We start from the raw sequence: 288,358 nt of genomic DNA on the forward strand, positions 1-288,358 counted from the left end.
AGTGCTGTCTCCTAGGCTCCTGCCTTACTTACTTTCGTTTTCCAATCAAGTAGGTTCTTTCCCGGTTTTAATCTAATCCGGTTTTAACCAGTTCAGCTTATATCAACTGGCTTCTCTCCTTATACACAGCATCTCACGTTCTCAGCATGAGCTAACTAAAAATAAACTCCGTTTCTCTGTCAACAGCCAATCAAATGCAATCAGTAGAATTACCCCAAATCACTCGTATTTACAGAAATAAAAAAAATATATCACAATTCATGTAATAATTGTTTACAGAACAAACTAAATAAAATGAATGACATTTTTATATAGAGTCTTTTTATTGCTATTATATATTCTAAGATTAATTATTTAATAACAAACAAAATTCAAAGCATTTATATGAATAACATACTATAAGCAAAAGACTAACAACAAATAATATTTTCAAGTTTTGCTTATAACATGGTAGATAATGTTAAATATGAATGAAGTATTATAATACATAAAATATCTTCATTCACAATTTAACAGTAGATCTGTCCAAGCAGACTGTATGTCTTGGGTGATCATCATTAGTATCAGCCGAGAAAAGGATATGGCTTGATAAGGCACTGGCTCGCTGTCTCTTGTAAGTAATGTCTCTCATGTGTTCCTCCATACGTAATTCAATTGATTTGTCGGTCTGGCCAAAATAAGGAATATCACACTCGCACCATATTTTGTACACACAGGATATTTAAGATGATGATGACACGGTTTTGGGTGGCTTATTAAGGAGCGGATTTTGGGAAGTGGAGTGAACAAAGTTCTGATATTTTATTTTCTTAGAACCTTGGCTAATTTTTGTGAAACTGAACTTATGTAAGGAATAGATATATTGCCTTTAAATGTATTTATTTCTTCTGGGTGATGACTAGGAGGATTAAGAAGGAATTTTTCAATAATTCTTTTAGAATATCCATTAAGTAGGAAAGTAGTTTTGAGATAGTTGATTTCTTTTTGAAGTTCATTTGGATCATCAAGAAGAGAGCGAGCTATGTCCCAAGGTAGAAATTATTCCTAGTTTTCGGGGAGGGAAGTGATGGGACTGACTATGAAGATACCTGTTGGTATGTGTAGGTTTTCAATAGATCGAACTTTTAAGTTTACCAGAAGAGCGAGTCAGTTTTACATCTAGAAAAGGCAGGGAACCATCAGTTTCATGCTCGGCTGTGAACTTTATACTTGGATGTCGACTACTGAGATATTTAAGGAAATCCATAAGGGAATCATGTCCAAGGCTCCAAATGAGGAAAATGTCATCCACATAACGTTTCCAAACCTTAGGTCTTGAAGCAAAGGAAGAGATAGCCTTGGCTTCAAAATCCTCCAAGTAAATATTTGCAAGAACAGGGGATAAATGATTACCCATCGCCAGACAATAATTTTGCTTTTATATAATATCTTGGAATTTATAGTAACCAGACTTGGTGCAATGGGTAAGTGAAGCCAAGAGACAGCGAGCCAGTGCCTTATCAAGCCATATCCTTTTCTTGGCTGATCCTAATGATGTTAACCCAAGTCATACAGTCCGCTTGGACAAATCTACCAAATTTTTAGTTCCCATGATGAATTGTAGAGAAAAATCGTAGAATCTAGGGAAATCATCCTCAACCCTGAACATCTAAATAATAACTTGAGCTACAACCTCCCAGATAGCCATTCAGCAGTAATCAGGTACAGCGTTCGCGTGATGCTGCAAGCACTCACTCTCCCAACAATGCAACAAACGAAAGAACAGCTTCAAATACAATTACAACGTTTTCATCCTAAATATGTATAGATGCTGTCTGTGCTGTTCATAGTTTCTTTAAACTTCAGTGTTTAGTGTTTTTTCTTTTCTTTTATAATGTCACCTTATGAAGGCTGTTATATGCCGAAACTAGTCGGTTTTTACTATTGAACCTTTTTTTTACTTAACTCTTGGTTCAAATCATTCCAGTCTTTTCACAATATGTATTTCAACTGAGTCAATGAATCTCATATATATATCCCACTCATTATATGTCATTATCTTAGACGTAATGATAAGTGAAAATAAAGTGAGCTACGGAATTGTGCACATGATTAGTACAGAACTGTAAAGTTTTAAATTCGTAACGTCTCATTGTTCACTTGCTGCCGATTTTTAATTTTAATTATTATTGCGAAAAGTGAAATGAATGTATATGGCATTATCTATTTCATGTTAATGAAAATCAATTGCTAATGTTATTTGTTTATAAAATGAATTGTACAATTAAAATGTAATTGACAAAATGCAAAAATAGCTGCTTGACCGTTTTAGTGTAAAATGGTGACTGTAGTTTGTTGTTTTGTTAGGAGTACTATTAATTTAACATTAAATATAATATTTCATTGAATTGAAATAATCATAATAATTTAATAACATGTAACAAAATATAATTTCTTTGAAATATAATACACTGTGTTAAATAAATTGCTCTCATTAGATGTAATGCCGAAGCATGCATCCCCGAATCTTTCTAGTAAACGTATATGAGTTCATAGTGGTTATTTATTGTTTATTGGTTTGATTACTGTGTTGGAAGCAGGCTGATGTTTGAGAGGTCTGCTATGCTAAATAAACTACCTTTTTGAATAAAAGGAACCTTAGATTGATTGTGTGTGTGTGTGTGTGTGTGTGTGTGTGTGTGTGTGTGTGTGTGTGTGTGTGTGTGTGTGTGTGTGTGTGTGTGTGTGTGTGTGTGTGTGTGTGTGTGTGTGTGTGTGTGTGTGTGTGTGTGTGTGTGTGTGTGTGTGTGTGTGTGAGTGAGAGAGAGAGAGAGAGAGAGAGAGTGAATTTCTCAACCTACCGCTGTAGTGGGTACCGTACCTATCAAACACAACATAATTCTCAATACAGCTAGCAAACCAATAAAAAAAAATTACTAACATGCTTTATTCTGAGATAAGCTTAATAAATAGGCTACGAGAATGAAAGCTGAGAAATTTATCTCAACCATCAAAAAAAGATAAAAATATATCCATATACAAGAGTTTTCATAAAGGTTCTCGGCCTCGACCATAGATGGCAACTATCTGCACGATTTTTGTTCTAAGTTGGTACGTCTGTCATAAGCTTCCATGTGAAATTGCAAGCATCAAGTGGTTTGTTTTATACAGCTGTCTGAAGCAAAAATGTTGACTGTATCCCTTCAAATGGAAAAAAATTGAGTATTGCGGTTAAAACTTTCTTTGTAAAAGAAAGTTTAACGTCAAAAGAAATTCATTCAAAGTTCATAAACGTTTATTGACGCTCTTCTCCTTCATTTTTGGAACATTAAGAAATGGGCTGCGGAGTTTAAACGTGGCCGTACCAGCCTTGAAGATGATCCACGTGAAGGAGGTCCAAAAGATTAACAACAGCAGAAATAATTGATTTGGGTGCCGCGTTCGCTCATAATCGATCAAAATCGCACCCGCATGAAAATCTGTGAATAGTGCGTGTAGCGTCTTAACAAGATTAAAACTGTTTTTGTGCATAGATTTATTACTGCGGATGAGACTTGGGTTCACCATCACACATCACAATCTCAACAGCAGTCAAAACAGTGGATAGAAACCGTTTGTTCAGTGCCAAAGAAGACAAAATTGGGTCCATCAGCTGGAGAGGTCATGCCATCGGTTTTTTGGGATGCAAAAGCATTTTGTTTATTAATTATCTCTAAAACGGTAAAACAATAACCGGAGAATATTATTCCAATCTTTTCACCAGACTAGACGAAAATATTCTTGAGAAAATACCCGATCTGTAGAAGAAAACAAAACTTCTCTCATCAGGATAATTCACTTACCATCAAAAGTATTTTGGCAATGGAAAAATTAAGGGATGTGCACTATGAATTGTTGGAACATCCACCCTATTCCCTAGATTTGGCTCCCTCTGACTTTGTCCTCCCAAAACTAAAACTCTTCCTCGCTGGTCAGCGTTTTTCTTCGAATCAAAGAGGTGATTGCAGCTGTAGAGGGGTATTTTGCAGATTTTACTGAGAACCACTACAGAGACGAGATAACGGTGCTCGAGCATCGCTGGAATAAATATTTTAATTTAAAGGGATATTTTGTTGAAAATAAAAATAATTTTGAAATTATAAATTCGTTTTTCATCGTTAGGCCGAGAATCTTTCAGTCCACCCTCGTATTACATTCAAGTGCTGTAGTTACAAAGTTTAAATCCATCAAATCAAAAACTGTAAATATATATATATATATATATTTATAACTCGTTGTTTTGCAAATGCTGTAAACATGCAATGTTATTCCACCGCAACTATAAATTGCCAACTGCAGTAACTATTATTAATATGTTATGCAGAAAAAAATGGAAACTTTGTACAATTTCATTGTTACAAAAAAAGAACTATATCTGTTGTAAAATGTAATCATATGTAAATCATATGTGTTTATATGTAATCATATTTCTAATAAAATATCATTAAAAATTATTATTATTATATATTAGATGTATGTGCGTAATTTATATGAGACATAACATAATATTTCTAATAAAATATCATTAAAAATTATTATTATTATATATTAGATGTATGTGCGTAATTTATATGAGACATAATAAAATGTAGACTGTTAAAAATTGTTATTATCAGTACGCAGATGACACCGCACTATTAGCAGTCCACACAGACATCAACACGGCTCTCTCCAAATCACTACAAGACCTAAATGAAATCACAACATACTTCTACCAAAACGCAATTGTAATCAGCGGCACCAAAACACATATGTTAGTAATACACAACCCGAGAATCATGCGCCCCACACCACTATCGATACACTGTCACACATACCGCTACATTAACAACAAAAATATCTGTCAATGTCCCGAAATCAAACCTTTAGCACATGCAAAATACCTTTATCTTTACATAGATTACCATCTTAAATGGACCAACCATACATAATACCTACACACGAAACTCCGCATCATCGAAGCAAAACTCATCCAAGTAAAAGACTTTATCCTATGTATCATTAAAAAAAAAACTCCTATATCACGGTATCTGCGAATCCCTACTCAGATACGGAATAACAGTCTATGCAAACACATCAAACCGCTACCTAACAAAATTAGAAACATTACGCAGGAAAACTGTGTCAACACTTATTGGACTCATTACAAGCAACAACTAATTACAAGCAACAACGACAAGCACATGGAGATACACAGAATTCTGACCATTAAAAACCTGAAACACTACATTACATTAATAAGGAATTATTTCAACATCACCTATCGTAACAACAGAGACATATATCGTATAACAGAACCCAGAACAACTCTTTACGTCCCTAGAACCCTTCAACAGCTCATGCGGTTCTTTTGCGAGATCACATCAGATATCCACGCAACTCAACAACCTACCAAGAAATTTGAAACACATAAATAACTACAGAATATTAAAACACGAACTCTGGAAAATATAACATCAAAGTTAATATACCATTAACACTAATATACACATCACAAATCTCCAGCATCCAATGCCTACATCTCATTCATAAACAGTAACAACAACATAAATCATGAAGGCTAATCTCATTCTCTTCATAAAAGCTAACTCAAGCTTCGTAGTAAGAGGGATTAAATCGCTTCACTCATCGATACGTAATCCTCATAGACTGAAAATTATGTAACAAAACAGTCGGTAGGTGTATAAAAATAATGAAGATACTGATAACATTAATCAAATAAGTTCTGCAAAGCTTCGAGGAAGAAGCCACCCAAAGAAACAAGTAAATATTATAATTTATTTAATAAAAAATTAATCACTGTAAATATGAATGTGAAAAAAGATATAAAACACATTGTTAATATCATTATTTATGCAATTTAAATAAGATATTTTCGTAGCATTCTGTACTGAATATATGTGTGTAATTTATCTGAAACATTATCATATTATTATTATCCGTTATTCTGAAATTCCGTGGAGTCTTCACTTTATATTACAAGAACACATGTTGTAAATATACACGCAAAAAAGTATTATTATCAAAATTTTAATTCAAATGCAATGTAAAAAATAAATTACACATAATTGCTGAATTTTTTAAAAATTACAAGTTGGAATATCACCAAAGATGATTATTGTAATGGTGTAAACATTTTAGAAATCAACATACTTACTCGAAAAATATTTGATTATTATAAAAATATCTTTTTATCTATTTTAAATACAGCATTGTAAATGCATTAGTGGAATTTAAAAATCTCAGCATTCTTATTACAATTTATATATGTTTATATATTTGTACTTAATCTGAATTATATATTTGTAAATACTCTATATATATGTATATGAATGAAAATAAACGTATTCTATTCATTCTAAAAAAATATTATTATTATTATTATTATTATTATTATTATTATTATTATTATTATTATTATTATTATTATTATTATTCATTATTATTCTTTATTATACAATACGAACTTTTAAATCAACAACAGCATAAAGAAGACCTTGTCATAAACGGTCTTCCAGAAACCGAATCTACAGAAAATCTCAGAGACGTAGTTTTAAAGTTAAGCCATGCAATTGACATTCCCCTACAGCATAATGATATTCAGACCATAAATCGGATTCACAGGAAGAACGAAAAACAAGGCTCGCCACGACCCGCACGAGTCATAGTTCGTCTGACAAGCAAGGCTACAAGAGACAATCTCATAAAAGCCAGCAGACTGAAAAAAACAGTTCTCAAGGACTTAAACGCAACGCAAGACAATACATCACTCTTTCTATCTGAGTATTTAACACCTTTAAATTAGAATCTAATGTACCAACCAAGAAAAGCAAAAACAGAAAAAAATTACCACTTTTTGTGGATCAAAGACGGCAAGATTCTCTTGAGAAAGTCACAACCTTCAAAGTCTATACGAATAAAAAGCTCGGAAGACATAGATAGGCTGCCAGAGTGAAATAAAAGACTCCAAATTATTCAAAAAGAAGACCTCAACACAACAAAAATGAATGTGAACCACCAAATAGATGTAATCACACCACAATACAACAGCAATTGTACTATCGACTCGCGTGATTCATGGACACAACATACAGTACAAGCGAGAGGACTCTCAATCTTGCATATTAAATATCAGAAGAATCCGAAGAGATTGGTTATTGTTAAAGGCTTATCTGAAGAATTACACGGTATTATTGATATATATTGGACCTAACAGAAGTATCCATAACTAATGACGAAGCGACTGCTTTACAAATTCCACACTCCCAACAACATAGATCATGCCGCCAAACAAAAAGAGGGGGGTGGAATATTTATATTTATCAAACATAAATTAATAGCAAAAGAAACGGCCTATCAGTTAGAGCATTCTGAAACTCTTTGCCTCGAAATCATTAATACAACAAACAGACAGCATCCAATAATACTAAATTCTATTTACAGGCCACCAAACTTAAACATGGTAACATTCTTGCAAGAACTCAATTACTGGCTTTCACGGCAAGAAATATGCTCAACCGAATACCTAATGATAATCGGAGACATAAACATAAATATTGCAAACGAAAACCAGAACAACACAGTACAATACCTAGACACACTATCCATGTATAATCTAATACCAACAATAACATCATTTACTAGAGAAGAACTATTCGGAAATACCAGCACTGCCTCCTGTCTAGATCATATAAACGTCCGAGCACCACCAAACAGTTATGCTGCATCAGTCATAAAGTGCAAAGTAGCAGACCATTACTTCACCGCTCTAAACCTGCACACCAAGACAACACCCATGCAATGTCCCACAGCAGAAAAGCGACAGAAAACAATAATAGACGAAGAAATAGTCAACAACGAAATAAGAAAAACCAACTGGGAACACATGTCATCAGATTCAGCAGATATCTTATACAACAACATTAGACTCACACTAGATGAAATATATAAGAAAGCTGAAAAGAAAGTCAAAATTCCTCCATAACAACCTAAAATCCTTGGATAACACAAAAATTAATCCTCGAAATACACGGAAAGTACGCTCTATGGAATGAAATAAAGTGATATCCAAATAATACAGCTTTAAAAACTGAATATAGGATAACAAGGAATCGCCTCACAACAGAAATAAGAAACGTAAAAAGAAACTACTACAGAGACAAATTAATCTCTGCACAAAACAACATGAAACAAACCTGGCACCTGATCAATGAGATGCTAGATTTTGTTCCCAACACCACCGTCTCCGAAAACATAAAACACAGCTTCATGGAATACGCAAAACCTATCCAACAACTAGCATCCAACAACATTTCCAAGACCTAAGGATATCAAGCAACATGCAACTAGCTTAGGTCCTATCCTACTAAAATTAATAAACAAAATATTTAAAACGGGACAGATACCAAGTGTGATAAAGACCACCATAATTACACCCATATACAAACACGGAAAAAGAAATTTCATCAGCAATTACAGACCCATAGCAACATTACCAATTATCAATCAAATTATGGAGCGGATCACACTGAAGAAACTCACAGCATACACAGAGGCCTTTCATATTATCTCCAAAATCTCTAATGATATCGTTTTCAGAAAAATAAGGGAACAGCGTCACACTTGGAAGAACTTTACAAACGTAATTAATACCGCCTTAGACAAAAAGAAAATTTCCATAGTAGTTTCTATTGATCTAACTGAAGCCTTTGATGCACTCACACATCAAACCTTGATTGAAAAGCTGCGGCACCTTGAAAATAGACGCGCCTCTGCACAGGTGGTTTACAAACTACCTCCAAAATAGAAAGCACATCATCGGGTCAAGCCGCAGCAGAGAGCTACCAGTAACCTGTGGAATACCACAGGGAGCTGTACTCTCCCCAACTCTATTCAACATTTACACGCACGATATTAATCAGCTACCACTCAAAGGTAAGATATTCCAATACGCAGACTGTACAGCTATAATATCCAACCATAATAATGCAAGCATAGCCCAAACAAATATGCAGCATGACATAAATATGATCACAGACTGGCTCACGAAAAACTCCATACACCTAAACTCAGAAAAGACAAAATTAATGATATTCAGAAATCCACTGACTCGACCAGTTGATAGCAAATATATAACCATCCAACATCCACTTTCCAACACAAAAAACACACAGAGCAGCGAAACCACTACAATCACTCAGGTTGAAACAATACCATACCTTGCAATTTACTTCGATGCAGATATGAACTGGAATAGCCACATAAACCTTCTACACAACTCCGAACAATAAGTGGCAAATTCTACAGGTTAAAAGACATAGTTCCTATACGCCTAAGACAACTAATATACAAAGCACTATGCCAAAATATACTAAGATACGCTACAACATCGGTGCACCCACAAACTAAATATGATTTCGGTGCACCCCACAAACTAAATACACTAATGTTGTTACAGTACAAAATCATAAAATTGATATTTTGGGACAAAGAGACAATAACGACTTTATATACATTGCAATGTCAGAACACAAAATACTGACAGCAAAACATTTATGTCACTATGAAGCTTTGCTAAAACATTATTTCGATGCCAACTACAGGACAGTCAGAAACACACATCGCATAACAAGACCGCACACAACTAATTATATCAACTATAAATACAATAATCACTACGGAAAGGCCACGCGAAACTTCTACATCCCAGACATGATAAACAAATTACCTTTTGAATACAGAAACCTTACAAACTACAATAGCCTGAAAAGAGCTCTAAGGACATACTGTGAACAAGAAACACGCACCCAAAATACCATGCGAACTTAATGAAACACAAAATATTCGCTCAGGCTTCCAGTTCAGCGAGCATCAATACATTCCAAGTTATTGTGTGTGTGTGTGTGTGTGTGTGTGTGTGTGTGTGTGTGTGTGTGTGTGTGTGTGTGTGTGTGTGTGTGTGTGTGTGTGTGTGTGTGTGTGTGTGTGTGTGTGTGTGTGTGCGTGCGTGCGTGCGTGCGAGCGAAAGCCGCGCGCGCGCGCACTCGCAATTTCTCAATCATAGATTTCGTAGCTTTCCAACACAGCAAACAGATCAATAAATAATAACCAACTGGTGTAATCCTCAGATAAGCTTACATATAAGCTTAGAGAATTAAAGCAGTGAATTTAGTTCTCATCGAAGATATATCATATGTATGCATATGCATATCATATGCATGTGATGTACGTTTCACGTGTAAACCAATGTATATAATGTAAGTATCATATGCAAACAAATGTAAGTAATGTATGTAATAACTGTAACAAATGTATGCAATGTATTAAAAAATAATAATAATCATTATTATTATATTTAATACTAGAGGAACACATGTAAATATAGATGCAAAAAAGTATTATTATCAAAATTTTAATTGAAATGCAATGTAGAAAAAAAAAATCACATCTTGCTGAAGTTTGTAAAAATTACTAGTTGGAATGTTACTAAAGATGTCACTAAAAAAAAAAATATTGTATTTTAGATTTTTTTTTTTTTTTTACGTCTGTGATTGCATGAGGAAGATAGATAGATAGGGGCGATAAAAATATGCAAGCAAGAATACTGAAACGGACATTCATGTATATAACAGAAAGTATTAAAAAACATATAAATCAACAATTCTAAAGAGAACTTAAAGATAAAATTTTGCCAAGCGCTGTTTAAAACATGTTGAGAATGCCATTGCCCATCGCCTGCAATTTATTTGCATAGCAAAAGATGAGAAATATTTACTGTTGTTTGTTGTTGTTTGCAGATGATCAATCAAGTGCCTATTTATGAGATTTATGGCAACAGTGCGTAAAAGAATGTCTTTTTTTTTCTGTAGTTTTTCTACTCGTTCTAACCTTTTTTTGTAATGCTGGAATAGTCTTGCTGATTTTCGTATAATTAAATGACTTATATCAAGTACTGTGATATGCTGGGGATTTGTCGAACAGTCCTATTAATGATCTAGTAATTATTTTTTATACCTTATGTCCACGTTGTAATTGCATATTTGTCAAAAATCATACTGTCAGCTTTTGTTTGTTCTCAACAAAAGTAAGCAGCATTATTTCATTTTTATTAGTAGTGGTTTTGAATATTAAATTATGTCTTAATGTCTGACTAAAGTTTGATAAATTCGTTTTATATTTGAAGTAATATATTCTTTTATGCAAAACAGTGTGTGGGGATGGTTCATGTTTGTCATCGCTGTTCCAAATTATAAAGCCGTCGATTTACTATCCTTGCGTATTGGGATTATATAGCATTTTTACCACTTTGGGAAGGAGACTGGTAGATATTGTGTGAAAATCTTCCAGTTGTGCCTTTGAGATGTATCTTGACTTTAATTATTTAAATTTAAAAAATTATTATTATAGGCACTGTGGAGGCATACAAACGGGCGCACAGTGATTTTGTTGCTCCCGTTTTTTATAGTTTTAAAGTGGTTCCAACTCCTCTTTTTAATTTGAAAGTGTTCTTAAGTAACTCTACTTATCACACCGAAGACAGTGATATAAAATTCACCGAAATTGGCTAAGAGGAAATAAAATTTTGAAGTGTTGAAATGTGAACAGACAGGACTGCGTCAACAGCAAGCGAAGGACAAAGGACGTCGCCATCTTTACAATCACGCCACCATTGCTGAAGGGAAGAAAAGTGAATCATGAAATGTATCAAATGCCTGGAGGATTTATCGTCCGACGAAAATCAAATAACCTGTACGAAATGCAGTAGGATTCTACACGTAAAGTGTGAAAGCTTTTCATAAACAACCTGGCAACGTAAATCCGATCAACACGCGAGGGATGGCAGTGCCTACTCTGCAGGAAGAACAGAGAAACCCACCTGACGCAGCCGATTATACCGAAAGAAAAATCAGATGACGAACTGAGCAGACAAAAAAACGCAGGTGAGTCCTATGATTTTAACTCTTTAAATATACTAATAGAAAACGTTCTAGAGACTATAAAAGCCAGCTAAGTAGATCTTGTGGAAGATCCTTTTGATAAACAGAACGAAAAAATAACAAAAAAAAAGCTAGCGAATATCAAGATTTGGTCAGATATAATAATTTAGCGGTGATAGAAGTGCTGCAAATAGTAAAAGACATTAAAATCAGCATTAACGCACTAAATGACAGCCAACACAATTTGATGAAAGAGACATCTGAACTCCTTCAAGAACTTCATTCTAAACTACAATATGAACGTTTAAAGCAGCAACAACATAAAGAAGATCTTCCCATAAACGGTCATAAATCTTTCTGAAACTGCACCTAAAGAAATCCTCAGAGACATAGTTTAAAATTAGTCTATGCAATTGATATCCCACCTACAGCATAACGACATTCAGACCGTAAATCGGATTCCTAGAGATAGCAAAAAACAGGGACTGCCACGACCTACACTAGTCACAGTTCGTCTTACAAGAGTACACAAGAGACAATCTCATAAAAGCCAGCAGACAGAAAAAACCAGTTGCCAAGGACTTGAACGCATTGCAAGACAATACAACAATCTTCCTATCTGGATATTTAACACCATTCAACCAGAATCTGTTGTATCAAGCATGAAAAGCAAAAGCAGAAAAAAAAGTTACCAATTTTTGTTGATCAGAAATGCCAAGATATTCTTGAGGAAGCCACAAACTTCAAATCGATACAAATTAAAACCTCAGAAGATATAGAAAGGCTACCACAGTGAAAAACAAAGTCTTCTAATTAGTTCCAAAAGAAGACCACAATAAAATGAACATGAACCATCAAGACAGATGCAATAACAGCAAATATAGCGGCAAATTTACTTTGACCAGACCTTTCAGATCCTTCATTTGACCCCTCAAACGTCAACCTACTTCCAACACAGCAATCAAATCAATAAAAAAAATATGTAACCGATGTCATCCTCAGATAAGAGGATGACATCGGTTAGATATTTTTTAATTCGGTTATTAGAAAGCTACGAGGATGCAAGCAGGGGCATTTCATCTCAACCAAGATCAACAGAAAGAGAATAAAAATAATTATTTATTACATTGAAGTGCTGTACTTACAGCGGCTAGACACATTAAAAGCAAAAATTGTAAAATATATATATAACTTATTGTTATACTATAAATGCTGTTTACGAAATGTAATCTTATCCGATTGAAAACTATAAATTACCATCTATAGTAACTATTATTAACATATTATGCAAAAACAGAAACGTTTGTATGAAATTCACTGTAAAGAAACAAATAGCACAACATGTTTTGTAAATGCATAATATGCAATCATAACTTTAAAAAAACATTGAATTAAAAAAGAAATACTATCAAGACATGTATGTAATTTTTAAATTTTGTAATTTCAATAATTTTATAATGTAATTATTATATGTATGCAAGAAATAATAAAGAGAAAAAAAATTATTATTATTATTATTATTATTATTATTATTATTATTAAAAAGCTAAGATATTCCAATACGCAGACGATACAGCAATAATATCCATCCATAATAACGCAAGGATAGCCCAAATAAATATGCAATATGACATAAACTTGATCACAGACTGCCTCACGAAAAACTCCATACACCTAAACTCAGAAAAGACAAAATTAATGATATTCATAAATCCACTGACACGACCAGTTGATAACAAATATATAACCATCCAACATCCACTTTCCAACAAAAAAAAAACACACAGAACAGCAAAACCACTACAATCACTCAGGTTGAAACAATACGATACCTTGGAATTTACTTCGATGGAGATATGAACTGGAAGAGCCACATAAACCATCTACACAAAAAACTCCGAATAATAAGTGACAAGCTCTACAGGTTAAAAGACATAGTTCCCATATGCCTAAAAACACTAATATACAAAGCGCTATGCCAAACTATACTAAGATATGCTATAACAACGTATGCTTTCTGTGCACCCTACAAATTAAATAGATTAATGTGGCTACAGTGCAAAATGACAAAACTGATCTTTTGGAAACAAAGTGAAAATCACGACCTTATAAACATTGCAATGGCAGAACACAAAATACTGACAGCAAAACATTCATGTCACTATGCAGCCTTGCTAAAACATTATTTCGATGCCAACTACAGGACAGTTAGAAATACATACCGTATAACATGAGCTGAGAGTACTAATTATATCACATATAAATACAATAATCACTATGGAAAGGCCACGTGAGACTTCTACATCCCAGACATGATATACAAATTATCTTTTGAATACAGAAACTTTACAAACTACAATAACCTGAAAGAGCTCTAAGGACATACTATGAACAAGAAACACGCACCCAAAATACCATACAAACTTAATGAAACACAATATATTCGTTCAGGCTTCCAGTTCAGTGACGCATCAGTACATTCCAAGTTATTGTGTGTGTGTGTGTGTGTGTGCGTGCGTGCGTGTGCGTGTGAGTGCGTGCGCGCGCGCGAATTTCTCAATCATAGATTTCGTAGTTCCCAACACAGCAAACAAACAAACAAACAAACAAACAAACAAAAAATACATAATAAACAACTGGTGTCATCCTCAGATAAGCTTACATATAAGCTTCGAGGATGAAGCAAAAAAAATTAGTTCTCATCCAAGATGTATCATATGTAAAAAATTCATGTAATGTACATATCACATGAAAACCAATGTATGTAATGTATCTATTATATGTAAACCAATGTATGTAATGTAAATATCACATGTAAACAAATGTAAGTAATGTATCATATGTAAACAAATGTATGTAATGTATGTAATAATTGTAACAAATGTATGCAATGTTAAAAAAAAATCTGTTAAAATTAGATCATGAGTTTACACAGTATGTTTGTGAGAATTAGGATACATAATATTTAGATTGCATATGTGTAAATACTGTTGTATAATCACAATTTTCAAAAAGTAAAAAAAAATAGTAAACCACAACATGTAATATTATACAACTTATGTAACTCTGAACAATATAATTGTAAATTATCATTATGATTGTAATTAAAATAATAATTTTAATCCATTATCTAATAATATTCTTATCCATTTAATATCATTATGATTGTTATATATATAAAAAAAATAAATAAATGAAAAAACTGTTATCATGATTACTATTTAAATCTCATTATATGTAGCACAAAGTGCTGAACCTTGTAAAATAATATACTAAATTGATGATCATTGTACATATGTAGATATTTGAAAGAACAATAATAATAAAAAAAAAATTACTGACTGAACTGAAATAGAAGGGAAACAAAATATCATTCAAATAGCAATTCTGCTGGTGATCCAGAGCAGAACAGATTCTGTCCAACATTCTAAGACAAGTCTCTTAGGTCGGGACATAAATTATGGACTGCTACATCTAATGCGGTTTTTTGTAAATCATATGTGGTATTTCGTTGATGTTTAATTGCTGTAAATAGTTGGATAGCTTTTATGAAATTATGGTAAGTGCGTAGATATCTATTGATGTGAGATGACACTGGTGTGTTTAAGCCACACCTGCGTTTGCTAATTCTCGATATTAACGATTTTTCCAATTTTCTTTCGATGTTCGTATTGCGATGGAATTAATCCAAACTTCCCACGTTTCATAATTATGATATGTAGTCTATTGTGTTCCAACTGCTGATCAGATTGCATTCTGCAGTCCCAGGAAATTTTCAATCCTATTTCTGTTTAATGCTGCCACTAATTATCAAAGGTAAGAAAAGTATGTTTTCGCAAACATGTCAAAGAATTATTATGGGCATTTTATCATGGCAGTCGTCATAATCAGTTTGTGCTATCTTGCTGTAGGCGCTTCTTAGATGTTCTAAAGTCTTATTTTTCTAATGGCATAATCTGCATTCGCTGTTATTATTGATGTTCGAAAATTTCGCATTGATTCCATTAGTTTGTAATGTCTGTTTTTAAGCTGCTGGAATAAATGCTTCTGTTTTTTCTTTAATGTATTCATATTGCAGTCATTGTTTTGTCTTGGTCAAGTCAATGTTTTATCAGTACTACAAAGAAATTGACCAAGGAAGTGTTTACGAGTATCTTTCCAGCAGACATATCAGTTGTTTGGCTGTTCCTTTTTCATAAACGGATTTGTTTCCTAATGCTTTTAGAGGCTTTCTTAAGAAATGGCCTTAAACCTTTGCTTGGTGCTATTATTGATGGAACTTTAAAATAACTAATTCCTTCTTCAACAGTTTGCCTCACTTGCCACAGACCCCATATAACTATTCTGCTAATTAGGTATGAATGGTCAACATCACTTTTTGGATATCATTCATCATGTATAATTATTAATTATGTAGCCTTGAGAACCAGTTTGTGCTGATTCACTTGTATAATAGTATTATTATTATTATTATTATTATTATTATTATTATTATATTGCTCAAAACAATTAGGAGATATTTTATTTTTCTTGTAAATTATAAAATTATTAAAAATAATTTATTACAAAATGTAACACAGTTTGTAATAAATATCGATTATATACACAATATCTCATCAATCACACCCTCTCCATAAGTAAGAAATATTTTTTTTCATTTATGAAGTTATAATTATTTGCAGAAATTTATAATTATCCGAAAAAAACTAAAATATCCCATAATTGTTTTCAGGAGTCTGTTATTATTACGGGCAACTCCAAGGAGTCCTTAGACTCATCGAAAGAGGCCATAAACATCATGTCAAAAACTATCTAACATCTATCATACTTTGCTTTGAATCTATTTACAGTCAGATGCACTGTCATAAGTAACAAAACATGAATCTATTAAGAGCCAGAGCAATGCAGTTTAATAGGTAATCTATTCCAATCATTTATTAATCTCCAAGCAAAAAATATAGTTCCGACACCCTTGCTAACTACACTTTTACTCAATTTCCATTGATGGGCTATAGTCCTCTCACCACTATACCTGTTCTGAAACTTTTCGTTTGAATTAATCTTGTAAAATCCCCTCAGTAATTTTGTCTCAATCATGTCACCCCTTTTCCACCTATCATCTAGTCTCTATACCATAAAATCTTCAACCTGTTCTCATAAAGTTCATTCCATAGACCACATCTGCCCACAGTGGTCATGATGAGGTCTTATCTAGGCTCGAAGAAAAACAATAACTTGATTGTCTCTGTTAGTCGAAGTATTCTGCAGTAACCGAATGATCTGATGAGCTCCTTCAGTCAATTTTGGTATGTGACTTTAATATTCACTAGCACTCCCAAGTCTTGGGCTTCTTCAATTTCCTGGAGTACAGTTCCACTAATGTGGTATACCGCTGTTAATCTTTTTACTCCAAAACGCATAACCATATATTTTGCCACATTAAGCTGAGCTCAATTCTCCTTTGTCCTGTCTGCCAATCTATCAAAATCATCCTGCAAAATTTAGGTATCATCTGTATTCACTATTGCTGTACCCAACTTTTCATTATCGGCAAATAATTGAACAGTTCCTCTCAGGTTATGCCAGCTCAATATCGTTTCACTAGTATAGCCTAAGATATCATTGACTCAATTGCTTTTAATCCATGAGCTTTGTGTTCAGAATATTTGATGTATTCCACAGCTTCGTGTTGTTTAAATTTCGAGTGGAAATTATCACTGGATTCTAATATTTCTAAATAAACGTCTATAGTGTTGGTTAACTGAAATTGCTTTTATATTTCTCTACTGATCCAAATTAAAATTGTAAGCTTCATTTATTTTTCCTACTTTAATAGATAAAGGGTACTCATCGAAACCAAATTCCATTTTGATGTTCTGACTAAAAATTTGAACTGTATTTGGAATTGGTCAATCTACTTTGCCCATTTTCCATAAAACCTCGAGTCATTCATGTAAAGCGAATGAAAAATTTTAATAGGATCTTTAGTAATTTCATACTAAAGGTTTTGTTTTCCTTAAAATAATAGACAGAGGAATCAAGGAAATGCTAAACAATAATGTTGAAGGATGACACGGGTTAGTTATTGTTTATTGGTTTCATTGCCGTTGGAAGTAGGCTGATGTTTAGTAGGTCTGATACCTATACTGCAGCCGTAGGTTGGGAAATTACACACACACACACACACACACACACACACACACACACACACACACACACACACACACACACACACACACACACACACACACACACACACACACACACACACACACACACACACACACACGATAATTTGAAATGTCTTGAGGCGCCGCTGAACTGGAAAGCCTGAACTAATATCTTGTGTTTCATTAAGTTTTTAAGGTGTGTTGGTGCGTGCTTCTTGTCCTTAGAGCTTTTTACAGCACGTTGCAGACTGGAAGGTTTCAGTATTCAGAAGGTAGTTTATTTATCATATCTGGGATGTAGAAGCTTCGAGTGACCTTTGCGTAGTGATTATTACATTGATATGTGATGTAATTAGTTGTCTGAGGATATACTGTATTTATTGGTGGCTGTTCTGTAACACATCTAAATCATGTATTAGTATATCAGCTGTAGTGACATCAGTGTTTTGCTGTTAGCATTTTGTGATCTGACATTGCAGTGTGTATATATATTATCAACTCAGTGGATTTGGTCGAGTCAGTGGATTTCTGAATGTAATTAATTTATGTATTTTCTGAGTTTAGTCTGAGTTTAGGTGTATGGAGTTTTTGGTGAACCAGTCAATGAGCATGAATCATATCATACTGCATAATTGTTTCGACTATGCTTACATTATTATGGATAGGTATTTCAGCTGTATCGTCTGTGCATTCAAAGATCTTGCCTTTAGGAGGTAGCTGGTTAATATCGTGCATATGAATGTCGAATAGAGTTGGAGAGAGTACAGCTCCCTGTGGCACTTCTCAGGTCACTTGTGGCTCTCTACTTCGGTTTGACCCGATACGTGTGATATCCTTTCTATTTTGAAGGTAGATTGTAAACCACCTGTGAAGAGGCCCGTCTATTCCAACATGCCTCAGCTTCTTTGATATGGTTGGATGTGTGAGTGTATCGAATGCTTTAGTTAGATCAAAAAAGGCTACCATTGCAATTTTGTTTTTCTCTAAGGCGGTATTAATTACGTCAGTACAGTCTTCCAAGATAGATGTTGTTCGCTTATTTTTCTGAAAACCATATTGTATGTGTGGTGATGATATTAAAGTTCTCCGTATATGTTGCGAGTTTTCTTAGTACGAACCGCTCCACAATTTGATGGATAATTGGTAGTGATGCTGTTGGTGTGTAATTACTAATTCATTTCTTTTTCCACGTTTTTATATGGGTATGATTATGACAGTCTTTAACATACATGGTATTTGTCTGGTTTTAAATATTTTATTTAATAGTTTTAGGATTATTTATAAGGCCTATGTTAGTTGCGTGTTGCTTGATATTCTTAGGTCTTCCTCAATTTCTAAGCATTCGTTTGATTTGGTTTGATGTACTAAAGAGAGAATTTTGCTTCCTTTATGAATAAGGACCATAATATCTGTTTTGATTGGCGCCCTGTGTGGGGATTACGTATTGTAATTGGAGGGATATTCTCTGTGCAGTTCTTGGATCGAGTCTGCAAAATATTGGTTAAAGTCATTTTCTAGTTGTTGGAGAGATCTTGTGTGTTTCATGAAGCTGTGTTTTATGGTTTCAGAGACGGTGGTATTGGAAGCACAATCTAGCATCTCGTTAATCAGATGCCAGGTTTGTTTCATGTTGTTATGTGCGGACGTTTATTTGTCTCTGTAGTAGCTTCTTTTTGCATTTCTGATTTGTGTTGTAAGGCGATTCCTTGTTATCTTATATTCAGTTTATAAAGCTGCGTTATTTTAGAATTAGGTTTTGCTTTATCCAAAGATGTTGGTTTGTTTTTGCAACGAATTTTGACTTTCTTTGTAGCTTATTTATATATTTCCAGTATGAGTTTAATGTTGTATAAGATATCTGTTGAATCAGGTAATGACATGTGTTCCCAGTCGATTTCTATTATTGCTTGTTGACCGTTTCTTTGTCTATTATTGCTTTGTGTTGCGACTATTTCTTCCCTAGTACATGATATAATGGTTGTTATTAGGTTATACATGGATATCGTATATAGGTATTACACAGTGTTGTTCTGGTTTTCGTTTGCAATATTTATGTTTATGTCGCCGATTATCATTACATATTTCTTGGCGTCAAAGCCAGCAATTGCGTTCCTGCAAGAATTTTATCACGTTTAAGTCTGATGGCCTATATAGCATTATCAATCGACAGCATATGGGATGCTGTCGATTGGTGGTATTAATGATTTCGATGCAAAGGCTTTCAGCATTCTCAAACTGATAAACGGGTTCTTTTGCTATTAATTTATGTTCGATAAATATTAATAGTCCACCCACTCTTTTTGTTTGGCGGCATGATCTATGTGTTTGGAAGCCTGGAATTTGAATAGCAGTTGCTTCATCTTTAGAAATGGATACTTCTGTTAGAGCCAATATATCAATAACACTGGTGTAATTCTTCAGAGAAGCTTGTGGCTTTAACCTATAGTTGACGCATTCTGGTGTTATTACATCTGACTAACGGTACGCATTCATGTTTGTTGTCTTGAGTTTTTCTTTTTGATGTAATTGGGAGTCTTTTGTTTCATTATGGCAGCCTATCTATGTCTTCCGAGCTTTTGATTTGTATTGACTTTAAAGTTTTTGACTTCTTCAAGAATATCTTTGCATCTCTGACCCACCAATATTGATAATTTGTTTCTGTTTTTGCTTTTCTTGCTCTTGGTACAACAGATCCTGGTTGAATGGTGTTAAATACTCAGATAGAAATATTGCTCCATGGTCTTGCGATGTATTTAAGTCCTTGGCAACTGGTTTTTCAATCACCTGGGTTTTATCAGATTATCTCTTGTGGACTTGTTTTTAAGCCGAACTATGAATGGTGCGGGTCATGGCAAGCCTTGTTTTTTTTTTTTTCCCTGGGAATTTGATTTACGGTCTGAATGTGGTTATGTTGGGGGATTATGTCAGTTTCATGGCCTAATTTTAAAACTACATCTCTGATATTTTATGTGGATGCAATTTCAGGAAAAATATTTATGATAAGATCTTCTTCTTGTTGTTGCTGATGTGTAAAAGCTCGTATTGTAGTTTTAGGGTATTAAGTTCTTAACGGAGTTCCGATGTCTCTTTCAGGAAATTATGTTGTCTGTCAGTTAGAACGTTAATACTGATTTTAATGTATTTTCCGTTTGCAAGACTTTTCACTGCCGGATTATTATATTTAACAAATTCCTCATATTCGCTAAACGGGTTCGTTCTGATTATCAAAGGGTTCTTGGACAAAATCTCCTAAGTTTGTAGTCTCTTTTATAGTCTCTAAACCTTTTTCTAGTAATAAATTTTCGGAATTCAAATTATAATACTCAAGTGTATTTTTCTGTGTGTTCAGTTCATTCCGATTTTTTTTCCGGTATAATCGGCTGCGCCTTCGTTTGCAGCGTTTCTTTGTTCTCCCTGCAGTATAGCGACTACCATTCGTCTAGTATTGCACTGGACTTACTTTGCCAGTTGTATATGAAAGTCTGAAACATATAAAGTGAAGATTCCTAAGAAATTTCCTACAGGTTATATGATTTCCTTCAGATAATAAATCCTTCAGGCGCTTGTTGCACTTCGTGACTCACCTTTCTTCCTTTTTAGTAAATGTAGCCTGGCTGTAAAGATGGCGACGTCGTTGTTCGCGGAAAATCTGGATTTTACTTGGCTGATTTTGGTGAAATTTATATCACTGTCTCTTCAGCGTGACAATCAGAATTCCTTTGCAACACTTCTACATTAAAAACAGGAGAAAAATAAAACCACTTTAAAACTATAAAAACGGAAGCATCTATATTACAGTGTGCTCATTCGTATGACTACATCAATATTAATAATAATAGTTATAATACTCAGGTTCGGAGTAGGCTGGAATACAACAATTAAAGCAGAAATTCATATAATAACGAGAGATTTGGCTAGTTATTATTATTAATATGTAGATATCGTTTTTTCCCCGAAGGTCATAAAGGATGGTGTAATATTGCGTGAAGTTTTATCAACCGAAGAAATGAAGAGAATAGGGACTAAACAGGAAGAATTCTATTTTCAAATCACTGAGTCTATGAAGGTAATGTGTAATTATAATTTGTCCTGGATAATATCATGTCATGGTTTCTTCAATGCTTATCCTTTACAATTTAACTGAAAGTATGTTAATTACCAAAGTGATTTTGGTAAATGAAGATTTACATCTTTTGCTTTCGAAATTATTAAAATAAGCTTCATTATTCTCTTTCGCTTTCTATTGCTATCCATTAAACGAAACAGAAGCACGTAAACGAATATAACTAGGTGTATATTTATGAAACATTAAACTTCTTCTCGGCATGTTTGTTTATCTAACTGGAAACCTCTTTGATGTGGCAACGAATTTCAAACAAAGTTCCTCATCTAGAGAGAGAGAGAGAGAGAGAGAGAGAGAAAGAGAAACGCCTTTTCGTGCAGCACTCAAATTTCCATGAAATCGTGAATGCTCCTTTCTGGGTGTAGGACACAGACGAGACATGCAAAACGTAATTCATTAGGTGGTTATGTTTTTTGACATCATTACTGTAATAAAAAGGATTAAAATCACACACATCCTAAGCAGCCAGTCAACATCATATGCGTTATGGGGTGTACGTGTTTTTAAGTGCACAAAATTAGTTCAATGTTTGCATTTCGACGAAGGAACTGGAGATGTTTGCAGATCGTTTAGGTAAATGCAAAACGAGAACGATAATATCATAAATATCAAATTGACAGCTAAAATGTACTACTGTTTAAATAGAAATTGATGTTTTTGGTAAATAGAACAATTCTCTGGTCACTCCATTCATTTACCTTTTGCTAGAAGATTTGACGAAAGTCAGTCGATAAATTTTGTATTTAAAAACAACGAAGCAACAAACACGCAAAAAACCCAAAGTTGTGTTGATAAGTAACCGCTTCTTTATCTGACATACTTCTCATGTAATTCATTGTTTTTGGAATAAACTTATTTTTTAGCACGGGCAAAATACAACACATTCTCAATCTCAAAAAGGGTATATTACCTATATTTCTTAGCAGAATTTATTTTCATATTATACAGTGGAATCTCAGTTGTCGAACGCCTCTGTTCTCGAACAATTCCGTTCCCGAACATATTTGCGAAAAAAAAAAAATTCCCCCGGTTTCCGAACATGATTTCGGTTCCCGAACAGGTAAACGGCAACCACGTGCTCCGCATGCTGAGCTGTAAGGCGAGAAAGCGTCAGTTACGCGGCAGCCTTCGTTCAATGCAGACGCTTACTCGAATTTGCAGTGAGTTTTCTTGATATTCTTTGTGTTTTGTTGTGTTTGTTTTCATACATTATTATTAATTTAGCCACCGTAGGGCCGCAGAAGAATAGTGACAGCAGCAAAGCGAAAAGAAAAGTTGTTAGGACCACGATAGAGATGAAAAAAGAAATCGTATCCAAACATGAAAATGGCGTTCGTGTCTCGGATCTTGCTATGCAGTTCGGTACGGCGAAATGAACGATCTTACAATACTCAAAAATAAAGAGGCGATCGATTTACGTCTATATTTTATCTATTTTTTGTGTTTATTCTTTTTATGCAAGATTTTATGCATTTTCGTTATGTTTGTATACGATCTTATGAATGAAATACTGTTGTAAAGGTTTAAATAAACAATCATCTGGGGTTCGGGAAAGAATTAATCTATTGTACATTAATTCTTATGGGAAAATGGTGTCGGTTTTCGAACAATTCGTTTTCCGAATAGCCTTCGGGAACGAATTAAGTTCGACAACCAAAGTTGTCGAACTTTGTATTATTCACCCAGTAAGAATGACTCACGAGGCTTTGGAAAAAAATCATATTTCATATATTATTTTCATGCAATATATAGGAAGCTTCCTCTTACTATATTATATATATATATTTAATAATAATATACTGACTAAAAAACCGAGAAAGGAAGGAAAAACTTTAAAATACACGACTAGTTCCATCGGAACGTCCGACTTCTCCAGGTGTGTAAATAATTATAAAAAACTGGACAAAATAATAACAAGTTAAATAAAATGAACTTCTCACATAAACAAATTGGAAATCGCAACAGTCATATTTGAAACTGGTGTCCTCATGGTAGGTCTAGCGTGAGGCAAGAGTGAGTGACCACTGACTCGTGAGCGCCAGAACTGAATCGCTGAGCTGTGAGTAATTAAATTATTTTTCATGTGTGATTGGTCCAGGACTATCTCTTTTGATTCATTCACGGATAATACGTCTCTCAAGTTTGTCACCGCATTTATGGATAGTGGACATAAGATTCCAATCTATCTGCTGTTGGTGTTCTTTTAGATTGGAGTTAGCGGAGGAAAGAACATGACTTGACAGAGCGCATGCACGAGTTCTCTTATAAAAGATATCACGTTTATGTTCTTCCAGGCGTAGTGAAACAGACTTATCGGTTTGTCCATAATAAGGTTTACCGCACTCGCAGATGATCTTGTACACTCAGCAAATTGAAGTTGGTTGTGTTTTTCTTTGGGTTGATTCAGGAAAAAACGAAGTTTTGGTAGGGTGGTAAAGTAAGTTTTGATTTTAAATTTCTTCATAATTTTGCCAGTTTTGGTGAACGACAGCTTATATACGGTAATTGGATGTGAATAATAGGATTGGAGTTATCTTCTGGCCGAGGTTGAAGACGTGAATGTAGACGATTCGTTATGCTTCGAGATGAATAGCTGTTGTTCAAAAATGTGCTTTTGAGTTAGCTGAGTTCAATTTGAAGATCTTCTTCTGAAGTAAGAGATCTCACTCGATTGGCTAGAGTGGAAATAATACCACGTTTCTGCGGAGGGAAATGATGAGAAGAGGCATGTATCTGTCTGTGTGAGTAGATTTACTAAAAATCGAAAATTTGAGACAGTCTGGAAACCTAGTGATCTTTAGATCCAAAAAGGCCAGATGCCGTTTATCTCGATTTCTCACGTGAATTGTATATCCTGGTGGCGATTATTCAAATGATCTAGGAAGGTTTTGTAACTCCTCTAGACCAGATGAGGAAGATATCATCCATATATCGCAGCCACACTGTTGGTTTTAATGTTGCACTTGAAATAGCTCTTTCTTCAAAATCTTCTAAAAATATATTGGTCAGCACAGGAGATAACGGGCTGCCCATAGCTAAGTCACTAGTTTGTTTATATATTTTTTCCTCAAATGTGAAATAGCCGGAATTTATGCAATGCAAAATAAAGGTAAAAATATTCTTGGAAACTTTGTTTTTCAGTAGGTTGAGGACTTCTTCTGTGAGTACATTTGTGAAGAGAGAGACCATGTCAAAACTAACCATTCTGTCAGAGTCCTAGAGATTTACATTTTTTATCTTAGATGTGAAATTTTCAGAGTTTTTGATGAAGAAGGAAGAATTACTAATGAGATGTTTTAAGGAAGAAGCAAGGTATTTGGACAGGTTGTAGGTTGGTGAGTCAATGCCTTCAACAATCGGTCTTAAAGGAGTGTCTGCCTTGTGGATCTTCGGAAGGCCGTACAAACGAGGAATTAGTGGATGAAGAGAGCGGAGAGATAACCTGGTATGTCTAGAGAGTTCTGATGTAGATTTGAGGAAATTGTGAAGTTTCTCTCGTAGGGTAACTTTGTAAGAGAGAGTAAGTATCAGTTTCAAGATAATAAGTTGTTTATCTTGATACGGTAATCAGATTTGTCTTGAACTACAGTTGCATTACCTTTATCCGCTGGGAGGATAATGATTGCGTTGTTATTGCGAAGATGGTGGATAGCTCTTCTCTCATCACAAGATAAATTATCAGTAGGTCGACGACTGTTCTTTATTGCAGAGATAACTTCCATTCTGAGTAGGTTTGCTGTTTGTTTTGGTAGATGTGAAGCAGCTTTTTCTGCTTTGCTTAGAAAGAGTTGTTTAGGAATGGAGGAGGGGGACAGAAGTTGAGACCTTTAGACAGTACACTAATTTCCGCTGGTGAAGGGATATATGAGGATTTGTTTATGATAACATTTTTAGGTCTTGTAAACCAATAGGAGATTGGACGAGATTGTTCCTGTTTGAGGCGACTAAATTTTCTGATGATAGTTAATTTATTGATGTCTTGGGATCCAGAAGCTCGGTGAGAGCTGCTGTTTTTAACCTCATTCCAAGAACTATTTTCTAAAGAAGAACTCATGTTATTCTGTTCAGGTTATTGGTTATTGGTTCTATTTGGTCCAATTGGTCCAGGTTATTGGTTTAGGACTATCTCTTTAAGAGATAGTCCTGAACCAATCACACATGAACAATAATTTATATTACAAAATGACAGACTTTTACAGCTCAACGATTAATATGGTATTAGTTTAAGAGCCTGTGTAGCTCAGTGGAAGTGGCGTTTGCACTCTACAGCACTTGACTGCACGAAAAAAAGGATTTGGTAGTTCAAATCTAGTCGACGACTAGAGGAAATTTTTCTAAGCCTTTTTTCGGCCGGTTCCCGAGTTAGTCGATCTCGTCACGGGCTAGCGGGTTTTTTTCTCCCAGAAACTCGGGTTTTTCGTCCCAGAAACTCGGGTTTTTCGTCCCGTAAACTCAAGAAAATCGACCGCAGAACCCACACTATTTTCAGACATTAAAAATATTGTTAGGGTTAGAGACCACGAGATGGCGGCACTAGCTTGTCGCCTTCTTCACTGCGTACCGATGAATCAAGGAGAGCCTTGGCTGAGCTATCTCCCTGATTGGCTACCAGTGGAAATTGAACTGCCCACTCAGTCTCCAAAAGTTACATAGGGTAAACGGCCCCGCCTACTCCCTATACGGAAACAACATAGGCGTTAGCTGATTTTTTTTTTTTTTTTTTTTGATGAAGAGGTCTAACGTTCTGATGAAACTAGTCGTGTTTATTAAACCTTTTCCTTCCTTTCTCGGTTTGTTAGTCAGTATATTATTAAGATAAAAAACATTGACTTTCCAGCTTAATAAAAAGAAGAAGAACAGTGACAGTCATATTTTAATTGGTGACCGCGTGCTACCATTGGCATGAGTTGAATGTGAGTGACAGCTGCTTTTAGTGAGCCAGTACTGTACTATTGCGCTGTGGGAATCAGGCAACCTGTAGCTCAGAATGTTGTTCATGTGAGAAGGCTCCAGAACTATTTCTTTTGATTCTTCAATTCGTCTTTCAAATTCATCATTACATATATATAAATTGGTTGTGCGGTCCGAATAAACTTGGTGTTCACGTTTATAGAGGTTAGAGTTGGTGGAGAAAAGAACCTGACTAGAAAGGACGCTTGTTCTACTGTAAAAGATGTCACGTCTATGTTCCTCAAGACAGATAAATCAATTTCACGTAGTGAAATTGATTTATCTGTCTTGAGGAACATAGACAGATAACAAGACAGATAAATTAATTTCACGTAGTGAAATTGATTTATCTGTCTGACCAAAATAAGGTCGACCATAGTCGCACATAACTTTATAAACAGCAGGAAAATGCAGTTGGTTATGTTTTGGTTTTGTCGACTCAGAAAAGAACGAAGTTTTGGCAGAGTAGTATAGTCGGTCTTTATGTTGAATTTCTTCAAAATCTTTAGTTTTGGGGTAAGAGAGCTGATAAATAGTAACCGGATATGAGTGATAGGGTTGGATTCATCTTCTTGTGGAGGTTGTTGGCGTGGTCTCAAATGTTCAGTGATGTTACGAGATGAATATCCATTATTTAAGAAGGTGTTTTTCAGGAAGTTAAGCTCTGTTTGAAGGTCTTCTTCTGTGGAAGTGAGACATCTTGCTCGATGGGCAAGGGTGAAGATGATGCCCAGTTTCTGAGGGGGGAAGTGATGAGAAAAATCATGCAAATATCTATCAGTGTGGGTGGTTTTTTTCGAAAAATTGAAAATTTAAGACAGTCATGTAATCTACTGATCTTTAGATCCAACAATGGGAGAACGCCGTTAATTTCTAATTCTGATGTGAATTTAATGTTCTGATATTGGTTATTTAAATGGTTTAGGAAGTTTTGTAGTTCCTCTAAACGGCCTAAATATCTTGCAGCTTCTTTAAAACATGTAGTTGCAATTCCTCCTCCTTCATCAAAAACTCTGAAGATTTCATCTCAAAAATAAAAAATTTAAATCTCAAAGACTCTGACAGCATGGTGAGTTTTTACATCGTGTCTCTTTTTAAGAATGTACCTACAGATGAAGTTCTAACTCTTCTTAAGGACAAGGTTTGTAAGAAACTATTTGCCCTACAAATGCACTGCATTAATCTCGGCTATTTCTGCCACGAAGAAAAAATATATAAAAAAACAAGCGGGTTAGCTACGGGCAGCCCTCTTTCCCCAGTCTTAGCTAACATTTGTTTACAATATTTTGAAGAGAGAGCTATTTCTATCTTTACTTTAAAACCTAAACTGTGGTTACGTTACAGAGATGACGTCTTTCTTATCTCGGAAAATGGTTTAGAGGAACTATAAACTTCCTAAACCATTTAAATAATCAACATCAGAACATTAAATTCACATCAGAACTAGAGATTAACGGCATTCTCCCCTTGTTGGATCTAAAGATCAACCGATTACTTGACTGTCTTAAATTTTCAATTTTTCGAAAAACCACCCACACTGATAGATATTGGCATGCCTCTTCTCATCACTTCCCTCCTCAAAAACTAGGCATCATCTCTACCCTTTCCCATCGTGCAAGATGTCTTACTTCCACAGAACTAGGCCTTCAAACAGAGCTTAACTTCCTGAAAACCACCTTCTTAAATAATGGATATTTATGTCGTAACATCACTAAACGTCTGAGACCACGTCAACAACTTAGACAATAAGATGAATCCAACCCTACCACTGACATCCAGTTACCATTTATTAGCTCTCTTAGCACAATACTATCTAGGATTATGAAGAATTTCACCATTAAGACCGATTATACAACTCTGCCAAAACTTCCTTCTTTGTTAAGTCGACCAAAGCCAAAACACAACCAACTGCATTTTCCTGGTGTTTATAAAGTTTTGTGCGACTGTGGTCGACCTTTTTTGGTCAGACACATAAATCTATTTAACTACGTCTTGAGGAACATAGACGTGACATCTCCTAGAGTAGAACACCAGCGACCGCCCTTCCAGTGATGTTCTGTTCTCCGCCAACTCTAACCTTGAAGAATGGCCACACCCAGTTGATTGGGGCCGCGCTACCAATTTATATATATGCAATGATGAATTTGAAAGACGGATTGTAGAATCCAAAGAAAATTCTGGACACTTCATACATTAACAACAATCTGAGCTACAGTTTGCCTGATTCCCATAGCGCAGTAACTCAGTACTGGCGGTCTAAAAAGAGCTGTCACTCACATTCCACTCATGCTAACAATAGCACGCTGTCACCAATTCAAATATAACTGTTACTATTCTTCTTCTTTTTATTAAGCTGGAAAGTCCATGTTTTTTACCTTGTTAGTTTTATAAGTTTTGTGTTATTTCTTACTCACCTGAAGAAGCCGGGATACCGATGAAACAAGTGGTGATTTATTAAATGTTTTTTGTGTTATACTTTCTCGGGTTCTAGTCAGTTAAATATTAATTTTTAAATATATATATAAATTTTAAACACTTCGCACGGAAATAAAAAAAGAATTAAATCTTATACGATTATGTCTGCAGACTTTACAATACTTTAATTACTTTAAATTAATCTAAATAAGTTTAATAATTTTTAAATATTCAGAATATGGTTATCCGTACAGCTGATAAATGTGTATTTCTCTTTCATGGACAAATTGCTAACTCGAAAAATATTTAGAAATTGTCGCTAACTGAAAACATACAATGATTATTATTATTATTTCGTATGATGATATAAGTCTGCGCGGTTAGCCAAGTGGCTATGGGCCTCTCAACCATATGGCTCGGAAAGGAGTGTCCTGAGATCGATTTCCGTCGCTGACCTGAGTATCTTAAGGATCCTTCTCAGCCATAGCCAAGTTAGCCGGTCTTGGGCGGACACAGTAAGGTTTTCTCCCAGTTTTTCTGGGGTTTTTCATTCCCCAAAGCAGGCAAACCTGCCTTGAGAACTCAACACCACCATGAACTCAGGATACCCCGGCATCGGGCTGACCACCTTTTCCTATGATCAATAAACTCTCGACACTGCAAGGTAAAAGAGATAAAATGAAAACGAGATGAGATGAGATGATGATACAACGGCCATGAACCCCTTTTAAGGGTAGGTACGGCACCATCACAATCTAATCTAATTTTTCCGCGTCGCGACCAGCATAGCTGAAGAATCAGGCCTATGGGTGGGTCTTAAGTATTCCATGTGTGTTCACGGGTCCGGTTTGCCTGTTCTCTGGGACGAAAAACCCGAGATTCCTGGTGAAAAAAGCCTCTACCTCCGTATGAGACCGGCTAACTCACCTTTGGTCGAAATAGTCCAGATAAGGTTCCCCGCATCACAGAAGGGAATCGAACTCAGGTATTTCAGACCAAAGTGCTTCGTCTGTACCCACAGAGGTACGGAGGCTACTTACAATTAATTACAGTACAATGGATCCTCCTTCACATAGTAACGAATTGTGAAAAAAAAAACTTACACAAACTCCAAAACAAGTTCAAAGAGATAAATAAATAACGATTTCATTCCAGTTGTTATACTAATAATAGGAGCAACAGTAAGAGAGGGCAGTTTAATGAAACCACCTGTTTTGAGGACAAACATCCAAGGAAACATCACATTTTTGTTAAGAAAGATCCTGTTCAGCACTGAAAGTAATTTCCCGTGTGCTATCAAAATTTCGATCAAGTTCTAGATTAACTTTCATTTAAACATCGAGCCGTCGAAACATTTACATCACATACAAGGACACAAGAGAACACACATAGCAAACAAAATGTGACCACTTCGTCTCCACAGACATCTGAAAAATTTGTAAATCTGATCATAATAAACATCTCGTCAGTCTTCATACTAAATTATCGCTTACTATTTGAAATTTCTTTGTATACTAGGCTGTCTTGTTTAATTTATTAAAGTCTGATCAACGACGCTTAATGAAAGCTTTTCCTACCACTAGCGTGCTATAATTCCCAGAATGCAGTTAATCCAGATGACGTCACCAATTTCTGGCGCAATCCATAACTGTTATACGTCCAACTCTTACCTGGATCCTGACCCTCACTTCATTCCCTCAAAAACTAGACTGCATGAAGGTAATTAATCTTTATAATTTCAGATGCATGTCTATTTGACAGCAATATTGGCCTAAGAAATAGCATTTTTACTCTCCAGCATGGATGGTGTTTCAAATAAATTTATTTGTCTACTTTCCTATACAATCCCTTTGCTTACTTTACTAGTTATTTTCAATTAACTTGATCTATTATCTTCAAAATTATGTCTTAATGCCGAAATGTCTTATCTGTTCTATAGTTTCCCCATTCAGAAAGCAGCTGACGACTTCTGACTTATTAGCAAAAGTTTACATTTTTTTGCCTTTTAATTGCTGATTTTATGACAAGTGTTTTAGATTAATCAATTAAGTTATGCAGACAAGCGATAGAATATTTGCAGAATAGTTGGCCGAGTGGTTAGAGTATCCACTTTCCAGGCATGAGGCTGTGGGTTCGAATCCCACCTAGGCATGGATATTTGTAATTGTCTTCCACATTCATACAATCAGGTATAAGTTCACTCTTTAAAGATGGACTGGGTCACCAGGGGAGTAGTGAACACCTCCTGCAATGGGAGAGGCCTTCACCCTGTAGTAGATAGAAAAACAGGCTCAGCATCATCATCGTAAACTGACCACTCGAATAATATCGCCATTTTATATCAAGCCTAATACCACTTTCCTCTCCTTCAAATCTATCTCCTTTTAGGAGATCAACAATGGAGAGCGCTTGTACCCGCTATCTGCACCAGTTTCATATGAAACTGTCTTAAATCACCCCTTTAAAAAGTTCAATTCTTATACGCTAATTTGAAGACTTGTTGTTCCCTACAATTTCTCTTCAACATGATATAATCACAGCATCTTCAACAATATTGGTAGCTTATTATTGTCTTTACAAAATCAGTCTAAATTATTATTATTATTATTATTATGGGTAATTGGTAATACAGTGCCATCAATGTGACCACAGCTAGTAATCTCTTTCTCCTAAAATGGTGTTATCCTCAGATAAGCTTACATATAAGCTGCGAGGATGAAAAACAAAGAAATTAGTTCTCATCCAAGATGTACTATATGTAACCAAATGCATGTAATGTACGTATCACATGTAACCCAAAGTATGTAATGTATGTATTATATGTAAACCAATGTAAGTAATGTTGTATCATAAGTAATGAAAAGTATGTAATGTATGTAATGTAATAATGTAAGATTTTTTTATGTCTCCGAAAAATTACATACATAGATGCTGTAATAATTATATATATATAATATATAACATTTATAACAGATTACAATTTTGAATAACAGATACTTGCAAGTAATTTTCTTCCTCAAAGCTTAGCAGAGCTTATCTGAGGAAGATAATAGATGATAGATTGCGGTGGTTTCATGGTTATGTTTCTATACTAATCGCAAGCCAGGTGATGATTTTACTGTTTGTTGGTAAGTGTTTGGAAAACTTCGACTGCTATTACAGTTTAACTTTTTTTCTTCTTTTTTGCACAAATAGGGTTGGATTTAAACATGGTGTGTTTGTTTCTTTGTGTTCTTGTACTAGTGATGGTTTTTGAGAGGGGTTTTTTTCATAGGTTTGTGTGTGTGCGTGTGGGGGGGAGAGAAACAGGAATTACTCTAATTTTCATTCTCCCTATAATATTTATACAGCGCTTGTTTCAGCTCTCTGTATATTCCTAGGTTTCTGTTGTCGAATGGCAGTTTGTTTATCATGTCAGGTACGTAGAAGTTTCAGGTGGCTTCGCGGATGTGATTGTTATACTTATATGTTATGTAGTTTGTTGACTGTGGTCTTGTTATTTGATATATTGTTCTTCAACATATGTTCGTTTGTGTGAGGAAATGTTGTTTCTTGTAGTTTTTGGACAGAGTTCACAAAGTGCTGATTAAAGTTGTTTGCCAACTTCTCGAGGGATTTGTGGTCGCAGGCAAAGCTGTGTTTTATTGTTTCCGAGGCAGTGGTTCTGTGTATATTGTCCAGCATTTCATTAATCAGGTGCCAGGTTTCTTTTATGTCATTCTGAGCTGTTGTTAATTTGTTGCTGTAATAGTTTATTTTTGCCGTTCTAATCTGTGTTGTTAGGAGACTCCGTTTTCGTTTGTATTCAGCTTTTAAAGCGATATTGTTCGGCGACTTCTTTAGTTGTTTCCATAGGGCATCTTATCTTTGTATGTCTGTTAATATGTTGTCTGTTATCCATGGATTTTGTCTCGTTTGGGGCGTATTTTTATTTTTGTTATTGCTTTGTTATATATTTTGTTAAATGCAAGTTTCAGATTATTATATACAGCTTCAGCAGAGTCTAAAGATGCTATCTGCATCCAGTCTGTTTTTCTGATTTCATCGTGTACTGTTGTTTCGTTTAGAATGCTATGATTCTGTTGGGTAGTATCAATGAATTTTATGGGTTCTGGTTCAGTGTGTAACTGTAATGCTGTGAAATAATGGTCTGCCAGTTTGCATGTTACTGTGTAATATAAGGGCCCCTCCAAAAGGCTACTGTGCGGCTGTTTGGAGGGGGCCCTTATATTTATATGATCAATGCAGGATGAGGTTGTTGTGTTTTCGACTATCTCTTCTCGTGTATACTACAGTATGGATGGAGTTATGTTATATGCCGATTATAGGTCTAGGTTTATATTATATTAATAGTTTATATTAATGTCTCCTATTATCATCAAGTATTCCGAGGCGTCTACTTCCGTGGCTGAAAGCCATCTTTAGTTCTAGGAATTTTGTGGTGCTTAAGTTGGGTTCAGTATATTGCGTTTAATATCAGAGAGTTTTCATGTTTGATGTTTTTAATTTCCATGCATATGTTTTCTGCGTATTCTAATTTATAGTTTATTTCTGTCACTTCTATTTTATGTTTGGTAAATATTATTATACCACCGCCTCATTTTGTTTATCTGCAGTGTTTGTGTTGTTGGAAGTATGCATTTGGTAGGTGGATGCCTCTTCGTTTTTTCGTAGATACTTCAGTCAGTATTAAAATGTCTATTTCGTCTATATCTTCCTTTAGATAAGCTTGCACGGTTAGCCAGTATTTCTGAATGCTTCTGATGTTGATGTGGAGAATAGATAGTCCTTTTTTGGGAATTGTCAGTTGTTTCCATTCCGTTATTGATTTCTGAATGTGGCAATTATCATGTTCCGGGGTGATTACGTCTGCTTGATGGTCTGCATTCATGTTGGTTGATGTGCTGTTCGTTCTTTACGAGTTTTCAATATTCCTTTCAATGTGGCAGCCTGTTGAGGTCGTCTACGGATTTTATTTCGATTGGCGTTGCGTCTTTTGTCGTTCTAAAGAATATCCATATAAACTGGTAATTTTTTTCTGTTTTTACTTTCCTTGCTTGGTAGAATATTTACTGATAATATGGCGTTAGGTATTCCGACAAGTATATTGGAGTATTGTCGTGGTCTCCTTTCTCCTTTACTACTGGTTTTTTAATCCTGCTAGCTTTTATAAGTGTAGTTTTTGTTGGGCTGTTGGTGAGTCGCACTACGACGGGAGAAGGACGACAATTATTTTCTCTTTTCTTTTTTTGTGATAACCGATGCACTGACTGGATGTCTTTTGATTCAATGGGAGAGCCAATTTTTTGGCTTAGTTGTATTACGGTGTCTCTTAGATGTTCCGTAGCAATTTCTGGGAGACCATCTATGAGAATATCATTTTTATACTGCTGTTGGTTTGAGAGTTCGTACTGTTGCTTTAAAGAGTTTAGTTCCTGTCATAGTTCCGTTGTCTCTTTAATTAAATTATGCTGTCTTTCCGTTAGCTCTTTAACGCAGTTTTTAATTTCTCTAACGGTCTGTAATTAATACACCTTCTACCAAGTTATTATTAAATTTAATAAATTCCTAAATAATATTATTAATGAATTAATAATAATAATAATAATAATAATAATAATAATAATAATAATAATAATAATAATAATAATAATTATTATTATTATTATTATTATTATTATTATTATTATTATTATTATTATTATTATTATTATTATTATTATTATTAATTCATTAATAATATTATTTAGGAATTTATTAAATTTAATAATAACTTGGTAGAAGGTGTATTAATTACAGACCGTTAGAGAAATTAAAAACTGCGTTAAAGAGCTAACGGAAAGACAGCATAATTTAATTAAAGAGACAACGGAACTATGACAGGAACTAAACTCTTTAAAGCAACAGTACGAACTCTCAAACCAACAGCAGTATAAAAATGATATTCTCATAGATGGTCTCCCAGAAATTGCTACGGAACATCTAAGAGACACCGTAATACAACTAAGCCAAAAAATTGGCTCTCCCATTGAATCAAAAGACATCCAGTCAGTGCATCGGTTATCACAAAAAAAGAAAAGAGAAAATAATTGTCGTCCTTCTCCCGTCGTAGTGCGACTCACCAACAGCCCAACAAAAACTACACTTATAAAAGCTAGCAGGATTAAAAAACCAGTAGTAAAGGAGAAAGGAGACCACGACAATACTCCAATATACTTGTCGGAATACCTAACGCCATATTATCAGTAAATATTCTACCAAGCAAGGAAAGTAAAAACAGAAAAAAATTACCAGTTTATATGGATATTCTTTAGAACGACAAAAGACGCAACGCCAATCGAAATAAAATCCGTAGACGACCTCAACAGGCTGCCACATTGAAAGGAATATTGAAAACTCGTAAAGAACGAACAGCACATCAACCAACATGAATGCAGACCATCAAGCAGACGTAATCACCCCGGAACATGATAATTGCCACATTCAGAAATCAATAACGGAATGGAAACAACTGACAATTCCCAAAAAAGGACTATCTATTCTCCACATCAACATCAGAAGCATTCAGAAATACTGGCTAACCGTGCAAGCTTATCTAAAGGAAGATATAGACGAAATAGACATTTTAATACTGACTGAAGTATCTACGAAAAAACGAAGAGGCATCCACCTACCAAATGCATACTTCCAACAACACAAACACTGCAGATAAACAAAATGAGGCGGTGGTATAATAATATTTACCAAACATAAAATAGAAGTGACAGAAATAAACTATAAATTAGAATACGCAGAAAACATATGCATGGAAATTAAAAACATCAAACATGAAAACTCTCTGATATTAAACGCAATATACTGAACCCAACTTAAGCACCACAAAATTCCTAGAACTAAAGATGGCTTTCAGCCACGGAAGTAGACGCCTCGGAATACTTGATGATAATAGGAGACATTAATATAAACTATTAATATATTATAAACCTAGACCTATAATCGGCATATAACATAACTCCATCCATACTGTAGTATACACGAGAAGAGATAGTCGAAAACACAACAACCTCATCCTGCATTGATCATATAAATATAAGGGCCCCCTCCAAACAGCCGCACAGTAGCCTTTTGGAGGGGCCCTTATATTACACAGTAACATGCAAACTGGCAGACCATTATTTCACAGCATTACAGTTACACACTGAACCAGAACCCATAAAATTCATTGATACTACCCAACAGAATCATAGCATTCTAAACGAAACAACAGTACACGATGAAATCAGAAAAACAGACTGGATGCAGATAGCATCTTTAGACTCTGCTGAAGCTGTATATAATAATCTGAAACTTGCATTTAACAAAATATATAACAAAGCAATAACAAAAATAAAAATACGCCCCAAACGAGACAAAATCCATGGATAACAGACAACATATTAACAGACATACAAAGATAAGATGCCCTATGGAAACAACTAAAGAAGTCGCCGAACAATATCGCTTTAAAAGCTGAATACAAACGAAAACGGAGTCTCCTAACAACACAGATTAGAACGGCAAAAATAAACTATTACAGCAACAAATTAACAACAGCTCATGTTGTTAATAACCGATGCACTGACTGGATGTCTTTTGATTCAATGGGAGAGCCAATTTTTTGGCTTAGTTGTATTACGGTGTCTCTTAGATGTTCCGTAGCAATTTCTGGGAGACCATCTATGAGAATATCATTTTTATACTGCTGTTGGTTTGAGAGTTCGTACTGTTGCTTTAAAGAGTTTAGTTCCTGTCATAGTTCCGTTGTCTCTTTAATTAAATTATGCTGTCTTTCCGTTAGCTCTTTAACGCAGTTTTTAATTTCTCTAACGGTCTGTAATTAATACACCTTCTACCAAGTTATTATTAAATTTAATAAATTCCTAAATAATATTATTAATGAATTAATAATAATAATAATAATAATAATAATAATAATAATAATAATAATAATAATAATAATAATAATAATAATAATAATAATAATAATAATTATTATTATTATTATTATTATTATTATTATTATTATTATTATTATTATCATTCACAGAGGGCGCTGTGTAGGCAGACGGATGCACGTACGCTGCATCGCTGCTCCTGGTTTTATAGGTTTAAAGTGTTATTTAACTCATGTTAAATAACACTTTAAACCTATAAAACCAGGAGAAACTAACTTGAAAGTGCTACTATTTAATTCTACTAGTCACGCTGAAGACAGGGACGTTCACATCACCAAAATCGGATAAATAAGATTCAAATTCTCAGTGTTGGAAGTTCATAGAGTGTACTGCAGTCACCAGCCAACGAAGAACAAAGGACGTCGCCATTTTAAAAGTCGCACTATAGTCGCTAACGGGAAGAAAGGCTAAAGGTCACAGAGACAGCGAAATTCAAACAAAATCAGCTGTAACAAATTTAATAAGCCATTACGCGATGAAGGAGACGGGCCGCATTGTTCCGGATGTAACAAAAAACAACACTTCCACTGTTCAGGGATCTCAGAAAGCACGTGGAAAGCAAAAGGAACTGTGAAATGGACCGAATGGCGATGTCAACAGTGCCGTGAGAAAACGAAGAACAAAGACCAGACACCAAAGAAAAGTAACGACGCACATCAAGGTAAGCCGCTTCCGGATCCGAAAATTATAGATAACTTTGATTCATTTAAACTCATGTTGAAAGACTTATTAAATGCACACATGGAACAAATTAACAAACAATTCGAGGAGTATGAATATTATACAGTTCAATAACGAGACCACTGAAGAAATGTTAGGAACCATGTGAGAAATAAAGACGAAATTAACGGTAGCGATAGAAACGCAAGAAACACTCCAACGCGAAAATCAAGAATTGCGGAAAGAAGTAAACACACTCAAGCGTCAAATGGAACACATGCTACAAAAAGAAAGAAAAAAAAGAACTTCAAATTGAGGGAATAACGAAAGAAAATACAGAAGATTTAAGCAAAATAATGCAAATGATCGGCAGCAAAATTGGAATTCAAATCGCAACCACAGATATCGCCTATATCAACCGAGGCCCACAAAAAAATAAACAGAGACCTCCACCAATCATCGCTCGTTTTACCAACAGAAATCTGAGAGACTCCATTCTTACAGCAAGCAAGCAAGAAAACAAGGCCGACAACAACGAACCTAACTGATAAGAAACTCCCAACACCAATCTATATAATGGAACACTGGACTCCATACTTCGAAAATCTTCTATACCAAACAAGGAAGACAAAAACAGGGAAAAATACAAGTTCCTGTGGACAAAGAATTCCCAGATATTTTTTAGAAAGAACGGAAACACTCGAGTATACATAATTACAAGTGAATCCGACTTACACAGCCTACCAATATAAAACACTAACTCTTTACATCCTTAAGAATAAGATTAGAACTCATTTAAAAACTATATAATGGAGATTTCAAACATAGGCGAAGATATCCAGTCAGACAACATAAACTTCAAGGTCTTTGACTCTTTAAAGAAATGGTCAGACAACATTTCCACCAACATCAACTTCCCTATCATACACCAAAACATAAGATGTATAAACAAACTCTGGCTTACATTGATAACACAGCTCAATTATACCATGATAAACATAGATGCGCTAATATTGACCGAAGTTGCAATAAACGACACAGATATTTACGCATACAACATAAATAATTATCAAACCTACAACTTATGTACACCAAACAAAAGAGGAGATGGCATTGTGGCATTTATCAAAGAAAAATAGAATGTGACAGAAAAACAAACTCACTTTGAACATGCGGAAACACTAATTTTGGAACTCACAAATAGCCACAATAGTATCAAATACACAATAAACACAATATACAGACCCCCAGATAATAATCCACTCAGTTTTCTTCTCGAGTTAGAAACATGGCTAAGAGGCATCGAACCGCGTACAACACACAGGCTCATCCTAATAGGAGACATTAACATAAATACTCTTGAACACGCTTCGTCAACTATTAACACATATCTTGATATACTAGGTCAGTACAATATAAACCTTACCATTAACTCCCGAACAAGAGACGAAATACTGAATAACTCACTAACTCAATCATGCATTGATCATATCAACATACGGGCTCCCATCCATACATATACATCATCAGTAATTAACGTAAAAATTGCCGATCACTACTTTGTCACAACTTCGTTTTATCACGTTCCCTACCCCCCCCCCTCTCCCAGCGCCACAAATGTCGACAAAACTCGATCATACTAAAGAGCATTGTCGATAACCAAGTAAAAAATACAGACTGGAATTCCGTACTTAAAATAAACGATCCTGTAACATTACACGAGAATTTTCAACTAAAGTTCTCAGAAATATACAAAAAAGCAACAAAGCCTACACAAACAAGGTGACAAACAGACAACAATCAATGGATAAATAACGACATACTAAATACTATTACTGAAAACGAAAATCTGTGGAAAAAACTTAAAAAGTCACCCAGTAACACACATTTACAAACCTTATACAAAAACACAAGAAATAAACTAACAACAAAAAATCGAAGGGCAAAAAGACGATACTACTTCCAAAAATTCATGGAATATAACAACAACATTAAGTAAATATGGGCTACACTCAACGAAATAGTAACCCGAAAAAAGAAAACTTCAGCAGAAGACTTTATTGCAAAAAGCTTCGGTCAGGACACAAACCAAGAGGAACTAGCAGACTCATTCAACCATGCTTTCACAAACAACATCACACAACTCAAAAAAGACAAACTACCATCGAACAACAAAAAACTACCAACACAAAGTCAACAACAAACGATGTATTTTCCACCCATAACAAAACAGGAACTGAAAGAAGCAATCCTACAACTAAAACCAAAGACCACAACAGGAATAGACAAAATAAGACTCACAGACCTTATAACACACTTTGAACAAATAAATCCAATTCTTTTGAAAATCGTGAACATAATATTCGACACAGGCATTATTCCACAACAACTAAAAACTGCAGTAATTACGCCAATATACAAACACGGCAAACGAAACGATACTCAGAACTACAGACCAATAGCTACACTACCAGTCATCTCAAAAATTCTAGAAAAAATAACACACACCAGACTACAGAACTATTTACAGAAGTACAACATCATCTCACAAAATCAATACGGCTTTCAGAAAACAAAACGCACCATTAATTTACTAGAAGACTTCGGCGAAACAATAAACAAAGCTCTCGACAAAAACAAGTACGCCGTCCTTATACTGCTTGACTTAACCAAAGCATTTGACACACTTGAACACGACATACTACTCACCAAACTATACTCAATAGGTATAAGAGGAACACTGCATACATGGTTCAAGAACTACCTCTCAAACAGAACAAAAGTAACAAAACTAGGTATACAAGTCAGAGTAGGAGTATACAAGTAAAGCGCGGTGTACCTCAAGGTGCCATATTATCTCACCTATCTCACCCAAATTAGACAAGGTTCTTAGAAAATACAACATAAGAACTTTATTTACTTGTGAGCCATCCGAAACCGAGACATCATAATCTTAAATATCCTGGTGTTTACGAGATCTGGTGCAACTGGGACATACCGTGCATTGGCCAAACAGAGAAGTGAATCGAGTTAAGCGTTGAGTAGCACAAGAGAGAGACGCCACTTACAAGAGAACGCGAGTCAGTGCTTTGTCTAGTCATATTCTATTCTCGGCCAATTCTACTGAAGAAAACCGTTGTCATACAGTCCTATGGGACAAGTCTAATAACATTTTTCGTTGGCATGATAAAGTAGAAAGGAAGATAATACAATCAAAGGAAATCATTCTCAACCCCTACATCTAAACAACAACTTCAGTTACAACCTTTCAGACTCTCATTCTACTGTGGTTGTATAAATACTGGCGTTCACTTGATGCTATACGCATTAATACGCCAAACAATGAAGTCAACGAAGAAGCAATTTTGAATGAGCAAACTTCAACGTTTCAACGTTGAAATATATATATATATTATGGCTTTATAATTGTATAGCTTTAGAATGTGTCAATGTTAATTTACGTGTCTTTTATTATCTTTCTATGTTCTTATCGCCTGAAGAAGTCATTTTTGACGAAACATGTTGCGTTTTTTTCAAATAAATGCCATTGTGTTATAATTCTCGGGTTTAAGTCAGTTAATTTAAAAAATGAACATATCCCGACCCCGAGTTAATAGTACGTTTCATATATATATATATATATATATATATATATATATATATATATATATATATATATATATATATATATATACACACACACACACACACTAATTTTCCGTGTTGTTTACAGTTATTTCCTCCATGTGTTTTACTGGTTATTTCTTCTTTTTAATCTGTGCACATGACGAAGGATGATACAAGCTGAAACTAGTTGTGTAGTAGTAATAAAGTTTGTTTTCTTTTCTCTCGGATCTAATCATTCAATCTTTTTATAAAAATGTACAACAACGGAGTAAATCAATCTTCATATTAAAAAAAACACATATTATATATATATATATATATAGTTTTATGAAAAAATTGAATGACTAGAACCGAAATTTAATTAAAAAGGTTTTAATATAAACACACTACTAGTTTCGGCCTGTAACAGCTTATTTCTGTTACAGGCCTGTAACTTATTTCGGGCAGACAGATTTGTCTGTCTGCCCGAAATAAGGAATATCGCAGTCACATAATATTTTATATACGCCAGGGTATTTGAGTTGATGATGACAAGGTTTTGGTGGCTAATTAAGGAACGGATCTTTGGAAGTGGAGTGAACAAGGTTCTGATATTGTATTTTTTTAGAACTTTTGCTAATTTACGTGAAACAGTACTTATGTAAGGAATAGATATATTGCTTTTGAATCTATTTGTTTCTTCTGAGTGATGTCTAGGAAAATTAAGAAGGAATTTGTTAATGATTTTCTTGGAATATCCATTAACTTCGAAAGAAGTTTTCAGATGGTTTATTTCTGTAAGCAGTTCATTTGGATCATCAAGATTTCGGGCAGACAGACAAATCTGTCGAAATGCGTATGGAAGAACACATGAGAGACATTACTTACAAGAGACAGCGAGCCAGTGCATTATCAAGTCATATCCTTTTCTCGGCTAATCCTAATGATGATAACCAAAGTCACAAAGTCTGCTGGGAAAAATCTACAAACATCTTCCGTTGCAGTGACGAAATAGAGAGAAAAATTGTGGAATCGAGAGAAATCATCTTCAATCCTGTTCATCTAAATAACGACTTAAGCTACAACCTCCCAGATAGTCATTCAGCTGTAATCATGTATTGGCGTTCACGTGATGCAGCAAGCACGCACTCTCCCAACAATGCAACAAATGAAAGAACAGCTTCAAATACAACTACAACGTTTTCATGCTAATTATGTATAAAGACTGTCTATGTTGTTCATAGTTTTTTAACCCTAAATGTTTAGTGTTTCTTCTTTTATAATGTCACCTGAAGAAGGCTGTTACAGGCCGAAACTAGTAGTGTGTTTATATTAAAACCTTTTTAATTAAATCTCGGTTCAAGTTATTCAATTTTTTCATAAAACTATGTATGTTAACCGAGTCAATGATCATTCTGTCATATATATATGTATATATATATATATATATATATATAATAGTTCTGATTACTATCTTAGTCTTTTCCATAATGTAAAGCACATCTCACTAAGAGATGTATACTGCAATACGTTATGAGTGGGTTAACTACCCAGACCGGTTTCAACCTTTTTAGAGGTCTCCTCAGTGAGTCGCTAGGCCCTAAATACCAAGGTTGACAATTGACAATTGACATTTATGTCTTTAGTGGTGAAGCAAGATGCATTTCATATTCCCCGGTATCTGTTGTGATTACAATGAGGATAAAATTTATGAGCAGTTTACTCGCTCTGAATTGGCGGGTAAACTTTAGAGTAAACGATGGAGATTATGCATCGCTATAGGAGGATAATATAGCTTTTGGTCTTCTATATTTGAATATGTCCGTTGGATTGTATGCTGCAGCTTGCTGAACCAAATCGTTGGGATGTGTGGACGTCTTTAGGAAAAACTTGGATGCTAAGGATTGTAGAAAAGAGAAAATATAGGGAATATTTGTGTCTCTATGGAGTTGATTGTTTATAACATACCACGTTCAGAATCATTTTCAAGCAGCTGTTCTGCACTCGTTGTATTTTGATAATGTTAGTATGAGAGGTGTTGCTCCAGGCCGGAGAGGCATAGGCGATTATAGGACGAATCGTCATCTGGTATAGTTGCAATTTGATTCTGTTGCTGAGCTTCCTATTTCTATTAATTAGCGGATAGATCTGAACTATGGCTTTAGATGCCTTTGCGCACGCAGACTTGATGTGTTGGTTGAAAGGTAGCTTTTTGTAGAGAATTACACCCAGGTAATTTGTTTCTGTCTGCAAGGGAATTTTAGTATTGAATAGTAACACATCTCCTGCAGGAGACATTGGCCTTTTTGAGAAAAGAACGGCTGAGATTTTCAAGAGATTGACTTCCAATCTCCATTTGGAGAACCAACCCTCCAGCTTTAGAAGGTTTTTCTGAAGCTTTCTGGTAATGAAATGGTGTCGGAGAGATCTGGTTAGTAATACCGTATCTTCCGCATACAGGGCCAAAATGGAAGTCATCGGATTGTGTGGGATGTCTGACATGTATACGGAAAACAGCAATGGAGCCCGTAGAGATCCATGCGGCACTCCACAAAGATGTTGGCGCTGGAACGATGTAGAACCGTTGATTTTAACTTGCATTGATCTATTCTGAAGACATGAGTGGATTAGATGAACCATTTGTAGTGAAGTACTGGCTGAGATATGTTTGTGCAGGAGTCCAAAATGCCAGATTTTGTCAAATGCTTTGGATATGTCTAGTTAAACAGCTCCTGTACACTGGCGCCAGTTGTAGCTGGCGCCGGTGTACAGGAGTACAGTGGTGATGTATTCGACAATTCTGTGGATTTGCTGAGTAGTACTATGGTGTTCCCGAAAACCAAACTGTTCTTTAGGAAGGATTTATGTATAGGAATTACATCAGCCAGTTTCCTGGTGGAAATAAAATAGTGAAATCTTAAAATTGCATTTATTATACTGATCAGGTGCACTACTGCTTTTCAGGGCAGAAGTTTGATCGCCCAATTAGTAATGCCGTCTGGCCCAGGAGTTTTTTTGTTCTTTAATTTTTTAATAATGTCATATATCTCAGCAGGTGATGTTGGTGCAATATGGTCAGTGCTGGTGATAGGAAGTTTGAGTTAGTGTCTGACCTTGCTGTGAATCTTATGTGTGTGTTCAAAGTCAAGGTTTTCATACGAAGGCCTGCATTTCTCCTCCAAATTGTATGCTATAACTTCTGCTTTGTCTACGTCTGTGTAAGCAAGGCCCTGATCAGAGAATATCGGGGGAAGGGATATGACTTTGTTTTTGATTTTTCAGTAGTCCCCAGATGGAGTGATCAGTAGGCGAAATGGAGGCTTCCCATACTTGGTTTCTATGAGCTTTGAGCGCATCTCTTACTGCCCCATTTAATCTGTTTTGATTTGTTTTATCTTGTGGCGCACACGTGTTACGTAATCTTTTTCTAGCTCAGTTTTTGTCTCTGATCAAGTTCATATGTCTTCAGGTAAACGATCTTGCTTGCGGGCAGATTTGTAGGAGGTAGCTACCGTTAAAGCAGAATTAATTTGTTATGTGAGATTTTTAACTGCAGTTTCTACTTCTTTTGTGCGTATGTGAGGAACAAGTCCAATATAATCCTTCAGTGCTGTTGACAGTCTTTCCAATGCTATGTAGGAGTGAGAAGGAGGAGGCAGGTATTCTTGTTTTTCCAGCTGTAATAGAATTGGGTTGTGATCGGATGATAGTTCATCCATGGATATAATGCTGTATTGAAGTTTGATATCCTGCAGGACATCTATATCCTGCAGAGCAACTCATTGCAAATTTGGGTAATGCTCTGATCACAATTATTAGTATTTTCCATAATGTAAAGCACATCTCACTAAGAGATGTATACTGCAATACATTATGGGTGGGGTCACTACCGAGACCGGTTTCAACCTTTTTTCAGATCTCCTGGTTTTGCACCACCTTTAGACTTGAACTACATTTCAGGCGCAAACTTAACTGTTTGCTTACTTGGAATTAGGATTAAAATAACCAAGTTTATAAAATTACTTGGTAACCCTAATATACATTATTCCCAAGGTAAAAAAAAATCTTTACTTCTATATCTCCTCCAGAGGTTATTCAAAATAAAAACACCTTGTAGCAACTTGTATAGGTAAAGTTGATAAGGCTCTGTATTACTAAAACCTTGGTATAACTCAAACTCTATGCAGCGTACAATCTCCCAGCATTCCACTATTGACAACAGACTTAGACTCCATCCTCGTCTCCACGGATTCCATAATTATAGCAGGAAACCTAAACTCCAAACATACGGCCTGGTTCAGTTCGTCAATCAACTCCAAAGGCCGTACCTTATTCAACTACTCGTTACTCAACTCATCAATAGTAGCTGGACCCACTAAGCCCACCCAATACAGCCCATCAGGAGGTTCTGCTGTATTAGACATAGTTATTTTCAGAAACATCAAATACCAATACCAGCTGGAGACAGTAGAAGAGCTTAACTCAGATCATAATCCCATCCTACTCAGGTTAGGACTTCAAGATCAGATTTCTCCCCATCATTCGTTCTTACCATGGGACAAGCTCTCTAAGGTTCTTTCAGTCCACATCGGTCCACCCCTGTCATTTGTAAAAAAGAAGAAACAGACCAAGCTGTAAGCAATTTAACTAGGCAAATCAACACAGCAATAGCATCAGTCACTCAAACCACTGTCTTCAACGCTCCTAACTGGATGATAGAAGAGAGATAATGGACCTGATTAGGGCCAAAAATAAAGCTAGAAAGCGACATCACAACACCATGGCCCCCGCAGGCCTTAAACACCTTGAACAGACAGGTTCGGGAAGCCCTCTAGACGTACAGGAATTTCAAATGGGAATCCAAACTCATGGAAATCAACTCAGATGATAATTCTATGTGGAAGTTTGTAAAATCTCTTCGTACCAAAAGACAACCACTTCCCCCTTTGAAGACCAATCTTGGAATTGCACACTCAGATGAAGAAAAAGTAGAAGCCCTAATTGACAATCTGGAAAATCAATGCAGCCCATCTTACGCAAACTTAAATATCAATTTTATTTACAAAGTTCATCGTAAAGTTAGAAATGCACTAAGACAGCCTAAGGATGACCCAGAAACCATCAACTTCACATCTCCAACAGAAATAATAAATATCATTTCCCAGCTGAAGAATAAAAAGGCTTCTAGCCCTGAGGGCATTACCAATAGAATAATAAATCTACTCCCACGGAAAGCCATAATTCATCTAGTTAATATTACCAATTCCATTTTAAGATTCCAGTACTTTCCCACAGATTGGAAAATCGCGGACATTATACCTCTGAAAAAGCCTGGTAATAACCCACAACTTCCCCAAAGCTACAGGCCCATCAGTCTTCTCTTGTCTTGGTAAAAGTAATAGAAAAGGTCATCCTATCAAGATTACAATCAGCAGTGGACAAACAGAAAATAATCCCAAATGAGCAGTTTGGGTTTCGCAAAGCTCACAGCACAGTGCAGCAAATTCACCGACTAACAGAACATATCACTCATGGTTTTAACTGGCACCTTCACACTGCTGCTGTATTTTTGGATGTCACCAAGGCCTTTGATAAGGTCAGGCATCAAGGCCTTATCTTTAATCTAATTGAAAGCAATATCCCAATTAAATTAGTGAAACTCATATATTCATATCTTAATGAAAGACACATGCAAGTAAAACTCAATGGAATTGTGTCATCAAAGCGCAAAATTCTGGCGGAAGTTCCTCAGGGTTCTCTTCTGGCCCCCAATACATTTCACAACTTATAAGGCAGATATTCCTCTCAATTCAAGAACAACTACTGCGGCCCTTTATGCCGATGACACCGCTATTCTAGCTAGATCGCTCAGCCCTCGCCTAGCAATTACTAGACTCCAAGGAAGTATCAATGAAGCTAGCAAACGGGTTCACCAACTGGAGGATTCAAGTGAACCCCCCCCCCCAAAAGCTCAGCCATGTTGTTTTCAAGAAGAAAGGTCTGCATTAAAGAAGACATCCTGCTCTCTGGTCATAAGATCCCTTGGCAATCAGAGACTAATTATCTTGGGGTATTAATGGGTAAAAAAACTCCTTTTTAACAAGCACATCAATCTCATTGGCTCAAAATATTCCAAAAGTAATAGCACAGCTCTACCCATTGATCAACCGCAAGAGCAAATTGAACCTACACAATAAATTGCTTCTTTACCGGATGGTAAAAAAAGCAATTTATTGTGTAGTCCAGTCATAACCTACGCCTCACCAGCATGAAATCACACTTCAAGATCAAACATTTCAAAATTAAAGATAATCCAAAACAAATACCTTAGGATGATCCTGGATTCATCAGAAATTCACCGAGAAACCGACATTCCAAACATCTCCTCCTTTCTTCGTAATCTTGCAGAAAAATTCTTCGTGAAGTCAAGTTCACATTCAAACTCACTAATCGTACAAGCTGTTAATTACAATGAGGCTGATTACTACAAACACAAAAGACCGAAGGCTATTCTTCTCTCAACTGATCATAGCTAACACAACTGCCCTCAGAGGGCGAGCTTAATTGCTCACAAACCTCCCATTTTCAAACAACTCTCATTACAGATAAAGAGGAATATGAAAAGCACTAGTGCTTCACCCATCCTGTTAGTAATGTTAATGGTAAAAAAAAAAAAAAACCTTGGTATGGTGATCTGTCAGTGATTTTGAATCTGCCTTCCTGTAAATGGGAGAGAGAGTACGTGTCAGTGTTAAGAAGCTGTCGATTATTTGTTCACCTGAGTAGTGATTAAGGTCATAATATTCGAAGCGTTCTTCATTTTATGAAATATCAAGGTAAGACTTTGATTAGATGCAATTTAATTGCTATTGCTTTCTTTAGCCTACGCTTGGTATTGCTGGCAGTTCTTTGCGGCTGCGGGATATTCTATATTCCATAAAAAATTTCTGCCAAAATTTTAGTATCGTTATACAGACGATATATTGCTCATCCGGGAAGACAGTGTCAACAACCTCAATTTATTTTAAGACCACCTAAACAAGTTTCATGAAAAAAATCTCCTTTATCTTCGAACTGGAATCCAATGACTGCCTCCTCTTTCTAGATCTGAAGTTTACCAGATGTTCTGAAAGCATTAAAATCTCAAATTTTAGAAAACCTACTAACACTGACAGATACCTTCATGCTTCTTCCCATCACTGCCCTCCACAGAAATTTGGTATTATTTCCACCTCAGTACACCGGACCAAATCTTTACTAACAGAAGAAACATTATTAATAAAAAGGCACCATTATTAATAAAAAGGCACCTTTTTATTAATAATGGTTTCTCTCCTAATAAGATTGAAAGATTTCTTTCTCTCCGTCACATAGAGAAAAGGTTCTGGGAGTAGATCCCTCTTCCCCCAGAGCCTTTATTTCTTTGCCTTACATCAGCTCTCTTTCACCAAATCTAGCAAATATTCTCAAGAAGTTTAACTTCAGAACTTGCTTTACTACGCTCCCAAAACTTCGCTCCATATTTAATAAACCTAAAGAGAAACATCTTCCAACTCAGTTTCCAGGAGTATACAAGATTTTGTGTGATTGTTGAAAGCTATACTATGGCCACACCGCTAAATCCATCCTTCTACGTTTGGAAGAACACCGCAGATATATCTCCTACAACAGGACTAGAGCTAGCCCACTCTCTAGCCACGCTTTTTTCTCTGTTAAGTGAGATGAATGCCGCCAACACATTGTGAACTGGAGTCAAACTCCTAATATTAATGTGTGCTATGATGAACTTGAAAGAAAGATTGTCGAATCGAGAGAAATTACCTTAGATTCTTCCCATATCAACAACAGCCTAAGTTTCATTTTCCCTGACGCACACATTGCCTCTGTTCAATATTGGCGTACTTGTGACAGCACGTAGTCAACTTTTATTTGGCACTCAAGCTCGCATTGCTATTTTCAAATGTACTACTCTCTTTTTGTACTAGTACTGTTAATGCAATTTTTAAGTTATTTCTTAAATAATAATAAAGTCTCTGTTATTTTTTGTATATTTCTTTGATTATGATAACTGAAGAAGTTGATCCGTTCAACGAAACTAGTAAACTAATAGTATCGTTTTAAATAAACCATTATATATATATATATATATATATATATATATATATAAGTAATTTTATAATTTTAATAAGTAATTTGCGCTTGAAACGTAGTTCAAGTCTAAAGGTGGTGCAACACATTCGAGTCTATCAGCTATTATCACCTCTTCTCTTGCAAACATGCTACAGGATTTCAGCAACTCAAATCCATCAGTAAGTGTTATAAAAAGATTCTTACAGCAAACCCAATCCATATTATCTGCAATCGTCCCAAATTCTCTTAGGATTATTATTTGGAATATCAACAATATCAAAAATAAACTGTTAGAAATCCAGGAATTCAATAATAGATACAACCCAGATATATTACTTATCAATGAAACTCACCTGCTGACACCCTCAACATCAGAGGGTATCAGATTTACAGAAACGACAGACTTGGGTATAGAGGTGGAGGTACAGCCACCCTTTTCAAAAACTATATCAGTCATCATTCAATAACCAACCCTACAACCACTAACTTCGAAATCACAGGAATCACAGGAGGATTGTTTCGGAATTCTCCTCGAAGTGACACCGGGCACCAATGAATAGTCGCGGCAGCAGGCGGGATATATGTAGAGTAGACGTTCAGGCGTCTTGAACTGCCCAGCGTAGGATTTCTGCATAGGCCTGGTAGCGTGCTACCTTGACTACAGGACCTCTACGGCAAAATTTCTCCTTAACTATCGCCTCGAGATATCTTCGGCTGTGACTGGAACGACATTGATGGGACAGGCCTCTCCACCCTCCCCTCCAGAATTTACACTTCGGGTCCTCGATCTCTCGTGGATGGTTCACTCAACATGAAGAAAATGAAGCCCTACGCATCTCCAAACCGACCCTTTTAAACACCAGAGTCTCTGCTCTTTTGATTAAGTTTTTGGGATCCCTAGTTTCCCCATGCAAGTCTTGCTAGTAGTTTGTAGAACCCTTTAAATGTTTCTCGAAAATTCGCCGACAATCTTTCTTTCTCCCTTTATTGCCTTAATCTTGCCTATGGACCTTTCTTTTTGATTCGCGCCATGCTCTTTCAATATTGACCTTGAAGGTCACCTGCGATGGGTCTCGCAAACAATCTTCAAAAGACATGAATTTCGGGTGATGCTCTTGGTTTCAATATATTCCTTCTTAAACAATGAGCTAGTTAATTCCCTTTTGGCTTATTTTGCTCTTTATACAGATAGCTTTACATAGATAAATAAAATATATATTTGTACAAGAAAATCTAAGTGAAATTCCTACTGCAAAAAGTCGATGTTTTAGATAATTTATTTTGGCAACATCGAATTTTTACAACAGCAAGTCAACTTTTATTTGCAACTCAAGCTCGCATTACTGTTTTCAAAATGTACTACTGTATTTTGTACTAGTACTGTTAATATATATATATATATATATATTTTTTTTTTTTTTTTTTTTTTTTTTATTTATTTTTTTTTTTTTCAGAATTCATTTTTACTCGGTTGGAATATTATGAACAAGCTTTAATGACTGATACCGAGAGATAAAAAGATGACAAGATATACTTAAAAAGATACTACTAGTTTAGTAGTTTCGTTGAATTGATCAACATCGTCAGGTATCACAATCAAAGAAGTATATAAAAAATATACTTTTTCTGTTATTATAATTTTAAGTCTGTGTAATTCTTTATATACTTCTTTGATTGTGATACCTGAAAATGTTGATCAATTCAACGAAACTACTAAACTAGTAGTATCTTTTTAAGTATATCTTGTCATATTTTTATCTCTCGGTATTAGTCAGTAAAGGTTTTTCATTTATTCAGAGTTCTTTCTTTTATTCTTTCATTTTCAAATTATATATATAAATAATTTTTAAATCATCTTAAATGGTACAAATAAATATCTTCATCTTTAACACAGATTTCTGTTAATATCAGAACACCTAGCAGTTTAAATTGCCTAGTAGTAATTGTATGTGTTCTAATTTATCTCTAAAATGTCTTTTATTTATATGCAAAATATTCAAAGTGCTTACAGTGTCTGAGGATAAAATGTTTCGTAAGGTTTCCAGTCAAGTGCTATTTTAGGTATATTTTACTATCCTTAACACTAACGTATATCAGTTGTGCTTAGTCTGTATTTGATATTTTGTTTCTGTCCAGCCATTTGTCTCTGAACGCTTTACTTTTAAATTCTTTCATAAATATTGTCTTTTGTAATATGACTTTTTATGATATCTTTCAATTACTAACTAGCCGCCAGCAATGCACGCTCTCTGACCAGTAAGCGTCTCTCTCACTTCCATTTTCTCCAGCCCTCCTACCTTCTCCGTTTCAGCACTAAGAAGTGCCATGAACTCCGCGTTTTGCCAAAGATACATCCACGATGTTTTGCCCGCTTCGCTCACATTCAATATCTCGTAAAACAAACACGCCACACTTCTTATACATAAATAGTATTCCCTTATATCCTGCTCAAAATCAAATGGAGGTACTTACTATTTCATAATGGCGTGCACGCTGCGGTGTCCTGAACAAGCATAAAGGTATTACCATCCACAGTAACAAAATTTAGACTACCTTTTCTTATTTCATGCATTTTTGCTGATGTCATCATATGCATTTTTACACTGTTTGAACTGGATGTCAGTAACGATTTATCCATGGCATGAATAGAATTCAACCGAGTCCTGAGCATTTTTATCGTCTTTGGTATGTTCTTTCATTTTTTTTTCAGTCATTTCTATATGTGTATTAATCATGGCCTGCTGGTTACATCTCCAAGAAGACATGTTTTCACCTCCCAGATTTCTTGTTTTTTTCTTTATATCTTCTTTCTCCTGCTGTGACCTGAAAATTCCATTACTTTCTTTCATTAACTCCAACACTGTCGGATATGCGAAGCACATCCGACAGTGTTGGTAATCCTCAGCTGCAGTAGATTTGTATCACTGTTGCAGGATGGTAAGTTGGGTAAATTGGAAGCAGGGATTCCAACATGATTAATAGAGCAGGATTTTTCAATCCCCCTTTTTGACCTTCTAAGATGGAGTGATGGTAGCACACGGAGTATAAAATATATCTACACCAAAAGACATAAACAATCATTCATGCTTAGCTTGGTATAAAACCCCATAGCATGTTGGTGGGAGAGCAGGCGCATCAATGCACTTGGCCAGCAATGCACGCATTTCTTCCTTAGTATAGCCAACTAGGGCTCTTATCCAATCCTTCATTTTGCAGTTGTAAATGGTACCTTCATTTTTAATAAATTTATTGAAATAATATGTAATTGTGTAATAAGTATTAATGAAAGGACTTTTTATTTCAGTATGATAAATACTGTTTGCAGGTGAAAAATAAACATTTTCTCTCTTAAAAAAAATAATTGCTTATGTAGATTGGTTAGCAAGTTAGTGGTAGCAATTATGGCATAGTGTGTCCATAGGTAGTGTGGAATTGAACTATTATTGCAAAGTGTTTTCTAAGCAGTTGCGTCTTCATGAAGATACATATTCATTCGAGTAAATGAAAACATGAATTCATTCAGTTTCTGCATTCCTTACAAATTAGTTATATGCACTGATCACTCGAAATATTACGACTTCCAGGAATGGATTCTGCCAAATAGAATAAATGGTGCAAGAAGGAGACAGTGGTCGCACTATTCTGGTATGGGTGGTTTTCTTGAGGACATCATTGGGAATTCTCATTCCTCATTCAGTTAACATACCTTGATGAATAATTCTTACCTAAGGATTGTGTCAGACTTTATATAATGCCATTTGGTCAAAAGTGGCCCTGTGGAGCTGGACTCTTCCAGATTCTGATATGGATCATGACGAAAGCAGCATTCACTGTTCGAAGCCACGTCGCTCCATCGCTGACCTTCAGGACGACATTCAGTCAAGTTTGTACAAAATACCCCAGCATAGTTTTCTAGTATAGTGGAAACGATGCCAAGACGTCAGTGGTAGTCCGGTCACTTCTGACAAGATCAAGATCAAGATAAGATAAGGAATCGTGACGTGATTGGTTGTTGAGGTGATGATGTCATTGTGTATGTGATGTCATGAGTTTGGAATGTTAGGAATTTTTCTGGAGAGCATCTGTGTGTGTGACGTCACATTGTTTCTTTTGTTCGCGTATGGAATAATGGGTGATGATTAGGATTCATGTCGTGATTGGTGGTGCACTTCTGACAAGATCAAGATCAAGATAAGATAAGGAATCGTGATGTGGGTGTGAGTTGTTATGAGATGTAGGTAAGTGAGTTCATTTGTTAGGTGTAAATGAGTGACATCATTTGTTAGTTGTAAATAAGTGACGTTATTGTTTTGAATGGAAAGGAAGATATATTAGTGGATAAGGAATCGTGTCGTGATTGGTGGGACACTAGTGACAAGATCAAGATCAAGATAACATAAGGAATCGTGATGTGGGTGTGTGTTGTTATGAGATGTAGGTAAGTGAGTTCATTCGTTAGTTGTATGGTTGTATTAAATGAGTGACATCATTTGTTAGATGTAAATAAGTGACGTTATTGTTTGGAATGGAAAGGAAGATATATTAGTGGATAAGGAATCGTGTCGTGATTGGTGCGACACTTCTAACAAGATCAAGATAAGATAAGGAATCGTGATGTGTATGTGTGTTGTTTTCAGATGAATATGTGACAGTATTTGTTAGTTGTAAATAAGTGATGTAATTGTTATTTTTAAATAAATGACGTTATTGGTTTTAATGGAAAAGGAAGATATTATTTTCGTGTCGTGGTTGGTGGGATACTATGCACAAACAAGGGTAGAGTGAATGGGGGAAGCAACCTCAAGTGTCTTGGATGTGTAGTGTTATGAGTTGTAGACAAGTAAATGGTTTGCATATGGCATTATGGGTGATGGATAGTAATAAGATAAATTTTGGAGTGTTTGGAATTTTGCTTCCCCCCTTCTCTCAGGGATATCACGTGGTGTGTTGGGTTCACATAAAACATTGTGGGTTTAATTTAGAGATATGTGTTTGGAGATTTCTGGGGAACATATGTCTCTCGCTGTGATATTACATGGTGTTTTTGTTTGCTAGGAATTGTGGGTGATGTTTTCAAGATAAGATATCTTGGAATTTTCGCAGGGTGACACAAATCCTTCATTGTCATCATGTTTTGTCTTTGGTTATCTATAGATGGCTAGTACTAATTTTCCAATACATTTTGGGGTACTTCTTTCCTGTTAAAGGGTGGGAATTCTTTGAGTAGAGTCGTGATGGTAGCAGTGTTTAGGCTTTTCTGAATAATTTAATTATATGCTAGTGTCCCTCAAACATACACTTTTTTCTTCCTCCGCAGTTATCACTAAAAGATTATTGGCAAATGATCCTCGTTTCAAATTAATATCTTGTTTACGAATGTTAGGGTAATGGTGTTTTTTTAGTTTACATGAAGAGAAAAAACCAAATGGCATTTTAAAAAAATAAAGTAAAAATAAACAGAGACCTAAAATATTACAACAACTTTTTTGTATGTAGTCTAGAAATTCTAATGATAATTTAACTTTACTTACAGTCTTTCCAGAATGCTTCTTCTTAATGCAAATAGATATTCCAAAATAGTTGAATTTTTATCCACACCACAACACAGAAAAACACAATCTTGAAAGAACAAAACTTCTATAATAACCTGAAAAGCTATTTGACTTTTGTTCCTTAGATTTTCATGTCCATTTAGTACACCCTTAATTCCTCAGCATTGGGTAATACTATGTTTTTATTCCAAAGGTGGTGAGTGTAACCTCCAGCTGTCTTTTCCTGACTAATATATCCACTAGATATTGATGATTTCCCATCTCTCAATGCAGAATTTTTTTTTTGATATGCTTGTTTTTTCTTCAAATGATTGGTTATTTTCTATTTTACTTTTAAAATTCAGTTAAATACATATTATAACCAGAATAACTGAGTAAAGTAAATAGAAAACTGTGTATGAATTATTTTCCCACACTGTTAATTTTTATCTGACCAGATATGAGTCACTCAGTTATCTGCAAACTAGTCTAATAAAAATTAACAGTGTGGGAAAATAATTCATACACAGTTTTTTATTTATTTTTCTGGGAACATTATTTAGATATTTGTAATAAATAATCATTTTCAAAGTGATTATTTCATAGACGTATTTCCGTTTCTTCAAAGGTAAAATATTCGCAGGGTTGTGCATTACTCATGATTTCTAGATGTCTACAGTTTTGGGTAGCAAAGGTTTGCAATTTGTCCTCATGTGATCGACAAGAACTATGTTATTCCATGTCACATGTTGGTGTTATTGGTTTTCCATTGGTTCTTATTTTTTATAAATAGACTATTGGGCTCGGTGCTTACCTTTGTCTTTCTACTATTTGGAATATTTCTATGCATTCAGAAGTTCTTAGTTCCAAAATGAGTTTTTCTGGAGAAAATGTAAGTTAATTTTATGTCATTTGAATATTATAAAATTAGTTGAATTTTTAGTGACTATATTAGTGAATTTTTGTCTATAACGTTATAAGGTGGTTTCTGCAATGAAAAATTAAATATCATGTTCATTATTTTCAATCTGTTTTGTGCTAAGTGAAATCCCATAAGTCGTTATATATATATATATATATATATATTTTTTTTTTTTTGTTATTGATTGGAAAAAGATATTAAGTGTGGTTATTTAGTAAAATTGTGTTAGTGAAAGTATCACCTAGTGTCATAATTGCAAAACACATTATGATGAGTAACATTTATCTGAAATCTAGAAAGTTTTTTTAATGTCTGATTTTGAGGGCTGATGTTTAGTAAATTGTGTTAGTGAAACCATCGCCTAGTGTCAAAATTGCAAAAACACTTTTATGATGAGTAACATTTATCTGAAATCTAGAAAGTAATTTTTTAATGTCCAAGTTTTTAATATACAAGTTTATACGGTGGTTTTGCAATGGAATTAAAAATATGTTCATGAAAATACTTCAAAGTGGTTTTGTGTTAAGTGAAATGTCCAAAGATCATTATTATTTTTATTTATTTTTTGTTTGTTTGCTAGGGTTTTTTGTAAAGATTTTGAGTATTGATGTTTGGTAAAATTGTGTTAGTGAAAGGATCGCATAGTGTCACAATTGCAAAATCACTTTATAATGATTAACATTTATTTATAAAAGAGATTTCTGAATCTAGAAAGTAATTTTATATATTTTTATAGGCGATCATCAATCATTTGGTTTGTTACTGGCAGCATTGTGCATAATCATGCAACAGTTATTGTTGAAGTTAATTTAACAGATTCATCTCTAAGTGAATATGAATATGAATCCAGGTCATGGCAGTAATCCATGTATTTCTCTTGCTGGTGTGGCTGGAAGCTCTCGTGACCCCCCACAATTTTTACATTTTGAATCAGAAACTAAAAGCTCTTCTACCACTACTGACTCCTCATACTACATGGATTTTTATACTGTTTCAGTGGGCCAATCACGTAATTCTATCAAATATCAAACTTGTCAAATGGAGTATCAAATTTGATTTTGTGATCTTAAACTCCTCCCACCAGGGTGTTTTTTGAAATGTTTCGAGATATGCTTAATGAAATCATTCAGCGGTTATCGAGTTTAGGAACTTTTTCTCACTTCCGTTTTGGGCGTTAGTGCATCCAGTTTAGAAAGCAATATTAACTTACCATTCATGTTGCTTTCTGAATTAACTATCCAAAGGATAGTTGATGCATTTTATGCTGTTGCCCAATCGAAGCATGAGTTTCTTTTGGCAAATGATCTTACTATTGATATTGTACTTATTAACATCAGTAACAATGGCAAAGCAGATCAGTGTAAAAAGAAGAATGCTCTTTAGTCTGGATGAATTTGTGAAAATAAAAAAGCTATTGTGGAAATTATCAACAAAGACAATCCTTGCATGGCCCTAACACTTGTTGTGTGTTTCATAACATGTTGATGATGCTGAAACATATAGACAAGTGCAATTAGACTGTAAAAATTTACAAAGAGGGCTTTAACTCTCCACAAAATTGAAGGGGTTCTGCTCATTCCTTGTGGTATTCAAGTGGCAAGTCTTTTTCAAAAGCGTTTGACTCTGGAATACCAAATAGTAATTTTTTGGCAGATGCTAATTATTTTGTGAAATCTCGTGGACCAAATGCAAATACACAGATCTGTCTTTTATTTCACGAATTTCATTAGGATTTTGTGCGTAGTCTGCCAGCTCTATTTGGGGGTATCTATTATTATTCCAATTGCTTAAAAACATTCAAAAACGCAATCGAATTACAAATGCATAGATGTAAAAATGTGTGCATCTGCTGCTGCACAAACGCCAATCATAGTGTGCAGAACCTTCTTTTATCTGAGTCATGCAATACATTTTTCTATGGAAACGATTGTCTGAATTTGCACATACAAAATAATATTTGTTCAAAACTCCATCATTGTGGACACTGTTCGGTTACTTTCTCTACACATAAAAGCCACGTCTGTCCACCTGTAAATTTCTCCCACCACTGCAAATTAGATCCCCCAAAACAGATGTGTTTTGTGCAAAAATCAGAGGTCTCAAATAAGCAGATTTCTATGATTTGTTTTGACACAGAAACTATTGCTACAATAATCATCATGGTCCAATACTATGTATAGCTGATTTTGATAGTATGTATAGCTGATTTTCACTCCAGAACTCACAAACGCGAGTTCTGGGATGAAAACTGTGTGGGTCAGTTCCTAGACGAGTTGTTTTCTGTCAAGATTATCATGAAAAAGGATCGAGATGGTAGGATCCTTCAGACTGTCAAAACCAAAATATGAAAATATTCGTGTGATTAAACACAATTTTCATGGTTTTGATGGGTATTTTATTTTGGAATAACTTTTTGCAAAAAATTTCCAACCCCATGTAGTGTTTGATGGATCGAAGATACTCCTTTCATACATTAGTGTCACACTTGGGAAACTAGCAGCCACATTTGATGTCCCAGAAGTTTATAAGGGTTTCTTTCCTCATAAGTTTCACACATGAACAAAGAAACTCGTACAGAGTTCGAGACTTGGTACGTAAATTGGCTAGACACTGAATACTGTGGGAATGTGGAACTACTAGCTTATACGAAAGATGACATATGTGTTTTGCATGACAGTTGCAACACGTTTCACACTCTCTTCATACAGCTAACCCAGATCGATCCCTTTATCCATGACATTACAATTGAGGAGTATGTTTGAGAGCATTTCTCCAAAACGTTTTGAAACCTAACACTTTGGCCATACTTCCTGCTCAGGGTTGCATAGGGGCAAACGTGCAAAGTCAAAAGGCTTTGGCTTGGTGAAAATGGCAAGCACAACAGAACAACATAACCATACAACATTCACATTCTGTGGGTAGAAAAGTCTGCATTGGACCTTATTTTTGTTGATGGGAAATGTGAAAGCTTATTATATGAATTCTACGGCTGCTTCCATCATTAGCCAAAAATGTTACAGACCAAGAACATTCCAACCATACAGAAACACAGACATGATTTCCCTTTTTGAGAAAACGAAGTATCGCAAAAACTATTTTCGTAGCAAAGGATTCGATGTGATCTCAATTTCGGAATGCCAATTTAATACAGAAATTTCTGAAAACACAGCCTTGAAAAACTTTATTGCTGCTCTTAATATTCGAGATCCCATATATTGCCATGTAGTGCTCTGCATGGTGGCAGAACCGACTGCTACAAAATGTATCACAAAATTCAGTCAGAGGGGGAAGTTATTCGCTATTTGGACTTCAATAGCCTTTATCCATGGATAATGAAATACCAGGTATTTTCTATCAGGTATTCCGAAGTTATTCTCGATAATTTTCGACTATTCTCCTGGGATATACTTTGTTATTTGCCATAGAAATGTAGAAGCACCTACTGATCTCTTTTTACTGGTTTTGCCCATCACAGTGAACGAAAAATTAATCTTTTCCCTATGTGGAAAGTGTGCTTCCGAAGTGGCCCCATTGTGCTCTCATACAGACTGATCTTTTACAAGTTTTTGTGCACTCCAGAATTAGATTTAGCACATGCTCACGGTTATACAGTTTTAGAATTTTACGAGGTGTGGCATTTTTCTTAAAAATTTGAAGATGCAGAAAATTTCTTTGCTCACTACATTGACACCTTTCTGAAGCTGAAACAGAAATTATCTGGAAATATTCCACTAAAATATAACCAGAAGTCACGCCTACGAAGGGGAAAAAATTATAAGAGCACTAAGTAACAAATCTCTTCCCTTCATTACTAGAAGAAAACTGCTTTTACAGCATGGGGGAGAGCACGGTTCATATTATTAGGCAGTACAATTGTTCCTTTATTAAGTTCACTTATTAGGAAATGAATATTTAAAAAATTTATGCTACTCCAATCACCAGAGGAGCATAAACTGTGCACACTACATGATGAAATGAGTGCCATTTTAAAAAAAGAAATAAACATGCAGATGAAAAAGTAAAAGCATATTTAAATGTTCTGCAAAAGTAGTTAGGTTTGAAAAACCAATTGTCTCACACAGAGAGAGAGCAACAGGGACATAGACTGCTACATCCAGAAACTACACTAAACAAACCGAATACCCAGAACCATTCCCGTCAACCATCAACGTCAGTCAGTCCCACTCAGGAAAATGCTTGAAGTACACTCCCTGCCCGCAGGAGAGCTAGGAAAACCAATACCAAGTTCGTCTTTTAATCTCCCCGAAAGCTGCGTTGGAATAACAAACTGGTGTTGAAAAAATGGTAAGTGAAAAAAATATTTTTTTAAAATTATTTTTTATTTTTAGTAAATGATCTGTAACGGCATAAGTTACTACAATATCATTTAACCACAAATCCTTAGAATAACATTGCTAATAATATTTTGCATAGAAAGATCATGACATCTCAATATTAAAAAATATACACAGTGCAAAATATACACGCGACAGATTCCTTAGCTTGTACAGCTACAGAATTATAATGCCATTTATTAGTGTTGATATTCAGACAGTTAACAATATCGTTTTCGGGTGGACGACCGAAGCTATCGAAAAAATCACCGTGTTTGTCTTTAATATAGATAGCTTGCCAATGTTGTCCTGGCAACCAGGCCGGATTTGTGTTCACGACGAACATCGACTGTCGTTTTCTGATCGGATGTTGTGGCAATTCATCGCGAGCACAAACTCCTAAACCCACTTTTCTCTTAGTGGGTTCTAACTGTAGTATGCTAACTAATTGTTCAGTGTTCATAGTCCAGTAACACAGAACGATCCTTTGTTACGGATAACGTACACTCAAATTCTGCATAAAGAACACTGTGATGTTCTTTATGCAGAACAGAAACGTTCTTGATCAAGTACCGGTTTTGATGCATGATGTCAGCGTGTATTCGCCCAAGCATCTCGAAACTTTTCATCATCATTATCATCATCATTCGTATCAAGGATTTAGGCCTAGCATGGCCTGTTCCGGCCTTAGAAGTCATCGTTGAATCGTTGAATTCGAGTACTCTCTCTCGAGTAGAGTAGAGAGAGAGTATCCGAAACTTTTAGATTGGTTAATTCGATCTTGTCATCTACGCATCCCACATTAACTTTTGATAAACATATCAGTAACATTAGCCACATCATCTTTAACAAATATTTCATTTCACAGTTTAATGGTTTTAGCATCTCTGTCATAATTTAGTAGGTTTCAATATAAGCTCTGTAAGGATACGTGTCAGATGCCACATTCATTACTTTATCTTGGAAAAAAAAGCCAATTTGACTGAACAGGGAATGGAAAAAATTATTCACAACACCAACAGAAGAATCTTCGATAGGTTTATTATCATTGTCAGTGATGGGCACACGAACGCGTAGGTATGATTTTCCCAAATCCAACTATTCTTTAGATGTACCTGGTATGCAAAACTTCACAGGAGCTCCAATGTCAGTACTCGATATTGGTTGGTAAGTAACATAAGAACTTCGTTCCACACACATGTTGACACGAGGGTGGGAAAAAAAGATCTAACTCTGACATCATATCCTCAGCAAAAGATATCATCTCGCTTGCGCTTTTTATTATTCCTTTTTTTCTTCTTGCTTCCTTGACCTCTCTGAAGTAATCGGCTCTGAGCCTTTTCAGCAATGGTTTTCCCAGCTTCTGATGCTCTGTTTATAAAGGCTCGACGTACAGGTGCCCCTTCCAATACATATCCTACCATATGCTGACCGGCGTTTAAGGTTTGACGACCGACAAATTGAACTCCAGGTTTCAAAGGAACTACCTAATCCGTACCCACGCTGTACTGGGGGCCCCCATAAACCTGTAAGCCCCACCAGCCTGAATTGTGTAATATCTGAGATAACGAGTCATCCTTCACTTGTCGGAATTGTAATTTAACTATTGTCTTGCCGCCACGAAAGCGGAACAACTCGACGCTGTCAGAACGAATTTCAATGCTAATTGACTGAAATGTTTGTTTTCGTAACGGATAATAATCAGGTTGAACAAAAACGAAGGAGCACTTAGTGCTGCACTGAACAACTCGTAACAATGGTGCACATGTATCGCCAACTATCTGTTCTTGGATTAAATCAGAATAAACAAAATATGCGTCTACACCCCTCTTTATATCAATTGGATATTTCCCTGTGATTGTGCCTTTCAGTTTAATACCAATCTGAGTAAAACCCAGTAGAAAACCCGAGGCCTCCTTCGGAAACAACAGGTTGTAATCTTTTCGGACTCTCAGAGAACTGGTGTTGTTTGGGTTCTTTTTTCAGTAATCACAGAACTCACATCAAGCACTGCTTGAAGTAGTTCAGCGGGTGAATTGTAACTGCCATGGGGAATCTTGTACAACTTTGTAAAATCCTTCTTTAGACTTTTCGAAAACTTTATTTCCTGCGATGTTGTTGTTCTCGATATTGTTGACACCTCCCCCAATTGCACGTATCATATGAAACTCATCGTAACCGGAATCTATGTTATTAAATTCTCCCAGAAGATGAATTTCGGCAAGAGCAACTACCCGTTTACCTTTAAGTCTGATCTCGTGTGGTAATTCCAGTTGAAGTTTCGTTTGCGTGTTTGTAGGAAATATTTTCATACTGGCGTTGCTGGGAAGGGTTAATAAAACATCTTCTCTACGAACCCAAGAATTATACGATGAGAGGTAACCGAGCCACTTAACCAATACTGAAGCGGTACTTGTTCGATTAGATACACGTCTTCTTGAAGTTCATTGGGTATATTAGCCTTTTGCAACCGAGGTTCATAGAAAGTTCCCTCCACTACGTCTCCGTCCCAACCACGTACTCTATACACTACAGGGTTTCTATTAATAACCTGAGCAATAGTGAACAATTCTCGTGTCCAGTTACCCCAATACCCTTTTCTAAATTTGTGGGTATCATCACTTAAAACTACACCATCGCCTACTTGAAATTTTGGTTTGGTAGTCTCCTCTTGGGTTCCAAACAAATATTTCCAAACACGATCGTCGTTGTGAAGGTTAACTTCCGAAGGAGCCATACCAATAGTGCGATGTGTTGTGAGGTTATAATTATGTACAAGGGTCGGCAAATCATTCGTATAACTTTTACTTTTAGTATACGTCATCCATTTGTAGATCTTCGTTTTCAATGTTCTGATAAATCTTTCTGCAATGGGTGCTTGCATTTCGCTCAAGGTCGTGTAGAAAAGAATATTATGATTTTTAAACAATGCACGAACTTTCTTGTTGCAAAACTCTTTTCCTTGATCAGCGTTTATGTAACATGGCACTTCCTCTTTAAAAATAGACTCGAAAGCATTAACAACATCGTCTGCTGATTTCTTCTTCAGTGTTCGAAACCAAGTAAATCGGGAAAACAATCAATGCTTACATGAAGGAAACACACATCCCCATTCTCTTTTGCATGGGAAGACATATCAGCCAAATCACATTGAAAAATGTGTAAAAGTGTCGGGACTTTGATTTGATTGCGTTTAAACTTTCTTCTAATGGGTTTATGTCTCACATAAGTAGGCTGGGTTGCTAACCAACTTTTCACGGTTTCGTGTGGCAAATTTGTATGTTTCTGGAAAGCTTTGATACTTCCAAAACTAACTACTGTATTAGGATGATAGTAATCTGCTAACTTTTCAATTACTATCAATGATGTTTTTTTTTTTTTGCAGGTGAAAATCAAGAACCATCGCAAAAGTGGCAGATACTTGCTTTTATTGCAGTATCGCTAATATTAGTATATGTGGCAATTGGCATACTCATATGGGAAGCGGTTTCAAAATCAGCCATTCGCATATGTCTCATCAAAGAAATGTCACGACAAGAAAAGCACCACATGCATTGGTGATGTCTGTAAATTCCTGTTTCTGCATATTACATTGTAAATAATATCTGTGAAAGAAATGTGTAAACTTTAAAGAACAAACAGTTTCCTTGATGTGTTATGCATGTTTAAGTCTTTTGAAATCACAGTGAATACACACACGATTTGTTTATTTATTTATTTATTGAACTTTATGATCTTAATTTTAGACAAATCAAAATATTCGGATGAATTATGAATAAAATATGAACTTGATTAGAATATGAATATAGAAGAAAATACGGATGAGCTATGGAAAAAAATAATAAAAGTGTGTATTTGAGGGACACCACCATATAATTCAATTATTCAGAAAACCTAAACGTTGGGTCGTCACCTCTTCCTCTAAACTAAAATTTCCATACCCAGTTATTTATTTATTGATTGATTTGTTAGGTCTTAGTTATAGACAAATCAAAATATTCGGATAAATTATGAATAAAATATGCATTAGAATATGAATACAGAATAAAATATGGATGAGCTATGGGAAAAAAAATTGTATTTTTGAGGGACACCAGCATATAATTAAATTATTCAGAAAAGCCTAAACACTGCCACCATTAAACTCTACTCTACTCTAAGAATTCTCACACTTTAACAGGAAATAAACACCCTAAAATGTATTGGAAAATTAGGTACAACCATCTATAGATAACCAAAGACAAGACATGTTGACAGTCACGGATGTTTGTCACCCTGGGAAAATTCCAAGATATCTTATATCAAAAACATTGCCCACAATTCCATAGGCAAACTGAAACACCATGTGATATTGCAGAGAGACATATGTTCTCCAGAAATTTCCAAACACATAACATCACGATTCCTATCTCTAAATATCGCCCATATACGCGAACCCAACACACACACACACCACGTGATATCCCTGACAGAAGGGGTGCCTGTTGGGTTTGTCTTTCATCTAACCTTATATTTGCTAGTTGTTGGTTGATCCCACATTCAAACATAAAGAAAATTATTATTATACTGCACCACTTATGTTTGAATTAACACAATTATTGTGAAGGAATCATGCTCTTACTTATACATAGTGTTTCCCACAAGATTCGTATTTTAATGAGCGGTGCAATGCAACTGAAATTAGGCAAGCACAAGCATAAAAATCAAAAAAGATATTTAATTCTCTCACAAAACTATTCTTACATAAGAAACAAGAACTCTATTAAGATCAGTACAATTAGAAAATAATTTATGCATTCTATAAAGTATTTAGATTCTACTCAGGTGAATGCATCAATTACTGCTACAACTTATGTATAAGGCTTATACAATTCTCATCCATTATTATTTCAACCTAGTTTCACTTTAAATGATATCAATATTCAGCAAAACACTTAAAAATTAATTCATTTTATCTCATATAATAATCATAAACTTCAATTTTTATCAAACACTTAGCTGGGATTATCAGTATTTATCACAGGATTAAAATAGTTCTTAAAATGAATTTACATATAGATTGTGAGATAACACATTCAAACACGAACTAATTCTTCAATGACGTTGAATCCAAACTCGCATTAGTTTCAGAAGGAAATGTTTTATATCACTCATTCAGGCTTCACTAGCTGGCTCCAGCACCGCGAAATTTGACCAAGTTCTCCATACACAAGTACCGCTATCACACGTTAGTTAGAGAATAGATATTCTTACCGATAGATATGATTATCAGAGCTTGCACATTATGGAAAATTTTTCCAACACTTCTAGGCACTCGATAATCTTTCACTGTATGCAACACGAACCTTAGAGTGTCCCTAAGCTGAATAACTTATTTGTTAAGACTGGAAAAGGTATTTTCTTTCTCGTGATAACTTGTCTTACGATAAATCTCCATCATATTATTATCCTTTCACTCAGGTAAATTCCTTTACAAGTTGACAGGAAACTATAAATAAATATGAGTTCGAAGAAAGATTCATTAAAATCGGAACAACCTTCCGAATGTTTGTTGCGACGTTCGATCTCAGGTTAGGTCACGTCTCACTACCTATCTACACTCACTCCATTTTCCTTCTGGTGCCTTCTTCCTCTATATCATAAATCCTCTCCCTTTTTCCAGCCCAAACCACGAAATTATCACGTGATCGTTGTACAGTTCTCAATGCCAAGGCACCTGCTATCATGAAATAACTCAGTTTTCTGACAGCACCCAATCAAATCACATTAGCAGAGTCCGTTGGAAATACTTCACTTTCCGTAACAACAAATAAAATGGATATATTACAGTTCACTTAGGATATATTTACAAGTTATATTAATAATTTATACAAGATAAAATAACTGAAAAAAGTACAATTATTATTTCAATGAACAAATAACAGTAAGTGTTTAAATTACAATTTATTAGGAGCAAACGTAGGTAAGGAAATGCAATTCATGTTAAATCATGAATGAAGTATTAATAATCATAACATTCTTCATTCACAATTTAACAAAGGCTTATTTTTCCACTGAAACATTTTTCTTTAAAGAAATATTTTTCATACAAGACTCATGAGTGGAGAAAATATACTTCTTATCTCCCTTTCGAGGTCTTAAATAATATCTAGGTTGAATAAAATCTAATTCATTACTACAGCCAGTCTTTTTGTATTTCTCTACATTTTTACTTAGATTCAATCCTTTTATTACTGGGAATAGTTTGTTCCTTATTTTTGTAGAATGGAGATGTCTCATCAAAGCAGAGTCCCTCATTTCTATCTCTAGCATTATGTTTTGATTTTCTCATGACTGGGTTTTCCATTCCAATTGGTACTTCTGCGATCTGTCATTCCCTGATAATTCCTTTTTCCTTCCTCCTACATTCTCCAAAGAATCTTCTAAGTAGGATAGTCTGTTAGACTTGTCCTTTCCTTCTTCTTCTTCTTGCATTGTTAGATCTTGGATGTAAACTAATTGATTTAGCAAAGTTGATTGCAATTACCAGTTGATCTGTTTTGCTAAATTCTAATTCAGGTGTAGATATTTTTTCTCTTGTAAAGTTAAGTCTGTGGTAGGTATAGCTTAAGGTTGATTAGGTGTATCAGAATTTGAGTCACTGAAATCCTCAATTGACTCATTAGTAGTTGATTGTACTTTAGGTGTAGGTTGTATCACATTCGTCTTACCATGCCTTTCTGTCAGTTGCTTCTATCCAATATTTGTAGGTACATTATTTCTCCAGATATCTCTTCTTCTGTTCATAATGGATATATCACCCTAAGAAAAGTCACATGAGAAACAATACTTTTTCATAAAATTAGTTCCAAAAATGATGTGAGAACTCGAGTTGGGTGTTGATGGAATAAGTAGTAGATCCTGCCAAACAAATAACCCAAAATTTGGTAGACAAATCCTTACGTGAGCTTTCTTATACGCCATAAAAGTAGTGTAAGAGAGAATAGTAAATCTCACTGGTCTCCTCAATTTAATAATATTTTTCCATATTCTGTGCTTTATATGCATGAGATAGCCTCTACTGATAGTTGAAGCATTGCAAGCTGTGTCAAGTAAGATATTACTTGATACCCTTGGATATTTCCTCTGATTTTCATCATTGATTCATTCATCTTAGAAAAGTTATCAAGATTACTATGTACTTTATGAGGAATCCGTTCCAGAATTCAAATCCAATCCATATACAATTCCTAGCAATGCCCAGTCCTGTGGCATCGAAAGTATCTTGGAGGATCCTTATAGTTCGAGAAATACTCTTTCTTTGCTTGAGGTTGAGAGGTAATGGGCATCTGTAGATTGAGTCTTTCTAATCCATGCACCACTTTGTCCAGATTTGCTAATATAGGTTGATTCTGTTTTTTTTTACTTCTTGTTCCACCATTTTGTTGATTCCATCTGTTCTTCATTACTTCATCAAGGCGATCCATTACTGGTTGATGTAATCTTTTTACTTAATGGTGAATTAAGATTTTTATTTCTTGCATTAAACTGTTCTTGCTGGATAGGTCTTCACTCTCAGCTAAATGATTGACATTTAAGGAATTTTCTCTATTATTCTTCTTTCCTTTTCACTTTTATTTTCCTTTCCAGTTTCAGATTGGTTTAAGGAATAATCAGTCTTATTTATAACGTTCACATGACCAACACTTGTTAAGGGACAAAAGTCTCCTATCATTTGTTCTTTTTCCTTGACAACTTTCAAAGATGCTTCTAAGGTGTTAATTTTCTTCTTGTAGGCATTCTCTTTCAATTCTGGTCTTACACCTTGGCAAAATGCTGGTAAACAGCCCAATTCAAATGACGTTTATCTTCGTTAGACTCGTTCAAACTGTTGGAAAGAGTCAACATGCGATTATAAAACTCTAACTTTCTTTATCCTTTTGTGTGATCCTCTGCAGTTTCCACAAGTTGGGTCCAATACATCTCAATCTAGAGAATTGTGAATTTAAGACATCTTTAAACGTCTGATATTCTAATGTTTCCTTAAGCACTGGAGATGAATATAAAAACCTCCTTGCCTTACCAGTCAACTTACTTCACAGTAATATTAGTAATTGAAAATCAGTCCAGTTTGCTAATTCTCTAAGCTTTTCAATGAAAGACGAAAAGACAGTACATCATCTGATTCTTCTCCTGAAAACGGAGGAAAGACTTGTTAATGGAAAGAAAAGTTCACTATCCTCCATTCCTCTGCTAGATGCATGAGTCATATTTGTTTATTAGTTACTCTATAATTCATTCAATTATGAATGCAAGACCATTTAAAATTTCCTTTTCCTTTCCTAATTGTTTCATAACCAACTCATCATGATTCGATTAAATTTACTATTAAAGTTTTAGGGATTAATTCCTAGTAGGCTACTATCTCAACAAAACTTATTTCCCGATTATCTTTAGTGAATCAAAATTCTGTCGACTGCGCCATTTTGTTGAGTTTGTCATTCATCCACCGTTATATTTGCTAACTGTTGGTAACCTTATATTTGCTAACTGTAAGTGTTTAAATTACATTTTATTTAAGAGCAAACGTAGCTCATGAAATGCAAATTCATGTTAAATCATGAATGAAGTATTAATAATTATAAAATTCTTCATTCACAATTTAACAGGCCCCAGCAAAATTCCAAGCATTCCATAATTCATCTTATCACTATCCATCAGCCATAATGCCATTCGCAAACCATTTACTTATCTATAGCTCATAACAATACACATCCAAGACACTGACGTTACTTCCCCCGATTCAACCTACCCATATGTTGTTCATAGTATCCCACTAATCACGACACGAAAATAATATCTTCTTTTTCTATTCAAAACAAAACGTCACTTATTTATTACTAAGAATTATGTCACTTATTTATAACTAACAAATAAAGTCACTTATCTTCATCTGAAAATAACACACACATGCATGTCACGATTCCTTATCTTATCTTGATCTTGACATTGTCAGAAGTGTCCCGCTGATCACGATACGATTCCTTATCCACTAATAATCTTCCTTTCCATTCAAAACAATAATGTCACTTATTTACAACTAAAAAATGATGTCACTTATCAACATCTCATAACAACACACACCCACGTCACAATTCCTTATCTTATCTTATCTTATCTTATCTTGATCTTGATCTTGTCAGAAGTGCACCACTAATCACAAAATGAATCCATATCTCTAATCATCACCCATAATTCCATTGCGAACAAAGCAAACAACGTGACATCACACGCAGAGTGCTCCCCAGAAAAATTCCTAACATTCCAAACTCATGACGTCTCACACACAATGATATCATCATCTGAACTACCAATCAGGTCATGATTCCTTATCTTATCTTGATCTTGATCTTGTCAGAAGTGACCAGACTGCTACTGACGTCTGCAAGCAGATTTTTCTGCCGAAGAGGTCCAACATGCTGTTTCGTAGGTGTTTATAAAATTCTAGCTCAGTACTGTAGAAGATATTATGCAAGTTTGATTGACCGAGCAGAGTCACCTGATCACCGAGTGCGGGCGACGCAATTTTTTCTCAAGGAAAGTACTAATAAGGGCACCAAATTGTACACTTATTAAATCTATAAATGCAATAAATTAAATATTCTCGTATGTCACAGATGACGGCTCAAACTGTTTCGCGACTACTAGTTTGTTTGAATTACTATTAAGGTGTGAAAAAGTCGATTGGTGAATATGTCTGATCATTGAATTTGTTATATTTTGCAGAGTACACTATCAAAATATCACTCTTGTATCCTTTCATATATGATCACCATGCTCTGAAGCATGGATTTCATATGTCTATTCATGCTCCAGACGATCCCAGAAATCCTTTCTTGGAAGGATTCTTTATTGGAGGATATAGGTTGTATAATATTGATTTGGAAACGGTAAGTTTTTACACAACCTTTAACATATAAATTTATATGTATTTAACATGTTCATAACTATAATGAAATGTGCTAATTCATTCAAAGGTCTCTATGCAGAGAACTTGCTGATGGAGACAACCCTTATTGCTTTCGAAGAATACATTAGGATAATGGGGGGAATTTTATTTCCCTCTATATTGTTTTAGGGGTTTTACCTGAATGTAAATAAACTCTCCTGCATAAGTTCGGTTTTTATGTGCTTCAGCTTGTAGTTTTTTTAGCTTACCTCGGTAGACGGGATAGAAGAGTATGAATAAATGCAGATTTTGTGTGGTTGCAGTTGCATAGTAAAGCGATGCGTGGCAGCTAATACTCTTGCCAACAGAAAGTGAAGGATTTATCGTTGCCGTTTCACCGGAGCTCTGACAATGCAGGTACCTGAAGAACTGAAGAACAGACACACTGCGATTGTGAGATAGAGTTTGAAATAAATCTGTAAGAAGGACCTTCTCTGAGCCTAATGCTCCCCACTCTACGGAACCAAGGATTTTAAGGGAAATTTTCGACTCCCCACACAAATCCTCTGAACAGTAAATAATTATGCCGGATTTGGGATTTGTATAGAGTTATGAGTTGGTTGAATGCAAAACAGACTCTTGAAAAGAAAGAGAATGCCAATTTGCCAATTTCATGGAGGCTGAAGAGGCTATCGATGTTATGTTTATGGCACGAAAGACCGGAAGTAAACGTTAGTTCAAGCAAAGAGGTTTTTATCTTGTCTGGTGATTTGTGTATTACTGAGAGTAAGGGTTGGTGAGCTGAGATCTGCTTTGCTTGAGAAAAGGCAAGATTGTGTATTTCTTTGGCCTAGAATATAAGAATATTAGATATTTTTCTTCATCCCATTGAAGGATAGTGTGGAGATCAATGTTTAAGGGACTAGTTATACATGATCTTGTAGCCTGGGATGTCGGATTACTTATATGCATATGGTGCATGCTTCGATATTGACAGTATAAAGCTGGGGGTTTTATGCGAGCCACATGAGGTAAGTTTATTTTTTCTTACACTGCATTGATACAATTTCGGTTGAACCAGGTCTTGGAAAATGGATGAGAATTTTGTGCTGAATTGGAATGAAAGTGTTCGTACCGTTTAGAATATCTGTTAACCATTCGCTGTAGGTTAGGGTCATGTGAGTGTGAGCAATAGTTAAATCAAGGAGAAGAATAGTAGAAATGCGGTACCTGAAAACAATTGGCTCCTTTGTAGAGCCAGAGAATGCGAAGTTGGGAGCGATTGGAGGGGGGGGGAGCATTCTGATTGACAGGAGGCATACAAGACTGGTTTGTGCTGTGCCACAATACACTGGAGAAGTGTAGTGTGGAATAACAACTGGTCAAAAATATTTCTAAAATGTTTGCAGAGCTAAGAGAGTTATCTGGAATTAAAGTGGATAGATGCACGATTTGTTTTATTTCATCAATAGCAACTTTTTTTGCATCTTGTCATTATTGTCCATTGTGTTGGGCTATGGTAGCGAAGTTGAATTAGGGACCTTGAGGTAGCCAAGGAAGATGACATCACCATTTTTAGAGCTGGATTGCAACCGGCCAATTTTCATGAAGAGCAATGTGAATATATCTCAGTAGTTATCCGAAATGGAGATCAGTAATTGTGAAAAATGAATATTACTAAATGGGACAAGGAAACCTTGAACCCCAGAAGGCCAAAAATGGTATAATTCTAAATTAGCTATATTCTAAATTCTGTAGCAGGCTATACCAGATCTTCTGTTTTATCTGTCTAGTTCCATTTGTAAAATATTGAATGTTTTCTGTGTAGCTTTTAGTAGTTCTTTCACACGATTAGATGTTATGGATTCAGTTTTAATTTCCAACTTACAAGATCTCCATCAGTCATTAGACAGGTGGCCCCCATTTTGAGGACTGTCGATGAAAACAAGTATTATCTTCCCCTCTGAAAAATATTATTTCTCAATATCAGAAAAATTGACCCTAACATTCATTATACCAGTGTTTCTCAAAGTGTGGTACGTCTCAAAGGGAAGTGGCAATTTTCGGCTATGTATCATTAACACATGGAATCATTATTAAAAAAAAAGTTTCTTTAAGCTTATATATTTCTCCATAAATTATATATTATGTATGAATTCTCCTACACATTTTGCGAGTTATTATACCCCCGACATTCACATCAGGGCGATAATAAATCGCTCAGTTTGGTTACACAACACTCCCTCCCCAACAGCGACTATACCGCACATGCAAGAAAAACAAGTATTTTTATTGTATCACTGAATAACGTACAGAGATATTTGCAGGCTTTTAATATATTTCTCAACAAGTAATGCAATTAGAGACAAATGGGATAAAATCAGCACTAACTAATGAATCACATGTCCTTTCCCACAGAAACTGCAGTACAGACTCAACCATGACCATTTGTTGCACTGGCAACATGTGGTTTTGCTTGACATCAGCCCGTCATAAAGGTGTTAAAACTAAGAAATATATAGTGAATGTGTTTCACATATTAGGAATTCGGTTGAAAAGAATTAGCATTTCAACTCAACAATTCTTGGTTGTATTTGTCTTTGGGTCACACGATCTTTTGATAATACAGCACCAATAATATGCCCATCTTCATAGCTGCTCTATCTCTACTTGCCTGTCATTGCTTTCTGATTCGCGCTCTGCTTTCATTTCTCACTCATTATTCGTGATGGTGAGGGATTGTTTATTACCTATCTCAAGCCATTTAATTACTAGTAATTTCTGCTTGAAATAATGGATAAAAAGATGAAGCTATTTGGTTAGATGACTTTGCACACATCGAGTGGATGTGTGCACAGAATGGAAAGAGAGACTGGAACAAGAAGGCGACAACTTCTTAAAACGCATCATTACAGCAGATGAAGCTTGGTTGTATCACTATGACCCTACATGAACAACAAAGCAGTGAATGGAAGCATCCGTTTTTGCCTACCCCCAAGAAAGCAAAAACTGTAAAATCGGATGGTAAAGTTATGCCCATAATGTTTTTTGACTACGAAAGCATTGTTTACCAACACACTGTAGAACCCGGGAATACTGTAAACGACTCATACTATGCGGATGTTTTACGGACAATGGTACAGCACGTCAAAAGGAAGCGTCCATTGCTGAAGAATGGCTTCTAATTGCACCACAATAATGCAAGGCCACATATTGCTGGTTGTGTAAGTGGACGTTTTGCAGAAGAGCAATATAGATATCCTACCACACCCTCCATATAGTCCTAATCTCGCAGCGTGCGATTTCTGGCTGTTTCCTCAGCTCAAGAAACCACTAAGAGGGCCGCCATTTCGAAAGCATCAAAGCATGTGTAAAAGCTGCGGAGGCGGTTTTGAAAAAACTCAAAAAAAAAAAAAAAAAAAAAAACGGACTTTCACATATGTTTAAGAAGTGGACTCAACGTTGGGACAAATGCATCTCGTCTCACGGTAGTTACTTCGAAAAAGGCCATGTAAATGATGACGATTAAAGGTAATCTGTTTTCTGTATAAATATAGTCTTGTAACTTATTGAACAGCCTCCGTATATTAATAACCGTCCTCTAAATGCCAGACATTTCTATCAGCATTGCAAAGAAATGGGAAGTCATCATACACAACTTCTTTTCGATATAAATGTTAGCTGGCTTTCTAGTGGAAAAGTCCCTACTCGTTTATTTGAACTTTGGAATGAACTACAAGTTTTTCATGATGAAAGGTTTGAACTGAAAATACATTTACATAATTGGAAATGGCTCAGTCAATCAGCATACCTAGCAGATATATTTATTCTATTAAATAATCTTAATTTGTCTTTACAAGGCAAGGAAATTTCTACATTTGTGTCCAAGATAAAATGAACGCCACATTAGCAAAGATGAAGTTATGGTAAAAACGGGTTGGTAATAAGGAAGAATTTGATGCGTTTCCATCTCTTTATGAATTGCTTGCAAGTTCAAATGAACAAAGGGATGATAATGTGAAAATTACTCTCATTCAGCATTTGCAAAGCTTACAAATGAATCTAGAAAAGTATTTACTGAATTCGACATTAATGTTGAGTGGATAACAGACCCTTTCAATTTCAACAAATCTATGCCAAAAGGTCTCTCGCCAATAGGAGAATAACAACTTTTAGAAGTAACTTCTGATGTTTAGCTGAAAAATAAATACAACGAAGTATGTTATCATTTTGGCTTCAAATACAGAATGAATACCTTAAATTAATAGATAAAACTCTAAGGTTCATTTTTCCATTTCCAAGTTCATATCTGTGCGAAGTTGGATATTCAGCCCTTGGAGATATTAAGACAAAGAAAAGGAACCGCATTATAGATGTCGAACAGTATCTGAGATTGCCATTGACAACTATAGAGCCAAAATTTGCTGAAATTTTATCCCACCATAAGCAATTTCATTCCTCTCATCGATGATAATTTATTTAAATTAATTAAAAATATATGGTATATATATATATAAATTTTGTTCTATTAAAAATAAATGACATTATTTGTTTACATGTACATCTAACAAATAAAATAGACCTTTGCAATGAAATATGTTTATTTATTTATTTTTATGTATTTATTATTTATTTACTTATTATTATCATCATTATTTTGATAAGGGGATACTTGGTAATAATGAAAAGTTAAGAAGGGCTAAACATATATCTGAAGTTTGAGAAACACTGCATTCTACTATTTCAGATAGAGTTAAGAAAACACTACATGGTGTTGACGGTCTGCTATACGCTCGTAACCCGAATTCAAATCACAGTACGCATGAAAAAAAAAGTTACTGTAGATAAGTTTCCAAAACTTAGTGATACAAGAGTTCTGCCAATCTGCGTTTGGAAAAATATTAAAAATTACGATTAAAGAAAGTGAAATATACAGACGAAATATGCAGACATTATATACATTACAGAGAATGCTTAAATACGGTTATAACTTGAAAAGTCCCTAAATGTTTCTGTCAAAATAAGCGAATAACGGACTTATTATTATTTATACAATTTTGTATGTCATTTATGTTTCAGACAGAGAAGAACCTGCTTCCTCCCCCGTATTCAACGATGTGCTACAACTACACTGAAGCTTGGTTAGCTGCAGGGCGTGTAGGACCTCTCTCACAAGCAGTGAGCAAATTTTGCTTCAGAATTATTAACAGAACTATGTAAATGATTACATACGCTTGAACATAAATACTGTATATTCAATAAATTGTGAATATTCTTATCTATAAAATTTTGAATATTTAATTGCTTAATATAGTCTTCGTTCTGCCTTAAAACTACTAACCAAGTCAGGCCAATGCACTCAACATGCACTCTGTGCTTTTTTCAACTGATGGAATAGATCCAAATCTAACACGTTATCAATGACGAGAGGAACGACTTACTGAGGCATTTCCATCCTTAAAATCAGACACACTTTTGATTGTAGTGCCTCGCCTTTGACTAAAGTGCGATTTTTCCTCCCTTTTGAAGTTATACTTTGCCGAACAGGAATGCCAGTGAAGAAAATGTTTTTATTCAATGTTTAGCTTACATCAGACGTGATGGTAGATAATATTAAGAACCTAATTAGCCATACGCAGACGTACTATTCAGAACATTTGGAATGTATAATTCTAGCAACAAAATATTGCTTTTTTCAATAATACGTGTATTGCCTGTTTGGTTTCACGAGCAACGTGAGCAGCTGCGTTGTGTTGCAGAAGCAATGCGCCCCTTCTCGGTTTCCAGCGGCATTTTTCTCGTTTAATACCTCTTTCAATTCCTTCAGAGCTGTTGACTAAACTTCTGTAACACAGTCACCTTTTTGTAGGTATTTGGTAAGGATAACTCCATCCGTATCCCAAAAGACAATGGCCAGAAGTTTCTCTGCTGGCATTTTAGTTCGAGACTTCATTGGAGGACCTTTGTATCTCCACTCCATCGACTGTTGTTTGGCATCTGCGTAATAGTGATGAGGCCATATTTCATAGACAGTTAGTGTACCAGCAAAAAAAAAAAAAATATACGAAAAAAAATTCAGCAACGATGTCTTCAGGTCGCTGTGATAGGTGTTCCTGACCGAGGGAAATTTGTTCTCTCAGGATACCCAGTTTTAAACTTTCCCGCCCATCTAGCAATTGTTGGATATGCTAGCGCACAGTCCCCTAAAGTCTTCTCACAGAAAATATAGGGAATCTGTGTTGCGTAATATTCTTGCAGCACAAAAAACGTGATGACAGCCGACTCTTCTGTCTTCGAATTTCTTCGAAAACCCTGACAAAAAAAAGAACAAATTATTACAATTGCATGAGACATGGGGGTTAAAGGGTCTTGAAATATGAAATATATATGTATTTTCTTGTGGTTGTATCAGCTGCTTTAATGTCATTTTTGTTCTAGGTGTTTATCAGAACTTTTCGTAGCTCACTCATATCTCTTATTAAAAGTCTACTAAATAAACCGAAAGAAATAATGATAACAAAACACACATAAAAAACGTATACATGGTGATTATCATAGAAAATAGAGATACAGCTATTAAGAAGCAACATACCTGAAAAAAAAAGAAAAAGAATTCACCCTTACGGCGGAATATGGAAACCCACAAATAGGCATCGCAGCAAACGTGAATGAACGTGAACGTGTGTAATCGCTTTAATTGTAGGAGAAAACATTATATTTAAATTAAACATATTTGGTCATAAAATAGTTAAAAACGAGAGTTTTTGTGATTATGAGACCATACGTTCTTTAATAAATACATCAATTAGTATAATCTCGCCAACTAGTTTCACTAGCGACTGTCTAGCTTTGTCAAGGCTCTAGCGGTGCAGACGAAAAATATGAGAGAAGACAGAAACGTTGCTAACTGTTAGGCAGTTAAGTTTGAACATCTGCGTGCATGTGTTTAGAACTTTCAGCCAGTATCATGGATGCGTCTTACACGATTTTTTGCGTATTGTAGTTCCGTTAAACCGAGCGAGTTGATTAACCACATTACCACAAAAAGTCTCGTTTTTAAGAAAACGTTACGTTTTGAATTTTGAAACATTTCTTTATAAGTATTTTCCTTCACGAATAATTACAATCTACTTTTATTGTTCTTTCCAGATGTGCATTGAAGAGTGCCGTCTCGACTTTTCAAGTAAAATGTTCGAATTTAAACAGACTTGTCAAGAAATAATGCGTAGAGATTCATCGTCAGCCTGCAATGCTAACACAAGTAAATTATCTTCGTTCGGATACGGTATCTGTAAATGTTCATTGTAAAATGAACTGAATAATCTTCAGGAAAGTGTATTATTTGTTACCTGTTGTGTTTGTGCAGCCTTCTGACAACATTTCCTGTACATGCTAGTCCGATAGAACCAAGAGGATTATACATGCTGAAGTTTCTGGAATATGAACTAGAAGGACACTCGAATGTAAAAATAATTTACGAGGTTAAATTAATCATTTCAGCAGGCTTTTACTCGATAGAACACTACTCATTTGATGGAAGTTTTTCACTTGACTATGCTACCAGTTAGTTGGTTTAATCCTTTATCTAAGTGTAAGCAAACAAAGTTTGCGCCTGAACTATTTTCAGGACTGGGGCAACTCGTGGCAAAGGTGGTATAACTTCTCATCACTTGCCTTAGTTTCTTCCATATTGCAAAACACATCTCCTTGCAGACACGTATAATGCTATGCATTAAGGGAAATATCACTATCCAGACCGGCTTCGACCCTTATTACGGTCTCATCAGTGGGAGCCAGACCCAGAGGTGATAACATTAAGGTGGAAGTAATGGAGAAGTCATATTTTCATATACCAGTTGGTATATGTAAATTGGTAAAACTACTCAGTCAGTGAATCGAACTAAAATGACCTGAATAACAAGGACAGTCTCTTTCGTTGAGGGCGGCAGTGGAACTTCTCGTGATGATTCCTCTTTTCTTGTCTGTGCAGATGGTAGATTGTGTTGTGCGCCTAAATTTCTTTAAAATAATACTGTCCATGCTGTTTGCATGGACAGTATTATTTTCACCTGGTTTTGTAGAACTTGTGCTGCTTCCTTCAAGGAAGAGCCTCTCCAATTTGAAGAGACTGATATTAGTAAAGTAGCCAGGCTCTCTTCCATCTTAAGAAGTGGCCTATCTCTATGGCACGTCCAGTTAACCTGCTTTTTTAGTTGTCCATTCCGGGTGTATTTTTCTGTTCTTCTCTCATGACCAAAGTAGGTCGTCCTGCCTCTCCGAAATACTGAGTTCCACACTGGTAAGATAGCCAGCAAAGAAAGGTCAAGGTGAATCCTTTATTTATCTTAGGCATGGAGAAATTTTTTTCAGAGGTCTGTAATGTTCTGAGTGCATGTCGCTTCAAGAGGGAATCCAGTTTTCCTGTTGAGCCTTTGATTTAGGGTAAAGATATAGTGTGTATAGTTGATTTAAGGGGTCTGGATAATACCAATATTCCTCTTCACAACACCAAACCTGCCCAAACGCTAGGAATGTTCAAAACCATATCCCCCAGGTCAGAGCGAATTTCGTGATCAGGACAAGCACTACACTACACTACACATGGAACAAGCGCTCTTTTCTTATTTGTCCAACGGCAATAATGGTTACGAAGAGCGCTTCCAGCAATCTATAGAAGAAGAGTTTTACAATACTGATGTCTGAATTAAGACTTCGATAAAGTTATCAAATGTTAACTCTGATCCTATTAAATAATGCAAAACAGATTCGAAGAATTAACCAAACGAAAGATGAAAGGAAATGGCCTGATGAAACCCTAAACCTTCTCAAGAAATGATGAGAAATGAAAAGGTTGATACAAGAAATTAGGAACATCAGAACAACGAGAATAAGGATTAAAACAAAATGAATTATGAGGCTCAAAGGAGTGAGAAGAGAGTTTTCCATGTGACAAAATAAATGAATAACTCTTAAAGATTAAAATTTAGTATTCATTAAAGAAATAGAACAGATTATAAGAAGAACAGAGTCATTTTATGCAAAGTTGTATGAAAATTGTAATGACTTAAGCCAATATGACCATAAAACTTTAATATCCAGAATGGAGGACAAAGAAATTAAAAGAAGTTCAATGGAGCATGAGCAATGTAAAGATACGAGATGAATATGAATTACTAAAAGAAGTTTGATATCATGTGGTGTCATAAGTAAAATTCTTAAGTAAAATTTATACCGCATGCCTTAGACACAAAGGAAAACCAAAACGTAGGAACACGATTATTAATAATTTAGTTTTTATAAAGGGAGCCAGAGAAGATATTAAAACTAAGGCCGTGTCAGTCTCATTCCAACAATCTACAAAATGTTTACAGAAATAATTAGTAAAACCAACAGTGATCACTTTATTGAATGCAGAATGTAAAAATGTAAATACAAACAGAAATAACGTGTAATAAACACAGTACCAACATCTAGTACAAATAAAACCAAGAAATTGATATATTAATTGATTCTGTTTTACTAGGACAAACGATCACAGTAGTGTTTGAAAAACACCGTGAAGCACTCAGCGGAAACATCCCAATATCTCAGCCGATTGCCTTTGAAGAAAAAGGCATTAAGCGATTTGTTAAAATTTATTTTTCCGAAAAGTGCGATTTCAGACTAAACGACTAATATGTGAATCGAACAAAATGCGAAGAATGAAATATCAAGAAGGTTAGGAAACAGAATATGTATGGAACCTGAAATAAACACTGTTGAGTCTGAATCATTTTGCAATGGCAATTGAAATAAAATTTAAATCCATGGCGTAATTAATAATCTGTTTAATGGTGTGATTAATAGTGTTTAATTGTATAACTAATTAATGGTATAACCATTAATTAATTATCTAAAATTTAAAACGAATTTTAATTACCAATGATTCTTACCTGAATAAGTAAGATTAAGGATCTCGGCCATTACATAATTCATTTCAATGTATATTATCTAATTACACTTCGTTAGGTTAAAATCGTCAGCTTCAACTGGGAACTCTCAGAATCTCGTTCTGGATGATTCGCCATTTTTGTGATGCCTTCAACGATGATATCCTGTTTTCCTTTTTTCTTCACTTTACCCATTTCCAAGTTATCCGAGATGTTTCCAAAGGGTTGTTTTCTGTTTTGAATATTTTCGTCATACCACAGATCTTGGTAGTAATCTTAATATGTTTCTATTTTAATGGTATTAATGTCTGTTTTTTCTCTACTTTCATTACTTAGATCTGTAAGGATTTTATGTTAGTTAGGTCTTTTGAGCGTACAGTCTCTCTCTCTCTCTCTAATTAGGTTAAACATTGTTCCATCTGTTTCTGTTTATTCTCCTGCTTTCGCTATTGTTTTTTCAGCTGAATTCGATTTACGTTTCTATTGTTTTCAGCTTGAGCCAGTGTTTATATGCTTTTCTCTTTTCTTTAATAATGCATTTCATTTCATCATCCCAGACCCTGAGGCCACTTTTTATTTTCCACTTTTTCTTTGTTCCTAAACTTTCTTTTGCAGCTTTTTGTCGTTATACTTTTTTAGGTTTAACCATTCTTCTTCTTGTGTGTTTTTTTTATATTTATCATGCAGTTCTTTATTCATTTTTATACAATTCTCTAATACTGTTGTTGTATAGAAGTCTAACCTTGAAGGATTCAAAATTTCTAATTTCCTTATACTGTTTTTGTTGTTTTCCAGCTTGGTTCCCCTTTTATTTTTCCAATTAAGAGGTACTGATCTGATTCTATTTCAGAACCTCTGTGTACTCTTTTGTCTATTGTCATTTCTGATATTTTTAATATTGCCGATTATGTAATCCATAATGCCTCTTCTGTCTCTTACTTCCGTTTTATCTGTGGATATCTACGTTTAAAGAACGTGTTCATTATTTTAAGGTTACTGCTTATATTAAAATCTCTTAATCTATTTCCATTCCTATTATAGTTAAGTTCTTCTATAGGTCCTGTCATTGGTTCATATGGTATATTGCCAATTCTTGCATTAAGGTTGTTATGGTTCACGATTACCAAGATGTGATCCTTAGGACTGATCTTATTTAAAATGTTCTGCAGATGTAAAAGTTTTCTGAGTCCTCCTCTTTTCCTTCTACATGTGCGAAAGTTCTAATTATTGTAATAATAGCCTCAGTCTATTTTTTTTCTCATTTCTATTATTCTGTCGTTCCAAAAGTTGTAATGGATTATATTTTTTATAAGAGATTTTTTAGAATATCTTAACACCAGATTTAGCTCTCTCTCCTGCGTTTACCCTAATGTATATACAGGGTGGTTCAAAATTCCATGTATAAACTTTGAGGGGAAGTAGAGAACATCAAAATCAACCATATTCACATAGAAAAGCATCACCGGAAACGCCACCAGAAGCTACTAACAGGGAATTCTGTTAGTAGCTTTAAGATACAGAAATAACACAAAGCAGTAAGTAGTGTAAAAAACTTTATTAGGCGTAACTGAACAGTTCAATAGTAGTTTGATACATAATATGGTTTCAGATCAGGTGCTCAAAGTTACGACTATTAGCAGTGATGCATGCCTGACACCGACGACGCATTGATTGCCGTACGTTTTCGAAAATACCTGGAGTTTCCCCCGATATTAGCAGCGGCGATGGCAATTCTTGCCACGAGGTCCATGGCAGAGGCAACAGATCTTTCGTACACCATGGCTTTAAGGGTCCCGTACACAAAGAAATCAATGCTGAATAAATCAGGTGAGCGTGGGGCCGTGCGACAGGAACACCATGCCCAATCCATCAAGCCCTAAACGACCTGTCCAAATACTGACGCACAGAAATGCCAAAATGGCTGGAGAACCATTGTGTTGGAACCACATCTGCCGACGCACAGTCATTCCAACATTGTTCAGTAAATCCGACAGAACTTCTTCCAGAAAGGTCCGAAACTTCTGGGATTCCAGTCGAGGTGGTAACAGGAATGGTCCAACTAAACAGTCGGCGACGATACCTGCCCATGCATTAATGGCGAAGCGTTGTTGTGCAGCATGTGATCGCACAGCGTGTGGGTTCTCATGGGCCCACACATGGGAATGTGGTGATTGAAGATCACTACACGGTAAATGAAGCTTCATTCGTGAACAAAACACAAGTTGAAAAATCCGGGTGTACGGCACTTTTCTGCAGAAACCACTGCGTGAATTTCACACGTCGAGGATAATCTTCGGCCGTCAGTAACTGGACCTGTTGCAGATGAAATGGATGTTAGGATTCGGAGTGCAAAACGTGTAATATACTGGATCGAGATACTCCTATAGCAGAGGCAACGGCAGGTGTGATTGTCTCTGGATTATTGTCTATCGCATGCAACACCTCCTCTTCCATGGCGAGATTCCGCGTCGATCGTGGCCGCCCACTATCATGCGTGCGATCCCTGAATGATACATAGTCACAAAAATTCTGATGCAAATGCGCAAACATTTGGTGATGCGATACACGTTTGCTTGTGTACCTTTCGCGAAACATTCGCACAGCGGCTCGTCCATTACCGTAATCTAACCCGTAAAAGAGGTGCATATCTGTCATCTCGGCGTTCCTAAAACGCATCTTCTTCGTACGATATCGAAAGCTTGAATGAGGAAGCAACAATTGCTAACCTGGAGCGCTGGCAAACAACGCCACCTATCAGTTTCGGGTGGCGTTTCCGGTCACGCTTTCAAAAGTGAACATGGTTGATTTCGATCTTGTCTACCTCCTCTGGAAGTTTGTATGTGGAATTGTGAACCACCCTGTATAGATGTAATTTTCGATTTCGTCTGTTCCTCTCTGCTTTTGTTAGATTCTGTAATTACTGCTATTTTTCCTTTCTTTCTTCTAATGCTTGGCCTAGTTCTACGCTTTTGTGGTCCACACTTCTCACATTCCATGTAACTATATTCCAATAGGTGTATTTCTTGATTTTTGTTTATTTGTTTGTTTCGATAGTTTTCTTCTCGAATCCTTATTCCAAGTCGGTTCGTAACCAAAAATGCCTATCTGTTTCTTTCTTCATGAGTCTTTTAGTGAGTTAAAATGTCGATTGAGAGATTTACTGGCCATTTGCAGTATTGCTTGGTGATGGTGTTGCCATCTTCAGGCCTTCAAGTTCGCCTTAAAGTAGCAGGGAGAAATTTTATAGAGAAGACATAGAGATAGAAATAGAATGAACCATAGCCCTCGATTACTCTAATAGCATTAGGTCGTGAGTTAAAAGAGTCGGCGGTGGAATGCCATATAGGAAAGTTTAAAGAGTAAGGGCAAACCTCAATGAAGAGGGAGAAGAGGATACACTCAGCTAGGGGACCATAGAAAAACGACTTCCCTTGCTATTAAAATGATAGCACCTTGTGTCCCTGTTGGTCCAAGTGTCCTTATTCAACATACACCCGGATCACCATGCCATATCTGGCGGGCTTCCCTATCAGCCACCATGGAGAAGGGCTATCTAGAAGTTACAGGGTCCTCCGTGAGGGGTATAATGATGACTGATAAATAATATCTTTTACATGAAGACCTTTTCATGTTTAATTTAATAATGAATGGAATGCAGTTGTCATACATCCGAATATTTCTCCTTTTACCTCTAGATCGAAGGAGGAATATCAGAAATTTCCTTCCACCATCAGGTGTTTCTGATGGAGGAATTTCACGTATCACCTGGACCTCATGAATAAACATGAAATTTCATTGATAGCTGAGTTTAGAATGTTTTTGCTTTCATGTATTTCTTTTCACTATCGTTTTTCTCTCCAATTAACTAGCATCTGCTGAGCTGTTGTCATCACATAACATTTCTCCAGCTTTTTATCTTCTCCACAACCGTGTTTTGTAAACATTCACGGTCTTCTCTTATATTCAAGTTTAAATTCCATTAGACCTGAATAAACACTAAACATTGTTATCAAGATTATATGTGCAGCATTACGATTGTTTATCCTATATATATATGAAATTAATATTTAACTGACTAGAACCCGAGAAAGTATAACAAAAACCTTTAATAAATCACGACTAGTTTCATCGGTGTCTCGACTTCTTCAGGTGAGAAAGAAAAAACGTAAGGCTTATAAAAATAAAAAGGTAAAATACATAGACTTTCCAGCTTAATAAAAAGAAGTAAAATAGTAACAGTCATATCTGAATAGGTGACCACGTACTACCGTTGGCATAAAGTGAATGTGTGCAACAGCTAATTTTAGAGCGCCAGTACTGAATTACTGCGTTATGGGAATAAGACAAATTGAAGGTTACATTGTTGTTCAAGTGTGAAGCGTCCAGAACTATATCTTTGGATTCTACAATCCGTCTTTGGAATTCATCATTGCATATATATAAATTGGTTGTGCGGTCCCAATCAACTTAGTGTTGACGTTCTTCGAGTTTAGAGTTGGCGGAGAAAAGAACATCACTGGAAGGGCGGTCGCTCGTGTTCTACTCTAGGAGACGTCACATCTATATTCCTCAAGACGTAGTTAAATAGCTTTATGTGTCTGACCAAAATAAGGTCGATCACAGACGCACCTAACTTTATAAACACCAGGAAAATGCAGTTGGTTGTGTTTTGGTTTTGGTCGACTTAACAAAGAAGCAAGTTTTGGCAGAGTTGTATAATCGGTCTTAATGGTGAAATTCTTCATAATCCTAGATAGTTTTGGAGTACGAGAGCTAATAAATGGTAACTGGATATGAGTGATACGGTTGGATTCATCTTCTTGTTGATGTTGTTGATGTAGTCGCAAACGTTTAGTGATGTTACGAGATGAATATCCATTATTTAAGAACGTGTGTTTCAGTAAGTTAAGCTCTCTTTGAAGATCTTCTGCTGTGGAAGTGAGACATCTTGCTCGAAGTACAAGGGTATAAATTACGCCCAGTTTCTGAAGAGTGAAGTGATGAGAAGAGTTATGCAAATATCTATCAGTGTGAATGATTTTCCGAAAAATTGAAAATAATTATTGCAAAATTGAAAATTTAGATATTTGCATGGCACTTCTCATCACTGCCCTCCTCAGAAACTGGGCATCATCTGCACCCTTGCCCATCGAGCAAGATATCTCACTTCCACAGAAGAAGATCTTCAAACAGAGCTTAACTTCCTGAAAAACACCTTCTTAAATAATGGATATTCATCTCGTAACATCACTAAACGTTTGCGACCACGCCACCAACTTCGAGAAGAAGATAAATCAAATCCTATCACTCACATTCAGTTACCATTTATCAGCTCTCCTATTCCAAAACTATGAGGGTTTTGAAGAAAATCAACATAAAGACCGACTATACTACTCTGCCAAAACTTCGTTCTTTTCTCAGTCGACCAAAACCAAAACACAACCAACTGCATTTTCCTGGTGTTTATAAAGATATGTGCGACTGTGGACGACCTTATTTTGGCCAGACAGATAAATCTGTTTCACTTCGTCTTGAGTAACATACACGTGACATCTCCTACAGTAGAACACGAGCGAGCGCCCTTTCCAGTCATGTCCTCTTCTCCGCAAACTCAAACCTTGAAGAACGGGCACATCAAGTTGATTGGGACTGCACTAGAAATGGTAAAAGTAGTATAAGCTCTGATCACTAATCTTAATATTTACCCTTAATGCCAAAACACATCTCAAAGAAGGGGATGTACGAAGTTTTGTATTAAAGGCAAGGGGCCACTACCCAGACCGGTTTCGACCTTTATTGAGGTCTCATCGGTGGGAGACAGGCTAGAAATACCAAGATTTAGTAATACAGAGCTTATAAGTATTTTACCAGAACAATTTGCTATAAGGTGTTTTAACCTTATTAAATAAAAATCTAAGGAGGAGAATTTCAGGAGGATTTTTATTTAATAAGGTTAGAACATCTTATGGTAACTTGTTCTGGTAAAATACTTATAAGCTCTGTATTACTAAATCTTGGTATTTCTAGCCTGGCTCCCACTGATGAGACCTCAATAAAGGTCGAAACCGGTGTGGGTAGTGGCCCCCTTGCCTTTTATACAAAGCATCATACATCCCTTCCTTGGAGATGTGCTTTGCATTAAGGATAAATATTACAATTAGTGATCAGAGCTTATACTACTTTTATCATGAGTTGCTTTGGTCTTGCACTACTTTGAGGGTCAGCTAGATTTGCAGGCGCAAACTTGACTTGTTTGCTTACTTGGGAAATATATATATAAATATATATATATATAAAAAAAAAAATATATATATATATATATGCATCATTACGCTAAAAATGCATAAACAAACCATATTAAACAAACTGAATTGTAAATTCATTTGATGCTCTTCTTCATGTCAATTAACTCGGTGCTGAGGCGTGGTAAGATGAAATTAATGAAGAGCCAAACTAGAATATACAACATTCGCTTATTAATATGACCATTCACTCTATCTTCCTCTTCAGCACATGCTTTAGTTACATTCAGTGTTCCAGATCAAAATAATCTGCACAGGGCCACCAGGTGCATACGAGCCGTCTTTGTGCAAACTTTAAAAAAAGCCCTTCCCCGGAAAGTCAATGAAAGTAATTAAGCAGAAACGTTTTATAATTATACATATTTATTACAGTAACAAGTACAAGAGAAAATCCCGCAAAACCAAACAAGGGAATCACATTTGCCTTGCTTTGCTATTGGCACTACAGCCACATCCAGGGCCTTGACCTCCCGTTTGTTTGGTTTCATAATTCGTACGAGATGGGGTAGTCACCCGCATGCTGAACCATGTGTAATTGTCTGTTAAGCATCTGTGAAGCGTTCTTAAGAACGGTTTGCCTAGTTGAGGGAGGAAAAACCCTGGATAAACTGGGGAGAAAAACCCTGCACTCTGCTTCCAAGACCGGCTAACTGAGCTAGGTCTGAGAAAGATCCTTAGGTCCTCACGTCGGCGCGAGAATCGAACGCATGGCACCCCGCTCCCAGGCATACGAAAAGTAAAGTATATAATTATATGTATAAAAAATAACTTTGGATTCATATTTGCATAAGAAATATATAAGTTTATAAATACATTCGCATCATGAACGACATCATGTACCTCACAAAATCACAAAATTTCTTTCCTTCGTGTTTTAATGCCACAAAATTCTTAATTAATTCACCCAAGTCTAGATTTTTTTTGTAGATATTATACGTTTTCTATAGATATTGTAGACAAATCTATTAAATGTTTTTAGTAATGGTTGATCGTAAATAATTTTTAATTATTTTGAGTTTCGAGAAATTTCTCCCCCCATTGAAGCCACTGATCCTGGCAGTGTCAAATAAATTCTTAAAACAACTAAATATTCAGAAACGTATCATGGAAATTGTTCTCATATGTGAAGTTCAAAAAATCGTGAGGATATATTTTTTTATGAAACACTGTAAAGTTTTGAGTTCTTTGAAAAGGACGTTGCCATCAATATCACAATTGGTTGGATTTTTTTCGTTGCTTAATTTCAAGTATAAATATTTGCAATGTTTTAAGATATCTTCCTCATTCCATTGTTTCAATGTGTTGATAGTTTGCATGATTTTAAATATTTCATTATTCTCCTTTAACAATATAAACCTCAATTAGAAATAATAGAGCACTGTCTAATATCGCAAAAAAGTTTTTTTTTTAATTATCTTTTGCACTAGCTAGAGATTCATCATTGCCTTCATAGCCAAACATACTTTACTTTTCTCTTTTTTCGAATATCTGGAAAAACTGGTTCTTTATCCAACATATCTGCATTTTCTTTGCAGAATTAATAACAATCAGAATTTTGATCTGTCCTATAATCTGTTAATCCTTTTGTAATCTGTTTATCAGATTCAATGACTAATTTTATATTAAATGAAGGATTTGCAGCATTTTCCTGACAACATTAATTTTAGTTAAAATATTATGCAATATAATAATTGAACAAAGAAATTTCAACGACGTATTTTCTAAAACAAGATTTGCGCTGTTCATTCGATATCTTTAGTTATCCTCTTCAGTTATTTAGTTAACGTCTTCAGGAATTTCCAAGAAGGCTTGAAAATTTCATTTATTTTCAGAAGCTTTATCGCATCTATACGGCTTTCCCAGGTTGTATTTGACAACAGTTTTAAAGTTTCAAAATGAGAATTCAATATAGGCCATGGCTTAGCAGAAATAGTTTTTCAATTTATTTGCTTTTCTTTTCCTGTAAAAGAAAAGCAAATAAATTGAAAAAAAAGTAAAAGAAAGTTGTTATTTTTTTATATAATATTCGTTTTCTGACATCTTCAATTCAATATTTAAAATGTAAATATAATTATTAATTTTTAAGAATTTCCATGACGAGATGGGTTATATATATATAAATAAATTAAATAATGAATTGATAAACAATACTTGAAATCAATATTAATCACAGGAATTTCTCAAGCACTCTGCTGCAATCTTTTACAATTTAATACATAATTTAATTTATAACATCATTTTCGCTTAGGATTATATGAGCAGGCTTCTCTCAAAATTGGCTGTGCAAAATTCTCTCAATAGTGGCTGTGCGCTTCGTAACCCTATGCCTGGGGAAGGAGTGTCCTGGGTTCGATTCCCGTCGCCGACGTGGGGAGCTTAAGGATCTTCCTCAGCCATAGCCAAGTTATCCGGTCTTGGGCGTAAACAGTAGGGTTTTCCGCCCAGTTTATCTGGTTTTTTTCATCCCGCAAGCAGGCAAACCTGCCCCGTGAACTCACACGGATCTACAGCCATAAATACAACTTAACCCCCCCATGAGGGGGTTCAACTCGCCCCAATAGGGACAGGGGAGAAAAAAGGAGGAAACTCCATACGAATAAATAAATAAATAACCCAAGATACAATAACACAATCACAATACCAGCCCCGTGCAACCACGGCAATCCTGTCTAAAAATCAGGGGTGGCCAGCCTATGGAGCATGCGCCAAAAGTGGCGCTCTGAACAGCAGAGAAAAATTTTAAAAAATTAAAAAAAAAAAAAAAAAAATATATATATATATATATATATATATATATATATATATATATATATATATATATATATATATATATATATATATATATATATATATATATATATATATATATATATATATAAACACACAATTAACCTACCACTGAATTCTAGAGTGTGCCCTTATTATACTTGTTTGAAGCAACAGGCACCGGCAAATGCTGACCTGCGTCACCAGTTACTCAATCAGTGTACAGCTGACTCTCGTGTCATAACGTTCGATGAACTTCTGATTCGATATGAGTGAACAATTCTGTGTTTACAAACTTATATGTTTTTATTAACAGTTCTTTAAGTTTAAGATACGATTTCTGTTTTCATGATGATGATGGCTTAATATAGTTCTGTAAATTTAAAAATAATTTTTTTCATTTTGAACGCGGATGTGAAGTTCTTGCCCGCTCCCCTAGTTTGCTGATTACTGAAACCTGCAATCATTTGGTGTATTTGTATGTGTGTGTGGGTTTATGTTTTTTAATACAATATTTTTCCTTTTTATTTACGTATAGTAGGTTTAATCCTAAAATTTAACTGATCATCAGCAAAGCTTTAGTAATGTGGATGTTTGGGTTGTGTGTGTGATTGCCAACTGATCGACTGTTTTATGGCAGGAAGCGATCTCGAATTTCATTGGATATAATATATAACGAGAGAGAGACGAAAATTCTCTATGAAAAAAATATATATGATTTTTAAACTTATAGAACTGTATTAGACCTTCATGAAAGCAGGAATCTTATCTTAAACTTGTTGAACTGTTTTTGAATGTTCATAATGTTTAAAACGATAAAATAATTTAAATTATTTAATAATAGGCTTTACTTTTTGAAATAATTTTTTACAGCCAGTTACCCATTACTTTTCAAAAGAAAATGAGCAGAAGAAAAGCAGAAGGTGATAGTAAGCGCCAGTTTAATGAACTGTGGGAAAATGAGTTCTTATTTATTGTGGGTCCTTCAGGAAAACCGTTGTGCATTGTTTGTGAAAGCACTCTCATAGAAGACATGATCTTAACAGACACTATAGAAAACATGAAGCTGAATTAGAAGAAAAACTGAAGTTAGTTCCTGGGTTTGAGTTGCGGAAAGGATATGTGGTTAAGAAAAAGGAAGAAATAAAAAGAGACAAAATATATTTATGAAACGAAGTTGTGAAAGTGTGGCAATGCTGGAGGCGTCTTATGAAATTGTCTTTGTGTTGTCTAAAAAACACAAGCCTTTCTCTGATGGAGAGGAAGTTGTTAAGTCCTGTCTCGAAAAATTTGGAAAATGACTTGGTGAAAAGAATTTTGAAAGAAAAGTAAACCAAATTGCTCTGTCCAAAAAAACAATTACAAGACGCATCGAAGATTTTCCCATGATGGTGCTGAGCAATTGAAAGACCATGTTCCTGCTTGTTCTTTCTTTTCATTAGCCTTGGACGAATCCGCTGACATATGTGATGTAGCCCAATTAAGCATTTTTATAAGAGGAATTTATGGTAATTTTAACATCTTTGAAGAACGTATCGGTCTTGAGTCACTTCATGGAAAAACCAAAGGGTCAGACATATTTGACAAATTAAAGTCATGTCTAGAAAATCAACAGCCAGATTCTAGTAAGCTCATCAGAGTTTGCACTGATGGAGCTCAATGCTAGGTAGAGTTTCTGGGACTGTAACTTTACATGAAAGGTTTTTAGGTCGTTTTCTACTTAAATATCACTGTATTATACATGAAGAATCTCCGTGTGTAAAAACTCTAAATTTGAAGCATGTTATGATACCAGTTGTAAAGTGTGTGAATAAAATTAGAGCAAGAGGGTTAAACAGAAGAGAATTCAGAGAATATTGTGAACTGCTAGATATGGAATATGATGATCTCATCCTTCATTGTGAGGTGCGCTGGCTTTCTAAAGGACAAGTTATCAGTAGATTTTGGAAGCTAAAAGAAAGTGTTCGTAATTTTCTGGAAGAGAAGGATGAGCTGCATGAAGAAAAAGCCCTGTTGTGTGATGAGAAATGGCTATTTGATTTAGAATTTTTAGTTGATTTTACCAGTCACCTCAATGATCTAAATTTGAAACTGCAGGGCAAGAACAAATTGTTTCCTAGATTAGTAAATGACATCAGTGCATTCAAAATGAAATTAAAACTGATCATCTCCAAGTTAGAAAACGGGGATTTAAGTCAATTTCCACATTTAAAAGAACATAGTGAATCTGTTGAAGATAATGGAAACTTTGCAGAATATACTGAGAAACTCAGATTATTGCCAGAGTCCTTTAACAGTCGTTTTAGCGATTTTCTCAAAACCAATTCTTTATTGAAAATGAAATTTAATGACTTCCATCACTCCCAGATGCTTCTGATATAATTAATTTCTGGCGATCGTTGCCCTGTGAACATTTCCCAGAACTGAGAAAATTTTCTCAGAGTTATATTTTTGGTTTGCATCTGATGTTCGCAACATCAGATGCGAACAAGCATTTTCATCAATGAAAATGATTAAGAACAAACTACGGTCGCGACTGACTGATTCAAATTTGAAAAACTGTTTGATGCTTTCTGTAACTGATTTAACTCCAAACATTACAAGCGTAGCAAAAGCAATTTCAAAAGTCTCAACAAAATAATGTTTACCTTGTCTTTATATGAAATCCTTTTATTTAAAACTGCTAAAAGTGTCTATATTACCGTATATATAATAAATCATTTTTGCATAACTCTTAAATATATCCATATTACTATATTTTAAAAGTGCTGAAAAGTGGTATAAGTTTGTACGGCGCATCTTAACTAAAAATGAAAAACTTTACGCATGAACTATAAAAGGTTGGCCATCCCTGGTCTAAATGAATATAGGCCGGATACATCATACGGCAAGGCATATATCATTCTGGGATTCCTGAAATGCTCCATAAAAATACATTTTATTACATATAATCAATCAAAATGCCGCCCCTTTGATTAACCGCCTTGTGCGGTGAACAATCTGCACGCATACACGTGGCGACACTAGTTTTGCCAACGCCCGTTTCTGGAGGGTTGGTTTTTTGACAAGGGCGAAAAGTGCAATAATATCGAATTTTACTCACTCGCAGAAAATATTTATATTCACTATAAATTGAGATGTTTTTAGCACTCTCTGCGAAACCGAATCTCAAATGTTGCACAAATGGGAAAGGAGTGGAATGTGTCAGATTCATTTGGAGGGTGTACATCAATTTAGAATATCCTGTTCGTCTTTCTCAAACTTCATTGCCGTGAGAATGTGAAAGAAATAATCATGCAGCCTCGGTGATATATATAAAAAGGGCAATTTGTTAAACACTGTTTAAACACACTAACATATCCAATTAATTCAGGAGAACTCATGAATCCAAAAAGTCGGGAATCGCTGAATTCATTCTGGCAATCCCTACAAGATTTCTGTGAAGCATTTAAGGGTTACCAGAGCATGGATGCATTTAAAACTCGTATTATATGTAGTTTCTGAAAATCCCGAATGGGAAAATACAAACTTTATTCAAGGAACTTTTCTTCTAGGGCAGTTGTATTGCTTTAGTATTTGTAATATTGCAATGTATCATGCATTGTCTTCATTGATAAAAGTGTTTTGCTTCTAACGCTCCTTTGTTATGATTTCGTAATTTTTTTATGAAAAATTAAACATGGATTCTGAGAAAAAAAAGTATGTATGGTTCTCTAGGGATTTTCAAAATATTAAACAAAATACTATTATAACGAATCTATTTATGGAACCACTTTCTTCTGTGTTGGTATCAACATACGAGATTGTAATTTTAGTAATTTTACTAAATTACAATTAATTTCTGTATTTTCTTTTTCCAGAACAAAATATTCACGCTCTAAATCAAATGAAATTGGAATGTGTGAAGAATTGCAAGACTGATTGTCAGTAAGCCTGTTTTATGAAATACAGTTTTTAAAATAATTTTAAATAAGATTGAAATGTAAGGCTTAGCATATGTTCGCACTCAATTCAAACTTAACCTGGAAAAAAACATGCCAGGATCAGATTTGCAATGAGGGATCTCGAAGTTTTAACATTCAATAAAAATAGACAAAATAAATAAGTACAGGAATGGCGACTAGAGGATGTTCGATGTTGTATTCAAAAACCATCCTAACACATTCTTCAAATAAAATGCAATAACTCAACTAATCAGTTTTCCGTATACTCTTCCTTAAAACCTACAGCAGCCTATAGAGACGAGGATTAAAAAATATAAATTCGTTGATATTTTTAAAGAGTTGAAAGTTATACGGAAATACCCCATTAGGAAGGCTGTTCCCGAGAACAGAGCAAGATGAAATAAATGAAGACGCAAGTTGTTCGTGTTTCTATCTGTACTGAAAATAAAAGTTCAGTAGTTGCTATTTTTGGGTTCACAAGCCCAGTGGAAAGCGCAGAAATGCGAGTTGCTAATTGAGTTACAGTGGAAGTACTTGTAGAATACAAGAAGTGCTAAAACAATGAGTCTATAATACAGTGGTTGAAGGGTATCTGTGAGAGAAGGGATCCACAATGAGTAGAAATCATTTCCTGTAAAGCTCGAAGAATATTTTGGGAGGTTTTAGGTGTACCATCATCGATATGTTAGTAGTGTGTTTTTTAAGCGATGTATGGATTTGTACCCAATAGCTGAATGAGTGGGTGAAAAATAGAACTTTGGGTATGAAACAATGCCTCGGGAAGAGGTTTTCAAGAGTTATGTTTATGCGAGTTCGAGTTAAGCCTAGAGAGAGAGAGAGAACGAGAGACAGATATGGAGACAGATGTGATCGTGTGTTATTACTGAGAACCAGGGAGTCTAAAATGAGTTCCGTTTCGCAACAATTGAGCAGAAAGGCAAGAAAATTTTGGTGGAATTTACTACGACCAGATAATCTCTGCTCCATTGACGTGTGCAATCGAAATCAATGTTTATGTTACCCGTTGTAGATGACAGGGAAGCTTGATATGTTTGAGCACTACATGGATTATCTAAAAAGTGAATGAACAGAATATACGATCATCGGTAATGCTCTGGATATGTTTATTAGTAGAGATTTCGAGTGATTCGTTTATGTATCATAGAAAGAGGATACGCGACAGAATAGAGCCTTGAGGCAATCCTGAGTTGGAGGTGAGGCTGGAAGACAAGGGCCATCTATTATGACATGCAGTAACCAAATGGAGAAAAATCTGAATATACAACTACATAGATAGCAGGTAGATTGAACAATTAGCAGAATCTATACTAGAGATAGTTGATTTCCTGGTGAGATCGCAGCCAGTAGAGAAATTGACTTTTGATTACTTTCTCGATTATTTACGAGGAAATTGAGCTAATGTCCATTGGTCAGTAGTTGGACGATAGATTTTATCTCAATTTTGTACCAGCTGGAAGCATAGTTGTTTTAATCCCCAAGTATAAGTCCTATCTTAATTAACAAGATTGTAGAGATTGTATGCAAGTTTTTTTAGTGCTCTTCCGATGTCTTTTTTGCAGACAAACCGCAGGAAACATTGGTGCTCGGGTTCTGGTTAGGTAAGAAGCAATTTAACTTTACCGGATGTGCAGGATTTGGAAGAAATTATTGTAGCTGGGTTAGACGCGTCTTTAGGTACTGTACTAGTAGCACCATCTGAATGAGAGACGAAACCAGTTGAGTAGAAGTTAAATTCGATGACCTTTGTAAAGGATAAGAAGGTGCAGCTTCCATTTTCACAGCAGGCAAATTATCGGTTGTTGGCCATTATGAAATCAGATTTAGATGTGCTGATGGCTGTTTTGCATTTGTTGAGTGGTACTGCACAGGATGAGTATGAAGATTCCGTAAAAATGTATTAAAATCAATAGAAAGACGGTTTATGGAATGCAATGCATCGAATGATAATTCGTCGAAAAAGAAATTCGCCGAATAAACAATTTATCGAATGAAAATTTAACAAATAGCAATTCCTCGAAAAGGCAATTCATCGAATGAACAATTTCTTGCAAAAACTAGGGTTTGCAAGAAATTTTAAAGTGTAAAGGTTTCGGTAGCAATGCCTAATGTTACTCAAGATACAGAAGACATACTCATGTGGAGGTAGTCACTGAAACGTAATCCTTATTTTGTTGCATTTTAGAACGTTTTATATAGGTGTACATACTGCTTCATTGTGTAGTCAGCGATTTATCTGTAGAGAAGAAATTTCATTCTACTTAATTTTGTCACAATAACACTAGACAGGCTGAAATTAAAACTTTAATACATATCTTAACTGTAAAATTTCATTAAAGTTCTCCAGCCAGAGAGGAATTGCTAATATCATTTTGAACTTCTTTATGAAAATGTTATGATAAAAGCGATCCTTTTGGAACTAAAACTGAACCATGCAGACAGCTTCTTGTATTGACAACTTCGGCGAATTCTGTTGAATCAGAGAATTATTTCCAAATTAATGCATAATTTGGAAACGTTGTTTCTTTTTTGTCCCTAATTAATTGAACTGAAAATTTGAACGGTTCGACATATTCTTGTAAAAGTTTCAAATACCGAATCTGAGTAAAATTCTTCTTCTTCTTCTTCTTCTTCTTCTTCTTCTTCTTCTTCTTCTTCTTCTTCTCTTCTGTCTAAGAACGACTTGAGTTTTCTCTTGAGCAGGATCTTCCAGTCTTCTCTATTCCTTCCTGTTCGAAAAATTCCTCATATGTTCTGCATCCCGAGATGTTCTTTATTAATTTCAGCTAGATAATTCTTGGTCTTCTTTTTTCAGTTGGAAAAGTATTGATTAGGACGTTAGGAAGTCTGTCTGCATCCATGCGTACAGTGTATCCAAACCATCTCAGTTGTTATTTTCTATTTTTTCTATTATCGTCTTTTTATACAATAGTTCTTGTCTGACTGTGATGTTTGTTTTCTTTTCTATCCAACTTGTTCTATTTATTTTTCTTAAGCACTTCATTTCAAATGCCAGCAGTTTTTTCTCCTCTCTTCTTTTAACTGTCCACCCTTCTGCTCCATAGATGACTGTTGGTATAATTATTGCTTCATATAATTTGATTTTGGCTTGTTTGTTTTCCAGATTTTCTGTAATTTTCCCATGGTGGACTATCCTATTGCTATTCCGTGTTTGATTGTTTTGAGTTCATCTGTTGTTTCTGTTGTTGTCTACTTGTTCTATTTGTTCTCCGTTTAGGCTGGCTGAGATGGTAGTTCCGTTCCTGCCTATTTTCATCACTTTTGTCTTTTGTATATTTGTGTCATGTCATATGTTTTACAGGTTTCGTTTAGCTTGTTGATAAACTTTTGTAGTTCACAGAGTACAATTCATCCCATAATAATTGTTGTACTGACATCGCGTATTACCAATAGTAACAATAGTAATAATGAAGCCTGCGTAGTTCATTCGGTAAAAAAGGAAGCCTTTTAGTTAGAAAGACCAGGGTTGGAATCCAATATAAAACACACACATAATGTTTATCAGTTCTCTTCAACTGACGATAAGTTAGTAGGACTAATACTGCGATGGCTGGGCTTTTCCTCCGGTAAACAGGCAAATCAGTCCTAAAACACACATACATACAGACAGGAAATAGTTATAGAACAAGAAAGACATTAAGAAACCATATTGTTCTATAATTATTCCTTAATAAAGTAGCATTGCTATCCCACCAATCATTAGGTTAAAGATGATGAAGGAGAATAACATTAATCTTTATAATTATTACTATTACTACTATTATTACTACTATTACTCATTTAATTAATGCTTTGAAGTAAAGGATTTCTCAGAATATGACGACAAAGTATGCTGGAATTCTTAGTAAAAATATTGGAAAATTTGAAAACAAAAATCATCACTCCTGAAGATTTTTCAATCATGTTTCACTTATTTACTCCTCTTTCTCTTATTCCTACACAAAGGTCCTCGTAGGCAAGTAATTACAGTTAATAATGGAAGGATTACGATAAGAATACTGATAGGTATACAGGTGGATACATTTCTGGGTTTTGAAGAAATGATGAGGGAAAAAAAGTTCTTTTTTTTTGTTATCCCATGCTATTATTACATAAGACCATTGAGACCAAATTCATTTATTTTATAAAGAACCTTTTCTGGATTGTCATAAAGTTCGCAGTTAGAAATTTTCATACAAGTTAGTAAATGCAGTGGTGATGCTTCTCGATGTTACAGATTTCGCAGATGGGGAAGACTGTTATGCCATTGCTAAACTTGATTGGTCTTGAATGGCCGGTCTTGAGGCTAGAGGTCATGGTAGCGACACAGCGATTAAACTTAGTGTCAATAGTAGCTCCTGGTTTTTCTGCTGAATACAAGTGGTGAGAGATGTCCTGGAAAAGCATTCTTTTTACGTTTTCGTTTTGAGTAGTTTTGAAAAGATCAAAATCTGTGTTATCACTTGATGTTGCAGCCATATTTGCATCTTCATATGCAGATTCATTTCCCTTTTATCACACGTGGAATGGAATCCATTCAAAAATTATTTCATAATCCTTATGAAGTTAGTTTATGTTTTTGCTATGTCTCTAGGTATTTCTTGGTGGCTAGTATAGCAGCTCCTATTGACTTAAAGGACTGCTAAAGAATTTTCGAAAAATATAAATTGCTTTAGAATTTGTTTATACAAATGCTGCCGTGCTGTGTTAATGGCTATTAATTCTGCATGGTATCAGTTACAACTTATACTGTTGGTTGGTATTAGCTCTATATTTGGAGAGTCAAAGATGAGTATGTACCCACTCCCAGTACCCACTCCCAGCATTGCCATTTGGATATTTGAAGCAATCTTCTTTGATCTTTATTGAGTCAAGTCTATATTCCATTATTTTTGAAAGAGCTAATGATCTCAAAATGATAATAATTAAAGGAAAATACGTCATCATAATTCCATCTATGTTATCCGGACCACATGAGTAGTGGTCCGGTCCCTACTGACTACATCGAGATCAAGATAAGATAATGAATCGTGACGTGATTGGTTATTCGGAATATGACGTCATTGTGTGTGTGACGTCATGAGTTCGGAATGTTTGGATTTTTTCTGTGAAACATCTGCGTGTGTGTCGTCACGTTATTTGTTTTGCGTAAGGAATATAGGTCGTCATTGTTGGGGCACTTTGAACAAGGTCAAGATCAAGACAAGATAAGGAATCGTGTCATGGATGTGTGTTGTTATCAGACGAAGATAAGTGACGTAATTTGTTAGTTGTAAATAAGTGACGTTATTGTTTTGAATGGAAAAGGAAGATATATTAATGGATAAGGATTTGTGGTGTGATTGGCAGGACAATTTTAACAAAATAGGGGTAGAGTGAATGGGGGAACCGACATCAGTGTCATTGATGTTTGCTGTTGTGAGAAGTAGATAAGTAAATGGTTTGCGTATGGTATTATGGGTGATGGATATTGATAAGCTAGTGTTTGGAATGTTTGGAATTTCGTTCGTGGGCCCTTCTGTCAGGGACATCACGTGGTGTGTTCGGTTCGCGTAAAGTCTTGTTTGTGTTGTTTTGAGATAAGGAATCGTGATGTTATGTGTTTAGAAATTTCTGGGGAACATCTGTCTCTGTGACATCACGTGGTGTTTTGGTTTGGCTATGAAATTGTGGGCAAAGTTTTGAGATAAGTTATCTTGTAATTTCCCAGGGTGACATGCATCCATCACTGTCTTCAAGTTTTGCCTTGCATCATCTATAGATGGCAGTACTAATTTTCCATCTGAATAATTAATTATATGCTGGTGTCCCCTCAAACACACACTTTTTTCATAACCCATCCATATTTTATTCTATATTTATATTGTAATTCATATTTTATTCATAACTCACCCGAATATTTTGATTTGTCTAAAATTATGATCTTCAAGTTAATAAATAAATAAATTGTGTTACATTCACTGTGATTTCAACAGTGATCTTACTTAAATACGCATAACACATCAACGACACCATCCAGAGTCCCCACAACCACACACTTTTTTTTTCACATATTCATAAATCATCCAAATATTTTGATTTGTCTATAATTTTAGATCTTAAAGATCAATAAATAAATACGGGAATTTTTAGTGTATAGACCTTTTCTGAATAATTAATATAGACTATCATTGTTTCCCCTCAAACACAATACACTCGTTTTTCTTACTGGTTTATTTTTTACAATTTTAAACATAATAAGTGAGCAAATAAATAAACAAATAAAAAAAGTGTATGTGGGTTTACTGTGACTTCAAAAAAAAAAAAATAAATAAAAGATATATATATATAATAGGGGACTCTTCCCACGTGTCTACGGTGCCAAATTCCCCAAATATAATCCAAATATAATCAAATCCATGTTTCTTATTATTCCTAAGTTGCTTCATAGTGTCATGCACATTTTTACAGCAGTACAACATATCACAAGATGAAGTTTTCAGTGTACATAGCAAAATAGAACAGAAAAATTCCGGCAACAAAATTGTTGGAAAATCTTGCAAGAAATGCAAAAAACCTACAAGCTTTTATTACAGCATCCACTTCCCATTTTCCAGAATTGTCCACTATGTGTTCAAAATATTCAATGAGAAAACGTCTGTGAGGTTTTATTATGCTTTTTAAAAGGGTTGTAACGTTCCATCTGGATGATGCAAAGTAGGGTAATGTTTAGCAATAAAATCTTGCAATGCATTTATACCTTTCGATGATTTAAATAAATATGCCCCCAAAGCAGTGAAACTGATACAGTGAAAAAAAAATCTACATTCCTTGATATTCGAGATGCTTTTTTTCAGAACTAAATTCTAAACGTGGACAAAGCAATGTGTAAATATTTCTAAAGGATATGCCTCGGGAACTTTCCTCTATAAGTCATTAATATGCCCATTCATTACACAGGCACCATCATAAGTTTGGCTGACTAACTTGACCTTAATATTAAATTCCTTAATTCTGTCTGCATGTTTTAAAAGACGTTCTATGATCAGCTACGTGTTTAAATCCGATGAATCTTTCGTGTATTTGTCCATTACGTATAAAACGGGAAACAGTTAATAGCTGCAATTTTGACATGATAGCTGAGGTTTCATCTAGAATAATGTCCAAAAATGAAGCAGCAGCAATTTCTTTTTTTTTAAAATTCTTTTATGGCATCTTTAGCCAAATCAGATAGAGCGCTAATGTTATCGTTTTGTGCTGTGGAAGCAGTTCCTCGAAATAAACTCCATTCCTTTAAATACCTGTCTAAAAGAGGATCATACTCACAGAGCACATTTAAAAATTCTGTATAATTTCTCGATCAGCTGAATCTTCAGACTCATCAGGATTTCTCAAAGGAAACTGTTGTTTAGCCCATAGCATACAGCATCAATTAATCTTTTTAAAATGCCTCTAATTTTCTTTCCCTGTTCATTACGACGGTTAGCGTAATTTTTTTGATTGTCAATGACAGTGTCAATTCTTTGTTTTCCAAACACCTTGAGATTTAGAAATGATTGAACACGTGATTGGAAGCACTTTCCGTTTTGCACTCCTGAAGTTGAATGTTTAAAGTCTGAATATTCGTTCTTATTCCAAACACCTTTCTCTCTGGAGAATAAGATACAGGCCAATAAAAAGCCTTGACTACACTTCACTTTCCGTCCTAATCATTCTACTGTATTGTATTGTGGAAATAGGAAAGTGTCTCGTGTGCTCAGTTTTTGCATCTTTTTGCTTGCTCAGTAAATTTGGACGAACAGCACGAGGATTGTCTCCTTCGCTACAGTCATACAATGCGCAAACGTTCTGGCAGAAAACGGAGCACATGTGAATGAAAATGACTTAACTGTCACGTTAATTCACGCTTCACGCTTGCAAAACAAATGCAACTCAGAAAACAAAAACAGAAACTCATGAAAACGGACTTTGTTTAATTGTATTGGGAAACAAAATATCTCATCACAGTCACTAATTTCTGGGTGCTATTGTCACCCTGCCTTGTCGTCTGAGCGGTTCAAAACGAATAGAACGTTAATAATTTGACAAGCTGCAGCATCTGTGAATCTTTCCAAAGGGCTGAAAGGTGTATGTATTTGTGACGGCACACTTTGGCTATTAACCTGAATGTGATGCGATGTTTACGCATTGAAACGTGTCCCCTTCATGAAACCTTAGTATAAGGCTTAGTGTAGATACCAAGGCGTAAACACTAAGTATATTGGTGAATATACTTAGTGTTTAGTATAGCCTTAGTACTAAACTAAATAAACCTATACTAAACACTAAGAATGTTGGTGGATAGGGAGTTGAAATTTAGGGGACACATTGCAAAAGTGGTTAAATCAGCTCATCCAGTCCCTTGGTTACTGAAGAATACTTTGAGGAGCAGAGACAAGCAAGTTATTGTTCCTCTGTATCGAGCCTTCATAAGACCTCATCTCGACTACTGTGCCCAGATTTGGTCACCTAGGTTTCTTCTTGATGGTGAGGAGGTTGGGAGGATATAGAGGCGAGTGACCAAGATGATAGCAGGTCTATGGAATGGACCTTATGAGAACAGGTTGAAGATTTGTGAGTTGCAAAAATTTGGTTGATAGGCGGAAAAGGGGAAATATGATTGAGACGATCAAATTGCTGAAGGGTTTCTATAGGATTAATTTAGAGGATATTTTTGAGAACAGGCTGGTGGTGGTAGGAGGACTAGGGAACATCCATGGAAGCTGGGAAAGAGTGTGGTTAATAAGGGTGTTCCAGCTTGTTTTTTTTTTTTTTTACTTTTAGAGTGGTGAATGAGTGTAATAAGTTCCCAGAATCTGTTGTGTGTGCTATGACAGTGAGTGAGTTCAAGGCAAATTATGATAGATAGTGTTTGAATGTCGAATAGTTGTGATGGACATGATATAGGGCCTCCCTCGATGTGTCTAAGGAATCCTTGGAGTCGCCCGTAATAATATTAATAAAATAATAATAATAATGGGCACTGAAGAGACAAAGAAGAGTTTGTCTCTTCAGTGCACACGCACACGCTCTTTTCAGGTGAATTTCCAAGGAAACCTCGTAGTATTATAATTCTTGCAAGAAAATCAACTTCAGGTTGCATTAAAGGAAATTTATATTAGCAAAACTTGCCATGTCGAATTCGAGCTCTATTTCCAGAGCGCGAGCATTCTTTTTTTGCTATGAAGCGAATGCATACGTCTTATAGAGAAACACAAACATAGGAAAGGCTGTGCTGCATAATCTCAATCGCTGTTGAAAAGACATTGATGATGGAACTGAAGGAAAAGACTTCATTTCATGATGACGATGATGAGCTAAGACGATTCGTAATGAAAAACAGAAGATTAAAACTTGTGTATAAATAAATAAAACAAGTTATTTCAGCTATTCTTTGATTCATTCCAGAAAAGCGGTAATTTCCCAAATGATTACTTTTTCCCATTTCTATGCTTATTACATGGGTGTATTTAAAACTCGTATCAAACTTCAAAATATAAGTGTATCACTCTATTATTTACCAATGATAATATAACCTCACCGTGTAAACCCTTACAGTTTCTCACTAAACTGGCACGCTCGAAGCATAGCTATTGTTCAATTGAGGTACTAGTTTTAACATCTATATTGAGGAAGTGGTCGCATTTTCACAAAGCTTTAGTTCCATTCAGACACTTAGACGCGATTAGCATTTAAATGTCTGGATGTTATCGGATAATATATTCCCCCCACCCCCCATAAATTGAGCTCTTTTTGTACTCAGTAACTAGTGTAAACAGATGTCAGACATATTTTCTGAAACAGAAAATTTAAGAGTGGCTGCTAGGACAAATATGTTTTGTTAGCTGCTCTATTTATTTCTACAAAATCTGTTCTCATTGGATTCATGCATGCAGTTTCGCTTTAAACGGTCTTAGAACGCTTTAGTTCCATCAAGGCACTTAAACGCAATTAGTATTATGTGTCTGATGATATCGATTTCAAGTTATATATATTTTCAATCTGCTTTTCTTAAATTGTGCACTTTCTGTCTCCAATGCCTATTACAAACATTTTATTGAGCTCAAAATTTCAAAGCTGCTGGTAGGACACATGCTCTTAGTTAGCTGCTTTAATTGAATCTGTTCTTTTTGCCGTATTCAGCATAGTGTGCGGGAGCAGAGCGGTTTTCCATTATGTGTGCATTTCAAATTCTCTCTTCTTTCACTATGCGTAATTCCCGCTTCCTCCGCAGGGTCCGCGTGTTACTTTGATGCCACTTCTTGCTAGTACCACTCCCAACCGACCTGTCGCCTAGTCTGCAGCTGGGGGGGGATATATTTTGGCTGTAGAGGCGTATATTCACGGGGCCGGTTTGCCTGCTTGCGAGATGAAAAACTGGCGGAGGGGGACCTACTACCCGCACCCAAGACCAGCTAACTTGGCTATGCCTGAGGAAAAATCCTCGAGTTCCTCACCTCTTCGACGGGAATCCAACCTGGGACATTCCTTCCCCAGGAATATGGTTGCGAAGCGCAAAGCCACTAGGCTAACCGCGCGTACCATTTCAAAGTTTCTCTAAATACAGTAATCGTTCCTAAATATAGCATACAAATGTCTCTCTACTGTATTTCAAAGTAACTTGATTTTCTTTCAGTACAGCATCTCTTGAGATTGGAAAGGTTTTTTAACGGTATAGGGAGATTTTTGTCTAATCTTCAAAAGCAATAGAAGTAGCAAAAATTTATCTCTTCCTGAATACAAATGAATATTCCTGTGTATTATAACAAGTTATCTACAGCAAAATATTAGCATATGTGAGATATTATTGATCAGACAGAAGGGCAGCTGACACTGAAAAAAGTCTTGTGAATGTGCATTCCCAAATATGTGGATAATTTCGATAATGATCGAAATATATATATTAATGTGTGTGTGTGTGTGTGTGTGTGTGTGTGTGTGTGTGTGTGTGTGTGTGTGTGATGATGCAAATTCCGATGCAAATGCGCAAACATTTGGTGTTTGCGTATTTGCATCGGAACGTTGATGCGGTGCACGTCTGCTTGGGTACCTTTCGCGATATATTCGTACAGCGGCTCGTCCATTACCGTCAACTTAATCGTAAACGAACAGCATGTCTGCCATCTCAGCGTTCTTAAAACGACCCATGTCCTTAGTACGACGTAGAAAGCTTGAATGAGGAAGCCCCAATTGCTCACCTGGATGGCTTGCGAACAGCGCCACCTATCACTTTCGGGTGGCGTTTCCGGTCATGCTTTCCTATGTGAATATGGTTGATTTTGATGTTCTCTACCTCCCCTCAAAATTTGTACGTGAAATTTTGGACCACCCCTTTAGAGGTTATAAAAATTAAGGTATTTTTTAAACGAAGTGGATTGGAAGCATAGCTTGGATATTAGTACCCGTGACAAATTGGTAGCTACGCGCCTTCTTTAAGCGACCTATTTTCAGTAAAATATCATGTTTCTAACACTGGCACAACCATAGCTTTCGTACGTCTGCATAAAGATATTTCTCTTAGCCTCGATGGGAAAACGTGTCTATTAAAACAATCGACGTTTTTCGTTATATTACGTGTGATATAACACAAGTTAAAGAAATAATATAGTTAGGAAGGATGAGCATTACCTTATTTCCCAAGCAGCTTTCATTTGCAGTAACTTGATTTATAAAGTTAATATGCAATTACAAGGCTTGTCTGAGAAGTTCTCGGACTAGACCATAGATGACAACACTATCGACACAATTTTTTTTTCTAGGTTGGTACATCTGTCATACGCATCGAATTGAAATTGCAAGTCATTCTATCAAGTAATTTGTTTTATACAGCTGTGTGAAGCAAAAGTGTTGTCCGTATCCTTTGAAATGAATAAAATTGAGTATCGTCCGGAACAAAATTCTTGGTAAAAAGAAGGTTTAACGCCAAAAGAAATTCATTCAACGTTCATAAAAATTTATGGGCACTCGTTTCTTTCGTTTTCGACAATTAAGAAATGGGCTGCAAGTTTAAACGTGGTCGTACCAGTGTTGAAGGTGATCCACGTGAAGGCCGTCCAAAAAGTGTAACAACAACAGAAATCATTGATCAAATCCACGATATGGTTACAGATAACCGGTGAGTCAAAGTGCGGGAAATTGCTGAGACCGTAGGCATTTCAAAAGAACGTGTAGGTTATATTTTGAATGAAGAATTGCAAATGAAAAACCTTTGCTCAAGATGGGTGTCGCACTCGCGCTAGCATGAAAATCTCTGAACAGTGCTTGCAGCGTTTTAAGAAGAATAAAACTGATTTTGTGCGTCGATTTACACACCAGAATCCAAACAGCAATCAAAACAGTGGACAGAAGCCTGTTGTTCAGTGCCCAAGAAGACAAAGTTGGTTCTATCAGCAAGAAAGTTCATGGCATCGGTGTTTTGGGATGGATTTTGTTTATTAATTATCTTGAAATGGGTAAAACAATAACCGCGGAATATTATTCCGATCTTTTAACCAGACTATACGAAATAACTCGTGAGAAAAGACCCGGTTTGCAGAAGAAAAAATCATCGTTCATCAGGACAATGCACCTGCCCACAAAGTTGTTTTGACAATGGGAAAATTAAGGGATCTGCACTAAAATTTGTTAACCTCCACCCTAATCCCCACATTTGGCTCGCTCTGACTTCTATCTCTTCCCAAAACTAAAAGTTGTCTCGCTGGTCAGCGTTTTACTTCGAATCGGCACTAACCCTCAGTTATGGCCTACGTGGGAAACTACAAAGCAGGCTTTCACTGGAACTTGAGTACTACAATGAAACAAGAACTGTCGCGAAATTCATAGAGGAGTGGAATCCAACTGGTACCCTGTAATGGATTGCCGACGAGAATACACTTCAAATTCAGGTCTTCAAATATATATATATATATATATATATATATATATATATATATATATATATATCCATTACAAGCAGACTACATATAGCATTTCAAACTACCTTTTGGTGCACATTTTGTTCTGATAAATATTTCTCCCTGTTTTGGGAATCGCTAACTTCTTTTGTTTCCTTTTAAGAAAAGCATTTTGCTGAAAACGCTATTTACTTCTTTGTATTTATTTTTTTATTATTTTCAAATCATCCAACAAAAAAACTTTAGTGATTATGTTGTGATTTAACAGTAATGCGAGAAGCATTTATAAGCCCCGTGACTAGTGCCTTGCGGCCAATAATCCTTCAAGTCATTATTATTACAGTAATACCAGTGTAATGCGCTTCCGTAGCTCGGTCTGTATAGACGAAGCTGTTTGGTTGGAGAAGAGACCTGTGGTTAATTCACGTCTGTGAAGTGAAGTGAGGAACCTTTATCTAGTTTATTTATTTAGTCTCTTTCGACTAAAAGTGAGTTAACCGGTCTCATATGGGGGTAGAAGATTTTTATCCAGGTAACTCGGGTTTTTCGTCCCTCTAAGCAGGAAAACCGGTCCCGTGAACACACACACAGCTACAGTCGTAAATATACTATGGGAAGGAAAGGAACGGGAAACCGCCTTGCTCACTGTCATATCCCTAGCATGCTAGCATATAGCTACCCCAAACAGCTTTATGGCTGAGGGAATAGGAAGCGGTCTAATGACGTTTCGCTTTATGATGCTGCTCTTGTACGACGCTTTTCAATTATAATTGTCGCCCATTTACACGAGGGAGGAACTGGAAAGTTCTGATGAACATCGAACAAAAATCATTTAATTTGATATCAGCCCTCTTATATATCCTAAAAGGAAAAGAACAAATTATTATAATTTGATAAAACATGGGCTAGAAGGATCTTAAGATATGTCCCTTCTGTGGTTATGTGAGTTTCTTCAATATAAGTTTGTTCTATGTGTTTTATCGAACCATCTTTCCTATTACATTTCCTACTAAGAATAAAATGATTAAATTTGCTAAAAATGGCGAATTGAAGAGAGGCCTTAGGCTAAATTTTCCTCGCAGTACTGTTGTTACATTTGTTAAAAACAAAGTTCTTGATCAAGTGAAAAGTGCGACAGTAGATAATAACTCAGTTATCCTGAAACGTGGCAGTCTTATTGACAAAATGGGATAACTTTCATTTCTTAAACTAAATATCTCTTTTGCATAACTGACGTAAACGAATGCTTTACTTACGAGTACATCATTCATGCACATATATACGAATGTTTATTTAGCCATTACAGGCATTCTCGCAAGTGAATGCATCCACTGTATGCACCCACGACACTTCCACGCACGCATTCCAACGACTCTCAACTCACCAGGAAAAAAACCAATTTCTTAACCATTTGCTCACGACCATTTTATACAGCGTCCACGGATGGCCTCTTGTTCTACACTGTTTTCATCCATTTTATCAAAAATCTGATACTCGTTAATCTAATAATTATCCCTTAATTATTTATGGGGTAATTATTCAATTAACTCATAATTATCAGATCAGTAATTATCAGTCCCCTCTCCAATTGTCCTTCTATCCACCAGACTATACAATGACATTCCCTCAATCTGTCTTTATGTTCTATATTCCAAGACTAGAAACAACCTTAGTCAACCGTCTCTGACTCCTTTACAATATTGGTTCATCCTTTTGAAACAAAGTAACGAAATCTTGTCACAGTAATCCATATGCCGTTTGAATCCATATGAGTCATTACAACTTTATGCCTACATATCAGTGTACTCGGTAGCATTGCCATAATGTGCTGTTCTGTCCTCACAATTTTATCAAACTATCTTCGAAATTTCATGTACTTATCCACCAAGATCACAGATCCCTCATCTCCATCTAAGATATCTCCCTACCATACTATATTCTACATCCCATCTGTGCTTCCCAAACTTTAAACCTTGCGAGTGTGTGCTGAAAATTTGTGATAATCATCTTGAAGAAATCCGCGCCGTTAGTCGAGTGCCTGGGATAGGATTGTCCTAAGTTCGATACCAGTCTCTGACGTGAATTGCTTAGGATCTTTCTCAGACATAGCCAACTTAGCAGGTCTTCGGCGTGGAATAAGGGTTTTTCTCCCCTTATCTGGGTTTTTCCTCCTACAAGCAGAAAAACCTTCCCTGAGAAGAACGCTTCTTCAGACATAGAATACACCGGGAGGTAGCGGGCCAACCACCTTATCCTGGTATAACAGACGCGGTTATAAGGAATAGTAAAACTCGACACCGTAAAAGTAAATGAGGAAAAGATTAAGAAAGAAAGAAAGATTTTCAAGGAATTGAGGTAGTATGTTCTCTTTATCATAATCACGCAGCCTTGTCTCGTCAACACTCACAATACGATCCACAAAATTTGTACCTGGTTTTTCAAATTGGTAAAAATATCTTGAGATGACAACACTCGTATTCTCTTTGGATCTGCATTCAAATATTGGGACCCACTTCGCTAAGGGCTTCTGTGGATTTTGTGGATAATTATCCCCAACTCGGTCTCCAACTCAATTATCTCCAGAGTCTTTGCAATGCTTTTGGCTGGTATTTGTCTGTCATCAAGGATCATGGCATGCAATGCATCAATGTTTTCAGGAATGATCGCAGTGGAAGGTCTTCCTGACTTCGGAGCAACTGTTGTCTCCAGATGTCAAGTTTTATTCTTGGCCACCCATCTAGCAATTGATGGTTATGTCGGGGCATACTCCCTAAAGTCTCACAAAAAGTTTGGTGAATCTCAGTTACAGACTAATCATGCAGCAGGAAAATCATAATGATAGCTCGCAGCTCTGTCGCTTCGAATTTTTTCAAAATCTCGGACGTGTTTTCTTATATCTTAAATGACGGAGAATAACTTATTACAATTTCAGGAAACATAGGTGTTAAAGGATATTAAGATATATTCTTCCTTGTGGTTTATATCACTTGCTTTAATATAATTTTTGTTCTAGCGATTTATCTGAAATCCCTCCCCCTCGTACAGATTGTTACGTTTAACTGGGCCTTGGGGGACACCACTTTTCTATTCTTGGATATCGCGCTCCATACCAACTTGCTGATACATATCGGATGGCCAATCTCCAGTCGAGTGCCCTAATTTCTTGTCCAACCCCATATGTTCCACTTTAATTACCAGTTTCTTATGCAGAAATCTATCAAAGAATTTAACAAAATCTGAATATACCACCATGTACGCATCCGATTTCCCCAATTCGCTAAAACACGATTTTCCATTAGTAAACACATGCTGTTCATGAAAGAGAATATGTTATCATCAAAGTAATTTTTAATCCGGGTCCACACTAGCTTCTCTAATAAATTCACAACAACCCAAGAAAAACTGATTGGCCTGTAATTCGAAGCCGCAGTCGTACCGCCTACTTTTTGAGGAGGAACAATTTTCTCCTCTTTCCATTCCATTCGAACTTGGGAAAATCTAAGACTTATATTAAAAAGTTAAACTGAAGCTGTTTTAACACCTTGAAACATTGCCTCATGAAACAAAGTGATAAATCAAATGGTCATTCATCCTGATTGAGATCGAGTTTAATCGGTTCCTCATGTATACCTCCAACTCACTCCCCATCAGTGTTCTTCCTCCCTTCCCGCTGACCTCAAGTTTTGCAGGAATTTTTTCACGACGATGATTTACCTTTATGAAATGTCCATTTAACATGTCTACTATATTCACTATATCAGCCTCGGTGGTTATTATTCACTGTAACCACTAAAGCTGGTTAACAATCCTTTATATCGCCGAGTAATTCGCTTTCCGAACGGCGACCGGATCAGTATTCCAAGATTACTGTATATTTGTTGTTGTTATGTTCCATCCTGTCGTTTTTGACTCCTCATGATTCTATGAACACACATTCTTCATTCAGATCTGTCCCGGACTTTATCTTTAGAAAGTCCAGGCTCATTCCAGTTGTTGCTTTAACTCCATCCATCCATCTAATTCTTGAGATTTATCTTCTCCTGCTTCCATCACCTTTAGCAAGTATCATCCTCTTCTCCAGACTGTCATTTGCTCTCATAATGTGTCCAAAGTATGATAATTTTTCCTTGATGATCACAGCTTCGAGGGAGAAATCTGGCTTTATTCTCTCTACCACAGAATTATTGGTTTGCTTTGCACTAAATAGTATTCTTAACAAGAGTCTCAAAACTCATAATTCAAATGGATCTATCTTCCTTCTTTCACTCTTTCTCAGGGTCCAACTTTCACATCCATACAGTACCACAGGGAATGCCATTGCGTTCAGGATTTTGATTTTTGTTGCTGGGCTAATATCTTTATATTTAAAGACCCTGCTTGAAGTTCTCCTTGCTTTTCTTCAAAGTAATAATCTTCTTCTAACTTCTTTACTGCAATACACATCTTTATCAATTCGAGATCCTAGGAGCAAAATTGATAACTACTTCCACTTTCTCCTCATATACTTGAAAACATTGATTACATTCTAAACGAATAAGCACTGTAGCCATTACTTTATGGTCTCAGTGCTGCTGGGTTTAAACGTGGCCGTACCAGCCTTGAAGATGATCCAAGTGAAGAACGTCCAAAAAGTGTAACAACACCAGAAATCATTGATGAAATGCACGATATGGTATTGGATGACCGGCAAGTCAAAGTGCGTGAAATTGCGGAGACTATAGGCACTTCAAAAGAACGTTTAGGATATATTTTGCATGAAGAGTTGCAAATGAAAAAGCTTTGTGCAAGTAGGTGCAGCACTTGATCAGAGCAGATCAAAAACGCACTCGCATGAAAATCTCTGAACAGTGCTTGGAGCATTTTAACAAGAATAAAACTGATTTTGTGCATAGATTTATCACTATGGATGAGACGTTGATTAACCATTACGCACAAGAATCCAAACAGCAGTCAAAATAGTGGACAGAAACAGTGTTCAGCGCCAAAGAATATACATTCGGTTCTATCAGCAGGAAAGGTCATGGTATCGCTGTTTTGGGATGTTAAAGCCATTTTGTTTAGTAATTATCTTCAAAATGGTAAAACAATAACCGGGAAATATTATTCCGATCTTTTAACCAGACTATACGAAACAATTCGTGAGAAAAGACCCGGTTTGCAGAAGAAAATAATCATCCATCATCAGGACAATGCACCTGCCCACAAAGGTGTTTTGGCAATGGAAAAATTAAGGGATCTGCAATACGAATTGTTATAACATCCACCCTATTCCTCAGATTTGGCTCCTTCTGACTTCTATCTCTTCCCAAAAATAAAACTCTTCCTCTCTGGTCAACGTTTTTCTTCGAATCAAGAGGTGATTGAAGCTGTAGAGGGGTATTTTGAAGATCTTACTGAGAACCACTACAAGGACGGGATTATGGCCCTGGAATATCGCTGCAATAAATGTATTATACTGAAGGGAGATTATGTTGAAAAATAAAAATAATTTTGACATTATAAATTCGTTAATAAAAATATAACCAAATTCTTGTAGAAATCCCAACTAACCACGGCCCTAAGGATATTGTTAACAATTCCTCTTTGGTAGCAAGTGCGGAAAGAAGTTTTTCCAAGTTAAAATGATTTAAAATTATTTGAGAACAGCAATCACCGAAAAATATATTGGTTTGGCTAGCAACTATATCGACAGTTTATAGTTGCTTTATCGAAACTTTATTTAAACTATAAACCATAGCTTATAGTTTAAATTTAGAAGAGCTTATAAACAGTTTTACTATGCGACATCCCCGTAGAGCAAACATTTAATTAATATTATTATGTAATTGTTTTGCATTAATGTTTCTCTTGTAATAAAAACAAAATAGCAATTGGAGATGTTCTTATATTTTCGTCAAATAATCCATCAAGGGCGATATTCACTTGTTTCCCTCGTAGCGCGATCTAGTGTGACGACGGCCAGATTAGATCACGCCTTGATTACTATATATATTTTGCGTGAAATCAGGGTAAAGAAGATGACCCTTTTTGGGTGCGATGCACACAAGGAAACCGCTCTCTATGCTGTAAACAGAAATATCGAATAGGAGATCCTTGGTAGGTCACACACATTTTCAGTTTCTGCCTGAAAATTTTAGCTTCCGAAAATCCCCAAATATAACTCGCACCCCGATTTTTTAGACTTAATTTTTTTGGGGAAAAATACGAATTATGTTCGAGTAAATGCGGTAGTAGGCCTAGCCATAATCACGAGCTCTGATAAATAACTGATAATGTGCTGTTCTATTCTTGGATACTGACTGTTGCTGACAGTGTTCCCTACCAGAAAAGACAAAATATCGCTCCAAGTCTGTCAAAATTCCGATGCACTACGATGAAATAATGTTTGCTTGTTTGCTTTACAGGAAGCTCCAAACCTCCCCGTCCCTTTCATCAGGCGTTCGTAATCAGGCTACTGTTGATATTGATTTTATATACACATTCAAAACTGTAAACAATTGTTCAGTAATAGCACAATGATGTAGGTATAATTACCGTAAAGGGAGAAAAGTCACAAAAGAGAAAAATGTTCTGGGTCTGGGCCCAGTGCATAAAAACGTTCAGGGGTGAAATTCCGCCTGGCCCTGAAGGGACCCGGCTGAATTTTACCACTGCTTCAAAATCATTAAGTTCGCATGTTACCATAACGGTTTTTTTGCTTTCTAAGTTTAGCGCCATATTTATCACTTTGGTGTTTAGCTTTCCTAATAAGTTCCTCCAAATCTTCTTTGCACTCTGCTAACAAACTGGTATCATCTTCATATCTCACATTATTAATATTTCTTCCACCAATTTTAATTCGAACTGAAGACCCCTGCCATTCTTAAAATATATTCGCTGTACAAATCAAACAGGTACGCTAACAAAATACATCTTCGTCGCACCCTTTATCTATTGAGAAACACGCAGTTTCTTCAAGATCTGTTCGGAGAGCAGCTTCTTGTTCATGATGAATGTTCCTCAAAAGAATAATGAAATGCACTGGTACTCTCATTGTTATTAACACATTCCACACTTTCACATGATCTAGTGTCATAACCCTTACTATAGTCAAGAAAAAAAGTTACACATTCTTTTGATATCCCTGTGCTCTTTCTGTTATCCATCTCACATGGGCGATCTTGTTCCTCTGCCTTTCGAAATATTGCCTGTTCGTCTGGCATTTCTCTCTTCATGAATGGTTCCAGTCTTTTCTGAATGACCTTAAGTAAGACTTTACTTGCATGATAAATCAGTGCTTTAGTTCTGTAATTTTCGCACTCTGTTGCATTGCCTTTCTTCAATAAAGGTATATAAACTGATATTTTCCATTCCGTAGGCCACGTAGCTGTGATACAAATTCGTTGACACTGTATATAAGAAACCCGAAAGCTATATCCCTCCCAAAACAAAACAAAAAATGCTACACATCTTCACCCCACGTGATTTATTTATTATTTTGTGAAGAGTATTTTAGACGAATTGTGATAATTCGATGAATTATTGTTTTTCTATCAATTATGTTTTCGATTAACTGCTGACTCGTGAATTTTTAGGATGAAACTGCTTTTCGTTCAATTGCTTTTCGACTAACTGTTTTTCGATGAAGAGATTTTCGATTAATTGCATATTCGATGAATTGTTTTTTCGATGAATTGTTTTTTCGATAAATTGCGGTTCGGTGAATTGTCGTTCGTTAAATTGTCTTTCTATAAATTGTTTTCGGTGAACTCTCTACAGCTACATGCTGTTAGCTGCGGAATTTTTTCCCATCTGCATTGGTTTATCTTCTGCTATTTATTTATTTATCGTATGGCTTGTACACATGGTTAAAAGACAATAAGACAATGAGTATAGATAAGATACAGATATATGATAAAAATAAAAAAAATAAATAAATAAAAAGTCTACATGCAGGCAAATACAAATATGAAATTTATGACAAGCATCGGACAGAAGATTAGTCATATTTTAACATTTAGGTTTTTGATCCAGTTGATCGCCTCTGGGATAGGTCAAAGTTATCCTTAAACTCACCTGGATATGCTGCCAGCTCGCATGCCTGTACCATATGGTAAATGGTTTGGGTCTCGGCTCCACAGGGACAGGGAGGGATTTGGTACCTTACCCCACTTTGAAAGTAAGTCTCCACATACACCATGGCCTGTACGAATCCTGTTAGCCGTCGTCCATATATTCCTGGGCAGGTCAAATCCAGATGTTTTTTGGAAGATGTTTATGTGATTGCGAACTTCAGGTGATACTGCTTTGGACCACAGTACATCCCATCTACTCACCATACTGTCATTCTGGCTAAGAAGATTACGGGCAGTTTTTATGGTAGGTCTTCTGGATTTTAGTCTATTAGATAAAGCAACCGGAAGAAATTCATGTATTGGGAGATTTTGGTTAATTAAGATTCTTTTATATTCACGAAGAAAGGCTTCCTGTCGTTGCAGTTCCGAAGCAGCAATATGGCTCAAAGTGGGGAGCCATTGTAAGGGTGTACTCCTAATCCAACCTGATATTAAACGCAGAGTGGAGTTAAGTTGAGTATTTAGTTTATTGACATGGTAATTATTGAGCCAGACAGGAGCACCATACTCTGCTGCACTTTAAACTAGACCCATTGCAGTCCACCGCAAAGTTGTGACACTTGAGCCCCATATAGTACCACAAAGCTTCTGAAGTATGTTATTTCTGGTGCGAACTTTAGCAGCGATAATAATCGTATGCTGTTTATATGTCATAGTTCTATACAGAGTTATTCCCAGATATTTAGGTGTCGGATTAAATGAAATTAATATTCCATCAGCATATATCTCTGGTGTTTGATTTACAAGACTATTGTTCAGGTGAAAGCAAGAACATTCGGTTTTACCAGAATTTGGTGTTAATCTCCATTTTTTATAGAACTGTCATAAAGCCGACAGATTATTTGTCAATATTTCTTCAGTTCTTTTGATAGACCTGTCGCTGATCGCCAAAGCTAGATCATCTGCATGAGCAAACTTCCTGCTGGCTGTTTCAGGAACATCTGCGATGTAAAGGCTAAAAAGCAGTGGTGCGAGCACTGAGCCTTGAGGTAATCCATTCGTAAGCACTCTGTGTTTACTGATGCTTCCTCCGGTGACTACCGTGAAATATCGATCACACTGTAAGTTATTTAGGAGATGACCCAATATTTTAGATGGGATGACCTTAAGAAATTTATATGAGTCTCCCCCGTCCAAACGGTATCCTAATCGTTAAGTCAATAAAGATTGCAGTAGTCTTCAGGCATCTTTGAAATCCTGCTACAATGTAGGTTGTTAAGCTGAGAACTTGATCTCTGCAACTGCGATCTCTTCTGAAACCTGCTTGTTCTATTGGAACACGTTCCAAACTTTTATCACTGATCCTATTCAATATTAGCCTTTCCAACAATTTGTATTGCACTTAAAAGCGCTATGGGGCGATAGCTTTCAGTTCTGTCTGCTGGCTTGCCTGGTTTTAACACAGCAATGATTTTTCTCCTTTTAAATTCTTTAGGAACGCAGCCACTTTCAAGTATATCGTTAAATTACTTAGCCAGCCAAGATCTCGCATAAGTCCACAGCGCATCAGGAATTCATTATGATCATTGTAAAATCCAGGAGCCTTCCCCATTTTGATATTTTAAGCGCCGTGGATATTTCCTCACGGGAAAAAGGCAAAGAGAATCGTCAATTCTTATGAGTTACAGACTTCATAGCTTTTAGTTGCGTTTTACCTCTTTAGTATGTTCTTTATCTATCGGAGGTCTAGAAAGCGAAACAATATGAGCAGCTATCTGATTCGGATCGACAAGAGCAGATTTCTTTTGTACAGAGAGGCTTGTACCAAGGTTTTTAAGTAGCGACCAGGCTTTTCTACTAGAGTGTTTGAAATCTGTGTTTGGGTTATTTGAATCTACTTTTTCCTAAAAGAAGCATTGAGACTATGGAGTAGTTCTTCTCCTATATCAGATTCCTTACTTTCAAGGAATTCCCGATACAGCGATTCGCTTTCATTGGTCCATCCAGTCACGTATTCTTTTCGGTAGCCTCGAGGAATGTGTATTTTTGCCACCGCAATAATTACTCCACTGAACCGTGTATAGTTTTAGTAAGTTGGGAGAATTCTTCTAAGGCGTACGTATAGATCCGCAGTGAAGTTTTCCCAGTCGGTTTTTTGGAAATTCCATCTTGGTCTAGGAAATGATGTTATCACTGGAATTGGGCTCTTAATTCCATAAAGATGGGACGGTGCTGCCTATTTGGAAAAAACCTCAAGAATATGTCTGAAAGTCTGTAGTGGCTGATTTTCACTATCGGTGGAGACGAATGTCAAATCTGGGTTATATTCCTTATTCCAGGCTCTTGATCTAAAGGTGCCTTTTTCCTTGGCATTAGAAACCAAATGAAGACGATGTTAATTTGTCCATTCAGCTAATATTTCCCCGTTTTGATCATTCCGATCGTATTTCCAAGAGGTATGATGAGTACACCGTTGAGTGGGAGTATGTCTGTACAACATCATTTGGCCAAACAGTTGCAGGTGGTTTTTATACATTCACAATCGCAATATCTGCTATTTTAAGAGTGATCTTATGGATTTATGGATTTTGTCATCAGTCGATGACGATATCAACACAGCATTCTCAATACCATTTCGGACATAAGTTATGTTGCCGCAGCTACGACTGTAAGTAATCCCAAGTACGTCATAGCCAGGGATTATTGCTTTAGATTTAACTTGATCTTCAGTTTCGATATGCGATTCTTGAATGAGAAGTAGATCGATGTTTTTTTTCCTCGTAGAAGTTTAGAAAGACATTGACATTTTGAAAAACGTTGTGAAGGTTTTGAGTTTCCATGTGTAAGTATGGTCAGGAGATTACACAATTGCACAATAGCCTGGGCTCCAGTCGCTCTAGCTCTTCAGCATGACCCAGGGTGCACCACAAGTAGAATTGCACCCTATAATAAATAATAAATAAATAAATAAATATCTTCTGCTAAAGTAGGGCTTGCAGATTTGACAAGGATTTGGAATAAAATTGGTAAAGAAGGCCTTCATGCCAGTGATGATAATTTCAGTGACCTGCTCAAAGCAGTTTTTCGGGTTACGCATAGAGTGAAATACAACAATATTAATAGCATGTTTATGCCCAGCGCACTAACGCTCATGGAAACAACCCATTTATTAAAGTTATTTATGGTGATTGAAAGGAGCTTTACGACTTTCTGACATTATCTTCCTCAATTTAAAAAAGAATGAAATGACAAAAACTCATTTAACACAACTGCAAAATAAAATAATTAAATTACATTATCCTTTAACACCCTTGAGAATAAAACAATTACTTCTCGCTGTCCAATGATTTCCTGAAACCTGTCGCAAGGTGGAATATCTGCAATTCAGTTATTCAACGTTGTAATCGTCCATTTTGCAATTCACTGGTAAAGTAAAACGTTAAGCTTGCTTTCTTGTGTAAATTTCTTTTAATACTCTGATTAATTCTCTTTCAGTCAATTCTCTTACGAGATTAAAATGAAGAAACCGAGAATACCCGCTGCTTATATTGAGGTGAGCGTATTTTTAATTAACATGTAGAATCGTTTAAATATAGATTTAATGCAAATAAATATAAATAGCAAGTACTCTCAATGACCACCACCTGTCTAGATCAGCATGTTTAATTTTAATTTTATAATCAATTCATTCTCAATTTATTTGACAAGATTTCCTCGATATCTTAAAAATTGAAATGTATAAGGTATTAAGAAACTTGACGTCATGAGAAATATACGGTACGTGCTAATGACATTTACTAACATATGGTTATACCAGGGTCATTAATGCGGACAACGAAAATATGATTTCGTGAGTGTTTAAGGTAATCACTTTTGTCACATTGTGAACCTTTAGGTCTGTCTAAGGGTAGGCACAAGAGGAAAATTCTTCTGAAATTTATGAACAATGAGAGCGCTTTATTTTGAGAACCACGTTACCAAAGGTTTGCAAATTACAACACGATTGGTCAGGTTTACTTATCTGAAGAATAAATCCTTCAATGTGGTATAAATCTGAAAAGGTCATGAGATTTTAAAATCATTTCTGTCGATAATTCAAGAAGAAATTTGGTGGAGAAATGTTTACGGCGCTTATGTCTTCAGATTGTGGATATGGACTTCAGTTACGTTGTCCACTCGTCAGAATATATTGTCCACCATTAAGATTGGTCTTTGGAATGACGCGGGAAACAAAAATCTAGAATATTTTCAAGTTGCATTTCGAAAAGTTCCTCAAGAACTTTGCAATTTTAAAGAACGAATATCATTTCTGATGACTTTCTAATAATTGAGAATGCTGCTTGAGAAAATGTTTACGCTTCATTTGAATAAGTGACTAGTCGAATTTCAAATTCAGGAACATCCTAGCGAAGAACTCAGATTAGTAACTAGTTTTCAGTAGTGAAACAATAACGAAAGAATATTTTAAGACTCAGCAGTCAGAATTCAACAAAACAACATTACAATCGTAAAGGAAGGCCATCCTATATGGGGACACGTAGAACGGGTTCACAGCTCATAGTCTGCAATTGAGTAGATCGGTGACTAAAAAAATTTAAGTCAGTTGAAATGAAGATCAAATAATTTGAGTGGGGTGTGTGTGTGTGTGTGTGTGTGTGTGTGTGTGTGTGTGTGTGTGTGTGTGTGTGTGTGTGTGTGTGTGTGTGTGTGTGTGTGTGTGTGTGTGTGTGTGTGTGTGTGTGTGTGTGTGTGTGTGTGTGTGTGTGTGTGTGTGTGTGTGTGTGTGTGTGTGTGTGTGTGTGTGTGTGTGTGTGTGTGTGTGTGTGTGTGTGTGTGTGCGTTTGCGTTTGCGTTTTCCTCCCAATAGTAACCCTACCAGGAGGTAATTTATTCCTACATGCTCCATTGCATTATAATGCTTATATTACATGTAGCTTACAAGTACTGATTAACATTTCTATTTATATTTTTGTATCAATTTTCATATTTACATTTAGATTATTATATATATATATATTTACATTATACAGTATAATTCACATAATAACAGTATTTATGTTAGATCACAGGGACTGGAAGTTGATTTTATTAGTAAATTTAATTAATTCCATGTAAAACTTTTCAATAAGTCTCTGTCTTGACACTGGTCACTTGTCTCCGGAGTGATGACGTGTTGCGTTAGGGACATCCGGATGGAGTCCAATAGCTGACAGTCGTAAAGTATGTGGTCAACAGTCTGTTGAAGGTGTGGACTGCAAATGCACGATCATGATTCCAGGATATGGAATCTGTGCAGGTAGTGTCTTAGTTTTCCATGTCTCGTTAGTCGTGTGGTTAAACCTGAAGAAATGGCATGTCCTTTCAGCTGCAGTTTGTTTCTGATGCTAGGAAAGAATTCTTTTGTTGTTGATCCGTTTTGTGATGTTTTCCATTCTTCTTCCCACATGTCTACACTTCTTTCTTCTGCAAGTGTTTTTATTGCAGATTTCGAGAATTTCTGGTAACTTGTTTCTAGCCGTTCGTTTCTAGCTGCCTCTTTAGTCAACTGATCCACCCTCTCGTTTCCTGCTATTCCAGTATGCGCTTTCACCTAGTAGAAATTGATTTCCCATCCCTCCAGAGTGAGATTTCGAACCAGATTTCTTCTGTTCTATCAATGCAATATAGTTGTTCTGGATTTTTATGCTGTCTATAGTGCTTCTACTATCGCTGTAGATTGTTGCTGTCTTTTGCTGAGAGGTGTTGAGTTCTCATTCCTGGAGATATGTGAGTGACTGAACTATGGCAAGTTGTTCTGCTTGGTTGTTGGAACAGAGAAGATGCAGCCTAGAGAAGTGCTCTTGTATAATGGACTGTCTGTTGTATGCAATGAAAGAAAAACCGACGTTCCCTTCGGATTTGCTTCCTTCAGTGTATATTTGAAAATAGTCGCTTTCAGAGCTTTCCTTCTCCTTAATATTTCTTATCTTTGCTGGGTGAGACCACCTACTGTAATGAAGCGGCGTTCGTAGTAATTTGGACCTATGTTGTAACTTTTATTATATCTTCCGGAAGTGACTTCATATAAGAGAGATATTTCTTGTATTTTCAGGCAGATCGGTGTTACAGCTGCAATCACGCAAGCTGCCTCGAATGATATTGTCCTTTATCCTATAATTATGCGTATGGCTACAAGGCGTTGAACACTGTTTAGTTTTTGTCGGTTTATCTTAGATTTTAGTGTATGTTTCCAGGCAGGTGCAGCATAAGATATCAGTGGTATTATAGCACCGGTATATATCGTTTTCAGCGCTCGTTAGCCTAATCCCCACTTAATCCTTTCCGACTTAGCAAGGAGCAGGTTTACTCTTTGTAACCTTTTTTCGGCAACATGAGATGTGCTTATTGAAGGTGATAATTTCGTCTATTGTTACTCCTAGGTATTTTCGCTCACTGGCTGCCTCGAGAACTTCTCTGTTTAGGAAGACTGTTATAGGTTGTTTTGATTTTTTGCGTGAGATGTGGAGCACTTTAGACTTGGTGCTATTTAAGGTTACTTTCTTCTCGCGTGTCCACTCTGCAATTATAAAGAATTCTCTGTTGGCCGTTACTTCTAAATGTAAACCGTCGTGTCCCCGAATCATTATCATCGGCGAAGGCTATGACATTTGTTTCAGTAGTGACAGGGAGTCTTAAAAGCGAGTCGTACTGGATGTTCCAGAAACCTGGCCCACAGCAGGAACCTGGCGGACAGCCTCATTTGACTTTTTTCGTTACAGTTGTGGTTTTTAGTGTCATAGTTGCTCTTCTGTCTGAAAAATAATTTTTTGTAAGGTAGAGTAAGTTTTTAGGGCATTTTAAATCTATTAATTGATTGATTATGCCTGGCCACCAAGCAGCATCGAAGGCTCCTTGTACATCTTTGTACAAGGAGCCTTCGTACATGTTTCATCTTTGTTTTGCTGTAGACTGTGTTCTGCGAAATCTTTAACTTCCATAATTGCGTCTAATGTTCTGGACTGAGGTCTGAATGCGTATTGATTGCTGCTTAATAAGTTTCCTGAGTAGACGTGCTGCATTATTCGGTTTATTATAAGTTTTTCTAATAACTTACCAGCAACGTTTATGAGGCTGATTGGTCTGTATTTGTTAATTTCGTCGGATATTTATTTTCCTGGTTTGATTATGGGTATGATTTTTGAGTGTTTCCATAATGAAGGAAATCATCCTCTTTTGTTAAACTGTTGTTATGAATTCGGGGAATTCGAGAAACGCTGTTAAGAGTATGTCGCTGCTTATTCCGTCTTCTCCAGGAGTTTTTCTTAGATGCATCGAACTTAATATTGACTCGATTTCATTAGTTGCAAATGAATCATCGTCAGGAAAGTCTATATCTGTTTCCTTTCTTTGTCTGTAAGTTTTGTGTATTTCTTCATCTGTTGATTCATCGTCATCGGGAATAAACTTCTCCATCATAATAACTGCAGTTTCTGCCAAGTTTTTAGTGTAGGTGCCGTCTATTTTCTTGAGAGTTGATAGTATAGGTGTTGTCTTGTTCTTGCTTGCTGCTAATTTATATATGCAATTCCAATGATTCACTACGGTTGAAACTGTACAAAATCTTTTTCATGATTCTGTTTTCGCGTTTGTAATTTTCGAGTGATAGCTGCATTTGGCTTTATAGTAGTTTTGTCTTCTGCTCTCCTTAAATCTTGGTTATTGTATGTTCTTTGGTATAATCGTCTGAGTGCGTTGACACGTTTTCCTAGGACTGTTAGCTCGTCGTTCCACCATGGTACTGAATTTTTTCCATCTAAGTTTAGTTTCTTGGTTACTCTGAGTGTTTGATCGCTAGATTTTTTCAGTCCTCATGAAAGTGCAGAAGTAAGGAAGTCTATATCAGTTTGTGCTCATGCCCAGATGGCCAGGTTCTTGTCTAAGCTGATCTGTTTTTTCGCTGTTCGCTCAAAGTGATGTTCTGAGATCAGGCATGAAAAGTAGGTTTTTAATACTTTAGCAAATTTCTCGAGATTGGTTTTATTGGTGAAATACTTGATGTTAATGTGATGGTTTGTGTTGTTTATTCCGTTTGTATTCTGTTACTGGTATTAAAACTTAATATGCGATGATCAGAACAGCTTTCCTCTTCTTCGCATTTCCATTCAGAAACCCGGTGTAAAATAGCGTTGTTTGCCAGTGTCAGGTCGATGAAGCTGCTTCCTCTGGTATTTTCAAATGATGGAGTATTACTGTCATCGTTTAGTATGTGTAGGGAGTTTGATACTATGAACTCTTCCAGTTGTTTACCTCTCTATTCCCATAATTAAGTCGTGGTTGATGGTAAAATCCACGATGTCGCTTATTTTTTCTAAGTCATATTTTATGTCGGTGTGATAGTTTAGATACATACTTACGGCAAAAGTTTTAATTCCTCTGTACGAAATTTCAATAAGTACCGAGTCCTCGTTGCTGTGCTGAGAAATTAATATTGCCTCGACTGCAGTGTTGACCACGAGTATTGCAGCTCTCTTTCTTTCAGATCCTTTAGAAAATATTTTAAAATTACTTGGAAAGCCGCATATTTTGTTGTTGATGTTGTAGGGTTCTTGTATTAATGCCAGTCCTATAGTTTTCCTATTTATGAGTTATTAAGTTATTGACAGCCTTGATAGAGCGTAGATTTATTTAAAGACATCAATTAATGCACTAGGTTTGCTCAGAACATGCAAATCTGCCCTGTGAACACACAGATCTACAGAAATAAAGACTTCCTGGAGTAATTATTAATCAAACAATTCTATAGAATTGCGGTTTTCGAATACCTACATGGTAAAGGATCGACGAGTGAGCATTCTTCGCAAGAATCTTTAGACGAATATGGGAAGGTGGTTCAAATAGAATTATGCGAATGGACAATTTTTTTGGTCTACAGGAATATTAGCAAGAAGCTCATGTTCATGGCTTCTTGCAGTGCCCTAAACAAACGGAATGCACTTCTTAAATTAATAACTCATTCAATGTTCTTCATAATCGTATATCCAATCAAACGTTTCACACACACACACACACACACACACACACACACACACACACACACACACACACACACACACACACACACACACACACACACACACACACACACACACACACACACACACACACACACACACACACACACACACACACACACACACACACACACACACACACACACACACAGGTTAGATATCTACTAGTGCTTCGAACGGACGTGCCTGAAATCGCTGCTGCTTTTTCCTTGATTTTGTGCGGTGTTGAACAGAAAAACTGGATGTATCTAGTATCGATTGATAGCTCGTACAGTGCTCTATTTAACAGTGAGTAATTTGCCCTATTGTTTCATAGCTATAAGCGCGTATGACTGAAATTTTATTCCATCTTTTTGAACTGAAACTGCTATGGTCAGAATATCTGTTGTTCAGCTATCTCAAACCGGCAATAATAGGATTAGCTGCTACAGCAAGGGCTAATACCTTCCTCCCCCTCCCAACTGCTGCCACTGGGAGGTACAAAGGACACAAGAAACAACCCTCTGAAGCCTAATTCAATGGAAGTGTCACTTCTAGGAACAAGCAGGAAAACTAAATACACATTCTTAAACTTTGTTTCTTAGAAAGTGTAGCAGCTCAATAGGAAAGAAATATCTCACACAACTTTAAGTAATATTAAGATGGCGGCACGGGATGAATTAGAGTTGGAAAAAGCCCTAGATCTGCTGCATAACATTGCCAAAGTAAGCGGTAATTTCAGAAATGATTTAAAAAACGATATACTAACTGCAGTAAGCGAAATAACAAAGCTATTTAATAAAATGAAAAATGCAACTAAAGTATCGATAGAACAACAGACTACAACGAACAACGAGGGACAGCCTAACTTAGCTCAGCCTACTCAGCTATACTCGCAAGTAGTTAAAAACAACGCTAAAAACAAAGACGGATCCGAAAACAATCCTTTCTATAAATTATTACTAAAACCGATATCTCACGTAAACAGCGAAAAACCAAAAATCTTATAAAAGAAAAAATAGACCCAAGAAAAATAAAAATCCGAATCACAAAAATGAAAAGTATTAATAACGCAGGAGTGTTAATTAATCCAAAGAAAAGAAAAGACCGATATAGACTTGCTACATGACGAAATATCTAAGAAATGCAAAGACAAAATAGTAGCAAATCCCCAGAAAGAAACATCTTCCTAGTCTTATTATATATGATATCCCCAGTGAAATAGTTACGGACAACGCAATATACTCAATCCGCATGCAGAACGAAGAACTCTTCATCGGCGACACAAAGTTGACACCGAAATTTATCATGACAAATAAAAAAAACGAACAAAAGAAACTTGATTATAGAAGTCGATCCAACGGTGAGAACCAAACTACCGAAAACCGGTGTAAAAATCCTATGGAGAATTTGCCATTGCGCAGACTACGTAAGCGTTCTGAGATGCTTTAACTGCAATAAATTTCAGCAGCATACACAAGACTGCAGGGGAAATACCATCTGTCCATTCTGCTCTAAAGAACATTAGTTTAGCGAGTGCCCACGGAATAAGTCCGAGATGAATTGCATAAACTGCCAAAATCACAACAAGCATGCCAAAACCAAAAATGACAGCAAAGACTGCCCGACATACAACTACTACAAACAGCTCAAAATTCAAAACATAGATTAAGAAAGCAATAATAAAACACTAGATTCTTCCCAGTAACTCACTTAATTCACCACTTGGGAAGAATCTAGATAGACTGTTATGGAGGCGAATCGAGCCCATATCTTTCAGAAGAAAGGTCTTCGTCTATAACGTCTAAGCTGTGGAGGATTTCTCGCATCTAACAATTACCAGAAATAAATTACCTTGATCACAAATCTCGAAACTGCAACCAACTAATAACAATTGCTTAAAACGTTTGGCCAACTCAGACTGATTAAAGAACTCCAGAAGCATCGCTGTTTCCCAGAATCATAATGTCAGCTAGGAAACTCGGTTTTGGACTGATACGACGGACGAACATTATTAGATGAAATTAACTCACATGTAAATATGGGTAAATAAACCAAAATGGCACTACTTCTAGAAAAATGAGTGCGTTTAGGCCAAATATACAAGAGAAAACAAGCAAGCTCTTATGCTGATGTAAGACAACAATGCTTTACGTCACGATTTTAATCACAAACTATTGCCAGTGGCGGATAAGGCCTACGAACCCTTTGAAGGGCAGAGAATGTTTAAATTAGGAACCAAATTTTAATAAGAATCTCTCTCTCCTGTTCATCTTAAAGACACTAATGACAGATGGTCTCCACAAGGAGGAAAGGGGGTGAGGTGCAAATATAGCAACAAGAGCGAATTTCTTCGATTCTCTATTTATCATATTGGATTTCTGTGAGTTCGTTTATTCTGTTTTAAAATATCTCAATAATAGTCTATATGCAAACGGCTTCGCCTATTCCCTATATGGGAACAAATAGGTGTTAGCTGATTTTTTTTTTTTTTTGATTTAGTCTATCTGCTACTTTATAAATATTCACTTCGTATATATTTAAATTTACCAATTAATTCCAAATGGACAAATTAATTATATGCAAGATGGAAGACTTACTTTTACTTTTCTTTTATCTTTCTTTTTTATTTTTCCAAAAACTGCATGACTTTACTTATTAATTTATGATTAATGGTATTGAATTACAAAATCTATAATCATTACTCGACAGTTAATATGAACAAGCCTTCATAGAAACGTCATTTTATCGCTCAATGTTATAATTGTAATCGCTAATGTTATTTTATTTACATTGATTTTAGAATGAAGTCCGTCAATTGAGCACAGTACCATTGTGGGCAATGTAAGTAGTATTTTCTATTCCACCAACTCAACTCCAAGTATGCTAAGGAGGATCTTAACTGTTGTGCACTTGTACGTTATACTGCAGATTAATTTTTAATTCAAAAGAGAGAAATAAATAAATAATTTCCCAGGCATAATTCATCCATCTTATCGGGAGTCTCTGATCGACTAGTTTAGCTTCTGCCCTTCTCATTCCTCACAGCATACGTTCAAACAGAGTTAACCTAGCGAGAATCTTAGCAACTACTGAAGTGACAGTGAGTTTCCAGCATAGTGATTTTTTCCGAAAATTTGGGTTTTCACTCCCACAAAAGAAGTAAACGTGCCAATAGAGATGTAACACCTTTTTTACTGGTTTTAAGTTAAATTAATCTCACAAAGAAATCACTATATTCTTGTTTATTCCTTTATCCGAGTGTGGACAATCAAAGTTGCTAAGATTCTCGCTAGGTTAACTCTGTTAACCTAGCGAGAATCTTAGCATGGATCGGTTAACCCACGTAGGTTAACCGATCCATGAGATCACTTTAACCTACGTGGGTTACCGGAAGGATCATTTTAACTCATCAAATCTCGATCACTCAAAGATAATCAGCGAAAATTCTACTCAGTGATAGGCAAACCCTACAGTAAAGGAGAACGTCTCATCTCACAGTGAAAACATTTACCGTAAAGACACGACAGTAGAGGGCTTATCATAGGCTAGCATCTAATGAGATGCTTAATCAAGACCCTTGAATTAATAATGGATCTTATCCAAAAAGTAAGCGATCCTTCTGTCACTCTAATCTCAAAGAGCAATCCAACCGTTCTTATAACTTATTACACTCTGTTAGTCTCTGCAGGAGTTCCGCCACATAAAACATTTAGAAGCGTCAGTCCATTCAACGCAGGCAAAAATCTAAGAATACGCCAAGCATCAAAAGCTGGCCAGAGCCACCCATCTCCCAGGAGAGGGCATTTACCAACTGGATCGACGAAATATCGGTTAGCAGAACCTTAGCCAGGCATTCTAAGGGAATGCAGTGATCAGGACGCTTTCATCAAACACACATTCGTGGAAAACCATCACCTAAATCCGAATTTTCTTCTCCATGTGTGAGCCCAGTCCCCCCCTCTTAATAGAGAGCTAAAATGACTTGAAAAAAGTTCCACGTTTGCACTCTAGATTGGGATTCCAAATTGTGATAAATGAGAATTTAAAAAAATACAGAAAATTTATAAAATTAATAATAGTAGAAACAAAATGAACCAAAAGTACGCCGACGTTATTTAATGTACTAAACGTATGTTTACAGCTTCCACGTTTACGTGTAAGTTACATTAAAAATATCTGGATGAATTACAAATTGGAAAACCAACCTATACCGCAGGAAAATCTAACTGCTCGGTAGGATCTTCTGGAGAAATACATGAAGGGATGGATTTTATCAAAGTTAATTCCTTATAGCTCTAACGAAATTACGAGATTTTCTCTTTGAAATCTGATGTTTATAAAAAAATAGTTTAATTTTGCTATAATGGATGCTAAATTGGACAGATGCCTGGGAATTTATTTAACAAGAACTAATGCTCTCATCGATATTATGTGAAAAGGAAATATCTGATTTTGGAAGATGATTTGTAGGCGAATACGGTAATCACTGATAATCTAGCTTCGTTTTATTTTCATCCTGACTCGGCAATTATCTCTGTTTGTATGTATTGATTTATATATCGATTTATTTATGTTCAGGTTATGCCAATGACAAAAGTCATTGGCATCATTAGCAGTATTTCTTTTTTGTTCTCACAATTAGTTGCTTTGCACTTTATGATGGTACATTTATTATTATTTTTTTAATATTCATTAATTTATTACGAAATTCCTGTAAGAAAGTAAGCAAGCTGTTCATCGAGAACACTCTTGTGTTTTGCAATAATTTAAAATGTTTCTGTTCTTAGCTTCCTCTAATTAGTGAGAACTGATCAGTATACGAACTGAGTCCATGAACTACTGACTGATAATAATAACGTAAAATGGATTTGAAGGGTAAATTCAGCGATGCAGACACATTTGTTCGTTCGGTCATCAGAAATCTGAAATATACGCAACTTCACCTAATTCTCTGAGCAATCTAAAGAAAGAGAAGGATAGCATTCGGTGTGAGGAATATAAGAACGCTTCAAGATTATTTCCTACTTATATATTAATTACAAATTGAGAAAGTTTCTTTTCTAAAGAAAAACACATCTTAACAATAAATTTGTTTTCTTAACGGCTTATTAGAAAATGTATTTATTGCTCATAAACTGTATTTGCACCTGGTTACTATCTATTTTCTTCTTTTGGCATTCTAGAACGTTTCTAACAAGAAATACTTACGTGAGATTAAGATTTGGCCAGAATAGGATCCTGGAAAACAACTATAATCCAAAATATGACGTAAGTTCAAAGTTTCTTTATTTCTCTATAGATAAAATTGTCTTTTTTTGCTTGAAGGCAAACGCGGGTTATACGCACTCAGCATGCCTGGCGGAACATTTCATCACAATTTTGTTGCATTTCGCGTACTGAAACGCAGCAATGCCAAGTTAATGACAGCGATAAAATAAGTAAAATGCGTCTGAAATATTTGAAATAATTCAAAGTGCATTGTGATTACGCCGAAACTAATCAGCAAACACTTCTGCTGTTTTGCGCTTTTGGCACAGTAAAGCACGTCAGATTAGATCAAGAAGGCCTTGATGAAAGATTTCACTCAACAGAAAGGGCATTGTCTACTACGGGGGTGGTCTGAAATTTTCTCGGCCTAACAATGAAAAAACGAATTTATAATTTCAAAACTATTTTTATTTTTCAACAAAATCTCCCTTAAGACTAATACATTTATTCCAGCGATGTTCCAGCGCCATTATCCTGTCCCTGTAGTGGTTCTCAGTAGGTTCTGCAAAATAGTTTTTGCCTCTACAGCTGCGATACCTCTTGATTCTAAGAAAAACGCTGACCAGAGAGGAAAAATTTTAGTTTCAGGAAGAGACAGAAATCAGATGGGGCCAAATCTCTGGAATAGAGTGAATATTCCAACAATTCATAGTGCAGATCCCTTAATTTTCCCATTGCCAATAGTCCTTTGTGGGCAGGTGCATTGTCCTGATGAAAGATGATTTTTTCTTTTGCAAACCGAATCTTTTCTAACGACGTTTTTCGTCTAGTCTGGTTAAAAGATCAAATAATATTCCCTGGTTATTGTTTTACCGTTTTCAAGATAATTAATAAACAAAGTGCCTTTAGTGTTCCAAAACACAGATTCCATGATCTTTCCTGCTGATGCAACCGACATTTTCTTCTATGGCGCTGAACAACCGGCTTCTTTCCACTATTTTGACTGCTGTCTGGATTCTTGTGAGTAATGGAGAATTCAAGTCTCATCCATAGTAATAAATCGATGCACAAAATCAGTTTAATTCTTGTTAAAATGCGTGTTTGATCTGCAGTGAGCAAGCGCGGCACCATCTTGTGCAAAGTTTTTTTCATTTGCAATTCTTCATACAAAATATATCCTACAGGTTTTTCGAAATGCCTATAGTCTCAGCAATTTCACGCATTTTGACTTGCCGGTCATCCAATACCATATCGTGCACTTCATCAATGATTTCTGGTGTTGTTACACTTTTTGGACGTTCTTCTCTTGGATGATCTTCAAGGCTGGTACGGCCACGTTGAAACTCGGCAGCCCATTTCTTAATTGTGGAAAATGAAGGACCGGAGTGCCCATAAACGTTTATTAAATTCGAATGAATTTCTTTTGCCGTTAAACTTTCTTTTACAAAGAATTTTATAACCGCACGATACTCATTTTTATCTATTTCAAGGTATTCAGACAACACGTTTGCTTCAGACAGCTGTAGAAAACAAACTACTTGATAGAACTACTTGCAATTTTACATAGATGCTTATGACAGATGTTTCAACTTAGGAAAAAATCGTGCCTATACTGTTGCCATCTATGGTCGAGTCCTAGAACTTTTTATACCACCCTGGTATGCATACACGATTGTTTTACCGCAACCCAGAAAACTCTCTCCGATACTCCTGCCACATTAAAGTAAGCAAGAGAAAAATTCTCTCAAAATAATCGATGGAAGTAAAGGATTTGTTTACCTAACTGGAACATTTCGAAAAATCGAAATTTTTTTCATGCGATATGTACAGCGATAATTCCAAAGGGCGATCTCCAGGTTCGTAGCGTATTGTAGTCAAACTACTAGGCTAAGTATCTGACGTTTACTGCTTCTTGGATTGTTGTCCTAGGACAACAATCCAAGAAGCAGTAAACAACAGATCGCTCTCATTGGATAAAGGCAATCGATTAGGAACACTATTTCAGCCATCGAAGAATGTTTAATTTCAGTATTGATTTCTAAATCAATACTGAAGAAAAAATGGACTGCTCCACTAGAATAAAGAAAGGAGGGTTACGCCGATTAAATTATCGAATCTTCGTAGAAGAAGATGCTGCTGTAAAACTTTTTCGCTACATGTACATTGCACAATTTAAAGATTTCTCAGAAGCTTTCGAGAAATGAAATGATACCGGTCAGAAAAATTTTAAAGCTGATGAAACCATTTATGAATCTATAATCTTATTATTCTTCTGTCTCATATATCTGCCATTCAAAAAGAAATAAAAGTTGTAAATCTGGACTATTTTTTTATGATGAGAAAGCTATGGAATTTTTAAAGCAATATTTATTACATTTGTGTATCCTAGAATAGAATTAAAGATTTTATTAGAATTTTTATTATTAGAAAGTTGTATTCGCTCTTTTCACATTTTTCGTTTCGGTACCTATTGCTAATTACGTAAGTAGGGTGGTTCTGTAGTTGCACAAAATTTTGCATTGCATTTTTAATTATTGGTCTTACATTGTTGATCCATTTCTTCAATGAACAGTCTTTGGCATTTCTTCACTTTATATTAGGAAAAAATTAACTCATAAATTTCTGGCATTTCCAGTTACTGATGTGTTTACGAACCGGTCACATTTCACAAGGAACTGTCTCAAACAGAGATGAATTAACTAACATTATTGGGGAATATGTTTAAATGGATCATGTTTCCGTTAGTTATTCTTTCTCTAGCTGTGTTCGATTAATTTCCTATCAACCATCTCAGATACCTGAGATGGTTGATATGAAAGACAGTATCTCACTGTACTCTAGTAACTAGTGAATATCCGTTTTTTAAAAAACCCAATTACAGGAATGATGGTTAGCGGTACTAATAATTTAATTCTATACTTACGTTTGAAATAATGTAGTACATAAATTATTGTTGGAAGTAGCAGTAGAAAAGAATAATAACTTAATTTTGGAATTTACGAAAAGTACACTAATTATAGCAACCTGTATGGGGAACAACAGTAAAACACCAAATTGTGGTTAACATCACACCTTATGATCAGAGTTTTGATAAAAAAATGTGTACTCCTTAATTACAATAGAATACTAATCTTCGCTGTTTATTTAGAGAAATGCTATCCTGAGTTACGTGGGAGGATATCTGGGCATTTGGCTGGGAGTTTCTCTCCTCGTACTGGAAGAACTTCTCGTGCTCATTTCGAAAGCAGTGTGGAGACGAGCACGCAGGAACAACGCCACTGAAAGGAAATGAAAAACGGAAGATGAAAAATGCACTCTCCAAGGAGGAGCTACTTCACAAAATACCAACGCAGTCATTAAACGTATTTAAATTTTGTTAATCATGCATTTTATCTTGCACACCGTAAATGATGTATGATTTTATTGTACAGCGCTGCACATTGAATCCACTGGACCATTTTAAGAATATCTGATAACGGCTTGTAGATTATTCAGCAATTCTTGTCAGCAGTTTCATAATTTTCATGTAACTAAATGACTATCTTCATATTGAGAGGAAAATGTTTAATATTAGTAATTTAATTGTAGTTTGATGTAAAAGTGCATGTAAAACTAGATTATGTGCGTGTATATTATATCACATCTGCGATTGTAATGCACTTTGTACCATGGAAATACTGCATTACAGATGGTAATGATGTATTTTATTTTGAAATAAATTTGTTAAATTTCTCTCACTGTCTCTTTCTCATTCGAAGCAATATTATTTTTACCCCGTTAGAGAGCAGGCCTGTCGAGGATCCTCCAAAATGTTGGATCTGGGTTCGATTTCAGAGTTACTTTATCTTTAGTATGTCACTGAACAAGGCTGAGGAGCAACACCTCTCCTTTCCCAAAATAAAATCAGAAAAGAAAGACGCCCACCTTTTGAATACTCTAATAGCATCAGGATGAGAAGAAAAGAAGAAAGGAATCTGATTCAGAGTAAGTGGAAGAAGAGATCGGACTCAGGTAGAGGACCGTGGTAGAACCAATTCCCTCTCTATTCCGTTAGTAGCCTCTAAGGGCGTATTGATCCAACTGTACTTATTCGTTACCTTGCACGCGACTTCTAGAGATTACACGGGCCTCGTGAATTTAACTATCTCAATGAATTATGGAAATTCCGTCATTCTATCTAGTACAACTAAAAGGAAGCACAAAGTGTAAATCCAGAGAACAACAGACGAATAAATCTTCCCTGCCCTATATTAAAATTATGCACTAAATAAATGGAAATACAAGAAATAATTTGTTTGAATTATCCGAAGAATAACAAGGATTTAGTGGAACTCCATCAATTGCAGATGCAATATTTCTATTAAATCAAATAAAGAGAAATCATTAGAATAAACTATAATCAGATTTATGTGTTTAATAAAGGTATTTCATAGAATACAGTTACAGGATACGATAACTAAATTAAAAATAAAAACTACATTTAAACTTCTGAACTAATTAGGAATAGATATACATATAACCATTCCATAATAAATACAGAACAAGGAGTACCCACACACAGTACAAATGTACTGTAAGTTGATCAACCAACCTCTTGTGCAAGGGCACAACATAAAAAAAAAGGAGAGGCTGAAGATATCAAAATAACCAAAGGGATCAGCAAGGTGATTCACTGAATTCAACCCTATTTGACTTGGTGATGGATGAAATAATAAAAGAAATAAGAAAATGAAAAAATTAGGAACACAAATTGAAAATAAAACTTAAGACTAATTGTATACTTGTGACATTAAATTAGTATTATAAACAAGTTAACACAAGAATATTTTATTAATGTTTGCCAAATATTTCACTCTGAGACTAGCAGACTATCCTACATGACAGGAACAGTTTTTACAAGGTAGAATACCAACAATTGATCATCCAAATGTAGAACGAGCCGCGTGATGTTTCATTGCTAAGCATTAAAGAGAGGAAATTTTCATCAAACTGATGAATAAATTCTAGGTATTAATTCACAATTTCATGTAACAATCTCAATTTATGAATTCAATTAAAGATAATATTAGACCACTGATTTTCAACCTTTTTCATAACGGCACACCAGACTAATTATTAAAATTCTGCGGCACACTAAAAGTATATTCTTTTACTTTTTTTGATGATCTGGCAAAATATAGGCATAATTTTGTTTAATTTACACACACAAGAAGATGGACACTGATAAACAAATTCCCAAATTACGATATTATTTCTTTAATTTTTCTATAATTCTTAAGACTAATTGGAGATGCTGATGATAGAATCTCATTAGCAGGAGATGACGATGACCTACAAAGATGAATAAATATATTGAATAATAAAGCAGAAAAAAGGAAAATGCAAGTATATTAGCAAAAAAAGCGAGAACTATGACAGTTTCTAACAATCGATAATATTTAAGTTAGAATTCAAACTGAAAATAATTGAATAAGTTAGGAAGAAGAACATTTAAGAATAGAAATATGCAACCATCAGACATTTTTATCATCAGGCATAATTAAGTACAGGAACAAATTAAAGTCCATTAGAATATCTTGATATTTCAACCACCTCATCTGGAAAAAATACGATCATAAGCTCAGAAAGAAAAATAAAAATCTTTATAGGTGTAATCAGAGCAGTGCTACAGGCAGAAACTATAATAAATTATACAAATCGAAGAAACCAATCAAAGATAAAATATTAAGTAAAGCAATGAAGGTGTAAATATTGACAAAATTGAGAACTTACAATTCTAAGGAACCTGTAAAATTCAGCCAATAAATGTTTGGATGAAACAGAAAAGTATACCTAAGGATGCAGGACAGCAGATGGCAGAAATGGTATAGAACCACATATCAAAGGGAAGGAAAAGCAGAGGAAGACCGAGGAGACGATTGCAGAATGGTGTTGAGAGGGGACCCAATAAAAGCATTTACTGACAATAGAGAAGAAAAAGATTATCAAAAGTGGAATAAATGACTGTCAATAGAGCTATTTGTCCGGACATCCGAATAAAGCTTTTTAGTAATCCCAGTAAATTGTTATCAGTTCGTTGCTCAGTTGTTTTGGAAAGTTCGCTTGGTTAGAGAGCGCTGTGCTGTTCTTCCTGCAAGACACAGAAGACCATTTTAGGTGCTTTCATAAGAAATAGATTTGCTCGTTCTCTTGTATAAGCGAAAGTTCTTTTTCTTCCATAAATTCGGATTTTGCCAGAAGAACACACATTTTCATGTGTGTATTTCTAGCAAACTACCAGACGAACCCACAGAGTTAACAGAAATAATTTCATTGCATCTCAGGTTTACTACTTTCAGAGTTAATTCTGAAATAGTTTTCTAGTTGTCCACTGAAGACATATAAGCAGATGCAGTTTTACGGTACTATCGTATGTTGCGCAGTGCCACGGTCAAGTTACCGACTGTGTTTCGAAACATCGCAGGAGCACAGAAAGATTTAATTTTACAGACCACTCGCTACCCCGTGCTGTGAAATGAACAAAGAGTAGCACTCCATAAAATTCATGCAGTTTACTGTTAAAAAATCTTTCATTTGAAAGCTTTAGAGTTTTTTATAAAAAATGTAGGGGGAGTAATGGACAAAGGATTCTTAATTGCCTCAGTAAATTAATTGCTCTTTGGAAGCGAAGAGGGAACTCTTGGATTCTTCGTTTGGTTCTTCCTACTTTAAAAGAATTATTTGCTGATAAACATTCTCATTGAAAACATAATTAACATAAGAAAATTACCTTTGGGAAAATCAGCTGAACTCTTTTTATTTGTAAGAAAGACTGAGTTTTTTCTTTATAAAATATGAAAAAAAAAACGATGAATGATTGGGTTTAGACTTTTTATGGAATAACTTTGATTAGAGCGTGCGTAGGGGCTCCTTTAAATGAGCGCTAGAAATGCTCAGAAGTTTGAAATTTTCTCGGATTTCTCTTTCAGCTCGCTAATTCTTACCCCAACTACAGCATAGCTGGGGAAGATTTGATTGCATGCACTTAATCTTATCTTCAGCTTCATTCATAATCAATGCTCTTATTTCATCCATTGCTGGTCGATGAACTCCCCCATATATTTCCACATTTCTCTGTCTGTGGCCCATAAGCTCCAGTCGTTTCCCATTAAATGATGTTGTTCATCTCTACACCTTGCTGATCGTCTGCCAGGTCTTCTTGAACCTCCTCGTTCTTGCGATTCTGTATAAATGCTTGTCCAGTGGTTGTCTCCCTGTCTTGCGATGCGTCCTGCCAATTTTCAATTTTCATTTTTATTTCTTTAATGATATCTTTTAATCTTGTATTTTGTTTCCTGACATCTATGATTTTTATTTTATTTATTCTTTTTTATATCTAACATTGATCTTTTCATGTTTCTCTGTGCAGCTCCTAATTTATTTTCCAGTCTTCTGGTGATGCTCCAGGTTTCTACTCCATGTCACAGCTAGTATGATGCATTGTTCACATGCTTTGCTTTTTAGACAGATCGGTATGTTTTCTTTAAAAAAAATACTATATTTTTCAAATTGTCTCCATTCTTGGTTTATTCTTCGCTTTGTTTAATATTCCCAATTTCTGTACATGTTAAAATAACTATTTGATCTAGATTTTAAAATTTAGTTGCATTTTCAGTTTCTCTCTCATTTACTTCTATCTTTTGATTGTGGTTTGTTTTATTGTAGTACATTATTTTATTTTTGCCAATATAAATGCGGAGTCCAGACGTGTTGGTTTCTGTACTTAATTCTTTAATCATTTCTCTTAGCTCTTCAGAAAGTAGCTGTAGAAAATAGTGTTTTAGAAAATAGTACAAAATGTCATCCGCATGTCTTAAATTACTTAGATATTGATATTATTTTCTGATACCTCCTTTTCCCAATTAAGATTTTTAAATATATCTTGTAGCCCAGCACTGAATATTGTTGGTGACTTGTATCACCTTGTGTTATTCCTCTGTATCTTTTAATTTTTGCTTTTAGAATATTCAGTTGTATATTACTAGTTACATTCTTGTATATATGTTGTATTAATTGTATCTGTGGTTTGTCAAGACTTGGTTATTTAGTTCCTGCATAATTGCTGTTCTTTCTACTGTACCAAAGGCATTTTCATAATCGTCAAATACAATATAAAATAGTATGTTGCAGGGGTGGCCAGAGGTTTGCAGCAAGAGCCCTAATTACGTACCAGAAATTGTTAAGAGCCACAAATTTACTTTTTGGAACATTTTTAAGGGCAACATCAAAAGCTTCCTTAATATCAACGCCACGAGTACTATCTTTTAGTGCTATTAAATCTAATAATTCTTCTTGCGTCACTCCGTCCTCAAGAACGAAACGAATAGAAATTGCTAATTGTGGTTGGTCTGTAATGTCAGTTGATTCTTTTGTATCTTTTAATGCATCTTTTTAAATTTTCTAACAAGGTAATATAAATATAATTACATTGTCGAACAGCGATGTAGTTAATTGAAAAATTAAATTGAAAACTAGAAAATTAAGAAAAATTATAAATAATTTTTATTTGTTAGTTGAGCCGCAATAAAACTTAAGAAGAGCCACATGCGGCTCGCGAGTCGCAGTTTGGCCACCGTAGGTATATTTTATTAATTTTTTTAAATCAGGTTAATAGTTTGTAGATCGTCATTAGTTTAATATCCACTTCTGAATCCTGATTGGTTTTTTGTTTGTGAGAACTGTAATTTGTTTTTCATCCTATTGGTGAATATTTTGGTGAATAATTTATATGTGAAAGCAGGCTAATTGGTGTGTAGTGTTTATATCTTATTTATCTCATTTTTGTATATTAACCACATAACCGGCCATTATGGATCAAATACGCATCCTCATACGCTTCGTATCCATCATATAGCTCAATGTAATATCAATAGTAGCGTGGTTAAAAACCACGCTACTATTGACTCCTGCTGTAGACTCCTGCTGTAGACTAGGCTTCTGGAACATCCAGTACGACTCGCTAGTAAGACTTTGTTTCACTACTCATAGTTTTAGCCGACGATGCGATGATAATGATTCGGGGATGCGACGGCATACACTTAAAAGTAACGGACAACTAAGAACTCTTTAAAATTGAGAGTGGGCACGCGAGAAGAGAGTTACATTGAATAGCATCAAGACTAAAGTGCTTCATATTTCAAGTAAAAATCAAAACCAAGTGTTACAGTCTTCCTAAACGGAGAAGTTCTCGAATTAGCGAGTGAGCTAAAATACTTAGGGGTAATAATAGATGAAAGATTTACCTTTAACAAGAACATCTCATATGTTTCTGAAAAAAAGCTTACTAAGTGTATACCTTCTAGCAAAGTCGGCAAGGATTGAGTGGGGATTAGGCCAATGAGCTCTGAAAACAATATATATAGGGGCTATAGTACCATTAATATCTTATGCTGCATCTGCCTTGGAACATTCACTAAAATCAACGAAAAATAGACAAAAGCTAAATAAAATTCACGCCTTATAGCCATATGTACAATTAAAGGATACAGGAAAATATCTTTCAAGGCAGCTTGCGTTATTGCACCTTTTACACCGATGGATAAGGATGCACATTACGATAATATCTACAGCGTAACCACGTAGATATAATATGAAGGATATCATATACGGAAAAATTCAAAATTCATGCTCATTTCGAAGATTTTCTAATACTTCCCCCCCCCCCCCCTCTTTATCCTCTCCTGGAGAACTCAATTGCATAACTACTCTAAATTTCTGCAGATTTGAAAGCTTTTCTAGACAGTATTCAAAATCTATTACTTCATTTTACCGTTTTGACAAAAGACATACGGTAATAAGATTGTTGTACTCTGAAGCTTCTAATTCTGTACTATTTCTCAGCAATCTAAAATCAGCTGTTCTACTGTCTGATGAAATTATTTGAAATTTTAGAAATAATATGCTATATTTTCACCACATAAAATTGTTTATTTGCATACCACACAAAATAAAGTTCAGTAGTATTATTTTTGTTTCTTTTTCTTAAAATAATCTAAATATTTTTACTTCTACTTATGCTTCTGATTGCTATTTCTGAAGTAATCTACGTCCTAGAAATACTTGTAGTAATCCACTTAGCTGGAGGGAAAGGTAAAGGCTAAGATTGAGAAAGAAAAGCGAGAACACTTAGCCAGAAGGGACACTGGAGTGCCTCAAGCTGTAGTGAGATATACATCAAGAATATCGTATTTCCTTTTCAATTTTCATTAGTAGACAGCTTAACATAGAAAAAAATACAGACATTTCTTTTTCAGGCTGACACAGTATTTATGCTAAAATAAGTTCTTACTTTATAATGATCAGTTTCATTTTTATTATCGAAAAATTATAAATTATTTCATAGAATTATCTTGAAAAAGAGGACGTGAATTATTTTAAAAGAAAAGAACATATGCTTCACTTAATCTTATTTTTTTGGGGGAAGGGAGGTGGAAGGTTATAGATTTATTCAATCTGCAGATATTTCAGAGAATTTATTTTAAAATCTTTCGCAAGACAACTGTTACTAACGTAAATCACTTGGAGAAATATGTCCATTCATTTGAGGGTAAATAGTAGCAAAGGTTTAGCTACTTCAACAATGCCTTTGTTGAAGTACCTAAACTAGAAGAAAATGTCGTTATATCTGCTGATGTTAGAACTCTTACATAAATAATTTTTTCTGACACGTTTTCTATATTAGTTATAATGTAATCAATCTACAGATTTTTGCCATCTTGTGTTCTACCCTCTTATGGGCACTGATATCTCCTTTGTACTACAATAAAAAAAATCAGATAACACAAGAAAAATATGGAGTATTTTCTTTTTCACTGGGTGAATTTACAATGTCCTTTCTTTGTGTTTTGGAAGGAAAGTGTAAATGATTATTTACTATTTGGCAAAAATAGTAATTTGCAATTACTATTTTTGCCATTATAACATATGATACAAGTATAAGAGTGACATTTTACTGTTTTCCTCCTACACGAGAAAGAAATATGAGAATAATATTGTTGTTTCTGTCGAAGTTTTTCCGAAGGATTATAATAATAATAATAATAATAATAATAATAATAATAATAATAATAATATATATATATATATATATATATATATATATATATAAATATATAATTATATATATAAATAATAATTTTTAATTTTTACTGCCGAGCTTCAAACGGATAATTCCCTGCCTTTTCTTGATGTCAAACTGACTCGCTCTTCTGGTAAACTCAAAATATCGGTATATAGAAAGCCCACACATACCAACAGATATCTGCACACTCAGTCCCATCATTTCCCTCCTCATAAGCTTGGAATAATTTCCACCTTGGGACATAGAGCCCGTTCTGTTCTGTATGACCCAAATGAATTTCTTACAGAAATAAACCATCTCAAAACTTCTTTCGAAATTAATGGATATTCGAAGAAAATCATTGAAAGATTCCTTCTTAATCCTCCTGGACATCGCTCAGAAGAAACAAATAGATTCAAATGCAATATATCTATTTCTTGCATACGTACTGTTTCACATAAATTAGCAAACGTCTAAGAAAATACAATATCCTTGTTTACTCCACTTCCAAAGATCCGTTTCTTAATAACCCATCCAAACCCTTGTCATCATCAACTAAAATACCCTGGTGTATATAAAATATTGTGTGATTGTGAAATTCCTTATTTTGGACAGACAGACAAATCTGTCGAATTGCGTATGGAAGAACACATGAGGGACATTACTTACAAGAGACAGCGAGCCAGTGCGTTATCAAGTCATATCCTTTTCTCGGCTAATCCTAATGATGAAAGCCAAAGTCAAAAAGTCTGCTGGGAAAAATCTACTAACATCTTCCGTTGCAGTGATGAGCTAGAGAGAAAAATCGTGGAATCTAGAGAAACCATCTTCAATCCTGTTCATCTAAATAATAACTTGTGGTACAACCTCCCAGATAGTCATTCAGCTGTAATCATGTACTGGCGTTCACGTGATGCTGCGAGCACGCACTATCCCAACAATGCAACAAACGAAAAAACTGCATTAAATACAACTTCAACGTTTTCAAGCTAATTATGTATAGAGACTCTCTATGTTGTTCATAGTCTTTTAACCTTAAGTGTTTATAGTTTTTTTTTCTTTCTTTCTTTTATAATGTCACCTGATGAAGGCTGTTGCAGGTCAAAACTAGTCGTGTTTTAATATTAAAACCTTTTTTACTTAAATCTCGGTTTAGTCATTACATTCTTTTAAAAAAATACATAATATATATATATATATATATATATATATGTAATAAACTTTTTAACTTGGGGATATTGTATATTAGGATAACCAAGTTATTTTATAAACTTGGTTATTTTAACTCCTAATCCCAAGTCTGCAAAGAAATAAGTATGCGCCTGAAACAAGGTTCAAGTCTTAAGATGATACAACACCAGGGCAACTCATTGTAAAGATGGTTAAAGCTCTGATCACTATTCTTAGTATTTTCCCATAATGTAAAGAACATCTCACTAGAAGATGTATACTGCAATGCATTATGGGTGGGGTCACTACTCAGAACGGTTTCAACCTTTTTTGAGGTCTCCTCAGTGAATAGCTGGACCCTAAATACCAAGGTTACAGTAATACCGAGCCTTATCAACTTTACCTTTAGAAGTTGCAACAAGGTGTTTTTATTTTTAAAAAAATCCTTAGAGGAGATGTATAGATGTAATAAAAACACCTTGTTGCAACTTCTAAAGGTAAAGTTGATAAGGCTCGGTATTACTGTAACCTTGGTATTTAGGGTCCAGCTACTCACTGAGGAGACCTCAAAAAAGGTTGAAACCTGTCTGGGTAGTGACTCCACCCATAATGCATTGCAGTATACATCTTCTAGTGAGATTTGCTTTACATTATGGGAAAATACTAAGAATAGAGATCAGAGCTTTAACCACCTTTACAATGAGTTGCCCTGTTGTTGTACCATCTTAATACTTGAACTTTGTTTCAGGCGCATACTTAATTGTTTGCATACTTGGGATTAGGAGTTAAAAAAAAAATATATATATATATATATATATATATATATATATATATATATATATATATATATATATATATATATAATTACAGCTGAATGACTATCTGGGAGGTTGTAGCTCAAGTAGTTATTTAGATGAACAGGATGGAAGATGACTTCTCTAGATTCCACGATTTTTCACTCTAGTTCATCACTGCAACGGAAGATGTTAGTAGATTTTTCCCAGTAGACTTTGAGACTTTGGTTTTCATCATTAGGATTAGCTGAGAAAAGGATATGACTTGATAATGCACTGGCTCGCTGTCATTTGTAAGTAATGTCCCTCATGTGTTCTTCCATACTCAATTCGACAGATTTGTCTGTCTGCCCAAAAAAGGAATATCACAATCACACAATATTTTATATACAACAGGGTATTTGAGTTGATGATGACAAGGTTTTGGGTGGGTTAATAAGACACGGATCTTTGGAAGTGGAGTAAACAAGGTTCTGATATTGTATTTTCTTAGAACTTTTGCTAATTTATGTGGAACAGTAGTACTTATGTAAGGAATAGATATATTGCCTTTGAATCTATTTGTTTCTTCTGAGTGATGTCTGGGAGGATTAAGAAGGAATTTGTTAATGATTTTCCTGGAATATCCATTAACTTCGAAAGAAGTTTTGAGATGGTTTATTTCTGTAAGTAGTTCATTTGTGTCAACAAGAAGAGAACGGGCTCTATGTCCCAAGGTGGAAATTATTCCAAGCTTATGAGGAGGGAAATGATGGGACTGACTGTGCAGATATCTGTTGGTATGTGTGGGCTTTCTATATATCGTTAGTTTGAGTTTGCCAGAAGAGCGAGTCAGTTTGACATCAAGAAAAGGCAAGGAATTATCCGTTTCAAGCTCGGGTAAACTTAATACTTAAATGACGGCTATTGAGATGTTTGAGGAAAACAATAAGGGATTGATATCCATGGCTCCAATGAATGAAGTCATCATCCACATAGCGTTTTCAAACTTTAGGTGTTAAAAAGGAAAAAATAGCCTTGGTTTCAAAATCCTCTAAGTAAATATTTGCGAGTTCAGGGGATAAAGGATTACCCATAGCCTCATCCATGATTTTGTTTGTATATATTATCTTAAAATTTGAAATTGACTTCATTAACTGTAATATCCTTGATGTATGTTTTGAAAGATTATATATAGGAGAATTGATACCTTCTACAATTGGGCATAATGGGGTGTTCTCTTTATGGAATTTAGGAACATCATATATGCGAGGAATTAACGGATGGAGAGAGCGTAGAGATAAGCGAACGTTTCGGGATAATTCAGTGGTTCTTTTTAATAAGTTGTTTGTACGATTTTGAATATCATTAGTTGGATCTCCATCGAGTATTGAGTAGGTATCATTATATAGTAATTCAAGCATTTTATTCTGGTAATCTACATAGTTGTGAATGATTGTTGCATTGCCTTTATCCTCAGGGAGGATGATTATATATCTCTTGTTTTTTTATACTTGAAATAGCTTTGTTCAGTTGAAGTAATGTTATCTGCAGGTGGTTTTGCGTTATTGATAATAAAGATTGATTCAATAAGTAGAAGATTTTAATCTTGTGGAGGGAGAAAAGAAGTAGCTTTTCTATTTTTGTAAGTAGTGTCTCCTTTGGTATTAATTTTGGGGAAGGAATAAAGTTTAGACCCTTTACTAAGAATGCTTTGTTCTACATCTGAAAGTATATAAGAAGATTTGTTGATAACGGCTTTGTCAATTGTAGAAGGTATCAATTCTCCTACGTACAATCTTTTAAAATATCTTCCCAAATACCTAAAACGTTTTACAGGCAAATTACCATCCTTTATCAAGAACACTACAGAATTTGTTACATACATCAAGTATATTATAGTTAAAGAAGATGACATCATGGCTAGCTGGGACATACATTTTTTATTCACTACTTTCCCAACAGATGAAGTCCTAACATTACTCAAGGACAAGTTATCCAAACAAATGTTACCCTTACACATTACATCAGGTCCGCTTACTTCAAATTTCAAGATAATATATGTAGACAAATTCATGGACTGGCTATGGGTATAAATTTGGAGCATATTATCTGAACTAGCAGAAAATATATACATATCAATTTAAATCACAACCGTTAAAGGTGAAATTGCAAAGAGCAGTAGATTACTATACAATATGAAGAAAAAAATTTAGTGATATGATTCAAGAATTTCATTATACTCTATAAAGCAAAGTCGCTCAAATACGTCCTTCAGGAAATCTGTGAAGTATTCTTCGAAGCATGATTTTGAACCAAAATATAACATTTTATTGAAAGTTGGCAGACAGTTTTTTTAAATAATATTTCAAATAATAATCGTGAATTAATTTCTTCGAGAACAAAGAAAATGTTTTGTTGTGTAAGCAATTAGAAAAAATTACAAAAAAAAAATTAAAAATTAAATTGGTTGTCAATAGTAAGGCAATATTTAAGTGACGAAACTCTGCAGGTTTATTTATTTTGTCAAGGCATTAAAATTGTATTGTACAATAAAAAGAGAAATAAAAATAATTTCCATATTTTTAGTTTATCCAATATAACTAAGATTCAGTTACCAAGCAAAGAACCAGGAACTGCATTTCTTGTTATAGGCAACTGAGTCACAGCTATGAGCCTCAGATAATCTGATTAAGTGCTCTCTTCAGCATGAGGGATTATCACACCTTCTAATGGACTGCCAGCCAAATTGCACTTCCTATCCATGTTCTTTCAACAGATAGCATGCATCGTATCCAGATTTAGCTGGACGTCTATAGACGTACTGACCGATTGGAGGGTTAACATTCGAAGTTTGGAAAAAGCCAAAATAGTATTTGTGTTATCAGAAGAGTACCATCCTTTTTGTTTTCTATTCTAAACGTTTTAACAGTTTAAGCCACGTTTTTGGGTTACATTATCTGCTGTCTCTCTGTAAAATCACCAAATTCTAACAGTCGTACTTTTATGCCAAACGGATGAACAAATATACTACTCTGTTGGAGACATCTACAGATATAGCAATAAAATTATCACTATATAATTCATTTGTACTTTAATCATTTTAAAAGATGTAACAACATTATTATCTATCACATTTTTTCCCTCCCAGTGGAAGCGTACGGGTTGTCAAGTTTTGAAGAAAAGGAGGTTCAACTAACAGTCACATGTTTTGAAACTTTTATCATGTACAAATATTTGAAAAGAAAAAAATGTACCTTCTCTTTATTATTGAAAGTAACATAAATGTTTTCAGCCTATTTCTTTTTGTTACATTGTACAAACATTAATTTATCCTGTCTTCTCACTCCCCAAAATTTGTATCTGTGTTATCTGCACAGTATGATAACTTTTTATTTTCTACACCAAACCTTTAAGCGTTTTAGTGATGGGTTAAAATATCTACAGTCTCTCCATAAAAGAACCAAATTCTAACAGTTGTACTTTAAGTGCGACTGTTATATTCTAGTCTTGTGGAGGTATCTACAGATATAGTAAGAAAATTGTTACTTTTCAGTTCATTTTTGCTTTATTCACAAGACTACAATTCCGTTATTTGCTATGACCTCTGTTTTTAATTCCCCCACGCTAGAATAGTATGGGTGGTAAAGTTGTGAAATAAGTTTCGACTCTCATAGTCAACTGATTTTAACTATTATTATGTACAATTCTGTGAAAATAAAAGAACAAAATGTACCTTCTCTTTATTTTTGAAAGCACCATAAACGTTTTCTGCCTATTTCTTCTTGTAACACTGTATGAACATTAATTTAACCTGTCTTCACACTCCCCAAAATTTGTATTTGTGTTGTCTGCAGAGGATGATATCTTTTTATTTTCTGCACCAAACGTTTAGTAACGTGGTGTGTTAAAATAACTACTGTTTCACTATAAAATAACTAACTTCTAACAGTCGTACTGTTAGAAATTGGTTATTCATTGCAGGGAAGAATGGTTCATTCCCTCTCGACAAACCTGTCACCCTCCACCACCTAATGCTATCCCCCCCCCCTCCCAATGTCTTATTTCCTATGAACTTTCTTTTTTTAGTCCCTCCTCCAGAAGATGTGTAACCTCTCTATTTGCAGATATCTATTAGTGATGTCACTTATCTCAAACTGGTAACTTCGGAACGTAAAAAAAAACGGTTTTTTTACTCCAAAGTTATAAGTTTGAGATAAGTGACATCACTAATAGATATCTGCAAATAGAGAGGTAACATATCTCCCTTGACTGAGCATATATCTCCAGGAGATATCTGCTCAGTCCAGGTGGGAGGGGATGAGGGAAGGGGAAGGAGGAGGAGGGAGTCATTGTAGGGAAGACTGCCATCAAACAAACTTCATAACATACATTATTCCCCCCCTTATCCGCAGGAGATACGGTTCAATACGTTTCAATATATATATATATATATGTTAAAGTTACCAAGCTATTTTAAAGCTGGTTTTACTCCATTTCTCAAGTAAGCAAACAGACAAACAAGTTAAGTTTGCACCGGCAACTGTTACAAGTCTAGCTGATCCAACAGGTAGTGTAAGACCAAGGCAACTCATGGTAAAAGTAGTATAAACTCTCATCAATAATCTTAATATTTACCCTTAATGCAAAGCACATCTACTAGAGGAGATGTATGATGTTTTGTATTAAAGGCAAGGGGGGTCCACTACCCCAGACCAGTTTCGACCTTTATTGAGGTCTCTTCAGTGGGAGCCAGGCTAGAAATATCAAGATTTTAGTAATACAGAGCTCATAAGTATTTTACCAGAACAAGTTACCATAAGGTGTTTTAACCTTATTAAATAAAACTCTCAGGAGGAGATATAAATGTAGAAAGCATTTTACCTTGAGTATAATAAATGTTAAAGTTACCAAGCTGTTTTAAACCTGGTTTTACTCCATTTCCCAAGTAAGCAAACAGACAAACAAATCAAGTTTGCGCCTGCAAGTGTTGCAACTTTAACATTTATTATACCCAAGGTAAAATACTTTCTAAATATATATATATATATATATATATAAACATATATTGAAATGTATATGAAGTATGTGAAGATCGCAGAAATCAAATTCAAAGAAATTATTCTAAATCAATATTTATATAATAATAGTTCAACGGAAGCTCAATACACCTACTAAACCATTCTATTTCTATCACAAACGGCTATCACTCTGATCATACAAATATTGATACAACCATCATACTTCGTGACATAAATGCAAAAAGCCCAATGTGGGGGGCTCCCCCGATTTAGACCATAAAGGTCAACAATTGGAAGACCTCTTTACAGATTTGGAACTCACAACAATTAACTATGGACAGAGCACCTATCTCTCTAAAACTGCTGGAACTGAATCTGCTATCGACATCACAGCTATTAATTATAGCATTGCATCAAGTGCACAATGGAAAATTTTGGGAAACGTCATCAGTGACCACAGACCCTCAATAACACTAAACTTCAATATTGATCCAGAACAGCAATCAAAAGGACATGGAACTTAAGAAAAGCCGACTGGACAATGTTTACTGAAATGTTGGAGAGCCACTGTCAAGTTGAACCTCTCTGTGGAAACCTCGACAGAAAATTACAAATCCCTACGACACACATCAGTAAAGCTGCCCAAAGCAACAATACCAAGAGGCAAACGGAAAAATACCTGGATACCTGGATTACTGGAAAGATCCCAATATTGATTCAATGATTACAAAAAGAGACCATATCAACGAACAATTCAGAATTAATAAAACTGATGAATCCAGAAAGAAATTAATGCCTATAACACACAAAATACAGCATGAAATTTGGAACTGCAAGGAAGAGAAATGAGCAGAGCTTTGCAGCAACTGGACCCAAGAAAAGACAGCCTACACTGGAATATTATTAGAATCCTACACAACAATATCAAAGAGAACCAACAGAAAAGAAACTTCATCATAAATGCTGAAAAAAAAGCTATTACAGATCAAGAAATTACAAACACACTGGCAGAAACTTACTCAAATAACTCTAAACTTCGGTACAACAGAGAGGACAAGACCCTCACTAAACTCTCAAGTAAAATACTAAAACAAGCAAGCACATACCAATCTAATTACATCTTCTCCGAAGAATTTACACTAAGTGAACTAAATTCACCAATCGAGAACACTGTATCTAATAAATCTCCTGGAAATGATCTTATCTTTCGTTATATGGTCAAACACCTTGGCAAAAATGCCAAAGAACAACTTCCGGACATTCTCAATACCTCTTGGCGAACAGGCAAACTTCCAAAAGAATGGAAAAAAATCAGTTATTATACCCATCCTGAAACCTCATAAAAATGCTGCAGAATGTCAAAGCTATAGACCTATAGACCTGACAAAAATAAGAAAATTAACTTCTACCAAGCTGCCAATAGAGCCCACCATTCGACAACAGATCAATTATTCTACTTCTTCCAAACAATAATAGACTTATTTCAGGAAAAACCAACAAAAAACACAAGTACCATATTCCTTGATATGACTGCTGCTTTTGATCATGTTTGGATCAAAAAATTAATACGAACAGTACATGATATCGGAAGTACAGGAAACGCTTTTATCTGAATCACTGATTTCATGAGAGAAAGAAAGATCAACGTTAGAATCACTGCAGCAATATCTAAAGAGCGGAGAACCTGGGCTGGTGTTCCCCAGGGCTCAGTACTCCGTCCCTTACCATTCCTTTTATATGTCAATAACATTCATCCCTACCTTACAGAAGACACAAAAGTAACTTGCTATGCAGATGATATAGCCATCTGGCACACTAGTGCTAAAATCAGAGAATCAGAAGAGATTCTAATCAAATCCAGGAGAGGATTAGAAAAATGGTCAGATGAACTTAAACTCAAAATGAACCCTGATAAAACTAAGCACGTTGCACGTTTAGTACAGACAGGAAAAATAGACATTCCTACAATCCCCAAGTCATGATCAACAACAAAAAGCTAATTGAAAAAGTCACAAATCCAAAATACCTTGGTATTACGCTTGATCAAGAATTACGTTTTGCACAACACATCTCTAACACTTTCATCAGAGCTCTCAAAAAAGTAAATATACTGAAAAGGCTTTGTGGAACAAATTGGGACGCAAACGCACAGATCCTCAACACTATTTAAACCACACTATTAAGGCCAATAATGGAATGTGCAGCACCTATCTGGTCACCTTCAGCTTCATCGGTAAAGGAAAATTAGACAAAGTAGAAGCAAAAGCATCCAAGATTATCACTGGTGAAGTCCCATCCACTAAATACATCGGAGCCCAACAGGAATGTGGGCTTGACCTGCTGGAAGACAGACAAAAATTTGCCACCATAAAATTCATTAATAATATCAGAAGCTACCGAAGCGATCATATCTCCCTAAAGACTTATGAACATTGGAATCAAAAATGCAGACTTGACATATCATCAAGTTTACAATATAATGACACAATCAGGAAGTAAATAGGTCTTAATCAGCTAAATGCCCACATAAACAAAGAACCTCTATGTTCCAGTCCTCTACCTCCAAATACCTCCGTAAATCTAAACTTTACCAAACTGTACAAAAAAAGAATCGAAACAAATGCTCAAAGAAAAGGCCTAAATACTATCAATTTTCTTTCATTCTCCAAACAGGTTATTTGTTACACAGATGGATCGTCAGACGCCAATATATTAATGGAGGTGCTGGTGTTCTCCTTCTACTCCCAAAAGGTAAAAAACTTTCACTAAAAGTTGAATCTGGGAGAATTGCTTCAAATTTTACCAGCGAACTCGAAGTCCACTTAAAATTTTCAACATCTCAACGATCAGAGAGAATTATAATTTTCAGTGACTCAAGATCGGCTATGGATGCAATCAAAAATGGCAATACCAAGCTCACACAAGACACCCATCAATTCTTAAATCAGCTAATGTGTTTAGGAAAAAGTTGCGTTTTACAATGGATTCCTGCTCACGTAGGATTTGATTACAATGGAGTAGCTGATAAATCGGCCAACGAGGCCAGAGAACTCAACCAAGAATCTGACGTGATAACTCTTTCTAATGCCTAACGCACTAGCAAACGCTAAACTAATTCCACCGAAATCAGTGATACATCAAATTCCTGAAGTCAATGCTGACAGAAAGACCCCCACCACGATAGTAAGATTACGAACAGGACATTACAGAGGAATGAAAATCAATACAGATGATACGAGAACATATAGGAACTGCAACAACTGCCCCAAATACTGAAATGACACTCACTCACATTTTTCCTGTACAGAAATTACAGCAGCCTTGCAAGAAATAGACCATAACCTGAACAATAGCTCTGCACAAACAAAATCACCGACATAGCCAAAGCAGTTCAAGGAGCTCATGGAAACATCTAAGAGCTTCAAAGGACAAGACGACAACATCAGATTCATTTGGCAAATCATTCAGAACTAGTATAACTAGTTCGTTAAACATTGATCGACATACTATCCTTCAATGAGGCGAAGACAACCATCTTACACCGTTTTGCCTATTCTCAAGCAAAACAGACTCAGCTCACCAACTCTTACTGTCAGTAATACAAAAATCACCAGATAACACCTCTTTGATTGGAATAACATATACATCCAATCTGTCCTAGCATAAACATTACATGTTAGACGTTTCAGCATCCAAGAGCCTTTTTTACACCCAATTAACTCGTAATTATTCAAAACTTCCAAATCTGGCATGTTCAGCATATTGTTCACATGATTAGCGTGGCGGCCTAAAATTCCCCTTAAAATCCGTTATGACATCCAGTGAGGAATAATTAGGATCTCATATGATCCCTCGCTTACAGATTTCTATCTGTGTTCTGAGGAACAGTCTTCCTCAAGAGGTATTCCCAAAAAACTACAAGTTGGAGCTCATAAAAAAAAAACTTCTATGTCAGTCCCCATCTGCATCCCACGCACGGCACTGATGTTTTTACTGATCTTTTGACCTGTCGCTCATGAGATCAATATAATTTTTTTTTCAGACCTTTAAAAAATATTATTCTTTTATAACATGAAAATGCATGAAAAATCTTTATATGTTTGCTACTAAGAAGTCTCCATGTCCAGATAAGGAATGCGTAATTAAGTTGGAAAATGGTGAATGAATTAATACTTCCACTAAGATCTGTACAAATTGTACTACTAGTGGACCTATTTAAGAGAAAGAAAGCAAGTTAATTTCCATCCAGATAACCCTCTCTTCCAAAAACATTTGTGATTAAAATTTGGGATTAATAAAGTTACTAAAAGAATTTACTTTAATCACAATTTAACAAGTGTTTCCTTTAAAGAAAAGAAAAAATATACTTCATCTAAGTGTGAAATACAACTGAGAATATTTGATAACTCACATAAGAAAATTTGTTGTAATACAGAATTGACTGACTCGATGTCCAATATTGGTGATAAGAATTTTGCATGTAAAGGCTCGTTTAAACAATTGAAATAAGGGATTATAAGTTTTTGTCAATTCTTAGAAAATTTTGGTAAATGATAAAGTTTAATAAATGTCACTCATAGGGTTAGCAAGAAACCAGGTAAGGTCCAAAGTCAAACTTCCCGATTTTGGATATCGAGGCAGTCTCGGGCACACAACCCGCGGGAATTTCGGCAGAAAAACGGCAGCCTAACTGGTCACAGAAAGCGTATCCAGACATCGTGGGAAGGAGGATTAATTGCAGAAGGTAACAGTAGGTTCATGGTATAAGGGGGTTAGGAACCCTCCCCCCATGGGTCTCTTTGTTCTCCAGTCTTTGTTATCTTGTGTGGTTTTCCTGAGTGATGGTCAGACGTCCTCTCCTTCTGCCACAACAAGGAACAAAGTAAGTGGGATTTCGTTCCCAGTTCCCTATTATAGAAAGCAGGGATGCCATACAGCTGAGAAGAAAGGTAACTACTGCATGTTATATCAACCGTGTTTTTGACATAAAAAAAGGAAAATCTGTGGACAAGTAGGTGCCCGTGTAGTGAATCTGACGACTACAGAATCGCAGATCCCTTGTGTTTCCTTGGAAGAAGCTTGATGTGCTGAAGAGGAGAAAGCCCACCTTGATAAAAGAAATCTCAGATATGGTGCACTACAGAAGAATTCGTCCTCAGAAATTACAGAAGAGTAAGAGCAGAGACTAGCATAGAAGATCCTTATCAAACGGGATCGCAAAAATCTTATATTATTTCAAATCTTAATGTAGCTGTGATTGTAGTTCAGTTACTGATCAATTGAAAGACATGAAGGAGAGTTGAACTAGGACTTTAGTGCATTTAAAAATAGAAAGAGAATAAGCTTTTCAGTGTTAATAGATAAATAATTGTGTGTCTAGAAACTTATGCATGTCATCTATAATTTGTCTGAGAGCTGTTTTAAGAATTGAATGCGGTAACTGTTTTAGCGATAGGACTGTTTAACCCATATTACACTCGTGAGTTAACCTGTGCAAAGTAATTGTGTTTAATTAAGGTATTGTATCATAATATTCTGCTCAGACAGATGAGAAGTTTTAGTCATTTGTTAACATTTGCAAGGATATCCTTTTATCGTGTGCGTGGAATTTTTGTGGAGGCATAATCGCCCTTCCCACATGGAATTGTATAACCTATCATTTGTGTTTTGCTAGTATTGCTTTGTGTTGCTTCTGATTAGTATTGAATTAAGATTTAACGATTTTTAACGTATTGTATTGTGCTTATGTGTATAATAAATTTTTGCCCATCGAAAACTCAGTTGTCTGAAATTGCCATTCAATGCACCGCTTGTAATAACGTACGAATCTAGCCACGGGGGGGGGGGGGGGGGGGAATTAAGTTACGAGTTCAAAGTCACGACTGCATAATTGTTTCCCAGCTAAACATATTTAAGAAATTGCTTGTTGTTTTGATTTTTTTCATAAACTAAATGTTCTAAATGGTGCAGCTAAAAAATATAAATGTTTTAGGACGCTAAGCGAAGCAAGAGCTTAGATACCTTGTATTTGAGTGATATCACGTATAGTAAGAAATTTCATCCAAACAAGATAAAAATGAACTTGTAAGAGTAATTAACAACTATAGGACATTAAAAGGGGTTTAATGTCCTATAGTTGTTTAGCAAATTAAACATGAATGGTAAGCTAATCACAGCAATTTGGTTTTGGGTGTGGATCAGACAACTGAAAGGCAAAAGTTATAATTGTGTGTTATTGAAATTTGAAAGTGTAATATACTGTAAGTTGGATGCAAGTATTACGGAACCCTCTAGTAGTTTAGGCATCAATGATAGTGAATTTTTTCATTATGCTAACCTTCCAAATGTGTTCCCTCAGTTTTCAGGCGAGGAGTTCGATGACGTCATTGGTTTTTTTGTTATATAGAAGAGCTCAGAAGGGTTGGAGGATGGACCGACTTTCAGTTGCTAGTTTTGCTCCATAGTAAACTGGTTGGAAAAGCCAAAGATTTTCTAGGTCTTTCTCCTATGCCGAAGGAAGCCCTAGATTATCGATAATTCGAACAAATATTGATCTCGGAATTTACTAGGAAAAGGTAACCCCCAGGTATTGAGGGAATTATATAGTTGCATACAAGAGGATGGAGAAAATGTATCTGATTTTTGGAACATATTAATGTTTATATCACAATCCATGAGATTCTCATTCACAGAGGAGGAGGCCCACATGAAGTGGTTAGCCTTCCAACAGTTCAGAATTGAATTATGTGACTGATTAAGAGAAGTGATATTTAAAAAAGGGGCCCAGAACCTGGATGCATGCTTCAGCCTGGCAAGAAAAAGGGAGAGAATTTTGGAGGAAATGGCACAAGTGTCCTCTCTGAGGAAACAACTACGAGAAGTGTTGGGGACACCTAATCCTCCCCCCACAAAAAAAAAAATCCTGAGCAGCTGATTAGTTTCAAGGAAAATCCCGGTCCCTCAAAATCAATTCTGGACCTTCAAATGATAAAAGGGGAGATGGAGGCAATGATGTTACAGCAATGTAATGATGAAAAGGGGAATTTTATTTCAGGAATAGTTGAATTAAAGACCTTGAGTCATTCTGTGTCAAGTGAGAATGAGAGAAGTCTAGCTGCAACTGCCAGTAGTTCCCCTTTTAGCGTTTCGGGCCATAACCCTTGATAACTTTACTGAACTATGCAACCCCATTAAGATCATGGGAATTTCAAGACTTGAGCTCTCCTCAACTTTGAGGGTGAAGGTAAGGATCTCCATACCTTGCTTCCCTGTCAATATCGCGCATGAGATGCAGGTATTACCCAAAACTGCAGACACTAACAATCAAGTCATACTGGGTATTGATTTTTTAGAAAAAAATAAATTCATGTGCTTTGTTAGTGGAACACTGTCTCTATGTGGAAAAAGGTACAGGCCATAGTTCAGAACGCGAGATGATGAGAGGAAAAGCGAGGCCATGGAGATCGAATTGAAGGATTGGGGGGCAGAATCCAGCATGTGGAGGAATAAGCTAACTCAAGATGCCATTAAGCATCTAAGCTTTGAGCAGGAAGGGGTACACATCATGGAGTTCTTTAACTCCATGACGTTGAGGTATTCACAGAGGAGATCAGCTCGATTTCTTGTACCAAAAATGTTCAACATACTGTCAAGATCACTTCCGATGTAGCCTTATATGTGAAACAATACCAGACCCCCACGCAAGCATATCCACAAACTCAAGAAATTATTTCTGGAATTATTGAGAAGTCAAATTCCAGATGTAACAGTCCATTTATCCTAGTAGAGAAGCGTAATGGTAGGTGAAGATTTGTACTGAACTAACTAAATATATTTGGTTTTTTGATAATTAAAAATACAAACTTATTTAATATTGACCATTTACAAACATCTTACATCATAGCCTACCAGTTTCGCTAGCAAACTGTCTATCTCTTTCAAGGTGTTTACGGAAAGACATAAAAACTAGTAAATGCAAATTGAAAGGAGCATAAAAACGTTGTAAGCAAACTAGTAGCTAACGTTTGCTTTGACAGAGACTGAAAGGACTTATTGTTCTTATTCATTATCACGCATGCGTGCTTCTTGTAAATGTGTAATGTGATTACTGGCTAGCTGTAGTTCAGATGGATTTAGAGAGAGGATCAGGTTTTTCCACGAACTGTTTAGGATTGCACCCTTTCTGTTGAGGTTTCCACCGGTTATTATGACTATTGTGGCTTCCTTGAATAAACGATGTCTGTAGTCACCATCCAGATATGGAATGGAGCGATTTTGCCACTCTATCGTGTGGTTAGACGTACAGAAATGATGTGCTAAGAAGAGATACTTCTGTTGTGATTTATATCACCAACATGTTCTTTTTGTCTGATTTATAAACTCCGTGAAGATTGTCCGATGTAAGGAAGACCACAGGAGCAAGCAATGTAATCTACTCTTGGATATTTCTAGAATGGTACCTTATCTTTTGGGGATCCTAAAGCCTGTCTGATGCTGGCGGTTGGTTTGAAGACCACTCTGATGTTGTAGGCTCTTAGTATTCTGGATATTTGATACGAAATTGATTTGATGAAAGGGATCACTACAGTATAAAGGAGCTGTGAGCTTGATTCTTCTTGTCTGGGGTTGTCACCATATAGATATTTTTTGCTGATGTTTGGAGGATATCCATTTTGTGATGATGTGTTGGCTATTAGTGAGAGTTCAGTCTGTGTATCCACCTCTTCTGATACAAACCTTCTGGCCCTATATTTAAACATGTGGATAATGCTGAGTTTGCATGTCTTGTGATGGTTTGAAGTATAATGAAGATATCTTCCAGTATCTGTGGGCTTTCTGTAAATAGATAATTTGACACTATTTCATTGTTTCTTTATCAAGATGTCTAAAAAATGCAGTTCACTGTTGTTTTCCACTTCTATGGTGAATTTTATCTTGTTATGCATTGAGTTGATTTTATTTACAAACGATTTTAGGTTTTCTAAGCTATCGTGCCATATAATGAAAATATCATCAACATATCTCCATAATATAGATGGTGCAGGGCAGATTGTGGAGAGAATTTCTTTTTCTAGTTTTGTCCTGAAAAGGTCTACACAAGATGGTGATAGTGGGCTTCCCATTGCTAGGCCTTCTAATTATTGGTATATGGTGTTGTTAACCTTGAAAAAAATTAGACATCTTGATAACGAAACAATCAAATAGTTTCAAATTATCTATTTACAGAAAGCCCACAGATACTGGAAGATATCTTCATTACACTTCAAACCATCACAAGACACGCAAACTGAGCATTATCCACATGTTGAAATATAGGGACAGAAAGTTTATATCAGAAGAGAAGGATACACAGACTGAACTCTCACTAATAGCCAACACATCATCACAAAATGGATATCCTCCAAACATCATCAAAAAATATCTATACGGTGACAACCACAGACAAGAAGAATCAAGCTTCCAGCACATTTCTACTGCAGTGACCCCTTTCATCAAGTCAATTTCTTATCAAATATCCACAATACTAAGAGCCTACAGCATCAGATTGGTCTTCAAGCCAACCACCAGCATCAGCCAGGCTTTAGGATCCCCAAAAGATAAGGTACCTTTCTACAAATATCAAGGAGTATATTACATTCCTTGCTCCTGTGGTCTTCCTTACATCGGACAATCTTCACGGAGTTTATAAATCAGACAAAAAGAACATGTTGGTGATGTAAACCACAACAGAAGTATCGCTTTTTAGCACATCATTCATGTACGTCTAACCACACGTTAGAGTGGCAAAATACCTCCATGCCATATCTGGATGACGACTACAGACATCGTTCATTCAAGGAAGCCACAATATTGTTAATAACCGGTGGAAATCTCAACAGAAATCAGGGTGCAATCCTAAACAGTTCGTGAAAAAACCTGATCCTCTCTCTAAATCCGTCTGAACTACAGCTAGCCAGTAATCACATTACACGTTTCAAACAAGCACGCATGCGTGATAATGAATAAGAACAATAAGTCATTTTAGTCTCTGTCGCAAACGTGTAACCTTAGGCACTAGTTTGTTTACAACGTTTTTATGTTCCTTTCAATTTGCATTTACTAGTATTTTTATGTCTTTCCGTAACGTCTTGAAAAAGCCAGACAGTTTGCTGGCAAAACTGGTAGGATATAATGTAAGATGCTTGTAAATGGTCAGTAGTAAATAAGTTTGTATTTTAATTTGTACTGAACCTAAGAGAGATCAATAAAGTTACTACACCCATAGATTTCCCTGTGTGCAAGATTGAGGATCTGTTCGTTGGCCCCGGAAGGGGGGCTAAGTACTTCTCTAAACTTGATCTGAACCCTGGCTACTTCCAGATTCCTTTGAGGGAGGAGGACAGAAAATACTTTGATTTCACCTCGAGATGGCAAAAGTATCAACTGTGTCGACTTCCTCAGGGGACCAGGAACTCAGCCATGAGTTTTCAGTCTGATGAGCTCTATGTTATCTGACATGTTGGGAAAAGGGTTATCTGCTTCCAGGACGATCTTCTGGTTTACGTTTCTTGTATTCGGGAGCACAAGAGATTGCTAATGAGAGTCATGGAAAGACTTCACAGGGCTCAGCTATCCCTGACGTGCTCCAAATGCCAATTTTACCTCAGGGAGGTTGAATATCTGGGCCATATTGTCAATGAACACAGAATAACACCCACAAAAGAAATTGTGACTGCCATATTAAAGGCAAGAAGTCCCACCACTATAAGGCAAGTTAAGAGGTATTTGGGAATGATCAACTTCTACAGGAAGTTCATTCCCGAATGCTCCAAACTAATGGAGCCTATAGTTAGACTTACAAAGAAGGGGAAGAGATTCGAGTAGAGACAGGAACAACAGATTGTGCAGCGACTTCTAAATGTTGCTTTAACTAAGTCGCCTGTCCTATCTTACCCTAAGCTGGGTCGAGTGTTTTACCTCTCAGCTGATGCCTTCAACGACACAATTGCCTCTGTTGTGGAGCAGGAAGAAGACGATGGGTTTAAGCCAATCGCTTTTATCAGCAGGAAGCTTTCCTCCTCTGAAATAAATTACTCGGTAATTGAAAAGGAGGCGCTTGCTATTATTATTGCTCTGAGGACGTTTATATGCATGCTGTTGGGACAGTAGCTTGTTTTACGTTCTGACCACAATCCTCTGTCATTTATATCCTCAATGAAGGATAAAAATCAGAGAATAATTAGGTGGGCACCAGAGATGCAGGAATTTAACTTGAAAATAAAGTACATCCCAGGTTCAGCGAACGTGCTTGCGGACTATCTGTCCAGATCTCTAGACGTTATATATGATAATAATACCAGCCATAATGAGGAGGTAATCTCCTCTATATTCAAAAGGGGGGAGTTAGGCAAGAAAGGGATCACTCCTCTAGAACATCAAGTTTGGGAAAAAATCTCGTATAATCGTGGAGCAAAGCAGCGATCCAGTTTGGTGGAGGTTTATGAGAGTGTTTTGAGAGGAGAAAAGTCCCCTGATAAGTATTCTTTCCATCAAACCCTGTGCATTGATCCGGATGGTCTCTTATTGTCCAAACAAAACATTAGATGGAAGGACAAAATCATAGTTCTGAAGGTCATAATTTCATGGGTACTATACACCTTCATGACTCTGACTTGGCGGGTCTCCAAGGGGTGCTTAGAACTTGGAACAGAGTTCCTTATATATGGAAGGGGATGAAGGGAGATGTAGAGTAGTATGTGGCCTCTTATCATTTGTGTCAACAAAAGTCAATCATTGTAGGTAAGGCTCCCTCCAAACTTTCCCAAACCCCACACATCCTTTTCAGGCTGTAGCCATGGATATTTTGGGCCCACTACCTATCACCAAGAAGGGAAATAAGTGCATACTAGTGGTCATAGATTAAGCAATTAAGGTCACAGATGCAGCAATTAAGGATCAATCTGCCCGAACAGTGGCTTGTAAATTTTTTAAGCTGATTGTTTCTAGATACGGGATACCACAGAACACTTCTCTCCGACCAAGGCTCCAACTTCAGAGCTGAAGTCATGTTGCAGCTGTGTAAGTTGTTGAGAATAAAAAAACTGTTCACTACACCTTATCATCCTCAAGAAAATGGAATGTGTGAAAGATTGAACAGGACCTTAAAGTTTACCTTGTCAAAGATAACCGATAACAAGATCTCGAATTGGGATATATTCTTGCCTCAGACATTATTCGCGTGCAGAACCGCTCTACATACCGCCATCAGAGAAGCCCCTGCTGTTATTCTCTATGGGTTTAAGCCAACCATCCCTAGTGATTTCAGGAACTGCCATATAAGTTCAGGATTTTCAGATATTGATGACTATCTCAATAGCCTGATCACCGATAATAAAATTGCATATGAGATGGTAACCAAATCCAGTGAGGCTTGCTCACAACGGGCAAGAAATTATGCAAACAAATTAAGAAAATACAAGCATCTGAATCCCGGCGAACAGATCCTGCTAGAATAAAACTCCGTTAATAAGAAAGGGGGGAGTTTGTAAGGAGTGCAGCCGGAGCATTCGTGATTCAAGAAAAGTTACGCACGGTGACATTTAAAATAAGAGGGAGATCTAAAGAAGGAAAATCCTTGGTGATCCACTCTAATAGGTTGAAATTATACAAAACAAGATCTAATTGATTTGTATGCCAAGGAGATTCGATCGAGAGTGTATACGGAAGGAGAAGAATTACAGAAGGGGACAACAATCCTCATCAAGGAGGAAGCCCTAATATAAATGCCCCTGTAAGAAATAAGAATAAGATTAGATGTCAAGGAGAGCAGAAGAATCCAATCTCAGATCAGTAGTTCTCCAGGTACAATCGGTTTAGAGATTGCATTGGGCCAAGCATACCAAACGAACGAACGTCAACCAGAACTGGGGAGGAAAATCACGAGAACCAGAAGAAAGATGAGATGCGAAAACAATCCAGATACAACCTTAGGCCCCAATAAACTCCTGTACTGTGTTCTACCTTACCATTTTGTCGGGCCTAAGGTTGTATCTAGATTGTTATCGAATTTCTCATCTTAATTCTGGTTCTCATGATTCTCTTCCCCTGTTCTGGTTGACGTTCGTTCGTTTGGTACATGCCTCTGATGAGCGGAGCTCGGACGAAGGAATCCTAACCTGGGGTGTGTCTCGGACAGCTGCACGAGGACTGAAAGAGAGCATAAGTGGGGCGAATAGGAGAAGGAGGCCTAGAAAGGATAAATACCGTCAGGATAAAGTTTCTGAACTTGGCAGAATTCAGTGCCTCCAATTTACCAGGTGTTTCCTCACCAAGTTCCTGAAAGGTTGAGGAGAGGAGTAAAAATTTTGTCAGTTAACAGGAAGGAATCCAAAGAAATGAATTACACCATTAGGAAGCTAAATGGTAATGCTCTCAGCCAGAAGGGTACACTTTACTTCTTTAATCTGGAAAGTCCACAGCATGAAGAGTGGATAAGGAGCAGGAGATCCTTGACAACAACAAAACAATCTCCCTGGTAAAAGAGGGGCTCAGAAAAAAAAAATTAAGGAGGGTGGGAACCTTTGTTAAAGTTTCTGATTAATAAAGTTACCAAAATAATTTATTTTGAAACACAATTTAACAAGTGTTACCTTTAACGAAAAGGAAAAATATACTTCATCTAAGTGTGAAATACAACTGAGAATATTTGTTAACTCACATAAGAAAATTTGTTCTAATATGATGAAAATAAGATAATTTACTTACAGAATATCGGTCATAAGAATTTTGCATGTCAAGGCTCGCTGTTAAACAATTGAAACAAGGGATTATAAGTTTATGTCAATTCTTAGAAAATTTAGGTAAATGATAAAGTTTAATAAATGTCACATATAGGGTTAGCAAGAAACAAGGTAAGGTCCAAGGTCAAAGTTCTCGATTTTGGACATCGCCAAGAGTCAGTCGCCTGCACACAGCCTGAAGGAATTTCGGCAGAAAAACGCCACCCTAACTGGTCATAGAAAGCGTATCCAGACATCGGAGGAAGGAGGATCAATTGCAGAAGGTTCCGGTAGGTTCATGGTATAAAAGGGTTAGGAAACCCCCCCCCCACGGGCTCTCTCTTGGTTCTGGAGTCTTCGTAAGAGTTGTTTTATGTGGATTTCCTGAGTGACGGTCAGGAGTTCTCTCCTTCCACCACAACAAGGAACAAAGTAAGTGGGATTTCGGTCCCAATTCCCTATTATAGAAAGGAGGGATGCCATACTGCTGAGAAGAAAGGTAACTACTGCATGTTATATCAACTGTGTTTTTGATATAAAAAAAGAAAATCTGTGGACAAGTAGGTGCCCGTGTAGTGAATCTGATGACTACGGAATCGCAGATCCCTTGTGTTTCCTTGGAAGAAGCTTGATGTGCTGAAGAGGAGAAGGCCCACCTTGATAAAAGAAATCTCAGATATGGTGCACTACAGAAGAATTCGTCCTCAGAAATTACAGAAGAGTAAGAGCAGAGACTAGCATAGAAGATCCTTATCAAACGGGATCGCAAAAATCTTATATTATTTCAAATCTTAATGTAGCTGTGATTGTAGTTTAGTTACTGATCAATTGAAAGACATGAAGGAGAGTTGAACTAGGACTTTAGTGCATTTAAGAATAGAAAGAGAATAAGCTTTTCAGTGTTAATAGATAAATAATTGTGTGTCTAGAAACTTATGCATGTCATCTATAATTTGTCTGAGAGCTGTTTTAAGAATTGAATGCGGTAACTGTGGTAGCGATAGGACTGTTTAACCCATATTACACTCGTGAGTTAACCTGTGCAAAGTAATTGTGTTTAATTAAGGTATTGTATCATAACATTCTGCTCAGACAGATGAGAAGTTTTAATCATTTGTTAACATTTGCAAGGATATCCTTTTATCGTGTGCGTGGAATTTTTGTGGAGGCATAATCGCCCTTCCCACATGGAATTGTATAACCTATCATTTGTGTTTTGCTAGTATTGCTTTGTGTTGCTTCTGATTAGTATTGAATAAAGATTTAACGATTTTTAACGTATTGTATTGTGCTTATGTGTATAATGAACTTTTGCTCATCGAAAACTCAGTTGTCTGAAATTGCCATTCAATGCACCACTTGTAATAACGTGTGATTCTAGCCGCGGGGGGGGGCGAAGAAAAATTAAGTTGCGAGTCCAATTAATTGTTTCACAGCTAAACATATTTAAGAAATTGCTTCTTGTTTTGATTTTTTTTCATAAACTAAATGTTCTAAATGGCGCAGCTAAAAATATAAATGTTTTAGGACACTAAGGGGAACAAGAGTTTAGATACCTTTATTTGGATGATATTACTTATAGTAAGAAATTTGTTACAAACAAGATAAAAATAAACTTGTAAGAGAAATTAACAACTATGAGATGGTAAAAGGGGGACACAACACAGGTAACCTGCTGACTTCCTCAATTCTGTCTCCATTAAGGTACACTTGTTTCTCAAGAGCTTCCATGTGTGTATTTCCTTTGAGAGTCATAAACTTTGTCTTCCTAGGATTGAGTTGAAGTTATCTGTTATTACTGATCTTGAACTTTACCAAGAATTTGTCCTAGTACTTTCATGTCATTACAGAGGTATCATCAGCTTACCTCAGATTACTGATCAATGTACCGCTTATCCTAATTCGTATCTTGAGCTTATCCAATGATTGACGTATGATGTCTTCCACATATAAACTATACAAGTCAGAAGAAAGTAAATATCCTTGTCTAACTTCTTTCCCAACCTGAAGCCAATCAGTCCATCGAACACCTATGAAATTTATATACGAGTATGTTAAATATGCATAAATTTATATGCATGGTGTTTCACAAGGGGGTATAGAACTTTGAAAGACAGCGATAGAGGAACAATGTTTATTATGTGCAAATATATCGTAACACTTGAAGTTTCGACACAAACATTTAAAGTTCGATATGACTGCCTTCAGTAATTCTACAGACGTCCCATCTGTAATCAATTTCCTGCCACATGCGAACGAACATATCTCGCATAACTTCAGCAGAGAGGGCACGAATTCTTGAACACATGGCATCCAAATTGGCTGATAGCGATAGTACAAACACTCGATCTTTCTCAAAGTTCCATAAGAAAAAATCTTAGAGTGTAAGATCGGGGGAACGCAGTGGCCATGCTAAAGGTACCCCTCTCTACCAATCTATCTGCCTGGAAAATGGGTGTCTAGATAAGACCTTACGTCTGTCCGATATGAGCATGCACTTCTCTTGATCGAAATGTAAGCTCCGTCGTGGTGATCGTTGTCTTATTGTGCTATTAGATACTCTTGTATCAGGTCCACATACACAACACTAGTAATTGTAGACTTCGAACAAAAAAGGGGTCCATACACTTTCTGCTTGCTTGTGGCGCAAAAAACGTTAGCCATTGGGATGCTGCGAACATGTTCTGTGATGCAGTGTGGATTTTTGCTTCCTGAATTCTGCAGTTGTGAGTGTTTACTTGCCCACTTATGTGAAGAGTGGTCGCCATTTCATTTTGAGCAGAATGTAACACAATATTATTTGTGAGTAAGAAGTGCGGCGTACTTGTGGATTATGACATATGATTGAATGTGAGCAGTAGCTGGCAGAAGATCGTGTCTGTAGTAACGGGAGTAAGCGGAGTTGACGGTATGGCTGAGTGCTTGAACGGTAACGGCTCGTCAGCAGGAGAAAGTGGAGTTGAGTTAGCAACGTTCATTGTTCAAAGAGCGTGCGTAGCTGGCGGCGAGTTATCAGCTGTGAGCGGTAAGATTGCGGGCGCGCAAGGTGTAAAATGGCACTGAAAAACTAATTAAAAGATGAGAGAGAAGTTGGAAAAGATGAGGGAACAGATGAAAAGGATGTGGAATGAATTTAGGAGAATTATAGACTTGCATGGGAATGTGAGGAAGATGGCAAGAAAGATTTCAAAGAAATATCGAATGATTTGAAAGTGGCAATACAAAGGAATTCGATAGTAAGTGGTGTAGTGAATGGAAAGGTGCAGAAGGTCTTTTTCCAGGGAGGTAGAGTGAGCAGAGTGGTTGAAGCAATGGATTACAGGAGGACGCGAGCGAAAGAGTCGGTAGTGGTAGTTGGCACGAATTATTTGACTGATAACAAGAAGAATGTATGGAAGGATGTCATGAGGCTGTTCAGGAGAGTGAAAGATAAAAGGGATGTTGGTAAGGTTGGCTTCATGGTGTGAAAATGAGGAGTTGAGAAGTCGAGAGAAAATTATGGATACTATGCAAGCACAGTTGTGGGAGGACTCCTTTTGTGAATGTGTGGGATAAATTTCAGGGGTTCTTAGAGCTGCTTAAGTTTGAATGATTTGGTGTGAGTCTGCTGCTGCACGAGAACATAACTGGAATGACTGCAGGACGTGAGGAATCAAGATGTGTTGCGGAAGAGCAGGATAGTATATGGTAGAAAAGTTTCTGAATAGACACGTAAGTGGCACAAGTGAAGAGAACGAGAGAAGGAACACAGGATGGACACCGTGACTGGGATGATCAGACTGGACAGGTAGACGCTGCGAGAGAAATGTCGATGATGGCTTCAGGAGGAGATTTGAGTGTGCACAAGAAAAGAAAGTGAATTAGAAAGAAAGGGAATCCATTTGTAGTATCGAGAGAGTTTCATTCGTCGAACATTGTTGTTCTATGTTAGACATAGTTGGACGACGATAACATTCTGACAGGAATAGAGATGGAAAGATGTGTAGCCTTTCGTGAAGACATTTAAGGCAAAAATTGAGAAGAAGTGGTGATGATGATGGCAGAGCAGTTGTGCTCATCTAGGATGGAGATGCAAGAAAGAAATACTGAGAGTGGTGTTGAAGCATTATGGGTGAAGTGGAGACGGACAGGATGAAATGTTTAGTAAGTTGTTGCTATAGACTTGAAAATGTGGGAGGCAATGAGAAGGAAATGTTTAAGAAAATTGGTGTGGCTAATAAGAAAAGGTGATCATCATGGGCGATTTCACTTATGGCAATTTACACTTGAATGAACAGACAACATCAGGAATCAAACAGAACGAATTTCTTGAGTTCTCAAGGGATAACTACTTTACAAAGTACATAGCAAAGGCCACATACGATTCTAAAAACTTGGATTTCATATTCTCTTGAGAAGATGATACTGTAAATAAACTGATCGCATCTTCCTCCATTTTGTGCAAGTTAACATGGAGTGAGCACTCTGTCGGTGGCCAGCCATATCAGGATTTTTGTGAGAAAAAGGTAAATTTGCAACTATATACAGGATGTGGTTTTCAGCGTACACGGAATAAAGAATTACATGGGCACGAAATCAACGATGCTTTGACCCAAATCAGAAACAATCTGGTAGACAATCACTGAGTGTATTCCAAAGGTCATATTATTAAATAAGGAAAGTTTAAAATGGATGATTTAAGATTAACAATACAATCTGTAAGAAACATACGTGATGGAGGCTGCAAAAGATGACTAGAGATAACTAGTTACTTGAGGTGTTGAAAGTGCAAGCAAGGAAGGTGACTTACTTGGCAAGGGTAGAAAATTTAGTGGGTAGTGAGTGCAGAGACATTGAATGCCTTTACATCAGGGTATGATGACATGTGCGTATGAGAGTGGAACCTCCCTCGATGAATCTCTTGATTCTATGGAAATCTACTGATGATGATGATGATGATAATAATATTGTTTTTTTTTATTGTTCTTTCAGATATTTACATATGTACAATGATCATCTATTCAGTATATTATTTTACAAGGTTCAGCACTTTGTGCTACATATAATGAGATTTAAATAGTAATGATGATAACAGTTTTTTTTCTTTATATAACAATCATAATAATAATTGACAATTATATTGTTCAGAGTTACATAAGTTGTATAATATTACATGTTGTGGTTTACTATTTTGTTTTCAAGGTTTGAAAAGGTGTGATTATACAACAGTATTTACACCTATGCAATCTAAATATTATGTGTCCTTATTTTCACAAACATACGGTGTAAACTCATGATTTACTTTTAAAAGATTTTTTTTTACATTGCATATATTTGTTACAGTTATTATATACATTACATACATATTACATACATTTGTTACAATTATTATATACATTACATTCATTTGTTTACATATGATACATTACTTACATTTGTTTACATATGGTATTTACATTACGTACATTGGTTTTCAAATAATACATACATTACATACATTGATTTTCATGTGATACGTACATTACATGCCTTTGGTTACATATGATACATCTTGGATGAGAACTCATTTCTCTGACTTCATCCTCGAAGCTTATATGTAAGCTTATCTGAGGATGACACCAGTTGGTTATTATGTATTGGTATTTTTTTTTTTGCTGTGTTGAGATGTTATAAAATCTATAATTGAGAAATTCGCGCACGCTCACTCACACGCACGCGCGCGCGCGCATGCACGCACTCACGCACGCACGCACGCACGCACGCACACACACACACACACACACACACACACACACACACACACACACACACACACACACACACACACACACACACACACACACACACACACACACACACAATAACTTGGAATGTATTGATGCGTCGCTGAACTTTAAGCGTGAATATATTGTGTTTCATTAAATTAGTGTGGTATTTTGGGTGCGGGTTTCTTGTTCATAGTATGTCCTTAGAGCTCTTTTCAGGCTACTGTAGTTTGTAAGGTTTCTGTATTCAAAAGGTAATTTGTTTATCATGTCTGGGATGTAGAAGTTTCGCGTGGCCTTTCCGTAGTGATTATTGTATTTATATGTGATATAATTAGTAGTCTGTGGTCTTGTTATACGGTATATATTTCTGACTGTCCTGTAGTTGGCATCGAAATAAAATGATCAGTTTTATCATTTTGTACTGTAGCGACATTAATCTATTTAATTTGTAGGGTGCAGAGAAATAATAATAATAATAATAATAATAATAATAATAATAATAATAATAATAATACGGAAATGAAAAATAAAATGTGTACGAATGAGTGTTTTAAAAAGAATGAAACTTGAATAAGTTGCTGAGGTGAATTTACGTATCCAAACAATATCAATAAAGTTCTTGACTAAAAATACGAATGGCACCTCAGAGAGCCAACGACAAAACAGCAACGGCTTGAGATGTATGCAAGGATAGAAAAAAAATTAAATTTCATGTTGTTCGTATGGTCAGATGTCCACGAAGAGAAGAAAGCATGGTAAATGCTTTCTTCTTTCCTGGACAAGAAGAAAGCATGGTAAATGTTCCTGGGAAGGAAGTCAACAGAATGCTGAGGGAATAGAGATTTAAATAAAAAGCCATGTTGTAGCATTCTCGTACGTTTTATCACTAAGGAAAATGTAATTTTAACTTTTAAAACTGAAAGAAAAGTTATGTTTTGAAACATCCTGAAGAAATTTCATAGGAAAACGTCGATAAGAATACAGACGTTAAATATTATTAAGTGAATAATATTATGGAGGGAATTTCTCAAGCTGCGAAATGTAGAAAATTGTGTTCTACAAAGATTAAGGGAATCAAAAGTATTACGCAAAATCCTGAAGATATTTTGATAGTGAGAGGAATTATTTTCGAAGATGGTTAAGTTAGAAAGCAGAGAAAGAACAGGGAAGAAAATATTCAATAGATATACAAAACGAATAATACTTGTAGAAAAAATCATTGGACCCCTGCCATATAGAAAAGTGATTGAAGTTGATCATATTTTACCAGAAATACTCAATGTGGTAATTTTAAAAAAGGTACATTGAATAACGCAGCTACTTTCGTTCAGAAAGGAGTGGGCAGAAAGCACAAATCCCAGATGATTAGAGAGGAACTCTCCATACCACGTATTTATGAGTAGAAATAAAATCGAATGTGAGATTAGCAAGATTTATGCAGAAAACTGAAAGCTGCTGATAGGGGATAGTGCAAGGTGAATTCAGGCAAATAAATGTTCCAGAATTTTACTTTAAGAAAAATAGTCAAGAAATAATATGTCGAAGGGAGAATACTGTATATCAATATATTCTCCCTTCGACATTCTTAAACATTCGACAATTCATAAAATTATCAATGTTTATTTTATGTAGATTTCGAAAAGGCTATAACAAGGTGCCAATGCTCTTAAAATCGCTGCCAGTATATCATGTAATATCAATTATTTCATGTAAATGAAATATTGTACAGTAAGTCATCAAATCAGCGCATAAGAATTGCAGCAGCAGTGATCTGAAGGACGTACGTGAAGGCAGTTTCGTGGAGATCACGGGTGCAAGCAATCTCCGCTATTACTCTGCTAAAAGAATCTGAATTTGAAGAAGAGGAAAGTGGCATTGGGCTTGCTATAAACTGCGGAATTATTCAAGTAAGCTGTTTACTAAGTTTATATCCTTAAAGAAATCTGCGACTATTCTTTCGGTTTGTCTGCATAACTTAATTAATTAACGGGTATACGGCATTTATCATGAAAATCAGCAATAAAAAGACAAAATATTATGAATATTTTCTGTAAGATAGAAGTCATCAACTGCTTTCTGAATAGAGAAAACAATAGGACAGAAAAGATATTTCAGCATTAAAACATAATTTTAGCGATGGCGTTAAAATTATTTTAAAAAGATATAGCCAAATAAGCGAAGCGTTTTGGAGGAAAATAGGCGAATCAATTTGTATGAAACACCATCCATGCTTGTAGTCAGATTTCAACCCACAACCTCTCGAATTGAGAGTACAAACGCTACTTTTTTGTCGAAAAACGATGTCAAATAGTCGTGTTTCTCAAATGACAAAGATTAATTACCTTTATTAACTTTGGCTTTTGAAGGAACGAAGTTAGCGTCGGGATCCAGGTAAGAATTGACCGTATAACAGTTAAGGACTGCCCCAGAAATTAGTGACGTCATCTGGGTTAGTTGAGTTCTCGACGGTTTATCGTCCTCGTGGTAGGAATAGCTTTCATTAGAAGTGGTTCACCAGACTTTAATAAATGAAACAAGGCAGCCTAAATAAAAACGAAATAGCAAATAGGAAACGAAAAATTAACATAAAGACTGACGAATTATTTATTATTTGTAGGTTTGCCTATTCTTTAGATATCGATGCACATGAGGAATTAGTCACATTTTTTCTGTTATGTACGTTCTTTGTGTGTGTGTGTGTGTGTGTGTGTGTGTGTGTGTGTGTGTGTGTGTGTGTGTGTGTGTGTGTGTGTGTGTGTGTGTGTGTGTGTGTGTGTGTGTGTGTGTGTGTGTGTGTGTGTGTGTGTGTGTGTGTGTGTGTGTGTGTGTGTGTGTGTGTGTGTGTGTGTGTGTGTGTGTGTGTGTGTGTGTGTGTGTGTGTGTGTGTGTGTGTGTGTGTGTGTGATGGAATTGTTTCGACGAAAGGATATGTTTATATAAAAGTTAATCTAAAATGTAATGAGAATTTTCATTCCCACCGAAAAATTACTTTCAGTCTGAACAGGAAGTTTCTAACTAAATGTGCTGTTTCCGTGTGATGTTCGTCCAAAAAACAGGTGGTTTTATTAAAATAATCACTCCCACTGGTGTTGGGCATATCACTCTAATAAGGTCTGATAACTCTAATGAAGTCCCTATTTATTTATTTATCTCTTTGATCTTGTTTTCGTGCTTATCTTGTAAATAATTCTTAGCGACATCGACAATTTCTAAATTTTTACGAGTTAGAAATTTGTCAGTGAGAATAAAAAAACCACAATTATCAATTTTTCTGCTAATAATGTTCGGATTATTTTAAAATATTTAAACTAGTATAAGTGTAAACAATTTTTAAATAACCCGAATTGTAAAGTCTCTGAAGTAAAGTATTATAAAGTCTGCGGAAATAATCTTATATGATTTGATTAATTTTAATTTTCCTGAGAGGTATTTAATGATTTTACCTTTCAATCTATTACATGAAACTAATATAAGAAATATTAGTTTCAAATTGGGTGAAATGTATTATGGGTGAAATGAGCTAAGTGTACAATTTCTGCTAAGAAAAATGAGGACTGTAGGCTTTTTGAGGTTGAGAATCTGTTATATTCTGCACATGCTAACAAAAATAAATGTCTTCCGCAAACAAGGGATTACATAAGCAGAATGTGAGATTAAGAAACAGTTATATGTCAACGTCTTCGTGTTTTTTTTATTTTTTTTATTTTTATTTTTGCGTTGTTTCGTTTTTTAAGGTCAAAATGTAGCTAATTACTTTCGTCGATTTCTTGTTCTAGTAAAAGTGAAAGGCAGTGAGTGACCAAAGAACTGTTACATTTTCAAGAAATATGACTTTATGTTTAAACTATTGTTCAATTTTAGCTATCATTTTTGGTTTTATTTAAGGACTCCTGTGAAGACATATTATTCTCTACTTAATTTCTCAAATAAGTAACTGCAAACATCGGAGTGCTTTGCGCACTTAAAATACGGACAACCCATAAAGCATATGATGTTGACTGTTTGCTTAAGCTGTATGTGGTTTCAACCCTTTCTGTTACAGTAATGATGTCAAACATTAACGGATCCATTACTTTTTGCATATCTCGCCTGAGTGGTGCATGCAGCATTCACGATTTTATGGAAATTTAAGTGCTGCCTGAAAAGGCGTTTATTTCTAGATTGGGAAGTTGGTTGTATTTTGTTGTCATATCAAAGAGCTTTTTACTTAGACAAACAAATATACGGAGAAGAAACTTTATGTTTGATAAATACATCTAGTTATATTCGTTTATGTGCTTCTGTTTCGTTTAATGGATAGCAATAAAAAGTAAAATAAATGTCAGATAATTAAACTGTTATATGTTAAGGTTTACAAGTTTCGAAATCGAAAGAAGAAATCTCCATTTATCGAAATTACTTTTGCATTTAACATATTTTTGGGTTAAATTGCAAAAGACAAGATTTAAGAAACCATCACATAGCATTATCCAACTCAAATAATTCCAGACAGTCTTTATAGAGGAGTGTATGAAATTATTTCTACTTTCATTTGGTCAGCATATTCCGAAAACGATTATTACTATAATTCTTCTTCTTCTTCTTCTTCTCCTCCTTCATCTTATTGTTTTTTTACATATCTTTACAATCACGACACAATTTCTCAAGGGAAGAAAAGTGAATCATGAAGTGCATCAAATGCCTGGAGGATTTATCATCCGACGGAAATCAAATAGCCTGTACGAAATGCAGTAGGATTCTACACTTAAAATGTACCGTATTTTCATAAACAACCTGGCAACGTAAAACCAATGCAACACGCGAGGAATGAAAATGTGTAATCTACAGGAGGAACAAAGAAATGCAACTAAGGCAGCCACCTACGACTCAGCCAATTATATCGGAGGCAAAATCAGATGACCAACTGAACAGAAAAAAAAAATGCAGGTGAGTCCAATAATTTCAACTCTTTAAATATACTAATAGAAAACGGTCTATAGACCATAAAAGCCAGCTTAATAAATCTTCTGCAAGAACTCTTCGACAAACACGACGAACAAATACAACAAAATCTTCACCACCATGTAACGGATATGAAGATTTGGTCAAACATAATAATTTACCAGAGATAGAAGTGTTGCAAACGGTAAAATACATCAAGATCAGCATTAGCGCATTAAATAACAGAGAACACAATTTAATGAAAGAAGCATCCGATTTCCTCAAGAACTTCATTCTCTAAAACTACAATACGAGCATTTAAATCAGCAACAACATAAAGAAGATCTTGTCATAAACGGTCTTCCTGAAACTGCACCTACAGAAAACCTCAGAGACGTGGTTTTAAAATTAGGCCATGCAATTGATACTCCCCTACAGCTTAACGACATTCAGAGCGTAAATCAGATTCCTAGGAAGAGCAAAAACCAAGGCTTGCCACGACCTGCACAATTCATAATTCGTCTTACAAGCAAGCCCACAAGAGACAATCTCACAAAAGCCAGCAGACAGAAAAAAACAGTTGCCAAGGACTTGAATGCATTGCGCGACAACACACCAATCTTCTTATCCGAATATTTAACACTATTCAACCAGAATCTGTTGTACCAAGCAAAAAAAGCAAAACTAGAAAAGAAATTACCAATTTTTGTGGATCAGAGATGCCAAGATATTCATGAGGAAGTCACAAACTTCAAAACCGATACAAATTAAAAGCTCAGAAGACATAGAAAGGCTGCCACAGTGAAAAAAAAAGTCTCCTAATTAGTTAAAAAAGAAGACCACAATAAAAATGAATGTGAATCGCCAAGACAGATGCAATAACACCAGAACATACCGGCAATTTCACTTTGATCAGACCTTTCAGTTCATTCATTTGACCTCCCAAACAGCAGCCTACTTCCAACACAGCAATCAAATCAATAACCAAAAATACATACAGTATATCTAACAAACCGGTGTCAGCCTCAGATAAGCTCATTGAAAAGCTTCGAGGATGCAAGGAGAGACATTAGATCTCAACCGAGATAAAAAAAAATAAATAAAATAATTATTTATAACATTGAAGTGCTGTAGTTAAAAGCATTAAAAAGCACAAATTGTAAAATATATATAACTTGCTGTTATACTATAAATGCTGTTAAAAAAGTAACCTTATCCGATTGCAAACTATAAATTACCATTAATAGTAACTATTATTAACGCATTTTAGAATATAAAAACGGAACAATTTGTATGAAATTGACTGTAATATATATGTGTGTGTGTGTGTGTGTAATATACAGTATATGTAAATATGTGTATATACATAAATGCTCTGTAAGATGATAAATAAAATATTATTACAGAATAAAAAAATAAAATAAAAAATAAATATATTATTATAAAATTAAAAAAAAATTAGTTGTAGTACTAGTAGTAGTAATATTGGTACTATTGACACAACAGAATCAGAGTCAAAATAAGATATTATTCAAGCAATAATTTCACCGGTAATATAATAATAATAAATCTTCTTTTTCTTCTTCTTATTATTATTGACGTACCAATACTGATCGAAGTTGCTATAAACGAGAGAGAAACTTGTGCATAGAACATTAATAACTACCAGATCTAGAACGTATGAAGACCATACAAAAGTGGAGGTGGCATCGAGGCATTTGTCAAAGAAAAATACAGCGTGATCGAATAACAAACTCATTTCGAACATGCAGAAACACTAATTTTGGAAATCACAAATAGTGACAAAAGCAGCCTTAAATATACAATAAATATAATGTACATATCCCATATAAGAATCCACTCAGCTTTCTGCACGAAATAGAAGCATGCCTAAGGGGCATTGAACCCCGTACAACACACAGGCTCATCGTAATAGGTGACATTAACACAAAAACTCTTTACCATGCTTCCTCACCACTAACGCATACCTTGATATACTAAGACAGTACAACATAAACACTACCATAAACTCCCCAACAAGAGAATAAATATTCAACAATTCATTAACACAATCATGCATTGACCATATCAACATATGGACTCCCATCCATACATATACATCATCACTAATGATGTACAGTATATGTTTCAACTTCGTTTCATTACTTTACCTCCCTCCGCACCACCACAAAAGTCGACAGAACTTGATCATATTAAAGAGCATTGTTGAGAACCATGTACAAAATACAGATTGGAATTCCCTACTTAAAATAAATGATCCTGTAACTTTATATGAGAACTTTCAGATAAAGTTCACAGAAATATACAAAAAGCAACAAAGCCTACACACCCGAGTCCACAAACACAAAATAATCCATGGGTAAATGGCGACATTCTTTATATTATCTCTGTAAAAGTAAAGGAAAATCTATGGGAAAGAGTAAACAATTCACCCAGAAACACTCATCTGCAATCATTTTATTCATCTACAAGCATTGTATAAAAACACAAGAAATCAACTAACAACAAAAATTCGTAGGGCAAAAAGACCCTACTACTATCAATAGTTTTCGAAATATAATGAAAATATTAACCAAACATGGGCTACACCTAACGAACTACTAACTAGGAAAAAGAAAACTTCACCACAAGAATTTATCGCACAACGCGTTGGTCAGGATACCAACCAAAATGCACTAGCAGACCTATTCCACTAATCCTTCACAAATAATATGATCAAGTTCTGTCGTCGTCTTCCTATCTAGACTCTAGGCGACGTGGCCTATTCCGGACTCAGTTTGTCTTCTTCTTGGTGGTCCCTATTCCTTGTTCATCTAGGCTTATATGTTAAGATCTTTTTTGATAGCCTTTCGCTCTACATTCTTGCAATGTTTTTCAACCTGCGGTCATCGACGATGGGATAGGTGGTCCGCAGGCTACTTAAATTAATTAAGTAAATATATATTTTTAATTATCCTTAAAGTGACAACAATATAAAACTATATTGTTGTCACTTCACCCCTCTTTTATTACTCATCATTCTCGGATTACAATAAATTTTAGCAATAGAATAAAGAATAATAAGAGGGATGAAGTGAACAACGGTATAATTGTATTGCTTCCGCCTTCCCTTGCTTTTGTGAGATTTGAAGTGAACATGTGTTATCCACATTTCAACCAACTGCTTGTTCTTTATTGATTTTTATTACCGAAGGATTTCCTCCTTCAACCGAGGCTTACTATGCCTTCGGAACTGCTAAATGATACTTGGACAAAGTGTGTCATGAGTTAATCCCACTATTTATATATTTATTGATTTTTCGGAAACGTTTTTTAATAATGGAAGGGTGGCTTAGGACTAGGACTTTGAAAAGAAGAGCAAATGAAACGGTCTATTCTAACCCTAATTGTGATACATGTGTTGTAACGGCGAGTAAATCTCATACTATGAAATTAGAAGACACAAGCAGTTCAAAGAAGAAATACAGTAGGAAATATAAGTTCATATTTGGAATTCGGGTTTACTTGGTGTGGAGATGAAAGTGAACAGAAACCTCAATGGGTTTTGAAATGTTATGAAGTTGTCTAACGAGTGCATGACCTGAAAAACTCCGACGACATTTAGAAACTCAACATAGTGATGTGAAAAATAAGCAAATTGAAAAATAAAAAGCCAATTTTGGTGACGCTTAGCGATATTAAATCATGGGAAAGATGTAGTTTCGGCCATCGGTTCGATTAATAGCAAGGCACTGGAAGCATCTATCTCTTAAGTTTGAGCATAGCGAAAACACGGAAATCTTATTCCTTCAGGGAAAATTTATTACTTCCAGCTATAAAATATATGGTAAAAACTATATTTGGCTACAAGTTACTAAAAGATGTTGATTTTACGCCTCTTTCAATGATACTGTAGGTCGCAGAATTAATGATATGGCGGGTGACGTAGAATCTCATTTAATCGAAAGAGTTAAGAAGAGCCCTTATTACGCGTTACATATAGACGAGACTAAGGATGATGCGCAGTTAATATGCTAAGTAAGATATGAGCATGATAACAACATTCATGATGATATTCTGTTTCGTAGAACTTTGTCATCCCGAACAACTGGAGAAGAAATATTTCACACTCTCAATAATTACATAATACACAAAGGGATCCAGTGGGGAAAATGCACGGGCTTCTGTTCGGATGGAGCTCGCGCCCTTACAGGCAGGCAGGCATAGTTGGGGGGGGGGGGGGGTGTTTCTATGGTCAAGGAAGTGGCTCCGGATATGAATCGGGTATATTGTTTCATACATAGGGAAAGGTTGGCTCCAAAGGATTTCCACCAGAATTTAACACTGTGATATACAACTTTAAAGCTGGTTAATTTTATTAAGTCTCGGCCGTTAAATAACAAGTTGTTTTCAGTACTCTGCAAAGAAATGGTCAGTGAATATATACAACCTTTGCTTCATTCTGAAATTCGCTGGCTTTCCAGGGGCAAAGTTATTTCAATCAAGGTTATTTATTCAATTAAGGTTATTTATTCAATTAAGGTTCATATAAGGTTATTTCAATTAAGGCACGAAGTTTTATTATTTGTAAATGAACGTAATTCTGATTTTGCATCACTCCTTGTTGACGAAGCATGGTTATCAACACTATCCTATCTTTCAGACATTTTTTCGAAATTAAATGAACTAAATCTCTCCCTTCGGGGAAATTCTTTAACTGTTCTTGATGCCTACGACAAAATAAAGGCATTCGAGAAAAAAACTGGTTGTATGGATTAATTATGTAAAACACAGACAATTTGCACCTTTTCCAACATTGGAATCCCTTTTAGTAGAAAATTATATTTTTGTTGAATCTGAGTTTCTGGAAAGGGTTTGTGACCACCTCAAAACTCTGAAACAGAATTTTGAAACATATTTTCCGGATAACTTTTATAAGAAATTTCTGTGGATTCGAGATCTATTTCAGGCTTGTAGTCATCAGTCACGAAAACGACCTTTAATCGAAAAAAAAAAACAATTAATTGAGCTTTCAAGTGAGAGTGGTCTTAAAATGCAATCCCATGATCTTGATTTGGATTCTGGATCTCGCCTTCAGCGAGAAGAAGTGAATTTCCCGAATTATCTGAAGACGCACTAAAAATCGTCTTGCAGCCTATCTTTGTGAGAAATAATCTTCATTGCTACTCCAAATAAAAACAAAATACAGAAATCGCCTTAGTGTGTGTGCCGATCTTCGACTGAAGTTGACCAATATTGAGCCCGATATCCAGCAACTCTGCAAAGGCCGAGAAGCTGAACCATCTCATTAAAAGTAAAGTAGTAACATAATCATATCATATTATTTATTTGGACTTCAGTTTTTTCCGATTATCCTCGTTACTGGTTTTGGAATTAATCCATTTCCAAAATCGGACATAATCGGGGATGAAACGAGAGTTACGTAAAGTGACGTCACAGTCTGTCTCAGTTCTGCTGGCGATGAGGATAGCTGCCAGCGTCCAGTTTAGCGAAGTTCAGTATCTCGTACGGTGGACTGCGAGAATATGCGGCCGAACACTCCGAATGGATCACATGCAGACAACAAGATCCGTACGGTCATGGATTGTACAGAAACGCACATCACAACGTAACCAATACAAACAGCGCACAGGACGGATATAAATAAAACCAGCAGAAGATTAATGAATCTGCGAGATTTACGATGACCACTGTTGTCCCTCTGGATAAAGCAGAACGGATATAATTAAAACTATCATAACACGAGTAGTACAAATCCCATTCGTCCGGTATATACGGCATACGGTCGCTGGCGGGAAAATGCGTCCGACCACGTGGATGGCACTTTGCGACTGACATCTTGGGTTGGACTGTTTATAGATATCGGGAATAACCTCACATGACAGGATTTCTTACATTTGTTTGCTGGTAATGGAAAACTACTCAGGGAAATAAGGCGATTCTTATAGGCTGGAAATTGTGTTTGTGGGAGGGGGAGTAAAGGGCATTAATTGCTTTGGGATGCTCTGAGTGAAATTTTGTGGTATATGCAGGGGATGGTTTATATAGGACAAGGGATGTCATCCATGATGGAATCCATGGATGTCAAGTTCGTATTCAGTATTATGATGAATGGAGTAAGATAAGAATAACATTTTCCCTTCGTCTCACAACGCACTTAGTGAATAGAACAGCTTGCATGTCGCAGGTTGAATCTCTGAGATTGCGTGAAGATAAAAGTTGTTCTGGGGCTAGCTTCATGAGCATGGGTAGATGAATCGGGTTAACATATGAAATATAAAAGTCGCTGTGGGTACATGAATGTGGATTAAAGGTAAACGTCGTTGTGGGCAAATGAATGAAGGTGTCAGCTTTACGGCGCTGACCTTCTCCATTCATTTTATCATGATACCAACGGCGCTAAAATGTTGTTGTGGGATGAACTTATTGAGTAAAGGCAGATGAATGGGGATTCAGCGTCACGGTACTGACATACCCGTTCATTTTCCCACAGCAAATTAGAAACTGATACCTTTATTTGTTTAATAAAAATTAAAACTTTGTTCCATGTGGTAATCGTTTACTTCCAACTTAATTATGTTTCCATAAATACTTATGGAAATGTGTAATACGTAAGTGTTTATGTATATGTAAAATGTTGTCTATGTAAATGTAATATGCAAATATGTATATGTAAAATGTTGTATATGTATATGCAAATATTGTATTTAAATATGTAAATGTAATATGTATATGCATATGTTGGAAATCATCCCACATACGTTTAAAAAAATTAAACAACTTAATGGTTCGTAGAATTGTTTTAGGCATTTTACTGGTCCTTGGGCTAGAAAGGGTGAGAAACTCTGGTCTAGCCAGTTTTTCCTATATTTGATCATTGAGTTTGTTATGGGATTGATTCTGACATTTTTAATTATTTCACTATTTTTTTTATCTAATAGAGTAAGTTTTTCTTTTTTCAAATGAAGTGAATATTGAATCGAACATGATTTCTTAGCCGAATAACAAACTCAAAGATAAAAAAATCTAAGAGTTTCATGCCGAATATAGAAAACTATAAAAGTTCGGCGAGTCAAGCGTAAGCAAACCCCTGGTACATGCTGGAGTAAGCCCCTATCACTGTCCATATTATTTTCCCATAATAAAAAACACAACTCCTAGGATAGGTATGAGTTGAGTTGTAAGTTGTGTCCTAGGAGTTGCGTTTTACATTATGGGAAAATAATATGGACACTGATAGGGGCTTACCCCACCGTTACTACGATTTGGCCCTTTATCTCAGTAAGTTTTTCTGATTTCCTAAGGAATTTCATTTCTGCTTCCTGAATTCCCTGTATGTCACTTTCTCCAAAGGTCGAGATCTCCCTTCCATATAAAAGTGTAGGTTTGTCTATTGTTAAGTCTTGTGTGTTTCTCTACGTAATTAGGTTTCAAGGTTCTGTTAATTACTCCAGTGATTTAAATAAAGTTTGTCATCTTAAAATCAATATCTATTTCATTTATGTAAGACAGTTTACATCCTAGGTATTTGAAATTATTAACTCGTTCAATTATTTTATTATTTATTACCATTTGACTTCTGACAGAGTTATTTCCATAAAAAGCCATGACTTCAGTTTTCTCTGTTCACATTTCCAGGCCATACGGTTGTATAATATTATTTAAATTATAAATTGATTTCTCTACTTCATCACTGTCTTTTCAAACATGATCTGATCGTCAGCAAAGGGAAGGGCAGTGTGTCTATTTTGTATGTCGATCGATTTGGAAACCACATGTATTTACTTTTTTCCATTTTAACACACTTAGAACAAAAATTCCTATACGTCTGAGACTCGTGAACATGATGTTCGACACTGATATTATTCCACAACAACTAAAACTGCAATCATTATCACAATTTAAAAACATAGCAAAAGAAACGATACACAGAACTACAGACCAATAGCTCTCCTACCAGCCATCTCCACGATTCTTGAAAAAATAACACACCCTAGACTACAGAACTATTTACAACCTTATCTCACAAAACAATACGGCTTCTAGAAAACAAAAATCATAATTACCTTATTAGAAGATATTTCCGACACCGCAAACATAGCTTTCGATAAAAACAACATCGCTGTTCTTGTACTTTTTGAGTTAATTAAAGCTTTTATATACTTTGAATGTGACATAAGAGGAACACAGCATACCTGGGTCTGGAACTATCTCTCAAACAGAACAAAAGTAACAAAAAAAGGCCCATATTGCAGCCTGGGCTGTGCAGACAAAACATGGAGTCCCACAAGGCGCTGTAGTGTCACCTAACCGATTCAACATATACATTAACGCTGTTCACAACTTGCCCACACGAAGAAAAATATATCAATACACAGACGACGCAGCGCTCCTAGCAGTCCACAAAGACATCAACATCGCTCTTTCGAAAGCAGAACATCGTGCTATTGAAAGAGTTGTGCCCAAGACAAACATCTGTTCTTCATCTATACACTAAATTGGACTCACGGCATCAAAACTACAGCATGGAAGTAAGCCCATGAAGTTATGAGCAGCCAACTTCCTCAACACTTTGAGAACTGCCATCTTGTTAGTGATCACCAGAATGGAATTCGAAAATCTCGATTCACAAAAGGTCTCCTTGACGGCATACTCACCTCTGGTCTCATTACCTAGAAAGTTTTTGGGAAACCTGTACAGTTACACTTAACCTTTCCAGTCTTTTGATAGGCATCGATAGCTTCTCAAGTATTATTAGCGTTCTTCAAAGCACTGTCATCTCACCCACTGTCTCCCTCGTTTACATAAACGACCTGCTCTCATTGACTATAAACTCTATTCATAGTTTTCCTGATGATATTCGTAGGAATCTCCACTTTTCCTGTCATGTGACAATTCTTTCATTGCTCAAACATCTCATTCTTCGAGATCAGCTGTAATAAGTGGCCTGAACACTGATCTCCATGGTATCCTTCACAGGTGAAAGCAATCTAGTCAAATTCAATGCTCCAGAGTACAGCATTCGGATTTCGGTTCATTAATGCCATATAAAGGGAATTCAGTTTATCAATGACGCATCTATATATATATCTATATATATTTTTGCTATCTTTAACATATATATATATATATATATATATATATATATATATATATATATATATATATATATATATATATATATATATATATATATATATGTTAAAGATAGCAAGCTATTTTAAACCTGGTTTTTACATATATATATATATATATATATACTGTATATATAATTACGAATGTTAAGCGGCATCCAATGGATGGAGAGAGGAGGCGACAAGTCCCGCGAATACAAGAAAATTGTAAATAAAATAAAACAACAGAAAACAAATAAGTAATAATAAAATATAAGAAATATATAAAAAAGTTTCACTCGGAAATGTTTATGTATTTCTTCTATTTTATTATTTATTATTTTTCATTTTATTATTTATATTTCTTATATGACATATTGAATTTTTATATATGGAAAAGTACGCTCGTCTATTCTCCAGCGGCAAGTAAATTTTGCTATTTGAATAGTATTTGCATGATTAACAAAATAGAACACTTTTTATTTAATAATAATAATAATAATAATAATAATAATAATAATAATAATAATAATAATAATAATAAACCCTTCTCCAAACTCATTATAGCAAAGTTAATAAATTTGATGAAATCCTATTGTTTTATTGAGAAATACTGTTTCAAAAAAATAAAGTTCTTGGTAAGGTTTTGTATGAGTAAGGTTTTTCTTAGTTTGTCGAGCACTGCAGATATCAGTCCTACAGTCTGGCCAAAATAAGAAAGCATGCAGAAACATGGAAATTAAGACAATAGAAGGTGAGCTAAGAGAAGATAATCTCTTAGAAGAAACAATGTTGGCTTGAAAGCTGCCTGGTTATTAATTAAAAAGCACTTCTTAGATGGGTTTAGAAATGTTTCGATGTAAGGAATGGAAATTCTCGTGATATCTGCTGAGATATTTGTAGGTGAGTAATTACCTAAAATGCTTTTAAATTTAAATGGAAAGTCACCATCAAGTGTAAAGTTGTTGTCTTTAGTGCTTTGTCGCGTAAAGAGAAGGTGATGTGGTTCTTGGAGGCAACGATTTCACAATTTCGAATTTCTGTTAAGGATGGTGCAATTAGTGCCGTAGAATGAATTTTCTGGTTAATGCAGTCTTACCAGAAGAAGGTAATACACAGAAGAGCTGAGAGTGATTAAATTCGCAGTTTACAAATGAATTCATCAAAAGGAATGAATCCATTCTTTTATTTTTTTAACGTACAGGAGATAGCGAATCACTCACATTTAAAACCACGCTACCGGCATATATACGTCCACATTTCCTTGGATGCGAAGTGCATATTAAGATTGTAATACCATTGATATTATATTCAAATTTAAGATGGATACGAAGCTTTCGAGGGTGCGTATTTGATCTTTAATGGCCGGTGAGGTAGTTAAAAGAAACATTTTACTTTCACAAGAAAATAAGTACAAAAAATTAAACTCCAGCTTTCCATAATAATGTATGTGTGCTCCTCTGTTCCTAATAAGTTCACTAACTCGGATTTCCTTAAGCATGGACTCTCACAACAGCGGACATATTTTTTCCATTTCTTTATCTCAAAATCACACTTTTGTAATGGGTTGCATTAAGTTAACCTTTGTATCACAATTCAAATTTCCAAGTCTCTTTTCACTACATGGCCGACATATTCTCTTTTGGATTAATTTAGGAGAGTTACCTGGCAACTGATACAATTGTATGTTGTAAATTTTGAAGAACTCTTTCACTTTTTTTTTTGAAGTGTAGCATGGAGCGAGATCCTGTTGGAAGATGAATTCTTTATCTTTATTGATCTGCGGGAACACTGTTTTCTCCAACATGTTTATGTATTGGTCACTTTCCATCGTAACTTCAACAGAAAAAAAAAACCTAGACAGTCATGCGAAAAGCAATCCAAGTACATCTTTCTAGCTCAGTGTTTAGGAGCTTGTTATATTGAAAGTGGACGGGGAAGACCTCTCAGCTGCTTCTTTGCGAATAGTACTCAGTATGACTTTCTTTCACTTCTGAACAGTCCAGTCTTTGTATCCTTTCCTTCATGCTTACACGGCGATGTGAATGCATTATGAAAATTATGGAAACAATTACCCAGTTAGAGTAAAACTTTAGTTTAATGTAAACTAAAATAGACACTCGACGTTTCGACATTCACAATGGAATATGCACACATATACAAAAAACATAGCATGATAAAATTACTCAACACTTAAAACTATTGGCCTGACTTCTGTTCTAAAAAAATCTTACTACATGAAAGCTGGAGTACTGTTATTATTATTATTATTATTATTATTATTATTATTATTATTATTATTATTATTATTATTATTATTATTATTATTATTATTATTATTATTATTAGGTTATAAAATAAAATTAAATGAAATTAAGCAGGAAAGCAACATGTTCACAACAACAAAATTACTTATGTAAGTATACCTATAAATTACAACAAACCAGTATGGATAGTGGCCAATAAAGCTGAATATTCTTTTTTTTCCTACACCACAGGTCAGGCCAATAGCTTTAACTGCTAATTAGTAACTTTAGAATACTATGAAGATGGTTGTGCAGTTTGTTTCTTTGTATTTGTATACTCCAGATGACCTTCATGTGAAGGTGAAAACGTCGACTATTTATTTTGGTTTATAATAAACAAACGTTTTACTCTAATGCGGTAGTTGTTTCCAAAATTTTCATAATGTACCAGTCTTTGTATATTTTTGCCCATTGGAGCTACATTTTCTGGACAGCCTTCGTCAACGGATGTTTCCTTTTTGGTCAGTGGCAAGTCCTCCCTGTTTCCAGCAATCTTCAGTAGACTATTATGTCAGAAACATTAACTCCACTAGCTGATAAGTCTCTATTTAATTCTACAGCAGACAATATTGGATTTTACTTTTCCTAAATAGTAAGCGATTTTGGGCAAGTGTAGCTTTCCTTTTTCACCTACATTTTACTTTGTGTCACGAGTAAAGGTACCTGACTCCTACAATCTCTTTAAAATCACATTAACAGTACATACACCATTAGTACACTCATTGGAAATTTCTCTTTGTGTAATGGTTATGTAATTGGAAAGGGTAGATATATTTTTGAAGGAGCGGTATCGATTTTATAGCTATAGAAAATGAATGTTCACTTGTACACTGCGAATGTCAACTTCAGTAGACTTTTAAAAAGGCACAACGGTATTAATAAACATTCATTTTCTATAGTATAAACACGCAGCACTCAGATGAAATAGTGAAATAAAATGGAAACAAAAGCCAAACCAAAACCAAAACCTTCAAAATTTCGGTTTGTTGGGATTAATTATTTCGCCACTGCAAATGTGATCATAGTCAAAACACTGTTTTTAATTATAAATATTTCTTCAATGGATTATGGCCGAATAGAAAACACACTACATTAAATATTAAACACTTTACTGTGTTATAAATATTATATGAAAAATGTTTATATGAAAGGCATTATTTTCTTTTCGATTAATTTTATCATTTCCTGCACATATTACAAATTTAACCTTTCTTTTCCTTTGGGTAACACCCAATCTGGACAAAGCATTTTGTAAAGGGAAAAAACATTTCTGGGTGCAGTTTGACAGAGGTCAGGCTTCATTTTGCAGAATGCAATCCTGGTCATCCTTCAATATATATATATATATATATCACAAAAAAAATCAGCTAACGCCTTTTTATTCCCGTGTAGAGGGAGTAGGCGAGGCCGTTTATAGCCCTATCTAAGAGACTGAATGGGCAGTTCAATCTCCACTGGTACCAATCAGAGATAGATGGCCCAAGGCTATCACTAATTAAGAGGCATGCAATAAAGAGTGACAGCTGAACAAGTGCCGCCATCTCGTGGTCTCTAACCCTAACACTCGTGTTTAATGTCTGAAATAATGTGAGTTCTACGGTCGATTTTCTTGAGTTTATGGAATGAACAACCCGAGTTTCCGGGAGAAAAAAACCCGCTTGGTGTTTTTTCAGGAACATTGACTCGGTTGTTTTGATATATTTTTATAAAGAGATTTAATGACTGAAACCGAGAATAATTGTGAGGCTTTAATGATATGTATGTATGTATGTACGTATATATATATTAAAAATACTGAATGAAAACCGAGAAAATGTAAACAATGTTTAATAGCACAAATAATTTCGGCTTGTATCAGCCTTCTTCAGGTGCACATTAAGAAAGAAATAACCAGTAAAACATAGAGGAAATAATTATAAACATCAAGGGAAGTTAGTGTATATATATATATATATATATATTGCAACGTTGAAACGAAGTCTGCGCATTCCAAACTGTTCTCTTGTTGGTTTCATTGTTGGGCGTATGCATGCGTACAGCATCAGTAGTAGGGTCCCACTAGTGACAAGATCAAGATCAAGATAAGATAAGGAATCGTGACGTGATTGGTTTATGACGTCATTGTGTGTGAGTCATGGGTCTGGAATATTTGGAATTTCCCTGTGGGCATATGTGTCACTGGCTTCAGTTGTTGTGTTTTGGTTTGCGTATGGGATTATGGGAGATGATAGAGATAAGGATTCGTGTTGTGATTGGTGGTGCACTAGTGACAAGATGAAGATCAAGATAAGATAAGGAATCGTGTCGTGGGTGTGTGTTGTTTTCAGAAGTAGATAAGTGATGTCATTTGTTATTTGTAAATAAGTGACGTTCTTGTTTTGAATGGAAAAGGGAGATATATTAGAGATAAGGAATCGTGTCGTGATTGGTGGGACACTTCTGACAAGATTAAGATCAAGATAAGATAAGGAATCGTGACGTGAATGTTTGTTATGAGATGTAGATAAGTGATATCATTTGTTAGTTGTAAATAAGTGACGTTATTGTTTTGAATGGAAAGGGAAATATATTAGTGTATAAGTAATCGTGTTGTCATTGGTGGACCCTTCTGACAAGATCAAGATCAAGATAAGATAAGAATCGTGACGTTATGTGTTTGGATATTCACAGTTTCGAGGTTTTCTGAATAATTAATTATATGCTATGTCACTCAAACATGCAGTTTTTTTTTTCTTCTATAGATGGTTGTACTAATTTTCCAATACATTTTGAGGTATTTCTTTCCTGTTAAATGGTGGGATTCTTAGAGTAAGTCGTGATGGCGGCAGTGTAATAAGCTCTTCGAGCTTTTCTGAATAATTAATTATATACTTAAAATACCTGTCCTTAAACACACACACACACACAAACACACACACACACACATACACATTAGACATAAAAAATCGCTAATGTGTCCATGTTGATATTCTAATATATACCCTATGATTATTCTTATGAAAAAAAAACTATTCAGTATTAGAATTACGCTTCCCAAAAAACATATGAACAGTGATTATTTTTAAATCACTGTTCAAGTTATGTTCAAGTTGTATGTTATTCAAGTTATGTTCAAGTTAAAAAAAAACTTACATTTCTTTAAAGAATGGGAACATCTTGGTAATATCTAGGTTTTCTGAATATTCCAAATTGTTGATTAACATATATTCACAGAACACAAACACAAGTCTGAAAAGACATTTCACTTTTCATTATAGGTTACTGTGGCTAACATATATTCACACCACAAAACACACAAAACATAGGAGTTGAAAGATATTTCTGTAAATAACCAGAAAAGCTAGTGGACTACTTAATTTACTTTAGTATCCGATTGGTTCTCTGTATTAATTCTTTCCCACTGTTGCCCAACCTTGATGGGAAAGTCTATGCGCTGTTTTGGTTAGGGTGAGTGTTATTTCCGGTTTCGAATTCCGATTGCTGTTAGAGTATGGAATTCTGACAAGTGAAATTATTATTATTATTTTTTTTTTGAAATTGATTGGTTATTTTCTGTATTTTACTTTTAAAGGTCATATTCTAACAGAATAACTGAGCAGAATTAATAAATATATAAAGTATATGTGAATGTATTTTCCAACACTGAATATTTCTCATTAAGTCTTATCTTAAAGTTGCCCAAGCTTGGTCGGAAAGTCTATGTGCCGTTTTGTTTAGGGCAAGTGTTATTTCCGGTTTCGAATTCCGATTGCTGTTAGAGTATGGAATTCTGACAAGTGAAATTATTATTTTTTTTTTTTTTCAAATTGATTGGTTATTTTCTGTATTTTACTTTTAAAGGTCATATTCTAACAGAAAAACTGAGCAAAATTAATATATATATATATATAAAGTGTATGTGAATTTATTTTCCAACACTGTATATTTCTCATTAAGTCTTATCTTAAATATATCTCACTTATCCACTCGCTGTTTGTTGTACGTAGGTGAGAAATCGTGTGTTTTGGTTCGAACTCTTGGTTTCCGTTGGGAAATTACTAATATAACTATTAATTTTACTTTCGATTCCTTCTGTAAGTGGAATTTATTTAATTTATTTATTTTTTTCTTTAGCATTAGTAAATTTTAAGTAACTGATATGAGACAAACAAGGTTTTGAACTCTCTGCAGTTTTTCTACAGCAATCTTTTTAAGAGTTTTTGTAACGTGTTGTTGGTTTTAAATATCTAATGGCTCTGTAAAATAACCAAACTCTAACACTATTGTGACTTTTCAAGTAAAATCTTCACCACTAAAATTCTAGCTATTAATTTAATACCTGATTATTTCTTTTGCTTCCAAGATTTGACAGGAGTTTCTTGAAATATTTGAGGGCTTGCATGAACAAATAAGACTTTTAATTCAATGAATTAAAAAAAATCTCTGGTTGCTTTGTGGCATGAAATTTCACAAGGAAAAAAAAAATGTTATCTTCCTTCTTAAATTTGTATAACACATCTACGACACCCAATTTGTTCATTTAAATTTACACATTTTATTTGAACGAAATATTATTTACAAATTATATTTACTGAATCTAACAATACAGAAAATAAATAAATTGAAAAAGACATCAAAGGTTCTTCCATGCTTGTGAAATTGCCATCGTATGGTTTTGACAATGTGACTCTCATCTGAAAGTTAATTTTTATTTGGTGTTTGTTGGGAATTTATTACTGTAGTAGTAAAATTAAGGGTTGCATATTTATATTTTCGAATCCAATACATATAATTCAGAGAATTATTAAAAGCACAGAATCTTTCGTTATGTTTCCAAAAGCATTTAAAAGTACATATTATGTTTTCACGTTTTGGGCATCCAATTTCATTTAAATCAAGAACAGGCCTCCCTATTAACTTCGTTAATGTTTTTGATTTTTCTCTTCCTTTGGCAAATAATATATGATATTTGCATGTTGATTCTATTATCGAATCTCCTAATTTGTCCAAAGCTAGTGAACCAATTTCCCACTTCAGCTGATGGTTATATTTTATTAACCAAGAATTCTGTTTTTTAACTCTTTCAGGTAATTCTTTCCAACTACAAGGTGATTTTGTCACTGCATATCTTACACTAATTCCATCAGAAATACAAGTTTCTTTAGGAAATAAATTTGAACTCTTATTCAACAAAAATTGTACATCAATTATCCCAATGATAACTGAAAATTTGTATTTTTCACCCACTGTCGATTTTTCATAATCGTTTTCCTTCATTCTTCTTCTTCGATTACTTCATATGGCACCAAAAATAAATAGTTATTTATTATTATTTCACTGATTATTAGCTCTGATCGTATACTTTATGGTAACATTCGTTTACAAAATTCTAAACAATTAGAACTTTTCACAAAGAAACTTTCAAAGAATTTGTGGCTCACCCATTATTTTTGCATTACCAAACACAAATCACAAAACAGCAGCTGCAGTGGATGAACGATTACCTTAAGTCCAAAGTCACTCGACTCTATGGTATTTTCTTATAGTACTGTTTACACTTACCATCCCCTACCCTGACCGTTCCTTCAAAAATGAACCTTTTGCGCAGATGACTCAAAGACATGTTTTCACATGCTGTTGGATATACTGTTGGTGTGTTTTTATCTTACTTTGTGTAGGGAAAGGTAAAATTTGTATATGTGTTATCTGTAGAGTACAAACATTTTCTCTATGCCAAACTTTAAAGAAGAGTTAGTCACGTTTTGTTGGTTTAATTAGGTGCTTCTCTCTCTCTCTCTCTCTCTCTCTCTCTCTCTGTAACATAACCAAATTCTAACAGTTCGGATTTTCGATTATGTGAACGATTTGTTTTCAGATAACTCAAATAATGTCAACTTCTCTCTTTATCTCTCTCTCTCTCGCTCTCTCTGTAAAATAACCAAATTCTAATAGTTCGGATTTTCGATTATGTGAACGATTTGTTTTCAGATAACTCAAATAATGTCAACAGGTAGCATTAGACAATTTCTAAAATAATCAATACATCGATATTCGTTTTCAACACTTTTTTTCCTGTCCTGTCATTAATTTCACAGTTGTTATTTTTTTTTAAATAATTAAACAGAATTGCATTAAGATATAAAGTTGTGGATTTAAATATCAAGATCTAATCAGAATAACTGAGTAAAAATTCACTGTGGAAAAACACAACAACAAAAACACACATCTTTGTTCATTTAAGTTTACAAATGCACATTTTATTTTGCTGAAATACTATTTACAAGTATATTCACTGAGAAAAATTCGAAAAAACATGTAATTACCTAAAAATATTTCACAATATTTAGTTTAGACTCTTAACATTTTCCAAAGAGTTCAATGAATAATATTTTTGTTACTCACTGTTTCTTGGTTACTTTACATCAAAATAGCTGGTCATGCAAAAGAATTTTTAAATCAGATACCATGGTAACCACATTTCCATACGTTTGATATTGTGTCAGTCTGGAAATGACACCATGCCTCACTAAACATTCTGTGTATTCTTTTGTCAGCAAATATACACAAACTGTTTTTGTAAAATGTTCGTAAATGTCCCAAAATAAAGAATCTTTATCGAATTGGATAAAATCTTGAAAGTCTAATTTTACCATTGATGAATTTAAATGATTAGCGATAATTTTTCCCATTATACGAACAGATGGTAATTCAGTTTCTAAAAATAGTAAATGATTATCAATGTCGTACATTTGTGGTGAAAATCTCTCAGCTTCTTCACAACTAATAGAAAAAACCTTACTTCCATCAGCTCCTGTCTCATCAGGTATTAGTTCCCCATCTTGGTATTTCAGAATATAACATTATTGAGGTCCATTTCATAGTCAACTTCCTTTGCAAGTAGCCGAGGATATCAGACCACTTCCTGCATAATTTTTCCCAAGTGGTCCTGGATAAATACATCACAATATATTTATCCAGGAAATAATGTGGGATTAAATATCCCCTTAATTTAAATAAAGTTATCAGACTTGTCCCATAGGACTGTATTGCTAAGGTTTTCTTCCTTAGAATCGGCCGAGAACAGAACATGACTAGACAAAGCATTGGCTCGCGTTCTCCTGAAACTGACGTCTCTCTGATGTTCTTCAATGCGTAACTCGATCCATTTCTCTGTTTGGGAAAGTATGGTATATCACAGTTGCACCAAACCTGGTAAACACTGGATATTTAAGGTTGTGATGTCTAGGTTTCGGATGGCTCGCTAAGGAGCAGATTTTTGGAAGAGGAGTAAATAAAGTTCTTATGTTATGTTTCCAAAAGAATCTTCGCCACCTTGGGTGAGACAGAGCTTATGTATGGAATAGTTATATTACCTTTCACACTATTGGTATCTTCAGTATGGTGGGCGAGTGGGTGTATTTAATAGGAATTTGTCAATTGTTTTTTGAGAATAACCATTTAGTTGAAAAGTAGACTTGAGAAAATTGAGTTCATTATTAAGGTCTATCTCAATATCAAGAAGAGAGCGAGCATGACGTCCTAGTGTGGAAATGATTCCAAACATTTGAGGAGGATAATGATGGGATTGACCATGGAAATATCTGTTGGTGTCGGTAGCATTTCTATAAATCGAAATTTTATTTTCTCTGAGGAACATCAGTTTCATGTTCAAAAAAGGAAGAGAACCATTAGCTTCAAACTCAGCAGTAACTTTTATGTTTGGATGTTGATTATTTAGATGTTCTAGGAAGTTCAAGAGAGATTCACGTCCATGGCTCCAAATCAAGAAAATATCATCGATATATATTTTTTCCAAATTCTTGGTTTTAAAGGATAAGAAGAGATGGCTTAATTTCCAGATCTTCTAAATAGATGTTCGCAAGTACAGGTGACAACGGAATACCCATTGTACAGCCATAAGTTTGTTTATAGATGGGTCCTGAAGCTTAAAGTATTCTGAGTCGATGCAATGAGTAAGGCTATGATCTTTTTAGATAATTTATCTCTGATTTCTACAAGAACTTCGTCCCTAAGAACATTTGTAAATAAGGAGACCATATCAAAACAAGCCACGATTTCCTCTTCCTTAATAATAATATCTTTTATACATGAAAATCTGCGGAGTTTTTAATGAAAGACCATGATTTACAGGAAAAACATCCGAGAGATTTAGCCAGATATTTTGAAAGGTTATATGTTGGAGAATATGCTCTTCACCCCCTAAGGGTAAATGTCAGGAATTTTCGAGTGATGATGATGATGACGTCTCTCGCAAAGATCAGAAAATATTCAGGTTTTTATTGTTAGGAGGCAGTTCGGTGGGGCAGAGTGATAAGAGTCCATCATGAAACGTATCAAAATCAACACTCAGAACAGCAGATTCATGCGAAAATTAAAACGAGTTGTTTATAGTGGACATTTTTATAGAATGGTCTTGTTCCTACGTTCCTATAATTGTGGACAGAAGTACAAACTGTATACTGATTTTCCCATTGCTTTTCCTGCTCAGAACATACAGTATGATTACGCTCCTTTCATTTAAAGAGTTTGTATCGGACATCTGAGTATTGTCAATGATTACTCGTAGATTATTGGATTTTTATCATCGGAAAACTTCAACTGCATCTTGTCTTGAAAGGGCATTTGTCCCACTTGTGTCTCATTCGTTTGATAATTATCTGTTGATTACAGAATATTTCGTATACCGAAGCCACTGCTACTCGTAGTTGTTCTATTAAGTCAACAATTTCCGATTAGGTTCTAAATTCGACTACTGTTTTCCTATCCAAGTCGTGAAAGTGTTTGTTCATTGTTCACACACACACACACACACACACACACACACACACACACACACACACACACACACACACACACACACACACACACACACACACACACACACACACACACACACACACACACACACACACACACACGCACACACACACACACACACACACACACACACACACACACACACACACACACACACACACATGCCCAAACGTACGCGCACTTGAGTGCAGATTCTGTGTTCTGGTGCAATCAGTTAGAGAGGACCAGCCGAACGTCATTAGTTGATCGAAGACCTTGGTATCATTAATTATATGAACTATATATATATATATATATATTATATATAATAATTATGTATATATATAATTATATATATATAATAATAATAATAATTGTTGTATACTAATGTACAAAGTTTTCTGTGCTTAATAGTTTCTTCCGTAAGATATGAGCCGATTATGCTGTATTTTATGCTTTAAAATATCAGAAATAACTTCTGACTAATGACCACTGGATATATCAGCACTAAAAGTGATATTAAAGAAAAGATGTGTTAAAATGCACTCAAATCTTCGTCAATCCGGTACGCTTTATTTCGGAGAGGTATTTCCCAAACAGAACGTAACTTTATGAGTGATAGCAGTAATAGGAATATGTTACATTTCAATCAGAAGACAACAGAGAAATGATGAATGTGATGTCAACAGTGCAAGTGAAAGAATGATCACGGAAGATTAATAGCACATGGATTATGAATGCTACTCCTCAGATTAACAGTTCAGTTTAATAATGACGAAATTTATACAGCTGAGATCTTAAAGAAATCCTTTTATCACATTTTTTGCTTCGCATTTAGATTTACTGCATAGTTTTATATTCTGTCATTTCGGCGATTTTTTTACGACGCAGACACAAATGAATCAGCCGCTATTAAACGAAAATTAAAATAATTCCACTTCTAAAATTGCTGTCGGGGTGGAACTAAGAAAGAAATAAAATTATTGAAATAAAATGTCTGCTTTTTTGAAACTGGAATTCGATACAGTGATTTAAAAACATATATTGAGAATTATTGATATGTAACTAAAGAGAGGGATATGCAATTAGAAGTCAAAATGCCGCTCATATGTTGATCAGAATATAGAACAAAATATTCTTAAGAGTTACAGAGAAAATACTTGCAAGAAAACGCACGCATTTTTCTTGCAGGTGGTAAAAAAAAAACAAGGAAATTTATAAACGAAACTGGAAATATAAAAGAAATATCAGTAAGAAAACAAAAAGTAAAAGTAAGAAAGCAAATGAGAATTCGGTATATGCTTAAACCAGGATGAAGGCACTTTGGTGAAACAAGAGAAAACAATGCAGATGATAACTTGGAAGATCAGACAGAAATTCCATGATCTCTTTTGATTGTTTGTTGGTTCTTTCTGTAAATATCACAAAACTCGTTACAGATGATGAGGGAAGCCCGAGAGCAATAAACATTGTTTCTGTTTCCTGAGGGAGTCTCTGTTGAACTTTGGAAGTAGGAATTATTATTTTTTTTAATTATTTTTTTTAAGTGCCTCTCTGATAGAATTCTTATTATACATATATGTATATGTAGTAGTTCCGAGTCAAAAAAATATTATTTAACAAAGTATTGAAAAAAGTTAAGATAATATCTGGTAACCTTTAGTGAGAGAAAGAGAGAGAGAGAGAGAGAGAGAGAGAGAGAGAGAGAGAGGAAACCTTATTTCGAATTTGTTGAAACATCGAAAGAAAACACCGACACTCCACTAGAATGATATGAAAAGCTCAAATGGAAATAACATCTTCAACTCCAAATTCTTCTTAAGAATGGATACAAGCATCCAGCGAGAGAGAAGCGTTCTCATATTCTTTTAATTGTTCAGGGCATTCAAAAATACTTCGTGAAGTTATTGCTACAGAAGCGATGTTACTAGAAACAAAACCTGGTTGTGTCTCTAAAAGGACAATAAAAATTTATATATGGGCGCCCAGATATAGGTTCGTGTGTGTGTGTGTGTGTGTGTGTGTGTGTGTGTGTGTGTGTGTGTGTGTGCGTGCGTGAGTGCGTACGTGCGTGAGTGCGTGCGATCTGTGTACTACAGATCAGATCGAATGAATGTTTCGTTTGAAAAGATTCTAATTATTTCTTGCAACAAATTTCGGTAAAATTAAACAAGCTCTAGTGTGTGTGCGTGTTCACGGGGTCAATGTTGACTGTTCTGGGGGGGACAAAAAACACGAGTTTTCGATTGAAAATTCCATTAACTCTCCATGAGACCACCTAATTCACCTTTAGTCGAAAGAAACCAGATAAAGGTTTCTTATGTGAAGAATCTTCTTTTCTCCAGACGAGAGCTTTCTTGAAAAGTTTTCCCTGTTTATAACTCAGCGATTAAATTTAAAACGTCACCTCTAGGCTTCATGAAATTTCATCAATCGTGTTTAGTGAAAAAGGTTTAAGTGAAAAAATAGCATCTGAAGCAAACGAGAGCACAAAAGGGGCCACTGGAAGTCGTCTTTGTTTCACTTCGCTCATAAAGCCGCATCATAAAATCAAGTTGTCGGAGTTGCGATGAGAAAGTTTTGCTGAGGAAGGCTCCGAAAGCGGAAGATTTCAAATAAAATATTTATATATTATAAAGAACTTAAAAGGGTTGTCCTAGCAGTGAATAATAAGAAACTGTTATCCACAGATTTCCATTGTAATGATAATATTTTGTTTTTCGTATTTTATTATTTACTATTAAGTAACAAGTCCATGGAGTCTAGGGAAGGAGTCATCTTGTAAAGGCGCTCTCATCCGCGCACCCACCGTCTACACTACTTAATCCTCCATCTACATAATACATAATCTGCCATCTGTAACATATACCACAACCCTCCAGAGCCGCCTTAGTTCAGTCGGTATAGACGAAGCCCTTTGGTTGGAAAGACCTGGGTTCGATTCTCGTCCATGACGTTAGCCCTTATCTGGTCTCTTTCGACTAAAGGAGGTGTTAGCCGATCTCATACGGGTGTAGTGGGTTTTCAACCCAAAAATTCAGGTTTTTTGCCCCCGAGAACAGGCAGCACTGACTCCCCCCGTGAACATACACGGATTACAGGCAGGAATACGTAAGACCCACCATAGGTCTCATTCTTCAGCTATCAACCTGTCCCGAATCCCGATAAAATGAGGGTTTGAGATGGTGCCGTATAACCACTTAAAAAGGGGACTCGCGTCCGTTGATTCATCATACGCTTAATTAATTAACCACTACTGTCTCGCATATCATTTTCCTGTGTTAACTGATTGTGTTTCGATTTATCTCCATTATTCTGAATAAAAAAAATCTCTACTTGTCGGTATGGAAAGACGAACCATTTTCGTAAGAGATGGGCTAACTCAATTTCAAATAAAAGAGTGATTACATAAATATTCTCATCATCGTAAGGTGAAATGAACCTTTTCTCATCAAAGTTTGCATTTTCTCATTTTTCTTCCAGTTGAGATATGAAAAAACGTCTAGTTGATGGAATCTGTGATGGCCCCCCCCACCCCCCCCCCCCCCCACCCCCCCCCCCCCCCACCCCCCCCCCCCCCCACCCCCCCCCCCCCCCACCCCCCCCCCCCCCCACCCCCCCCCCCCCCCACCCCCCCCCCCCCCCACCCCCCCCCCCCCCCACCCCCCCCCCCCCCCACCCCCCCCCCCCCCCACCCCCCCCCCCCCCCACCCCCCCCCCCCCCCACCCCCCCCCCCCCCCACCCCCCCCCCCCCCCACCCCCCCCCCCCCCCACCCCCCCCCCCCCCCACCCCCCCCCCCCCCCACCCCCCCCCCCCCCCACCCCCCCCCCCCCCCACCCCCCCCCCCCCCCACCCCCCCCCCCCCCCACCCCCCCCCCCCCCCACCCCCCCCCCCCCCCACCCCCCCCCCCCCCCACCCCCCCCCCCCCCCACCCCCCCCCCCCCCCACCCCCCCCCCCCCCCACCCCCCCCCCCCCCCACCCCCCCCCCCCCCCACCCCCCCCCCCCCCCACCCCCCCCCCCAATTAAAAGTCAAGAGCTTTAATTATGATCTCGCTATGTATCTAAAATTACTTTTGCTATACTACTCATGTGAAGGAAATGCCCGCAGTGCTTTTAGTAGCAAAGAAAACAGAAACGTTGTACTTATTTGTATCGCAAAAAACACTTAAACACCTTTAATATTTTCCCCCCATTAACCCTCAAACTGTTGCACGCTTTTCACACCACAATTCGTAAATGGTTCAAGGGTACAGATAATAAGAACCCCCACCTCTACAGACAAACTATGGAGATTTTCCAACTACTCCTTTCCTCGATTAAGCTGTGTGGTTGGTGATATCAAAAGAGATCATGAAAATCATCTACGTGTAATTACGAATAATTAGGATAATGGTATTAAGAAGAGAAGAGAATTCGATCACATTTCGTGCCATACAAGAATAGTGCACCTTTCAATTCAGAATCCTTGTTACGTAATAACCATAGTTATTGTATTGAGCTGATGTTACTAATGTACTCGCGGTCAGGCAAAGCACCAGCAGTCGCATTCAAAACTAATCGATTTCAGTTTGACAGATCGAAAATCGTTTAAATAAGAAGGTTGAAGCAGAACACTGTCATCCATTCCAAACGTAGCACGTGAACTTCGGAACACATCAGTATTGCATTTGCGAGTGCTCTGCCACAATCAATGCCAATGAAAAAGCTTCTTTGGGAATTAGCATCACAATCGAGCATGCGCCAAACAAGTTTCTTTGCTATACTGAAAGCTTGAATTATAAGGTCTTTATCACTCGAATGAAACAGAGGTGACATCTAGCGGACACCTTTGTATTTCTGGTTTTGAGGATGCTCTCACCAATTTGAATATTCAGACATATCAGTTTACAATCCGACTGACATTTTAAAGCTCGCAGTGGAGAGTTAAACTGAAAGAATATTCTATGAAGCTGTTTCGGATATAAACAGGAGGATCACTTATATGTTCAGGTAGGTTTCATGATGTTTATTAATTTCTGCTGATATTTGTTGGAATAAATATGGTCTATTAAAAATTCCTGTTACGCGATACGATGCCTCGTATATGAAGAGAGAAATCAATTTATGTAATGCGAATATGAAGTTCAATTATTTATTTCAGTGTTCTTCCGATTCACATTAAACATTCCATTTGAATCATCCTGATTTAAATGGAATGTTTCTGTCGTTAATCAGTAACCAGAATACGCTCGCTGTTACTTAAAGAACACAATCCTTCCCAAATGCACATTCATATTTACACAAAATGTTCCTCTACGCAGAAACAGATTAGTAATGCGCTTCAAATCACCCACTTTTGCTCACCTCTGAAGATTCATCGGATTGAAATTGCGTTCAAACTTCGGATGCAAAAATTTTTAAAGTGGATTTTCGACTGAAGATGAAAGACGATTTCAAAAGTAGAAGTGGAATGTTGTTTCTTTCTGAGAAAAAGGTAAAACAGCAGTTAATGGACACGATACGGTGGACTCATAGATTTAGGCACTTCGATTGCTAATTTAATCGCTCGAAACAAAGTTTTAAATAGGACCTGAAGCCAAAATAGTTCTGGTGTCATTCATGGATTCACTTAATTCTTCATAAACCCTATTTTATGAAATGAGTGAAATTCTTTGTTTTCAAAAGTCATTCTAATATGTTAAAGTTATCATTATTTATTCTTGCAGTTATCCTGTCAAGGTTTTCCGTAAGCGAATCACTTATCGTATCAAGGGTAAGTTATTTATTCGTATTTGTATGCTATAAAGGTTGCAATTGCACTCTACCGGAGAGAAAAGAAAATTAAATCAACTTTTATTGGTTTATTTAGTTTGCTTTCCGTTAAGTTTGTAATATAAGTAGAAGCAGAGGAACATCCACATTAGGACTTTGTGGACAGTGAAGCAGAAATCCTCATTTTCTTATAAGTATACTATTGGACCTTCAAGTACCGCGCTGTCCATTCGACAACATTCATTCCGTGATGAGTTTTTTACTTTCTCTTTCTAGAAGCGATGGACGTTGTCGAGTCTAATGAATCGTCTCATTTTCAAGAAAATTCCGGGCGGTATTCAAGAAAGGATAAAGTGGAAGAAGGAAAATGGCTACGCACATATCAGAGAACATCAAAACACTTGGTCTGCCTCATCTGCTTGTCAGGATTTCTTTATCAAGCCTATCTGTTCATAGAAGAATACCTCCAGTACCCCGCTTTTCTAACCATCCAAACTGATATTCCGACATCAGTGGCTTTGCCAGCAGTTACTGTTTGCAACAAAAATCCGTAAGTATTATTTTATGGAAATCCCACACATTTATTTCATTCTGTTTTTCTTAATAAAATATTAAACTATTTAGGAAGAGTTAAGCTTGGGACATTCCATTAACAATTACGCCCACCATGTACTAATGAGTTACCCACAAAAGAAATTTACTTTCAATATTGGTGATTCGACAGCTTCCGTGGCGTACTCTTCGAAGTCCACACACTTCCCACTTAGAACAGCGACTGCTTATTATGGGTGGGAAGTCTTCAGTTCAAATCCCATCTAAAAAGGCGAAATTATTACAAGTGCTACTACTGAGAGTGCGCTATGGTGTGTGTGTGTGTGTGTGTGTGTGTGTGCGAGAGAGAGAGAGAGAGAGAGAGAGAGAGAGAGACATTTGATATCTCAGGAAATAATTGGAGTTTTTCTCCAAAACAACTTTGCTAGTGATTGGCAAGAGCTCAAGAACACATTGGGATCGTGAAATATGCGATCGGATGAAGTTGTTTATTATTAGTTGCAGCTGACTTGTTGTTTACTTTGTGTTTACTTACACAACCTCTCCATGGCTACCAATGTGCTAGAGTTTATCAGTTTTATTTATTCATTTATTCGTATGGAGTTTCCTCCCTTTTCTCCTCCTCCCCTATTTGAGGCAAGTGGAGCCCCTCATGGGGGGGTTAAGTATTTTATGACTGTAGATCCGTGTGTGTTCACTTGCCTCTTCTTTAGGATGAAAAATCCTAGTTTCTGTACGACCCCCCCCCCATGAATCCGGCTAACTCACCTTTTGTCCAAAGAAATCAGATCAAGGTTCCTCGCGTCACTGTTGGAATCAAACCCAGTTCTTTCTGGGATTCGTCTATAACGACTGTGCTTCGGAGGCTCTTTGTCAGCTAACAGGTGATATATATATATATATATCACCTGTATGAGAGAGAGAGAGATCGTGAGTAAGCGATGGATTGCAGACCTGAGTAAATTTGAAATGCGTGTCAACTGCGTAGAATACCTGTTTTTGAACGTAAATGGGAATACCCAGATCACAGTTGTAAGAAACCCATTACACAACAAATGCTCACTTCCGGGAAGTATTATCAGTGCACAGAAACGAACTGAGAAAAAAATATACAATCATAGCAAAAATATCCAACCACCCATAGCAAATTTCGCATGAGCTATATGCTATCTGGCAGATAGCATATAGCTCATGCGAAATTGTATAGCATAACAATCGGTCAAATAGGAGCATATCAGATGTCTGAAGACAGAAAATACACAAGGCATTTTGTTGGGGGTGAAGAAGTGCGGTAGTAGTAGATAAATGCAGGAAGTTATATTTGCCTGTTCTGTAATGTAAATCACATGAGAAATATCAATATGTCGAGGAAAAAACTCCTGCTACGGTTGGCTCACGAATACCGAGAATGGACACCACTCGAAGAGTAGAGAAAGACAATTTTGTCCAGCATATCGCTGGTTGGAACAGGAGAGTCCAGTTATTCAATGTGGCCGCAGTTTATGGGCAGCCTGCAGTCTGTTTCAGTGAACTATCTCTTAGCGGAACAAGCTCAAAGTGCTCATGGTGTCATATTTTTGTCCTGTTCATTCCTTTGATCTCTGCTCATTCATTTCAGCAAAGTGACGATGTGTTGGCAGAGAAGAAACGATATCTTAGCGACTGAGTCCTTTTAGCCATCATCCCTCTAGAATGCTTTGAACTTTTTTGCACTCCACGTACTCACTGTTGAGGTTAAGCTGGGAGATAGGAATCTACTAGCTGTAAGATACGCATTACCAAAATGAACTACACACTCAACAGACTTAGTCATCATCATCAGCAGCCATTTTCTGTCGACTGCGGAACGAAGGCCTCCCACAAAGTACTCCATTTTTCCCTATCTTGAGCCTTTCTATGCAATTGAGTTCCTTCCATCTTGTTAATCCCATTCTCACAGATTCTTTGATGATTCTATAGCTCTCTTTTCCTCTCTAGGATGTCATTCAGATATCAACTTTGTCCATTTTTGAGTGATAATTCTTGCAATATGACCTGCTCATTGCCATTTCGATCTTTTAATGGATGGTGTAATGTGATTAACCTTAGTCTGACCTCCGACCCAGTAGTGTGCTTTCTAATAAGAAAAGTAATTCCAAGTAATGGGAATGATATTTTCATTTCCTCTGATTAATCTTCTCATAACCGGAAGTATACAACTGTCGAATGCTTTCCATTTAAGACATTGAGATGTTTACTTTGACTGCTTCATAGTGTCTTCCAAAGGCTATCCATTCAATTTGAATTCTGAGTATAATTTCTTCTTTCTCTCTACTGTGATCATTTCTTCTAGATGAGCATAAACGGTTACCATACCGATTTCCGGGTGTTCCATTTGTACTAGATTTTGGTAGTGTATTTACACGTCATTTTTGTTTTGTACTTGTTTTTATTTAATGCTATATTTTTTCTTTCTGCATTAAATTCAGTAATCATTTCTTGAATTCCTTCCGTACTGTTCCTGAAATAACAAGGTCATCAGAAAATCGTAAGAGATTGGGTTCTTTCCCATTTACCATAATTCCTCCATATTTCCAATCCAGGTTTTTGAACCTTTCCTAGGGCTGCTGTAAATAATTTAGGTGAAATGACATCTCCTTGTCCAACTGCCATTTTTATAATAAATTTCATCTTTGTTCCTTATTTTAAAGATGCAGATGTATTTCAATACACAGAACTAAGTGTATTCATGTGCGTTTTTTACATTCATTTATTATTAAAATCCTCTATAATAGCCAATGTTGAGATTGAATCAAATTAATAATTATACAAAAGTCGTGAGAACAAAGCGCTGCATAAGCACAAGTTAACCTAGATGAAGGTGGCAAAAGCTTCTGTCCCAGCTACACAGAATCGTGCCGCATTGATGGTGATCACATAATTTAGAATAACTGAACATTTTTTGAAATATTCGATTAAACAAAATTACTAGACAATCAACTAGAGAATTGCAAAAAGTCGATAAAATTAAAAGAATACAAATAAATAAATACATAATAAAAATTAGCATAACCAGAAGAGTCAGGGAAGAGCTGAAGTGGGTAAGATAACAATTAATAATAATAATAATAATAATAATAATAATAATAATAATAATAACGAGAGAAGTCAATTAAAAAATAAGAAGAAAGAATTAATAACAGTGCAATGATTCGATGACGCAATTTGCGCTTGACGAAAACTCATCACTTCAAGTTACGCGTAAAGCAAATATTGGAATAAGAGAGAAACGTGGGACAGAAAATAAGTTGATGCGCTTTTAAGATTAAAAATTAGCGATCTAATGGATATCTTATGATTCAATGCTCATATTGTGTACAAGAAATGTATGCTTTTTCCATTTGTGGAGTGAGTTTGATTGCAGAAAAGCCTTTTTAACAGGAATGCTGGTACTTGAAAAAAGTTGACATCGACCAGAAGAGATCATTTATCGAGAGGAGACCTCATGCAGTGCGTGGCCATTCTTGTTTATTCTCTATATTAATGACATCGGAAGCCTCATAAGAGATGTTCAAATGTTCTCGTTGTGATGTAGAGGAAGGTAGGGCAATCACGGGTGTACTGATATACCGTGCTTACAGAATGATTTGATGAATTGGAACAGTCAACAAATGATGATGTCTCTCAATGTTAACTTGTGCACTTCAGCATAATAAGATTTCCAGTGGCATATTATACTAGTGGGATAATTCTTGGAGAATGTACTGAGATTAGGTGTCTTGGAGCTCTTGTAGATAGGTCTTTCAAGTTCAAATGCGCTAAAATTCGCATACAACTCAGAAGATTACCGACATACTGAAATGAAGATCGACATTTTAGCATAAAGAAGTCAGTTCGTCCCTATGATCAAACCTGAGTCCGGAGGGGGCAAAGAAGTTGCGGAATCGAAATCCGAGTGATATTGATGATATTGTGATCGAGAAATGTAACTGTCAACACGGAATGAGCGAAAATGATCTGAGAACGTTCGATAAACTTATACAAGCGAAGATTTCTTACATTTTTCTTTACCTAAATTCTACAATCTCCCAAACATTTATTTTGCGCTTTTTGCTCCCTTCGAAACAAAGTGATATCTAAATTAATTCTGAATAAAAACGCAATTCGGGTTCTTGCTGTAGTTTGTTTTTGTGCAAGTAATGAGCCGTTTATTGCTACAAATCAAAAACAATTTTTCTTAGTTGCGTGATTCTTGAACTTGTACCCTTTAGATAACAGACCGCGCAAATATATTCAGTATTCTGGTGTCACTTCATCTCTCTCTCTCTCTCTATGTCGGCTAGAAACGCACTCCTATCCAGCAACAATGATGTTCGAAAAGCAAAATTCGACAAGTGATTGCTAGAAGAATCCCTCGTGTGTCCTTTCTGAAGAAATTTCATTACAGCCTGATTCTCATTCGTTAATTATCTCTCTTCTCTTCACTTCCAGAATTCTAAACAAAAGAACTTGTGATTCCTTTCCTGAATTGTGCCAGGGTAATACGTTAACAGGATGCAAGGGGGTTGAGAAACTTTGCTTGAATGGAACCCTGCCAGAAGGATATGAAAAGGTAAGATATTCCGTATATGACAGGGCCCTTTATTTCTTTTAAGAAATGAAATATGAATACGATTTCATTTTTGGCCACACACACACATACACACACACACACGAATATTTCTCGAGTGTGTTTAACATTAAACGCAATATTAACTGCGGAAACAAATGAACGATCCGGACTTTTCATTCTGAGATGCGCTCCTCTTCTTGTAAATGTTTATACCATGAATAAATCTGCTTCGAAAAGGTTCTTTCTTAAATTGAGGGCGGAATTTACGTTGAATCGTAGTTACGGAATTACACTCCGCAAATTCGATAATACAAAACACAATCTTCTGCGGAAACGCCATTTTTGTTTAACTTTGAGAAAGTAACTGAAGTATCTTTTTGTTTCATGTCCTTACAGCGCCCTCTAGATACAAGGGCCTGCTAATAGAATATGGGAAAGGTAAACTCGCATATTTCCGTATCGGGTAAAATAGGGAAGGTGTGAGACTTTCCCTTTTATTACACGTGTTTGTATCATTGTAAATAAAATTTTCTCAAAGAAGTACAATCTGCTTCTTCATTTTCAATAAACCTGTGTACTGGCATGACTCCTTTCCATCCATCATTCTAGAAATCTTGATTCTCACTTCTCAGATGATTGTCACATGATGTAGGGCGATGATTCACCCTGCAGACTACGAGTTTAGTGTTGGTTAATAATTTTTGTCATGAGCTGTCTAGCTCTTCTTTCTGCATGTTGAGGGATTGAGGTGGCGGATTTTTATTTCTACCAGTTAATAATGTTGAGTAGCTTCGGTTTTGGAAAATGAGCGGCTTTTCAATATAATGGAGTAAAACATTGATATGGTGCCGTAAATATTTGTATAATTGTGATTTTTGTATTTTATTGATCATTACTTTTAAAATTTATTTAATAGTTTACTTTATTTATTTAATTTTAATCGTCATTAATATAGTAGTTACTTGAACCAATTACAAGTTCTTCATGCACAGAACTTGTAATTTTCCTTAATTCCTTCAGTCTATAATCTCACCTAAACTCCTCCCCTCTGGAGGCCGAAGTATGCTACACATGCTTGAAGTGTAGATCCAGGAAAAGCTTCTGGCTCGAACCAATTCCCTAATCTACCTTGCTGTATTTCTCTTGCATTGATCCTTAAATTTTTTTCCGGCTGCACCTTTAAGGATCGCGTAAAAGAATTATTTATCTTTCCCTTATGCAAGATTAACATTCATCTAAATACGGAATATCTATTAAATTAACTCTAGTTCAAGTATCTCCTACATCTTATTATCAGTCAGTCGTGGCTTCTGCAATTCTCAGGACGCACAAGTCCTGTACTTTCATGACAAGTGCATTGGCGAACCAATATCAGGAAAGCTATTAACAAAGCAAACATGTTTATTCATTCTAAGACAAATTATATACAATATTCAAACAGCACCTACGAAGTGTCTGATTCTAACTAAGATAATACGAGCACAATGGACATAATACAAATCACGTGTCTATTTCTCCACAGGATCATACAAGTATTTTCGCTCAAGTTTTAAGAAAAAGGCAATATATATTCACAAGAATTCACAGACACTTCGTTAGAATTTAAGATACTTAAATCTCACTCTCGTTATAAACAGAATAGGCAAAACTCACACCACATTCAATTTTAGCATTACACAACAGTAGCAAAATTCTTAGAACTCCATATGCTACTTGTTCACAATCAAAAATAAATACGGATTTCCGACTTCTCTAACACTTTCAATGCTATTAGACAACAGAACCAACATGAGTCGCTCATTTACAATCCGGAATTCACATAAAACATCTTACTTACAATGTTGCCAGCTCATACATAGTCCTAGATGCTAAAGGTTTACGAGCACGTTCCATTTCTTTCCAGAAAAATTTCCTATCGGGCTCTAAGTTATGGCAGCAATATTACAGCACACACTTAGATCACCGAAGAATCATGCGGTAGGCCATCTCAAAAGGACCGTCTCCGCTGCTATCTAACTTCCCATCTTCGTCGGACTTCTCCTCGCCCTCGGAAAAGGCTTGCACAGCAAACAAAACTGCGAAGCCAGAGCCCTTCGGTCCCTCTATCTCTGCCTTTTATCACACTCTCCTGACGTTTAGCGCTTCTTCAAATTTAGTTCCCGGATTTACTGGAGGGTTTTCTCCACCAACACCCACGCTATCGCTGAATTTTGGCGGGAAAATTCGTGAACCGATGACCTTCGCGATTGCCGCAAGCCTCAGGTCTATTTGCTTAATGTTGTCTGAGCTATTTTTTTGTTTTTACAATTTAGTGGTTCCTATGTAAATGTTCTAACAATTTACTAGATTTAATACAGCAAAGTGAGTTATTTTAATTACAAGTATTTTAAGTAAATTTTATTTCCCAAGTAAAATCGAAATAGAAAACTTTAATTCTAATTTTCTTTCTATACGAAATTTTACAGTATATTTTATTAACCTGCTTCAAAGTCTATACGTCCGGGTTTTTTGCCTTTCCAGTGTAGACAAGGTCTGTCGACTCTACGATATATCTGTTTGCCTTACATACACTGGTCCAAAACCTAAGAACGAACACTGTTTCTGAAGATCACAACAGATATTTAGACAAATCAGCTTGTGGCGATTTGCATAAATGATGATTTCGAGTAGAAAGCGGTTAAACATTCATATTTTCAAATCGAAGGAAAGTAGTCGAGTGGTAGCATCCAACAGGATAAAAGGAAGAAGGCTGACTGAGACAAATGTGATTGAAAGAGGCTCTTTCATAAAAAAAATAAAATTGCATGTAATATCTCAAAGTCATTATCTGGATAATTTCAGGCAGGAAAGAATTAACTTGAACAACGCTCCTTCAGATTAGAAATGCAAGAGCATTCGGAATCTCATATAACGTTGTATCCAGACTGTTGGCAGCGTTTCAAACCAATGAAATGTGTTCCAGACATATGCCAAGAGGTCGCACTCGCCCCATCACAACTCATGGAGAAAACGCTTTCGTTATAACAGCAAAACGTAATGATACACTACATCAGATCAGCCTGCAAGTCCACTCCATTCAAGCCCAGATACGATGATATCTCGACAAACAGTTCCAATACGTCTACAAAAAAGTAGGCTTAAACGCACAAAGGCTTGTAGTTTACACGTACGTTTCTTTATTCGCAGATTATCCACACATCTTACTCTTCTGGTGGACTAAAAATCTACTCTTTACAGATGAGTGTCGTTTTCGTCTTTCCTCCGATTCTGGATCACAGTTGATCTGGACTTATGTAGTACTGCGTGCCATCTCGAAAATGCTCTTGAAATGGTTAGATCTGACAATGTTGGTGTCAGGGTCTGGGTGGAATTAAGCTGAATGGACGCAATTAGCTACAAGTGATACTAAACGGGATTGCAACTGGTGAACATCTCCAACGTCATGTTTCACTGTTCCTGGTGGTGTCGGTGAAGGATCCATAAAAATGAATGGATGAAAATCGATTCATTTTTATGGATGATAATGCCACACCTCACTGTACACAAGCAGTGGAGATAACTCTGGAGACCGGGAATATTAATCGAATCGAACCAGCTGGTCCCCAGACCCTCCCCCTCCCCCTTCCGCATACAACGCTTGGGAAGCAATAGGGAGAAGCATTGTGCTCGAACTTCCACTCCAGCAAACAAACAAGTCCCATTCCTTTCTCTGAAGGCAGAGTGGTCCAGGAAGAAAGTGGTCTTTTGCCTCAAGAACTCCTGAAACACTTTCTCCTAAGGATGGTATGATGTTGAAAGAGCTGCATTGCAGTTCGGGATGGACATATTCCATAGGAAAATGTCTCTCAGCATGGTTTTCTGTAGGCACTGTACACAAATTCCTTAACTCTGTCCTTAGGATTTTTTTTTTCTAAAACGTATTTCCATCGAACTTGCATGAAATTTATATTTCATTTTTGTGTAATATAATTTATTTGCACGCTGGAAATAAATGTACATATTTGGCTATATTCATGAAAACATTTTGAACAACAGGGGTAGACTGCAGTGTTTTCTTACCATTTGGACTCCAGCAATATACACACCATCATTGTTTCATTCTAAACCAAATGGGAGAGATTTTAATATAATGCCTATACCTTCATTAAAATTTGTGACCGTAACACTTTCATATTTCATAAAAGAAAGTACACACTTTTGGAGAGAGAGAAAAACAAAAACGAATTTAATAATCTAAAATTACCGTACATAACTGTGCGTTTCACTAAAGTGTACATTACGTTAAATGAAACCATTAAATTTTTAAAGCAATATTCTATAGGAATCAATGAAAAGTCATCGGAAGTTCATGAAGTAACGCTGAATTTGATGAGCTTCTGAATTTCAATTTGTTGCACCAAAAACCGAATTCAGGAAATAAACAATTCTTGAAATAACGTTGGCAATTTTCGAAAAATTGCATTTCGCTGAATCATTGTCGATTAGCTGGCGTTTCTGTTTCGATCATTTGCTTTACGCACACTGCTGGATATTATTAAGCAACCTAGTCCAAAATATTTAATAGCATAAGAATACTGGATTATCAAAATGCTGAAATGTGTGAGATGTCTTCTCATATAAATGTTTAAACTGTAATAATGTCTTATACAAATGTTAGACCTGTACGAATATCTCATTAAACTGCCTTTGGAGCTCCTTCATTCTTCAAAGAATGTTTCGCTTGAAGCATTCTTTGAAGATCTACATGTTTTTCAAGGTTGGGGTTAAGAGATTTTCAGTTGTATACCACATTGGCGAATCTATACTTCAGGAAATCTCGAAGCCAGATACTTGGGAAGGTTAGTGGATAGGGATTAAAGTTTAGGGAGCACATAGCAAATGTGGGTAAAGCAGCTCAGGATATTACTTGGTTACTGAATAACACTTTGACGAGCAGAGACAAGCAGTTTGTTGTTCCTCTTTATCAAGCCTTGTTAAGACCCCCTTCTTGACTACTGCGAGCAGATCGGGGTGACAGAGTTTCTTGGTGATGAGGAGGAAGCGGAAAGGATTCAGAGACGAGTGACCAAGGTACCTTGGTAGCAGGTCTATGGGATAAACCTTATGAAAACAGGTTAAAGATTTGTTGGTTAGATAATCTGGTCGATAGGAGGAAAAGGAATGATATGATCGAGACATACAAATTACTCAGGGTATATTTTAGAAGATTAATTCTGATGAAATTTTCAGAACAGGTCTGGGGGTGGGAGAAATAGGGGGGACATTCATGGAAACTGAGTTTGTAAGGGTGTTAGAACTAGGTCTGTTGCATGCAGAGTAGTGAATGGGTAGAATTCTGTGGATTATTCTGTGAATAGTTCTGTGGATAGTTCTTGGCATGATGCTCACGACTCTCTCGGTGAGTCTAAGGACTCCTTGGAGTCCTCGAGTAGATAGCCCGTAATAATAATGATGATAATATTCTCACCATCGCCTTCAAATGTCATCCATTTTTTCCCTTTTATTATGCATAGTCCACCAATGTCTGTTCAGATCGCCTACCCAGATCTCCATGAATGTCATAGAAATTTTATATAGAACCTCACTAGGGCATATTTTGAAAAGTAATGTATGTACTCTACTAGATCTGATGTGAATTAAGACTGGTGGAATGCCGTTCTTCATTTTTATAGTGATATGAGTGTAGCGCAATAAATAGACAGAATGAGCTAATTATCGAATTGTCCATACACTTCAGCTACATATCAGGAGAATGTCAGCGTGCAGATTCCATAGTTTCACTGAGAATATTTTTAAATTTACATTTTGAGTTGCATTTTGAAAATACCATCGAGGACAGATGGTGTCACACTGCAGAAGTTCGTCAACAATTACTTGTACCTTTACCCCAAAATGTTTACTGAGTTACGTGCCTGTAAGTGTCGCATGTTATTATTACTAATTAAAAAATTCCACTTTAACTTTCTAAGATAAGTTTTATTTCTTAAAATTAGTAAAGTATAGATAATGTTTACTCTTCACTTAAAGCGTCTTCAATGATTTGATGTGTGATGCTATTAGAATGTCTTACAAGACAAAAATGAAAGCCTTAAAACTGTTAAAAGAACTTTTTAACCCTGCTATAACAAATTATAACAAACTTTCTTTTCATACAGCGTATTCCTCAAGGCACAGGTTGGTCATTGCTCTCAACAAGGCATGCTGAACTGGGATATAAATCAGAGGATTTAATAGCAAGTTGCACATACAAATCAATCGGAGAGAAAAAAGGCTCCCCGTGCAGGTAATAATTTCTTAGAATTATAACCAGATAAGTGTGCAGTTGAATTAATAGTGCACGTACGCACGCGCGCACGCACACACACACACACACACACACACACACACACACACACACACACACACACACACACACACACACACACACACACACACACACACACACACACACACACTCCATATGCATATTTTTGTCCATTAAAGGCAATTGGTAAATCGAAATTTATTTTTCAATTTTAGGCGGAACAATTCTACATTGAAAGCACGAGAAGCGTTTCAGAAGGAATAATAGTAATTAGGATTTGAGGAGAATGTCTATACGTTGTAGTGATATCTTTGCTGTGGTCGCATAGAAGAGGAGAGAGATTAGCTGAATTTTCTGCAGCTGAACAACTGTTTATCATGAAAAAAGTTTTCAGGAAGAAGATGGACTTTGCAATCACCGAATGGAGACACAAAAAATGAAATTTACTACATTTTAACAGACTGAAAAAGACTGGTACAAAATGTTGGTACAATAGACGAAACATACTTTAACATAGATTCTGACCACAGACTCCTCAGAGCCATTATAAGAATAGACCACAGAAAAGAACAACATATCAGGCAACATCAAACCACAAAAGACAACCCAAACAAATAGACTACCACAAGTTTAGGAAGTACATAGAAGAGACTGAATGGACTATTAAGAACTGTTACATAAATGATGACTATATTGACTCTATTCAACGAGTGCAAGAAAAAATCAGAAATTCCTGTGAAACAAAAGAAAAAGAACGACTCTCACCTCAAACTGTAGAATTACTGAAAAAGAGAAAAGAACTGAAGAAATCTGAAGAAACGTTTCTAGAATAAAGACATTATCTGTAAGCTACTAAGGAAAAGAATTACAGAAGACTACAAAGCTTTCAGGATACAAGTACTAAGAGAAGCAGTGCAGGCAAAAACCAGCCTGAAAAAAATAGAGAAAGACTTAAATTTTAAACAGTCAATTCCATCTGCTCCATTTTCATCAGGATCAAAGTGGAGAAAAACATACTAGTAGAAAAGGATAGAAGAAATTGTGCAGAATTTTTGTAATCATCTCTATGCAACTAAGTGGCAAGTTTCGGAACCTATCATTCCAAAACCAAGCAATATACCGGATGTACTTCCAGAAGAAACAGAACATGCCCTTAAGAAAATGAGTAAAGGTAAAGGGAGTTGATCATATTAAGGCTGAAGAAATCCAAAGGTGGACCAATTATTTTCAAAGCGCTGCCTGCCAGATTCACGTGGTACTTCAAAGAAAGAAAGATTCCAGCGGAATGGAAAATCTCAAAAACCATACTTCTATTCAAAAAAGGGAACAAGGAACACATAAAAAACTATCGTCCAATCTGTCTACTCTCTCACACATATATAAGATCATAAACAGAGTAATACTGAACAGAATCCAAAACACTCTAGAAGACAACTCCAGCAGAGAGCAGGCAGGAGTCAGAAGAGGCTTCTCCACAATACTTACATCCACATGATAAAAGAAATTAACAAAAATCAGACTACACAAATAACCCTATTTGATCAACCTATAAATATAGATATAAAGAGAAGGTCCGCCAAGGCGACTTGATCTCCCCAAATCTATTTACCAGCACTTTAGAATACATTCTAGAAAAAAAAATAGACCTAAACGGAGGAATAAGCATAGATGGTGAAACGCTACAAATTCTTATGTTTGCCGATGATCTCGTACTTATATCCCACAACCCAAAAAACCTAGAAGAAATGGCTGAAAAAGTATACACAAACAGCAGTAAGATAGGCTTAGAAATTAATCTAGAAAAAACAAAATGGATCAAAAACATCTACACAAGTGACAGTCACCTATGTATTGATAACATCCCTATAGAACAAGTTGACTCATACAAGTTAGGACAAACGATAAAAATGAATAACGATTTATCAGAAGGACTAGCAAAAAGAAAGAAAGCTGCATGGCTATTATTCGACAGACTAAAGGAAACACTTACTGATCCAAATCTTGACATCTCTCTGAAGACAAAACTATTTCATAGCGACATTCTTCTATCACTCACATATGGATCAGAAACATGGAATACGACAAGAAAAGAAGAAGAGACTCTCTCAGAATAACTCAGCGTGCAACAGAACGCAGGATTTGTAACATCAGCAGAATGGAACATGTTAGAAACACGGAACTAAGAAAGAGATCAGGCATAAAAAATGTGGTAACTGCAGTATATGAAAGCAAGATGAGATGGGCCGGTCACATAGCCAGACTCAACGATTTACAGATGGACATATAGAATACTCAACTGGCAACCAAGAATAAAGAGAAAGGAAGATCACCTACAAAATGGGAAGATCCACTTGTGAAATCTATGGGTATAACATGGAAGAGAGAGGCTCAAGATCGAGATCGTTGGAGGCATCTTTGTGACCTGCACTCATCGAGAAATCCTGAGTGAAACACGGGTCCATCAAGGTAATTAAGGTAAGACTATACGTGCTATTGAACAGAATTTATCATTCCAAACCGGTTGAACTGGAATTTTGCACATGACACTGAGGTCAGTACATGACTGAGTGAATCTAAAACTACAAAATGAGAACAGGAGATATTTTTGAAAAGCAAGTATACTTCGTCTAGGTAAGATCATTGATAACGTTCGGGCACAAACTTGTGGGACAAAAACATTCATAATTGATCGAATGTATAGAACTGCATGCCATGGATTTTTCAGAAACAGCTCCATTCCGCGAGTTTCTGCTAATAGAAATGATAGGTCAACTGACTTGCGCAAAAGCATAGAGAAATTGTTATTCTCTCAAGAAATCTATGCGCTTAAACTGTCAGCATGGAAAGAACCCAGACTCAGAAATTTTACAGGTTAATATTATAAGACATGTAGTTTCCCATCATGACACAGCCGTAGCTATTTTTAACTCTCTCCCGATTTACAGTATAATAATGGTACTGGGGAAAAACAATAAAAACATAATTCCATGTCCTATGCGTAATATAGGCAGTCAGAAAATGTATTTCTTTCTTTGTTAATTAATATTTTATTGAAACTTATTTGTATGTTTTTTTTAAATGATCGCTGCTTTCATATATAAGTGGATCCCTTTCTTTACAGGTCAAGCAACGGAAGTACATATACGCAAGTGTTTCTAAGGGAGCAGGATCCAGTTTTGATCCATAACTGCTACATAGTCAACTCGCTCTGGGGAGTTCCTCATGCAAATCCAATTCATGTCCCAAGAAATTCTGGTGAGTCAGTTCATTAATACCAATCTTCGGCCCTTGCAGGCCACTTCCTGCTGAGAATGCCTTTTTAACCATATTAGCTCATTATTGTTAGGACTAAATCTATAATCATGTGAATAAGTTGCCTGTATTCTTCTGTCTGGACCTCCATAGCTCAGTTAGTATAGAGGAAGCCCTTTGGTAGGAAAGATCAGCATTCGATTCCTGTCTAAGGCGTGAGGAATCTTTATCTGGTCTCTTTCGACTAAAGGTGAGTTAGTAGGTCTCATACGGAGGTAGGTTTTTATTCCTCCCCGAAACTCGAGTTTTTCGTTCCCCCAGAACAGGCAAAACGTCCCCGTAAAAACACACACACACGGATTACAGTCAGGAATACTGCCTTTAGGGGATGCAGCAAGGTGTAACGACCCAGCGTCAATAGCTAGCCGTAAGCCCCTCATTAGGGGAGGGGGCTCATCCGTCCTAGGATGGATGGATGAAAAGAATAGGATAGGATTCGTATGACTGTCTGCCACATGCAAAACAAAATCGTAAATGCTACCTATATCGCTAGTAAATGAATATCCTGCTATCTCTAAGAGCTAAATCGTTGGATCTAATCTTACTCTGAGTTTACCTAAAGTTCGATCTCTTAGGTGTACACCCATTGAGTTCCAGACACCTGACAAGAGCTGACGTAGGCTGCCTCCAAGTGGCGTGACCTGGATACCTTCGGGGGGGCGAAGTTGTCTACTATGCCATTTTTTTCGATCTTGAGGTTACAACTGCAGTATGGTTTATTTCAACGCTATAAGTTAAACAATAAAGAATGGGTATTTGTTCTCCCTTAGGAAGTGAACGTAAAACCTCACTCCACTGATTGGGCTTCCTCTTGAATGAATTGCCTTTTCTCAGTCATTCATCCCTGCTATTTCCACAAAGTGACTTCCACCACTACCATCATGGGGAGACAAGCCATCAGATGAATATGATTTGATCGAAACCATCAACACAGAGCTAGTACATTTGTTCCACTTTATGCATCTGCTAGAAAAACATTTGCTAACTACTGTGATCTCTTCTGCAGCTTTATATGTTCTTATAACAATCACTTATAAAATATCGGGGTTCAACCTGATGCATTATCTCACAGACACTTTGTCTGCGCAAATTCTCAGAGAGCTTGTACGAAGTCTATTGGTCTTGGCGATAACATTCATTCAAACCATCTCGACGTTGTTAATGCTGAACTATACACTGAGTTGGCAAACGCATGATGGGCTACTGAAGGGGAACATTTTGCAACTTCCGATATTCTTACAATGACCAAAATACCTTACATCAACCAGGAACATCATCAAACACACGTTTTCTGCCAGAATTTCACCGAACATTTAGTACTTCTGTATGTCTTGCTGTTCACCGCTATGCAAAACATCCCCTTCTGTTAATGTTGAAATTTGTACTGAATGTGTAAAAGCACGGCGGGGTCGGTTGAAGAGGTATATTTCCCTGCCGTCAGTAAAGGCTCATTAGGTACGAAGATATAGCCGATATAGATGAGGTTTTGGCATATCGGTCTGCCTGGGCAAATAGCTTATAGGAAATGGCATCGTAAGCTACCATCCCACAGCGATCCAGTGATGCGACTGCCGACATCTATGTTAATATCTCAATGCCTCCTCCTCCATCGCTGTGACCTCTATTGCTGTTATGAGAGGAGTAGGGCCAGTAAAATTATTTCTCTTCGAGTCAGTATAGTACAGGAGTTTAAAGAATATTATTAGATTAACACCCAATGACGGATATATTACAGAAACGTAATATGAATATTTGGATGATAATTTTTCAATCAACATCGTCCTTCCGGTTAGTATACTATAATCATCACCATCACCTGTTGGATTCAAGGTGAAAGGGAGAAATTACGTTTAGGCCTAAACGTAGGCATTCTAAAAGAAGAACATAAGTGTTTGTACCAGAATAATACTAGATGGAGTATCTCTTTCTCCTCGAAATGAGATGCACGAGGAATTTTCCAATTCTGGAGGAACGTCTTTTCCACTCGGCCACCGTATCTACTTGATTTAGTTTTACTTCCTGTTTCAAGGTACATTCCGAAAGTTGAACTTTTCTGTCCATCTTCTTTTGATGAAATAGTCTTCACTTCCAGCTCCTTCATCGGCAGCACCATCAGATGGATTTATTCCTGCAAAGCTTTGGCACGTTTCTCTGCCTAAGAGAAACGTGCCAAATTTAATTTATGTTTACCAAATATTACCCATAATTTCTTTGCCAGTTAAGAACAGTGTTCATTACAAAGAGAAATCATGCATTTGTATGCTCTGACTACCGTGAATTAGAGTCGCTCCTGTTCTGTTCTTTCATGTCTCTTTCCATAAAGAGTTAGCTAAATCTGCAGCCATACATCCAACATGGCTTTATGCAGATAGCTTTCATCACTGCAGATGACTGTGCTGAAAATATCTTCATTCTTTCGTTTCTTCTCTGTGAATTCCAACGCCAAATTCGGCCACTTTATATGGCTTCCGTGGACCTCCAAAAGTCCATTGACAGTGTCTCGTTTCGAACTATACTTCGAACTCTGTTACATTGTAGCTTGTGCAGAAGGGTCCCTCACCTATATCAGAGATGTATTCTGCACAGTTCTCTTACTATCACCCTGGACTCCACATTCATATCCATCATAAAACTTAGGGGCGTACTCCACGGAGACTCTTCCTCTCTCTACTATATTCTTGAATTGTTTGATTGATTAGTTTCTTCTCTCTCTCTCCCAAGCCATATTGACTACCTTTTGACACAACTGCTGTTAATGTTATATCATTCGCTGAAACCTTATACTCTTAGACCCTACTACAGAAGGCTTGCAGAATCTCCTCTACCAAGTATTCGACTTCTTTCAAGTTCCAGGCATAAACATTAATGTGACAAATTCGAGTATGATTTCTATTCCCCTCTCAGGTAGAAACAAGAAATTGAAGATCGAGAACCTTGAGTTTTCCCTGCACTACACGATTGAGTATTCCATCTCGATTCTGGAGGAGGGGAGATAGCTTGGTCTTATCGTCTCTTAGACATGCCGTTGCTGTTTCCCATCCCTCTTGAATTTGTCCTCTATTCTCTCCATTAGGCTTAACTTCATCTCAACAGAGGATCTTCATTCTGAATTGTTTCATTCATTCTTTCTAATCTCTACCATGCCTTACTCCTAGGTAAACTCTCTCTCTCTCCCTCCCTCCCTCTCAATACTGTCATAAATGGATGTAGCAGACCTCTCGGCAGTCCGTTCGTCTTCCTCGTGAGGTGCTACTAGCATTTGTACATTCTGCTTTACACGAAAGCGGTCCTACTGCTCCCTTATTCCTCTGGTTTCTGCCTATATTATGACTATCCAGATTACAGAAATTTCCTCTTCAGAAATATGTCTCGTTCCCTCCATTACCTCACGTATTACGGTTGATTATGTGTGGATGCCTGAATGAAGGACAAGGATTGTCTCAACTGATCAAAAAATAGATGCTTTACTGCTGCACTATTCAGTCGATGGAGCTGCATTAGGAGAACCTAAAAACAATCCCTCTCAGCAACAATGAAATAACGATATGACTTACTGCCTGCTTGTGAATCTATAGATTTGGCAACACCTTAATCACTGATTTTACGATTCGAACTCGTACAATTCGGGAAAAATAATAACAAGAACTACAGGGCTCTCAGAGTATAGGAACTTTTTCTTATGTTGCTTAATGTTGTTATCGCACACATGGAGTATGTGTCAAAAGAATATGAAATACTGAGAGTTATAGAGAATGAGTAGAAGAACAAAGGTTAGATAACAGCAGTAGAACACCTGACTACATTGGTTTGAGGAAGCTGAACCTTGTGGTCGAGAGAGCAGATGAGTCAGTCATTACTGACGAACAGATTATGAGTGCTGAGTGACCACTCACTTCCTTAATCAGAAAGTTGCCTGTTACGTTGAAACCCAAGACTGGATACTACTAGTTCAGGGAGAACACCACATCTTAGCAAAATTTAACTCTACAACTTTATCTTTTAACGATGTATGGTGTCAGCAGAGTTATATGGAATTACTAAGCTTTGGATTCTCTCGGAGTGCGTTCAAGGTACTCTGCGTTTCGGGGCACACACGCGGCTAGCGGTATTTAGGACTTACGGAGTTTGACTTCTCAAATCTCCGACTCGCTCCCCCGTTTAGAAGATGGAGAGCACACGATATATGGTTAAGACCGAGACCTCTTCTGGACTTATATGCGTAATCATAGTTTGCAGCACTCTTTTCCATGCGAAGTTAGAATAATAAAAATAAAATAAAATATGGTCGTTTGAGGATTTCATTCAATATCAAAGAATGTAAAAACAATTCAGATATGTTTCTGAACTGTTTCTAATTTATAAACATTTATGACATATAATTCATCCGTTGGAGAAACTGAAGATCACAAAATTGTCAATTTCTGGTGACTTATCAGAGGACGAAATGGTTTATTTTTCCATTTAGAAATTACTCTATTTGATAATTCCGTTAGCCTGTCCTCCCTGATTTTGATCAGCTATACTTCAGTTTCAGAAATATAGATTTGATTTTGTTTGAATGTACTCTATATATTGCAATCTTTATCCTTCTCAAGGATACTTTTCATGGATTCACTCAATTAAATGTTTTGTGTCTTCTAGTAGAAAATAAGACAGAAGGAATAATAATAATTATTTTTTTAAACTGATTTCATACTTCTCTACTTTCAGAACTAGAACTGTCTTTGCTTATTGATCCTTGGGAATATGGGGCTTCGTACTTGGATCCAGAGCTCCTCGTTTCCATTCATTCCCAACGGGAGGTTTTGAATCCTCACTATGATGGAGAGTCACTTGAACCTGGAATGAGCTACCAGATAAATCTGAAAATGGTAAATTATCATTAATACATCTACCGATTTTAAACAAATTCGGGGGTAGGGTAGGCCATCTATTGTGCCTCTTCAGAATAACATATCTTTGGCAGTAAAGAAAAATGTTAAGCTGTAGTATGAGTCAAAATTAATTACAATTAATAATGATTTTAAAGGAAATGAAAGCGAACAAACAACCCCGCATTTAATTTATTATATGAATTAAAAAAGGAATAGCAAACGGTAATTTTTAATTTAAGGGATGCTATTCGTTTTTAGAATAAGACAGAAATGAAACTTAAAAAGTATCGACATTTTCCATCAGTCGAAATTGTTTGAGTTTTTATAAAAGGCGAAAAAGGTGGTTTTACATCTCACTGACCTGACAGATTTGGAATTGTCGCTTATCAGGAAAACATGTTTCTTCAAATCGCCTGATGTTTCAAAATTTTTAAGTGACGTGAGAGATTACTCACTCAGTGGATGTGGCGTTTGCACACCACCGCGCTAGGCCGCACGAAGGAAGTCTTGGTTTCGAGTCTAGTCGGCGACTAGAGGAAATTTTTCTAAGCCTTTTTTCGACCGGTTCCCGAGTTAGTCGATCTCTGGCACGGGCAAGGAGGTTTTTCCTCCCGGAAACTCAGGTTTTTCGTCCTGTAAACTCAAGAAAATCGACCGTGGAACCCACGTTATTTTCAGACATTAAATATATTGTGTTAGGGTTAGAGACCACGAGATGGCGGCACATTTGAGCCGTCTCTCTTCACTGCGTACCGCTTAATTAGTGATAGCCTTGGGCCATCTGTCTCTGATTGGGTACCAGTGGAGATTGAACTGCCCACTCAGTCTCCAAAAGTTAGATAGGGCTAAATGGCCTCGCCTACTCCCGTATATACGGGAATAAAAAGGCGTTAGCTGATTTTTTTTTTTTTTTTTTTTAGAAATTAAGTTAGGCTTTAGAAAAAGGTATAATCTTGTAGAATCCTTTATCAAAGTGTAAGCAAACAAAGTTTGTGCTTGAATTACATTCACGATTAGGCTACATTTTGTATGTAGTTCCCACCCACGAAATGTTTACACAAACATGCAGTGCATTCGTACGGTAGGTGAACTAGCATTTTTCTCCATTTTGTTCTATTTTTGTATTATTTTTTAGACAGTTCGGAAACTCCTCTAACATCCAAACATGGAACTTTTTCAAGCGTCTTCAAGGCCTCCAATAAGAACGGTGGTGGTCTTACATTGGACGATGAAATTCATCTCCCATCTAAACACAATCCCAAACATAAACGCCTATGGAGAGTTTGGAACCGTAGAATCTACTGGTTAGAACCTGGATAGGCCAAGGACTAAACCCAGCAGGCCTGCATCTTGAATTTAGCAATTAATGACTTCACTTTCATTGTTTTAATATCCCATTTGTGAAAGAAGACAACCTTCATAAAGTACTCGTAAGTCTCTACATACAAGCATCCCAGGCGTGAAGATACTTCCCTCCCAAATTTTGCTTACATTTCAACAATGGATTAACGAAGAATATAATTCCTTTTCAAATTTAATTTAAATTATAATCAAGTGAAAATAACTTGCAAGCACTATTTCTCGACCAAAAATATTGTAATAACAAGGCGATATTGCCATTCGTAAATTGCAATGGGGAGATAGGTTTGACTTCTGCAATACTTATTTTGACTCTCATTTTAAAAAGCATTTTTTGTTATACAGTAGCGTGAACCAAGTATTTGAAATATATTAAATAATCTGATAGTGCAGTGAATAAAAAGTAACGATCTTCATGCCACAAAAACAACTATTTTTATCAAAAACGAATCGAGAAGTAATCTCTTCAGAAACAATCTCAAGCATAATCTAGAATGGACGTCAAAGTTATATTTGCCCGACGACATACAGTTCAACATGGTTGTGTTTGTTCATCCATTCTTCCTTTGGCACACATTGCATCTCTTGCATCTCAAGAAATCATAAAGTAGTTTCCTTATAAACCCAGTAAAATGAAAAAAGGAAAAACTATTCCACTGCAAAAGGAAGTGTCCAAATCTATAGTGTGAAACTAGTGGCCAGTGTGAATATCAAGTGCAGTGATGCTGGGTAAGAACAGAACACAAACGTCGATTGACTAGAATATAAAGCTTCCGAGAGTAACCTGGGTTTATCAGGGGGGAGTTCGTGCTTCAGTAACTTCGTTACGTTTATAGCAGGATGACTTTTGACTAAGTCTCCTATTTAATGAGTCACCCTTTTAAGAAGAGAATTTTTAACAATTCGAGTAGTGTTATTTCTCTGACACTGCCTCGAAACATTTTTCAGAAAGAGAAGATTCATCTTCCGGTTCCTTATCCATTATTCAAACATTACGCGTAATCTTCATTGTTAATATTAGAGGAATACGTCTTGTAAATATAGATGCAAAAAAGTATTATTATCCAACTTTTAATTCAAATGCAATGTAGAAAATGAATCACATATGCAGCATGTGATTAGTGCTTTTATATGTGATTAGTTTTAGTGCTGAATTTTGTAAAAATTAAAAGTTACAAGTTAAAAATATTATTATTATTATTATTATTATTATTATTATTATTATTATTATTATTATTATTATTATTATTATTATTATTATTATTATTATCTTTTAAGCAGGGAAATTTTAATAATTCGAGTATTGTTATTTCTGTGTCTTATATCACTTTGCAGACAGAGAATATACTTCTACCAGCTCCTTATCACACCAACTGCAAAGATTACTTGACAGAGTGGAAATCTCGCGGTGGTTATGGCCCCTTATCTCGAGAGGTAAGAACAGTTTCATTTCCTAAATGAAATAACTAAAACACGGTATCTAATAAAATTGGAAGATATAAGAAATGAAGAAATCAGAAAAGAACTTTTATTTACGAGGTAAATGAAATCATCACGGAATAAAAATAGAAAAGGAAAGAACATCTGTGTAGGATGGAAAGATATCGGCTACCAAAAGAGACGGTTAGATATTATTATTATTATTATTATTATTATTATTATTATTATTATTATTATTATTATTATTATTATTATTATTATTATTATTATTATTATTCCAGCATGCAGACAACATTGCCATAGTATCCATTCATAACACTGCAAAAATCGCTTACAAAAATATGCAACACAACATCAATCAAATCACTAACTGGTTAACCGAAAATGGCATATATATAAACCCTGAAAAAACAAAGCTAATGATATTCAAAAACCCCCTGCCCATAGAAACTAAATATCTCACTATCAAACATTCATCCTCCTATACACAAAGTGCAGAACCTAAAATAACAACCATCACACAGGTGAAAACAACACGCTACCTTGGACTTCACTTCGATGCAGATCAAAGTTGGAATAGCCATGCAAACTACCTACATACCAAGCTTAGGATAATAGCAAGCAAACTATACAGATTAAAAGATATTGCCCCAACCCACAGAAAAATACTAATCTATAAAGCATTATGTGAAAACATTTTAAGATATGCAATCACATCATACGCATTCTGCACAGACTACAGACTTAACAGGCTACAATGGTTGCAAGATAAAATGATAAAACTGATATTCTGGGAACAACCCACTCTTATGCAGCAAGCATGGACAAAACACAAAATATTTAAGGTGAAACACTTACGCCACTACCCAGTCAAGTTAAAACACTACTACAGCCCAACATATAGAGTAACCAGAACAACATATCAAATAACAAGACCACAGTCAACAAACTACATAACATATAAATACAACAACCACCACGGCAAAGCCACCCGAAACTTCTACGTACCTGACATGATAAACAAACTGCCGTTCGACAACAGAAACCTAGGAACATATAGAGAGCTGAAACAGGCACGTAATAAATATTATAGCGAGAATGAAAATTAGAGCAATTCCTGTTTCTCTCTCCCCCACCACACATACACACACACACACAAACCTACGACAACCCCCCCCCTCCCATAAAACTATCACTACAAGAACACAAAGAAACAAACACACCATGTCCAAATCCAACCGTATTTGCACAAAAAAAAAAAAAATTAAACTGTAATAGCAATCGAAGTCTTTCAAGCACGTACCAACAAACAGTAAAATCAACACCTGGCTTGTGACCACTATAGGAACACAACCATGAAACCACCACCCTCTGTCATCTATTATCTTCCTCAGATAAGCTCTGCTAAGCTTCGAGGAAGAAAATTACTAACTTGCAAGTATCTGTTATACACACTTGTAATGCGTTATAAATATCATATACATATAATTACTACAGCAACTATGTATGCAATTCATCTGAGACATAAAAAAAAAAAAAATTCTGTATAATCCTTATTGTAAATACTGTAAATGTTATTATTGTAACTTATACTGAGACAATAAAATGTAAAAAAAAAAAAATTATTATTATTATTATTGAATTGTGTGTGTATGCTGCATTACTGCATTGTATCGTGAATTGTGTGCACATTGGTGCCAATCCATATTTAGCTAGTTTAAAAAAATGTATATTCATATTTATAAAATGTACTCTGCATTTTGTATATCGAAATTTCGTACTGTACAGAAAAGATAATATGTTTTTCATTGTGTGTGTGCAGATACTCTGTGTGATAGTAAACCTTATCATTTTCATTGTAAAAACAAATAAGTTGTTTATAAAAAAAAAAAAAAATTATTATTATTATTATTATTATTATTATTATTATATTCTAAATTCAAAAATTCTGTATAAACCTTATTGTAAATATTGTAAATATTATTATTGTATGTAATTTATACTGAGACATTAGGCATACGAGTAAACATTATAGTAGGCATGCGAACGGGCACACGGTGATATCGTTGCCGCCGTTTTTTACAGTTTTAAAGTGGTTCCAACTCCTGTTTTTAGTTGAAAGTGTTCCCAAATAACTCTACCAGTCATGTCGAAGACAGGGATATAAAATTCATCGGGATGGACTAAGAAGAAACCAAATTTTGAAGTGTTCTAAAGTGAACAGAGAGGACCGCGGTCAATAACGAGCGAAGAACAAACGATGTCGCTATCTTTACAATAACTCCACAACTGCTCAAGGGAAGAAAGGTGAGTCACGAAGTATATTAAATTCCTGGTGGATTTATCGTCCGACGGAAATCAAATAACCTGTACGAAATGCAGTAGGATTCTACACTTAAAATGTGCCCGCTTTTCAGAAATAACCTGGCAACCTGACGAGGAATGGAAGTGTGTAATATGTAGGAGGAACAAAGAAACGCACCAGCCACACCAGTAAGGCAGCCGCCTACGATGCAGCCAATTATACTGGAGGTAAAATCAGATGACGAACTGAACAGACAAAAATATGCAGGGGAGTCCTGTAATTTCAACTCTTCAAATATACTAATAGAAAACGGTCGAGACTATAAAAACCAGCGTAGTAAATCTTGTGCAAGAACTTTTCGACAAACAGAACGAACAAATAACAAACAAAATATAGCGAATATGAAGATTCGCTATATTTTAGCTATACTTTAGCAATGATAGAAGTGTTGCAAACGGTAAAAGACATGAAAATCAGCATTACCACACTAAATGACAGACAACAAAATTTGTGGAAAAAACATCCGAACTCCGTCAAGAACTTCATTCGTTAAAATACCAATACGAATGTTTAATCAGCAACAACATAAAGAAGATCTTATCACAAACGGTCTCCCCAAAACTGCACCTACAGAAAACCTCAGAGATGTGGTTTTAAAATTAGGCAATGTAATTGATATCCGCCTACAGCTTAACGAACATTCAGACGTAAATCGGATTCCTAGGAAGAGCAAAAAACAAGGCTGCCACGACCTACACCAGTCATAATTCGTCTTACAAGCAAGTCCACAAGAGACAATCTCATAAAAGCAAGCAGACAGAAAAAACCAGTTGCCAAGGACTTGAATGCATTGCAAGACAACATACCAATCTTCCTATCCGAATATTTAACACCATTCAACCAGAATCTGTTGTACCAAGCAAAAAAAGCAAAAACACAAAAAATTATCAATTTTTGTGGATCAGAGATGCCAAGATATTCATGAGGAAGCCACAAAAAAAACTTCAAAACCGATACAAATTAAAAGCTCAGAAGACATTGAAAGGTAGCCACAGTGGGGAAAAAAAAAGAAAAAAAAATCCTCCTAATTAGTTTAAAAAGAAGACTGCAATAAAAATGAATGTGAACCACCATGACAGATCATTCATTTGACCTACCAAACATCAGCCTACTCCAACACAACAATCAAATAAAAATAATAATAATAAAATAAATAATACATATATCTATCCAGTGTCATCCAGGATCGGCTCTACCGACGGTGCAATGCATGCATTTGCACGAGGCTACAATTTTTTTTGGGGCGACGGCCAAAATGATAGTGAATAAAATGAAGATGTGGAATAAATAATAATAATAATAATAATAATAATAATAATAATAATTTTTTTTAAACATTTTATTATGTCTCAGTATAAGTTACATACAATAATAATATTTACAGTATTTACAATAAGGATTATACAGAATTTTTTTTATGTCTCAGATGAATTGCATACATAGTTGCTGTAGTAATTATATATACATATATATATAATATTTATAACGCATTACAAGTGTGTATAACAGATACTTGCAAGTTAGTAATTTTCTTCCTCGAAGTTTAGCAGAGCTTATCTGAGGAAGATAATAGATGACAGAGGGTGGTGGTTTCATGGTTGTGTTCCTATACTGGTCACAAGCCAGGTGTTGATTTTACTGTTTGTTGGTATGTGCTTGAAAGACTTCGACTGCTATTACAGTTTAACTTTTTTTTTTTGTGCAAACAGGGTTGGATTTAGACATGGTGTGTTTGTTTCTTTGTGTTCTTGTAGTGATAGTTTTTGAGAGGAGGGGGGTTGTCATAGGTTTGTGTGTGTGTGTATGTGTGGTGGGGGAGAGACAAACAGGAATTGCTCTAATTTTCATTCTCGCTATAATATTTATATAGTGCCTGTTTCAGCTCTCTGTATGTTCCTAGGTTTCTGTTGTGGAACGTCAGTTTGTTTATCATGTCAGGTATGTAGAAGTTTCGGGTGGCTTTGCCGTTATGATTGTTGTACTTATATGTTATGCAATTTGTTGACTGTGGTCTTGTTATTTGATATGTTGTTCTGGTTACTCTGTATGTTGGGCTGTAGTAATGTTTTAACATGACTGTGTAGTGGCATAAGTGTTTCACCTTAAATATTTTGTGTTTTGTCTGTGCTTCCTGCATAAGAGTGGGTTGTTCCCAGAATATCAGTTTTATCATTTTATCTTGCAACCATTGCAGCCTCTTAAGTCTGTAGTCTGCGCAGAATGCGTGTGATGTGATTGCATATGTTAAAATGTTTTCACATAATGCTTTATAGATTAGTAATTTTATGTAGGTTTGGGCAATGTCTTTTAACCACGCTACCGGCCACGACGTCTATAGACGTCGAGTTTATCATGGATGCGAAGTGCATATTAAAATTTTAATACCATTGATATTACATTGAAATATGTGATGGATACGAAGCGTATGCGTATCCGTATTTGATCCATAATGGCCGGTAAGGTGGTTAATCTGTATAGTTTGCTTGCTATTATCCTAAGCTTAGTATGTAGGTAGTTTGTATGGCTATTCCAACTTTGATCAGCATCGAAGTGAAGTCCAAGGTAGTGTGTTGTTTTCATAATAATAATATTGCGTAAGATCGCAGTTTTTATAAGTTGACCTGTGACTTATTATGTCCATGAAGCTGTTTCTATTTCCGACAATCCGTCGACCAATGATACTTGCATAATGCTCTTCGGTAATCGAAGCTACGTGAGTCATTCTTCGCTTACTCTCTTTCCCTCTTGCCTCTTCTCTCTATTCCTCGTATACCCAACAATGGAGTCTGCAATAAAACTGCATTTAAAAGTTCATTGTGCAATATTATATTTCCATGTGCTTGTTAACTTACTATGAATTGAATTTCCCACTGTTAGCTGGTGTTAAATTCTGAATGAGAAGAATTATAGTATAATAGTATCTCATTCAGAGTTTAACATAATCTGCCATTCCCAAGGCCAATTTTGTTCATCAGAATAAATGTTAGAATATTACCTACTGTTGTGTGCCACTATTTTGTATAAATATTGTAATATATTTGTAAAAACGTATAGTTGTTAGTTGTATTAATCATGCTAATTCTTAGTATTGGTATGCATACATTGTGAACTAAAAACGGGAACTTGGAACTTAATCCGATTATATGAATTACTGCCGAAGGCAAGACACGTGTACTAGAAAACGAGTCATATACGAAGTAATTGAAATTTCCACGAAAGTCCTTCTCTTTGAGTAACGGCCATCGATACTGTAATCTACAGAACGTTTCAGTTATTTTTGAGCGTGCATTAAAGAAAGTTGATTTTGCTCAGTGTTAGTGACTGTCACAGTTTTTTTTAGAGTTTTATGTAAATTAGTAGTTAGTATAGTGTTTCAACCTCCATTCATTACTAAATAATACCATGCTATTAATAATATTTTATTGTAGGGTTTAAAATAATTTTAATATTCAAATAGATTACAATGTCCGATAAAAGAAAAAACTATCAGGTGCAGAATATCGCAAACGGAAACTGGAAAAAGAACGTGATATTCAAAAACATAGTGGAACTTGAATTAAATATCTAAAAACTGAATCATCTGATGTAGGGCAGGAGGAAATAAGTAAATGTTCTGAAACCAATGATTCTGAGCTCATGGCAAGTACTTCTAACTCGGATCCTAGTAACATAGACATTGCGCAAGGAATCTTGAAAATGAGACTGATATGACAATCTCCGAATCTAGAGATTTAAGTGATGAACTTGATAGGTACATTGATCGAGCTGGATGGAACAATTCTTTAAGCGATGCCGAAAGACTGGAAATCGTAAAAAAGGGCCCGCCAGAGAAACCGAACAGTGATTTTATTTTTCCGCGCAACTCTAATGGTAGGAAATTTTCATTAAATTTTTACACCAGGGAACTAAGCAATGGAGAACATATTAATCGATCATGGTTAGTGTATTCAAAAGAAAAATATTCTTTTTGTTTCTGCTGTAAGTTGTTTCCCTGTAATATAATGTCATTCACTACTGATGGGTATAATGATTGGGGGTCATTTGTATGTGTATCTTAATGAACAGGAGAAATCCAAAAACCATTTGGAGTCCCATGAAAAGTGGATTGAATTATCATCCAGGCTTAAATTAGAACAGACAACTGATTTAATGCAGCAAAAGTTATTAAATTCAGAAATTCGGCACTGGAGGAGCATAATAGAACTCCTAATTGCCGTTGTCCAGTTGTTGGGTCAACAATGCTTACCATTTCGTGGAACATCTGATATTTTATATGACCCTAATAATGGAAATTTTTTACAGCTTGTTGAACTGATTGCCAGATTTGACTGTGCTATGTCTGAACATTTAATGAGAGTAGCTTGTGATTCCGCCCAACATTATCTTGAGAAAAATATTCAAAATTAAATTGATTGCTCTCCTCTCTGGAACCATAAAAAAACAAATAATTTCTATGGTTGAGAAAGCTAAATATTACGGCATAGTTGCAGACTGTACTCCCGATGTAAGCCACATTGAACAATTAACATTAATTGTAAGATTTGATGATGCGGATCCAACCGATATCAACATTCATGAACATTTTCTTGGTTTTATTCCTGTAGAAGCCACTACAGGCTCAGCGTTAACCAAATGTATCGTAAGAAAATTATCAGACATGAATATTCCAATCGCAAACATGCGTGGCCAGGGTTATGACAATGGATCGAACATGAAAGGAAAGCATTCAGGAGTTCAACAACGCATTAGGGAATTGAACCCAAGAACTTTTTATATCCCTTAATGTTCTCATTCTCTCAACTTGGTGGTCAATGATGCCGCAATGTCATCTGGAGAAGGGATTTCATTTTTTGAAACGGTTCAGAAATTGTATGTGTTTTTCTCAGCGTCAACGCTGCGTTGGGGAATCCTTAAGACACACATTACAACCCTAACGCCCAAGCCATTAAGAACAACTCGCTGGGAATCTAGAATCGACGCTATTCGTCCTTTAAGATACTATATTGAAGAGTTTTTTTATGCACTGATAGAAATTGCTGATGATGAGTCAGTAGACAAAATAGCGAGACACGAAGCTGAAACCCTTGCTCTAAAACTTAGAGACTAAATTTTTATGTTGTCTGGTTATATGACACTATGTTTTAAATGAAATTAACGTTGCAAGTAAACTGTTGCAAAGCATAACGATAGAATTTTCTAGCGTCATAACAACATTGGGTAATGTTCTCAAAAGTCTTAAGAATCTCAGAAATGATAAATCATTTCAAAATTTTCTTGTCGATGCTACAACATTAGCTGAGAAAGTCGAAGCTGATGCTGATTTGAAACCAACATTCGAAAGTACCAGATTGCGTCTTGATGATCATGCAGAAAAATCAGCATGATCATGAAGCAAGAGATGAACCTATTTTAGATCCCAAAACAAAATTCAAAGTTGAGTTTTTCTTTTTTATTATTGATGTTGCAACTAATTCTATTGAAGAAAGGTTCGAGCAATTGGAACATCACAGTTCAGATTTTTCATTTTTATAATATCTCTAAATTAAACTCTGAGACGACAAATGAGCTCTTAGACAATTGTAAAAACCTAGAAGCCGTTTTAACACATGAAGAAAATAGAGACTTCGATGCAATTGAGCCATGTGATGAACTGAAAGTAGTGTCCAAATTAGTACCAGAAAATACGCCGCCAATTGAAGTTTTTCGTTTTATTGTTGAAAATAACTTTGGTCCGAATGTCGCTGTCGTCCGAAGAATATTACTGACATTGAATCTTATTAAAACTTACGTTCAACACTGGCCGAAACTAGATTGGAAGGACTTCCCGTGATTTCAGTTTAACATGAAATCGGTCAGAAATTAGACTATGCATACGTAATTTCTGATTTTGCAAATATGAAAGCAAGAAAAATGTATTTTTAATCAGTAGATACTAAAAACAATATAAATTCTAATCAAAATAATGTGAAAATAGTGCTAAAACTATAACGTGTACATTCTATAGTTAAGTGTAACTCAACAGTTCCCCATTGCACAAGTGAAGATCATTCCATAAATGTAAGTAATAAATTATAAGTACATTTCATTTAATTGTCAACTGGTGAAGTCAATGGTTTATTTTATGAATATGCAGTATTTTAATCCCTTTATCAGTGCATTATTATTAATGGTACTATATTTAAAATTAATAGTCATGAAGCTAATGTTGAACATAATGGTTTTCAAAATTCCAAAAGTTAATTTGAGGTTGGTGCCGGGCGACAAGTCATGGATTGCACGGGGTGACAAAAATTCTAGAGCCGGCCCTGGTGTCATCGTCAGATAAGCTCATTAAAAAGAGCTTCGAGGTGCAAGCAGACATTACATCTCAACCGAGATTTAAAAAAAAAAAAAGTTATTACATTGAAGGTGCTGTAGTTACAGCGGTTAAAACCATTAAATATTTAAATAGCAAAAAATGTGAAATATATACAGCCTACTGTTATACTATAAATTAAGTTAAAAAAATGTAACCTTATCCAATTGCAAACTATAAATTACCATCCATAGTAACTATTACTAACGTATTTCAGAATACAAAAACTGAAAATTTGTATCAAATTCACTGTAAAAAAATATGTAATATGTAAATACATGTAAATATGTGTATATATGTAAATGCTCAGTAAGATAATGAAAAATAAATTATTTAAAAAATTATTATTATTATTGTTATTATTATTATTACGGACTACATCAAGAAGTCCTCAGACTCATGGAGGGAGGCTCTAACCATTATGTCAAGAACTAACCAACATTTGTGCAGAATCTATCATACTTTACTTTGAACTCATTCCGATTCATGGTATCCAAAATAGACTCTGGCAACTTATTCCACTGCAAAAAAAAAATCTAAATTTAACTGGCTTGCTAACTACATCTTTACGCAGTTTCCATGGATGACCACTAGTTCCCTCACCATCAGAACTGTTCCGAAAACTTTTCTCTGAATTAATCTTGTAAAAATCCCTCAGTAATTTGCATGTCTCAATCACAACACACATCGTTCCCTGTCACCAGTTTGTGTAACCCACAAATCTTCAACTTGTTCTCGTACTTGTTCCAGAGACCTGCTACCATCCTGATCACTCGCCTCTGCATCCTCTCAACCTCCTTCCCATCACCAAGAAACCCTGACGCCCATATCTGCAGAAGTAATCAAGATGGGGTTTTATCTAGGTTGAATAAAGAGAAACATATAACCTGCTCTTGCGTCGGCTACTCAAAGAATTCTTCAGTAACCGAGTTATCTGATGAGCTGCTTTAGCCACTTTTGCTATGTGTGCGCTAAACTTTAACTCTCTATCCACTAACACTCCGAAGTACCTAGGTTTGTCAATTTCCTGGCGTACAGTTCCACCAGTGTGGTATACTGCTGCTAATCGTTTCACCCCAAAATGCATAACCTTACAATTTGCAACAAAAAACTTATATCGATTCTCCTTTGCCAAGTCTGCTAATTTATTCAAATCATCCTGAAAAATTTTCACATCATCAGTACTAACTATTGTTCTTCCTAACTTTGCATCATCGACAAATAACTGAACAGTTATTCTAAGATCCTTTCTTATATCATTAATGTACAAAATAAACAGTAGCGGTCCTAGAACAGAACCCTTAGGTACGCCACTAGTCACAGGCTTGCTTTTGGATTATACTTCTGAATAAATTACTCTCTGATATTTCTCCGTCAACCACCCTCCTATCCATGTGACCAACCCTATATTCTTTCCCATGTGCTGCAGTTTATTAATTAGAATTCCATGTGGTATCCTGTTAAAGGCCTTTACAAAGTATAGCAGTGTCACTGTTAGCAAGTTACTGAGTCATGAGCTAACCTTTTAAATCCACCGTTCCACCCATTAAATATTCAATTTCCCTCTATCCATACATTTATTTTTCTGTTGACCAACTTCTCCAATACTATGAAAACATTTCCTGATATGATGATCAGTCGGTAAGTTTCTACATCAGGCTTGGAGCCTCCTTTATGCAATGGAACTATTTTCCCCTCTTTCCATCCCCTTGAGACTAACCCAGACATGAGACTTAGATTAAGCAATGTGGTCAAGGGCACTGACAATTCTCTCGCAGCATCACATAAAAGTCAAGCTGGTATACCATCCAATTCTACAGCTGTTTTCGGAATTATGGTTCTGTAATATGCTATGCACCTCCTTTTTATTTACCTCAGTTCTTATATAAGCCTTTGCCTCTGTTGTTCCCGCAATATCACCAGTTGGATGATATACCCTTGCAAATTGCTCACTTAGTAATTCTACTATTTTGACAGATTCAGTTCCCTCCCTACCATCAACATTCTTAAAATTATTCTGCCATATACATTCTTTCTTTTACTTGCAGCATATTGAAAGAACTGTTTTGGACTGTCTTTAGCCTGCATTTCTAACTTCCATTCACAATCTTCTTTTGCAATTCTTACCACCTTATTTACCCTTCTAGCCTGCACCTTGTACTGTTCATGAGTCAGATGGTCACTTTTCCTCTTAAATTCTTTCCACAATTTTTTTTTCAGCTCTGGCTTAATGATGATATTTATTCATGTAACTCCCACTGAGTATGCCATCTGCTATTACCTCCTTCAAACACTCCGTTACCACTTCCCATTCACTATCCTCCTTCGGACCTTGCAGTTTTACATGCCATGGCGTTAATCCAAGCAATCGTCTAAGCTTGTCATACTTACCAGTCTTCTAATCCCACATATACCCAGTCTTAACTGAAAATCCACCCGTTTAGCCACCTCCCGGGTCTCATGGTATGATGGTCCCATCTTATGGTCTCTCTCACCAATTGGGAGTAACGTGATCGTTATAGAGAAATTCTTAGATATTCCTTCACATGCTGTGGCAGGTAATTATTCCTTAGTAACTGCATAAATTCCATTTCCTTCCTCCCATGTGCCTTATCCTCCTTCCGTGCAATGTTACCAGAGTTGAAATCCCCCATACAAATTATCTGGCCTCCCCTCTTTGTCAATTCGTCGATGCATATTATCTCCATCATCTTTTCCATTCCCTGGTCTATAACAGCACGCAACTGTATATTTTGTTCTGCTGGCCACAGTCTCACACCAGATAGGCTCAAATGTGTTATTTTTACTGTCCACCAGTTGAACGTCTACTCTCGTTGGTTGCTCTTCATCGGTTATCATCCATAACACTCTTTCCCCATTTTCATTTCTCTCTATCCTCGCTGAACAAACTGTACCCATCATATTCTATCCCACTAGCTGTATCATTTTCTGTTAGCCATGTCTCACTATTGCCAATACCGTTTGGCCAGGATGAACTTACCAAAGCCAAAAAGTCCTCCTGCTTGTTCTGAATGCTCCTGACTTTAGTTCAAATAAAGTGCTAAAGTCCCTTAGGCCCACCGCTATCCTGACGCTTTACACTAACTTTCCCATTGTGGTTTGTTACCAGTGGTACTAACTTAGGCACATTATACACTTTCGTACACCAAACTGCCTCACTGATATCTGCGTATCCACTCAACAGCTCACATCCCCTTGGAAGCTCTATTTTCCCTGAACATTCACATTCTCTTCATTCAGCACCACTGTTTTCAGGCTCTGAATACCAAATCCATTCAGATGCAAACCATCCTTCTCCTCTAAGTCCTTTCGCCGATCAAATAACTCCTCACATCTAAAAACCCCGCACCACTCATCCTGCATAATCTACGCATCGAGTCATTCATTATTATGGCTGTCCTTCTAAGCTCTACTTCGCCATACCTCAGCAACAGACTCACTTTGTTGACTCTCTCACTTTTTTCTTTTGAAACTTCCAGTAATTCTTTCATGTCCTCTCTCATGCCATACTTTCCTTCTTTCAAATTATTTGTTCCAGCCAACGATAAGTAATGATATTAGTAAGGCTATTGGAATAGAAAAGGTTAACTAATATCCTTACTTTTCGCACTCGGAAAGCACGATTTTGTCAAACTCTTGTCGATCACACATTTTATGATTGAATCGCCGTACAAGACTTGCTCCTTATTTTTTTCTTTCTCTGTTGGTCAAGCCCTTCTTTCTTTCTTTTATCATCTGACGTATTGGCCAAATGTTTCTGCATTAACTCCAGTTCTGACTTCAACCTGTGTATCACTCCACGTAACCGATACATCTCCCTCATTACAGCCAACTTTTCATTCTTTACATCAATCATACTACCCTTTCGTTCAAAACCTTTACTCTCTCTCTCTCTCTCTCTCTCTCTCTCTCTCTTCTTCAATGCGATCTCTTCTTCAATGCGATCTATGTTACATTACATAGATTTTCAAGCGCATTCTGAGTTCCCTCACGACTTCAAGCTCGCGACACTGTTGATCCTCGCTCTCGTAGCATTTTCGGCACACTTTCCCACCACTTTCAAACTAAATTCCAGCTGCCTTCCGTAATCCATACATTTCGTAGATATTGCATTGCACGAAGTCCCTTTGGATGAATTCTTGAAACGATGATAACTTAGACGCAGTTCTTCTGCTTCGCAGAACAACTGCGCATCTGCGCCGTTTGATGCTCTAACTTACCTTGCAAAAGACTAAATTAATAATATTTAAAACTAACCTTTTAATTAAAACTAATTAACTCGCCAATATAGTCTAACTCTAACACGATGTCTAGCTGATAACGCTATTTTTAGAACTAAACAACTCAGGTGTTGTAGCTCTCCAAATATAGTTGTACCACGATAAGCCACCTGGCGTCCCATATAGATCAAAGGGAAAGAGTGAGAGAGAGAGAGAGAGAGAGAGAGAGAGAGAGAGAGAGAGAAGCAAACCAGCTGCAATATGGAAAGACCAGTTGAGACGAAACAGGCAAATACCTAATCGTTAAAGAGAAGAAGAAGAGGAAGAAGAAGAAAGTATTACCTATTAGTGCAGTGAATATTATATTAAATAATTAATCGAAGTTAAGTCAAGACCATGTTGGAAGCAATTTTCATTAGTTTTATTATTATTATTTTTTGAAATTAATTTATTTTATTTATTTTTTACAGGAAAAAAATTATTATTATTACCTAATTACATCACTGATACACAGTGAAAACATGAGATCATTCACAATAATTTGATTAGTGATTCAGAGCAATTCATTTTCTACCTAAGAATCTACGAATAGTCTATCTAAGCCATGTTTACGTTCAGTTTTTATCTTTTTGAAATTCCTGGATATCATTTTATCAATAAGTTTCTTTTCTTTTGTTCCTCTAGATTTTTGAATATTGTCTTTTTGTTCAATCGGATAAATCTTATTATCTGATAAGTAATGGTATATGGAATTTGCTATGATGGCAGTGAACAGCTAAAGAGTAACTGTTAGGCATGTTATTGAACGATGGTTACTTGGGTTCGCACCCTTATCCTGATCTTCCATGAAGGGAAAAGTGCGCCCAGATATCACCCAGTATTCCACTGATCCTGAGCGAAACAAATAATTAAACTGTTTTGCTATTCTACTATGTAGACTGGTTAAATGCTTTAACCAAAATCAATGTAGGTCGTCTTTTCCAGGTGCGCTCCACTGTTTTTAAATTTTTCAGCTCGTGCACTCACCCTTTCTTTAGTGGTAATGACATGTTGTATTTGTTTTTGTTTCATTTCCGATTCTGTTCCTTAACCATAAAGAGCAACTTTATTGTAATCAATAGTATTATCCTAGGATCATCATCCACATATGTTGTGTGCTTTTCTGGAGGCTTCAACTTTCTGAAGATCAGTCAGCCCACACACCATCCATCCAGCTGATTGACAGTCTATTCCTTATTGTTTTTCCAGGAATTTTAGCTTCTATTACACTTCTGAGAAGTCCTCCTTCCATCCTTTCAATGTGTCCAAAATATTTAACTTCAATATCGTTAAGGAGCTTTAATGGTCTACTGATCCTTTCTCCCAGGCATTCATCTGTACGTCATTTTGTATATAATATCCTCAAGAGCCTTTTCCAACAGCACATCTCAAAAGCAGGTATCTTTTTCTTATCTGACTTCTTTAGTTTCCAAGTCTCCCATCCATAAGTCTCTGTTGGAAAAACAGCTACATCCAAAATCATCCTCAGCTATGTTCCCGAGGAGATAGTTCCATCATTCCAGATTTTAGACAAGTCTCTGACTCTTGTTTTAGCCATTCCTAATCCTCTTCTGACGTCTTCTGAACAGCACTTCTTCATATTAATAATGGATCAAAGGTACTCAAACTTGTTGAATTCCTCGATTCCTTCTCCTTTAAAGTACGCTTGTTTCTCAGGATCTTCCTTGTTTGTATTTTCTCTGAGAGCCATAATCCTTATCTTGCTAGGATTATGAATTGGATATAGGATTAGGATTAGGATTAAGTTGAAGTCCTCTGTTATTACTGATTTTGTTAACGTTATGAAGAATTTGTCTTATTTTTTCCTTGTCATTACAAAGGAGTACGGTATCATCAGCATATCTCAGATTACTGATTCCACCACATGTCCTGATTCCTGTCTTGAGCTTATCCAATGCTTCACACATGTGTCCTCCGCATATACATTAAAATGTGAGGAGAAAATAAACATCCTTGCCTAACTCCCTTTCAAACCTGAAGCCTTATCTCAGAATAAGTTCCAAAATTCTAGTGTTTCTCCTTTTTCGCGAAATATTGTTTGTATTTTTATTTCTCTGTTTGAATTGAAAGACGTTGCGTTGGTTCAGGCGAAATTTAATATTTTGTACATACTGGATTTTATTAATCTTATACAGTTATTTATGGGGTTCATATGTTCCAATATCAGGACTTTAATTTACACTGTACACACTTTTCTGTCAAAACCTTCTTAGCAATGTTGTCAGCCTGATGATCACTTAGTCGAATTTAAGAGATAGATAGATGTAGCTCCCTCCTGGTGCTTTTATGTTACAGGAGCTGATGGGTTTTTTTTATGTAGCTGTTGCAGCTCAAGTTCATCTAATTTTTCTGTACAAAATAAAATTATTTTAATCCATAAGACTTTCTTCTGTTATTGAAGATTCTGAATATATATGTATCCAGGTCATGGGCACACGCTTTCTAAAACTCAGTTTTCGGTTGTTGATCTGTAAAAATATTTCATAACTTTGCTGTTCTTCTTCTTCTTCTTCTTCTTCTTCTTCTACATTTTCTTCTACATCTTCTTCTTCTTCTTCTATAGTCCATTTTTCCCATCTGGTTTCTTCCAGTCGCTTGTCAGCTTCCTGTCCTGCTTGCCCCACAAAGCGAGCTGGGTGCTGTAGCCCACTTATGCCTGATGCACAGGATCCTTAACATCTGAGGAAGGCCTTAATGTCGAGTGATTCCTTATGGATTTCCTCTTGCTTTTCAACATTAAAATGGCGATTGGAGCACCACTGTTTTTCTGGCTTCTGATTTGAGACATTTCTGACAACGGTTGACTTGCTGATAGCTACTCTACCGCGTAACCGCTTCTAACATCTTTGAAGCACGTAAGCTCCACGCTACGATAAGGCTTTGTAGCTATGGGATTATTATTATTTATTAATAGAGTTCACAATTCAAAAATTAGCCGCAAACACGAACGATTAATATCTTTGACCGTCAAATGAATCAAAGTTGGGTCTTATCCAAAAGCTAAGGAATCTACTGGATATCGTCTTAAAATATGAGCTGTCCCTAAAAGTGTAATTTTCGGAACTTGAGATGGTTTTGTATCATGGAGGTTCAACGTTTGATATTTCATAAACGTCGTTGGTATTGCTGCTAACACTCCTATGACAATTGCAAATGTTGTTGCTTTCTTGCTCCAAAGTTGTCGAATTTCAATCTCAGTTCACTATCACCAGTCACTTTTATGCACATTTTCTTCTATTCTATTATCCCCTGGTATTTCCACATCAGCAAAGCGTGCATGTTGTTGTTCAACTACAGTGATGTCTGCATATTAAGTCAAGATGGCTACCGTCTCAGTTTTAAAGATCATTAATATCTTCGCATTTTCATTTTCAGTAACCTTTCCATCTGAGAGATTTTGCAAGTTGATAAACCATATCTCATGAGCAAGCTCAAGTTCACAGCATTTGCTACCAGATACTGTCTTCCTTTACAGTCTGAATAAAAAATCTTGCTTCACGAACGAATTCGATTATCTACTGTCTCTTTTTTTTTCCTCTGAACAGCCGGCATTTGCTCTCGTTATTGATGTTTTCAATCTGCTACCTTCCCTGAAATTCATTCACACTAGATGCACTCACTACCCCTAAGGGAAAATTATTCCATTCACTCACTGCTCTCTGAAAGAAAAGCCTAGCTCTTAATCGTTTCTTGAGTGAGAATAACCTTAACTTCCATGGATGCTCCCGTATTCTCTCTCCCCGCCTTCCACATAACGAAAACTTTCATCATATGAAATGCTATAACACCCATTAAAAAGTTCATAGACCTCTATCATATCACCCCTCTTTCTCCTGTTAACCAGAGGCTGCAATTCACATACTCGCAATCTGTCCTCATAATCTAAATCCAATAATCCGGATATAATGTTTGTAACTCTTCTTTGCACACTTTCCGCAGCTTCTTTAACCACCTGGAACCCAAGGAACTAAACCTGCACAGTAATCCAAGTATGGTGTTATCAAAGCCTTATAAAGAGGCAAAATTACTTCCTTATCCTTATATGTCAAGGTTCGCTTCAACATAGCAATTATCCTCTGAGTTGTATTTGCAACTTTTCCTATGTGAACTTTCAACTTTAAATTCTTATCCACCAATGCCACAAGATCTCTTGCCTCTTCAGTTTCTTGTAGCATATAATATGCTACAAGAAACTAATATAATATGCCGCTGGAACTCTAATCAAGCCAAAGTGCATAACTTTACCTTACCAACATTAAACTGACAGCCATTTTCATTTGCCAAGATTTTAAGTCTATTCAAATAATTTTCTAATTGCTGAACATCAGTAGCATCCCTGATTTCCCTACCTATCTTCGCATCATCAGCAAACAATTGAAAATCTGATGACAGACCCTGCTTGATGTCATTAATGTATAGATTGAACAATAATGGCCCAAGGACTGAACCCTGAGGTACACCACTGGTTACCTTAAACCTGGCAGATGCACACCCACTGTATACCACTTTTTGATATCTGTCTTTCAACCATCCTCTGATCCAAGTCAATATTCCCATATTCCAATCCATTTTATTATTATATTCTTTTAGATTATTCCAAAACTGCTTCCAGAATTTCGGTTTCTTCTGCCTTTATCTGTTCATCACAGTGTTTGGATTTAGCATCACGAGTTTGGTAAAACTTAAACTAAATGTTTTGCTTGTTTTCATTAATTCTGCCTTTATAGCGGATAATCTTTTTCGCTGTGGCCACAATCTTTTAACTCTTTTGATATTTCAGTTATCGATTTTTTTTCAAGGCAATTTCGCATTACTAAAGTGGTCTTGATCTTATCTTGCATAAGTTTTCCTTCCTTTCATTTCTTTTATTTGCTAACATCTGCTCGAAGTTTGTTTGTATTTTATTTTAAAAGCGATTTCCATTTTTCAATTCCCCGTTTTGGGTTATTCATCTGATATATTGTATAACCACGTCCTCTTGCAACTACAACTGCAGCACAGCACACATCAGCTGATTTGTTTCTGCAACTGTTTTGGGAGGAATTGATTCTGTTACCAAGTTGATGCAGTTCAATATTGTAACTAGATCTTGTTCGGCTTTTTCAGTGCCGGTAGCCGCTGAGTTTCTTTGGTTTTCTACATCACGACACAGTTCCTGCTGTATAACATTTAAGTCTTCCAATTGATTATTATCTAAATTCAAGAAATTTTCCTTAAGTGTATCTTCCATAGATCTTACAGCTGCCTCAAGTTTTTTCGGGGATTATAGGCCAATCTCTCTTTGCAATTCCTCAAGTTCAACATCACTGAAAACTGTTTCTTAAAATATTGTAAGAATTAAAATTCGTTGGTCCTATAATCGCTCTTCGGTGACTCTTGTATCAGTAAAATTCTGTTTCCAAATTTCATTAATTCGCTTTTAGTATCCTCATGATGCTGGATTTGATCATAGATAAACTTGCATAATCATATTGTTTTCAGACAGAGCCCATTTTTACTTTTACTTTTTTATTGTTGTTCTTATTCTTGCAAGAGGATTTCAGTTTTTTGTCCTGGTTGCCGATTGAAAGTGTCTGAGCCATGTATTTCATTTATAACCTGATGCGCAGGAACTATAGTACCACAAGGAGTCCTTGTTGACCCGGACGACGACAGATCCCGTCTAGATAGCTTCTTTCTTCTATTCGTCATTTAAAATGGTGGTGAGGCACACTTAGTTTGACTCCTTTGCTAAGGCCTGTCTGGTTTAGGAGGCCCAACTGGTAGCCTCATTACTGAGAATATAGCCCCTACCATCCTTAGAGCGCACAGGCCCCTCTACCTTGTCGTCATCTCGCTTATTAATATTATTATTAGTAGTAGTAGTAGCAGTACTAGAAACAGTAGGTGGTAATAGTACTAGTAGTAGTAGTATCATTATTAGCGAGTACTTACTGATGAGTCTATAGCCCTGAACGATTTCATAGGTATCAAGAAGGAAATCATAGAGTAGACAACTGTCACTATCTCGAGATTATAAGCCCTATGCCAATTTGCCAGTATTACCAATAATTAACAACCTCAGGAAGATGAATATCTAAATACATAGAAAAAAGTCTTTATTTTCTTTCTTATCTCAGAAACAAACTGGGGTAAACCTTTGTACATTTTAGTACTATGGCTGATTATGAACGAAATAATCATGGAAGTTTGCTTCAGCCTTCCACTTCCAGCTTCCAATAAGGAGGGTTTCACTACCGACAGTGAAAATCATCTGCAATCTAAATATATTCACATTCATCTCTTCCATAGAAAAATTATAAAACGGAGTGTGTTTATTGAAGAGAAGACTCCAATAAGCAGTTGCCGTCCTGGACCCAGCTATCGTTATCCGCCTAGAAATATGATTACAAATAGTGTTGTGAGTAAAAAGTCTGTGAAAATCTTGACACGATTCCTTCAGGCCAAGTTTCATTTCGGCACTGTTCTTCTTACTGAAAACCTGAGTGGATTGCCAAAAAATGGTCTCATGCTTGACTACTGTAACTCTGCTTCCTCACGCCATAGACAGCACTAAATGGAACTATTGGTTGACAGATCCTCTTTCATTCTAAAGCTACAAACTAGATCTCATTATGACCATTTATCGATCACTTTTAGGGACACTTGTTGCATATCAATGAACATAGAACCATTATTACTGTTATTACTATTATTATTAGTTAGTTCCATTTTGCCAACGTAGGAGCGATCGCTTAGAAACCCACCGCAGACTAGTTGAATGGCCGCATTCGAATTCATGCCCCGTTGACATTCGCTCAATAAACATGCTCGCTCTTCTAAATTCGACTGCTCTTGAAGGTTTGTTTATTTTTGGTGGGTACAGGAAGAACGCTGCTGCTATGCATGATGTTTTGCAGCTCAGAAATAATTCGAAAATACCCTCTCACCGTCGTAATTGCTACTGACCTACAGCTTCTGTAAAGGGGATTAATTGGCTCAAATAAAAAAAAGGTTGTTAATAGAAATTTTTTTAAAAACAAGGAAACTAGAATGTTACCCTAAAGTTTTATCATATTTCAAATTAAACTCCATAGCATTCCTATTAAGAACCAAATACGACAAATGCCAAGAATCGTTAAAATACGATTAAATTACGATTCCAAGTTGCTATAAGTGCTTGTGGAGGTTTGGGATTTTTTCCACTCCACTACCGCCTGATTCGAAACAAAATATTCGACCAATCAGCGTTATTCTGTCATCATATTTCATCTATTGTCGCTCCACATCAAGAGATGAAAGTGGAAGATGATGGATGATCGTTTCCATTTCTTCCTCTCTGAGCTTAGCTGGTATAAACCAATGTGGAGAGTAATACTTCTGTGAACATTAAGACATGCAACGCTCATTAGTATTTTTTTATGGAGACGCTGATGGAGGCACTTGAGGGCCTCTCGTTCTGTCAATTCATATTCTTTAGGATCTGATCGCAAGATAAAATAATCAGTCGTATCGAACTACATCATGGAGTATTTTGGCTGAGTGTTACATGTGGACTTCTTCGATCTTTCTCATCATACAACAGGAAAGTTACTTTCCGTTAAACATGGGATATACTTTCTTGGCTACACATTTTGCATGTTCTGAACAGTCTTGTCCATTTTCCAAACACTCAGAGAGCACATTCGATCACTATTTGAAGTATATTGTATTTACATAAACGTGATACTTAAATTACCTTCATACCTTTTTTCTCCCTCAGATGTGTACAGAGGAATGCAAGATAAATATTTCCATGCAAATAAGTCGCACGTTCAAGAGCACAAAATGTATCCTTCCTCAAAGCAAGTATCCAAATACTGAAGTTTGGTGTACTGAACCTATAGGTAAGTATATCGTCAGTGTTGGTATAGATTAACTTTTAATGTTTACGTGAAAAATAAAACACAAACGTTTTAAATGTTTATGTATACTAATGTTCTGACTTTCAAAAGGTCTTTGACCGGTAAAACATAATAAAATAATGTTCAATATATTAGATAAATTATACATAGAAGATCATGTACTTAAGAATATAAAAATGATTTACACCAAAAAGAAAATGCAGCTGTTTAACTCTGAGACGTCTGTAGTTAAAATAAAAAGAGGAGTTAGAGAAGGCCCTTAATTTCTGTAGTGAGACAATAATGAGAAACATTGAAAAACAAAAAATAGGAATTAGTATCAATGGTATAAGATACAGCAATTTTAGATATGCTAATGATACCAGTCTAATAGCAGAAAACAAATTAATGAAATTACTGCAGTTACTAAGAGTTTGGATTAAATATAAATGCAAAAATACCAAATTTATGGGAATCTCAAAACAAAACAGATCTGAACCAGAAATATTCATAAACAATATGAAAATTGAACACAGACCCGAATACAAATATTCACGCACCATCTTTACTGCAAATGGAAAGCAAGATAAAGAAATAAAAATAAGAGCAGCCCCATAGCTAAAGATGCATTGTGGAAAAACAAAGATCTGCTCAAAAGTTCTGTGAGTATCGAGACAAAGAAAAGAATGATAAGAACATGAGTGTGGTCAATTTTCACATATGGAAGTGAGACCTAGCTATTCGAGAAGAGAGTAAGGCAATAGATGATGGCCTTTGAAATGTGGTGCTGTAGGAGAGCGCTGATATCTCATAGACAGAACATGTGACAAATACGGATGTCCTAGAAAGAAAGAGAACACAGAGAACTTTATTACAGGAAATGATCGAGAGAAAGATGAGATTGGCGGGACATATACTGAGAGGTTCAGAAGGACAGAGGGTACTAACAGTTTTAGAAGGACAGAGGGTACTAACAGTTTTAGAAGGAAAAATTTTGGGAAAAGGATGAAGAGGCAAAAAACGAAGGACACGGCTTGAAGACATAAGATCATGGACAGGATCACATGGCTATGCAGAAAGAAAGAGGAAAGCCACCAACAGAGAGAACTGGAAAGCCATGATGCTGCACCCTCTCACCGAGGAAGCTACATGAAGAAGAAGATGAATGTTCTGGTAATTTTGTTTTCAAACGCTTCCAAACAGGGAGCGTTCTAAACTATGCATGTTACTGAATATTTTCTCTCTGTCTCTCTCTCTCTCTCTCTGTTGGGCCTTACAAGGACATTATGACTAGTGTTGTGTTTCTGCTGTGTGCCTTTTCCTGAATACGTTACCTGCATAATGACACTTCTACTTCTTTTCTGTTCATCGTTTCTTCATTTTCACTTTCACTTGCTCGTCTAGTTGTCGAGTGGGTAACGTATTCGTTCTGCAATGTACGCATGGATATTTCTGAATTTTTAGGAGACAAACGATCTTCCTCCTCCAGTTTGAGAGAAGTTTCATAAAAACAATCAGTGACTCTTCTTCTTCCTAAAATTCGTGACTTTCAGCTCACGCTTCAAGTTCACCGAAATATCATTTTTCTCTGAGTCACTGTACCCTCTGGTCCACCCGTTCGCAAGTAGGTGGAAATATTTCTTAGTGGGAAAGTCTTAACTCTTAACTCTTTTCCCCTCAGTTTTTAACTTCGGTCATTCTCCTACTCAACTGTAATGCTGTAGTGTAGTTTCTACTAACTCTAGTTGTGTGAACTAATAATAAATTTAATCGCCTGAAGTGATAAACGTGTTTTACGTTTTCGGTGTTCCAACTGAAACTCCAATTTATAGCAAATCCCATCAACGAACCAAACAAATGCAACTCTTGGCTTTTATTTATCTCGTGAGGAATTTATTAGACGAATCACTTCGACAGATTGCTGTTGCATCTGATATGAATTAGTACTGTTCAGTATACGACACCTGGTGTGCACTATAATGAAAGACATTCTGCAAACGAACTCATTTTCAGAGCAAAGATACTTTAAAAAAGTAAGGAATTAACGGCTGAAGGAGATCAACATTTCAGTCCCTTTTCCTTTAGATGCATACCTTATTCAAAAATTGTTTATGCGTTAGGTACTGAACACTGCAAGAGAGAGAAAGAGAAACAGAAAAAGTTTCTAAATCCAACCATGGGCGGATTTAGAAAATGTCGATCATCAGGTTTCATTATTATTCATTCAAATAGCATTAGCACAGTAAGGAGACAGACATTTGTATATACTTTATCGATTCGACAGCTGAATGGATTTCCTGATTTTGTTTATGCCGTTGATTACATTCCAGGTTATTCTGATGAACTTAATTACACTGCTCGATAAAATTAAAAACACCTAGAAAATGCAGTGCGTTTAGGGCAAATTGAAGCAAAATCAAATTTGGTATGGTAGTGTAAAACGTCTAGAATGAGGAGAGATTGAGAAACCTTGGAAATATAGAAGGCTGCATAAGAGTGTATAACAGTTATCAAAATTACCACATTACAGAAATCGATGCGATACACTCGAAATTATCTACCGGCTCTAATGGCTAAGCGGCCTGGTAGCGATGAGCCATGCTAGATATTAGATGTCTCTTGGATTCTGTGGCGATAAATGCCATTCCTCCACAAGATCAAACCGAAATTCACTAAATGAACTGCACACGGATGGCTGTCCATGTGCAGTGCAATCACTCAAACGAGGAGCGAACGATGGATCGTATTTAAGTTTTTAATTTTAAGTTTTCTTTTGACGGTCCCATCTGTCTTTTCCTATCTTCAGGTTCGAGGTGTGACCTTAAGCTCTTTCATCTGTAAAAGGCAGTTGCACTCTAAGGCATGAAAAGTAAATCTACGCTAAATGTACTAACCCTACACAGTCGCCCATAGGGTGGTTCAAAAATCTGTCCTCGATATTTATTGACAATTCTGGTCTCTCCATCCAAAAATGAAGAGAGATTCTGTCGTTATTTCTTATTGGGCCCACACTAGTACACGTCTTCACTATATGTGTTACTTCATCTGTTGTCAGGGAAATATACCGCATTACTTCTTCTCTACAGAGAAAAACATCGACTGGAATCCGTTTTTTGGCTAAAATGAGAAAGATCAGAGAATATGATTGTTTTCTTTTTCTAGTCACATGCCCATGGGCTACAGACGACTGTCTTTCTTTAGGAGAGTCCACTTGAATTGCTCCTTCTTAGCAGTGTGGTGGAAAATATTTCCACTTGTGGAAACAGCAACATCAACAACAAAAGACAGTTGGCGACAGGTGTACATCGATGCATTAATTTTTCAGTAGCGGTCATTTCCGGCTAGACGTACTGCTCAGACCACCTTGGAGAGCTCTTCTTCAGTTGATGCTTAGTCACAAATCTGCTTCCATAATGCCGAGATGACATGTGGCACATTAAGCCAACATGCTACCTTCGACTGTGACTTCCAACTTTAAAACGTCCTATGATATCAGACCCGAAAAATCATGAAACGATGACTTCTCATCCTTCAAGGTACTGGGGATTTGGCTAATCCACCGATCAAGCCACAGACGGAACGAACGGAGAGGATATGGTTTCAGTACGTGCTTTTATAGGCAAGAGTAACTTTCGCTGTGGGCAAATCCGTCGCACGTAGATCTGTTTTTACGGGATATTCTGAATTTGCATTTCAGAATGCCTACTGTATCATATTTTACGTTCAGAGACCCTGGTAAAAATAAAATACTCATAAAAAGTATTTTATTCTGTTAATTTTGTCGCGCAGTGTATAATACCTGTAAGTTCTAATTCTACTAGAATGCCTAACGTGCAGATTTCTTATTCGTTCTAGATAACACTGGCCGTATTGATTTCCAACTAGAAACGAATAAATTGGTTCTGAAGAATCTACCTAACTGCAATAAAAAGTGTAGACCAGCATGTCGGTTAGTTGAATATTTTATTTTTTCTTATTTTTAATGATAACTCACTCCCATTCATAGCCTTTATATTTCTAAAATGAATCAAGCATCGATCTCCAATCTAAACGACGTCTTAAAAAACCGTCTCCATACCGTTCTCCAAATGGAAGGATTACGAGTGATGTTCTCCACATTATTCAAATAAATGGTATATGTAAATGAGCCATGGGATAAAGGCGTACATTTTGGATTGGTTTTCAGTTTCGTGTCTGGAGTGCAAATAAAAATTTGTCATAGGATGTCAAATTTCTTGGATATGGCTACAAGACGGCTAGCCAGCGTGTAACTGGAAGCCTGCCAAAGTCTGGAGGTGGTAGTATGATGCTTGCATGCCACCAGCAAGTGTATATACACAGGATATTAATGCAAGAAGCCACAGGCTACGACCGCATTAGATGTCCACTATCTCCGATTACCTGCAGACCAAAACAGCAGGGCTACCCGCAAGGTTCAGATAGTAATAGATTTGGTCTGAACTCTCTTCGACTCGAGAAACATTGATTACTGCTTCCGCTGAGCGCGGAATGGTTTACGAAGATGGTCTGTAGGCTAGGTGACCAGCAGCCCCCCGTGTCCTTGTCTCACGCCACACAAGAAAAAAATTTGAAATGGTTCAGGATTGTTATAGACGAGTTCCCATTTTCTCCACCAAGTGACACCGGACCTGCTCTGATCTGAAGGGAACAAGAGAGACTCGTTATCTTTCCTATAATATCCGAGAAAGGGACACTTTTTTTTTTGGAGGCAATGCGATTGTTTGTGGAGACGATCTGTTGGGAAGTCGCCTCTAATAATAATATATATTGAGATCTACTGGCGGTGTTATTGGACGCGTGATAGAACTTGAAAGAGATCCATGTTTGGATTTCTACAGCAGATCTTGCATTCCATACTGTGCAATAATAAATTAAAATAAAAACAAATAAATGAATAAACTGAAAAAACTTGACTTACGTACTTGACTTATACTAATAATTTTTTTCGTTGCGAGAAGTCACGTAAAAATAAATAAAATAAAATTCTCTGAATTTACATTCCTAAACTGAATGCGGTGGACTGAAAGAAACACCTGTGAATGTGACACGCGTTGTGACGACTTATTGCGACAGTCGTGTTTTTCTGAAATTCGAAAAATCCCTAAAGAGTAATGAGTGATCTCATGACGTGAAATATCTTTGCCGCTCCACAGAGCTGTGTGAAGTTGCTTCACTTCAATGGGAAAACAGTTTTCTTTTATTTAAAGAGAGATTATTTTCTTCTATGCCTTCTTCCGCAGAGGCATATCTGTAGATTTGCTCTTCTGTGAGTGTGTCAAACACGTCTAATGGTTAAATAAAAACAAACACGTATTAGGCGGAGCTTATTTTTCATTAGCTCCGCCTAATTTTTCATTAGGCGGAGCTAATGAAAAATCAACAAAATAGAAGCCCTTTTAATGCAAAGCGTCCGCACTTCTCATCTTCATCATTACCACCAAATGTTTGATGTCCATTTTAAGGGAAATATTGAATTCATCTGAACGGTCTACAATATTAAGTTTACACTATTACTAATCTGCCGACAACAATTTTCTCCCAAATTAATCGGTTACTTGTCAGCTGTCAAATATTGTCAGATCTTGCGGATCGTCTTCTAAGGCACTACTTGCTCTATTAATCCACTTATATTTTGGTCATCCTCTAGCCATCTTGGCATCAAACCACCTATTTTCGTAAGATTTCCTCTCCCATTAAAGACAAGACTGCATCTCTGATCTTGTCTTCAATGAAATGTTTTAATTCTAAGCGTGTTTGTTTCTAGAGTTGTTTAAAGCTTGTCTTATATACTCTGTTAGCTTAATGTTTGGGCTACTTTCTCTCTTACCCATGGAAAATGAATCAACTAGATCCTCCACTGAAAAGACTTTGGTGACATTTTTATTTATTTCTAAAATGAATGCAATCTCTGAAATTACTCCTATTGAGTAAAAAGGTGCCTCCCTCTATTGAGAACGCGAGTGCTGTTTTCTTTCTTTTACTGCTGATTTCAAACCATGTCTATTATACGGAAGAAATCCTGTTTACTTAAGTAATCCTGCTAGTTTGGATTCTAATTAACAGCCTAACCTCATCAGAATGAAGTAAACAGTTAAGATGAATATTTCCTGATATTCGGATATCAACTTTAATAAATGTTATTCATATAGATCGTGAATAACAGTGGAGATAATCAGCATCCTGTCTGACACTTCATTTTATATCATCTGTCTTCTTACACCTCATTCAATTTTAACGGTGTTAACTGCTGACTTCCAACCTAAGTATAGATTAAGTACTCCTCTATATATAATGTCACTTTTAAACCAAATAACTGTAGAGATTTTACCAATTTCCCTCTTGGCACCTTTTCGTGTGCGTTTTCCAGATCTACAATAGTCGCGGTTATATTGTCATGATTTCTAAAGTGTTCATCGTAAAGTAAAAATCTGATTCTGGAAGCTTCTATTTGTGTCAACCTGTTCTTCTCCAGGTTTTCCTAAAATTTCCCTTCGCTTTTTCTCAAGTATGCTTGCCCAACTGTCAGCAGGAAAACACTCAGAAGGGAAATTCCTTTGTCATTCACTAAATAAATTCTATTTTTCGTCTTTTTAGATGGATGCGCTATTGAGGGGTCTAATCCGATCATCTGAAATTCAGCCTTCTGACCATAACGTATTATCAAATGCCGCAACTAAAATTTTACGGCTCCACATTTGAGCAATTTTTCAAATATCACCTACTCCAGCTGCCTTTCTGATTTCTGCTGCGATGTTTTTTTCTTCTTGAATTACTAATGGATACTCCCGATTGTATTCTTCTTCCAAATCTAATTCATTCGTTTCTTACATCATTCAGTAATCTAACACATCCTTTACTCCGGGCGTCAAGAATATCTTGTTTTCTTTCGTTATGTTTTTTTGCCAACTCTCTCTCTCTCTCTCTCTCTCTCTCTCTCTCTCTCTCTCTCTCTCTCTCTCTCTCTCTCTCTCTCTCTCTCTCTCTCTCTCTCTCTCTCTCTCTCTCTAATATACTGTAGATATAATATCTTCACTTTATTTCCCAGCATAAAACCGTTCAGTTTCGTCTGCTGTAGAATGGAATTTCACTCACTCATTCCCACGTTCTGTCATCCAGTAACTGGTACTTAAAAGAGACAAAAAAAATACCCCGCCCCTTGGTTTTTACCCCACTTTCGTTTTCAGTATATTATTCACCATTAACTTGTTCAAAATTAACAGGTTAAAGTTGTGTCATGAACAGCGAGAAGATCCTGCTATCAATTATTCCATAGTGAATAAGCCTTTTCATATTTCTTGGAATTCTCTCTATTGGAATTTGTGCACGTTTTTTTTTTTTCCGTTTTGCTTCTGCTCTCTCCTGAGTAAAACACCTGCTCTAACGAATAAACATAGTTCGAATGAGGGACTTTATTCCCCGTCATGAATTTCACATAACTTCTGGCCAATAGAAAGCTTTGTTCTCCAACAAGATTTTCGAAACAGAAGCAGGACATGAAGTTAATAACTAGTCACTGCTATATAAGGCTTTAGTGAACGCTGCTATTTGGAATGGATTCTCATTATAAACTGGAGAGAAGAGAACAGAACTTTTCATTGTTCTCATCATAATCTCAGTGTGCTCCTGGTACTGCTTCTTAAGTTAAACATTTCCAATGAGAGAGCTTAATTTGTGTTCTACATAATCAAAGTTTTAGAGTAGTACTCAAGATTATAATATGAAATTTGTGTTAAAGTAATAATTTTAATTCAATTACAATTAATTAACAAAGAAAGTTTTGATTGCGTCTCTTCTCTAATTCTAGAAAGACATCGTACCATGGTGAATTCAGAATCATGAAGAAGATACCGGAAGTAAGTAGTTGAATGACAAACTCTCAAATAATGGTAGTGCAATAGATTTCCTCACCAATATTTATTACTTGATAAAAGTTACAAATGTATTTAGAAATAAACGAAGATCTGTAACAAAAGGTACAGATCTTCGTTTATTTCTAAATAATCAGCTAACACCTTTTATTCCAATGTAGGGAGTAGATCAGACATTTTATCCCTATCTAGCTTTTGGAATCTTAATGGCAGTTCAATCTCCGCAGTCAGAGATAGCTGGCACATTTCTATCACTAATAAGCGACAACCGATGAAGAGATTGACATACAAGTGCTGACATCTCTTGGTATACCTTACCCTAACCAGATACGTTACTGTCAGAAACAATGAGGGTTCTACGGTCAATTTTCTTGAGTTTATGGGTCGAGAAACCCAAGTTTCGAAGAAAAAAACCCGCTTTTACGTGCCAGAGATCGATTAACTCAGGAACCGGTCGAATAGAAGCTTAGACAAAGGTCATCGAGTCGGCGACAAGCCTTGAACGTAAGTCTCTCTTCGTGTGGCTTAGTGCACTGGATGCAAGCGTCACTTCCACTGATTTATTTTATTATTATTATTAAAATAATAATAATAAATAAAAAATAACATATCACGCATCGGATCATTCCTGATCACTGGCGGACAGGCGATCCCCAAAACTCACCCGCGTCCTCTCTACTCTTACCATAATTTTCTCGTATTGTTATTATGTTCGCAAACTCGAATTCAGCGAGTATTCCCACTCATGAAGCGGCGGGAAAGTTTTTATAGTTGAAAGAAATGTGAACAACTTGATTTTCCAAGTGGCACACGATCTTCGTTGAGAGAAACAGCACACATTCTTAACTGAAGAAATCAATGCTTCACGGTTACATTCCGCTACTTTCATTACCCCTCAGGACTTTCATAATGTGGTGCCATAGAACTACCACCATTTGAGGGACAGCAGCGAAACGCCGCTGGTGGGACAAAGGATGCTATCTACGATGGTAAGTTGTCAGGATCAGATGCTTTCTGATCAGTTGCTGTATAACTCTTCTGCCACTCACTCTATAAGAGCATGGCAGGAATGGACCCGGATGGTGGTTTGTGGTGTGTTTGTTTGTTTGGGAACACTGTCGAAACCACAGAGAAAAGATTTTATGCTCAGCGAGAGCAAAATGGATTGGGGTCTATTTCTTCACACTGCATTCCCTTAATTGAACGAATCACCAAACTAAACACGAACAGAATCACTCAAAATATGAAACAGTAATAGCATCACAGAGATTTTTAAACTAATCCAAGAATTAAAACTAAAAATAATTCCCCCCCCCCAAAAAAAATAGTCCATGCATCGGATCAATCCGTGATCAGGTGACTCGCAAAACGCTCCCACTTCCTTTCAACTGTTGCCATCGTTTTCTGGTATTGTGACTATTTTCACAACCTCGAACCCAGTAAGTACGTCTAAATGTGTCGTATTTTTTTTTTGTTTTGTTTTGTGATCACCAAAAAATCATTTTCACCTCCTTGTGACCCAACATTCGCAGCCTAAACATTTAGACCTGATCTTCTATTTCTGAAGAAATGTCTAACATCAACTGAGCATCCACCAAACGTCTTAACTGTGCAAAGTATAATTGGATTCCTTACACCAATTAAAACGACAGTTTTGTTTGATACGATGCGACATGTCAGAAAACACTAAACCTGAAATTTTCTATTTATGCCATTCCCTAGATTCAATGACATATCCGCTAAAAACATATTTCTTCTCTAATGCTTTCAAAAATTTGAACTTCGCATTAATGAAGCTCGACTGTCTGCAGTCCAATAATTCAAAGTCGAATGTCACCTTTCTTTGGGACAGTAATTTCGACAATTCCAAATGGCTTTATTTTCAATCCGGCATATTTTGTTTATTTTGTCACTTTATTTTCAAACCGTCATATTCTGCATGGCTATTCCATGAGATAAATAAGCAACTTTGAGTGCTTTTGCAGACTATCAGCACTAAATGGACTTATCTTCGTGATTTCCATTTTGCTTTCCATGATCACACCACTGTTTAGTGGTGACTTGTTCATAGCCAGTGCAGCTACGAGCAAGTTACCGAAAATATTACTCTATAACATTATACATTCTACCAAAATTTTTAACTTACCCAAGCTCCGATTTAAAAACAGGTCACCATTGTAGTCCAAGAAAAGATTTTAGCATACCACAAGCGGCTTAGCACAATTTTCCGGTGTCGTTTTCAACTGAAACTGAAGCACGGGGCATTTGCACCGTGGCTAGCATTTGCAAAAATACCAATCACAAAAACTGACATTATGTGGAGAACTACAGATTTTTCCCTTCTGTAAAAATGGACTTGGATAATATCTACATATCTGGGCTTCTACTCCTTTCTCACCCTGACTACAATGTTGAATTTCTGCCATCATTCTTCTCCTCTGGCAAGTTAAATCACCTCTCGCCATACCAGAAAAAATATTCCACATGGCTCCTTCAATTTTTCGCTGGAAGAAAATCATAATAATCCTGGCAACTTGAATCATTGAAAGAAAAAGAAAACAAACATGAAAGATAATACAAAAAGAATAAAATATTTGATTTTAATAATAAAATTGAGAACGAGTGTATTGTTAATGACTCTTCAGCATGGACATGAGAGATCATAATTATCCATATCGCAATTAATTCTTCGAAAGTAGCCAAAGACGTCTGGAGAAGGGCTGAAGAGTATTATTTTATGATGAAATCGGAATTGTGTTCAGCAAAACTAGAGATGAAAATATGAAAATGACAGTGGCTTGCAGCTGTTTGATTCTGAGCAAAGTTTAACCGTACTAAAACTTACGACAATTTGTTGATAAAGGTGGGTGGATTGATGAGGAATTTGGATGCGAAATATGTCGACAAAGTAATTTGATATTCCCCAAGATAGTAGTCATTATGGAAGTCAGTAACTATGGGACTTTCGGTTGAAAACTATAGCAGCATGGAGAGAGATCAACATATTGATAACGTTGCTGCAGAATGGTAATTTTCAACTACATATAAAATGAGGACTGGGAGATGAAGAGGTTTGGCACCAGTAAGGATATTTTCATATCATCAAGACACAATCGCTCCTATCTCCTTCTTCAATCACAAGTGACTCATATCATTATGTTCTCTGGTTAAAACGTTTCCATTGTGCAATCGGGATTCCATCCCATATCGATTTGAAAAAAAAGAAGAAAAAAACGACTGTGACCTCGTGAAAGGGCAGACCGGGGTCGTGAAGTTTCTCTTAGAAATGATAACACAAAAATAAACAAAGAAAGGAGAATAATTATCTGTTAAATGGAAACCATTAGCGATAACACACCGCGCTAATGATGCTTTATTGTCTCAGTATAGCAGTCCTGATTACACCTCAGATCAATATGGATGGAAAGAAATGTGGAAGTGCATTTGATGTGGTTGCTTACTTTGAGTGTTAACTCTGTCTCATTGACCAAGAAGTATAAAGAAGGATATGAGTGTCCCAGTTCAAAAGGCGTAGTCAAAGTACGAATATCTTGCAAGTTATTTCTCATGCGCTGTTTTTGAAGAGGGATTAGAAATAAAAAATAATTAATTTAATATTTATAGAGAAACTTCAGTTGAATTACCGCAGTTAGAAAACGACGATATTACAGGCGAAGACGAAAAGGCGTTTGACAGTGATAATGGTGATATGGCGATAGGTGATAATGCATTTAGTATTCAATAATAACCTGGGGCTGTGAATAACAGGACTGCTGTCCAACAGAAATTAGTGAGCGGTGGAGAGATGAACAGATCATGAATCTATTGTCATCTTCATTGAAGAGGAAAAAGAAGTAAATGAAGAAGAAAATTGGAGAAAAGCTCTTTCTCTGATGTGCTCTTTTACCGATAATGTCATTGGTGTGAATGGAGTTTGCAGTTTACTTCAGTTTACTGAAGCGATCCATAGGTTACAGAAGCGAAAACAAATGGCTCTACTGTAGGATCACATGATGGCTTCAGTAGAACAATATTGGGAGCAGCATGGAAGGGAATGTAATTTAATAACGCACGGATATAGATTTGCATGTTGAAATGAGTGCGAAGGCGATTAATTAATATGACATCACATCTGCATACACAGTCTACAGATTACTCCGGCATAAATTGAATAAAAGGCCGTAGTGAAGTGCGGGTTTCTCTCACCGAGTGTAGGACGTGAGTTAAATATGTGGCAGTGGTGAAGATACTAATTAAGTAACAAAACACTTAATATTCTATTAGATGGATGAAAAACATTATAGGAGAGAGAGAGAGAGAGAGGAGGGGGGAGTGAGATATATAGACATCTCTTGATGAATCCTTCAACATCATGATGACACACCATTCATTCTAATTGGTTTGATTCGCTTAATTTCCTCCATTATTTTTATTAATCTCACTGCTCATTTACACACAACAGATAACTTAACTCTTCCTGTTACAAATGATCAGCCACTTGAATACTCCATCCCGCCTCCACAGCATATTTGGATGAGGGTTGGGCTCTTTTCTTGACGAAAGAAATCTGATTAATTTCTACATGAGATTTTTCAATGCAGAAGTTACGTCTATCGGTCCCATATGGACCAAGACAAAGTTATCTCTGGAAAGGTGGACAATTCCGCCGACGAAACAGGCAAACAAGTTGGAGAGCACATGCAAAATATGAATGAATCGAAAAGGAATTTCTCCAGTATATAATTATAGATAACCTGTGTAGTCACATAGAATGTGGACCTCTCTCTCTCTCTCTCTATCTATCTATCTATCTATCTATCTTCACTACAGCTTATTGGCTTTAATCTAAAAAAAATGTAATTCGCCTTATAAGTGACTTCGATGTAACATACCTCAACAAGAGTATGAGCATGTAACCTCTCTGCCTGACTGCAGAGAACCAAAAACCGGTTAATCCTGTATATAAGATTGTTATGGTCACAATAAAAAAAAATATATCTTCACTACGGCCAGTGTGTATAATTGTCAGGAGAGTGTGACAAAGTGCGAGTGAGCCTGTAGTTGATTTTTAAACAAAAGTGTGCATCTCTGTAAAGCAATTGCACTGTTTCAATGATGAGAGGACCATAGCCAAATGCCTTTAGAACTTCATAAAAGTACTCGTGCTCTACCCTGTCGAAAGCCTTCTCCTAATGAAGGCTGACGGGTGCTAGGTTTTCATGTTGGCTGTTTGCGATGTGGATGAGATCTCTTATTAAATGGAGGTTATCATGTATTAATCTTCCTTGGACAGAGTACGTTTGATATTGGCCAATAACTTCAGGCAGTGTTGGCTTTATTCGGATTGCTGTATATTTGGAAATGATTTTGCAATCGGTATTAATTAGGGAGATTGGACGCCAGTTTTGGATACCCGTGTGGTCTCCCTGCTTTGATATCAATCGTGCTACTGAGGTCGTGACGGATTGTCGAAGCCCATTGATGTAGGCTTCTTGCAGTGTTTTGAGGAGAAGTGGTCCGAGTTGATTCCAGAAGACTTGGAAAAACACTGACGTATTCTTTGGCAAAGATGTGCATGCTGTTTTCAATTCATCTAGCGTGATTTTGTTTTCAAAGTGGTTCCGATCTGTTGCAGAGATTTTTTTTGTTTCTTTCAGCATTTCGTGAATGGCATGATGTATGCATTCTTGTAGTATTGTAAGATTTCAGAGGTGATTTTACTTTGATCTTCTGTGATGCTGTCATCTTGAAGTCTGATAGCAGAGATGGAGTTTGCTGCCTGGCATTTTTTTTTTCCAAAGAAAAAAAATATTTTGTGGAGGCATCTGAAAGATTTATTTGTGTATGCCGCGATCTACGTAGGGCACCTTTTTCAGATAATTCTGCCTGTCTTTGCATGACTTGGAAGGCGTAATTATATTCAGCGCTTTCTGCTAGGATATACTTGAGCTGTTCTTCAAGTTGTCGGATTCTAATGTTCCTCTGTTGATTTTTCTGGTGACTGTAGATCTGCGTGAAGGATTTTATTTGGGAATGTAGATGGGGCCACCATGTTTTCATTGGTTCTGTATCCCCATTCAAGTGAGTGTGATTGGTTATTAACGCTTGAGTGTTTTTTATGTAATCTGGATCTTTCAGGAGGGTGTTGTTGAAGATCCAATAGGCAATTCCTGATTTTGATGCTTCCAAAGATAATGAAAGTTGCAGCTTGACGAAGCAATGATCTGAGATGTAGGAAGGAATGTGTGAGATGTTTCTAACTTGAGAAACAGTGTGTTTGGTAATATAGTATCTGTCCAGTCGTGCTTGGTAGAGTGGTCTGTTAGTTGCTGTGATTGCTGACATCCGTGTGTAGGACTTCCTATCTGGATATTGATGCCGACAGTCAATGAGTTCATTATTGTTTATAAGTGTTTGAAGTTGATTTATTAATGAGCTACGATGTTCAGTACATTGTTGTCTGTCTTTTTCTTGGTCAAGAGTGCAATTAAAGTCCCCAGCTATAATGATATGTTCTTGGTCAATGCTGGAAAGATGGATTTGAATGAAATCCAAGATTTGTGATGCTATAGAATCCTGGTGTGGTATGTAGATATTGAACACATGCAGGGTATTATGGTTGGGTGCTTTTATGTGAGCATACAAGGCGTATCCTGGTATATCAGCAATCACTTTTAGTTTGTATGGAGATTGATGAAGTACTCCTAAGCTGACTCCAGCCCATTATGCTGTTGGGTTGCAGAGTGATGTAGGTCATAAGGCCACTCTTCCCATCTTCTAGATAATTTGGAAGAGAAGTTTGCATTTGTTTCTTGCAGAAGTAATAGGTCTAAATGATGTTTTTGTACCTGGTCAAGGACTATTCTGTTGCGTAAAGCAGAGGTACATCCTCTTGCATTGAGATAAAAAAGGCTCAAAGACATTACTTTTATGAAAGTTTAATTGTAGGTTGAACTAATATTGGTCCTGATATTGTGTTTGTAGCCCATTAATCAGGCAGTAGATTCGCTTACTTCTGTTAACCTCTGCTCTGCCCTTTTTACATTTTGATTTTGAGTGTAGGTCCTGAAGTTCAGATATCAGTTCCGGAATTCTCGTGGTGTATTTAAGGGCAATAGTTAATTTGTGAGGGGAGCCTCGCACTTTCTGTATGGGGAAGTTCCCCCTCAGCTTCTTGCTCTTCTAAGTCGTCATGTGGGTGTATAGTTTTATCATCGTCTGGGAACTCTCTTCCTCCTAGGGTGGCTGCAGGTGATGGAAGGCCATTTTGAGTAGTTTCTTCATTTGGATGAAGTTTTTAATTATTAGGAGGCTAGGTTGGTGATTCTGGTTGTTGTGTCATGGGGTTTGCTTTTAATTTGTTCATCCAAGTCATCTTTATTGTGAGGATCCGTGATTTCATGCTGTTTGTGCTGTGAGACTTCGTTATCAGAGCTTTGGATCTCATTAGTTGACTGAGCCTCGTCTTTTCCAGTTCGGGATTTTCTTGGTTCAGAAATTCGTGATTGGGAGAGAATGTTTGGTTTACTTTTTCCTATGCTTGGATTTTCTGTAAGAAAATCCAAGCATAGGAAAAATACTTAACAGAACAACAGCGTACGATGTTGTTCTGTTCAGCCAGTTTGCTATTCTGGGCTCTGATGTTTGTTGATGACTTGTTGGTAATAAAGGGACATTGTTTCCTAGTGTGACTTTCTTTATGACAGAAGAAGCACTGTGATAATAAGGATAAGTAGAAAGTGTAGGTTATTCCATTTATGTCCGTGTTGATTAATTTTGGGAGGTCGTGTAGTGCGTCGTTGTTTGGAAAGTTCATTAATGCCTGTCTTCGAAAAAAAGCTTTAAACATGGGAAAATTCTGGCTTCTTCGTGGCTGCTAACAATGTGCCTATTTTTCCTGTGACAGACCGTATCTTGATAACATGGATCAGATGGGTCGATGTGGAATTTCAGGGGGAACATTTGATATGGTTACTTTTGTCGAAGCCAGTGCTATTGGGGATGCTTCGAAGTGATAATCGCCGATATCGACGCTTAGATACTTAGATGTGCACCTTGGCAATACAAAAATATATAACACACTGAACTGGACACAGCTTGCACAACCGTTTTAAACAGGTGCTAGGTAAATGGAACAGCGTTCGTTCCATGTCTTCACTTAGAGGAAGAGTATTAATAGTTAACCAGATGGCTGCGAGTGTCTTATGGCATACCCTCAAAGTACTCACATCTCCTGAAGAATTTCTCTACCACATTCAAAAGGAAATGAAACGTTTCCTCTTGAACAAAACTCACTGGACAACATACCCTCAACTCTGCAAGCCACTCAGCAAGGGAAGTCAAGGCCTGATTTCCCTTGAAAACAAGATTAGATCCTTCAGGATAATCCTCCTCCTAAAGGCTTTTCAATGCAATTACACTTATGTAACCACCTTCGATTACATCACGAAATCATCCACAAGAGGACTTACACTTTCCACAATCCTCCTAATGGCCAGAGGACTGGCCATTCGGAGGATTGTGGAAATGGTGAATAACCTCACCATCTCCTCCTAAACTACCTCATTTTTACGTAGATGCTCTGTAGAGGTGAAACAGGACTTTATCACATACTTAGAGGATCAACGGAGCAGAGTCAGCTGTACTTACAGAACCATTGTTTTCGAACAGAAACATAACAAGACTCACAACTGGCCAGCCCTTTCTTGTCCCTACATGGAACTGGGCAGGAATAAGAGTCACAGGGGACCTTCTAACCCAGACTCTAAAGTGGAAAACATTCACAAAGCTACCAATGAAGAACCCAAAAACTGAAAAGTAATATCAACAGCTGCAAGCCTCCATTATAAAAGCCTATCCAGATATCGCTACACCTCAGGAAATCCGTATTCCTTTTAGAAACTGCTCGGGGCCGATATTTCATCTTGTACAATCTGAAGCTTCACTTCCAATTCTTCTCTCCAACTACAAGAAAATATACCACTTCCTCATGTCAGTGTCTCCATCCTCGCCCTTCTTATATTCGTCCTTAACCCTCTTATCTACAAGGCTGCATATGCCACTCAGTTTTCAATGGGATCTACTATATAAATCGAAGTGTGCCAAACCATATTCCGATATACACTGGAGACTATGGCATAACATCTTGCCAACTCCTAAGCTCTACAAATTTCAGCTAAGAGAAACGGATCTGTGTCAATTCTGTGACGTTTCAGGTACCTTGGAACACACATATCTGACCTGTCCCGCAAACAAAGTGATAATCACCTATGCCCTGAATACTGCCTCAGGCACTTGTAACTACGCACACAGCCAAGAAGACTACTGAAATTTATTCCACACAGACGAAAACAGACACAGAACATGCAATTTCCTCTTCATCTGCGCTAAGGCCGTCATGTACAGCTTCTACCTAAAACAGACAAGAAATAACCAGCACCCATCCATCACTGAAACTGCACAAACCCTCATGTATATCCTCCGTCGGAAACTAAAAAGCAGGCTTTCACTGGAACTTAAGTACTTCAAAGAAACAAGAACTGTCACGAAATTCATAGAGGAATGGAATCCAACTGGTACCCTCTTCTGGATTGACGGCGACAATACGCTTCATCTCAAAGATAACTCAGACTGAAACTGAACTGTAAATTTTGAATTCATTTATTGCAGTCTCTATTGTATACCCGAAAGGAAAATGTATAATATGTAAATAGTCCTTGTTACCTATCGTCTAATGTATATTTTAACAAGTTATATAAAATAAAATATAAAAAAATATATAAAAAATATCTTCACTGCGGCCTTTTATTCAATTTACGCCAGCGTAATCTGCAGACTGCGTATGTAGATCTGATATCATATTATTTAGTAGGTTTCGCACTCAGTTCAACATGCAAATCTATATCCGTGAGTTATTAAATTATATTTCCTTCCATATGACTACACTGCCGACATCAGTGGCCTTATCGCCCAGCTGGAAGAATTAAGAACCGTTCTGGAAGGAAAAAGAGAAAGAAAAATTAGCAATCACAGGAAAAGAACATACTACCTGATCAACCGGCATGAATCCCAGTGGCAGCGCAACTATCCGTAAAGGAAGTGGGCATTACCGCAGCAAAAAAAAAAAAAAAAATACTAAACCATAAAATAATGAGCACCTTAGTAAACCTTCTCTCGCTAAACGCTAGAGGATGTGCCACACCACTGCGAAACAGGCTGATCCTGCAGCATATCCTTGCCCACCGGCCAGAAATAGTCATGCTGCAAGAAACTAACTTCCATTGCAACAGCAAAGCTTCAGATCAACACTGGAAGTACTGGCCTTATACCATGCACTACTTTCCTGCTATACAACTTCAAGGATCAGGAGTCAGCATTGGAATTCACGAAAACATCGTCTTACCTAAAATTAGGAATAATCGATACGTTTCCTGGGTGTGCAAATAATGCACTCATTACAACTCAGATAGGAAATAAAATATATACCATTAACATATACATTCCACAAAATGAACAGCTTGCAGTGCAAGTACTAGAGTTCGTCTGAAACCACCTCAAGGTCATTGACCACATCATACTGGCAGGGGATTCCAACTGCACCCTGGATCCTGCAATGAACAGAAAACAATGCCAAGAACATCGACACTCACTAGATCAGCTTCTCTAGGATGCAGTAAATGACTACGAGCTGACGGATACCTTTTGACCCATTACACCCACATGAGAAAGTGTTCTCCTGGAAGGCCAAAGGTGGTCCTACCAATGTCCTATACCAGGCACGGCTGGATAGATATTACACATCAATGCACACAATAGCCTACTAAGGAGAGTCACATACCATCCATCTCATGCATCATCCTTCTGAGCATTTACATTCCTGGACACACCGAACAAAAAGGAGGTGCATATTGGATATTTAATAACTGCCTACTACAGGATATCTCAGAACCTCCAAAAACTATATTAAAACTCTCATCAGAGATATACCTACCTCCCAATCAATTTCCGAGTGGGAGTCACTCTTTAAATCCAAAGCTAGGGTATTTACCCAAACGTATAGTCACCAGAGGAACTTGAATAAGCATTCAGTCCTTAAAAAATTTGCAACAACAACAGTAATTACATCATCCGGAATCTGAGGAATGCCAGTCCTTAGAAGTCACCATACACTCACAACTAGAGCACTCTGCAAGAGGAGCACTAATAAGAGCCCGACGCAAACACATTAACTTCGCAGATGCACCCACAAAGTATTTCTTCTAAGTGGAAAAACGCCAACAAGAGTGCACCACTATTTCTGCTACAACAAAAACAGATAGTGGAAACATCATAGAAAAGCATGACGAAATCCTCTTATATACTTTGCTGTACTACAAAAATTTATACCAAGCAAAGTAAACATCTGTGGATGCCACGAATATAATTCTGTCTGATGTGAAAAGACTCTCACCAGCAACTAGGCGTTACACAGAACTCCCCATCATGCTACACGATTTGACAACTGCTGCACCTCCTTAACATAAATCTCCTGGCATAGATGGGCCCACCACTGAATATTACCAGTCCTTCTAGATACAGCTTGGACCTATTCCATAGTGGACCTATTCGATAAAGAGTATATTTCGACGCCAATACCAATGGCTTCCCAATCAATATGACAATTAGGAAACTGGAGACCCAACTCCATCATAAACACCGACAATAAGATAATATCAAGAGCCATTGACAGCAAACATAAACCCCCTCTGAATGAAATAATAAATAGGCATCAGAGCTATTCCATCCCTGGGCGATCTATCCACGAAACCTTACACCTGATAAGGGATCTCATAAACATAGTCAACAACAACAGTGAAACAATGGGTCTTGTAACCTAGACCAAGGAAAAGCTTTCGACCGCATTGAACACCAATACCAATTCAACAGTTGAAAGCCTTCAGCTTTGGCTCAGGCATCATTCATTCTATTAAGATGCTGTATGCCAAAGCACACTTTTGCATGAAAATAAACAACAGACTTACCATAATAGTACCATACAGCAGAGGTATTAAACAAGGCTGTACACTTTTCGGTCTTCTTTAAACACTTGCCATTCAGTCCGTTTTGTGTAGATTAAGCATGCTGCCCAAGCAAGCATGGGCATCCCGTCCTAAACCTTCCTACCACCATAACCCTGACAGCATATGCTGATGACGTTGCAATTATAGCTCGCAAAGAAGAGGATTTCCATAACATACAAACAGCATGCCAACAATATCAAGCAGCCTTGGTATTGTTGGTATGCTGTTTTATGCTGCCGTTTTATGTGCGTTTACTTTGGCTTTAGCCAAAGTAAACGCACATAAAACCACAGGACTGTGGTGTGGCAAATGCAAAAACCGAACCGATTCCCCAATGTCTGGCCACTGGTCCGCAGAGGGAAACAAATAACTGGGGATTTACCTAGAAAACACGCCCTCTTACGTGGATAAGAACAGTGAAACACTAAATAAACGCGTCAAGCAAGTACTAGGAAAGTGGGCAGCAATACGAGCCTCTGCCTCCACAAGAGGGAGGAAAATAATTGTTAACCAAATAGCCACCAGTGTCCTTTGGCATATATCAAAGGTTCTCACGCCACCAGTGCAATTCCTCAAACAAATGAAGTCAACCATCTATCTATTCATATGGAACAAAACAAACTGACTTTCCTACTCCAAGCTATGTACTTCTCTCAAAGATGGAGGACAAAAATGTGACCTCCATTGACAGCAGGATAACATCGTTCCGCACTCGATATCTCCTTAATACCCTACAACAGGAAATAGCATACAAATGCACCACTGAATATATTTTCACCTCTGCCACTGGAGGTCTCTCTCTCTCTCCAAAAACCTAAGAATGACAATAGCGCACATGCCAGTGAATCTAACAAACTCTACGAAGATGCCCTTCGAAGATGGAAGAAGCTAAACCTCCAGCACACAGTGAAGACAGCATCCCTTCCTGAAATCCTCATGGAACCCATCTTCCACAACACGATGGTAAGAAATCCGATCACTCAGAAAGAGATTTTCTTTCCTCCATGGAGCTGGCGAAGCGTGAGGATCTTGGGTGACATTCTTTCTCCGAGCTTCACTTGGCGCTTTTCAAAATCCCTCGAAAACCTGGAATACGGGAATCAGGCTGAGCAGGTACACACTGTAAAGGCCGCTTTTCAAGCCGCCATGCCTGATAGTATAACGGAAGAGGGGCTTAGCAATCCAAACTCAGAAGATCCGGTGACTATCTTTCTGATAAAAACTAATAATTCACTGGAGAAACTTACACCCAGCAACACCAACAAAATCTACAGCACTTTAACACAACAATCGAAACAAAGCACATCATTGGAAAATCCTGCATCATACCACCAACAACCATTTCAATGGGATCTACCATATCGCACAAGAGCCATCAAACCTGACGCAGATATTCAGTGGAGAATGTGGCACAATATATTACCCACTCCTACTATATTACGAAAATTTAACTCAAACGTCTCAGATAACTGCCTGTTCTGCTACCAATTAGGAACAGTCCGGCATATCTACTTGGAATGCCCAGTGAACACCCAATTAATTAGTTTGTCTCGGGAAAAAACGGCAGCTCTCACCTTGGTAGTCTTCATACAGAAGAGGAGTATTTCAATCTCGTCCATGCGGAGTCAAATAACCATTCATTCTGCAACTACCTTTTCATCACCGCGAAAGCGGTAATATACAACTTCTACCTCAGACATACAAGACCAGACAGCACAGCAACTTCACAGAGAGAGGCAGCTGACCAACTTCTTTCAGCCTTCAAACAAAAGGTGAGAAGTCGGATCCTACACGAGCATAACCACCACACTTGGGGGATATCTACAACAGAATTCTTAGAAACAAATCAGCAGTAACGGTGGTGTTGCTGATAACTACGTTGATTTTTATTTTTTTGGCAACTTAAGCCAAAAGCTTTACTTTTTTTCAATTCTTTGACAGCACTGACGTGCTTTTATGCAAGAGGCAAGTCATGAGCCAATTTAAATAGGCAGTTTAAAAAGGAGGCCTATTATTTTGCGAATACTGTACTTACCCTTTCTGCAGAAGCTGGGTTAGGAAAACTTGTATGAAACAAAATTATTCCACTTTCATCCAAAATATCATGGCACCCTTCTCTGAGAATAACTGATCTACATGAAATGACTTTATTTGATAGTGTACTATGTTATACTATGTTATGGTATCTGTCCGGATTTATCACAAGAGAACATATAGCTGTAAAAAATTCTTTAAGAAAACAGATTCTCTGCGTAAAAATATGTTTTGGTAGCGATTCTTTTGTATGCCTTTAGCATGAACCTCTCATGCTAATGAGAGGGTTCATATCAAATAGACGAATGGCAAAATGTTGTGGGTTGTATTCAGCTACCTAATTTTAGAAAAGAAAAGTCCTAAACCTCTCAGCATGGTTAAAGCAAAGATTTAATTTTCAAAGTTCAATATCATCACGTGTGAATTCAGCAGCTAATTTAGCCACTGGTGGTTGGTAGGATTCAACCTCGTAAATGCACTCGCCCATTAGTTGGAGCACACATTTTTTATTCACAATGATGACTTGAGTGAACAGATGCAGTGTGGACAAAGATCAGAAAACATTTACAGTTCATATTGTTGAACATGAGCTACAGAGGAATCAATGAAGTTCTCATGGTAATGTAAATATTCATTATTTTCACAAACATATTAGCTGAATGTTTTTTCACACGTACCATTCGACATCCGTTTGGTTATCAACTGGTCGGGTCTATGTTCTTATTTATTGGGAGGTCTGAAGAACTGCACTTAAAAATTGTCTAAGAAAAAATTACCACCATGAAAAAAAAATAATGAAATAAAATAAATATATATACATGTATGCTCAATATAGATAAACTCTACTCGCTGCACTTTATTTACTAATATATTTATTCCAAGAGTCTACTACACCACAGTTATATTACCACGCTACGTCATAGTTTATGCTGATGATAAATGTACCAAATACATAATTGTAATATATTTTCAAACTTTTAGTATAAATTATTTAAAGTTTCAGCATTCGTGAAGAAATATCTAATGCAGTCCTACATAACATTGATTGTAACGTCTTTTTTCTCCCTCTACATTTAGAAATATTGTTTGGAGAGCGGATACCGATTAATGGAGTAAGTAAACTTGACAGTTTTAATCTATTAAGCAAATACTTTCTTAATTTATTGTTACTGAATGGGTTATTTACTTCGTATATAATTTTTCCGTTCCTTTTCAACGGGTTGAGCTCACCTAATGAAGGATTAAGTATATATTAAGTATATACCGAGTGAGTCACGAAGATTCTGTTGAATTGGTAAGCACACTTCATCAATTTCCGTGAACTTCTTATATTAACCGATGGGAGATTAGAAAATTAATAACACGACAGTGATATCCTTTGTACAAAATAGTAGTAAAGGGAAAGCTGTTCCAAAGAATAAAAGATTGAATCTTGAACAGCGGCTTCACGTAGTTCGCAAATGATAACAGCAAAACTCGGAACCGCCTCTTTCCTGGAACGGCGCAGTTGTAAAAACGTGTGCAACAGCAACATCACAGAAATAAGGTTCTATCAGAAATCATTTGCCAGTACTAAGAGAGAGAGAGAGAGAGAGAGAGAGAGGCAATGTGATATTCTCCAAAGCATCAAGAATCTATTCCTTAATATATTCTTGATATAACTACAGGTGGAGGTTTTCGTACACTATAAAATATGGGAACAATATTCTAATGCCAAGCAGTTTGATATTTATATTGATTCTAAACGAATTTCAGAAGTTTAAACTGTTTGCATAAACATCTTCGGAGTTTGAATCAGATATATGTGGATGAATTCGTGAAGAGGAACCTTTCCTTGCATGAATCGGAATATCGGATATTTATTCCGAGAAGTAACGCAAGATTGCTCTGGTAAAATTGAAGATTATCTTCACCTCTCTTGGGAAAGTGAAACACATCAGTTTATGGGAAAATAAAACTGTTCCTATGCAAAATAATTATCTTATTAATACTTTTCTCTGTATATGATATTATATCTTAATTTATATATTTCTTTAACTTAACATTCGTTTTCTTTTATTTCCCTAACTTATTGTTCTACCATATGTATAAATTTTCTTGCCTGGGATCTCCAGATATTTATTTCATTGAAGATTGCACCTCTGAAACTCCCCTATAGGCAAAAGAAACTTTTTATACCCTAGTAGATCAATTAATCACTTATATCCTATTTTAGCCAAGGTTTGCAGTCATGGCAAAATTTACCCATGATTCACTGTTAATCATTGTGGTTCCACCATCAGGTCCAAAATAGGGTTTTTTTTTCATTTATTCATTCATTTCAGATTCATTTATGAAAAGTAATTCTTAGTCTTTCTCCATCACTCAACTTGGTTTCTATTAAATTTTCTGGCACTTACGTAGTTAGACCTTCAACAAGCATACTTTATATTACAAATATCAGCAAATTTTGCCTATAACATGAAGTTGTTAGTTGCGCTTGATATTCCTAATTTAGCATCAATCAAAATACAACATACATGTTTACAAATACATCTCTCAGCATCTCATTCCTTTCAAACACTTAATCATAATCTAGGCAATTATATTTATACAATCCACCTCATTGTGTTTCTAACATTCCAATGATATGATAGCAGGAACATACTCTATCACAAAATTCAATCATAAGTACGCGTATAATTAATTAAAGAAATTTCAATAGCTCAATATTTTCTCCCAGGGAAATTAACTGCAATCATGTTTAACTCATTAGCTATTTCACACTTTTATGAGAAATGCTAACACTCTAAATACTGTCTCCTTAACTAGACAATTTAGCAGTTCGATTGGGAATTCTTTCTTAATTCACAAACAATAAATGAATATGTAGACCCACATGGGTCTCTTCCATCCTTCTTTCCTTATTCCGGCGCTTGACTGGGATTCTCTCCTCCGTTCCGTGTTTTGGAATTCTCCTCGAAGCGACACCGAGCACCGACGAATAGTCGTAGCAGCAGACGGGATATAGGGTAGGCGTTCCGGCGTCTTGAACTGCCCGGCGAAGGATTTCTGCATAGGCCTGGTCGCACTTATTCGACTACAGGACCTTTACGGCAAAATTTCTCCTTAACTATCACCTCCGGATATTTTCAGCTGTGACTAGAACGACATCGGTGGAACGGGCCTCTCCACCCTCCCCTCTGGAACTTACACCTCTGGTCTTCTCTCGTGGATGGTTCACTTAGGATGAAGAAAAGGAAGTCCTTCTCATCTTCGAACCAACCTTTTATATCCCAGAGTCCTAGCGCCTTTGGTTAAGTTTTTGCGACCCCTAGCGTCCCCGTGCGAGTCTTGCTAGTAGTTTGTAGAACCCTGAATAATGTTTCTCGAAAATTCGCCGACAATCTTACTTCCTCCCTTTACTGCCTTAATCTTGCCTACGGGCCTTTCTTTTTGATTTGCGCTGCGCCCTTTCAATATTAACCTTGAAGGTCACCTGCGACGGGAGTCTTGTAAACACCCTTCAAAAGATATGCCGAATTTCGAGCGATGCTCTTGGTTTCAATACTTCCATATCCCTTCTTAAACAATGAGCGAGTTAATTCCCCTTGAGCTTATTTCGCTCTTTATACAGATGTCTTTACATAGAGAACTAAAATATGCATATTTCCAAGAAAATTTAGGTGAATTCTTAAAAAGTCGATGTTTTCAGATAATTTTTTTGGCAACTTCGAATTTTTAAGAATTCACCTAAATTTTACTTGGAAATATGAACTATCGAACTAAATAGTTCGAAAAAATTCGAACATATTTTAGTTCGAATTTTTACACGGTGTTTAGGGGCTTGGCTTTCAAGCGTATTCATATGAACATGAGTTTGTGAATGATAAAGAGGAATGGTGTGCAATACGGTTCAAAAATCTACGGATAGGTTGTGAGGTTACAGAGAAAGTCGCTGGAATCAGGAAGCATGTGGATCAAAGCACAACAATATGGGTATTAATAAAAAACTGATCAGAAGAAACCATCCATCGTGAGATGCAAGTAGCCTATGATGTCAAATCTCACAGAAAGATAATCAGAAATGTCAATATAGTCCTCAGAATTATGAAAGCAATAAAGACTACAAATGAAGTGGCGCAAGGATTCCTAAACCCACAGCAGACCATGTAGGGCCGATTCCGAGTTGGGTATTTTTTTTTTCATGGAATAATATGAGATCTTACTAAAGCAGATGTTCAACACTTTTTATGAAAGGAATCATTCATGATGTAAAACGCTAACCAGGGGTAATGCCAGCTGAGTTGCCTGAAGATGACCGGTTGTGTTGTGATGAGCGTAAACTGTCAATAAATAACTGACATGTAATTGTCATTCATGACAATTGTAATTCATGACATGTACTTGGAAATATGCATATTAAATATTGGCACCGCACATATCATTAAATCATATGGAGGTGATTTTTTTATTTTTTCCTATACGTTTGATTTTAAATTTTATAGTCAATTTTTATTGGTTTTTGAAAATTTCATGTTGCGTTATTGATCCAAATGAATATCTGGTTGCTATTTTATATTTTAAATATCAAATAATAATACTTCTATTGGTTTTTGTGAGAGATATTTGAACCCAGTAACACTGTTCTTTATTAAATCATTACAACACTTGTGCTATACATTCCAGCTTCTAGGTACATTTTCATAATTCGCAATGTGTTTTGAAATACGCAATTGGCATGCAGCACAGGTGACGGACTAGTGTCCATCATTTTCACACAGGGAGAGACTCCCATGCAAACATAGTCACGACGTTTCCGAAACTCTGCGCACTGCTCTCCTCTGCGGCAGATGGAACATTTTCCAGCTAATCGGGAACCCTCTGCAGCTTGAACAGATTCGGTCTCGTTTACTATCTGGTGGCCGAAGTGCGGGAAATCACTTTACTGCTGCTGTACCTGGGAATATAATAATTCGCTATTTATTTAATTTCCGAGATCTGAATCAACAAGATTCACTGCATGCGTGAAGGAGGGAAAACAGAAAAAGGAATCAAACTCCGAAGACGAAATATGGCAATATTCACTTCACGCGTCAAATACCCCGGGAATATGTCCCACTTGGAGGGGATTAAACTTATACCAACGGAAAGGAATTAAGTTCTCTGGGAGAGGCTACAGTGACAAAATGATTAAGGAAGAGTAAATTCTAAATATGGTTTCAAAGCCATATTTCTGCATCATCCCTTCGTCTATCGTTACACCAAAATGTGTATTTTATTTACTTACTAGTTTTTTTTAATTAATCAAAATTCTTGCATTCCGTTCAGTCCACAATATTTCGAATAGCAACTGACAAAAATTTTGCGAGTATAACAATTAATTCTAAATTTAAAATTTTTGCGTTACATGAGAGAAGAATAGGGTTTTTTTTTTTTAAATGTTGGGCCGATATACGAGAAGTTGGCTGGTCAACCTATATTACTTTTGTACCGTATATGGGTTGTGGGGTGGGAAAGAAGAAACTTGTTGACATTCGATTTGAAAGCATGCATATTGCATTTCTTGGGTAAAACATCAGGGGGAAGATTGTTCCACAGTACCGCAGTAGCAGGGATGAAGAAGGAGGAAAAGAAACTTGTTCTGTGGGTTTCAAGGTGTACTGTGAAGAGATGTTGGGAGATGGCTGTACGTGTTCCAATAGGTTTAGTACAGAGGAGGGGGGGGGGGTTATTGAAATAGTACTGAAATATCTTTTATTTCCAATCCAGCATCAAACTAAGACTAAAACTGTGATCCGATTCTGTTAACTGTTTATTTTTTTCCCTTTTTCTCTTCTTTTTCTTTGTGTTCACAGACTATGTTAATTGAGCTTCTCAGAGCTCAAAATTAACTTTGAGATAACTGACTCGTTCTTTGATAACACGCAATTTTTCTTCTGTGAAATTGATCTGCCTCCCTATGAGTTTTTAATGTGATTTTCAGGCACCAAATTCGTTCGCAGTTTAGCATTCGATATTATATTGCTTTTGGTATGGCCTTAAAATGGGTTGGCAGGCGTATTTCCTCCTATGTTATAAATATTTAATAGTATAATTATTTTAACACTATGGTTCAATCAACACACTCTGTTGATATGTTAGGATCCATTTAACACACAATAAATTAGCGGTCTTTTTTTTCCTTCCATAATCAGATGCCGGTCTATAAATCTGACAATCATGCTGGACTCATTGGAAGTGACAACATACCACTATTCTCCCAGGATCGAGGTAATTCTTAATTAAATATTGCTTACTTAACATTAGCAGTTAAAGAGCAATGCTTAGATGTGTCTTAAAAAGAATATCCACAAGTTATTAATTTTTTTTATTATCAATATGCCAAATATATTGATTATAAAACAAAATAAACTTTAAAAATATGCTAATATTTTATTGTCCAAAATGGATGAATCACACTCATTTTTTATTTCGTGTTCCATGCCCTCCCCCCCAAAAAAATCTGATTTTATTTTTTATTTACTGTTTTTTTACTACCTCTGGTTTTGTGAAACCAGCCTTCGTGCTTTCACCATCCAGGCTCGGAGACGGTTTATCATGACAGTGGCCACGGGTAATTTTTCAAAATGAGGATCCCACTTCATAATTGGCAATATGTAATCAGTGCTTCAACGCATTTCGTTTTCCGTATCTGACATCTGACTGACAATTGCCGGAAAAAAACTCCATACTCCTTGACCCACATTTGTGGAATTGATTAGAGAATGACATAAGGAAGACAGCTTTCATCTTAAATGCTCGACGAAATCACGAGAATCTAGTATACTTAAACCCTTCTTGGCCAATTTACAATGTCCCACAGCACGCAAAGATAATAGATATTCTGTATTGTTCTATATTCACTGGTCTCAACTGTATGGATATTACACCAATCTACGTGCACCATTCCTTGTTTATAGCCATTTTATATACAATTCCTCCTCCTCCCTCTGCAGAGTAGTTGCAGAACACATGACATGAAACTTCTTTGTGCGGGTAAAGGGATTAGAAGGAGAAAGGAATTTGTTTATGGAGATTTTGAGAAATGAATGTTGTAATTGTTGGGTGGAAGGCAGTATCAGAAAGACTGTTTAAAAAGAACAGAGGTGTGGGGAATGAAGGAAGAGGATGGGAAGCTGTTTCAATGTGTTTGGAGCTGAACTGCATATTATTATTTATGGGAAACTGACTGTTATCGTATATGAGTACAGGAACGTCGGGGAATGGCAGCCTACAGTTCACAGCAGCAGCAGTTCCCATGAAAATACCGATAGAAGAGATTTAATTCAGCAACAGAACGACTAAGGAAAGCGACTGGAGGGAGGCTGCAAGAAAGAAAGCATCAAATAAGAGAATTCTAATAAAGCTGAGTGAAGTTTTAGGTACACTATCCCGAATATAGGAAGAAGGTTAGGTTAGGCGGATGTGCTCAGGAAAGAAGTACTGTTTGAAACGCAAGTTTTTTTGGGGGAGGAGAACTAAATAGCATAGGGATCTCATGTGCTTATGCTAATATGAGAGTTAATCGACAATGACAAAACTGCTCCCGGTGGGCAGTAGGAATATCGCTAAAAGTGAGGGGCGTGATCTTTCTTCACGGAAAGGAAACAGAGTTGTGTTTACATGACACCAGATTATCCCTATTTCACTTGCAAATGGCAATATCATTGTTTATGACATTGGTTAAAGAAAATCTAGAAGCGTAAGCAGTGCACGATTTTGACCCCGAAATCTCCCCTCCACTCCTCTTTCTTCAGAGGAGTGGATGGGAGATTTCGGAGAGAGAAGATAATTGACATCTAGGAGGAAGAGTACATTACTGAGCCTTATGGGCACACCACCATAAATCGAAAAATCTGATGAAAGTAAACCAACCCACAATAATCGCAATAAACAACGAGAAAATAAGCTGGCAATCATTTTGGAAAGGGAAGAAGAAATGTCGAGGCTAATAGCTTTGTGAGAAGACTCGATCAAGTAAGTTTAGAAATATCAACAGGCACCACATCAGCTTCGCCGAACATTTCCATGGCCTGTATCCAAATGTTAATATGGTTGGCAAGGAGATCTCCTGTAGAACGAGAATGGAGAAATCCGTACTGATTATCACCAAGTAATTAACCAACTTTTTTCTTAACTGTAAATTCACACATTTTCCACAGTAATTAACGTTTTAATTTAAACTTGTTAAGAAGTTAATTACTATGCCAAACGTGTGAATTTATAGTGACGAATACTCTACAGGTTTCTCTATATAAGAAACTTCTCTTTAGTCCTCTCGTGCACCCCACACCCAGAACTGATATGCTTGTAGATCTTTCAACTTCTCTTGTTTGGCGCCATTACTGCATTCAGAATAAAGCTACCAGAAAGCTGAACTATAAAAAGTAAACAGAATAGAGAGAGAGTGTTCAACAGAAACTGCTTAAATACGGTGGTATGAGAGTTTTCCAGTAGCATGTATAATTCAGAAGATCAAGTCAAAAGGGTGTTCTATTGCCAATGATTGGAGTACAAATATCACAGTACCCATCAGTAATAAGGGGAAAAACTGAATGGCAGAAAAACAAAAGGATTACTTTAGAACAGACCAACAAAAATTGTGGAAGACGTCATTAGAGAGGAATTAGCCCGTTTTAATACCTGACATTCCTGCACTGGAAATGTGTGAACGTCTTTTAGAAGCAAATGAGTTTCAGCGCCTGTTATGAGACGAGTTCCGCTCTTACTGGAAGTCTAATTCTGCCTCACGACGTTCAGTGTCTACCTTTTAGCGCAGGGGGATTTGGACGATCAAACCTTTTGTCTATTCACTGCACTAACTCTCCATTCTGACATTCAGTTGTGGGTAGCGTGTGAGAAAATGCTGTCACAGTTAGAATGTGCAGGTCCATTGCAATATGTTTCTAAGGCTTGTTTGGTAACATATGAGTATTTATCGAAAGCATATTATTACTTCATCTTTGTATTTTTTCTGTTTTCTATTTTTTTAAACTGTGTAAGATAAAATGCACTTAACCCGTTCTTTTTTATTCAGAACATCGAAATCCTCAGTTCTCTTGGGGGATATCTGGGACTTTGGATCGGAGTGTCGATTGTGTCTTTCTACGATATGTTCTTGGTGATGGTGGAAAAACTAGCATCGCATAAATCCAAGACAGAGGGGAAGGGAAGATCTCGATGAACTCCTCATGATGTGATTCAACTGTTAAATGCGGTAATCTTCAATCAGTTCTTGAACAAAGACAAAGAAAAACGATGCAACGAAATTATCAAAGAGCAACTGCTAATCACAGCTTGTATTTCGATTTCAAAATAATTATTTTTTGACTCTTTTTGCAATGTACTTAAAGTAAAATCACTTGAGCTGAAGAAATCTATTTAGCACTTTTATATTTTAATGAATAAAGATATTGATTCGTTTTGAAATGTGACTTACAGTTGATGCAGTTTGTTTTTTTAAGTTAGGGAAGCAATAATCTGGAAATTGTAATTTATTCATCCTAATAAGTGAATGAAATCTTATTCACGTAGTGCTAAAAGCTTTTGTGTAGAATGTTTTGTGTTACGCTTCTGTGCAGCTTGAAATGTATATAATTTTAAGCTGCATGAAACACACACACACACACACACACACACGTGTGTATATATGTGTGTGTGTGTGTGTGTGTGTGTGTGTGTGTGTGTGTGTGTGTGTGTGTGTGTGTGTGTGTGTGTGTGTGTGTGTGTGTGTGTGTGATATATATATGTGTGTGTGTATATGTCTGTGTGTGTATATATATATGACTCCCACCGAAAGATTGTAAATCTTTTGGTGGGAGTCATAGTACACATTAATATCGACGGCGGACTAAACAGTTTTCGACTTTTTTTTTATTAATTTTCAACAAACTGAAAACGGTCCCTAACGGAAATTTTTTGAAGCCACTGCCGACCTCGCAGGACTTCAAACAGAATGAAAGTTTAACGTCATTGCTTCATTAAAGTGAATGACAAATACGTATGGTTGTAGTTAGGTCATTCTTGCGTAATTGTTTAAACACTCCAAATATTCACTCTGAATTTATCTGAAATTTAATGTAAAGACAAAGAGCTGATGTTGCATTGTTTTGCTCCGAGAAACTCCTGAGGCCTACACTGAGAAAACACCAAAAATAAATACATAAACAAATAAATAAATATGAACTTTCTGCGCAAGATCTCCTGATTCGTCTAGTGACGTCTGTTTCTGTACGTTTGAAAAATTTGCTCAATATATCTGTATGAAGTTTAAGCATAGAATGGCGCCTGTTTGAGGCTCAGTGGAAATGGACTTTTCTCTCCATAGCGCTTTACTGTCTGAATGAAGGCTAGGTTCAAATGTAATGGCCGAGTAGTGGAATATTTTCTAAACCGTTTTTCTTCCGTTTTCCGAGATATATGATTTCTGGCATGGGCAAGCAAGTTTTTCTCCTGGAAACTCCGGTTTTTAGCTCCATAAACTGAAGAAAATCGACCATCAAACCCACACTATTCACTGCATAAAAAGTGTTGTTTGATGTCACTGCATGTCATCTCTTCACTGCATGCTCTTAAATTAGTGATCGATTAGATAGATGATTGGCTACCAGTGGAGATTGTACTGCCCACTCAGTCTCCAAAAGTTAGATCGGGCTAAACAGGACTTTTCTGTTCCCTATGTGGGAATAAATTTTGATTTTTAGTAGATGAAAATACAAGGAAAGTCAGGTGAAATAAAGCAATGTTTCCCTCCATACAAAATATAATCAGCTTAATATATCCTATTGCATCACTGTGTGTGTGTGTGTGTGTGTGTAAGCGCCATTATTCCTAGATATGTTCCTCTGAGGTTCCTTCTTTAAATTACTATAAAGGATTCACATTCAGCAATATAATTATAAACAATCGCATGCTGATTTTCTCAAACAAACGAGGCTGCCCAGTAAACAAAAAATTAACGAATTGTTTCCAATTTAAGAGTTTAAACATTTCTCTGTTCATTACCATCACTACTTAAACTCACCTTGATTTGAATCCACACGTTCGGTTTTTAAAAACCAAAAGGATTTTTTCCAGGAAAGATATAAATATCTTTAGATTGCCAGTCTCTATCAACCAGATAGAGGTAAGGTAAAGAGGGAGATGTTATGTCACTAGTGACGTCTCAGTCTATGGTTATCACTTTGAGATAAGTGACATCACATATTAGATGTAGATACATGACGTCATTTATCAGATATAGATACTCCATGTCATTGTAGTGTCCCTGGGCATCAGCTGTTGGTGACATCATCTGTGTCCTGGATGCATGAGTTGTGTGAGTTCCCCTTTTGTTTGGTTGGAGTGATGAATAATGGGTAACGGTTCGAATACGAATTCTGGGAATAGGTTAGAGTTGGCAATTCTGAGTTTTCCCATCGTGACAGCAGCTGTCAATGACGTCGTCTGGACGTTTGGTGTGAGAGTGGAATTCTGGGTAACGGTTAGAGATAAGTGACATCATTTATCAGATGTAGATTACTGACATCATTGTCGTAAGGAGGAAAGCATTATGGGTATGATTCGAGTATGGAATTCTGGGTAATGGTTTGATTGTGGAATTCTGGGAAGTTCCTTGGTGAAGCCATCTGTCAATGATGTCATGTGGTCCTTTGGTTCAAGTGTGGAATTCTGAGTAATTGGTCAGGTTTTGGAATCTTTGGCTTGAGTGTGGAATCATGGGGAACAATGTCTGCAGGTGGAAAAAATGTTTTCTAATAATTTAAGTGTGTGGTATTTTGCTTCTATCACCGTAAGTGACTATATTCACGTTTTATTGTCAATAGGTAGCCGTTTTTTTTTACTAATTTTTTTAAATAACTTTTTTTTAAATAACTAATTACTGAATATCGTTCAACCCAAACACACACTTTTTTCGTTCTTGCATTCATTTCGCGGTACAAATTTTACTACGATTTGGTAGTTTTCAATCTCAAATATTTTTGAATGCATAATTAAGCAGAAATCTCCAATAATCGTTTATATATATATATATATATATAATAATATATAATGTAAAATATATATAATATATAATATATAATATATAATATATAAAAGTAATATATATATATATATATTACTCAACCAACATTTTGATCTGGGTATAATTAACAATTGTTTCAATGTCTTTCATAGAATCTTAAAAGTTCATTCCTCCTTTTCGTAATTAAAGATTAACTTCTTTTTTTTTGACAGAATTGTATTATGGGATAAACTGCGATATGGGATATTATGGGAGCGCCTCCGTAGCGCAATTGGAAGAATGACGGTACATTGCGCCCTTCGATTGGAACAGGCCTAAGTTCGATTCTCGTCGGGATGGGAGGAATATTTATCGACGATTTCAATCGAAGGTGAGTTAGCCGATCTTATACGGAGGTAGCAGGGTTTTTTCTCCCGAAAACTCGGGTTTTTCATTCCGCATACAGACAAATCGGCCCTTCAGAACACACGCAATTTACAGACACAAAATACTAGTTGTGGTGGTGGTGGTGGAGGTGGGCGGTTGATGGAGATAATTCGTAGTAGAGGTTCGGTGTAGTGGTTGAGACAGTTGTAGGTGTCCTCCCGTGATGAGTCTTCGGACTCCTTGGAGGTGCCAGGAATAATAATAATAATAATAATAATAAAACTTATGGATTTATATTTCAACTTTTAAGCAGAATAAAAATTAATGTCAGTAAAAATTTCGGTGTGACTTTTGACGAATATGTTCCCAGAGAACATATAATTACCTAGAAATATTTCCCATGATTTAGTTTACGTTCTTCATATCTCGAATGAGTTTAATAATACAACTGTTTATTACTGCTCGTCATGCAAAAGAATCTTTAGATCTGGTTCCATCAGAAGTATGTTACCGTACATCTGATATGTAGCCGGAAAACTACATGCGTAAAGATCGACGTATCCCTTTGTAACAAAAAAAAAAAAAAAAACAGATGCGGTCTCGTAAAGTGTTCGTGAATGTTCCAAAATAATGAAAATTTATCGAACTTTTGAAAAAGTCATGAAAGTCCAATTTTACCTTCAGAGAGTTGAAATGAGTTTCTATAATCCATTCCCCTGATATGGATAGCTATATTTCAGATTCTATGAAAAGTAGATGTTTGTTAGTGTCATACATTTTGGGTGAAAATCCTCAGCTTCTTCGCAGCTGAAAGAGAAAACTTTAATTACGCCATCTTTTGCTGCATCCATGATAACTTCACCATCTTGGTATTTGAGAATATTGCAGTCTCCGATGTCTACTTTGTAATTTACCCTGCACTGCAGAAAACTGAGGATATCATTCCAATTATTGCAGAATTTCTCAGATGCCGCAGATTGTTGCTTTTCGATACACATCACATTAATTTCCATCCTTTTAGAGATATGTGGGATGATTTGTCCCATGCTATTTTCCTGAAGAAAGAAACTTTCAATGGCTTTTCGGGATCATCCCTTTTATATTACTTTAACAAATACACAACAGGAGAAAATATAAGACGATGTTGGAATGAAATTAACTGAAAACTCACTCAAGTCTTGTGACTTATATTAGTTTAGCCTGTCAGTTTGCTTAAAATGTAAACGTTTACGCAGATAACATCTTGCACATGTTTACTCGTACTTCTCTGTGTCATCTTGCTGTGATGTTACTCAACATTGTAACTTCATAGGACATATATTATTGATGTCTGTGCCATCTGGGAATTTTACTGTAATAATATTAATGCACAAATTTTTAAAGCAAAACACATATTTTTGAACATTTAGGTAAGAAAATCTTTGTTCAGGTTTCCAGTAACACGTGTCATTGCACAGTTCTGTATTTTCACCATTTTCGCTAACCAGAATTATTGAAATCAAGAGCAGATTAGCCTAATAATTTCGATAACATTATCGCTTTTTCTCTGAATTTAGAGAGCAATATTTGATATTTTTCAGTTGATTGCATTATCCAATGTCCTAGTTTGTCCAGACAAAGACAGCTAACGTCCCATTTCAGTTGGTGGTTGTATTTAATTAACCACGCATTTAGACTTTAACTTTCTCAGGTAATTCATTCCACCTACAAGGTGGGTTTGACATGATATATCTGACAATAATTCCATCCAAATTAAAACATTCCTTAGGGAAATAAAGTTTTGTCTTCGCCAAAACCAATTGTGAAATTTCGTAGTTTTCTTCTGCGTTCGAATGCTGTTCTTCATCCTTAATACGTTAAATTTGTTCCAACAGAATATTTGGTGTGGTACTGCAATTTTCATGTTAATTTCTCTGTTACAACTTCCAATCAATATAATTTAGACTATCTTATCTTATCTTACGGCATTAGTCAGTATTAGAAAGGAACCATAAACCTTCCTTGCAGTTGCATACTTTTGTTGGTAAAGACGACGTTATCCTTGCTTGCGAATACTAGCGAGGTTCTGTTCATTTCACGCTGTAGTGTGGAGAGGTGGCTCTACGATTTCGTAATTTGCAACGGGAAATGTTTTTTCATGCATAATTAAGCAGAAATCTTTATGTTTCCAATAACCTTTTATGATGAATTAACTAACCATTGCTAGTATGATATTGTGAGCGTAATGCTAATAATCAAGCAATTTGTCAGAATTAATATTCTAGAACCTGGCATAACACTTTTAGATTTTTGCAAGAGTTTAATTAGTAGGAATGATCAGAGTGTGGCCTACTTTCGCAACATTAAACTTAGCAAGTGTCTGGAAGTAGTCTTACTATATTTCTTGGAAGAAAAATACGACATAAATATCGACAAAAAAAAAATTTAAACAACAATGAAATGTTTACCTTCAAGTAAATTCAATGGTACAATTCAAGTTTATTCACTTCAATTGTACCATTCATATTTTTCAGAGGAATGAATTTTCTTCAAAAACGTTTTGGCAATTTTATCAGTTCATAAAACTCTGCGCAATTCACATTTGTATTCACTTTTATTTGAAGGAGATATTTAGTGTTTTCAGTTAAAAATCTGTTTCCATCAGCAGACCAAACATTGTTCATCAGAGAAAAACCTCTTTCAACTCGCACTGTTAAACACAGAAAGCAAAAGATGAACCCCATTAGTAGCTCAGTTTTTTTTCCTTCACTTCCATTTCTTGTAATCATTTTGAATTCCTCAATCTATAAATTAACAAGAGTCGATGTGGTCATCTCATATTATTCAATATTTTTTCCATCTGATTGCTTGTTTTTCTCAATTTTACTTTTAAATCTTGAAGTATTATTTTTATAATTGAAACCTCATCAAACGTTTGTCTATTTCCACAACTGCATCAGCTGCTATGGAATTAAAAACTTCTGCGGATGCTGTAACATCTGGCCACTGAAGCTTAAAATCCTGGCTTTATTATTTCCAAGACGATTTCTCTGCAGCTTGAAATCTGGTTTCCCACATTTCAAAGAGAGATATTTCCCATAAAAATTCAAAACGTCCTTTTTAAAATCTTATTTATTTACGTCTCTGTATGGGAGATAAACTTGATGACGCTTCTGGGTATTAATTCACTTTCGATTCCTTGTACTCCAAAGCAACTTATGTTCCTGAAATTTCTTTTTTTTTTTCAAAAGTCTTTTGAAACACAGAGATTTCTGCTTAATTATGTATACAAAAATATTTAATATTTAAAAATACTAACTCGTAGTGAAATTAATACAGGAACGGAAAAAAGTGTTGGAACAATGAAATCCAGTAATTATATATTTTCGAAAAAATATGTACGTCTACCTATTGAGAGAAAATGTGAATATGAAAAAAAAAAACACTTGTAGTAACATCTGTTGACACTAAAGTAAAAATTCCTAAAATCTAAATTAGGAATGACATATCACACATTTAAATTATTTGAAAAGTTTTACTGCCACCTATAGACAAATCTTCGTCCCCATCATTTCACACTCAAGCCGAAGACCCCAATACGTGACCAAATATACTCACCCACAATTCCACAATCTACCCATAACTTATAATTTCACACTCGAACCAAAGTCCCACGTGACGGTTTCACCAAGGAACTTACCAGAATTCCAACCTTTAACCATTACCCAGAATTCCATGCTCGAACCATAAGACACAACTTGATGTCGTCGACAGTTGAGTCCCCAGATCACTTCCAGGCTTCCACAATCAAACCAATATCCATAATGCTTCACTCCTCACTACAATGACGTCACTACTCTACATCTGATAAACGACGTCACTTATTTCTAACCATTACCCAGAATTCTCCATTCAATTCTCCAGCTGGCGTCGCCAGAACTCTGCGCAGAGAGACTACAGTGATTTCACATATCTACATCTCATGAATGAATTCAGTTATCTCAAACAGATAAACGCATACAGGGATGTCACCAGACATCACATCCGATATCTTTACCCTACCCCTATTTGGTCCATAGTGACCCATAATCTTCTAATGTACATTTGTTTAAAGTGTTCACGTGTCATACCATGAATTTAGGTGAGGAAAATTTGCCTTTCTTTTACCACACATCACCGAGATGGTAAGCGACCATATGCGGTTTGCTGATGCGGAATGAAATTATGGATGTGAATAACTCAGGACTGTATTGGACTGTACCGAATGGAGATATCGCAGAACTATGATGTATGGTAGTCATTAATAAAGCAGGATATTATGACAAACTGAGGAGTATACGGAGTTCACTGGAATGGATTCGGTTGATGGATGGGAAGAATTAAGTAACAGATACTTAGGACAATATGGAAGAAATACTGTTTGCATAAGGATGACGTCGGTTAAGAACGTTATAAGCAACAGGCTGGAATAGTCACAACTATATACGGAAAGTAAAGTCTGAGTATGAAAAGAAACTGGTCCACAATAATTCTATCGATATGATGCAAGTGAAAGGAAGAACGAGTATGAAAGAAAAACTCTTCTAAATGCAGATGGCGTGAGGGTTACAGATGCACAAGGGGTATTTCAGCTAATGAATGTCCATTTTCTTAAACGATATCAACCAGGTGTACTCGATATTGAATCACTGCAACCTCGTCTCAGGATGAAGAAATTCAGGTGTATGAAGAGGAGGTATTAGAGCTGTTGCACAAACTGAATAAGAATTCAGCAAAAGGGACTGATGGGATATCAGCAAGTTTGCTAAAAGTGTTCAGCTGAACTGGCTAATTCCTTGACCAGGCTGTTTGATATGAGTCTCAGAAAAGGGAAGATTCCGCATGAATGGAATGAATTATATGTAATTCCATTGCACAAATATGGTCCAAAGAACAATGTATCAAAGTATCCACTTAGAGTCTCAGAAGTGTTGGTTTAGTTTTGAAGAAATTGGTTAGGGTTCTCATTCAGTAATGGTGGGAGAATGAATCTCTACTTTGTAATGAGCAATGGTTTACTAAGGGAACGTCATATTTTAGCAACTTGCTCACATTCTATAACAATGGTACAATTGAAATAGACAAGAGGAATGGATACACAATCACACTTTTGGAATGTGCTAAGGCTTTTGATAATATACAGCATTTTAGACTGTTGCTTAAATTTGAGAATGTGGGTTTCGGTTATAGAATATTGGCATGGATAAGAGGATGGCTGAGTGACAGATATAAAAAAGTGGTATATGGTAGATGTTAGAATGCAAGATGAATGATAACAATTGGTGTACCACAAGGATAAGTGCTTGGTACACTTATTTTAATCTGTATATTAATGATATTTGGAAGGATCTGACAAGTGAGACACAGCTATTTGCTGATAATGCAAAGATAGGCAGGATATTCTGGAATGCTGCTGATATGCAGTCTTTGCAAAATAATTTGAATGGGCTGGAATTGTGGGCATAAGAAAATCGGTGTCAGTTCAGTGTCAGTAAATGTAAAGTCATTCATTTCGGCGTGATTAGATATCCGATGTCGTATTATATTGTTGGGATTATGCTAGAAGAAATTGATGAGGCTAGGTATCTTGGAATGTTAGTAGATAGTACATATAGGTAACAACGACTTCCAATACAACTTAAAAGATAATTGCAATGCTGAAACGAACGTTCACACTTAAAGATAAGGATATTATTCTGTCTATTTACAAGGCCTTAATAAGACCTCACTTGGGTTATTGTGCTCAAGTCTGGTCTCCTGCCTTCCGTTGTGATTCTGATATATTGGAGAGAGAAAGAGAGTCCAAAGGAGTGAAAAAGTAAGAAGATGATAAAAATGATATCAGGATTGTGGAATACTGAATATGAAGACTGATTACGAACTTGCAGACTGCAGACACTAGCAAACAGAAGAAAGTGGGGGAGATCAGAGTGAGATTTACAAACTTCTGAAATGGTCATACAGGATTTCAATTTATGGAATTTTTCAATTTATGGAGGGTGGGGAAAGGACGAGAGGACATCCTTAGAAGTTGAGATTGAATGCTGAGAAGAGAATGAGGGCTAGATTTTTTTTTCATACCGTGGTGCGTGATCGGAACGGATTTCCATTGGATTTTGTGAGTGCAAGCAGTGTGAATGAATTCAAGAATAAGTATGATAGCTGGTGGTGAAGTATGTGGTCTCTCTCGATGAGCTCCTGACTCCCTAGAGGACTCTCTTAATAATTAATAATAATAATAATAATAATAATAATAATAATAATAATAATAATAATAATATTCTTAATGGACAAAAGTAAGAAGAGATCCATAGCGGATCAGTCGACGCACGGGTCATCTAGGATTGCATCAGATGTTGGGATCCTGGACATCAGGCGACAAGTGCACTTCAGGACCCAGCTCTCGTTGTTGGGAAATCAGAGCAGGAAGCTGAAAAGCGACTGGAAGAAATCAAACGTAAAATTGGACTGTAGAAGAAAATAGAAGTTATAAAATGTTTTTAAAGATCAACACCAGAAAACGAAGTTTTAGAATGCGTATGCGTTTAATTTGGAAACAAAAATTCCCACAATATGCAATCACAGAACAAAGAATTATGGACCAAAAGAATTTCGTTTTCCGTAACAAAATATTTACTGCAGGTGAACTGCAAAAGTTACGTAATAAATATAAGAATACCACCATTAATTGTGTATCAATTATGTGAATAAAGTAGTAGTAGTAGTAGTAGTAGTAGTAGTAGTAGTAGTAATAATAATAATAATATATTCACTTCGTTGATGTATAATTCTTGCATTTCGTATTATTTGTATTGTTATTATTTATTATAATTTTTTTATTATTTCTTTGATACGCATAATTGATACACAGTCAAAACAAGATATCATTTAAAAACAATTTGACTGATGATACAGAACAATTCAGACTTTACGCATGAATCTAAGAATCGTATGTCAGGTAGCGTCGCAAACTATGGACTGTTCCAAGTAATGCTGCTTTTTGTAGATCATATGGGGTCACTTCAGTGATTTTTAATTGCTGTAAATAGTTGGTTAGTTCCTTTGAAATTGCACCAAGTGCACCGATAACTATTGTGATGACATTGCCGTGTTAAGCCACAGCCAGCCAACTTCGATTGCCGGATCTCGATATTTAATTTCATGCAATAGCATGGATAGACTACAAGAAGGCACTCGATTTCTTTCACACCCGTGGATCCTAAAATCACTAAAATTATTTGGAATTAATAAAAACATACGTTCCTTACTGGCTGCGGCTCTGAAATCAAGGAAAATAATTTTAATCATGAACGAATCGGAGATTTTAGCGATAAACGTGGAATTTTCCATGGTGATTCCTTGTTACAATTGCTCTTCAGCATGTCTTTGATACCTTTGTCTATAATTTTGAAGAAACCAAATCTGGGATACAAAATTCCTAACTAAAATATTAAAATTTCCCATCTGCCTTATATAGATGACTTGAAGTTATATGGAAAATCTGCTCATCAAATAGACTCTTTACTGAACACAGATCGTATTTTAAGTATTTATTTATTTATTCGTATGGTATGAATATCAAAACATGCAGTACAATACACTTTAATAATATATAAAATTAAAAGTCAAGAGTCATTTTAAAAAAACCAATAAAATTAAAAGGTTACATCCATATTGGTCAGATAGTTCATAGCTTCGGGTGTAGCACTTAAAAAGTCCAATTTGTCTCCTGAATATGCTCTGAGATAACACTGAGTCACAATATGGTTCACAGTTTGTCTCTGAGCTCCACAATCACAATGCGAGGATGGTCGTTTACCCCATTTAAAAAGCATGTCCGCACATACACCATGACCAGTTCGTATTCTATTAAGCTGAGTCCAGGATTTTCGTGGGAGGTATGAGCAAGCATCAAAACTTTCTTGTAATTCATTGAGAGAAAATTTTGTGATACCATCTGTATGGCTCTCCCACTGTTCTTGCCACTTTTGCTTCAAGTCAAAGTTAGAATGTAGTAGTAGTTGGGATAATTGTAGTGGTGGATGTCTTGATCTCAATCGTCGTACACTTAAGTCTGAGAGATCTGAATGTATTGGTAGCGCTGTGTTCTCCAAGATTTTCTTATACTCCTGTAAGAGAGCCTTAGTCCTGCGCAGATTCGGTGGAAAAATGTTGCTAAGAGCTGGAAGCCAGTGTGTGGGCGTTGATTTAATTGTGCCAGAAATCAACCCCATTGCATTATTTATTTGGTTATCAACAAGTTTAACATGTGTGCTATTTAGCCACACTGGTGAGCAATATTCAGCAACAGAGAAAATTAGACCAAGAGCAGTAATCCGTAGATTATCGGCTGTTGCTCCCCATGTCGTGCCTATTAGTTTTTGTATTATGTTGTTACGGGTTCTTAACTTAGCAGAAACGTTTGTTAGGTATTGCTTGTAAGAGAGCATGCAGTCCAAGGTAACGCCCAAGTACTTTGGAAACTTATTGTGTCGTAGTAATCATCCTTCAAAGAAGATATGTAAAGTCACATCTGCCATGTGATTATTAAGGTGAAAGCTTGATACTTCTGTTTTGTCTGGATTGAGCAGGAACCTCCATTTTTTATAATATTCACCTATAGTTTTCAGATCTTTTGTAAGCACGTCTTCAGCCTGACTCATGTTTTTGTGTCGAATGGCAATTACAGTGTCATCAGCATAACAGAACTTGCGTGAGATGGTAGCAGGCAAGTCATATGTGTATAGGTTCTAAAGTAAGGGTGCCAATACTGACCCTTGTGGAAGACCATTCTTAAGTTTTCGTTGTCTGGACTTTTATTTCCTAATATAACTTGAAAAAAATGTTCGGTGAGCGTGGAGGAAATTAAGTGTGCAGTCCGTTTACATGGGGCAATGCTAAGAAATTTGTATATAAGACCTTCACGCCATACTGTATCATAGGCTGCTGTTAGGTCCAAGAAGACAGCTGATGTTTTTTCTTGCTTCTGAAATCCAGCTTCTATGTATGATGTTGCTGTGATCAAGTGAGCACTTGATCACAGCAACCACGTTTTTCTCTAAAACCAGCTTGCTCAATCTGGACATGCTGCATAATTGGTGTGGACAATCTGTTGTACAGAAGACGCTCTAACATTTTATAGGTGCAACTCAATAAAGAAATAGGTCTGTAACTTTTTGCCTCCTGGGGTGGTTTTCCAGGTTTAAGAATAGCAACTATTTTTGACTTCTTAAACTGGCTAGGTAATCGGCCAGTCAATAATATATCATAAAAGAATTCACGAAGCCATTTTATAGTATTTGGCCGGCTATTAATCAGAAATTCAGGATGGACACCGTCGAAGCCTGGGACCTTGCCTGCTTTGATATCTTTTATGACGGCTTTTACTTCATCTATAGTGAAGATTGAGGCATATTGAGAGAAAGCAGGGGCATTTATTTTTAAAGCTCTAAGTTCTTTCTTAACTTTCTTGGTATGTTCACGGTCCCTATGTGCCCTTGATATATTAACAATTTGATTAGCTATCTTCTCAGGGGAGATGATTGTGTTTTTTCTTTTAGGTAGATTAGTTGTGGATAGTTGTTGTAGAAGATTCCAAGCTTTTCTACTTGATCGTTTGAAGTCAAGGTTTTCAACCGTATCAATCCATTTTGTTCTTCGAGATGAGTTCAGGCTATGTAGTAATTCGTCTGCTATTTCAGGATCTTCACTTTTCAGGAACTCTCTGTAGAGATGTTCACTCTCTTCATTCCACCCGGGGACATAATCTTTTCTGTAACCTCTAGGAATATATTTTTTCGCAGTTGATATGATTGCTCCTACAAATCTCTTGTACTCTGCAACTCTAGCAGGTATCCACCGAACACATTTATTCGGTGGATACATGGATCTTGCTATAGGTAGTGTCATACCAATTTCCAGTAACACCGGTCGATGTTGACCGTGTGGGAGGTTAGAAAGTACATATCGTTTTGCTGGTAATGTTTGCCCTTCTGTGTTTATTGAAACAAAACATAAGTCTGGATTAGACTCTGTTTTCCATGCTGATGATCTAAAGGTGTTTCTGTCTTTGGCATCAAATACAAGGTGTATATTATTTATTTCTGCCCATTGAACGAGGGTAGTCCCGCAGTCGTTGTTACCACGGTACTCTCCATTCTTCATGATAGCTATTAAAATCACCAATCCATATTGTTGGATGTTGATAAGTAGGTATCGCATCTATAGACCATGATGTTGAAGGAGGTTTATAGACATTGACTATTGTTATGTTGTGAATTTTCACACTCACAAGATGGGTATCATTATCACATCTCGTTGTCAGGACAGAAGCATTTTCTAAATCATCCTTGATATATGTTGCAATGCCATAATTCCGGTGGTATGTAGCACCAATCATAATGTAACCAGTTATTTTTCCTCTTCTATTAAGGTCGTCTTCGTTTTCAGCATGTGTTTCTTGAAGGAGCACAACGTCAATGTTATTTTCTTGTAGTATTTTGCAGAGATAGTCACATTTTTCCCTGTTAATTCCCTCGATATTCAGTTGACACATCTTAAGGCTAAATCCCAGTTTTTTGTCAGCGTCATCAATAAAATTAGAAAAATCAGTATTGTTTGTCTGCATGCCTTAGCCAGGAGAACTAAGTGTTAGACTGGCTGCCAAATCGCTTTAGCTCAAATAGCGTTACCCAGGGTGCACTACGAGGAGGCGAGCTAGATTATACCCCGTATTTTAAGTAAATACATCAAAATGGAATTGGGTTTAGATAAATGTGCAATTTTATTTATTAATTAATGACACTAACGATTTTAATTTTGATCAAGAGAAATATATAAAACCAATTTCAGCTGACAAACACTGTAAAGAGTTATAAATGTTAGAAGCCAGTGATATTCTTCACCCGAAAGTTAAACAACAGGCAGTAGAAGGATACACCAAATCAGTAACAAATATTCTGAAAACAAAACTAAATGGATTAAGCACAGAGCAATGAATTCTTTTGCTGAACCAGTGATCCGATACACAGCTGGCACAATAGATTGAACAAAAGAACCCTGGACAAAATGGATTGCAAAACCAGAAAATTAACGACTATGCATCATGTCTTACATTCACGAAGTACTGATGACGGGTTGTACCAACCAAGGGGAATAGGTGGACAGGTTCTGTTTCTGGTGAGGAAGACTGTAGGAAGAAGAAATTTGCTGAAAAAGTTACATCGACAGCAGCTCTCATCGAATGCTTCAAGCAATTGCATAAAAAGGGCCTTCTAAGTGCAACAGAAATAAATCCGATTATAAAAAGGAACAGCAAAATAACCGATATGAGGGCTGGAAAAATAAACCTTAGCGTGGCCAATCTCTTAGAGGCTCTGAGGACAAAATTGTCGGGAAAAAATACGTGGAAATGGGTACAGTATGGATATATTAAAAAAGAAACAGAAGGACTGATTCTAGCAACTGAAGGACAATCGCTCAAACTAATGCAATAAAAGCAAAATTTGTGAACATCGATAAAACAGCAAATGCAGATTATGCGATCAGTGCCCGTAGCAAGATAGATCAAACTGACTATAAATACCGCCATGATCAAGTGGCCAAAATAATTCTTTAGCTTGTATGGAAAACGTATGGCTTTCCTACTTCTGATATTAGGTGTCACCATAAAATAGAGATAGTATTGGAAAATGAAACAGCAAGGATTCTCTGAGACTTTAGAATAGAAAATTATTGGCATTTGGAGCAAAATAGACTTGACATCACATTTATCGAATATCGACAGGTTTGGAGTATATCGCAGTACCCAGCAAAAACAACATTAAGAATTTCGTGTTTAAGTTAAGGGATATGATATTTAAGTTAATTCATGATATTTAAGTTAATTCATGCCGAATATAATAGAAACTATATAAATATAAAGTTCGGCCATTCCAATCGTAAGCAAATATCTGTATACTTCAGCAACTGACCCTTAAGGTGGAGCAAGCTCCGATCACTATTCTTGATATTTATCCATAATGTGAACTTAGCTCCTAGGAGCTGTATTACTGTTCAACATTATGAGAGAAGGTCACTACCCAGACCGGTTTCAACCTTTATTGAGGTTTCATCTATATTCGGCATGAAACTCTTTGCGTTTCTTATTCGGCTAAGAAACGATATGGGATGTATATTCCTTAACTTAAACAAGTTATATGTCGTCGAATTGAAGCCTTTGGCTCTTCATATATCTAATAATTAAGAATTTCATTTATTAATAATATTATTATGATGATGATGATTACTATTATTAATAACATAACTGAAACAAAGTCACAACACAATACCACTGAAATAACAATTTGAATTGTCATGTAGATTTTACCCAAAAATCTAAGAACAGCCTGTTAAGTAGGGTGGTAAATTATGAACTATTCCAAGTAATGCCGTTATTTTAGATCATATAGGTTCACTATGTTGACATCAAATTCTTGTAAATAATTGGATGGATTCTTCGAAATTGCGCCAAGTACACCTGTAACCAAGTACACCTATTAAATGGCATTCACCGTCTCCTTCAACCATTCAAACGTAATGTTTTCTCTCTGTCTAAACACGTGTTTCAGTTCCATCAAACACGGTCCATCCCATCTGGCCAAATCACACGGTATGTGATCCCGTCCACTATTAAGGAAAATGTTGGTGAGTTTGTGTTTCCTTTCCGAAGTATATGTAATCTTGTAACTTGGTTACAATTCCTTTCCCACATTTCGTTTCATTCACATAACGAGGTCCCCTAATTGTGAAAATCATTCTGACCTATTTGACTTTTTGCCTTAAACGCTCGATTTTATTCATTTAAAAATGCCAAACAGTGAAAGGCATATTTCTTGGTGAAACGAGTCAATTAGAGTGGCTCCGTTTTTCCAATTTCACTGAAGAAGCTGAAAGATAATTAAATAGTTTTGCTCGAAATAATGACTTAAAAGTTATTATTCACCTCAATAAAAAGAATTACAGACAATCCTGTTCCGTCACCCAGCAATCTGGATCTCTTCTTATGTGGTTCTTCTTCCAGTTTATTTCTGCTCTTGGTAATTTAGATTACAATCCCAACTAAGTTTACCTTCTGTGGAACGTCTTTTCTTCATCCAGTCACAACCTCGTTTACTCTGACATTACGACATAGCCAAGCTTGAAGACCTACGTGACATTCACTCTTGCTTTCCACAAGCAGATTTCCCAGAAACAAACATAAATTATTATCATTCTTCAGATCCAGATGTCATC

This window comes from Typopeltis vanoorti, chromosome 21, assembly GCF_054136105.1.
Source record: "Typopeltis vanoorti isolate ZY-2024b chromosome 21, IOZ_Tvanoo_1.0, whole genome shotgun sequence".
In the NCBI taxonomy this organism is placed as follows: domain Eukaryota; kingdom Metazoa; phylum Arthropoda; class Arachnida; order Uropygi; family Thelyphonidae; genus Typopeltis; species Typopeltis vanoorti.